The sequence below is a fragment of the Siphateles boraxobius genome, unplaced genomic scaffold (assembly GCF_051911475.1).
Source record: "Siphateles boraxobius isolate OS27281-9 unplaced genomic scaffold, OSU_SipBor_1 5, whole genome shotgun sequence".
NCBI classification, from domain to species: Eukaryota; Metazoa; Chordata; class Actinopteri; order Cypriniformes; family Leuciscidae; genus Siphateles; species Siphateles boraxobius.
The window spans coordinates 16,873,493-17,158,791 of record NW_027509141.1 but is presented as its reverse complement, the minus strand read 5'-3'; the positions used below and the strand labels follow the sequence as shown (position 1 = coordinate 17,158,791).

Genomic DNA, 285,299 nt, shown 5'->3' with positions numbered 1-285,299 from the left:
AGAAAATTGCTCTTTTAGATAGTGAGTCGCAGTGGCAAACACACTAAGTTTTGCTTAAAGGGATAGTTCACCCAAAAATGAAAATTCTGTCAGTATTTACTTACCCTCATGTTGTTCTAACCCCGTAAGACCTTCGTTAATCTTTGGAACACGAATTAAGATATTTTTGATGAAATCTGAGAGCTGGATCACTCCTCCATACTCCTCCATAGGCTTCAAAAGGATTGAAACTTGCCGGCCTCGAAAAGTTATGAAAGACATCGTTAAAATAGTCCAAGTGACTACAGAGGCTCAATCTTAAGTTTACCAAGCGACGAGAATACTTTTTGTGCGTAAAACAAACAAAAATAACGACTTTATTTCTACTATACATATCCTTCTCTATCGGCCTCTAGTCAGTTAACTTAGTGTAATAGCGTAGAGCTACGTCACACGTACTGTAGGCTCACTATTGGCCGACGCTGGTCATGTGGGTGATGCGTGTGACGTACAACAACAGAAGCGTATGCTTTTACACTAGTGAACTTACTCCAGGCCCACAGAGAAGGACATGAATAGTTGAAACAAAGTCGTTAGTTTTGTTTTTTGCGCACAAAAAGTATATCTTAATTCGTGTTCCGAAGATGAACGAAGGTCTTATGGGGTTGGAACAACATGAGGGGGAGTAAATACTGACAGAATTTACATTTTTGGGTGGACTATACCTTTAAAAAGATATATGCGCGCCGGATGGCACAGCAATACAACGGGTTGAAGGCAGCGTCCAGTGAAAACCAGGAAGCTGGCGTCTGCAGAACTGCTTAGCAGGTGGCTTGTTCTGCTGAAGGCTTTTCGAAGGCGGCGGCGGTGAAGGCTTCTCAAACGGAGGTCAGCGAAGTGGTAACTTGCTGAAGGAGATTAAATCTGAATTCTATGGCGAAAAGGGGGGCTTATATAGCTATAAGCCACGCCCATACTGACGGGCTCTGATGCACTCTGGCACGTCATCTTAGCCGACTCGCCATAGGTTCGTGCAGTTGCGGGAGCACAGCCAAGCACAGCCAAACCCCAAAACACATAAGACACATAATATGGCCTCTTTAATAAGATCTTACCAGAAAAAGTTGTGAAATTTTATTTTTACATTTAAAATGCCGTGTGTAGTTTTAAATATATATATATTTCTTTCTGAAGTCATAGTTTTGTATGATTAAATCAGGTTGCCAGTGCCAACATTTCTCCTTTTTTTCCACAGAAGAAAAACAATCATACAAGTTTGGCATGAGATGAGGATGACATTTTTTTCTTTTTAATAACCAACATTGTCATTACAAAATCATTGACGGTATTTCTTAGCATAACTAAAGTGTTGATTGAAAAATAAGATCTTACCAGAAAAAGTTGTGAAATTTTATTTTTACATTTAAAATGCCGTGTGTAGTTTTAAATATATATATATTTCTTTCTGAAGTCATAGTTTTGTATGATGAAATCAGGTTGCCAGTGCCAACATTTCTCCTTTTTTTCCACAGAAGAAAAACAATCATACAAGTTTGGCATGAGATGAGGATGACATTTTTTTCTTTTTAATAACCAACATTGTCATTACAAAATCATTGACGGTATTTCTTAGCATAACTAAAGTGTTGATTGAAAAATTTAAATGTTCTTCAAAACATGTCAAAATCACAGTGTCTAGGTTACGCAGGGTTATGTCATAAGATACTCCAACTCTTTTAAGTGTAGATATCTTTACAGTCATCTAAATCTTATCTCTTCATGCTGTCGTAGGAATGTACCTGGGCCCTAATAACATAAGATATGTCAAGATGAGAAGATATATATCTGGTAAAGCAGCATTCTGAAGTATAACCCTTATTTTTGTTTTTCGTTTTAGATTAAAAGGGAATGGTTATCATTTAAAAAAAACTTTTTAAACTTTTATATATTTATGATGTATCATATTGCATGTGCTTTTGTAAGCTGGATGGTAACAAAAAAAACAGTACATTTAGACTACATAAATAATAATATTCACATTTGTCTTATAGAGAAAGAAAAGAAGATAAAAAGATGGACATTTAGTATATATATATTTTATTTTTTAATTTACAATGGTACAGAGTAAACCAACCGTTTCAGTTATATGAGGAGAAGTTGTTATCAGTTTGAACATAATGAACTTCTGGTGTGAAACCACACATTCCACACACCCTCCCCACAAAAATAAACACACGTGCTTATTTACCTTGAGCATACTAGTGTTGGCACACACAATCAAATGTTCAGATGTTTGTGTCGTTTTAGAGACTGGTGTTGGCCCAGTATTAAAGGTTGTATCAGTGATTTCTGGCCCAAAAATAAATGTCTAATCTTTCCTAACGATCCGCTAGCTGCCCGCCCCATAAGCATGCCGTCCAAAAACCGCGTCTCTGTAGGCAGCGTAGGCTCTGAGATCTGCACACAAAAACAAATGGGTACAACCACCACTCAAAACCAAAATAAACAGTGTTCCAACCAATCACTGACAGGGGCGGGTGTTGTGAGGTTTTCACGTCCAGCCGTGCACGAGCGCAAAACCTCACAACACCCGCCCCTGTCAGTGATTGGTTGGAACACTTTATTTTGGTTTTGAGTGGTGGTTGTACACATTTGTTTTTGTGTGCAGATCTCAGAGCCTACGCTGCCTACAGAGACGCGGTTTTTGGACGGCATGCTTATGGGGCGAGCAGCTAGCGGATCGTTAGGAAAGATTAGACATTTATTTTTGGGCCTGAAATCACTGACACAACCTTTAAGGCTGAGCGGATTATTGGTCCCCCCTGTCCAACCACCAAGATCTTTACACCTCCAATTTGATAAAAAGGACTAAGAAAATCCCTTTGGTCCCCACATTTTTCTCTTTGAACTGTTGTCCTCTGGCCAGCGCTGCAAAGCACTTGTACATAACAGTCTGTACAATCTTAAATCTATTATATATATATATCTTTATTTCTATTTCTGTATTGTATTATATTTAAATTAAAATAATAATATTAATGTGTTGTATGTCATGCTCTATGTCTGTAATTTGCTGCTACATTTACATTTACATTACATTACATTTACATTTATACATCTGCTAAATGGAAGCAAAATTTCTTCTGCACTGGAAGCTCCAAGATAAAATCCTTGTGGCTGTAAACATACTTTCTGATTTTACATAAAGTTTGTCATTTTATGAAGATAATAAAATCTTGATTCTATGAAATCTGGCATAAGTAACCAAAAACATGGTTTTACTTGATACATACACACCACTAGGTGCCAGTAAGTTCAAGATGAATGCCATATCTGCCAGTGTAAAAAAAAAAAAAAAAAACTTGTAGTCATAACATGATCTGAGGATGGTTCAAGAACTTGTGCCTAAATATGGCCTGCCTAAATATGTGTAAAAATTAAGCTTGTTAAAAGAAAATATGTTTTTTAGTGTTAAGAGGAAAGGTGTTTAGTCAGCTCGACAATGAGCACAATTATAAATAAATATTACACATTATTCTTATTATTCTTGTCAAAATGCTCATTAAGATTTAGATACAAGGTGTATAAAATTTGCCTCACATATTTTGTATTGCCCCTCCAGTTCTATCATTTTATTCCCTGCAACTGGGTGTGTTTATATTAGATACGCATTTAGTTTTCAGTTCATTGGAAATGTTATGATAAGAATCCTTGATCATTTGGTCCAGGACAGGAAATGTCACATTTTGACTTTAAACAGCACAAAAAAAATGCTGATGATCAGGTACTAGAGGGCAATCAGGTACTAACAGTACTCCACCTGTTAATTGGAAATGAATTTCCTATCCCCTCCCCCGTCCTGGGCAAGTATTTAAAGATTTCTTTGAATCTGATAAAGTCACGGCCAGGCATTCCCTTTTGTCCTCCACTTCTACTTTTGAGACCTTGTCTAGGACAGAACCATGTCTTTCCCCTCCAATAGTTCCAGAACCATTAGTGTTTATGGAGGTGCCGGTGCTCGAGGAACCCGGATATCCTCATCCCCCCCTGGGTTTCTTAACTCTTCTCCAAGGAGCATGCAGGATTTGAATAGCCGCCTGGCCTCTTACCTAGAGAAGGTGCACTCACTGGAGAATGCCAACGCTGATCTGGAACGTAACATCGGGGAATGGTATGACAGTCACACTGTTGTGACATTCGACCACTCTGTTTTCGAGGACACCATCAAGGACCTGAAAAACGAGGTGAGTTCAGAGGGGAGTGGGGATCTCAAGGTCTTCAGACAGAGTGGATCACCTGATATGCTATTTGAGACATGATAATGTATGCAGACATGGCATTAGTGATATAATATACAATAATAAATATTAAAAACTCAAACTTGAAATGTAAGTCTAAAATCTGAATTTTAAGTTGAAGTAGGCCTATATTCAAATTACTAAACCAAGTTACTTTAAAAAATTAAAAACAAAAATACATGTACTGCGTTAGATTAAACTGGGAGGGTCATATCACTTGCATGTTGTCCTAATGTTAGTTTAACTGCTTCTATTGTTTTCATTTGTAAGTTGCTTTGGATTAAAGCATCTGCTAAATGAATAAATGTATATGTAAACCTAAAACTGAAATTAAAAATAAATTAAAGTTAAATAGGAACCAAAAAAAAAAACGTATAACAAAATATAGATAACATTGTTACAATTACTAAAACGTTTATTATTAACACTAATTGACAATGTTTAATTCTATGTTTACTGATGCAAAACTTTTATTTTTAAAAGACGTACGTAAATGCACAATCATGGAATGCAACGTAGTTATGTTGTCAATTAGTCAATCACGAAATTACCAAAAATTAGGGTAACATGGGGTAAGATCCACAATACAATGACAACTCCACTTTAATGTTTTCTCCTGGCCATAATGGATCGCACAAAATCTCATCTCAGCACTTTTGATGAATGGATACACTATTTATAATTTATAGGGGATTTGTGGAGTATAAGTTATACTTTTTTATTTTTTGAGTCTAAAAATAAAATTAGACCCTTGGGGTAAAATGATCTAGGCCTACTGTATATGAATAATATATGAAGAATATATAAACGTTTTTATTTAAGGAATTTTAAAGAATTAAAATGTGGGTCACATGGCCAAACCAGTTAAGAACTAGTGATCTAGAGAAATGTGCTTAGATATCAAGCTTCACATTAGTTTAGGCAGGCCACGTCAGCCAGCTGATAGCCAGCTGTTCCTGACGTGTACCAATCCAATGTCGGCATCTATTACAGTGGCAAATTCCCGTTACTTTAGCACTCCCTCCTTCAACTCCAGCTCCACTCAACCGAACTGTAGCAATGTTCAGGGAAGAAGGAGGCGGGAACCGGCGAACATTTAACAAACTTTATTTAAAATAAAATAAACAAACTAAAATACCGCCAGCAGCCCCTCGCGGACGACTGCTGGCTTACTCAAAATAAACATAACGGCCAGCAGCCCCTCGCGGACGACTGCTGGCTAAAATAAAACACAAATACAAAAACCAGAACAACTAAAATCAGGCCTGTTCCTCTCTCCATCATTAATGTCGTCGCTCCCCCTTTATGCTTCCGCTCCTCCGTGAGAGATGCGAGACCGGTGTGCTATACAGGTGTTGCTCATTAGCAATCGCACCACCGGCCTCGCGCCGTTCTCTCACGTCCCTCGGCCGTCCTGTTCGCCACATACCCCCATCGCCCCTCACAGGCCGGGGGGTACCCACGAGCCTGTGCCCACTCCCCCCCGGCGGCGGCGATCCCTGGGGGGTATGGACCGACAAGCGGAGGGAAACGGAGACGGAAGCATGAGGAGCGACAGATCGAGAGAGGGGAGAGAGGAAAAAAAAAAAGAAAAAAAAAAAACATGGTCCGGTTCCCACAACGCGCTGCCATCATGGTCCTCCACCAGCTGGGCGATCTCCTCCGCGGTGCCTGGCGGTGACGCTGGGTAGCCCTCGGTGGACGGCTCGACACTCCTCCGCCGCCCGGTGGACGGCGACGGCTCCTTGGGATCTAGGGCAGACGGCAGGAGTCCCCCGCTCCCTGCTCCTCCCCTTTGCTGGTGGACGGCAGCAGGCTCCGGCCCACGGCGAGCGGCGGCGACTCCCCCGCTCCCTCCCGGACGGCAGCCGCCCCTCCAACTCCCAGGCGGCCGGCAGCGAGCTCGGCCGTCCCCCCGGCAACTCACTCCAGCGCACCGCCTCGAGCGTCCATGGCCGCGAGTCCCCCGCTCCCTGCTCCTCCCCTGCCCGGCGGATGGCAGCAGGCTCCGGCCCACGGCGAGCGGCGGCGACTCGCGCACCCGCTCGATGGCACCGCGGATTCCCCACAGCGGCGAGGACTCTCTGACAGCGCGTTCCTCCCTCTTCCCGGGTTTCGGCACCAGTGTAGCAATGTTCAGGGAAGAAGGAGGCGGGAACCGGCGAACATTTAACAAACTTTATTTAAAATAAAATAAACAAACTAAAATACCGCCAGCAGCCCCTCGCGGACGACTGCTGGCTTACTCAAAATAAACATAACGGCCAGCAGCCCCTCGCGGACGACTGCTGGCTAAAATAAAACACAAATACAAAAACCAGAACAACTAAAATCAGGCCTGTTCCTCTCTCCATCATTAATGTCGTCGCTCCCCCTTTATGCTTCCGCTCCTCCGTGAGAGATGCGAGACCGGTGTGCTATACAGGTGTTGCTCATTAGCAATCGCACCACCGGCCTCGCGCCGTTCTCTCACGTCCCTCGGCCGTCCTGTTCGCCACACGAACCTTTAATCAATCTGACTTGTTATTTTGTTTTTCCGTACAGGTGACTACAATTCAAACATTTTCTATCATGTATTTGTATTTCCACAACTCATGTAATTGTAGTTAGAGTTGTAATTATGCATAAACTGGTTCTGTTCTGTACCCCAGAGGGGTTTGACTTGCTGCTCTCCCTGCTCTATCCAGGCGTGGGAGTTTTGCCTAGAGCAGAACCATTCCGCCAACAACTGTTTGCTATAATTGTAATACATTTGTATACTTGGCGAAGTAGTCCTGACTGAAACAGGTTTAACACGTTTTGTTGTCAGATTTGCCTTTTGTTCCACATACTGTGGTTGTAGTGACTTCCACAGATACCAAAATCTAGTTTTAAAAATAAAATGACTCCAGGTGCCAGACTGTTTATTGTGCAATTAGACTAGTCTGTTTTTTTTTCTTCTCATTAGAAATTCAGTGTTCTGGGGGCATATTTTCTGCAACCTTCTTAAAAGACTGATATCTTTGACACCTATTTGTGTAATCATCTGTATAATACCTTTTTTTTATGGCAGATTCAATCAATTTCCCAAGACAATGCCTCAATCATCCTGTCTGTGGACAATGCCAAACTGACTGCCAACGACTTCAAACTAAAGTGAGAAACTAAATTGACATCTTGCGAATGATTGATTTAATTGGTCATTTATTGGCTATTCATTTTGTGAACCATCGCCTCAGGTATGAGAACGAGCTCGCTATGAGAAGGGTCATTGATGCTGACATCGCTAATCTGAGGAAAATTCTGGATAAGTCTAGCTTGAGTCGGTCGGATCTGGAGATGGAGATTGAGGCTCTGAAGGAGGAGCTCATCAAGCTGCAGAGTAACCATGAGGAGGTACAATAAAAGACACATTTCCCATTTTAACCTGTCTCATTGAAGAATCTTCAGTTGGGTTACGTCTGTTCTGCCTCTTATTTTTGTAAAAACTCTTATTTCATTCCATTAAAATGGACAGAACACCGTTCCGTGTTCCGTTCTATAGTGTATTATTATATTCTAAAACCGCAAATTCTAGCTTGTAAACAGCAATGATATATCCATGACAGGATTTCTATTCAGGGCTTTGCCCATGAGACTGGCCTTTCAGATATTCCAGCCACAAATTGATTCCTGTTTTACATAAAGATGTTATATAAGTCCAAGTAAGTTGGAATCATTTCCACTAAACTGTATAAATTAAATATAACCATGATGATGGTAATGTGGTATGGGGGTATGATTAAGACCAAATAAAGCATAGCTTGCAAGCTAACCGGTTAGCCTGCATATGGCTAGCTGATTAGCCTGCTGACTTAGCATATTCAAGTTACACTATACTTCACCACCATGATTTATCCTAATTACTACTATAGCCTAGCTACCACTGCTACAAATTAATGACTAATTTTATATCTAGAAGAAGATATTGGATAAGGGGATAAGTTTTGAACTGCTGGGCGTCCCTAAGACCATTGTGCTGCTCTGTGCCAAGATTTTTAAGTCATTATGGAAACATATAAGGATTCCATATAAGGATTCTGTTTCATACACGGGTTCATTCCTGAAAGGCCCATTTAATTCAAAAGTAAAGACATCTTCTCTCAGTGTGAGATTCCATCACTCCTCACATTCCAACCTTCCCACAAACCGACGGGCACACACCCTGGTACGCACTGAACACAGGACAGCTAAAACCTGTGGAAAATGCAGGCCTGGAACTAATATACAAATATAAGATTACATCATATTGAAAAAAGTAACACACACACTTACCATACAATAGACAGAACATACATATAAAAAGTGATACGTTTGCAGGAAGTTTCTCATGTTCAGCCATGCTGCTTTTTTATTACAAATACAGTAAACTGTGAAATAATTTTTTTATTTCTATTTTATTTTATTCCCTGTATATGGCTAAGATTAACTTTTAGAAGATATGTTTATTTTTGTACTCAAGAAACCTTTATTATTATTATTATTATTATTATCACAGTTGATAATGGTTGTGCTGCTTGTGGAAACCATGATAACCTTATACGCCAGAGAAACGAGGGCGCAGCCATCTTTAGAATATTGTCTTTGAACTTCCGTTTTTAATCCCAAACTTTTTAACGTGTACATGTTTTCTAAACTTAATGTAGATGGAAAGAAAGTCTGTATAAAGGTCTTTATTTTGATATATTTTGCTTAAAAACAATTGAAAGGCACATTCTGAAAATGAGAGTTTAGGTCACAAGCTGCGCATAAGTGTTCATTTTAGAGATGGCAGTTTCCACACCAAAACACACAGGGTCATTAAGAGTGTTCCTTCCTTCCTTCAATTTTTCTTTTTTTTCCTTTAGTTCTTCTGCTGCCAGCTCTGCTGGGGATTTTCTGTCCCATTACATCATTTTAAACTAAACAATAATATCTAGGCCTCTTCTTGGGTCTACGAAAGGTCATGATTCATGTATAAACACAACTAGGCGCACACATAAACCTAAAAAAACTCTTTTAAAACATCCCAACTAGTAAAAATATTTTCTTAATAAACAGAATCAACAAGGGAAAACTACACTCTCTCCTGAAATCGTTCAGACATGTTTGGGATTAAAAGACTATTGGTTTATCCCACCACTCCCACTTCTTTTTTTATTCCCATTAAATCTACAGATAGAAAATGAATACCATGTCTGCATCATAATACAATCCATCTCTGTCTCTGTGCCAAATCACATACTTTTTGATATGTGTTTTCACAGGAGATTTCCCTGGCTGGTGTTGAGGTTAAAGGTCAAGTGAACGTTTGCATGGATGCAGCGCCCTCTATGGACCTGAACCAGGCCATCAGCGAGATCAGACTACACAATGAGACTATGACTGAGAAAAAGGCTCAGGAGCTGAAGTCCTGGAGTGAAAGCAAGGTGAAGTTAAAACCACAAATACATTTGTTCTTGAGTAAATTCATTATTATGATTGATTATCATTTTGGGGGAATTGTTACGTGCTTGACTACTATACAACTGAATACTTGAACTTTTACTTAACTACAGTTCCAAGGAAATCATCTTATTTTTTATGCATTCAAATTGCAATGTAGAGTACATATTTTGCAGGTCATAATGACTTTAAATAACTTCTCATTAGAGAAAAAGGCATCATTTTAATACTTTAAATACTTAAGTACAATTTAATGTGAAAATTTTGACACAATACCCATATCTGAAAATAACTGATTTCAATTTTAATCACATTGCTCATCTGTGATTAAAGGGATAGTTCACCCAAAAATGAAAATTCTGTCATCATTTACTCACCCTCAAGTTGGTCCAAACCTCTCCTGGTAATCTTGGTATACAAACAGTTGATGGGCCCTATTGACATCAATTGTATTTTTTTCTATACTATGGAAATCAATGGGGCCTATCAACTTTTTGGTTACTCATATTCTTCAAAATATCTTATTTTGGGTTCAGCAGAAGAAATAAATTCATACAGGTTTTGGAACTTGATGGTGAGTAAATGATGACAGAATTTTCATTTTTGGGTGAAATAAAAGAATAAAATATTATTTTATAGTGGGATGTTAGGATGCGTGTGATGTCATAGTTGTTGATTTTGTTGGTGTTGGTGTTAACTGCAGATCACCAAACTGCAACAGGAGGTGGTCACCCATAAAGAAGAGCTTCAGAACAGCAGAACAGAGCTGAGGGAGTTGGCAAGATCCTTAAAAATGCGACAGATTGAACTGCAAACCCATCAGAGCATGGTAAATCTACACACCCTTACAAACACATTCATTTTTATAGCAAAAATAGAGTTTTGGTTTAAAGTGAAGAAGCAATGCAGAAAAAGTCTGAGGCAACATGTCTAGGCAGAACATGTGTGCCAGGCTGTTTTTTTTTTTTTTTTCTGTACATGAGCTCCAGCCTCTCCCCCTCTAGTTCACCAACCAGCACTCTGCCAGCTTTAAGACTTTAAGGGCAGTCAGGGGAAATGTCTTGTAATTTCCTATGCTTACACCTTTAGAAGAACAAGAGATAGACTGTTTAAATAGAAGATAGCGTCTCAAAAGTATGGGTTATTGGCACTGTTTATATATTCTGCCCTAATGCCAATAACATCAAACAATAACTGTGTGTGCACAGCAAAATAAATATAATTAAATAATTTATATATATATATATATATATATATATATATATATATTATACATAATAGTATATAAAACAAAAATATATAATATAATATAACAATATAACATAATATATATCAAAATGATGTATTTAATGGTATTACATATTTAATTGTTTATATATGACTATCCACAGAAGTTAGCTCTTGTCGGGGAACTGGAAGACACACAGGACCGTTACGGGGACCAGTTGGCTATACTTCAGGCCACTGTCACAGGCCTGGAGGACCAGCTTAGTCAATTTCATGATAAAATTGGCAGCAACAAACAAGACTACGAATCGCTGCTGGACGTAAAGACCAGACTGGAGCTTGAGATCGCTGAGTACAGGAGAATGCTGGATGGAGATGAAAGGTGCTGCTCATGGAATTCATTTCTTAATTTTTATTTCTTGTGATTTAGTGCATACTGCATAGACTGATTTAGAAGTCAGAAAGCTTTACTGACACCAGCTCTCTCTCTCTCTCTCTCTCTCTCTCTCTCTCTCTCTCTCTCTCTCTCTCTCTCTCTCTCTCTCTCTCTCTCTCTCTCTCTCTCTCTCTCTCTCTCTCGTTTTTACAGAGAGTCCCGCAGTAAGTGACTATTTTACAATCAATAATTTTTTGTATAAATGTATTGCATCCCTATGAAGCTTTGTAGTGCACTGCTAATGGACTATCTCTCATTGTCTATTTTTAGAATTTGTCACCAAAACGATCACAGTGGTGGAAACCACTGTGAATGGGAAGGTTGTGACAAGCACCGAGACCATGGATGTTGATGAGAAAAAATGCTAATCTGCTCAAAAACACATTGACTTCAACTGACGACGTCACATGCCTTATAATGCCTTACTGTAATGCACAATTACACAATAAATGAAGAATTTGGAAGTTTACCTTAGATTGTGAACATGATTATATGAATGTAATTTAGTTTTTCCTGTGCAAACTCTTTCAGCTCTTTGTTTCCCAGTGTTAAATGACAATCAAATATGCCTGATGTACTGCAAGCATCCACAAATCTCAAAATGTATCATCTTTTCAGAAACAAAATAGGGATCAAGAAACAATTTCATATTGACTTAAACAGTAAAAAGATTTAACATGAGACAAATCACAGTCGTGTTTCTGCTCCATCAATGATTTTATTCTTAACAATAGTGCAGCACAAGGCCTCAGGACTGGTGTGACAGGTGTAGATGGGCAGTCTTTGATGGTGTTTGGTGTTTATTGTGTACTAGATGACACCACTTTCCCATCAACAATGTCTTCAACAATGGTCTTCACCATGACGGTTTTGGTAGAGCTGCTGCTGCTGCTGCTGCTTCCTCCTCCTCCTCCTCCTCCTCCTCCTCCACTGAAACTGGTAATGGTGACAAAGAGAGAATATGTTGATACATGTTCCTCAGAAATAATAAAAACCCAATGACAAACACACACACTCATTTTACAGTATCACTATCAATCTTCCACCACCTCCTACCTGCTTGCTTCTCCATCCATGAGTCTCCTATACTCAGCGATTTCCATCTCCAGCCGGGCCTTGATGTCCAACAGCATTTTATAATCGTGAGATTGTCTGTCTGTGTCAGCTCTGAGACGAACAATCTGCTCCTCCAAACTTGTTACGTGAGCCTGCAGTTGAGTCAGCTGCATGGAGTACCGAGATTCTGTGTCCCTAAGAGTTGCCTCAAGAGACCCTTTCTGTAAAATAAGAGTGGAGGTGCTGAGTATTTATTAGTGCAGAGTGGAATATGTATGTTTGGTAAAAAATGGTAGACGTTCAACCAGGCCGCTGAAAAACTGTATTAACCAGCAAAAGCTTAACCAGCCATTATTTTCAGGTCTCCCTGAATAGATTATCTGATTTGGGTTTGGGCACTTGACGACCTGGCTGCCTACTAAACAACGAGAACACTATCTTGGCCAGGCTGGGAGACCAGTTTGCCCAATGTAGCTTAAACCAGCTAAGACCTGCTTAGAATGGTTTAAAATGTTTATTTCAGCAGCCGTTACCATATTGCTAAATGTATCCTAACACACACACACACACACACCACACACACACGCACACACACACACACACACACTTACTTTACTGAGTTCAGATTGTAACTCGATCTCCAGGCCCTGAAGGGTACGTCGAAGTTCTGTGATTTCAGACTTGGACATTTGTAGGGTCTCTGTATTGGCCTCTACCTCCTTAATCACCGTCTCTGACTGCAGATAAATAACATTCAGAGTTTAGTCAAGCATCTCTAAAGAATAAAACTGGGTTGTTCTAGTTATGCCCTCTTCTACCTTGGTTTTGAACCAGGATTCTAGTTCACGTCGGTTTTTGGCAGCGACACCCTCGTACTGCTCACGGATCTCAGCCATCACACGGCTCAGATCTTCCTGAGGAGCCGCATCCACCTCCACGTTCACTGAACCAGTCATTTGAGTGCGCATGGAAGCAAGTTCCTACAAAGAGAAGAAGAATTCAAGATGATTTATGTATGTGGCCCCTGAGGCACATTCCTCAGGTTTACAGTGCTTTTCAGCCCCACATTTGACTGCCTTGTAAGTTCATCTCATGGCAAGGTCAAAGGAACATGACTGTTTTGGCAAGATCAAAAGATTGATTTGGACAGGTTTTTCAGTGGTTTACCTCCTCATGGTTCTTCTTGAGGAAGATAATTTCCTCCTTTAAGCCCTCAATCTGCATCTCCAGGTCAGATCTTGACAATGTCAGCTCATCCAGGAGTCTCTTCAGCCCAGCAATATCTGCTTCCACAGACTGACGCATGCCCAACTCATTCTCATACCTGAATGGGTCAAACCAGAGAAGCTTATTAGAAACTTTTCACCAAAGTAAGAGCAAAAGAAGTTTCATAAACTGTAGGCTTGGATTTACTTGGTCTTGAAGTCGTCAGCGGCTAATTTTGCGTTATCAATGCCCAGGTAGACTCCTCCATTGACACGGGTGGCATCTTGGATCTGAAAGAGACAAGAGAGGATTCAAACAATGAGGTTTTTGCAAATGCACAGCACATTTAGCTTCCAAATAGACACAAAATAAAAATACTGTCTGATATATATGTACATGTAATTGTGCACTTTTATGCTACATTTTGGGAAGCAACCGTGACATACACAGCTGTACAATGCACTTGAATGGCTTTGTTTCATTTTGACATGCAGAAAACTAAATGAGGACATGACAACACCCATCATCCTGCAGCTATGAAATACTGCATTTCTTGAGCACGAGATGTTGTAAAGTTTTACAGTAGCAGTACCTTATCCTGCAGGTCGCTGATTGTGGCGTAGTAGGCAGAGTAATCTCTTGAGGAGGGCGAGGTTTTGTTCTCCAGAAACTGTCTGATCTTCAGTTCGAGATCTGCATTGGCCTTCTCCAAAGAACGCACCTTCTCCAGGTAAGATCCCAGACGGTCATTCAGGTTCTGCATGGTTGCTTTCTCATTGACGGTCACGTTGAGGTCCATATCGCCCCCTCCAGCACCACCACCAAAGCCACCACCAAAGCCAAAACCTGCTCCACCACCAGCGCCACCACCAAAGCCATAACCGGCTCCACCACCGCCGCCACCACCAGCTGAAAAGGTGCTTGACGCAGAGGAGATACGGACACCTTGGCCTCCTGAACCCCCATACATGCTCCCAGCACGCATGCCGCTTAAGCGGCCACCGCCTCCAATGCCCATCGATGAAGACTGAGACATACGTCCTAAAGAAGCACCCCGCATGGAGCTTCCACCGAAGCCCCCTCCAGAAGACACAAAACTACGGCTGCTGAAGGACGTCATTGCTTGGGAGCAGAGGAGAGAGTCTTTTTGCTAGAAGGAGAGGGAATGTGGTTCACAGACGAGGCTGATTGATTTTTATATGTTTGTGGGATGAGGTAAGGGGTGGGTGGAGGAAGAGATGGAGGAGGGGATGAGGGGACAACATGAACTCAAAACTTCACTCTCCGCCCAGCACATGCCCGGAGGCAGAGGATCTGGCAGGTGAATTGACATGCATTGTTGGAATGATCTCTGAGAGCCCAGGGATATGTGCAAAAGAGAAGACATATGCACATCTTATCTCAAAATATGCATGGCTACATAACTTGAGAATGTTTTCACAGGACGTGATTGTTTTGAAGTGAGGGACGAGATTTTCCCATGCATGCCTGCATAGTATCTCATGTTACTGCCATACGGTCTGTGTTACAGGCTTCATAACATGTATGCTGACAGGATGACCTGCCAGCGGGGTTTCCAGGACAACAGAGTGCTGGATGTGATAAACACTTATAAACAGCAAGCTAAAAGCACACAGTGAAATGGTCTCTCGCGCGTGGAATGCTGCCAGCTTCCCCAGAACAGACCTCCCTTTGTCTTTTCAAACATGAACAGAACAAAAAAAAATAAAAATAGCAAGAGAGAGAGAAAAACATTTTCCAAACTGAACTTTTAAATGACTCAAGAGGCATCTGGAGACGTGCTAGCATGGTACCGCTCGTCTTGCGTAACAGTATTCTACTGAGAGCTTTAAAAATGAGTCAGATATACGCCACTCCAGAAGGCTTTACTTTTATCTCAGGAAAATTCTTGTATGCATAAGAAACTTTCAATTGAGGTGCTGAAGCTTTGCTTTGGAAAGCATGACCATGAAATTCAACTAATTCAGTTCTATTTTCAGTTATTGAAGCATCATTAAAAAGGCTGCCGCATGAAGTAGTAGTACATTAGTAGAGTAAATGCTAGTTTGAATGCATTTACAAAGGTTACATTGTACTTGTGTAAAGCTGTCATTGCACAATCAAGTGAAAACAATGTGGCAAGGATAACTGAACATGGATCTAGTGTACGTATCAAGTAATTAATCAATTTTAAGTGAATGTGCCTGTGGTTATAAGGTGATGAATGATGTGAATTTTATTAGATACTGAATGACTAGATAATTCTGATCCATTTGTTGGTTCAAAACAAGCTCTTACCTGCTTTCCTGCAAGCTCTGCCTTATTCAATCACAAATTCAAAAAAATGTGGATCACCTTGTTACTGCAAGGCCGCTAGCTTTTTGATTTACAGTAAAGGACATATTTATGTGCACGCTTTTTCACCTGGGACTTACAATCCCAGGTGAAAAAGACGTAGTATTAATGTTTATATGTTTATAATACATTTGTATTTCCAACATGCCATTTGAAGTGCATTAAAAATATATAGAAATACAATTTAATATATTTCTAAAAAGTATACAACAAATACATTGGTAATAAATATATGCTTAGTTACACTTTTAACAAATATGCTTAAAGCAAGCATACTTTTAATATATTTCTAAAAAGTACTATAAGTACTTTGGTAATAAATATATGCTTAGTTACACTTTTAACAAATATGCTAAACACAAACGTACTTTTAGTAAAGTTTTAGTGTATTTACAGAAAACATACTTGTTACTCTTACTTAAAGTATATTTTATGTGTACTTTGTGTAAGAACTGTAAGACTGGAAAACTAGTTGAGGAATGATCACTCCTCGAGTGGACAAAGGACCCTGCTGAAAATTACCATTTGAACTCACTCTCCTGCACCATTTGAGACGCAAGTCTCACCCCAGAATCATTCTAATCTACATCTCTTTCGCTCCACCCCAACTTTATCACTCTCATGGTGAGATCACCTGAAACTCATCCAAAATATATATGGTTTTAATGTGAACAATTATCATAAAGTTTTATACATGTTTGATATAATTTCAAATGTCTCAGTGCGACTGGTACAAATGTCTCATTCCCAAATAAGTAAAACAAAAGGTAATGAGGTTTTTAAGAGTTTAGAGATAACTGACACACAAAGGAATGTGGTCTCATTGACAAATGGTCTCCTACCACCAAAAGGTGTAACCTCCAAATGCAAATATCCATTGTTTAGCACATGTTCCCATGTGAAAGAAGTTTCTGGTATATGTTGAGACACCTTGTCCGAGACTCTCAGCATTCATGTTTCCTAATGTCGGGTTTGCATCTTTTCTCTTTATTCCAGAGCATTTGATGTTATTGTATTGATTATATTTGAACTGATTATGAAATTGGCATGATGCATTTACCTGACATAATCAATTATTATATTAGATTATTCTAATTGACTTTGACTTGATTTTCATTCAAGAGTTTAAAAAGAATAGTAAAACATTCGCTCACACTTAATGATGCACAGATATCATTAAAACCTTTTCATTTATGGAGTCAGATGAAATAACGAGAAAATACATATGAGAAAATGTATTGCAGTTAATCAAAAATACTTTGCCACGAGAAAAGACAGTAACACGTAAAGACCCGTGCTTATGGATGCCGGACTTTGGGCAGATCGAGCACGAGTTTACAGAACATAGAAAAATTATTAAGCTTTTAGTGGGTTTAAAATATATGTGCTTTATAAACGCTTAGGCCCACGGCAATATATTTTAAATATTTATGTATTGATCAGATTGATCCGTTGATCAGATATGCTGTGTGTTTTTTTCAGGATATAGCAAAACATATTCCCAAAGCAGAGGACGGCCTCAAACAAACAGGTGATAATCAAATAACAGAACATGACGCAGTAATTGGTTGTCTCTCTCTTAACAAAGCTCCCGGATCCGACGGTCTCACAGGTGACTTTCACAGACATTTTTGGGTAGATTTAAGGGACCTGCTGCTAGTTTTTATTTTATTTATTTTATTTTTTATTTTAAGTTTTTATTGAAATATTCGAAACATGTGCTTCCACCAACAATGAAACATGGGGCTATCGTCTCAATTCCAAAACCTGGGAAAGATCCCAGGTTGAGATAACAGAAGACCCATTACACTCAGAAATTCAGACTTCAAACTCCTAACTTATATCTTCACTTCTCATCTTCAAACAGGGATTGCAGATCTTATTGCAGATACACAGTCAGGGTTCTTAAAAGGAAGGTCAATCCATAATAATATAAGATTGGTAATGGACATCACTGAGTATAGATTAGAAGCCAAATAGAGGCTGATGGTTTCCTTCTCTTTCTAGACTTCTATAAAGCATTTGACTCTGTGGAGCAGGGCCGGATTCAGCCAGCCCCACTAGGGGGTGCAGGTAGAATATCAGGGGGGGCAAGCCATTTTACGGAACATTTAAATTTGATAAATATAGTGATTTGATTTATATTGTGATATATATCGATATGGCCAGAAATGAAAAAATATATTGTGAAATGAAAAAATCATATATCGCCCAGCTCTAATCTATCAGCTCAAAGCTATCAGCTATCAGCATTTTATTTGTCTTATAGGTTTTATGTTGGACACAAATAGGACACTGGCTTGTGCCCTGTTGAGGCTGCATTTATCTTGTTTTTAATCTTTATTTTTTTATCTCTCTCTGTCTGTCTTGTCTGTCCTTTCGTTTTTTATTTCAATCTTTTTTATTTCTTTTTTTGTTTTTTTTTGTTTTCATTTCTTTAGCTCTGTACACCGCATGGCTTATATCAGTCATTATAGCATCAGTCGTCTGCTTTTCTGTGCAAAAGTCCTAAAAAATGCGTCCATATCTAGACCTGTTGTTATGGCCTCCTCGTGAGCCAGAATAACTAAATTTCTTTTTCTCTCATGTAGCATAGTGCGGCGGAAGGGGGTAAGAACACGAGACAAAGTGGAGAAAGAGCTCTCGCATGATGCAGATGATATTCCAATCACAAGTGAGGTCACATACATGCGATGGAGCTGAGGAAAGGCATTCTTATACCCGTGTAGATATGTGCAAATGGTGGAGAGGTCTACAAACTCTACGTTCTCATCATCATTAGTCTTTTTGAATTATTTTTCCAACATAATTTTTGCGACAAGAATCTCATTGGAAAGTTTGTCACTGTCACAGTGTGTCTGCGTGCTCCGCTCTGCAGTGACTGACTGAGACGTGAAGCTCAGCAGGTTCACCACAAGCCGGAGAAGCGGCCACGCCCTCCCTATGCATCTACCAATCAGTAGCTACTTTGAATGAGGGATAGAGAGCAGAGAGCGCTCACTCTGACCATTTTTCTTGAAATCTTTTTTAAATTTGGGATCTTTGCATGCCATCACGTTTGGGGGGGCAGTCAACGCATTTGGGGGGGCATTGCCCCTCCTTGACCATGCCTATATCCGACCCCGCTGTGGAGCATCCATTTATTCTTACGGCGATCGAACACTTTGGCTTTGGAGTTAAGTTTAGAGAATTGGTCGAGATATTAGTAGCTGTGTCCTATTACCTAGTGGTACCACCCCAAGCTTCAAGATTAATGTGGATATTCCTCAAGGTTGCTCCATCTCACCATACCTGTTCATCTTAGCCACAGAAATGCTAGCAATCTATATTAAAAACTGTTATGATATTAAAAAACTTAATGTACTTGGCACAGACATAATAATTAGCCAACTAGCAGATGACGCAACAATTTTCTTAAAAGATAGATATCAAATCTCAACAAGTATTGCCAAAATTGAAGAATTCTCCAAAGTCTCAGGCCTAACATTATACTTAAAAAAAAGTGTGAATTGCTGGCTGTACACAACACTTCACTGAAAGACATCTGTAATAACCCTATTAAATCAGAAATTAAATACCAGGGGGTTTACCTTTCCAAGGACCAAAAACAAAGCCAACTTCTGAATGTAGACAATAAAATTAAAGAATGCAAGTCAAGACTAAATAAATGGCTACATAGTGACCTATCCACAACTTTCCCGAACTTTGACCTTTCCATGAATCGCTATGGTAACGTAGAATGCTTAGAACAAGCCGGTATCAAACTTCCTGTTTACATTAGCCTGTAGCTGCTGCTATCAGCTAAACGCTATTAGTATTTAGGAGTAGAAGTGCTATACTCTTACAACAACGCCGCTGGCAAAATGAGCACATCTCACAGATGGTCCCATGGACCTGACTATCTTACGAGAACTGGCGATAGAACAGTTAAAGTGCCCCATCCGTCTACCTTAACGGAATGGGTAGACGATATGAAATTGTGGCCAGACGTTAGCTATGTGGATATCGTTAACTATTTCGTGCTTAGTGAGGGTGTTGATGGTGAGACACTACGAAATTATAAGAGCACAGAGGCTTACAACTATCTACACAGCAACAAAATTGGAAAAATACTGTGTACAAAATACGACGAGTTCATCTTCCTTAAGGCTGAGGTCGAGCCGAGTCAGAGCATCAACAAGCCCAAACAACTTGCTTGGATAATGACGAGGCCGATTGGTATAATCGAAACAGTCGGCTGTTCATGCATTGCAGGGCTAGGAAAATCTTGTAGCCATGCAGCAGCTGTCATTTGGAAGGTAGGTATAGGCTGTTAGAGCGATCTTGCTACACATTAAATCTGTAAATTATTGAAAACAATAAAGAATACCCCTTACAAAAACAGCTTAACTGCAGTTTTTATTCTAAGTAAAGTGCAGGATAATGTCTGTGTTCGAAATATTGAATTTATGCAGTAGCCTACTGTAGTGTGCAATGCCGTTAATGTACAAAAATGTCATCAACATTATGTTATGGCTGATTCAGGTCCAGAATGCAGTGGTTAGTGGAAAGACAGGGCTTGCATGTACTGACACACAGCGGAGATGGAATGAAGGAACATCCAAGAACCTTCAGCCCAAGCGTCTGAGCCAGATTCATTTTAGGCACCACAAGGCAGAGGATGAGTATGAGGAAGAGACTAGGGCAGTTGGCAGTCAGCTCCCAAACACACCACAGTATCAGTCCCACAAAGACTTTAGAGAGAGTGTGGACAAATCTCTAACAAAACCTCTATTTCTTCTCAAGAATACACAAGCGGGTCTGTTTATGTTGGAAACAGATCCCGTTCATAAAGTCCTTCAGTTTTCGCGTGTTGTTTGTGCACCCGACAACGGCACACGTTGAGCCACAAGGAGCCATTGCGTAGTCTGTCACATTTAATATTTATAAGTAATCAGTTTTCCTCCTTTTGTTTGTGCCGCGAGTAGTGTCCCTTGTTTGCTAGCTTCATTGCTGTCGTCTGTCTCCCTGCTAAGGCTAAACCGGAACTTAGATACCGGCAACAGGAAGTATCGTGTGTCATGGCGACGCCCAATAAGACTCGCAGGAAAGTTGTGAATAAATACTAGGTCAAATTTACCTTACTAAGATGGAATGTTTATCGAGATGTATTTACCCAGCCTATTCCAATGCCATTCCAAACAAATTAATTAAATCTATCAACCAAATCAACCTAAATTTAATTTGGAGTAACAGACCGCATTATATAAAGAAAAGCAGTATGGTTAAAGACACAAAGGATGGAGGACTAAAAATTATTGATTTTGACTGCCTTAATGGAACCTTAAAAATAAATTGGTTAAAATCTTGGATCCAACACAGCAACTCCTTTTGGTATTGTATTCCAAAGACCTTATTCAAGAAAATTGGAGGATTAGAATTTCTTCGTAGAGTGGGTTCCCACTTTAATGTTGACAAATTACCTATATCATTGTCAGAGTTTCACAGACAAATACTCTTGTATTGGAAAATGTTATATGTACATAGCTTTTCACCCCACACATCTGTACTCTAGAACAACAGATATGTTTAACACCGCAACAGATCTCTGTTCTTTGAAGATTGGTATGGAAGAAATATATAGTCCATAGCCGACTTAATGGATACCAATGGACATTTCTTAAATTATGAACAATTTTGCATCAAACATAATTTCAAACCCTTAAAATCATACTTTACTAAAGTACATACAACACTACCCCAAGAATTTGTCTTTCTAATATGAAACATTTTGGCATATTATCCAATACAACCACAATGGCCCCACTATCAATTCAACGAATCCTTGTTCTGGGTAGAAAATGCACTAACCACTTTATTAGAAAGTGTTTCACTGAATACCTTTACCCTGAAAGGCAAAATAAAAATAACATTCTACAAAATGTATCTAACACTCGTATCTACAATGTATCTAACACTCCCTATACCCCCCAAAGTGAAAGAAACATACTTCAAAGTAATGAACAACATTTAGCTCTCTGAGACTTAGCTTCGGTATAGATGATAACACATGTACATTCTGTGAAAATGATGTCAAAACTACGGACCATGTGTTTTTCTCATGTATTGTGATACAGTTATTTTGATGTGATATACATAAATGGGTTAAGCAACAGATGTCTTCATTCCCAACCTCTCCAGAGATGACATAACATTTGGATTGAGATTGCAAAGCAAGGGTGATGATGAGCTCTGTACTAATACGTATGTAGCTACATTTTTCGTTCACAAATGTAGAATTGTGATCTCCCAAATTAGTTGTTTTTTTAAATGTGTTTAAACTGTATATAAAATCCTTCAAAACTCTGAAAGGTCATAAAGCACAAAAAAAAAATGAGACCCCAAAAAAACTTCCCAACTGAGGTAAAAGCTGAACAAAGACTGAATTCTCTCCTTATGTTATGTTATAATTTCTTACCGTTTATTTACTTGAATTTATTTATTTGAATGTTTCTTTTCCTTTTACAAATCATCCTTATTTTTGTTACGAAGACTACATTTATATTCCTTTTTGTATTAAGAGCTGCTCCCTCTGGCTATATTTTCTCTGTATCCTATTCTGAAGAAACAGATTTTATGCAGCCATAATTGTCTGTAAATATTGATATTTTCAACACAAAAAAAAGATATGCTGTGCGTGCGTACTTTAATGTGATTAGATTTAGAAGTATAAATTTAAACTGTTAAATTATATATAGCGACCGTGTCTCTTTGTAGGACTTGGAGGAAACCATAAGATTAATATGGATAAGGTGCGATTTTTTGCGATTAACAGACTTTTTGTACAATGTTGGTGAATCGATCATGGGAGGAATGAATCTCCCAGGTTTCATTAAAATATCTAAATTTTTCTTTCGGAGATGAACGAAAGTCTTGGAGAAAGGAGACTCGAAGAGTTGAAGATACTGCCCTCAGAAGTTATTGGTAAGTTTTAGTTGCGGTTTGCATAAATAAATAGCTCACTGTTTAGGGTTTTCCTAGGTGGATAGGTCTGCTATGCATTTGTTAATATGACTAACACGTGGTGGAATACTGATGTTAATGCTGGAACATGATGCTGACACTGATTTCTAGAAACTTCAGAACTGGGTATATAAGTCTTTGATAAACCTGTTTAAAATCTATGTGGAGACATTTTGCTGTCTTAAACAACTATAAAGCATTGTCCAAATGTATCTGCAAAAAACACAATTAGTCATTATTGTCCCGGTGTTGTGCGGGTTGAAGAAGACTGCTGAGTCAAAAGGCTCCAATTCAAACAGTTTACTAATATTTCCCTCACAGGTACAGACAGGTAGGCAGGCAGGAACACACACACTAAACACAACTAACAACCAACAAGGACAGACTGAACTGAAGGGAACTAAATACAGAGACTGATGAGCTGAAGACAGGTGACACAGATGACGATAATTAACTAAACAGGTGAGACAACTGAAGACAAACGAGGAGCGGGAAAACTAAACAAGGAAGACGTGACAGATGAAACCAAAACCTGACAGTGACAGTTTTATTTGCTAAATGAAGCTGTTTATTTATTTCTGATTTACTGAACAATTCATGAAATATTTATATTTGTTGTTTTTTCAGACCAGCTGCTATAGAAGAAAAACTGAAATAGCAAAACAGATTGCCGTTTGGCCTTAGCTCCGCCCCCTCCTGCTTTGAAAAGGTCATGACCTCAGTGCTGGCAGGTATACCAGTTGTGGTTATTTGATGATGTGGTGGTACATGGTGCTACTACTGCTATCCATGACAGTCTCCGGCAAAAAAGGGGGTTCGAAGCCCTCGCCAAGCACAGTCTAACCCTCAATGGCAGAAAATGTGTTTTTGCTGTACGGGCCATTGAATATGTAGGCTTCTGACTTTTCACTGAGGGCATCTCTCCCCTTCAGTCTAATGTGGCTGCCCAGCTCGCTTCATTTCTGGACATGACGGGTTACTACGTGAAGTTCTGTCTGAGTATTCAGCCATAACAGTCCCACTGTGCCAGCTGCTTCGGAAAGACGAGTCGTAGGTCTGGTCTCTAGTCAAGTCAAGTCATCCTCATTTATATAGCGCTTTTAACAATGTAGATTGTTTCAAAGCAGCTTTACAGAGATAAACATGATTTAAGGTAACAGAGATTGGTTTAGTTTTATAGTGGTTCTTGAAAAATGTTTTTTCCAGCTAAAGTTAGTTTTGATTGATTCACTTCCGTCTAAATGATAGTTTGTTAATAAATTAGGGGCCGCTAAGACGACACCGTTCTCTCTCTAGAATGCACCAAGGCAGTGCAAACTCTTAAAGCTCAACTTACCTCACCTCCAGTGTTGGCACACATCTAGTCACACCCTGGTCATCTGTGACACTTCAGCCATGGCAATAGGGGCTGTACTATCACAAGTCCAGAATGGCGTGGAGAGGCATGTTGCATTCGCCTCCCAGGCTATGAACCAAACTCAACAAAGATACTCAGTTGGGGAGCGGGAGGCACTCGCTTACATGTGAGCTTGCGAGAGATGGCACCTCTACCTTTATGGCCGCCAGTTTACGCTGAGAACAGACCACCAGGCATTGACAGTTCTGCTCTCCTCTACTGGCACTAGTCATAAGCCGCTGAGACTGCATCGTTTGTATGACTGCCTCCGCCAATACAACTACACTCTACAGTTTACCCCTGGCCGGGATAATGTCGTTGCAGACCTTATCTCTCAGTCAGTTCCTGCCCAGGCCCCGCCCACCAGCGTCAACCACATCGAAAGTGAGATTATTCAAGTGCTACACACTCCGTTAGAGTCCACGGTCACTCTACAGGAACTGAAGGCAGCCTCAGAACAAGATCCAGTCATCTCCCAGCTCTGCACCTACATTCTTCAGGGATGGCCAAGGAAACTACCAGAGGAGCTGTTAGCCTTTTCTCGGGTCAAGCAGGAGCTCTCTTGTTGGAATGAGACATGTGTGGTATGTGGGCTTTGCACTGTGATTCCAGGGGCCCTTCACACCCGCGTGCTGGCCACGCCACATGAGGCCCACCTGGCCATAGTGGAACTTAAACAGAGATGCCGCGACCTGGTGTGGTGGCCAGGCATAGACAAAGACATTGAGGCCCTTGTTAAAGAATGCCCAGCATGCCTTGTGATTGGAAAAACCGGCCGCCGACCCCCACCACCCCAGCAACCTTTGGGCTGGCCCTCAAAGTCATGGGAGCATCTGCAATTAGACATATGTGGCGAGATCTATGGTGCCCCCCACTATCAGCGGTTCTTGATCCTAGTGTATGATTTACACTCCAAATGGCCTGAGCTGACCACTACTGGCTCCGTCACCTCCCAGGTCATTGTAGACTTTCTGCAGTCCCTCTACTCCCGTTGAGGACTTCCACAGACCATTACCACCGACAATAGTCAGTTTATATCTGTGGAGTTTACTTCATACCTGGAGAGCAGGGGGATTCGACAAATCCGCACAGCCCTGAATCCCTCACGGGCAAACGGCCGGGTGGAACACTTCCATCAATCCCTAAAAAACTGCATCAGAGCACATCAGGCCCAGGGCTGTTCCTTTAAACAAGCCATACGTCTAACACTGCTACACTACTGTGCTACCCAGCATTCAACCACAGAGGTTTCCCCAGCCTCACTCATGCTGGGTAGGGAGTTACACCTACCACTGGACAGGCTCCGCCCCTCCACAATCCAGAACACTCAAAACAGTCAAAGCCTCAGTCACCCGCCGTCAGAAGCGGGTGAAACAGTGGTTTGACAAGAAAAAGATGCTCAGCATACCAGATATAACCATGGCAGACTGGATGAGAGCTCTTGCCGACCGCACAGGGAGAACAAGATGGCATCATTTTCGTCCACTTCACAGCAAGTGTCCCACCAACTGGGACCAGCCACATACCTCCTAGATGATGGTGCCCGCTGACATGCCAGCTGCCTTCAGAAGGTGCTAGCATCTCCTGCAACGTCAACTCAGAACAGCGGGGACATAATGCCATCCAGAGCGTAATGCTTCCTCAATCACTCGCACAGCCTGAAGATACTCCCTCGTTGTGACACCCAGTGCCCCCATCACCATCGCCGCTGCCCCTGTCTCCAGCCACCACACCACTGTTCGCCTCACCTTCAGCTGTGTGTTCTCCACGGCCAGTTCGCACAAGGGCACGGCCTGATTACCTGAAGGACTTTGAGTCTACCTTTCATATTTGAACCCCCCAGAGAGGGGAAAATGTTATGTGCATTCAGGACGAATTAATCTGTGTTGGTTTGGTAAGGCCTTGCTGCATGTTTAGTATGCAGCTGTTTTGGTCTGAAATGGTTAGTTCCGGTTTTCTGAAAGTAAAGTGTGTTACGTGCATAAACCCTTTGTCCAGCGTCCTTTTAATATACAACAAGTACATTATCTCATAATCCTATCATGAAGCATGCATAGAATGAAAATGCAATAAGACCCCATACCAGGCAGTAATAACCAACTCTATCTCACGACCAATTCGTACCAATTTGTATGAGTGATTAAAAGGTGGCTAATTCATACGAATTTGTGCGACCTCACTCGTACGAATTTGTACGAATTGTCTAAACTCACGTGATGGGTAGGTTTATGGGTAGGTCATTCATACGAATTCTTAGGAATTGGGCAACTCGTAAAATATGTACGATTTAGCACAAATGTTACGAGTGAGGTCGTATGAATTCATACGCATTAGCCGCCTCATAAAATGTTTACGAATTGCCGCTAGATCAGGTTGTAATAACACATGTCCTGGGATGCACGTTCATTTATAGAGTTCATTTATAGAGTATATCAGTTCGTCTATAAATGAATGCAGGAAAGTCTGTTTTGGGGCTATGGGTCTTTCCTGATTCAAATAACTTCAAATGAGCTCTGCATTCTTTTAAATCAAAAGACCATGGCAACCAGAGGCCTGGTTTTATTACTCTTGGGGGATGTCACAGACACCTTGTTATGGGGTCGTGAGGGGTTTTAAAGATTATTTTGTGATTTGTTTCAGTCGTTACATCCTTAACAGACAGTTCCAGTCGCAGTTTATAGTACAGCAACAACTCAACATTTAGTCCCTTGTGTGAAGGAGGCCAACCTTAAGAAATCTGTGTACGAAGTTTGGTTAGAGCAGGGCGAAAAGCACATGCAGCATCAACATCAGCAGCAGACAGAGAATTACAGGAAGCAGATAGAAAAGCAACAAACTCCTCATTAACAACATAAACAGGAGCTGAAGCAACAGCATTATCTGCAGGAGAAACAGGTAATGGCAAATGTGACATATTAAGCAGGGCTGAAGACCCTCTGCTGAAACAGTATGACCTAAGAACAGCAGGCTGGTTTGCCGGAAGCATCACTTGTCTTTATTAAACAGCAAGCCAGCAGCTTAGTTGTAAGACAGCTTGAAGTGCTTTGTCATGCATAGACATGTCACGTTTGTAGATGGTAATGTCATCCAGCTAATTTTTAACCCCTGATAAGCCAGTCAGGATGATGGTCATCATCTTCTGAAATGCCATGGCTGCTGAAACCAATCCAAAAGTTGTATTACCAAAAGTAATAAAGGCTGCGCGGTCACGACTGTCCTCATGCAGCAGCATTTGGTAGTAAGCATTAGTCAGGACGATGGTTGAGAAAACAGTAGAACCATTTAGAGCAGAGAGTAGTTCATTCAGAGTTCAGCAGAGTCCACAATCATTGCTTTATTTGGCTCTCTGAGGTCAACGCACATCCTAATTTTACCTAATTTTTTCTGCGTAACAACAATTGGTGACACCCATGCTGGGGCGACGATCACTCCATCTCTGACAGGCAAAGTTTTGGAAAAGATGCTGCTGAATGAGGACATTGTACCTCTGTTAGGCAATGAGTAGAAAATCCGTTGTCTCTCTGTACTAAGGCAGCGAAGGCCAGGCATCCCCTGTAGCATCAAGACAAGAGTTAGCAAACTTCATCCATCTTGTTTACTCATTCAATTCTGTTCTCACATACGTTACATCATTACACAACAGTTCAGACAGCCTTTTCAAAATAGTATCCACAAAATACAATTCACGCATGAACACAACTGTCTGACTTAGGCCCTGTTTACACTTGGTAAGATTCGTTTTGGTCGATCGGATCACAAGTATATGAGGGAGACACCTTCCTGTTTACAGCTGGTGTTTTAATCCGTCTCTTTTGTCCACTTTCAACCTCTTCTGTCCTGATTTCTTCAAGGGGAGGATCTATGTATCTATGTACATGTATGTATTTTTTTTATATGTCTTTTCAATCTAATGGGCAAAATAAGCTTGCATAAATTACATATGAAATGATTCCACCCGGAGATGACGCAAAAACATACTGAGACCAGCTGCAGCTTTCATTTCTGTGTTTACATTTTTCGTCTTCAAACCAAACTTGGGTCTTGCTCCAAATTGGTTTAAATCCCATCTGGCTAGCTCACTTCCCATATTGTTTACACGTTAGGTCAGTAGGCGGAGAGTAGGTGGTCTTTTGTGGTTTTTTCGAACACATTTGACCACATGACCACGCGTCTACACTAGAAAAAAACAATCTGGTCGAATGTGTTTTCAACAACCTCTGGAAGTGGTTGAAAGTGGACAAGCTCAAAACTTTTAGACTCCGTTTACACCTGCATTTAGAAGACTGCTGAGTCAAAAGGCTCCAATTCAAACAGTTTACTAATATTTCCCTCACAGGTACAGACAGGTAGGCAGGCAGGAACACACACACTAAACACAACTAACAACCAACAAGGACAGACTGAACTGAAGGGAACTAAATACAGAGACTGATGAGCTGAAGACAGGTGACACAGATGACGATAATTAACTAAACAGGTGAGACAACTGAAGACAAACGAGGAGCGGGAAAACTAAACAAGGAAGACGTGACAGATGAAACCAAAACCTGACAGTGACAGTTTTATTTGCTAAATGAAGCTGTTTATTTATTTCTGATTTACTGAACAATTCATGAAATATTTATATTTGTTGTTTTTTCAGACCAGCTGCTATAGAAGAAAAACTGAAATAGCAAAACAGATTGCCGTTTGGCCTTAGCTCCGCCCCCTCCTGCTTTGAAAAGGTCATGACCTCAGTGCTGGCAGGTATACCAGTTGTGGTTATTTGATGATGTGGTGGTACATGGTGCTACTACTGCTATCCATGACAGTCTCCGGCAAAAAAGGGGGTTCGAAGCCCTCGCCAAGCACAGTCTAACCCTCAATGGCAGAAAATGTGTTTTTGCTGTACGGGCCATTGAATATGTAGGCTTCTGACTTTTCACTGAGGGCATCTCTCCCCTTCAGTCTAATGTGGCTGCCCAGCTCGCTTCATTTCTGGACATGACGGGTTACTACGTGAAGTTCTGTCTGAGTATTCAGCCATAACAGTCCCACTGTGCCAGCTGCTTCGGAAAGACGAGTCGTAGGTCTGGTCTCTAGTCAAGTCAAGTCATCCTCATTTATATAGCGCTTTTAACAATGTAGATTGTTTCAAAGCAGCTTTACAGAGATAAACATGATTTAAGGTAACAGAGATTGGTTTAGTTTTATAGTGGTTCTTGAAAAATGTTTTTTCCAGCTAAAGTTAGTTTTGATTGATTCACTTCCGTCTAAATGATAGTTTGTTAATAAATTAGGGGCCGCTAAGACGACACCGTTCTCTCTCTAGAATGCACCAAGGCAGTGCAAACTCTTAAAGCTCAACTTACCTCACCTCCAGTGTTGGCACACATCTAGTCACACCCTGGTCATCTGTGACACTTCAGCCATGGCAATAGGGGCTGTACTATCACAAGTCCAGAATGGCGTGGAGAGGCATGTTGCATTCGCCTCCCAGGCTATGAACCAAACTCAACAAAGATACTCAGTTGGGGAGCGGGAGGCACTCGCTTACATGTGAGCTTGCGAGAGATGGCACCTCTACCTTTATGGCCGCCAGTTTACGCTGAGAACAGACCACCAGGCATTGACAGTTCTGCTCTCCTCTACTGGCACTAGTCATAAGCCGCTGAGACTGCATCGTTTGTATGACTGCCTCCGCCAATACAACTACACTCTACAGTTTACCCCTGGCCGGGATAATGTCGTTGCAGACCTTATCTCTCAGTCAGTTCCTGCCCAGGCCCCGCCCACCAGCGTCAACCACATCGAAAGTGAGATTATTCAAGTGCTACACACTCCGTTAGAGTCCACGGTCACTCTACAGGAACTGAAGGCAGCCTCAGAACAAGATCCAGTCATCTCCCAGCTCTGCACCTACATTCTTCAGGGATGGCCAAGGAAACTACCAGAGGAGCTGTTAGCCTTTTCTCGGGTCAAGCAGGAGCTCTCTTGTTGGAATGAGACATGTGTGGTATGTGGGCTTTGCACTGTGATTCCAGGGGCCCTTCACACCCGCGTGCTGGCCACGCCACATGAGGCCCACCTGGCCATAGTGGAACTTAAACAGAGATGCCGCGACCTGGTGTGGTGGCCAGGCATAGACAAAGACATTGAGGCCCTTGTTAAAGAATGCCCAGCATGCCTTGTGATTGGAAAAACCGGCCGCCGACCCCCACCACCCCAGCAACCTTTGGGCTGGCCCTCAAAGTCATGGGAGCATCTGCAATTAGACATATGTGGCGAGATCTATGGTGCCCCCCACTATCAGCGGTTCTTGATCCTAGTGTATGATTTACACTCCAAATGGCCTGAGCTGACCACTACTGGCTCCGTCACCTCCCAGGTCATTGTAGACTTTCTGCAGTCCCTCTACTCCCGTTGAGGACTTCCACAGACCATTACCACCGACAATAGTCAGTTTATATCTGTGGAGTTTACTTCATACCTGGAGAGCAGGGGGATTCGACAAATCCGCACAGCCCTGAATCCCTCACGGGCAAACGGCCGGGTGGAACACTTCCATCAATCCCTAAAAAACTGCATCAGAGCACATCAGGCCCAGGGCTGTTCCTTTAAACAAGCCATACGTCTAACACTGCTACACTACTGTGCTACCCAGCATTCAACCACAGAGGTTTCCCCAGCCTCACTCATGCTGGGTAGGGAGTTACACCTACCACTGGACAGGCTCCGCCCCTCCACAATCCAGAACACTCAAAACAGTCAAAGCCTCAGTCACCCGCCGTCAGAAGCGGGTGAAACAGTGGTTTGACAAGAAAAAGATGCTCAGCATACCAGATATAACCATGGCAGACTGGATGAGAGCTCTTGCCGACCGCACAGGGAGAACAAGATGGCATCATTTTCGTCCACTTCACAGCAAGTGTCCCACCAACTGGGACCAGCCACATACCTCCTAGATGATGGTGCCCGCTGACATGCCAGCTGCCTTCAGAAGGTGCTAGCATCTCCTGCAACGTCAACTCAGAACAGCGGGGACATAATGCCATCCAGAGCGTAATGCTTCCTCAATCACTCGCACAGCCTGAAGATACTCCCTCGTTGTGACACCCAGTGCCCCCATCACCATCGCCGCTGCCCCTGTCTCCAGCCACCACACCACTGTTCGCCTCACCTTCAGCTGTGTGTTCTCCACGGCCAGTTCGCACAAGGGCACGGCCTGATTACCTGAAGGACTTTGAGTCTACCTTTCATATTTGAACCCCCCAGAGAGGGGAAAATGTTATGTGCATTCAGGACGAATTAATCTGTGTTGGTTTGGTAAGGCCTTGCTGCATGTTTAGTATGCAGCTGTTTTGGTCTGAAATGGTTAGTTCCGGTTTTCTGAAAGTAAAGTGTGTTACGTGCATAAACCCTTTGTCCAGCGTCCTTTTAATATACAACAAGTACATTATCTCATAATCCTATCATGAAGCATGCATAGAATGAAAATGCAATAAGACCCCATACCAGGCAGTAATAACCAACTCTATCTCACGACCAATTCGTACCAATTTGTATGAGTGATTAAAAGGTGGCTAATTCATACGAATTTGTGCGACCTCACTCGTACGAATTTGTACGAATTGTCTAAACTCACGTGATGGGTAGGTTTATGGGTAGGTCATTCATACGAATTCTTAGGAATTGGGCAACTCGTAAAATATGTACGATTTAGCACAAATGTTACGAGTGAGGTCGTATGAATTCATACGCATTAGCCGCCTCATAAAATGTTTACGAATTGCCGCTAGATCAGGTTGTAATAACACATGTCCTGGGATGCACGTTCATTTATAGAGTTCATTTATAGAGTATATCAGTTCGTCTATAAATGAATGCAGGAAAGTCTGTTTTGGGGCTATGGGTCTTTCCTGATTCAAATAACTTCAAATGAGCTCTGCATTCTTTTAAATCAAAAGACCATGGCAACCAGAGGCCTGGTTTTATTACTCTTGGGGGATGTCACAGACACCTTGTTATGGGGTCGTGAGGGGTTTTAAAGATTATTTTGTGATTTGTTTCAGTCGTTACATCCTTAACAGACAGTTCCAGTCGCAGTTTATAGTACAGCAACAACTCAACATTTAGTCCCTTGTGTGAAGGAGGCCAACCTTAAGAAATCTGTGTACGAAGTTTGGTTAGAGCAGGGCGAAAAGCACATGCAGCATCAACATCAGCAGCAGACAGAGAATTACAGGAAGCAGATAGAAAAGCAACAAACTCCTCATTAACAACATAAACAGGAGCTGAAGCAACAGCATTATCTGCAGGAGAAACAGGTAATGGCAAATGTGACATATTAAGCAGGGCTGAAGACCCTCTGCTGAAACAGTATGACCTAAGAACAGCAGGCTGGTTTGCCGGAAGCATCACTTGTCTTTATTAAACAGCAAGCCAGCAGCTTAGTTGTAAGACAGCTTGAAGTGCTTTGTCATGCATAGACATGTCACGTTTGTAGATGGTAATGTCATCCAGCTAATTTTTAACCCCTGATAAGCCAGTCAGGATGATGGTCATCATCTTCTGAAATGCCATGGCTGCTGAAACCAATCCAAAAGTTGTATTACCAAAAGTAATAAAGGCTGCGCGGTCACGACTGTCCTCATGCAGCAGCATTTGGTAGTAAGCATTAGTCAGGACGATGGTTGAGAAAACAGTAGAACCATTTAGAGCAGAGAGTAGTTCATTCAGAGTTCAGCAGAGTCCACAATCATTGCTTTATTTGGCTCTCTGAGGTCAACGCACATCCTAATTTTACCTAATTTTTTCTGCGTAACAACAATTGGTGACACCCATGCTGGGGCGACGATCACTCCATCTCTGACAGGCAAAGTTTTGGAAAAGATGCTGCTGAATGAGGACATTGTACCTCTGTTAGGCAATGAGTAGAAAATCCGTTGTCTCTCTGTACTAAGGCAGCGAAGGCCAGGCATCCCCTGTAGCATCAAGACAAGAGTTAGCAAACTTCATCCATCTTGTTTACTCATTCAATTCTGTTCTCACATACGTTACATCATTACACAACAGTTCAGACAGCCTTTTCAAAATAGTATCCACAAAATACAATTCACGCATGAACACAACTGTCTGACTTAGGCCCTGTTTACACTTGGTAAGATTCGTTTTGGTCGATCGGATCACAAGTATATGAGGGAGACACCTTCCTGTTTACAGCTGGTGTTTTAATCCGTCTCTTTTGTCCACTTTCAACCTCTTCTGTCCTGATTTCTTCAAGGGGAGGATCTATGTATCTATGTACATGTATGTATTTTTTTTATATGTCTTTTCAATCTAATGGGCAAAATAAGCTTGCATAAATTACATATGAAATGATTCCACCCGGAGATGACGCAAAAACATACTGAGACCAGCTGCAGCTTTCATTTCTGTGTTTACATTTTTCGTCTTCAAACCAAACTTGGGTCTTGCTCCAAATTGGTTTAAATCCCATCTGGCTAGCTCACTTCCCATATTGTTTACACGTTAGGTCAGTAGGCGGAGAGTAGGTGGTCTTTTGTGGTTTTTTCGAACACATTTGACCACATGACCACGCGTCTACACTAGAAAAAAACAATCTGGTCGAATGTGTTTTCAACAACCTCTGGAAGTGGTTGAAAGTGGACAAGCTCAAAACTTTTAGACTCCGTTTACACCTGCATTTAGCGTCGTCCACATGTGATCCGATCAACCAAATTGCATCTTAATACCAGGTGTAAACAGGAGCTCTAACAGTGTACTTCTATTTTACTCTGCTCTAGAGGTCTGCGCGGGACACAATTTTCAGACCCGCTCCCGCCCGCTCCCGCAGTGTTCAGTCCCGCTCCCGCCCGCTCCCGCAAACATTTGTCATTTTTAGTACCGCTGCCGCCCGCACCTGTGATATAATGTCCCGCTCCCGCCCGCACTTTCTGTCTGACGAAAGGTCTTGGGGAAAAAAATGCGTGCACACAAAATTCCTTACCAATACTTGGTAACATATTTATTGGTCCCATATTACGAACAGCATAATATTCACAACAGTACTTTATCTGAAGCACTAGAGGCGCTCTGTTCCTCGTCCATGCTGTCTATTTTGAACTTGAACTAGCTTTCGAATTCGAACTCGGAGCAGCGGGAAAGGAATTGTCTCTAAACAAGTGTGCGTGAGATTAGGCCCCGCCCTACCCGACAACATTCACAAGTTTAGGCTGCTTAAAACGTTTTTATTGCTGCCAATCAGAATCTCCCTCACAACTACAAATTATGTACGCTACTTTAATCATTTATATATTTTACTTTATACTCATATTTAATTTGCGGGAGTGCAGCGTATCATCCCTCCCGCCCGCACCCGCAAGTGCACCTCATCATTCCGCCCGCTCCCGCAATGACCTTTAAAAATTTGTCCCGCGCCGCACTGTTTTGCGTCGGGACCCGCGGGTCCCACGGGACTCCCGCGGGAGTGCAGACCTCTACTCTGCTCCTTGTAATAAATGTGTTTCAAAAGCTCAGTGTCTTTCTTTTTGCAGGGTGTGGCGCAATCATAAATCTGCTCTATATTTTAGATAGTGGCATCAATATCAGACACTTTTATTCTTTTTCTTATTAATATTAATATTTTTTCTTACACAAAAATCATCTTTTTATTGGACTAATTTAACACCATTTTAAAACAATACTTTATAGTGTAAGTCAAAGCCAATGTTACATCAGGAGTTTTGATATCTAAATGGATCTAAATTTCTTTGGTTCATATACTGTTCAGCATGGGATGCTAAAACTTACATAAACAGTCATAGTTTCAAAGCAGACAATGAAAACACTGTCATTAAAGAGGGATTCTCCGAAACTCAAACTTTAGAGAATCAAACTGGTTTTTCTTGCCTTGTAGTACCAAAAAAAAAAGAAGATGAATGAGTGCAGAGACTCCATAAAAGAACAATGTATGTTTATACTCCTTTTACATGCTCACCCCTCTGACCTCTCTTCTTTGCAGTTTGCACATTTAAATTCCATCCAGCAGTATGCTGGAAAAATTGCAAAACTTACAAAAAAATTGCAAATCTTGTGTGTAAATAATGTGGTTACCATGCTAGATAAATCTAATACTGTAAAAAGAATGTGTTTGGTTTTCCTGTTTCACTTATGTAATTTAAATGTTTATACATTTACTTGTGAACCATAGCATTCAAAATTGTTACCATTACAGTAAAATCAGTTGTATTACTGTAAATGATGGTTAGATGTATTAAAATGAATGAGAACAGAAAAAAAGAATGAGATTTCCTGAACAGCATGTTTAGAAACTATATAAAAAGTAATTAGTAAATTTTAGGTTTGGAAAGAAAGTATGTGATGATTGTAGTTTGTATTAAGCCGTTTATATGCTTAAAAAATGAATTAAAACAAATTTTTTAAATTAAAACAAAACAGAAATTTATTTCTGATTACTTGTTGGTTGATTAATACGAATTTTTCAAAATTTGTAGAATAAGAAGGCATGCTTTGCAATGCTCTGCAGTGAGCATTAATTCTATACTTTAGGTCAGAAAACAGGTTTAAATGTCTTTGAACAGTTCATATCTCTTCTAAGAGTGCAGTAAGGAATATGACTCTATCTGCCCTGCCCTGAATGAAGCACTGGTGCCTAGAATTACACATATTTAGGATTCTGTTGTTTGAATGACAGCTATTCCTTTTGTTGAGGTATCCACCCTATTATCGCCTGCAGGATGCAAATGTTCATGACTCACCGCAGACTAAGCTTCCTGTCTTGTTCACCCAGCAAAGTTCGTGCCAATACTCGTTGTTCTCTGCAGCACTGGCAAAACTCTGTGCAAATTCATTTCAAATCGACATCCAAACTCAAAGACTTTAAGGTCTTGAGGGTTGAATCACACACATGGTGATTATTATCTATGACACTACTTTAATGTCACAGTGCATTTTGGTGCCACATTACTGAGTGCATCACATTATTACAGTTAATCTGTAAATATAGGACATTACTAATGCAGACACAGATGATGATTGAAGAACATGGGTATCGTATCATCATAATGAGGACCTACGGAAAAAAAAAATATGTGATGGGTGGAAATATTATAAGTTTGAGTGCCGAGAAAAACACTATATAAATGCCCACATAACAACATTGTGACTTCCCAGATCCGGCCCACATCTGGCCCACATGAAGCGTGTGACGGCCCTTGGGTGGCTCACTCCTGTTTGCCAGATCTGGGCCACAAGCAGGCCATAGTGTAAGGATGATAAAAATGATGTAATACTGATACATTGAATGGGTTGATACAAGTTAAAAGATACTTAAATACTGATACAAGTTAAAAGATACTTAATATGGTTCATAAAAAGGGGTAAGTTAATAATCTTTATTTTATATCTTAATTTTAAAAAGTTAAAATGCTTCAAAAGTCATTGCATTGCTGCACTGTTTGGTTAAGAAATATTTAATTCATTTCTTTATAAAACAGGAGAAAGAAAATACACTTATGGTCGGTAGATCAGTAATCCATTGCTTTTTGGGTAAAGGAGGCTAAAGAGATTAATAGGATAAAAAGACGATATGTGTTTAAAATGCTGTCTTATTTAACTTCTATAACATTTTGGGGAAATGCACCTTAAATTACAATATGCAGTGTTTGCTTGTTTATATAAGTTTCACTTTCTTTTGCCGTAAGTTTAAATACCGGTTTGTGATCGGAGGATCTACTAACGATTGCTAATGCCTCGTTCAGCCTGTGTACGGAACGTGCGGCTTACGTTCGTCCATTACAACATTGGACTTGACTGAAGCCACATTGTGTCCGTGTTGTACTTTCTATTTCCCTTTTTACAGGGGCGCAACATTTGGAGGCACCGCTGGGATAGTGTGCAGCGTGGTTCAGCGTCTACAAGAGATGTCCCCAGCCGTCACACATCCCTTTTAAATAACCCAGAACATCAGAAGCAGGTGGCGAATCAGCGACAGTGGGATTCCGATCGTCTTGGGCAGCTTGCATGTGATCTGAGGTATTTCTGCATACCAGGGGAGCTGCTACTACTACCCAAAGATTGAAAGGTACCACTTCACTGCTAGCCCACACACTCAGCTGGAAAGATGGAGTCGACAGGGTTAGAGGAGTTACAGCTTGAAATAATAAGGGCATTGTGTCTGTTGCCCCGAGAAAGTTTGGTGGAGTTGTGTGACTATCTAATCATAGCCGGAGCAGAGTTTGAACATGTTATCAACAAGGGCCGAACTGCTCTCATCACACTAATTTCAAATCACATACAGAGAGAGGAGCTAGAAGAGCTTGAGGATAAAGGTATGGCGGACTTACTCCATCTTCAAGACAAAATGTCTGAGCTCCAGATAGCTGGTAAAGCTGGCACATCAATACAAGTAGGCGAACATCAAGACGGGGAGGAAAAAAAAATACTGGAGGGAATTGAGGCCTTGCAGCTTCAGGTAGCAAGCGCACAGAAACAGAATGAGAACAGTAAGCCAGAGAGAAGAGAAACTAAAACCACCAGGCAGTCACCACAGAGTGTAGTTCACAGTCTTGCACCTCACCCATGGCACAAGGACTTTAAGATAGCTGGCCAAATCGGTGAGCTTGGTCAGAAAGACAAGCTGACTTTTTCAAGTTTAGCACGTCAAATTGAACATGGCTTAAGCAAGGGGTTTCCTGAACTTGAGATAGTAGACGCAGTGGTAAGAGCGATATCCCCAGGCATGCAACTTCGCAGCTATTTAGAGGGCAAGACCAACTTGACCTTACCGACACTGAGGCGAATACTCCGATGTCATTATCAAGAGAAAAGTGCTACCGAACTGTATAAGCAGTTGACATCAGAGGTGCAAGGCATCAAAGAAACCCCACAGAACTTCCTTATTCGCACTTTTGACCTGAGACAAAAGATTTTGTTCGCTTCGCAGGAATCGGATTCAGGTCTCCAATATGACCCTGGATTGGTGCAGAGGATGTTTCTACATACTGTGTTGACTGGCCTGCAGAATGACAACATCAGGCGGGATCTTCAGCCTTATCTGGAGCAAGCTGACATCTCTGATGAATTGTTGCTTGAGCGAATGAATACAGCATTTGCTTATGAGACAGAGAGGCAGAACAAGAAAAAATTGTCAGGACAACAAAGACCTGTTACCATCCATTCAGCCCAGTCCAACGATGCTCCTACCGAAAAGAATGAAAACCCACCGACTCAACAAAAGTCTAAAGTTGCCCCAGCTGTTCTTTCCCAGCTTGAGGAAATTAAATCTGAGATGGCTCTGTTGAAAGATCTTAAAGCAGAAGTGTCTCACATTAGGGAGTCCATGCAACAGCCCCAGCACATGCCTAGACAGCCACTGCCAGCAGGGGGGGGCGATGGCGCATCAGCATTGCAATTCTCAGGTCAGCAGGTGCAGGATCCGGCACAGGGATACTGGTTTAATACGGACCCCAGACCCAGAGGGGGAACTGCTCAGTATCAGCAAAGGTTTGTCCCACAGCACAGCTTCCCCCAATCAAATCGTGGCCAAAGAAGAAAATGTTTTGGTTGTCAACAGAGTGGAGCTGAAGATTATTGCACACACTGTTATAGGTGTGGCAGTAGCGAGCACTTTCTGGCGGGTTGTCGAGCAAGAGGACAGAGACAGTTTGGTGGCGAGTCTTTAAACGGGGGAAGGTCACTCGCACGGGACAGGGAGTGACTAGTAACACAGCAATGTCCCAGAAATGTGTGCATTGTGGACAGAATGGTAAAGGACCAATCCTGAAGCAATGTGCATCCTGTAAGAAAGCGTTTTACTGTTCTAGAGCATGTCAAGTTGATAATTGGGCAGCACACAAAAGAGAATGTGAAGCACTCTCGTGTATGACTACAAACACCACTCCAAAAAGGGCTAGAAGGGCGCCATTGGTAGGGGAAAAGCACATCGTTGATTGCTTCATCCAAGGCCAAAGTGTTCGGGCTTTGTGGGACTCAGGCTCCCAAGTGACCATAATTGATGAACTATGGAAAGAAGAAAACCTGCCAGACGCAAAACTAAGAGACATAATAGAACTTCTGGATATAACACAGACTTTTGACATACAGGCAGCAAATGGGGAGAGCATGCCATACACAGGTTGGGTCGAGGTAACTTTTAGATTAGCTTCAGGGGCTGCATCCAACACCGAAGTAATTGTCCCCACACTTGTGATGAAGGGTGGTAAGCTTGTTCAACCTATCATTGGGTCTAATGTGATTGGGATTATTATAGACAATGAACTGAAACAGTCAAACACTACTGACAGGGAAGAGTTAAGTAGAACAGTAAGGGCAGCATTTCCAGGCCAAGCGGCGGCTTTTGTAGAGCAGGTAATGGCTGTGGTAGAGCAAGTTGGCACCACACCAGTGGATGAGTATATAGTCAAGACAAAAAGGGAGAGGGTTAACATACCAAAACGTACATCAGTCAGAGTTGAGTGTTATGTAAATATGGATTCCCCACATGAAGACAACACACTTCTCTTTGAGCCGGATGTGAACCCCCGCTGGACAGAGGGACTTGAACTATGTGACATGCTCGTAAAAGTAAATAAGGGCAGAAAAAAACCCTCCATTACTGTAAGCGTGGATAATATTACAGATCATGACATAGTGTTAGCAAGGAAAACTGTAATGGGAACTGTTCAGCAGATCCAAGCAGTCTACCCAGCCTCCATGCTAGAGGGGTCCCGCCCTCCACCTTCAGCTACAACAAATCACATCAGGGCGGTAAAGGATCAGACTACAGGAAATGTTTGGGATCCACCTGTGGATCTGGGCCACCTCAATGAGCCAGAACGAGAGGTAGTTCATAAGATGTTACGAGAGGAGTGTGCCTCCTTTTCAAGAACAGATGATGATATTGGTTGTATAGAAAAACTTCAACTCAGCATCTCCTTGAAAGACACCGAGCCTGTAGCAAAAGCATCCCTCTCTGTGCCTAAGCCACTTTATCGGGAAATGAAGGACTACTTGAGTGACCTCATTGCTCAGGGTTGGGTGGAGAAGTCTAACTCACCGTACGCATCACCAGTCGTGTGCGTTCGAAAAAAAGATGGGAGTCTCCGACTCTGTATAGATTTTCGTGAAGTGAACAGAAAGACCCTCCCTGACCGCCAGCCTATCCCCAGAGTGCAAGAGATAATGGATGGCCTAGGAGGAAATTCGTGGTTCTCTCTTTTGGATCAAGGGAAAGCGTACCATCAGGGTTTTATGGCAAAGGAGAGCAGACCCATAACCGCTTTCGTCACACCATGGGGCCTCTACGAGTGGATCAGAATCCCCTTTGGCCTGATGAACGCTCCAGCCGCCTTCCAGCGCTGTATGGAAGAATGCTTGGAGGGGCTGAGGGATGAGATCTGTATCCCATATTTAGACGACACCCTGGTCTTTAGTAGAACCTTCGAGGATCACGTTGAGAATGTGAGGACAGTGCTACAGCGGCTACGGCAGTACGGGATAAAGTTGAAACCAAGTAAGTGTGAAGTGTTCAAACGTGAGGTTCGCTACTTGGGGCGCATCGTGTCTGCTGAGGGCAGCAAGATGGATCCAGCTGATACTGCGGCTGTTAGGGCTTTAAAGGAGAAGAGGCCACGGACTGTGGGAGAATTGAGAGCAGTGATGGGGCTACTGAGCTATTACCGACAGTACATTAGGGACTTCTCCCGCATTGCCAACCCTCTTTATGCCCTAATGGAATTAGACCCTGGCCCAGATAAGCAGAAGGACCGGAATGTAAGGACAAAAAGAGTGAAAGGGAAGTATAAAGGGACACCATCAAACAAGCCAATCAAGTGGGCTGAAAAACATCAACATATATTGGAGGGATTGATTGACTGTCTGGTTGAGCCGCCAATACTTGGATTCCCAGATTTCAACAAATCGTTCATCCTACACACAGACGCTTCACAGCAAGGCCTGGGTGCAGTGCTATATCAAGAGCAGGAGGGGAAGCCTCGTGTAATAGCCTATGCATCCCGCACACTGACCAAAGCAGAAAAAAACTACCATCTGCATTCAGGGAAACTTGAATTTCTGGCTTTGAAGTGGGCCGTTACCGAGCGCTTTCGAGACTATCTAATTAGCTCATCCTGTACTGTATATACGGACAATAATCCACTGACCTACGTGTTGTCGACGGCCAAGCTGAACGCAACAGGACATAGGTGGGTTGCTGAATTAGCAGACTTCGACATAACAATAAAATATCGTCCGGGCAGAGAGAACTGTGATGCTGATGGCCTTTCAAGAATACCCTGTGACATAGAGACCATGATTGAAGAATGTTCAGAGGAAATGTCCTCCCCTTCTGTGCAAACTACAGTACAAGGTGTGGAAATTGTTTCACCCACTGTGTGGTCCATTATGGCTACTGGATGTGCGGAAACGGATGAGGACATGCCTACACCCCTTTCAAGAGCAGCTCTCCGTCAAGCTCAAAAAGATGATCAAGATATTGGCCCCATCTTTACCGGTAAACAGTCAAATGAGAGACCTGTAGGACAGCAGTTAAAATCATTCGGTGCACGGAGCAGGTGTCTCCTCCGTGACTGGGAGAAGCTCAGCTTTGATGGAGATGGGATACTTCACAGGAAGACTGCAACCAGGACACAACTTGTTCTCCCTGAAATATACAAGTCAACAGTTATGAGACAGCTCCACAATGACATGGGACACCAAGGTGTGGAACGCACAACATCACTTGTTCGGGATCGCTTCTTCTGGCCACACATGCAGAGAGAGATTGAACACTATGTCACTCAGACCTGTACCTGCCTTAAACAGAAAAAACCCTGTCGAGAAACAAAAGCTCCACTTACATCGATTGTCACCACTCAGCCATTCGAGCTTGTATCCATTGACTTCCTGCATCTAGACAAGTGTAAAGGGGGATATGAATACATATTGGTAATCGTAGATCATTACACACGCTTTGCACAAGCCTACCCCACCACATCGAAATCTGCCAAAACTGTAGCTGATAAGATATTTAATGATTATGCGCTGAAATTTGGGTTCCCCCTGAGGATCCATCATGATCAGGGAGGGGAATTCGAAAACCAGTTGTTTGCACAGCTGAAGAAGAACTGTGGAGTGATGGGTTCCAGAACAACGCCGTACCACCCCCAAGGTAACGGGCAGGTGGAGCGCCTAAACAGAACACTACTGCAAATGCTGAGAACGCTCACAGAGAGGCAGAAGTCAGATTGGAGAGAGTCGTTGCCCAAGCTTATCTACGCATACAACAGCACTCGATGTGAGGTCACAGGTTTCTCCCCCTTCTACCTCCTGTTTGGAAGATCACCGAGATTACCGGTGGATTTATTGTTTGGCTTGACACCAGAGGCTGGGACTGCTGATCATCAGGAGTATATGAGAAGGTGGAAAGAACAGATGCAAGAGGCATATGAGATCACAACGGCAAACGCAAAAAAAAGTGCTGAAAAGAGTAAGAGAAATTATGACAGCAATGTGAGGAGTTCTGTATTGCACGAGGGTGACCGGGTTCTCGTCAGGAATTTGACTCCCAGGGGTGGAACAGGGAAGCTCCGAAACCACTGGGAAGATTGCATTCACAAAGTTATCCGTCGGGTGGGAAAAGACATGCCTATATATGAAGTGATACCAGAACAAGGCAAAGCGAGAGGACGTAGGATACTGCATCGTAACCTGCTGTTGCCGTGTGACCATTTGCCACTGGAAATACAATTGAAATCAGCTAAACCAAAAAGACAAATCACAGCATGGACCCGCAAAGGAAGGGAGCAACAACACCAAGAAGCAGACGTTGAGGATAGTGATGAAGATGACTATGGATACTATCCGCCCAGGGATCAGCCTCTCTCTGTGATACAGCCCGAAGTAGACACAGACAGTCAAAATGCCGACAGGGAAGTTGAACAACTGTCACAGGATTCTGAGCCTCAGCAACAGGACATTTGCCAGCTCGAGCAGGATAGTGGAGACACACTGACAGAGAGGGACACATCAGGACAACAGGAGATTACTGCTCAAGAGGACATTGCTCTGGAGGAGAGAACGTTTGTAGTGCAGTCACCTGTTCAGAGTGGAACCCACGGTGGACATGAACAGCGATACCAGCGACCAGTAAGAGAGAGACGACCTCCAAGAGTCTTCACATATGATCAGTTGGGCAATCCTTGTTGTTACAGCACTGGACTCACAAGTGACACCATGCAGTGGTACCCACCAGCACCTTATAGAGCAATGCAAGCGGCAAGTGCATGGATGGTTCCAGTACAGCGCTTTGACTACCAGCCTGTTGTTGTACCAGGGTACTGAATGTGGAACACACACACACACACATTCACTATACATTCATTTGTGGACTTTTGGACAATCTGACTGTTAACACACTTATGCACATACATCATACACTCACAGATGGACTGTTGAACATACACACATTCATTTTTCACTCACGGATGGACTGTTGAATGAACTGAGTGTTAACAATACACACACACATTCATTCATTACTCAATGATGGACGGATGGACAAGCCGAGTGCTAACATATACACTACACACACTCCTGGACTTTTGAATAAGCTAAGCGCTTGTATACGAACTGTTGCAAAGGTTATCTGGTGACATCATATGTACTGTTTAACTGCATTCATCATTACCCATCTTTTGGTTGGGATGTCGAGGACGACATCTGTGTTGAAGGGGAGTATGTAAGGATGATAAAAATGATGTAATACTGATACATTGAATGGGTTGATACAAGTTAAAAGATACTTAAATACTGATACAAGTTAAAAGATACTTAATATGGTTCATAAAAAGGGGTAAGTTAATAATCTTTATTTTATATCTTAATTTTAAAAAGTTAAAATGCTTCAAAAGTCATTGCATTGCTGCACTGTTTGGTTAAGAAATATTTAATTCATTTCTTTATAAAACAGGAGAAAGAAAATACACTTATGGTCGGTAGATCAGTAATCCATTGCTTTTTGGGTAAAGGAGGCTAAAGAGATTAATAGGATAAAAAGACGATATGTGTTTAAAATGCTGTCTTATTTAACTTCTATAACATTTTGGGGAAATGCACCTTAAATTACAATATGCAGTGTTTGCTTGTTTATATAAGTTTCACTTTCTTTTGCCGTAAGTTTAAATACCGGTTTGTGATCGGAGGATCTACTAACGATTGCTAATGCCTCGTTCAGCCTGTGTACGGAACGTGCGGCTTACGTTCGTCCATTACAACATTGGACTTGACTGAAGCCACATTGTGTCCATGTTGTACTTTCTATTTCCCTTTTTACAGGGGCGCAACAATAGCAATGTCACATGTCAGCCAAGAGCAAAGAAATAAACCAGAACTGGACCTTATCTGAGCCATAAAATCTGTGTATATTAAATTTGGAGTCATCTCAGCCTTAATAAGCGTGTTAACAAGCAAAATCACTGAAGAAAAGAAGAGAACAGAAAAAGAGACGAGCAGAAACACAAGAACTACAACTAACTTGCCAGAGTCTTAGCTGAAATCAACTGAAGATAAAAGAAGACATTAAATCTCTCAACTTCTCAACAGAGGAGGATTAAACAACTCTACAAACAGCATTACCAGTTTCACTTATTACTAACCAGATTAACTTTATTTCTGTCAGACGTCTATAAAAGTTTTTAGTGAGAATTAACAAGGGTTTAACTCTAATGTGTTTCATTAGAAGTTACCATTACAGCGAAAAGTGTTTCCTTTAGTTGGTCTCTTAACTCTTATTGTAGATTTCATTTATTTGTGCTGCTGTGACAGTGTGATTGTTAAACATGTCTGCAGCAGCAAAGAAAGCTAAAGGGAAACGAGGTGACGGTGGTTATCTGTTGATGGCTTTATAATCACCATGAAATAGCCTGATTTACTGATGTTCCTTTAATACATTCATATTACAAACCCTGTGTTACTGCAGCACAAGATCCAGCAGTATTATAATAATTATGCATGGCAACAAAACACATCATCTCGTTACATATGTAACCCTAAAGCCTGTTTTATGCTGCTGCGTCGAATCGACGGCGTACCCCCGCAGACCCCTCTGCATCGCCGCGAACCCCTCTCTGATCCCTCCGCCGTAGCTCGACGTGCACCTCCAAAAAATTGTAACTACTCGTCGAGGCGAAGCAGACCGCAAGGGCTGTGATTGGTCAGATGCACCGCGATGCAACGCAACCTGACGCAGAACCATAAATCGACCACGACGCCGTAGGAGTGACGGCGTTGCTACGCCGTGGAGTTGACGCAGAAGCATAATGAGGCCTTAAGACGTTCCCTTTCGAGGGAATCCTGCGTCACACAGTTGCTGACGCTATAGGTTCACTTTTGGAAGTTATCGCTCTGATTTCACACGTGGCTCAAGTTGTGCCTCAAATGACGCACTATATTATGTACTTATACATCAAGCATTCAACAGTGTAGTGTATGAATTTTAGGTAACGCTTCATTTTACAGTCCTGTTCCCCATGTACATATGTACTTATTATAATAATTACAATAACTGGGTAATAACTAGGTACTAACCCTGAACCTACCCCTAAACCTAACCTTAACCCATGTACTTACCTTATACCCAGTACTTTCTTAGGTAAGTACACTGTAAGTACACGTAAGTTAACGCACTGTAAAATTAAGCGTTATTACCCAGTACTTTCTTAGGTAAGTACACTGTAAGTACACGTAAGTTAACGTACTGTAAAATAAAGGTTATTTTGTCATTCAACATCGGAGTCTGATAGCCCCTCCCCCTCCGCTATACGTAACTAAAGCTGCGACATTTGAGTGCATATGTTCCACACCTTGTTTTTTCGGGTAATGTAGTGCATCATCCGTGTATTTAAAGTGTACCTTTTTTTCTGTAATTTTCAGTGAACACACTACTCACACTATTTATGCTACAAAACTGCACAGAATAGTGCATAAGTAAGTGAAGTGGGACACACCCTCAGACACCGGGTTCTGCGTCCCCATTGCGTTTCCATGAGAAGATTTGCTTTCTCTCTCAAATATTTGTGTTCTCACGCAAAAGGTTTGCAAGTGAATGCAAAAGTTGTGAGTGGACGCAAAAGCGCTGTTTACCATCTCTTTTTTTAACTATCATTTTTAGAGTAAGGACCCAACACAAGAGGCTGTTCTAATACCATAGATTTAGAATCAAAAATCTATTTACAGATATGACCAAAAGTAAGTGGATACCTGATCACCTGATCCCACCCTTATCGGCTTTCTAAACATTTGATTTGAAACCATGGGCATTACAGTGAGTAGCTCCTCCCTAACTGCCTTTTCTCTTCTGGGAAGGCTTTAGATGTTGGAACATGGATGCAGGGATTTGCTCCCATTAAGACACAAAGCATATAGATCAGGCATTGTTTTTTTGTGACAGCTCGCAGTCAGTGTTTCATTTCATTCCAAAGGTGATCAATGGGGTTCAGGTGTGGGATTTATGCAGGCCTGACAAGTTCTTCTTGACTTTAGGGACATTGCTTTGTGAAACAAAACATTGACAGTTGGAAGCCCCATGGATGACATTGTATTTACTAGCATTAAGATTTGTCTATACTGGAATCATGAGCCTAACCAAATCGTTATTTAGAAGGGGGTGTTCACATAATATCATATCAAATTGAATATAAACACATGATATTTTGTATAAAGCACTATATAGGCAAAGAAACAAATAAATACAAAAATAAAAACTATATACCTGTGATAACTGGTCTCAGAATTTTTCATTTCTCATGATCTGAACATGTTTTGTCAAGGATTTGACCTGTCATACACAACAAGCACAATTCATGCAAGAATCATTGGTGGATTTTTCAATCTGTTGTTGAGAGGATTAACTGGTCAGGTGCATGATTAAAGACTAGATCATTTGAAGCAAGTGTATTCAATTTTTTACTTTTCACATGTTCTGGGCAATGAATGAATGAATGAATGAATGAATGAATGAATGAATGAATGAATGAATGAATGAATGATAAAGAAAAGGCTAAGAAAGAAAGGAGAAAATGACAAAGTGGCTCTTAGGGCAACATCATATTCAATACCAATAGTTGCAAAAGAAAAAAAATGTACCTTAAATGAAGCAATAAAAAAATATTTCAGCTGAATTAGATTAACAAACAAGTAGTGGCCAAAAATGATGTCTGGAGGGGGGTATTTGTTTTTAATGTTTTAAAGACTGCACGTTCAATTAAACAATCCAAATACGAGGAATTTTTTTAAATATATTTTTTAAATATTTTAAATAAGATAGAAGAACCAAATACTAAAGGTATTATCTGACTAAATTATTCTAATTTTGAAAATTGTGCTCTTTAACTGACTTCAGGGAACCATGAACACGCAAATGTATTGTTAGATTATTGACTTAACTATGAACTTATTACGTTAAAATCACAGAGGGTATACTTCAATTTAAATATATTATGTCGAAAAGTTTTGGGTGACAAAACAAAGTTTGTGAAACCCTGTTAATGATGTAAATTTTAATCCATTTGAAAGACAAAATACATGCCTAGTTCCATATGGTTAAATGACCCACTGTGTGATAATTCAAATATTGGGTGATAAATGTGTGTTGTTTATGACCTACACAAGCAAAGGATTTGTAATCTGAACCAAAATGACTGATTTCCGTTATAAACTGAGTGATTTTTGAGGACTATGAGAAAATTCCATGTCTTCGTAGATCATTTTGGTTTGCCTGTGAGGCAGAGCAGCTGTGTTGATAGTGACCCTGTCATGGGTGTGGTATTTTACCTCTTACTATGTGAGAGCTTGAATGAGCTTGACAAAACTAGTTTCCACTGGTGACTCATTTATTAATCTGATGCCATCACAGAGGTTTTTAGCCAAGGGCCTGAAGATAAGTCACTTTATGTTCTTGATAATGTTCATTAAGTTATTTAAAGTTGACAACTGTTTAAAAAGATAAGTCCTTTTTAGGATGTCAACCACAAGGCTTTATTCTTTCGACAACCATTCAGCTCATTGTGAAAGAAAAAATCAGAAGAGGCATTGCAACATCTTGCCTCTAATATCTCTACACCCAGATTTTATAACAAAAATAAGAAGGCCAGGGCCAAAACATGCTTAAAATATGCTTTGAGAGAAACTCAATAATGTTTGTAAAGTCATAAATCAGAAATAAGATAAATAATAGTCACAAGAGCTCTTCTATACTGAGGAGCCTCAAAGTCTTCATGAATTATGAAAACTGCAGGTTAGAAGACTTGTTTATCATTGTGCAAAAGGTTTTTATTCCTGCCTCATTTATTAAAAACCATTAACCAGTGCACAGGATATATATAGAATAAAATAAATTCTACTTCATTCCACTTCTTTAATCTTTGCAAGAATGTTACTTTCTTTTTTTACCTTTAATGATTTATTTGAATTCAAGAAGATTGTGAATGAAAAATGAAACCTCCACTGATAAAAAAGTCCTTTGAATTTACTTGATTTTAATGTGTACATCGGTCCCACATGATCAGAATGCGTTCAACTGACACAGTTTTCCTCTTTTTTCTCAATTAATTATTGTGAAACCTAAATGAATTGTGTTGTATATGCATGCTTTATTTGTGTAATTTCAAAGACCTGATATGTCCATTTTTTTCGCTCTAGAATCTAGAAGGAATGTTGGTAACACTTCATTTTACAGTACGTGCATTTTCAATGTACTTACAGTGTTCTTACCACAAAACTAATGAGTAGTGTAAGGTAACTACATGGGTTAAGTTACGGATTGTTTTAAGGTGTAAAATAACCCTTGTTTGTGCTGTTGTTTTCCAACTTACTGGAAGTCACTTACTGGAGGATGATGTTATTAAGGTTTTTGTTTGTTAAATGAATATTACTTACAGGATAAGACTGTAAGAAGATGGAAGGTGAAATTAAGGATCACGCACACACACACACACACACACACACACACACACACACACACACACACACACACACACACACACACACACACACACACACACACACACACACACACAATTAGTAACAAATGTTGTGTTTGAAACATTTTTATTAAAAAGGGTGCATAAACTGAAATATTTATTAGTAAATTGAATATTTTTCCTATCATAGACAAAGCACCCGGGGATGACAAAAATGGCAACATTCGCTCAAATTAAAATAGTGATTTTCTTTAAACTCGTGTACACTTAATTATGATACTGTGTTTTCCATCTTTACAAACTGTGAATTTAGTATTTTATCTAATATACGATAAAGATATGAAAATGTACAGATGGACAGAAATTATATTATCACAGTACATATAATGGATGTATTATGACACCTAGTGCATTTGTAGAGGAGTACACTGTAAAAAATGTTACTGATATTTACTTAAAAGATTTATGGTAACAATGTTACAATGAGTACTGTAGTTAAGGCTCGATTTCTTTAATGGAACCTAAATACATCATGTAAAATCCCCTAAATTATTTAGTCTATGACACAATGAATTTAATATTTTTAGTGAAATTTGCTAATTAGAATGAATGGAAATGACCTGCTTATATTTGACATATATTGTTTTATTAAAATACTATTTACTACCTACACAGCACAGAATCAAACTTGTTACTGCACAGGCATTGCAACAAAGTTTTAGCTCTATGATCAAGGGAACATACTTCAAAATTAAACATACAGTTATTCACAAGCTATCCATAAGCCATACTCTTCTGCACAATGGTAACGATCAAAACTTCAACAAATGCAAAGAATAATTTCCTTAAAACCTTAGTGTGTCCAAGTGTGAGTTTGCAATGAAGCAATAGCACAATATTGTGCTTATATTTATATTATTATATTATAGTCATTGTTTCAAATGAAAAAACAGGTATTATTTGCTAAGAAGTCCATTATTAATCCATTATTTTGCACTGACTCTAACCCTTGTGACATTCAAACAGGGTATGCCTATGTATTTTTTAATAAACATTATTTTCACTGGCACAAATAAAACCATTTCCTGAGTGTCAATGTTCACATTTGATTTTCGTTTAATAAAATCCTTCTTTGCCTCACACTGAGAATGCTGCTTAGATCTCAGTCTCTTACTCATATTTTAGTTTCAACCCTCACATTAAGTTAATTTAGACTATAGCTGATCATTTTATTGATGTACAGCCACACCTAGTGGCTAGTATCCAAAACACAACAAATCAAAAACACCATTTGTCATTAGAGTCTACATAATATGATTATTTTTGTTATTGCATTATCTTCTCAGCTAATTTCATGGATTTTCTCCTCAACAGAAGAAGATATGACTTTGCCATCCACGATCTCCTCCACAATGACCTTCACTCTGCGCTGGAGGTGAGGGTTATACTCTGTAAGGGTTCAAAAGACACATTTACTAGCTCCATTCATTTCTGCTCCATGTTGACTTAATGAAGGGACCAACATAAAACATTTCATTTCACTCACCTTCTTCCTCTTTCTTTATCTCTATCGTTTTGGTCACTGTTTCTGTCTCGGTCATGGAGGTTTTAGTCATGGAGGATTCAGACGTGCTTATGACGGTCCTACAGAACACAACACAACGATAAACCCTGGGTCTCATAGCTGATACAGTACATAAGGTCAACGACTGAACTGACATTCACAACAAGTCGCATACACATAAACAGAGCAAATTTAAATAAATCTGTTCTACGTACGTTTGAGCTTGTCCTTCCAGCAGCCTCCTGTATTCAGCGATCTCCATCTCCAGCCTCATCTTGATGTCCAGCAGCAGATTGTACTCGGAAGCCTGTTGTCGGATGTTGGCATTGAGTCTCTGTAGCTCTTCCTGCAGGTGGTCTATTTGCATTTGCAGCTGACTCAGCTGGACAGTATAGCGTATGCCCACATCAGCCAAACTCTGCTCCAGGTTTTGTTTCTGGAGAAAATGATTGAACATCGCATGGGGAGATTAAATACTCAAGGGGAAATGGCATATTATAAACCATGTTAAGTGGTTGAAATGTTTTTTTAAAGCTACTTTTATTGATTAGGATATTGAGAGGGGGGGGGGGGGGTGGCAGGAAATGATTCAGATTAACAGCACAATTTTGATTGTCATAATGATTTTATATCATTCAAAAAACAAGATATGAACACTGAGCAACTTACATTTTAGACACAATATTGCCACAGCAGAATGAAAAATGATGCATCTCCGGGCAACACACGACAATTAATTTACCTACTGTTTTTTAACAGATCGATTGAATGAATAATTCAATGACTCAGTCATAAAGACAGTAGCTGTGTTTGAAATTGCATATTGTCTAGTAGATACTACTTTTGGTTTGAAACTTACTTCGCAACCATTTAAAGGGTATGTTCTTCTATATAATATGAAAATGGGCATTATGAATAAAACGCTGTCACTGTCACTTGATCTACTGTCCCAGCTGAACTGAACAGGGCTGAACAGGTTTGTTGATAAAAACTTTAAAATTCAACTATTTTTAGGTCTATTCAACACACTGGTGAAGCTCAGGCTGGTATAACCAAATAATTTTGACCAAACATTTCAAATTTCACTTTTACATTCTATATCCACCCTGTTACATGACATTTTTACAATGGTTACAATGGTGCATGTGGATGTTTTTGGGTGGATGTTTATTAAGCCCGTTATTAGCTAGAAAGGAATAACATGCTAGCAGAAGTTTTACACTTAGGTATAGATATATATATAAAATATATTTTAAACAGACAAACAAACATTGTCATCCAGTATAAATTGACCCGTACGGATATGTTGCTTTTTTACGCTATTAGATAAGTCTTCTAAAAAACGAGGAAAATAGAGAAAAGTTTATGACTGATTCTTACTTTGTTCTTGGAGTTGCTTTACCTCCAAGGAAGTGATGTCACTTCTAGCCAGTCATGGGATTTGGGGCATATGCTCAAGATTTTAAAGGGAATAGCACCAATGTAACAGGGTGGACTGGAGTTTGAGGTACATAGACTAATTTTATGGATTTACAGATTTAAGAAATAGATAATCAATTGTGTGTTTATTTTATGTCAAAGAGACTACTAAATTCTAAAAATGGCTAATCTAGAACTATTTATGTAACCTTTATTTCAAAGTGAAGTTGAGAAAACATGATTGGGACAAGTGGGACACGTTATTATTATAATCACTAATCATTATAAATTTGTGTTAATTGGGGTACATGATCATCTATCCATGAAAACCATGTGGTAGGAAAGTTGATTAACATTTTATGTAAAATATACAGTATTGTTTAATGGGGACATAAAATCCAACAAATTATAGGATTGAACCAGGCATGTCCAGACACAGGGATTCACTTGTTTCTTTCTGGAATTAATCAGTGTTTTTGAACTAATCATTTGAATGATTCAATGACTCATTCATAAAATGGTCAATGAAATGTCTGGAATTTCGCTCATAAAATTAGGTGCAGCCACATGAGTAAAATTTGGGCAAAATTTAATGTCTAGAAAAAGTCAGTTGTCTATTGTCAGTAGTGTAGCAATGTATAAAGCACAGCTCACACAGAAGTTACTTTTTACGCTTTCCAGACAGAAATACAGCAAAAATGTGCGGTCACATTTAAAGTGCTGTCACATAGGCCTACAGTTGTTTGGTGACAACATCCTTTCATTTTAATAGAAATCTACGCGATCGGGAATTTTGTGTTTGGGTGAAAGACATTGGTCTTGGTGACCATCAGAAAGCTGTTTGGTTTGACAAGGACAAGTGGAGTGATACAAATAGTGGGAAGTATATATCATGGCTTATGGAACGGTGCTCAGCCAATCACAATCACATTCAAAGACTAGAACTAACTGTTGTATCATGAAAAATAAGCAGAGATTTTCGTTTATCTCCTGCCAGAGAAAGGTACGGCTTCAGAAAGAGCAAGAGCAAGATTATACCATTGTGAGAACCCCCTGTAGTTCTATCTCCAGGCTCTGGAATGTTCTCTTCACAGAAGTGAGCTCAGTCTGAGATGTCTTGATTTCAGTATAGCTGGTGGTCACCTGAGTCTGCAACACCTCCGCCTAAAATATTCAAACGCACAAAGTAATGAGGAATACATACATGATGTGTTGGGATGTATTTCATACTACATTACCCATAAGGCTTTGGGAGTGTATTACGTAAGAGATGCGAGGCAAGCATATGGGTTAGTTGTCAAATGTATACAACTGGTATTGCACGCAGTGTTGAATGAGAACATATACCTGGTGTTAGTGTATATGTGACACATGACCAAAAAAAAAAGGTAGTTCTGGTCAGTTGGAATCTGAATATTGATTTCAGTTCATCACTGTTGTGTTACTGCAGACTGAACTGATGACCCAAGGCAAATTCATGAGAAAATGTAACTAATTTACATTAGAATTGGTGGCGAATTTGTATGAATTTATACAATTCGAGTCATACAAAAATGTATGATTTTTAGAAAATATTAGCATAAGGATCCACCCGTAACCCCACTCCTAACCCTCAGACGAGTGTAAGCAGATTGTACGAAAACATTTTAATGCAAGGGTATGAACTCTAAAAAATTTGGACTAATTTGCCAATAGGTTTGAATTGCTATGAGAGTGTGCTGGATTATCTTAGGACATCTTATAGACTGAATTAAAATAACTTTGCTTTAGCAGTTCCTGCCTCTACAATTGACTAAGCCAGACAAAAACAAAATATGTCAACAGTTTTGACAGCTGAAAGACTTTAACGATTACTTGAATATCGCAATCACATTCCAACTGACAAAACAATCAATTGTTCTAAAGCATACCATCAGACAGCTGCCATCTCAAACATTATTAGGGGATTATTATTTTTTCAAAAGCAACGAGACAATGAATTCCACTCTTTTTATATGTTAAAATCCTTTCAGAAAGTTCACCCGCCTCTGCTAGGTCTAGGATAATGTTTTCTTGCAGAGGAAGACTTGTCTTACTGGCTCACCTTGCTCTGGAACCATCTTTCAGCCTCCTTGCAATTTTTCTCCATAAGCATCTCATACTGAGCTCTCATCTCCTGTAGATCCTTATCAAGATCTGAATGAGCTGCACAGTCCATCTCCACGTTCACAGAGCCGCTTTGCCTCTCTCGCAACAAATGAAGATCCTGTGGAGAAAGAGGAGCAGGGAAAAGAGCAGTTAGTCTTCCAAAAATCACATTTGATCCTTCTTGTGAAATAATTCAAGACCAAACGATTGCAGTGAAATGGTAAGGTGACCTCCTCATGGCTCTTCTTCATGTACAGCAGCTCCTCGTTCAGTCCAGTTAGCTGGTTCTCCAGGTCTCCAATGGACAGCTTCATCTCTCCCAGAACCCCTCGCAGTCGAGCCGTATCTGCTTCCACAACTGAACGCAAGTTCAGTTCAGTCTCATACCTGCCACAGCCAAGGAGGAAAAGGATCATATGCCATTTTAAGATCATATCCCAGACCGCAACATAGTGTCGGCCCAGATCCGGCCCAATATCTGGTACATGTGGATTCGGTTTCACTTTATTTTGTTGGTCCCTTTAACACATTCTGTTGACAATAAGTAACGTTGCACATACATGTCTACTAACTCTAATCAGAGTGTTAGTAGAGTATTAGTAGACTGGTACAATAAGTTGTAGGCTACAATAAGTTGAAATGTACTTGTAAAGTTACTTATAGTCAGTAGAATGTCTGTCGGAGGGTCATCACAATAAAGTGTAAGCAGATATTAATCATACAGTCTACTAATACTCTAATGACAGTTATTTGACATGTAGTTGCAAATACTAATAGTTAACAGAATGTCCAAAAGAGACCATCAAAATAAAGTGTTGCCGTGGATTCCACATGTTCCAGATGTGGGCCGGATCTGGACCGATACCATGTTCTGGGATGCTATTTCAACCAACAGTGAAAATTCAATTCTAAGTAATATTAGTATTGAATAATATTAATAATAATATTAGTAAAGCAATATTGCTTTACACATCACATACTTTAAGTGAAAATCTTCAGTGGCGAGCTTGGTGGTGCCCAGCTTCAGACGGAGCTTCGCGTTCTCCACAAAACGACTTTGAATCTTTCAAGGACAAATGAGAATGGGTGGTTGATCTAGGGATGTTAATCTTTCAATGAGCATAATAACTAACTATATGGATGAATTAAAAAAGAGAAAAAATGACTTTAGCTGAAATGCAACTAGATTTTAGGTTTTGTTAACAGCTAGACCCTGATGTTAAACAGCTCTAAACAGGACTGTCCAGTTGTATTTGTGATATTTTTTAAACACAAAACATGGCATAATGGCATAAGGTGAGGCAGGGTTCATCTCATGCCATTTCGGTTATTTCAGGGGTGTGATCTTTCTGATGAGTGACAGCAGCTCTACCTGTATGCTGAGCTCAGAAATGGTTGTCAAATAAGCACTGATGTTTTTGCTCTGCATCGGGCTCTTGTTGTCATAAAACTCCTTAATTTGCAGCTCGAGTGTCTTGTTGGCCTGCTCTAAAGAGTGCACCTAAAACACAAAACGTGCACAATAATTAGACAAAGTCTAAATCACAAAACATTCTCTCAATGTATAATGTTGCAGTTTGTAATGTTCAATCTTGCATCTTTTGATTTGAGGAATTATGTAGAATTGATTTAGAATTAGAGAAATAAAGTTTTATCTTATTTACATTTTTTATTAAGCCTTAATATGTAGAGTAAAACCATTATAACTAATTATATCCTCCTGGGACCCAGGAATAGACTTTTGTCCACTGTAGTGGACATTATGTTTTAGTGAGTTTCTCTGACATGTCACAGTCTGGATATCCTGTAAAGAGCACATTCAGGGCTTTTCAGAGATACCAAATGTTTGGAGGTTTCACAACATTAATTTAGTAATCAAATTCATGATAATGTTTTGTAATTATCATTTAAATTTGACACATTTTCAAATTGTTTGTCATATATCAACATCTCAGGGTTTCTAATTAAAATATGTCTTTCTGTTAGAAAACAAGGCATTGATTTCATACATCTCCACCTTAGAGGACACCTGGACACCATATTTATCAGGCATTTTGGGAGACACAGACAGACACATTGTATTGAATGGGACTACTTTTTACCAGAGCCTATTTAGCCTATACATGAATATCAAGATCCAAGATGGCGCCGCGGATGGCTGCCTCGGTGTGGAGCTCTCCAGCTATTGTGTTGTTTTTGTTTGTTTGTTCTGCGTTTAGTCATTCTTTTCCTATCAGTTTCACCAAAGACGAACTACTGGACATTAGGAAACACACACCAGAAACCTTTTCTACAGTTTTTGATTATTCGGACGTTTTGCTGGACATTCTCGTCGGAGGGGCAGCGTTGTTGTTCAAACGCGCGTTCAGACGCAAACGCGGGAAGCGAGCCGGCGCGCTGGTTAAACTCCGCGAGCGCGGCCTGCGCACTGCACTCCCCAGCATTCATCTCGCGAATCTCCGATCCCTTCCTAACAAAACGGATGAACTTCTTCTCCTCACCCACACTAACAAGGATTTTTTAAACTCTGCTGCTTTGTGCTTCACTGAAACCTGGCTGAGTGAAGCCATACCGGACAACGCAATACATCTGCCGGGCTTCCAGCTGTTCCGAGCGGATCGCATCGCGGAGCTAACGGGGAAAACGAGAGGTGGTGGATTGTGTTTCTACATTAACGAAAGTTGGTGTTCAGATGTAACAACACTGAAGAAGATGTGCTCTCCTAATTTAGAGGCACATTTCATAAACTGTAAACCCTTCTACTCGCCTCGGGAATTTTCCTCTTTCATTCTCGTGAATGTTTACATCCCTCCAGACGCGTGCGTGAGCGCGGCGCTACAACAGCTGGCTGAACAAATATCTGAAACGGAACAAAGGTACCCAGACTCTCTTTTAATCATTCTTGGGGATTTTAACAAAGCAAATCTTTCCCGTGAACTACCAAAATACAGACAGCACGTTACATGTCCCACCAGAGACAGTAATATACTGGACCACTGTTACACCACAATAAGAAATGCATATCACTCCGTCCCACGGGCAGCTTTGGGGCTCTCTGATCACTGTTTAGTTCATCTCATACCGACCTACAGGCAGAAACTGAAATCAGCTAAACCTGGAATAAGGACTGTAAAAAGATGGACTAATGAAGCAGAGCAGAATCTACAGGCCTGCTTTGATTGCACTGATTGGACTGTTTTTGAAGCTGCTACCAATGATCTGGATGAGCTCACAGATACTGTAACATCATATATAAGTTTCTGTGAGGATTCATGCATTCCTACCAGGACATTCTTATCATTCACTAATGATAAACCATGGTTTACTGGGAAACTCAAACACCTTCGTCATGCCAAAGAGGATGCTTACAGAAGTGGGGATAAAATCTTGTATAACCAGGCCAGAAACAGATTGACAAAGGAGATCAGAGTTGCTAAAAGGAACTACTCTGATAAACTGAAAAACCAGTTTTCATCCAACGACCCATCATCAGTCTGGAATGGCCTGAGGAACATTACCAACTACAAGTCACCATCCCCTCGATCTGTGGACAATCAACACCTGGCTGACGATTTAAATTCATTTTACTGCCGGTTTGAAAAGCCCTCATTCACACCACACACCCGGTCTGATCTGCACTTCACACATTCAGCATCACCTCCTGTTCTCCAATTATCACTCCCCCCTCCTGCCATCCAACCTGAGCTTAAGGTCTGTGTGGAGGACGCGAGCCGAGTCTTCAAAAAACAGAAGATTAGGAAAGCATCAGGCCCAGACGGCATCTCATCTGCTTGTTTAAAAGCCTGCGCTGACCAACTGGCCCCGGTCTTCACGCAGATCTTCAACAGATCGTTGGAGCAGTGTGAAGTTCCCTGCTGCTTCAAACGCTCCACTATCATTCCTGTCCCCAAAAAACCCAAAATCACTGGACTTAATGACTACAGACCTGTCGCTCTCACGTCTGTGGTCATGAAGTCGTTTGAAAGACTGGTGCTGGCCCACCTGAAGGACATCACTGGACCCCTGCTGGATCCCTTTCAGTTTGCTTACAGAGCAAACAGGTCTGTGGATGATGCAGTCAACATGGGACTGCATTATATCCTGCAACATCTCGACAGACCAGGGACTTATGCAAGGATCCTCTTTGTGGACTTCAGTTCGGCCTTCAATACCATCATGCCTGGTCTTCTCACAGCCAAACTGACCCAGCTCTCCATACCATCCTCGATCTGTCAGTGGATCACCAGCTTCCTGACGGACCGGCAGCAGCGAGTGAGACTGGGGAAACACACATCCAAGACACTCACAATCAGCACTGGTGCTCCCCAAGGGTGTGTTCTCTCCCCACTGCTCTTCTCCCTGTACACTAATGACTGCACTTCTAAAGACCCCACTGTCAAGCTCCTGAAATTTGCAGACGACACCACTGTCATCGGTCTCATCCGAAACGGTGACGAGTCTGCTTACAGACTGGAGGTTGAACAGCTGGCTGCCTGGTGCAGTTATAACAACCTTGAGCTGAACACGCTCAAAACAGTGGAGATGATCGTGGACTTCAGGAGGAACAGCTCAGCACTCCCCCCACTCACCATCATGAACAGCACTGTGGAAGCAGTGGAGTCATTCAGGTTCCTGGGCACTATCATCTCTCAGGACCTGAAGTGGGACAATCACATTGACTCCACTGTGAAAAAGGCCCAGCAGAGACTGTACTTCCTTCGCCAGCTGAGGAAGTTCAACCTGCCACAGGATCTGCTGATTCAGTTCTACTCAGCCGTCATTGAGTCTGTCTTGTGCGCTTCCATCACTGTCTGGTTTGGTTCAGCTACCAAATCAGACATCAGGAGACTACAACGGACAGTCCGGACTGCGGAGAGGATCATTGGTGCCCCCCTGCCATCCCTCCAGGACCTGTACTCTTCCAGAGTGAGGAAGAGAGCAGGTAAAATCATCACAGACTCCACTCACCCTGGACACCACCTCTTTGAACTGTTACCGTCAAGACGGAGACTCAGATCACTGGCCACAAGAACATCTCGGCACAGGAACAGTTTCTTCCCACAGGCCATTTCCCTCCTGAACAGTTAACACTCCTCCCAAGGCATATGCCTGTAAGTGCAATACTCCCACTGTTTAGTGCAATATCCCACAACTCAGGTGATACTTATATGTAGATTTATTTATTTATAATATTCAAAACACTGTAAATAGGTTCATAATCTGTAAATCTGAAAATGTCTATTCTGACTAAACCCAACTGTGATAGTTTTATTCTCATATATTTATATTTTTATTTTTTATTCTTATAATTTGTAGTATTATGTTTCATGTTGTATTTGTATATGTCCACTGGAAGCCTCAGTACCAAAACAAATTCCTTGTGTGTGCAAGCACACTTGGCAATAAAGCTCTTTCTGATTCTGATTCTGATTCTGATCAGATGATGTCACCAACGTCTCCTCACTGACGTCACTCAATTCTAAAACTTGTCTTCCGCCATCTTGAGTACCAGATTCGGCAAGATCGATACATCAGTCGCAAAGGAACTAGAGCTTATTCTCTGGCCGAGCCCGAACTTGCGGGCCGATATTTCCCGTCACTATCCTCGGGCCGGGCCCTTGGTCTAGAGAAGTGCACTCCCAATGCAAAAGAGTGCGGCGCGGGACTAGATTTGATGGCCGAGTGCGAGCGGCAATGCACTCTCTGTGTGTGTGCGCGTTGCAGTGAGAATAAAACGATTCGCGGGACTCCCGCATTACCCGCAAACTGGAAATATCTATGAATAAAACATATAAAAACTAATACATTTTTGCAGAAAAGCAACAAGAACTAATACAAAATAGAAAAGATTTACAGGCCAGTTTCCTTTTAAAACACGTTTGCAGCGTTGAGCGATGTAGCCAATCACAGACATACGTGTTGATTTCTTCAACGCAAAGGCCAATCAGAAGCTCTGATAGACTCCCCTCACTGCTCAAAACCAGATGCTCAAAACGGACTTTTTGTTCAGAGCTCTGTATGCTGACAAATCCCCTAATTGTAACAAACAAAGTGTATATATTATGAAAGATTCATTGTGCAGTCAGCTTAATTGATATTAACAGAGATGTGAGATCGCGATTAACTGATGTCATCGTTTTAGGAATTATTAAGGGAGCGCACTTTGCGCGGAGTCAAAATCCTTCAATCATGCCCAACCATGCACGCAGCTGCTTTATGTTATAACAGTGGTTTGTGTGTGCAAACTCTCTGTGCAGTGTTCATGTTGTCTGTGGTGAGTGGATGTAAATGATAATGAGCTTACGCTAGTTTAGGGGTGTGCGATATCACGATTTATGATCGTGGATTAAAATATATCCACCATCTGCTTTTGAAGAAATGTCGTAAGTTATCGTGCATTCTATCAGTTGCAGTTCTGGCGCCTCCGTCTCAGCATAGGCTACAACGCGACGTATATTCACATCAAATGTTAACGCAGAGGAACAGGACAATGCAGTTCACATAAGTTCATTATTTGCATGTGCTAACAAGTCATTCATGTGTTGATGCGCGGTTCTAACGAGCGCTTTTCTGAGCGCGTACACCGCGTACAGTTCGATTCGATTACGATTCAGAGGCCTGCGATTCGATTCAAAAGCGATTATCGATTATCTGAATCTTTTGTGTGTGTGTGTGTGTGTGTGTGTGTGTGTGTGTGTGTGAATATAAATACTTTGCTTTAAAAGTACAAAGTAATGACCCATAAAGAATTAACGTACAATATATTTTATTAACATTGCAAAAGAACCAACAGGAAAATAAAGTGTGCCTGAACTAGCAGCATACTTGTAGTAAATTAATAATATAACAACAACAGGTGTTCTGACGATTCATGCTACCCATCGAGATGTGCTATTTACTGGTGCATGTGGAGACTCATTTTTCTTCTGCTTACCACGCCCATAAATCTATGCATCCTTGCTGTGGAGACTTGTAGGAAACTTTGACAGGTCAAAGATGAATATTTGATGATAATTTTTACTTTTCACAGCGTTTTAAAAATAAAAACAGTACATTATACTGTACTCTTAACTTCGAATTTTATTATAATTTTATTTCATATAATATTGTCATTTTTACTTGTTATATCAAATGTGATAATTGCTAGTTCATTTAAAATATCCAAATATGCTCCCCATACACTTACCCTGATTAAAATGAAATAACGATGTTATAATATTGTGAGATTTACACCATTATGGAAACAATAGAGAATGAATCAACATTATCTATGATCGATTCGCGTTTGGGTAGCATTTTTCGACAAGGCAGCAGAAATCGTCTGAACACCGGTACAGCCCAGAGCCATAGAGAGAAACGGCTCTGGTACAGCCGAGTGTTTTTCCTCCTCTGGGTGGAAACGTGTCATATGGCTTCTCATATTTGTCGTGTTGCCGAAATATTTTAGTTTTATTCTACAAAGCTTACAACTAGTGTGGCTCTTGTCCAGCTCCTTTCCCCCTTCAACTTCATAGAAGCCAAAATATTTCCACACGTCAGCTTTTAACGAGGAGGGTGTTTGGATTTCGCGCTCAGCCATCGCGTCTCTGTTATGTGCGCACGCCACAGACAGACGGTCCGGGCACTGCACTTCCGCGCTTCAGAGTTCCGTCTTTTGCGTTCCGTCAATATTACGTCATTATAAATAGGCTACATATCTAAAAAAAAAATTTTTTTTTGTTGAAAATCGATTTTTGACATTTGTGAATCGATTCAGAATCGTCCACGTCCGCATCGCGATGCATCTAAGAATCGATTTTTTCCCCCACCCCTAGTTCTTGTGGACTTGTGAAACGTCATCATTCGCTGCCCAAGTACTGTCTCAATACACAAGTTTGCATTTTGGCAAGAACGGTTAAAAATCCCGGAAGTGTTCTTGACACGCCCATTTTACCGAGGATGCATCGGTTGGTAACTTGTGTGAACTTGACGGCAGATATATCCCAGCATTCATTTCGGCATTCAAGGAAGGAGCGTGGAGCAGAAAGGCAGAACAACAGTAAGTCGTTTTTCTACAATTTCGTATGCTATTTCATCACTAAATTCACTTCTGATAGCATTTGATGCGAGAAATATACTGTGTAGATTTCAAATATTGCCATTTTTACGAAAATTTATGGCGAATCGAAAATATGCTCAAACATTTTCGGTAGTGAAGAATCTCCATAAGCGCACGCGGGTGTAGCTAGCGAGCCAACCGGCCAGTCATGCTAAAAACCGGGCTGTTATCATCAATAATTCTTGTTATGTTTGGGTAGGCTACTGAAGACGGCGCTGTGTGGGGGTATTGCGCAATACCAGCAAGAACACATCGCCTCAAACTGTCAGCAGCGTTCTGTGTGCTCGTCACCTTGTAAGTTCATTCTTCCAAGAACAACTAGCAAGAGCGTTCTCCCCAAGAACACAAGTCCGTTCTTTGCATTCTTGGTTTTGAGAAACGGCCTCTATTCATTCAACACTCGCCTGCGAGCGCCCCCGCATGGACAGAGACGTGTTATTGCTGCCAGTCCAGAAACCTGAAGTAACCAGAATGTGCCAATTCTCTTCTATTAGAAATTCTCTGCTATACATGTCATTTTGTTTTTTTTAAACCACGATGCACTGAGTCCTGGTGTTTTCTACAGTGGCCATACCATAACATATGAATAACATATCACATATCATTTTTCAAAAAAGTTTTTTTTCATTTGTTTCTAATGCTAGTCTAAACAATGTACTTTTTTGGATCTCATGTGGATGTGAAAATAAAACAATAATTCCACATACAGTAACCCAAATGCATTCCCGTGACACTAAATTTACTGTTAAATGTTTTCTAAAAAATTGTTTGATAAAAACACAGAGAAGAATGCAATGAAATGACATAAAAAGAATAATATGTTTAGTAATTGTTACTTTTAATTAATGCATATTCAGATAATGTGCATACTATAGTAATGTGAATATACAATGTTATACAATTTAAAAAAATGTATTTAAGATTTTGGGGGTTCTGGCCAGAATTTAACAAGATAACATTTAATAAGTGAAACAGTTATGAATTAAACAACCTTAGACAATGACAAGTATTATATATATATATATATATATATATATATATATATATATATATATAGGCCTATATATATTTATATTTATTTATTTTTTATTTATTTTATTTTTTTACAAATATGTGTTTTATAAAGCATTCATCAGGATTCATTATAAAAATATAAGATTCAATTGTCTTCATCTAATTTCTTTTACATTTTCAAGTTAACCAATAAAAGGTATGTTACCTGCTTCAGGTAAGATTCCAGTCGGTCATTGAGGTTCTGCATTGTCTGCTTCTCGTTGGGATACAGCTTGACCTCGTCAACAGCCGTCGTCAAGGATGAAGTGGACAAAGTTCTGGAGAGGCGGGCACCGTAGCCCACAGCACTGCCATAGTTTTGTGCACCAAACGACAAAGACACCCCTGAACTCCCCAATCCTTTCATGACCTGTCTACCAGAGGAACCATGGCCGGCTGACCCGAACACGCTCTGAGTGCTGAACGTCTTACTACTGCGGTGGACCGACATGGCTAAGTCAGAAGATCTGTGGAAGGATGTCTTTCAATGTCGAAATTAAACATCTAAACTAATTTCCACTAAAGACTGACTTATATATATATATGCTGCATCCCACATGGTGTCAGGTTTCCAGTTCCAGTGAATAGATGGAATGTGAGCGGAGACCCGCCTGTGCACGGGCGCTTATTAAAACCATTAACTTCACAAACCCGCTGTCGCACCCTTGATCTTCGAAACTATGTAAAATGATTTGTATCTTCAATAGATTACATCTTTCTTTAACTGTTGTATTGTATAAACTGATATTTTGTATTGGCCATGTGCCAGTTATAACTATTAACAGTGTTTTTTATAAAAAAAAACTTTTTCTTCTTTTAAATGCAACCATTAATTATACGTGAAAGTATTAAAGAATAACTCAGGTTTGCTTTTCCATTTAGTTCTTATGACAAACATTGTTCTTGCACTCAAATGTCATGTACGTGAACTATATCCATCAATCATGATTAATGGATCTATGTGTCAGAATGTTGTAAAAACACATCAGTAGCCTAATACCAGATCACCGTATCTTAAAATGTAGTCGTAACTTGTAATGAAACAAGTTGTAATGAAAGTTTTGCTGGTGTGTTTGTAAAGGCAATTTACATGTTGACATTTTAAAGAGGGTGAATAGAAACATTCTTAGGAAATCAATCATGATGTCAGGCTATTCTGACTTCAACTGTCAGAACATGCAAATTCATGGCCCGACCCATTCTGATGAAAATATTTCACTCAGTGTATTCACTTGTAATTGCATGACATGTAGTCCCTTTTGGCAGATTTCCTAAATCTGTAAAATGCATATTTCTTTTGAAAAAGAAATTCCTTTTGTCTAATGTAACTTTAACGATTTCCAAGGTAAAATGTATTGTTAATATGAATTAATTAATTATTACTCCATTTACTATATTACCATTACTCATATAATCGCTCTTTGATGTTGTTTTTTTCCTTCTCATGTTGCTTGGACCACATGACTTTGCAGTTTTGCAGATAAAAGATTTTAATATAAATATAAATATATATATATATATATATATATATATATATATATATATATATATATATATATATATATATATATATATACATTTTATGTCCATACAATAAAAGTATCTGTAATCCAAAACGTTTTGGTTACCAACGTTCTTCAAAATATTTTCTTTTGTGTTCCACAGTAGAAATTCAAACATGCTTGGAATGACATGAAGCTGAGTAAATGATGACAGATTTGTCATTTTTAATATTCCTTTCATAGTTATTCTTTTTTCAAAGAGTTTTATCCTTGTGATGAGGCTGTTTTCTTTATTATGATATGGGGATACTTGTATCATCAGCCTGACATTCTTACTTTATGTCCCCCAAAAAATATTAAAATAACATATCAAAATTCAATTTAAATCAGAAATGTAAAAATGTTTATCATAGAATGGGTGCATTTAAGTCATTATATGTATTCACTGAACATAAGTTTATAGATCACATCATTGTCCCATTATGTCATCACTAGCTAATTCTGAAGATATGGAAAAGTGGAATACTAGTAATAAAGAAGGATACAACACATCATCTGATGTCATATACCTCAATATAGGCTATGCTTTAAAAGGTGGATTGGCAATTATTTGTTCACTTCAGACACATGATAGCAGAGGATTGTGATCTTGGGGAAAATCTTTAGGTACATACATCTAATGGTCCTGAGAGGAAGCAACAGACTCCTCTCCAGCAATAAAACCAAAAGCACGGCATCACAGGCTTTCACCATCAGTTAATTTTAATCAATACGATAGTTTAAAAAAAATATCACTTATTGATGGCACATCATATAATATTACATTAGAACAAATGATTAGATGAGAACTTGGGTGCTGACATGAATAAAAAAAAAACAGTGCTAATTTTTTTTCACAGGCCACGTACTTAATGTTGTTTCCCATTAGTTAAGTGCCGTGACTTTCCTGATCATATGGTTTTGTAATGTTTGCTCTGTTAAATTCTCATAAAAAACTATTGAATTTCCCATGTCATGTTCGGTTTACTGTCATGTCTGACGTATTCGGCTTAAGCATGTTCCTCCTCCTGAACAATAATTATCCAAATCTATTGATTAACACTTTTGTTTTTTACCTGAAAATTAAATAAAAGGGGCCTGACCAGGTATTTTGTATTACAAGGTTTTATTCTTGCACTCTGATAAAACGTTTCTGGCTCAGCACTATTCAGGTATTGTAAATCTGCTTTTACTTTTAATGTCTTTTATATTTCCTTACTAAAGAAACCATCTTAAGATAGTAGCCTATCTGTGTTTGGAATATGATGTCTGGTTTAGCTGGTCGTTAGTTTGAATAAATGTGTATGTTGCTGATCTAAATTGGTCATTTGCTGGCACAACATCTTGGATTAGCAACAAACAAGCAACCAGCTAATAACTAGTCTGCAGCTAAACCATCAAACATGTTCTAAATTTGTTTTATGCTAACATGGATTTCCAGCAGGAATGGGTCGTTTTTATTTTATTTTATTTTATTTGCTTTTAAATACTTTCAATAATTCTTTACAGAAATGATGGCCAAGTACATTGTATTGATCGCTATAGCGATACTGGCAGTGGCGTGCGTGGCTTCTCCTCTGTCTAAAGACAAACCTGCGAACACAAGGGCAATGGCAGGCCTTCCAGAGAGACCACCTGAGACACCTAAGAGACTGCAGGCCCTTGTGAGGCGTTCATTGCAGCTATCGGAGGATCAGCGCGAACTCATGTCCCGGCAGCTCTTACAGGCACTATCAGGTGCGTGTCTCTGAAGATAAAAACATGAGAAGAAACAAAGCCTCGCTCTTACTTGCTGTTCTTCGTGTTTTGGGCAGAAATCATCCAACGAGAGGACTGTGTTACAGATTACCAAGGCTGGGTAGATTTTGGGCGCCGGAGTGCAAACTGAGACTGCATGCAAAGTAGTAAAAACTCTGTACTATGATCTGTCAATAAATATATTTGCAACTATATGTGTTTGTGTCACCAAATTGCGAATTCATTTGAAAAATGATGTACACTCACGTGAGATAAAGATGAAGACACTGTCTTCAAGACAGTCATAATAGTAGCTGTATAAAAGCTGTATTATTCATGGAGTAATCTTTTTTTGACAAAAAAATTTTTTTTGTGCTAAATTAATTATAAATGGCTGGCTGCAAATAAAATACAGTATAATGATGATTGGAATGACGTGATGATAGGGTAGATCATTTGAATGTGTTCCTCCCGAACTTTGTTAATAAAACATCATAAAATTACTAGACTTGGGGCCTGTACCATGATGGTAAGTGAACAAACTCAGGGTTACAGAATTAGTTTAGAGTTGACAAAACCGAACCAATCCAACCAGCCTTTGTTGGTACCATGATGCTGATCATCAACTTTCTCTGTCAACTCAGGCTTTGATCCTGAGTTTAGTCATTTAAGTGTGACATCAGTAGCGAACAGCCAATCACATGTTGAGAAAGAGTGAAACTGAGATTGATTTCTCGCGAGAGAAGCAGCACAATTCACTTATTAAATAAAAGTATTAAAATAGTAAGAATTAAAACAAATTTACACAGCAAGAAGAAAACAATAGGTTACTATCGTAACCCCGGTTCTCTGAAACATCGAGTGGAGAGATCCACCTATGGGAAGGGCATCCGTACCTGACCTCTGCAGAAGCATCCAATTGCACCAAGTCTGGCTAGACAGACAGAAGCGCGCAGCCAATGCCAGGTGAGGCCACACCCCCTCACTTACGGGCATATAACATCTGGGCGCGCTGCTATTCCTCAGTAAGTATATTCGCTTCTCGTGCGGCAAGCGGGGCAAAGCTGGTGGATCTCTCCACTCTATGTTTCAGAGAACCGGGGTTACAATAGTAACCTATTGTTCTCTTTCATCATCTCGTGTTCGAGATCCACCTCTGGGAGAGACATGGACAGCTCCCCGATTGCCCAATACACTCACAGTGAGGTTCTGAAAACCAGAGAAAGACGGTCACCTCGGGGAGGCGGTGCCTGACACGTCCATTAATCATGAACCTGCAAAGGTGACGCCACACCAACTGCTGTGGACAAGCAGGACATGAAGCATGCATGAGACACATACATGATAGTACCCCCAACCCACCAAGGCACATAAACTATACCCATAACGGGAAGTAAATGTTTGGTGGCAAGAATGAACATGACCAGCCGGCCCATTCACTCTTATTGGTTTCAACAGGGTACAGGGAAGAGCTAAGAAGACCCCACCCCTAAAACCGAATGTGCTACCGAGGTTCTGGTGACATCCAGCCGGTAGTAACGCACAAAGGTATGAGGAGAAGCCCAACTGGCAGCGGAGCAGATGTCCTGCAGTGACACTCCCCTAAACAAAGCCCAAGAGGCGGCTAAGCCCCTTGTGGAATGAGCTCTGATGCCCCTTGGGGGCTGCACTCCTTTTGCTTCATAAGCCATAGCGTAAAAGTTCTCGCTCTCCCAGTGGCGCAAGGTCGCCGAGCAGGCACGTGTCACTGTTACCGAGCGGCAAAGGTCGCGAATCGGGCTGAAATGTAGTGACAAGACCCATTTCATGAACGCCCTCATCCTCAGAAGTCCCAATGGCACAACTTGGGTGGATGAAGCCATGAGACCCTGCAGCCTGAGACATGTGCGATATTGCACTTTCGCCCCTTCTCTGAACTGCGTCAGACAGTTCATCAGAGAACGAACGCTATCTTGAGAGAGGGGCGCTCGCATGGAGACCGAATTCAACTCCAAGCCCAGGAAAATGACATTCTGACTGGGCGTGAAATTGCTCTTGCTCACATTCACTTGGAACCCGAGCGATGTGATGTGCGCGAGGACACGGCCGGTGTCCTGCAACATCTTCTCCTTTGATTCGGCTATGATGAGCCAATCGTCTATATAAATCAGGATTCTCAGACCTGATATTCTCAGAGGTGCTAAGCCCGCCTCCGCGCACAGACAGAAAGACCGGGGACTCAAACTGAGTCCAAACGGAAGAACTGTGAATTCGTAACATATGCCCTGGTAGGCGAAACGAAGAAACTTCCTGTGCGGAGGATAGATGCTTATGTGAAAGAAAGCATCTTTCAGATCGACTGATGTGAACCAGTCGTTCTGTTTTATGGCACGGGCGAGTGCGCCTTGTGACAGGATTCTGAAATTGTATTTCCTCAAATGTTTGTTCAACACTCGAAGGTCCAAGATAGGGCGGAGAGAGCCGTCTTTTTTCGGGACCAGAAAATAACGGGAATAAAAACCCTGGTTCATCAGATTGGGGGATACCACCTGAATCGCTCCCTTGTTTAAGAGAGATGAAATTTCCTCTTTCAGAATGTGAGAGGCGTTCACTTCCGTGTGAGAAAAGAGAATGCCGTTGAAATGCGGGGGTTTTACTGCGAATTGCAATCTGTAACCCTGCATTACTGTACGCATCACCCACTCGGGAGCTGAAACGGTTCGCCAAGCCGCTTCGTGACTCGCGAGAGCTCCCGCTCGGGCCAGAGCGGAGCTGTGTGAGACCGACAGGTTTATTTGTGATGCAATGGCGCCATCTAGTGGGCACACTAGAGGCGACATGCAGGGGTTCGGAGGGATTTCCTCTCTCTGCAGTGAGATGAATTCTCTCTGCGGAGAGAGGTTTTCTCTCCGAAACGAATTCATTTGATTCATATTTTTTTGTGTTTTGTGTGTTTTTTGTTGGGCAAACACTGGGGCCGAAGCCTTTATTGAGAGAGTGATGGGAACAGAGTGTGGGCAGTGTGGTGTCACTGAGCTTAAACTTTCCCTCACAAAGGGCCCCCTGAACGTGGGGGGAAAACACACATTTCTCGAACACACGAGCTGGGCAGTCTCGTTTACAGGCGGAGAGCTGACCCATCCGCGGGACCCCCTGGGTCTTTTGGACGGGGGTCCTAGAAGAGGAGGGGAGTCCGAAGGGCTTGCGGCCCGTGAACATGGACTCGAAGCCCCCATCGGCTGAACATCAGGCAGGCCGCTTGCGTTTCGAGTCGGTGGGGTTGGAATTCGCAGGTCTCCCGGCCGCGGCTGCGGCGGGAGCGGGCTTACCCCAGTGCTTGTGTGTAGGTGCTGGGTTATGTTGCCGAGGGGGTGGTTTGTTGCGGGGCTTTTCTTTGCCCTGATGAAACTGTCGTCCCGTGGCCGGTGGGTTAGGCAAACGCACAGGGGGCGCCTGGCGTGGGACTGACTTTCTGGGAAGGCAAAGCTTGAAAGCCTCATCCTCCTTCTTCTTATCGTCACACCGTTGTTGCATCAGTGCGACGGCGGGGCCGAAGAGAGCCCGGCCGGGCTCCACCGGCGCGCCCGCGATGCGCCGTTTCTCACTGTCAGGGAGTCCCGACAGGTTCAGCCAGAGCGCGCGCTCTCCGACCACGGAAAGCGCCATGGAGCGCCCGCAAGCTTGGACGGCCTGCCGAGCGTCGAGGACGAGGTCGTTCACCGTGAGGATCTCCTTCCACAGGGTTTCAGAAGGATTTCCCTTTTCCAATTGTTGCCCTAACTCTTCGAGGATCTCCGCCTGGTAGGCGGAGAGGAGCGAAGAAACGTTAAGGGCCCTGACAGCCACGGCAGAGGACTTATAAACTGCCTGGTGAACGGAGGCAGCAAAACGGTCCATCTTGTTGGGCAAGACCGGCTTAGGGGGAGCGAGCAGCCCGCCCTGAGCGGGGTTAAGGTGCCTGGCGATGGAAGGCTCAACGGCGGGAGGTTCGCCCATACCGTGCGCCGCCATGTCCTTAACCTCGAGTCCCGTGAGACCGTGTTTGAAGTCGAGCGGGTCGCTCCAATAATTTCTCATGTGCTTCGCGCACGCCGGGAGGATGGGGAAGAGTTGTTTCCTCGGGCCGGGAGGAGGTCCCAGCACTTTCCCATCATAAATATCCCTCTCCTGGTCGGTGGCGCTCTGCGGTGCCGGCCATTCGATGTTGAGACGAGCGGCCGCTCGCTCACACACTTCCAGAAGGATGGCTTGAGGCAGAACCGCGTGGGCGGTAGCCTGGGGAACACCAGAGGGCGGGATGGCCTCCTCGTCCTCTGAAACCCCAAGAATGGCCGCATCCTGCTCTTCGCCAGAACCGGGCAGTTCGTGGACGAGAGCGAGGTTGTCCCCAAAGATGTCCTCCTCGGGGAAGGCGGGATTGGGCTGGTCAGCCCAGACGAGAGACGTTGCGCCCCGGGAGGCCCCCGGTACCGCGTCGTCATCACCGTGTCCCCCGTCCGAGTCAGAAGGGCTGAGCCCGGTGCACTGTGTCACTGCCACCTTAAGCAACGTTTAAGCAGCTTCCTAGGCAGCATGAGGCAGAAACTGCAATTCTCCGGGTTCTCCAGGGCTTCCCGAGCGTGCTTGAGACCCAAACATACCACGCAAAGCTGATGAAGATCCTTAGCTGCGATAAGGGCACCACACGCGGCCGGGCAGGCCCGTGATATGCTATCCCTTGGAGAGGCTGCAGGCTTAGACACTGACATACCAGCGAAGAAAATGGAGAAATCCGTGGCGGGCAGCCGTGAGGAGAAACGGTGAAAATAGCGAGAGCGTGGGCGGCTCCGAATGCAAAGCAGCAGTAGATGAAAAATAAACAACTGTCACGTCCGGCGGAGGCTGATCTGGTCGATATGTCCTCCTGAAGACACGAGGTGAGCAGTGTAAAAAATCAACCGAGCTGTGAGATGCAGAGATCGCGAGAAGCGAATGTCAACTGAGGAATAGCAGCGCGCCCAGATGTTATATGCCCGTAGGTGAGGGGGTGTGGCCTCACCTGGCATTGGCTGCGCGCTTCTGTCTGTCTAGCCAGACTTGGTGCAATTGGATGCTTCTGCAGAGGTCAGGTACGGATGCCCTTCCCATAGGTGGATCTCGCACACGAGATGATGAAAGAGAACAGGTGTATATGAAAGAGGACAACTAAAAGAAAAAGTCTCGCTACTGTATATCAGTGCACGTAAAAGTTGTGAAGTTATTTTATACAGCTGATAAAGGTATAGAGAGAATTGAACATTTAAGCTCACATGTAGTCATTTTATAGCTTCATCTATTAATGCTAAAGCGTATTTATATTACCTTTATATATTTATTTATTTAAACTGCGTAATAATAATCGATTAACTAAAATTGTACATGTGTGGTTGATAAAGGGTATAATAATTACATAAATAATATCTAAATCATACAAATTTTTTATTCTAAATAAGCATCACTAAAACCAGACGATTTTGTCTTTAAAAATAATTTGCTATGTAGTGACCTTTAATTTGGAGTAGAAACAGGTGGAGTGACTTTATCGCATCAGACATGTGTCACTTTCCTCACAGCTGATTGGTCCAAGTTCAGTTTGCAACCTCTTACCTAAAACATAACCTGCCCCGGACCAGGTTAGCCGTGGAGCGTAAGTTACTATGGCGATGAACACTTCTAAAAGCCAACCCACTTTCATGGTCCCTAAAACCCAGGGTTGACGCAAACTAAACTGAAACATAGCTGGCAAGCCACCTAAACCGGCTTCATGGTATAGGCCCCTGTTCAGATATGCATGCAAAGCATGAACAGGGCATAAAGGATGTGGTGGAGATGTAGTCTCCTGAGAAGCAAGCACTTGCAGCATTATAACCTGTGCTCTAAACGGTGTAAACAATACTTTGGACAGATATCCACATCTGGGACATGACCATACAGTCATCTAAAAATCCCATACAAGTACCATGGGACGAAAGGTATGCAGCCGTCCCGCTCCTCTCGGAATCCCTGCTACAAAACTGTGCTCACCTACTGAGCGACTATCAGTGGGCGATGAAAAAATGAAAATGGCAGCAATATACAGCTGTAGAGTGGATGGTGTGCACCGTTATCCAAACAGTCCTGTAGAAACACAAAATGACAGACACAGCACAGGTCGGTGGGTACTCATTTTTTGAGTGCCCCTCCCACTGACCTGTCAGACATGCAGGTCCCATAGCACCGGCCTGGACTGCCAAATAGTGCCCAACCCTCAGTAACCGAATCTCCCAATGGGGAGCCACCCGAAGATCCACCAGTTTTAGAAACCACAGCTGGGTGGGCCAGTTCAGAGCAAGCAGCAGCGCGGTCTGCTATTCCTTCCTGATCTTGTGCAGCACAAGTAGCATGGTTTTGAAAGGCATATTTGTGCTTCTTTCACCAGTGGCTTGACTTGCCCTTTTAGGGGAGCACTCATCAGTGAAAAGAACAGCGGGCAATGCGCGTTCTCCTCCGAGGCGAACAAATCGACCTCCACTTCTCCAAACAGGGTCCAAATCATCTGGGCTGTCTGAGGGTGTAGCCTCCATTCTCCGTGAACTGTGGACAGTATGTCCACGCTGCAGTTCAGACGGCTGGGAACATGGACTTCCCTTATCGATGTGGGGTTCCAGTCCGCCCTCAAAAGGAAACCTTCCACCAGCCTTTGCAGGAAATAAGGAAAATCCCCTTGATGATTGATGTACAATCCGTTGTCCGTCCGAACCAGGACATGACATGCTGCAAAGCTAAAGATTTCTCAGCTCTAGGTAGTTTATGTACGACTTTGACTGACTGCACACTTGTCTAAGGGCCTGCCATCGAATAGGCCTCTCCAGGCCATCAACGATACATCAGTCATTACGAATTTACTCCCGACCTCTCTGCCTATCGTGACCCCCCCAGAGTCATAATGTCGCCCAGATCCAGCCCACATCTGGTACATGTGGAATCCACGAGTCCCAGATGTGGTCCGGATCTGGGCTGACACTATGTTGCTGTCTGGGCCTGCTGGTCCATGGTCCTTACAAGCCAAGGGATCATCGTGCCCATACAGCCGTGAGTCACTAAGATGCGCACACAGTGCACTGCTCACAGGCTCTCAGCCTAAGCTAACGTGGTCTCATATGAAGGAGTCCAAGCCGGCACACTACTGTTGCAGCCATCATCAGTCCCAGTAACCTCTGAAAACACTTCAGAGAAACCGATTTCCCAGCTTGAATATGGCGTGAGCACTGAGTTGCAATTGTACATGGTCCTGAGACAGGCACGCTTGCATCAAATCGCTTCAAGGATCATACCCAAGAACGCAATGAATCTGTGAGGGATGGAGCATTATCTTCCGAATGTTGATAGACAGCCCTAGGCACAACAAGTGATCCAGAAGCTATTTCTTGTGGATTTCTAGCACATACTAAGACTGGGCCAATCGGATTTAATGAGACTGGGCCAAGCGGTGTCGAATGCAAATCTCAGAAAGTGTCTGTGACAAGGGTCTATATTGATATGAAAATCCAGGTCTTTTAAATCCACCGACACAAACTTGTCCCCAGGTTGATTACGCACGAGGATTATGCTTCACAGTAATCATTTTAAATGGGCGCTTTGCCAGTACGCAATTCAGCTGTTTCAGATCCAAAATGGGGCGAAGACCCCCGTCCTTCTCGGGGACTTGAAAATAGCGACTGTACAGACCGCTTTCCCAGTGCTTTAGCGTGCCACTTCAATCGCCTGTTTTTCTAGGAGAGAATGAATATATGCTCACAATATGGGCACATCCCTATCTGACACTTCCAACACCAGTACGCTACTAAAACTGGGTTGTCTGCGTGTACAAATTTTATAACTGTGATGACCCATTCTGATACTGCTGGAAACGACCGTCACCCACTTACGCAGCAGGCAAGAGGCTGCAGCGCCTCTTTATGTGTCTGGAAACAGGGCACCACTAAGGGGGTGAGATACTCCTCATGTCCTTGTACCGACAGCGATGCGTCAGGATGCTTTACAAGATAAGAAGGCATAAAGGCACATCTGAATCCAATGTTAGCTTCACTTCTTGTAAACTGTGATACATTCATCTGATCGATATTTGAAGGCAGCATGTATCCTTCACTCTGATATCACTATCCAGTGCTTTCCTTCTGTGACAGTTAATATAAATAATAAAGTTGGCATCTGAAAGTTGCAGTTGGTGGTTAGTTTGTGTGTAAATGTACATTTTCTACCAAGGTTTTGCACTTTTGATGTAATTTCTTGTGCAACTTTCAGACGCCATCTTTCTTTTTCTAGCTCAACTGTCACCGAATGGAATTCATAGGATTATGGGATATAAAAGGAGCGAAGGATACATCTATGCTGCCTTCAAAAATCTATAAGGTGAAGGTATCCCAGCTCAGGAGACAGGAAGTGAAGATAACATTGAATTCGGACGTGCCTTAATGCCTTCCTATCTTGGAATGCGTCCTCCGAAGGCAGCATTTTTTATAGTTTTCGGAAGCAGTCAGTGTGTCGGATAGGAGAGACCTACAAAATGTGCAGAGCAGTGGGTCGAACATATCTTGAGCTTGTGTTAACCATTTAACAACAACAAAAACAACAACATTGACTTTGGGACTATGGAACCAGAAAGGCTAATGTGAAGTTTCTTTTGTTTAATATTCATTGTATTCTATTTTCACATCTTTTTGTTAAGGACTTTTATTTTGGTGTTGAGTCCTCAGAGAGAGGATGATGTAATGAGAAGCGGGAGTGCGGGAAAGAAAGAGGGATAGAGAGGGTGCGAGCGAGGAGTGTGGTGTTGCTCTGCTCTCTAATTCTAACACTCTGCTCAATAAAAGTTGTTAGCCGTCAATATTCCAAGTCCATCGTCATTCTTGAGATTAATCCACGGACAGTTAAACCCCACGCCTTACATATTTGGTGGAAGCGGTGATGGTCTCCGGCCTCTTTGGAGAAGTTTATGCTGGACGGGTAACTTATGGTGACGAAAACGAAAAATATATGATATTTGCTGCCCTTTCATCATAGAGACTGGATCAGTTGTACTGGTGGGTTAACTCAGACTGGAACGCGTTTTGCTTAACGTGTAACGTTTTCATTTACATGGACTGTATTCATACGGACTATATTTATAACTTTAGAGCAGCTTTATTGTTTTCACCATCGTGTGAGTTTTCTTTTCATGTAGGCTACAGTTATATATTTCGTTTATTTTGGTGAAAAAAAAAAAAAAAAAGAGTAAAGAAGACGCCTGCATCTCGACGGTTCGAAGTTGGCTCATTGCCAGGATTTGACGACGCTCACTTTTTCTGAAACGTGTGCGCGTGTCTCCCTCTTGTGGCGGCCTTCGGTAACTGCACATAGCCGAGAGTAAAAGGAGAAAGCACTGCAAATGTGACTTATAAAATAGACTTGTTATAAGTGTTCATCTACTTTTTTTTTTCAACATTTTTATATATACATCCTCACTACAAAAGTCACAGTATAAGTCCAACTTGCAGACAATCATTATCAATAAAAGACTTTGCTGGATTGAACTGGTTGGTACAACTGCATTGGCATTACTCTTTTCAAACATGGCAGAAGACAATGTAACAACCCCACAAGTGCACTTCAGAGCTGTTTTACCTCCAGACTTCACTGGGGATGGCAACGAAAGCTTTTCTCAATGGGCTCGTCGTTTTCAAGTATGCTGCGAGACCTCAGGTATGGACAAACCTCAGCTTGCCAAAGTACTTCCTTCAAGATTGGCAGGTGCTGCATTCAGTTACTGGGATAGTTTGTCAGATGACATCAAAGCTGATTATGACAGTACATGTAACAAGATTGCTACATTTTTTGATCACAAACAGCTACTGAGAACTTTTCAAACATACTTAAATGCCAGACCGCGTCGGAGCAACGAGCCATTTGAAGTGTTTGCTGCTGATTTGACCCGCCTTGTTAACCAGGCTTTTCCGGATTATGGAGAATCTGCCATCAAAGGTGAAATTTTGCGACGCTTTATAGCTGGACTTGAACTTTCATTGCAAACTAAACTGTATGAGTTTGGTGTAACTACACTTGAGGATGCAATTAAAGTAGCTGGTCGGTGTGAGAGGGCACGTTCCACAGTCACTGAGCCTTTTCTACTGCCGACATCCTCTGCACCTGAACCTGCCAAGGTACACAGCCTCACAACTGAGTCTGCCAATATGCTCGCAGCGCAGCTCAATGACCTCCATCTGAAAGTAGACAAACTTCAGTCTGTCGTGACTATGTTGACACAGCCTAAGCCTCATCACACCAGTGCTGTCTCACCTCCTGATCGTCACTTCACCTATCGTCAGAGATCACCTTCACTTGACAGGGTGAAAGACAATCACTATATGCCATCTTCTCGTTATCAACATTTCACTGCATCTGATGTGCCCTACTCCAGAGGAAGATCTCCTGTACGTTCCAGTAACAGTCATAGCAGACTACACGGGAGCCCCGGGCCAAGTTATCATCAGCAGCAGCAAGGGTATGATAGACCCTTACGATACGACAGCAGAGAGACTCGTTTTAGCCCTCAGCAGAGATATACTGCATACGATGACTCAGTGCCTTCTCAACCCAGCTACAGGCATCAACTGAAAGATGACAGCAGCCCAGGTGAGAACCGAGATCGATGGAGGGATGAGCAGTATCACAGACGTCGCTCTCCAAGTCCACAACGACCCCATTCCCGTCATGTACACTTCGTCGAACATCAGCATTCGGGAAACGAGGGGTAACTGGAGATGAGGGCCAATCTTCAGTTCAACTGTCAGCGGCCCATAAAAACAATACAGTCACATCTGTGGACACCACACGCTGGACACCTTACATAAAAGGCCTCGTCGAGGATCAAGAAGTCAGTATTTTCCTTGACACGGGCGCTGGTTTGTCACTCATCAGTGAGGCCTTACGTCAACGCATCCCTGCACTTAAACATCGCCCCTTACTGAAAAGTTTCCAGGTGGCACACACACTGACAGGACAACAGTTAGACATTTTAGGTTCATTATCTGTTACATTACGTCTGGGGTCACACATATTCAGTATGAACATGTATGTCGTGAGAGACTCTAGACAGGATGCTCTTCTTGGGTGGGACTTTTTCAAAATGCATGGTGCCTCAATTGACACAGCCTCTGGTGCTTTTATGTTCAAAAATGACAAAATTTCTCTTCTCAGTTCCTCCCAAGCACTGCCTTTTTGCTGTAATGTGTTCCTGCTCTCACAGGTCTCAGTCCCCCCTTTGACAGAGGTTGTTGTTCCTGCCTCTGTAGCATGTACCTCAGAAACAGGAAGTCAGCTCCATGGTTTTCAAGGTATTCTGGAACCACATGTGACCTTTGACAAAGATTTAGCTGTTGCTCGGAGCTTCTCTAATGTCGAAAATGGGCTCACAGTAGTTCATCTGCTTAATCCTACACATCAAGACATTGAGTTGCCCAAACAGACCCATTTAGGTCAGTTCTACTCTGTGCGTGACATGCCTTCTGATTTCTATAAGCCTGTGGACGGTCTTGTAGCTCAGGTTAGCCTGCCAAGCCCTTCATGCCAATTACCTGATATTCACATGGGTACAGACACTCTTACTCCCAATGAGTTAGAGGTAGTTAACTCCCTCCTACAAGAGAACTGCGATGTCTTCAGTACTTCTTCTACTGATCTAGGTAGAACTGATTTGATTAAGCATAGCATACACACATCCTCCACATCCCCTGTGCGTCAGAGAGCATACCGTACATCTCCTATCCTACGAGAGGAAATCCACAAACAAGTAGAGAAACTCCTTGATGCTGACTTAATTGAGCCTAGCCATAGCCCATGGGCCTCCCCAGTGATACTTGTTCATAAGAAGGATGGGTCTTACAGATTTTGTATTGATTATAGACGGTTGAACTCCATAACCATTAAAGATGCACATCCCCTGCCACGTGTGGATGACAGTTTAGATGCCCTTTCTGGGGCCACCTTGTTTAGCACTCTAGATTTGTCAAGTGGCTATTGGCAGACTCAAATGGATGATGCTAGTAAAGAAAAAACTGCCTTTACTACGGGAGATTCCCTCTATCAATTTAAGGTCATGCCAATGGGCCTTACCAATGCCCCCCCAACATTTCAGAGGTTGATGGAGCTTGTTCTCCGTGGCCTCCATTGGTCTAAGACTCTGATTTATCTTGATGACATCATAGTCTTCAGTAAGACCTTTAAAGATCACATTCATGATCTCTCTGAACTGTTTGGAAGATTGCGGCAGGCTGGTCTCAAACTCCATCCTCGAAAGTGTCAGTTTTTCAAACAATCTGTACTCTTTCTAGGACATGTGGTTTCAAAGGATGGCATTCAACCTGACCCCAAAGTGACTGAGAAAGTGCTGAATTGGCCTCGTCCAACTACACCTACAGAGGTTAGAGCTTTCATAGGCCTCTGTTCATACTATCGCCGGTTTGTCAGAGACTTTGCGGAAAAAGCAGCCCCTCTACACAATCTGACGAGGAAACATACCAAATTCACATGGAATGAACAATGTGAGGACACATTTCAGTATTTTCGCCATGCTCTGTCTTCCCCTCCCATTCTCACCTACCCTGATTTCAGCAAGTCTTTTATTCTCTATACGGACGCATCTCACCATGCGATTGGTTCCGTACTTGCACAACAGCAACAGGGTGTTGAAAAGGTAGTAGCCTAAGCCAGTCATGTGCTAAGCACAACAGAGCGTAACTGGTCCACCTTTGACAAAGAATGGTGGGCTATTGTTTGGTCCGTTAGACATTTCTCACACTACTTACAAGGATGCCCCTTTGTGATTGTTACAGACCATCGTCCCTTGTTAGGGTTAAAGAAAATGCCTATTGATCGAGATCCAACAGGGCGTAGAGCACGTTGGGTATTGGAGCTTGACGTCTACAATTGGGTCATAAAACACAGGAATGGCGTAAAGCACACAAATGCAGATTCACTATCTAGATGCCCGAGTCAAAGTGATACTATTCCTTCTGTTCCCTCAATGTCAGACAAACCAGAACCTTCTGTAGTCACCGCCCCTCTTACCGCTCATGCTGTCATAGACCTTTCTCAGACTTTGTCAGTCGATCTTGAACAGGGTCAAAAAGATGATGTCACACTGAGGACAGTAAGTGAATGGTTGAAGGAAGAAAAGAGACCCCCAGCTTGGGTTCTAAAGAAGGGGTCGACAGAGCTCAAAGTATACTGGCGACAGTTTGATAGACTGCATTTGCAGGATGGAAAAATCTACCGTTTTGCCTGTAACAAACCTAAAGAGTCACCCACTCTTCTTGTAGTCATTCCCAGTACAGCTGTCCCCCAGGTGTTACAGTTTTTACATGGTCATTCCACTGTAGGTCACCTTGGTCATAAAAAGACACTTGCAAGGGCCAGGGAGCATTTCTATTGGCCATACATGGCTAGAGACATAGAGAACTACTGCCAACAGTGTGTTTCATGCCAGTCTAGATCTATGCCAGTCCCACATCAAGTAGCTCCCCTACAGACTATTCATGCCAATCATCCTTTTGAAAAGGTAGCAGCTGACATTACTGAGCTTCCTATGACACCATCAGGCCATAGATATGTCCTTGTTCTTCAAGACTATTTCACCAAGTATGTGAATTTGTACCCTATGAAGGACCAAAGAGCTGTAACGGTGGCACGCTGTATTTTTGAACAGTATGTCACAGACCATGGTGTTCCTGAATACCTTCATACAGATCAAGGTCGTCAGTTTGAGGCAGATTTAATCAAGGAGTTGTGTTCCAAGTTGGGTGTCACCAAAACTAGGACATCTCCTTATCATCCTGAGGGAGATGGTTTAATTGAAAGATTCAATCGCACCCTGAAAGACCAATTGAGTAAATGTCTGTATCAGCAATCAGAGTCATGGGATACCATGTTGAGGTCAATCCAGTTCTCTTACAATACCAGTGTGCACAGCAGTACTGGATACACCCCCTTTTTCCTTGTTCATGGACGTGAAGCCAGGCTGCCTGTGCATTTACTCTTTCCTTGTCCTACTGAAGCTTCTAGTGCCTCTGCTGGCACCCCAGCAGAGTATGCTACGTCTGTCTACAGGAAGCTGGAGTTTGCATTCAAGTTGCGTCAGGAGAATCAGGAACATGCTCACGCACAGCAAAAAGCTCAATATGACAAAAAGGCCAAATTCACCACGTACAGTGTGGGAGACTTGGTTTGGCTGAATGATCCTGCTCATTCCCGATGTAAACTGGCCCCACGCTGGAAAGGACCCTACATTGTAACACGAACTGTTCAGCCTGCCGATGGTAATTCTGTGCTGTATGCTATTCAGCCAAAAGGTTTTCCTGAAAAGACACCGCAAGTGGTACATCATAATCGTCTTAAAACCTACCTGCCTTCCACATATCAGCTGGGGCGAACAGTATCCGATGCATCGTCTCCCATTGCACAGACTGTGGAAAAGGAAGTATCCCCTAATATTTCTAATTCTTCTACACTTGCTGTCCGAGAGAACTTGCCTTCTGTTGTCTTTACTGGAGAAGTCCCCAATCAGAGTCCAGCTAGGACATTGCTTTTGGGACAGTTACCGCTGAGCTTAACTCAAAACACTGGACAGTTGAATGTTCCTCAGCCTGATAATATGGACTATGTAACCTCAGAAGTAGGCTGTTCTACTGCTGTGGCTCCACGTGCTGTTCTAGACTCTAGACCGTTAGGTCGCAGGCCTGTCAAATTGCCTGCAAAGTTCAAAGACTATGTTGTGAAGTAAAAGAAAAAAAAAAGTTATCCATCCTTTGCTTTATAACTTTTGCTGAAACCCTTGCATGTCTTGGACTACAGACCATTTTGTGTTTATTGAAACTTTTGGTTTTTGGTGCACCAATAATCTGCACATTGCTTTGCCTGGTTTATTAAGGGCATTGTTATTTTCTGTGTTGAAAACGTGGACGTTTCTTTTCCCACGGGGTAACTAATGTGAAGTTTCTTTTGTTTAATATTCATTGTATTCTATTTTCACATCTTTTTGTTAAGGACTTTTATTTTGGTGTTGAGTCCTCAGAGAGAGGATGATGTAATGAGAAGCGGGAGTGCGGGAAAGAAAGAGGGATAGAGAGGGTGCGAGCGAGGAGTGTGGTGTTGCTCTGCTCTCTAATTCTAACACTCTGCTCAATAAAAGTTGTTAGCCGTCAATATTCCAAGTCCATCGTCATTCTTGAGATTAATCCACGGACAGTTAAACCCCACGCCTTACACTAACTTGCTTCCAAGCTTTTGGCCTAAAAAATACGTCATCCCTGCAGCTCTCTATTTTTCACACTGTTTGTTATGCTGTTTTATCAAACCATTTTAGGAAACCTTTTATACTCCCTTTACTATATTAAAATGTAGGTTATTTCAATTTATGAATTTGAAATTAGCATAAAAGAAAAACAGGTCACAGGTTCACACACATACGTATAAACATACAAACATGCAGACATGTTTCAAAATACACTGAAATCTTTATTGCCATGTAACACAATATCATATCAGTGCCCCAAAAGTTACTTTAGATACAGTGAACTCAGTGGCTTCAATTCATTGTGAGACTAAACAGTGTTCTAATGTAAAAATACAACCATTACTCAACCTTTTGTCCTGGTTTAAATTAATAATTCTTTACATTTTTTTTAACATGATCCTTTTTTTAAAAGCAACTATATACATATTCTACAAAATTATGACCAGGCATTGTGTTTTGTATAGAGTGGTATTTCAGGTGTATATATATATATATATATATATATATATATATATTACTTTTTAAATAACCATTTTGTCGGAGACACTAGATCAGAAAATACTACACTGCATTATGTCCCTCTGAAAATCTCAAATGCATAAAAAGGCTTTCCACATACAGATCCATGTTTCTTTTCATTTGGTTGACAGACTCTAGTGGACACAATGATTGTTGAGGGGAAAATAAAAGCTGTGTTAAATGGACAATGCACCCAAGTGATCTTGTATCCAGTGATATAAATTCAGATGACTCTATATTATAATTACCCGATTGTGTATTTGCTATTTATGGCTCTAGAGCACTTAATTCAAGCAAAACTGCACCATGGACTTTATTACTGCATCCCTGATTCTGACAAAACAATCATATGCATTACAAACTTTACAATTGGGTGAAAACGTGTCTGTGACATTAAAGTTACATTACATACAGTACATACATGTGTGTGTATGGTGTACCATCACAAGAGGTGTTCTTCTTGCATTAAAGCACAGTGAAAATAAAGCACAAGATCACTTCTATCCGCTCAGCAAGTCTGTATAATGTTCCCTAAATTGACCACCAACAGAAATACAGCTTCTCATTTTTACAGTGTTTAGACTGCAGGTACAGTATATAACCTCACATAATGTACCCTACATTCCCTAGAAAAGGGAGTTTCAATGCCCTGAAAAGTGCTATTAAGAACAAATGTATTTCTCAGGAAACAGAACGCACTACTGACATTGATGCTTGGTTGGCAGCAAGCAAAAAATGAGGCCACAATGCGGCTACAATCTCATAACAATAAAACTGTGATTTCAAGACTGATGATGACAAGGTCTCAACCAAAGACGACATGTTAAAAAGTCATCAAATGTGCAGCTATTTTCTTCTGAAGAGTGTTCAAAACACCCTATGACAATGATACAAAAATGTGTTTGACTTCATAATGAAATATATTGAGGTGCAGTTCATAATTAAAATACCTAGTGACGCATACATTAAAAAGGAAGTCACCACAGAAATGCAAATTTGATAAGTCTTGTATGGCTTCCGGAATGTCCCATAACAAATGTGGGAAGTTAAGCTGCATGCCAAAATGAGCGTGATGCACGACATGGCACCTTTAATGATGAACAGCGTGAACAGCTCTGTGCGTTTCATGGGGGACTATTATACGGGTCTGGTTTTTCTGTTCGACAATAATCCACCAATCCCCTGGCGACCACTTTGTACAGGCCCAGGCTTCTGAGCTTTTCCACAAGGTTGACACTGAAAATGTTTCCCTGCCGTTCCCTTTCTCTTTTTACTTCACTTGTATCAAATGCTCGTTGTTTTTCCTCTGAGGATGCGGTGAGGGAGTGAACAAGAGGGGAGCGAGGATAGGCTGAGATGCCATGCTCGGACACAAGCTGCAGCAGGCCGAGGGAGGAGGTCGGGTGGAGGTGTGATGTGGACCCAGAGACGCACTGAAGGCCTGATGTCATCCTCACATGCTCACAGCTCCCACAAGCGGACATACTGCGGGGCCGAAGGCTGGGGATAGAACAAGGAAGAACAATGTCAGATGCTCCATGGGAAACTTCAATCAGCTACACTAAACCACACCAGAAATGAACAGGGCAGAACACAAGTGTTAGTGTCTTCCCTGATAGAAACACAGAAGATTTATGATCATGCTTATGAATAAATGGATGTGAAGATGAGACTTGAACAAGTTGGTTAACAGGTTCAACAGCATTTAGAAGAAGACTTGACATGCACAGTCTAGTATTAGTAAGTCATTCTCAAAAACATATTTCAGTCATAATAAGGATTTTAAATATTCAAGAAACACCCTATAAAAAAAGAGGGCTTTCTATCTATAACCTATGACATTTTAATGATAAGGTAAAATGGTTATTTGCCAGGTGACTGAAAAAAAAATCCCTTGTCCTCTTCATCTGGAATATCAGTTAAATGAAATGTACAGCTGGCTACCAATTTATTTAAATGAATAAATATTTTTTCTCAGGTGAAGCATTAGTGAAATTACAGAAAAGCAAAACAAAGCGCAAAGAGTTAAAATAATTCGAACATGAGCAAACAATTATAATAATGCAAACAATTAAGAAAAGAATGTCCATTTTTTATGTCAATGTTAAAAGCTGTTTTTTTTAAGGTACAAACATGCTTAAAAAATTACTTTCAAAGTCAGAAAGTTTGGAGAAAGAACATATTGTTCTACGGATCCCTAAAGGGACATGGTGAAGGAAAAAAAATATGAGATGTGAGGAAAAATACTTGTCAATGGTTTTGGGTTCCCCCAAGAAACTTTGCATTCACTCACAAAAAAACTTTTGCGAGCGAACGCAAACACATTGAAATATACATTTTTCTCCCATCTCCTATTTTTTCCATTACCATGTCCCAGTTTAGGGGCTCCATACTGTTGCTCCAAATGTGCTGATTTCCCCATGATGTTGCAAATTATTAATACCTTTAAATGTAATTTTTCCCCACTTGGTCCTTTTGAATGTTATTGATGTAAAGTATTTTATTAGAAAATGATTTAAGGAATGATTTAATGAATTCAAATTTGTATAATTGTCTTTTTATGGGAATTTTTCACTGGCGTTACAATCCTTGTTTAAAAAAATAATAAAAAAATAATGCATTAACTAATATGAACTAACAGTGAGCAATATATTTCTACAGCATTTATTAACCTTTGTTATTGTTAGTTAATAAAAATGTTCACCATGAAATGACTAATGTTAACAGATACAACATTCGATCTTAAAAATAGATGTAAACCGGTAAATGTTGAGATTAATATTAACTAAGAATAATAAATGCTGTAGAAGTATTCTTTCGTTTTTTGAGAATGATATTAGTACATTAATTTTCCTTGATAAAACATGTTCTTAGCAGAAAAGCATTATGTTAAAACAGATGTGCGATACATGAGACATAACAGCACTCATACCTAAACCTATATCTGAACAGGAGAGAAGACGGAATCAATAACAAAACGTCATGATTCTGTTATGCTACGATGTTTTGTTTTTAGCACATGAATGAAACCTAAGGTTAGAGAGAAAGAAAGTTAGTGAATGGATTTCACAATTGCACGGATGATCCTAGTAAAGGGATCGAAAAGATCATGCCTGATACGTCTTACTTTACGGAGGATGGTATTATAACTGTACAAAGAGCCGGTTCCAACGTTTCCTGTTACAGAGGGAAGGGTGGAAAATAAGCAGAAATACTAAGAAAAAAGTAGTAATTGCAAAAATAATTTTTGATTGTGAAATTTGACAGACATTTCTATTAATTTCTAAGAATTTAACCAATTGTTTAGTTTTACGCGAATGTCCGTTGAAAGCAAGAGCAGGAGAATTTTGATGGATGAGTGACAGTCCTATAATAAGCACTGTGTGAATCATGTCTTACCTGGTGGAGAAGGAGGAGAGGAAGACAGAGGGATGGAGGATCTGACAGCTAGTGGTCAGGTGCGTGGGGAAGGTCTGAGGGATGCTAGGTCTGGATGAACTGACTAAAAGTTTATGTGAGAGAAAACAAACACACGCTAAATCTTAGCTATGCAAGACAGTCCTATAGTAAAAACAGGGTGGAATTGCTATGAACTGAAGCATGGGGAGAATTATAAATTTGGTCATTTAAAAATACATATATACTGAAATCTAAACCCTTTTTAAAATGTGTTGCTGTAGGTGACATGGTTCTTACCCACAGTGCCGTGCAGGAGGTTGGGGAATTCGGAGAGATCAGGCTCATCCTCCTCGGGGTCGTTGAGGCTGTAGACATGCTGAAAATCCCCGTCCAGCTCTCTGAAGTCTTTGGTGAGGACACCGGGCCGTGGGTGCAGGATACCCCCCAGATTGGGCTTGGCCAGCTGCTGCCACTGGTGCAGAGTCACTGAGCCTGTGGACATTGGAAAGATTAAGTAAATGGGTCAATTAATTAGTATGTCCCAAAAAAGAAAAGTTCCCACACATTTCAAAATTCGTTACTTTTCCAGACAAATTTACAAACCTCTCTGTAGACTTTGCAGAACATATTTGACATAAATGGTTATAATGGCACTAAACGATCACTAAACTTTTGCCTTTAATTCACTCTGCTAGTATTATACATTTATTAGTAGAAATTCTTAATTTTATATTTTAGAAAACTGAAAAGGGGAAATAGTCGCCTGATATTTTATAGGCAGAGACTAATATTTTCCCATACTCGCTTTTCTTTTTTCCATACTTATCCAGATCTGGAAATTGCTCAAATCAAATTCCATACTTTTCAAAAACTGGGAAAGGATTCTATATTTAACAAAAAAATGCTTATAAGTTTCACTGCTTATTGATATTTGAAAATCTACCTAATCGTAATCATGTGGGGCAACTAACATGCAGAAACATGATGGGAAAAAAACATCAAACTGGAAATGATATCATACAGAGGATCCCTGCATCACTGAGTGTTAGAGTCAATAAATCTTTTTTTAAGAATCCCATAATTTGACCATGGAAAGATTAATTTTGGTTGTGTAATTGTGCAACTCCCCTAAAATATAAAGATGTAAGTATATATATATATATATATATATAAAATTCTTTTATTTTTATTTAATTATTTACTCATTATTTGTTTTTTATCTATTTTTATATTTTTTAATATTTAAAAATACAATGAACGGAAGAAATTCAGCTGAACAACACCCGAAATACATAATTTTTCCTGTTTGTCACTGTAAAGCTGCTTTGAAACAATCTGTATTGTATAAAATTACCTTTATGTAAATAAAGGTGACTTGACTTTAATATATTTTGTGGTTTGGAAAGCCACAAAATTAGGGTTGATCTAAATTTTTATCTTTCATGACTATTTGTGTGCGTATGTACTGACCCTCCAGCGGCTTGACTATCTGCAGCCGTTCGGGCAGGTACGAGCGGGATGAGCCTGTGCCTGACGAATGTGTGGAGGTGCCAGAGTAGTTAGTTCCTGTGGATGCAACACTGCCATTGGGCGTCAGGAAGCCGCTGGAGCCGCCGCCACTGCCGCTGATTCCACTCTGCAGGGCGCGCAGTTTCCTTTCTCGCTCCACCTCGAAGAACGGACGCTCTGATGTGTGGCTCTCCTGACGCTCTGAGAGAGACCGGAGCGCTTCCTCTAAATCCTGCCCACCGGGCGTACCTGGCTGGCCCATACGCTTCAACTCCTGCAACCTATGCAGGAAATAAGTTAGAATTCATTATTAATTGACTCATTCTTCATTTTCATTGCACATTCTTCATTTTTGTGAAATATTTAAGAGACACTGACCCATGATCCTGTGTGTGTGTTGGAGGCGAGTGCTTATCCTCCAGGTTGACGCTAACATTGTCTGATTCATAATAACTGGTCCGCGGTGTACTGATTCGACTAGAGCGCAATGATGCAGGGCTCGAACCCGAAACATGGGGAGAGAGATTTTGGGACCGTAGCCGAGCCGCATGATTGGCCACTTTCACCGTCTCGAACACTCGCAATGGATGATTCCTGCACAGCAAATTCAAGAGAATGACATCATATTGTTGCATTCCATGGTTAATTTACAACATTTATATACATTATGTACACAACACATGTTAGGCGCTGAATAAACTGAATTTTTCTTTTGTTTCCAAAAAATATATCTACACGTTGCATATATATATATATATATATATATATATATATATATATATATATATATATATATATCTACATGCAAAATGATCTAAGATAATCCTTTTTTAAGATTTATGCTAAAATTAGAAAATAATTTGCCAGTGGAATAAGAAAAATAAAAGTAATAAAATAATTCAAAATGCACTTATTTGACAAAAGATACAGTAAAACAATAATATTGTGAAATATTATTACTATCATGTTTCTATGTGTTGAGTTCTGTTTTGTGATCTTGGTTTCCCCTGTCTTTGTGATTTTGGTTTAGTCCTGTTATTAGTTCAGTTTTAAGATCTTGTTTCCCCCCGTCTTTTTGATTTTGGTTCAGTCCTGTTAGTTTTCCCGCTCCTTGTTTGTGTTCAGTTTCTTCACCTGTGTTCTGTTAATTATCCCATTAGTCCCAGTTCTTTTAAGCCTTGTGTTTTCCCTCAGTCTTTGTTGGTCGTCGTCAATGTATGGTTGTGTTTACCCTGAAGTCCTGGAGTTTATTTTGTTCTTGTATGTTCCTGAAGTTAATTTTGTAAATAAATCAACTACTTTGAAGTTCCTGCATCCTCGTCTTCAGCTACCTGCACACAACCTGACAATTACGCTTTAAAAGGACTGTTTTCTATTTTAATTTGATGTATTTTATATATATATATACACACACATACTGTATATAATATAAACAGTTGTGTTGCTAAATATTTCTGTTATACATTATTATTATTTTTAAACCATAATATATTATTTTCTATTTGGATAGCGAGTTGAAAAGAACAATCTTTTGCAACATAATAAATGTCTTTACTGTTGTAGAATAAATGTCCTTGCAGAATAAAAACCTTACTGAAAATTTCAATAAAAAAACGACACTGCATATTCTTCTGAAAATCTTACACACTTAATATTTTATTATTATTTATAAAATTATGTCTTGTTCAACAGATATTTAGATTTTTTTTATTGTAAAACGAATCAAAACTGCAGATTTGCAATATATGAACAGCTGTTATATGTACTCAGGTGACTAACTTGTATTCAGTGGGCGCTGGGCTGTCTAGGCCCTTCCGGAAGGTTCCTTCAATCTCAGCAGCAAGTGAATCCATTGGGAAGACTGCTGCCAGGGTGCTATAACGCTGCACAGTGCTGTTAGGAAGACTCTTATTGCGCAGGTTTTTAATGTCCTCTCTGGCTTCATGAAGCATGTCCTCACTTTCCGAATACCTCTCCTGCAGTTCCTTCAGCTGCCACCAGAGGGAGACAGAACATGACAAATCGACACAAAAGCCACTTCTTGAAAACAATAAATGACAGCAGCAGAATGCTGTGTGAGCATTGTGATATTGATATCGTAAGGATTGTACCTCTGTTTTAACCTGCGCCTGGGATTCCCGGGAGGCATTCAGATGTTGTGTTAACTCCTCGTTCTCAGCAGTGAGCTGAATTTGGAAGCAAATATGATGTATTAATTTACATAAATGTATTCTCTAAATGGTGTGAAAGATTAAATAGAGTGTGTGTGAGTGTGTGTGCGTGTGGGTGTGTGTGCCTAACCCCTTTGCAGCGCTGCTCCAGGTCGACAATCTGTCCCAGGAGGGCACTAATCTCCTCTTGTTGTCTTAGCGAATCTTCCACCTTCCGGGCCAACTCATCTGACAGAGATACAGCCCGCTTATTCGCTGTCGCTGGTGAGAGAGAAGAGGAAACTTTAGTCTGTTAACTTATTTAAGATACCGAATGATGAAATGGTCATTGTAGGTAATTTACTCACTGAGTTCGTCCACACACACCATCATAAGCCGTTGCTCTTGTTCCTCGTAACTGTTGGTCTCAAATGTTAACTCATTAGCCTAAAAAAAGAGTGATGGGTGTGAAAACATGTATTTATTTATAGCACAACTTTGATATTTTTTGTGAATGTATGTAATACGCGTTAGAACACACCTCTGTGCGCAATTTGAAGTTCTCCTCTTCCAAACCTTTGAGTTTCTGTTGCAGAAAGTCGTAATTGACGTAGCTGCTGAGAGATGTGGACGAATCATTCCGTATAAGCCTGAAGGAGGAGGACACACTTATCAGAATGAAGTAATTGATTATTCTCTCTCTGTGTGTGTGTGTGTGTGTGTGTGTGTGTGTGTGTGTGTGTGTGTGTGTGTGTGTGTGTGTGTGTGTGTGTGTGTGTGTGTGTGTGTGTGTGTGTGTGTGTGTGAGACTCACAGTGTTTCTGAGGCATGCTCTATATCTTCAGTGCTGGCATAAAAGTGCAGGAGATCGTCTCTCATGGAGAGCTCATGACGCAGCTGAGAAATCTGTAAGAACAGACCCAGAATCTGCGTTAAATTCCATATACCACAAAACACTAAGTGCATATATATAAATATAATTTTTTTTAATAATATACATATAAATTAAAATGCTGCTTTAGACAAAATAATACTAATACAACTGTTTAAAGGAACATTTTGTATTTTCATTCAAAAATTAACATATTATCAGTATTTGTGCACTCTCACTTCATTTAAAACCTGATTGTATTTATTCTTTCAATCTGATCATAAACTATTTTTTTGAAGAATTTTTAACACAGCTCTTGCCAGACCTGTAAATATCTAAAAAAGACAACAACAAAAAACACCATAAATGTGTAATAAAAAGATGATGATCAGCAAATCATATGTATAGTCACACTTGATTATGCTTGACATACATGTACGGGAAGAGGTGCATTAAAATTCTTCAAAAACTTACACTTTTGTTCCACAAATACCACAAGCTTACATATTTGGGGGCAATGGGTAAGTAATGAAAGATTTAAATTTTTGTGTGCAATTTTTTTAGCAATTATAACCTCTTCCTGGGCAATTTCCAGCTGTTCGTCCAGTAGTTTGTTGCGTTCAGTCAGGGCTTTATTCTGCTTGAGCAGCGATTGGCCAATCCTGGCTGCCAATTCCAGATCCCGCTCTTTCTGCGGAGGAAGACAAGCATGTGCGGGACTTTTATTATGTCATCACGGAAGTACTAGAGGGGTAGACACCATGTCTGTGACTGTGAAGCAAACCATGTTGTGTCTCTCACCTCCTCAAGCAGATGCGTAACTGCCTCAATGTCATGATACGTCTTTGTGATTTGACCAACTCTCTCTGAACACAGCACTGCAGAGGAAAAAAGATATGAGTATGACCGTGAAAAAGAGACATAATGGGTAATGGGTTAATGGGCTAATGGGTTCATTATAATTGACCAGAAACAATGTAATAAAGATGACAGATTTCAGAATAATGTCACTATAGTATGTGTGTCAGAAAACACCTTTGATGTTCAAATGGATCAAACACTGCTTATAAATGTGTGATCTATGCAGAACTGCATTATACAGCACTGTAGAGTCAATGTGACCCAACCTCGACGGGGCAGGTAACAGAGACGTCTAGGCCGTCAAGAACAAGAGCCTCTTAGCCTGATCCTCATTAAGGATTCATTCTCGTTTTCATCTCTACTTATAAATATACTGATCGGGCCTGCGTTTACAAAGATCTTTCCAGACGAGTGGTTCCCCACTAGGCATACTTTTTCAAGGGATGTACATTTTTCTTTTATGAAAATTTTTAATATAATATAATTAATAAGATATAAATGAAAAATAAATATTAAAATATCTTACAGACTTAGAATATTACAGAATATTTTTATTGTAAAACAATGAAGTTTTCAAATATATTAAAAATACATATGTAAATATAACAAATATTATAATATTATTGATGTATATAAATCTTAGATATTTAATTAATATTACAATTATCTTCTTTTTTTTAAGGGAAGTAAACCAGCTAGATTTTTATATATTCAGTATAAAATGAGATAAAAGGACAACAACAGCTGTTTCCAAACAAAATTGCGCATTTAACTTATGCTCAAAATTGGAATATCGCATAAAACATTTGCAAATGGTTCCCTTTCGAAAGGGAACTGGCACTGCGTCGATGGGGAACGCCCTTCACGTGAACTGGTGTCTGAAAAGCTATCCAATCACGGCAATCGATATTAACTGGTGACAGCCTATGACGTCACTACTAGTGCGACCCGGGAAGTATAAAAGGGGCGCCTAGAGAACATGTCATCCTCTTTTCGTCATCAGGGAGTGTTTTGTTTGTAAGCTTCAACCTGAAAACTTAAAAAGGTAATCATGTGAAAGTAAAGTCTTTCCAGCCATAACGTTCAACTCCCCTCCCCTTCCATCCCTGATCAATCTATACAATGAGATCGAAAAGGCATGGAAGAACCTTTGTTCAGGTATGCACAAACACGGGTATGTGCCGATGCCTCAATTGACGAGAGGTTCGCAAACTATAACGCGGTTGGAGAGGCATCAACACTAAGTGCTCTGGCCCTGCCTTTTAAACAAACATTGCGCTTAATTGCAGTTTTTCCCTATTGGATTTTGTGAAAGACTTTGTTTAAGAAACAGACATGTTGTTGGCAAGACTAGGTCAGTAAATTTGACCAGGTCAGCCTCCCTGGTGTCATGTGGGGTTGACTTTATGTTCCCCTCAGAAAGTGACTGGACAGGACTCCTTTCGGACCCCCTGGCCATATTTCCAAAAAAGAACCCCTGCCATGGAAGTTGTTGGTTCCAAGCCTTTTAGCGGCCTTGGTAGGCCTTCTGTTGTTAGGAATACCGTAGGGAATAATGTCACTGACAGCCTGTATGTGACCCGATGGGGGAGTGTGTTCTTGGCATTTCAGGTTGAAACTGCCAGTTCTGATGTTTTTGTCACGAGCCATAATTGGCATGCACTCCTCTCAGCATGGTGGGATTGTACATTGTTCCCCAATAGCGTCATCTACGCAGTGCGAGTTTCCTTTTGAAAGGGAACGTCTAGGTTACGACTGTAACCTCTGTTCCCTTAGAACAGGGAACGAGACACTGCGTCGTTAGCCATGCCTCAGGGATGCCTGCTGAACAGTCCCTTCAGACGGAAGTGGATGACATGTTCTCTAGACGCCCCTTTTATACTTCCGGGTCGCACTAGTAGTGACGTCATAGGTTGCCTTCGGTCAATATCGATTGTCGTGATTGGATAGCTTTTCAGACACCGGTTTACGTGGAGGGCGTTCCCCAATAGCGTCATCGACGCAGTGTCTCGTTTCCTGTTCTCAGGGAACAGAGGTTAAAGTCGTAACCTAGACGTTTTCATCCCATGTGTTCAAGACAAACAAATTGTCACTTCCTGGGACATTGGCGCAAAATATCTGAAATAAAAATGGAAGTGGCTGCAATCAGGAAGCCACTGTAGCTCTTTTTTTCTACATCATAAATGACTTGCGTCTCAGAGCGCAGAGATAAAACGCCATAAACTCTGTCATGTTATCTTAAATTCAGATGGTGTTTGGGAACACAATCATATGAGACGCTTCTGGGAGGTCATTATACCGAATCACTCTGATGACAGACTTTGGCTCAGACATTTCAGAATGATCAAACCAACATTTGAGATGCTGTCCACTGGTTAGTCCAGTTACCCAATAACATCACACAGTTTTTTGTTATGCATCAAGAGATTTGTTCGGTAAATGCGTTTCCATCATAGTTTAGGCGCATGTCTTCTTATTGGATGAAAATGATATCCGGTTCAATTGAGCACACAAGTTTTAATATGCATTTTTTGAAATTTTGCATCTCTGTGTATCCATCCATCGTTTTTTTGTGATGTCTCAAAATGCACATAAAAATAGGTGGATGGAAACATAGCTGATGGTACTTGATGTAACTGTCAGGATACATGTCAAAAAAGCTTGAGAAACACTTCCCCACATGAGTCACATTCCCTGGACACAGATCCAAGCCAGGATTTCAAGAAAGGTATTGTTTTTCCTTGAGGCATAATCGAATTTCAATTTGAATGAGACGGGTTTGACTTTGCTAAAATAGGAGCTTGGCAGCGGTTCCCAGCTCTGCAAACGACGACTTGGCTCAGACGAGTCCATATTAATAAAGCTTTAACCTTCTACACCAGGGACAGAGAAAAGCACTGCAGAAATAGCAAGTCAAATAACAAAGATCTGCTCTGGCTTGCAGCTGATAGTGGTGCAGACAACAGGGAAAACAAAGCTAAATACAAATTAAATGCAATTAATCATATCAGTGTACAGAGTTTGGAAAGTCAAATAGACCTAATAATAACCTTATAAAAATCTTTTGTTTTTGACTATGCATCCAATGAATGTCTATAGTGTTTTGAAAATGTAGCAAAAGGAAAATGTGAAATAAATGAAAATACAACTTTGACTTAATTAAATATGTGCTTTCTTGGAATGACAATAATTACGATTGTGCAAATCACAATGTGTTGGCAATATGAGTGAAACCACTGGAAGTCAAGATATTTAGAAACTTAAACTAATAATTTTTGTTTATGCGATGAACAATTTTCATACTGTTTGGTCATCACTTGATGTGCAGCAAAAACAGTTCAGTGTATTGATTAGTGTCAGCATGTGTCCTTTCATTCAGTCCTCCACAAGCTCTGGCCAGTGACGATGCCACTGCTAAATCTGCTCGCCTGGCCTGAGAATGGGTTCAGGTCTGCTGTGATTTACGTCACTGACAGAATTAAGAACATTAAGGACAGTAAGACAGTAGTCTGTACTACGTGACACTGGACTGAGCTTCTGTGGGCAGGATAAAGTGATTTAGCCCTTGTGAAATGACAGCAATGGACCCTAAATCCTTCAAAGTATAAAGCAGGAGATTGTGATTAAATGTTTTGCTATGATTAAAACACATTCTGTAAATGGTATGTCATTTTTTTAAAGGAATAAATGACCTTGACCATAAAAATTAAAATATATATATTTTCAGAGACCAATTTATCCATCTACTCTCGCTATCAGACGCTGATATGCAATATAACTAGGTTAAAACTCCATTCCTAAGGACTCCACTGTAACCACATATTTGAGGTGAAACAACACTGACATTTTCAGAGAAGAGCAAAATAATTCTTCTGCACATGATAATGAGGATTTTTTTGACATGCGGTGCATGTTGTTCAATACCATCTTCAGCAAATAAAGACCTTCACGATTCACAGGGTGAGTCTCTTTCCCTCCTCCTGCCTCACAGCATAAAAATTCTTTCTTTTTGCTTTCCAGTACGAATAACTCTCGCGCACTATTTGTCTCCTTATCTTTCTCTGTTACCTTGTACCAGCTCCCTGCACAGTCCCTCAGTGTCAGGTTCCTCTTCGTCCTCTGGTTCTTCATCGTCTTCGTCATGGCTTGTGCTGCTGTCTCTCTCGCTCTCATCCATTCCCGAACTGCTCCACACCTCAATTTCTGCACTCATGCTTTGATATGATCTCTGTCTACTCTGCAATGCGGTCTGTCTCGAGTCTCTCACTCTCTCTCTCTCTTTCCACAGTATATGCCAGGCTGATTTATGACACGTTAAGCAATCCGTCTGTATTTCTTGTGAGTCACCACGGCTGTCCCCTAGGCTTTCTGCTCACTAATGCACCTGTACGCATGCTGATGTTGTTATTGAATCTGCTGAGAGTGTGTGTCACTGCAGCTCATGCCTGATGGCAGTTCAGACTCACCTGGCTGCTCTGAGCCACAGGAGGACATCAACTCTGAGAGGAGGGGAGGACGGCTGAAGGAAACTTAGAGGAGCACATGAAAGACCAGTGGATTTGCGCATGTTTTTGCAGGCATTTGGAGTCTTTGAGTATTGGATCATGTTTATTTGTGAGTGATTTTTGCAGATTTGATTTGAAACGGCTTGTGTTATTGTACAGATGGAACACCCCCCCAGTTCAAAAACAATATGGTACCTTCCAGATTAATGCCATAATACTGCAGCACAACAGGACACATCAGAGCTGTTATTGTTAACTAAAACAAAAACTATTCAAAATATCAAGTTTTTGGTATTTGAAATAAAGCAAAATAAAATAAAATATAAATATTAGATGAAAAACCTTAGACAAAAAATCCAAATCTGTATGAGTTTCTTTCTTCTGTTGAACACAAAAGAAGATATTTTGAAGAATGTTGGTAACCAGACAGTTCGTGAGCTTAGAATTATACGGTTCTATCTCCACTTTTGGTCGAAACTGAGTTTTTGACATAATCTTATCCATTAGGTGTTTATTAATGCCTGTGTGGTGTTATTTTTGTAAAAAAAAAAAATTGTTAGTAGTTATTAATAAAATAAAAAGGTTCCATCTCACAAAACAGCAGGGATGTAAAAACTTTGATGCTCAATATCTCAGAACTACCCTAAATGGAGATAGAACTGTATAATTCTAAGCTCACGAGTTGACGATAGCCATTGACTTCCATAGTAGGAAAAAAAAATACTATGGAAGTCAATGGGGTCCATCAACTGTCTGGTTACCAACATTCTTCAAAATATATTATTTTGTATTCAGCAGAAGAAATAAACTAAATTTGGAACAACAATGTTAATGATGAGTAAATGATGACAGAATTTTCCTTTTTGTGTGAACAATCCCTTTAAGCTCTGTAGAAATATTTTAAAATAATAATAATAAATGACAAAATGAAAAAAAAATGAAAAAATATAAAAATTAAATATTTAAATATAAAAATGTTAAATATTAATAAATAATATAATAGTATATAAATAATATTAAAATAACACAGCATTTCCAGGAGGAGTGTGTATGCAGCTAAAACTACAGCCATCTGAATCTTAGAGTCAAATGTTTTTAGTCTATGTTTGAGTCCAGAACAATCCATTTAGCATTCATGCTGTCAATCTCTCCACCTCCAAAGTCATACCTGGGTACCACTGTATGAATGCCAAATGACAGTGGCGATATGAAAACATGGTGTCGAATTCAACACTGTATATCATTCGCGTTTACTCTTTCTCCTTCAGACATTAAAAAAGAATCTGGGCTAAAATTGCTTTCTAGCCAAATTCTGAAGGGCTCTATCAATTTCAATTGTCAATTTTTCATTGTGGTCAGTGGATTGCAGGTCACAACACCACATGGGACTACATCTGACTTACAAAACACTGTGCCTTCTACCAGTGAGAGCTCAAAAAGACAACACTTTGGGAGGAAACTTCACTAAGATCACCACTATAGGAAGAAATAATCATTTCCTATTTGTGCTATATCTACCACATGTTCATTTATAATTAATCAACCTGGTGCAACTAAACACGCAACAGTTTCCAGACTGGACAAAAGCAAACAGATTCTAATTTAAGTAATCTGTAAGACTGGAAAAACTGGAAGGACTTTAAGAGAGGGCCACTCTCTGAGAAAACAAAGGAAATTAACATTTGAACTTCCCCTCATGCACTATTGAGACGAAGGTCTCACCTCCCTCATCCTAATCTACATTTCTCTCCCCCATTCCTCATCCTGGCAGAGATCTCCCAAACTCACACAAGAATCTAAATGGTTTAATGTGAATGATTATCATCGAGGTTTATACATGTTTGGTATTATTTGAAATGTCTCAGTGCGACTGGTACAAATGTCTCATTCCCAAAGAAGTAAACCAAAAGGTAATAAAGTTCTTAGGAAGTTTAGAAATATCTTCCACACTGGAGGGTGTGTCTTTGAGTTAACACCTTCTGACCATTTGACTGAATGCTAATTTTCCACTGCTAGCCAATGGTTGACTTACAGGTAAATTTCCACTGTGGATGATGTTTAGATTTGAAATGAGGTATGGGTATATAATGAAACGCAACAAGAGCTCGGGGCTCTTTTCTGTATCCAGATCAGCCCGTAAGGTCAAGAGCCGAGTCTCTCTGCCTCACGTATTTCTTGTCGGGTATTTTCCTCTTTGTTCTAGAGCATTTGATGTTTTGCATTGATTACCTTTTAATTGATTATGGAATTGTAATGATACATTTACCTGACATATTAAATTGTGATATTTGATTATTCTAATTGACTTTGACATTATTTTCATTCAAGAGTTTAAAAGAATAGTAAAACATTCGCTCACATTTAATGATGCACAGATATCATTAAAGCCTTTTTTCATTTATGGAGTCAGATGAAATAACGAGTTAATATATGTACCGTATTTAATCGAAAATCCCGTTGCCATGAGAAAAGACGGAACACGCGCGAGACCTTCACCGCTAATTCGAATACCGCCATTGGATCGAGTTAGACGGCCTTACATAGGCCTATAACCTAATCAATTTTGCTTAGGGTGATGATGGCAGAAATAAGAAATATGAAAAATAAATAACTACTTCCTCCTAAGTCAAATCTACTGTCATCTTATCAGATGTTAGTGAAACACACTTGATAACACAAATATACATTTTCTAATTTTACAGGACATTTGTATGAGGCTAGATGGCTTTCTAGCTCAGAATGAAACACAGGTGTTTAGGTCACTAATTTTTGGCAAGCCAATCATATACAGTACCATAAATATCCCTAATATGCCTTCAGTGAAATGATAACCATAGCAAAATGGCAAATACAGTGAAAAAAGAAAGACTATAAATAACAAAATTTAAATCTCTAATAGAATACAGGCTTGAAGTGAACGTGTTTCGATAATTAGGCTAGAAATAACAGCTGTGTTTGGGCTACAGCCCACGTAAAGAGATCAGTGCACTGCAGGCAGGTATGAGAACACGTTCCCATGCCAAACGGATTAGAGCTAAATAAGCAGCAAGTCCATCAGAGCAATCTGTTTCCTTTTCCATCATTTTAAATCGGTAAAAAAAAAACACTACACTGTAAAGAAAAATTGCTGCCTTAAAGCTCCAGTAGGTAGCTCCTGTAAACAAATATCTGTTAAAACTGTCATTATGTCCTGAAAGTAGAATATGAGACAGATAATCTGTGAAAAAAATCAAGCTCCTCTGGCTCCTCCCTGTGGTCCTACTGCCATTTGCAGAAATACACCGCTCCCGGTCAGAAACAACCAATCAGAGCCAGGAGGAATGTCTTAGCAGTGTCAATCACGCTCATTTACGCGCTGATCACCCCTCTCTTGCACAGCGCGAGCGCGTTCCGTCGTTTGTGACTCTCCTGTTCAAACTCGTTCATTCAAATGAACGAATCTTTTTTCGAGTCATTTCTTTCATTCAACGAACGAAATGACTCGAAAAAAGATTTGTTCATTTTGAACGAGTCTTTTTCGGAGTCATTTCGTTCATTCAACGAACGAAATGTCTCGGAAAAAAGATTTGTTCATTTGGATGAACGAGTTCGAACAGGATCAGGAACGTGCATCACAGAACAGAGCGAGGCGAGCATTTGTGCTTATAAAACTTAAAGTTTTTTATTTATTTTTGAAATATCCGATCGTTTCACTAGATAAGACCCTTATTCATCGTCTGGTATCGTTTAAAGCCCTTTGAAGCTGCACTGAAACTGTCATTTGGTCATCAAAACGTTTGTGTCCTATTGAAGTCCATTATATGGAGAAAAAGCCTGGAATGTTTTCATCAAAAAACTTAATTTCTCTTCGACTGAAGAAAGAAAGACATCTTGGATGACATGGGGGTGAGTAAATTATCAGCAATTTTTTTTTAAAGTGAACTAATCCTTTAACGTTATCTTAGTAGCTATAACTTATAGAAAGAGTGCAACCTTATAAAGTTACATGTATTGCAAAATACATAATGATTTGAGGACCAAGTTTGTAGTCAAAGTATGGGCAGGCCACAGTCAATGTAAAGCATATTGTTGATGTTTCGTCCCTATTAGTGAATGTTCCATAACTGTTTATAATCCGCTGTCATCGGTGGTCCTGCTTACTGCGCGTTCACGGCAGGCTCCGCTGTGGGGGAGGAGCTGTGGAGGGAGGGCTGTAGCGCAGCAGAGAGCAAGGGGGTTGGACCTGTAAGTTGTGCTTGTTCATATTTTCAGGCTAAGTCAACATTTTCTAAAAACTCCCTACTGGAGCTTTAAACTTCAATCAACTTAGATGTTTAAGTCATTTCAACTTAAATTACATTAAACTGACTTTATAAAATCAGTTGAATCTTATATAATTTATTTTTAAAAAGTAAAAAAAAAATTGCTTAACTTATTTTGAGGAGTTAAAGCAATGTAAAAACAAGTGAAAACTTGTTAATCATATCATTTTTTGCAGTGTACTGTTCAAAACTTTGGGGTCAATAAGATTTAGTCTCTTCTGCTCGTCGAGGCTGTATTTATTTGATCAAAAATACAGTAAAAAACATCAATATTGTTCAATATTATTACTATTTAAAATAACTTTTTTCTATTTTCATATATTTTAAAGTGTAATTTATTCCTGTGATGCAAAGCTGAATTTCACAAATCCTTCACAAAATCCTTCACAAAATTAATCTCTAATATGACGATTTGGTGCTCAACAAACATTTCTCACTATTATCAGTGTTGGAAGCTATGACACATTTTTTCAGGATTCTTGGATGAATAGAAAGTTCAAAAGAACCAATTATTTGAAATAGCAATCGATTCAATCAAGTTTTACTTGTCTAGCTCTTTTCACATGTATAATGTTTCTTTTGTAACACTATAATGTCTTTACTGTCACAATTGAATGTGTCCTTGCTAAATAAAAGTATTCATTTCTTTATAAAGCATTCATTTCATAAACTAAAAAAACTGATCCCAAACTTTAGAACGGTAGTGTATATGAGTCCAGCAGGTATTTGTGGTCAATCATAGATGTTTTATGATGGCAGAAAATGAATTTAATGAATGCACTGTATATCAAAACCATGAAACAAACTAATGATTTTTTTTCAATCCTGTTAAATACTTAAGTTTAAAAACTTTAGTTTAGCCAATCTGGGCAGCAGACAGATACTGCAGTGCTGGTGTAACAGTTTGACAGTTTGCAAGGCCGTAGAGAGAGAACCCACTGAGAACAGCAGAATGTCTCATTATCCTTAAGCAGTAAGGAGCTAATCCACTTGATGGCATTTGCATCTGTGCTCCAAGAGGAAGGGATGTGGCTGGGATTACGGTATTGCTTTGGCAGGGTCAACAGTGGCACTAGAGCCTGTAATTGGTACAGTTAGCTGACGTACTGGTTTACATTTTAATATAAAATTTTAAAAATTCAAAACACTTTAAAAATGGTTGGATTTAACAGAAATATAAAAGAAGTAGGCAGTGCCAAAGTACGCAAGTTGCGAAGGGCCCCCGAACCACCAGAATTATGATAATTCTAATGATTATGAAAACATGATGCAGCATTCCATTCCTTTCCTCATTTTGGGGTTTTTATGAATGCATTGACAGGTCCAGAAGTCTAGAACCAGCACTGGCAGTTGGCTATATTATGGGAGAAAGGTGTGGACTTACAGAAGTACTTGAGTGTCTCGTCGATCTGCTCCTGTGTAAGTCCAAGAGCGGCCTCTGGTGGCAGCAGAGGTGTGTGCAGCCAGTCGTCATGCTCGTACCCAAACATGTGGTCTGCCCGCAGAGTGTATTTGGGCAATTCTTCTGTAAGCAAGCTGAAGATCTCCACCTCTGGCAGATCCACACTGGAGCACAGATCTGTGTGTGGAACAGAATGACAACCATTTACTTTCAACTCTAAATCTTCATTTAATAAGTTGATCTGAAAATATCAAATTAGTTATGTAAAGGACAATTCCGGCCAAAAAGGTAAATGTACGTTACATAATTTTGAAGATTGTATTCATTGATGGATTGAAACAATAGGCTACAGTTTGAGAAATTAAATTAAAATTACAGTGTGGACATGAAAACATCTGAGCTGCAACAGAGGCCAAAACAACTCCAGCATGATATGCTGTCTTTCCAAGTCAAAAAAAGCAGGAGTTATATGGGTGGTTCTGCAACTACGGGCACTTTTAAGTCCCAGCAGTGAAATTTTTGATTTATGTTAAAATTTGTCATTTGATGTTTCATAAATATATTCACAGTGCTATTACACACCTTGAATATAATTCCTGATTAATGTGATTAAATATAATATTATGAAGCATTTATAGCTCAAAACACCATTTTTGTTAATGTCCCACACCTGTGGTCTCAATGTTGAGATACATAAAATAAGCTAATTTAATCAAATTTGACATTATTTCAAATGGAATTGTTTAATATACAGATTCATTTACAGCATCTTAAAGCTCTTTATATTATTTACTGATCATTTTTATGATTTTTTTTAACTAAATGTGCCTGTCCCTCACTTTTGAGTCCTTACCGCAACAATGAAAAAAAGCTTTTATTATGAAGTTTTATCGAACACAAACAAGTTTAGTTTCTATGGAAACAGAAATTATCACTTGCGCACATTGCTGACAGACAGGCCACCACACTACCTCACTCACAAGATACCAAAAAAATAAGGTAAACATCATCTTTTCTGCTTTAGTATTTATTGTGCGTCCTTACCATTCAGCTTAATGATTGTGTATTTTGAACTACATTTTAAAAATAAATGTATATTACTGTTGAATTCATGTATATTAAGATGCTAAGAGTCTAAACTAATTTGGTAGGCCTTGCTAGCTGCCAATTAGCTAAAATATTAGATAAAATTTCATTTCCGCAACATGTCTTTACCGCAGCATATTTAGGTGCTGCGGTAAAGACCTTGTGTTGCGGTAGAGACAAATTCAAGGTTTACTGTATATTAAATTACAAATATTCAGTATACTATTAGTACTGAAGTATATGTTAGTATATATATTAGTGTATATATAAACATGCCATTTTTTAACCCTAGATTTTAACATTGTGTCCTTACCGACACATGATGTCATTACCGCTGCACTGCTCTATTTTCATTTTTATTTCACATTTTCATTTGCAAAAAATGTTTTTACACTTAAGCTGAGATGATTAACTCATTGAAATTGCAAAATCTGTAATAAAAAGTTAAATATGTTATCTTTTGTGTGTATGGAAACAATTGACATCTAAGGTTACTGTAAATTTTTTACATGGCATAGAAAAAAAACATGAAATTCCCTATTTTGTATATAATTTTTTTATATCAGTATTTACAAAACTGCATCAAATTTGAAAAAGCTATTTAAATATATATATTTTTTAATAGAAATTACTAAAGACAAATTTATAAAATGAACATTATTGTAATGTTGCAGTAAGAACACTTTTTAAGAAGATGACCCGAAAAACATAAAAAATAAACATGTTCCAGATTAAAATCTTAACGACTACATTCTATTTTGTGTAAAGTTTTATATGTAGTACAGACTGTGATGGTTAAAATTGAAATTCATAAAGGTTGATTTTTTTTTTAAATTGGGATAGTCAAAGTTTAGTTGCAGAAACACCCATATATTATTAGTCAATCAAAAATATTAGGTCTACATTACTGATAGCGGGTTAAATATGACATATGAAACATATGGCTGGAGATGTTTTAATCAGGAAGATGATTTAAAAATCATATTTGAGTGTTAATAGCTATTATAAAGCAACAGCAAACACTCTTGAGCTTTTAGAGTAGTCCATAATTAGAAAGCAGCACACATAGGTACTTCCTTAGTCACCATGGTTTTTTACCACCTTTCCTGCCTTTGTCAGCATTTTTCCTGCCTTTGTCTGATTTGATGCTCAAAATTTCTTATCATTATCAACGTTGAAAAACGTTGTGCTGCTTAATTTTCTTTTTTCCCATGATTCTTTATTATAAAGACAGTTCAAAAGAACAGCATTTGTTTGAAATAGAAAAGTTTTGAAACATTATAAATAGTTTTACTCTAACTTTTGATCAATTTCATGGGTCCTTGCTGAATAAAAGTATTGTTCCCCAAACATTTAAACGGTAGTGTATCTGCTAAACATACATTAGCATATAGTTGGCACTACAGCAAACAGATGCAACCTGGGAACAATCGCACACCAACAAAACCCCTTCCTGTACCTGTGAGAGTTGAGACATCATGGAAGCCTTGTGCTGGCAGTGGATCCTCCCTCAAGTTCCCGATCTCCTGGCTGAGGGTCACGCATCCCTCTCCCTGCTCTCCATGGAGGGCGAGGGGCCCTGTGGGCTCCAGGGAGGGCTGAGGGGGGCGCGCAGGAGGAGAACACTGAGACAGTGTGACAGGCTGGCTGGGGTTCAGGGTGATGGGAGCTTGAGGCCTTCAACAGACTGTTGTGCTGCGCCTCCTGGATCAGAGAATGGGCGTGGAAGCACACGTCCTCATGTGACCTGGTGGAGACAGACATGTACAATGATATTAACAAACTGATTATAAGAAAAGAGTTTTTTTTGTGTATTAAAGATTCCCATATCAGTATCTAGATAAAAGAAAAAGGCGTATGAAAACAATGATGCTCAGGGCAGAGATCATGTTAATTGAAAGCAGACCATTGATTGTATTGTGCTACTGATGTGAAACTTGATAGGCCCTCACGTAACGACAGCAGTGTTACTTTCAGCTTGATATCTTCCAGTGAAAATGTCTATCAGATCCAATATCAAATGACATGACACACTTATAAATAATTCAGCTGGTCCATTCTTGACTTTTTTGAGTCATGACCTGAAACAAATACCCTGTGGTGAGAATGTATCACATGTTTAATCAGGAATTTTAGTAAAGGATGTGTTATGTCTGCTAAAATATGATTGAACCAATAATACTCCTCAAACAGAGTTAAGCTCTGCCTTCTTTGTTACTGTTGTTTTATCAGACAAGCTTTACATAACATCCAATAGGAATGTAGGAATGAATTGGAGATATTTGTGAACAGATTTTTAGCAAAATGTACTCATAAATGGTTAAATTGGATCCTAACATACAATAATTTTTAATGTAATTGTGCAATAAGCAAGCATTTTTATCTACCACTTTTCTGCAAGGAAATTAAGTAACACAAAAACATGATAAAAAAATTATGAATCAGATCTGAACTTAATGGAAACAGAGAAGCCTCATTTAAAAGTGCTTACAACTGAATCAGAACAGCATTCTAACAAACTACTGTATGCAAATGTTCTATATGACCCACCCACAGTAAAAAATGCAAAATTGTGCACATTGCACACTCTAAACAATCCCACAAAGCAACCAGTGCAACAAATGTTGACTCCAGAAATTTAAGATATTTAACTCTGAAGTCTTCAGAGTTGCATGCTCCTTCAGAAATAATTCAAATATGCTAAATTGATCCTCAAGAAACATTTCTTATTATTCTCAATGTTGAAACCAGTTGTGCTGCTTATTTTTCCCCATGATACTTTAATAGAAAGTTCAAAATGTATCTGAAATAGAAATGTTTTGCAACATTATATAACCCCAAATCAGAAAAAGTTGGGACATTTTGTAAATGCAATAAAATCAAGAATCTGTTATTTGTTCATTCTTTTCAACGTTTTTTTAACTGACAAAAGTACAAAGAAAAGTTTCCCAATGTTTTCACTGACCAACATAATTGTATTTTGTAAATATGAACAAATTTTGATTTTGATGGCTGCAACACACCCCAGAAAAGTTGGGACCGAGACATGTTTACCACTGTGTCACATCAACTTTCCTTTTAATTACACTTTTTGATCATTTGGGAGTTGAGGATACTAATTGTTGGAGTTTTGCTAGTAGAAAATTTGCCCAATCTTGTCTGATACAAGACAGCCCCTCAACAGTCTGTGGTTATCATTGCCTGATTCTCCTTTTCATGATGGGTCATACATTTTCCATAAGAGACATGTCTGGACTGCAGTAAACAGGCAGGCACATCCCGACTATGGTGCAGAGTGTCTAGAAACCACTCAGTTTTAGTACGTGCAGAATGAGGCCTGGCATTGTCTTGCTTCCCAGGAAAGATGTCGTCTTGATCGCAGTTTATGTCTCTGTACAATCCAAATATATGCCTCCATGTCAATGGTACCTTCACAATAATGCAAGTTACCCATACCGTTTGCAATGATGCCCCTTAATACCAGCACAGATGTTTGCTTTTGCACCTGTCGCTGGTGAAAGTCTGGTTGGTCCTTTTCGTCTTTGGGACTGAGAACTCGATGTCCATTTTCTCCCAAAAACAAGCTGAAACATGGACTCATCTGACCACAGCACACATTTCCACTGTCTTCTAGACAATCTGAGATGAGCTCAGGCCCAGAGAACTCACCGGCATCTCCAAATAGAACTGATGTAAAGCTTTCTCCTTGCGTAACAGAGATTCAAGTGGCATTTCTTAATGCAGAGTCAGACTGTGTTCAGTGAAAACGGTTTTCCAAATTACTCCTGAGCACATGTGGCTGTATTTAACGGATTAGCATTATGGTATCTTGTGCAATGCCATCTGAGGGCTCAAAGGTCACGCACATTCAACAGAGGTCTACTGCCTTACCCTACAAAGACTGAGATTTCTCTGGATTCCATGAATCTTGTGACAATATTATGTATGGAAGATGATGAAAGGCATAAAAGCTTTGCAATCTTGCATTGAGAAATGTGATTTTTTAATTGTTTGACAATTCTCTTAAGATATTTGGCACAAAGTGATGAGCCAGGAGCCATCTTTGCTTAAAAAGACTGAGAAGCTCTTTTACACCCAAACATGATACCCTCAACTATTACCAATTCACCTGCTCATTGTGGACTGTTTCAAAAGAGTTGGATAATCTAATTTGGATAATCTTTTCACTTTTATTTGGTCTCTGTCCCAACATTTTTGGGGTGTGTTGCAGCCATCAAAATCAAAATGTGTTCATATTTACAAAATACAATTATGTTGGTCAGTGAAAACATTGGAAAACGTTTCTTTGTACTTTTGTCAGCTAATAAATGGTTAAATAGAATGAACAAATCACAGATTCTTGATTTGGGGTTGTAAAATGGCTTTACTGTCTCTTGATCAATTTAATGGCTCCTTGCTGAATAAAAGTTTTCAATAAAATGCATAAGAGATACAAGAACAACAATTATAATATCGCTTATAAGCTCTTTAGGTCTCTTGTGTTAATATTATAAATGCCCCATTTTTCAGTGTTTTTGTATAATTTATGTAAATTCTCTATAAAACTGTCCAAACACATGACTTGCAAAAAAAAGCAAAACTTGTCTAAAAATATGGCTAGAGTTGCTATGGTAGGATTGGTCAGTACATTTTTAAAATAGGGCTTTGTGTAAATTCAATAGAGAGTGCTGCATGAATGACGCATTTTTGTAGGCCAAAACCATTTAACATTTTAGTACTTCCAGTTCTATCATCCTGAAGTCAATGGGTTTTTTGAATGCGTTTTAGGTTAAATGCTTGTAATAAGGTCTGTGGTTAACACAAGCTCAAGATATTTTCACATTTTATTCTACGACACAAAATACATCCTCCCCTGTAACCTGTTGCTAACAAGTGGCTAAATGGGGCTACAGATTGTTTGGGACAATAAACGTCATCATGCCGAAAAGGTAAACTCAACTACTCCCTAGTTCACTTTCACAGCCTCGTTGTTATAATTGCACTCCTGCAAACTATTCAAACTCAAACTTTCAGAGAAATTATTTTTAAAATAAAGACTGAAAGAGTCGTCAGAAGATTCATGTTGGTGACGTAGAAGTAACCATGATATTTAGAATAAATTATGATATTTTGTAAAGAGAAAACAGTAGCCGTTCCAAGGCTAGATGTGTAAAAGGGGAAGGTAAATATAAGTTAGCTTCTTCCTTCTCCTTTTTTTTCAGTATTTTTTCTTTTCTTTTGAACATGCTGAGATTTTGTTTTTATTATCTTCTTGTTAAAATATGTTCTGTTACTAATGATCATGTTCTGAAGAGGAAAAAAAAGAAAAGATATAAATTATTCATTCATGATGTAGTTTGTTTATAGTCTACATTTAGCTTTTTACTATTGTATTTAGACCTCAATATTCATAAAAGTTGTGTTCATTTGTGAAGCTCATCGTCATGAACAAAACATCTAAGAATGATAAACAGACTAACTGAGCTTATTTTCTTCAATACCCCAAAATCCAATGGAAAATCCTATAGGATTTTTATCAAGGGAATCAGGGTAGGGCTCAATACAAACTTTGCATTGCAAAACAAATTTGAACACTATATTTGTTGTTGATTTTTAAATATTGACCAAGGTTTTAAGTCACTCTCACTTTTAGCCAGAGATTACGGACAACCTCAAGGTGAATGTCTCACAAAACCAGACTCACTGCCAACCAAACTACTGCTGGAGGTGCCTACGTGTGTCCTTTCACATAGTCTCTAGGGCTCTCCTCTTCTCAGAGAAAAAGGTAGGCCAAACAAGAGAGAGCATGGTAAAACCAGAGAAAGTGGGAGAGGCATCGAGAGAGGAGGAACAAAGAAAGTCTTTTTTCAGGCTATCAGAACGGACACACTTGAATTACGGCTTAAGTTGGGGGGAGGGGCAAGTTCAATGTTCAGAAAGCATGTGTTTGGCTGAAAGCAGAGTGCACTCTGAACCGACCGTTTCCTAGGAGACCTGAGGACTGTGAACGTGCCGGCTTGGTCACATGATGCATCTGTCAGTGGGCTCATGCAAACACGTATATAAGTATACAGTATACAGCAAGTATAGAGTTCCTTTTCCACTGAACACCAATGATTAAGTTTACAACATTGCCAAAGTTTGTTTACATGTGTCCCTACAGTCTCACTCTTAATAATCTAGTATAAATCACATTGTAAACAACACAAAGAACACATTATAATAATTACCTAAGTCACAAAGAATTAGTCCTGAGATAAACAATTATCACAAGGATAATCACTATTTAAAAATTGAGCTCAATCCACTTTTCTTTGCTACAGGACACACTTTAACAGTAACTTCCCATACAAAATTTCTCTCCATCAAAATAAGTGCTATGCAAAAATCAAACAACTTCCTACAAACAGCTCGATGAGAATCAGTCATTTGAGGAATATACATGCAGTTCAAAGGGAAAATCATCATTTGAACAGTTTTCCCTGGTAAACCCAGTCAAGGTTATTGCTATTCTCCTATTCTCTCTCACCTTGATCAAATATATTAGTTGACCAATATAGTTTTCAAATGACCAATGCCAAAATATCTTGAGGTGGCAGAAACTTAATATAATGCCAGTATTAAAATAATGTAACTTGATGATAGAAAATGAGGCATAGACATTTAAAAAGATGTAAAAATAACAATACTGTTTAACAACATATACTGTATAATAATATATAAAAATATATATAATAACATCTTCTCTTGTGCCAGTATTATTAGTGCCTTGACAATAACGATTTACTGTATTTTGGAATAATTTGTCAAAAATTATTTTTAAAATTATTCAGCTGTATAACACTAAACACTTACATGAGAAAAGAGCAAAACTCATCTGGCAATATGGCAGATAGCAATAGTATTTGAAATATTTGAATACTTGAAAACTGCATGTGTTTTATGAATTGAAAAGCCCATTGATAGATTTTGGATCTATCAATGATTGATTGATAAAATTGGATTTTGGAACCATGCGAATCGTCTAATGCCAAACATCTCAAAATGGTCAAATACCCACAAATTAACCAGCCTGGCTGATATAGTATCAGTCTATCAGTGAACAGAAAGATTCCCATCTCTAGAACAAACAATCATTGGAAAGAAAACTCATCAAGAAAACAAGGAAGCATATGATCATTTTCTGTAAATTACTGTCAGTTACCAGAATCCTTTCCTCTAATTTGCCTCATTCAGATCAGGTAGCTTGATAGCCGGCTATAAACCATGACAGTTCAGACCAACAAAGGTGTGGTTGGATACAGATATAAATGAGTGCAATAAGGCAGTCTGCTCTGCACAATCAAAATCATATTAAATAACAATTTTGGAGGATTTGTCCTTCAAAAACTACACTTTCATCAAGCAGTGATGCAGAAAATTTAATATGCATGAGGCATAATATATTACCTTCTGCTTGATGATCCATAATCTTTATATTAGAACTGCTAAATTCATTTTTTAAACACGTCTGTACAGTCTGAAGTCATGTAGTCATGATGTTGGCTCTCAACAGCAACATCAAGTGTTTCTAAAAGAGATCTAAGGGAAGAACTCTGTCTCTGCTCAACAGGTGATAGATAAAATTTCTCCTATCACTGCTATATCTGATCATGTGTACCAACTATACAAACAATAACCATTGCCTACGAGCAGTCCTGCACACACTCTCTCAGACTTAAAAGGACAAATAAATCATAAAAGTGCAAAGTCAAGTCAAGTCACCTTCATTTATAGCGCTTTTAACAATATCGACTGTTTCAAAGCAGCTTTACAGTGATAATAGGAAATTAAAGTAACAGAGATAGTTTTGGCTTTACAACAGCTCTAGAATAAAGTTATTGTCTAGTTTTGATGGATTCACTTCCGTTGCAAAGATCATTAGTTATTAACTTAGGAGTCAGTTACAGAACACCATTCTAACAGAAAAGGGCTCCGGCCCGCTCATTCGCACAACAACAGTGCCTGGTGGCCCAAGAACGCAAATTATTATTCGCTTCCTAATTATTTATCGCTTCCGAGTAGACATATGAACCGGAACTATTTTGACAACGTTTTAGCTGTACAGAGGTAAAGGGAAGGAGAAGGGGGCCTTCACAGGGGAGAGACTAGTTGACACTTCAGGACTACATTGTCATTGTGTCCGGGCGCAGGTCCTTCATCAATCTGGATACAGCCTGGATACGGCGGACTGCGGTAAACCTCGGGATAAACAGAGAGACTAATATTAGCGTAGACGCCCTTCTTATGATGTGACGAGTACATCAAGATTTATGGGGAGTGTTCCCGGTTCCGGCTGACCTAATCTATGCAGCCTAACATTGAATTATAGACGTTTGACCTATGCTAGGTCAAAGAGATGTGTTTTGTGATTTGAGCTGACAGAGTGCGTCTGCCTCCCGAACAATGTTAGGAAGACTGTTCCAGAGTTTTGGTGCTAAATAGGAAAAGGTTTAGATTATCGACTGGCCGGAATTTTGAGATTGCAATAGACGTGAAGAACTATAATGCATTAAGAGCTCGCTCAAGTACTGGGGAGCTAAACCGTTTAATGCTTTGTAAGTAATCAATAATATTTTAAAATTTATACAATGTTTAATAGGGAACAAATGCAGTGTTGACAGAACCTGGCTAATATGGTTATACTTCCTGGTTCTGGTAAGAACTCAAGCTGCTGCGTTTTGGGCCAGCTGTAGTTTGTTTATTAAGCGTGCAGGGCAACCACCCATAAGAGCATTACAATAATCTAGCCTTGATGTCATGAACACATGAACTAATTGTTCCGCATTTGTCATTGAGAGCATATGACATAATTTTGATATATTTTTAAGATGGAAGAATGCGGTATTACAGATACTAGAAACATGACTTTCAAATGAAAGATTGGTATCAATGTACTGTACAGACAATGTACAGCAAATAAAACTTTGATGATTCAATATGCAGTCGAAATAAGTACTGTTGTGGAAACCTGTTTTGCAATATTATTATATTTTGGTAGTGTCACAATTACACGATTTAGCTTAAAAATATGAAAATACTGATATCTTCTATTGTTTCAAACCTAATGCAAATTCAAGCCTGTACAGTAGAAGGAGAAACTCAAAGAAATCTTTCTGTGTTGCAGAAGAATAGGACGCAGGAGTTTAAGACTCTTACTTATGCAATAAAACAAAACATGTATTATTTATCTAAAGTCATTTTTGCTTATGGCTGAATTTAACATATTTAATTATTGCAGGTTTGCATAATATTCTAAGTTAGCAATAGCATATCACTGTTTTTAATCATTTTAAGGGATACTGAATCTGTTTTTGAGCAAGTGAGATGAGTAAATCCATGCTCACCTTAAGTCTAGAACTACAATAGCCATCATGTTTACATGCACTTACTCCCTATTTCTCTCAACATGGGGACTGGAGAGGTGCCAGTCAATAAATGGGAAAACAAAGTAACTTGCATTATTTATTTGAAGTAAAGTAACTTAGATATTTTGTTGTAAATTTAAAACTAATGCATTACTTTACTAGCTACTTGCAAAAAGTAATCAGATTGCATAACTTGCATTACTTGTAATGTGTTACCCCCAAAACTGCAGAATATAGGTTTGGAAAGATACAAATACGAGTAAATAATGACATAATTCTTCCTTTAAACTGTTCCTTTAAGGCTCTGCAGATAAAATGGGTTCAATTAAAACTGTTGTAATATATATTAAATTGCCATATGAGACTTTAGGACAACAATAAAGTTAATTAAATATGTATGGGACAATGTGAATCCAAAAATGAGAGGCGACAATCCCGGTAAAGTTTATTTGCTTGAAACCGAACACTGACTCTCCACACAGCTCTGAACTCCAGCTAAAGACTAAATGCCTCAGAGTCATAAATATGACATCACCTCTATCTGTCCAGCCCCTCCATTTCTCTCTGACAGGTGGTTTGTTCAGGTTTTCACCTCAATGTAAATCATACCTAACAAAGAGTGGACTCGGTGCGTGTTACAGGTTAACCTGAGGACATGAGTAATAAAAAACTTCCTAACTGTTGGACCTATGCACTTTTCTGAACTCTGCAAATGAAAAGTTACAAATTATGGGTCATTAAAGTTCTTCATCGAAACATTTTTCCTCAAAGATGATGTAGTTATATGAGAAGATGAATATGAGAGATAAGAAAATGTGATGTGTGCTGGTAAGCTGGGCAGGGATCGATTAAGAGGTCAAGTCAAGTTATGCCCATGTATCAAATGACATCAGTGCATATAAAGGTGATCATCTGATCTGCTACAATGTCCCTTACTGTTGCCTACAAGCAAAAACAAAAGAGAAACAAATATAATATCCCAGATAACTTCGGTTTTCGGTCCATTTGGCCAAAAGAAGCTATACTGGATAAAGTAACTTCTACTGCAATGTCTCACTTCTTTATCAAATAATAAATCTTCTTTAACCGGACCAGAATAAAACATATACTACTGTTTAAATGATTAGGGCCGGTAAGATTTTTATGCTCACAAAGGCTGCATATATGTGATCAAATATATAGTAAAAACAGTGATATTGCGAAATATTATTACAATTTAAAATAACTATTTTCTATTTTAATATATTTTAAAATGTAATTTATTCTTGTGACGGCAAAGCTGAATTTTCAGCATCGTTACTTCAGTCTTCAGTCACATGATCATTCAGAAATCTACTATGCTGATTTGGAGCTCATAAATCACTTCTTATTGTTATCAATGTTGAAAACATTTGTGCTGCTTAATATTTAGTTTAAACTCATTTTTTACGGATTACTTGATGAAAAGACAGTTCAAAAGAACAGCATTTGTTTGAAATATTTTGTAACAATGCAAAAGTCTTTACAACCATTTTTTGATCAATAGCCTTCAAAATATCTTCTTTTGTGTTTTGCAGAAGAAAGAGACTTACACAGTTAGAAACAACATGAGGTTATGACAGATTTAACTATCTCTTTAAGAAAAAAGACAAATTTTCTAAAATGCTACTTGAAGTATCTTTAGATCACAGTCCTCTGAATATTTGTTTAAAACATTTGTAATGCTAACCTCCTTCATTACACAATGAGCAATGTTGTGGCATAACAACATGCAAATTCTTTAAGAGCTAGGCCTATATATTATATATTATGTGTTATATGGCATTTAGAAGTCCTTAAATAGGCAATTACATATTTGTAATGATATGTGTATTGTATGAATTGTAATGTCTTTTTTTGCAGTGTTATTAATAACAGTCGTGATCTTGTATAGTTGAAACAAACACTCAACATTGTCTAAAAGGCCTGTAAACAAACTGTAGATATATCACATTTCACAGCAGGACTGACATCAGTTAAACACCAGAGTACAACTCACATCTTGTCTCTTTTCAATTTAGGGTTTCTATAGTCTCTTTAACAATGTAGGAAACCAAAACAGACAGCACCAAAGATGTCATGTCCATCTGTGTCATATCCCCTAAACATCTACAGTAACAGCAGCAGGTTGAAGCACAACTGATGGTCCCCTAATAGGGTGAACGGACAGCTGTAGCTAAAACTGCGAGTCAGACACATAAGAGAAGTCTAGAGCTACTTACAGCACCTGATAGGTGATCTCTGCATTGGGTGAAAGTAGAGCCGGGGAGACAGACGATAGGTCACACACAGGACATGTGTGTTTCCTGAAATTGTCCTTTACACCTGCTCAAGGTTGCTCTGTCTTGTTCTGCTCACTCTATCGACTGGCCTGTGCACTGAGAAGAGTAGAATGGAGCGATAGGGAGGGTGGAGTAAGAGGAATGGGTGGGAGCAAAAGAGAGAGAGAATAAAGAGAGGCAATCTGTGAGCCGGCGCTCTGCTGCTCATGCAGCTAAAAGCAGTTTCACCACTGCCAGGTCAATCTAATCAATTCATGGAACCAACAGATTTACTGATTCATTCATTCATTTTACACTCATGAATGATCTGGGACAACTTTGATTATTAAATTGCAATGCTTTATTAATTTGATAATATTACTCACTGATGACTGATTCACTCATTTATATATGTGTCAGTGATTTCCAGTCATGACTGATAAGTGTCATGATACGGCTGTATGCGGCAGAGTGTGACACTTGTACAACGTAGAATCTTCAGCTTCTGCCAGTTTTATGTTCCAGGGGTTGTTTTTTTATTTAACTTAACAGGGTCATGACATATAAGCGGTCTTTGTACCATTAAAACTTCCTGCAAGTTGCATAGCTTAAAACATTACAAACAAAGCATTTATTTAATCAAGCTCCAAAACCAACTCATTTGGATATTGTGGGATTTGTGACATCACACAGGCAAATACATTTGCATATGACTGCCTCCAGAGTAAGACATAGAGTTTTTACATCATCACACCATAGGCCCTGCCACTCATTATAATCATTGACACTGCGCTTACATGCACATTGCACCATCATGTGATTATAATAGGATTTTGGCAATATTGCGATTAAACTTTACCTCATGTAAATGCAATACTTTGATCAAACTAATGTGATTAACCTCATAATCATAGTAACCATATCGCATTGAACTATGCCAATTCCATTTTAAATTATGAATAATCCATAAAAAACATTTTGGAATTGCCAAAAGAAGTTTTTTGATAGTTTGTTTCTTTTATAAATATAGTGTATTGTTCTGTGTATTGTTGTGTTAGGGAGACACTGATAATGACTGATAATTAAAATTAAGGTGGTAACACTTTACAATAAGTTTAAAGAACTCCACTCCACTTATACAGTATGTCTTAATCTTTGTTAATGTTAATTTTTACTACAGTTTTTTACAGAAGCTAGGACACATTTCTCAATACTCAGGTCACTTTTTCAAAAATCTTCACATAGTCCTCCAAACCAACTTTCAGCTCGGCACAGCAGTTCATTTCAATTTCAAAATGCACTAAAACTACCATATCACTTCATACATGTCTCAAATCAACATATTTTTCCATCACACTAGCAAAGGTTGACAGACAACAAACACACTTTGTCACCCACAAAACAATGACCTAAAAAACACTAACAACAGGTAGCATTATACAATGTTTTCTTCTGTAAAACAAGCACACCTCTCTACTGTTTAGAATTCACTGCAATATATGTTACTGGAATGAATCAGACATGATGCAGTATGCTTCAATATATTTTATGTCTTTTTTTTTCTTTTTCTTTTTTTTTGCACAGACTAATTACAAAATACAAGAATTTGTATACACACCATTCACCGATACAGATACAATAGGAATCAGCTGTGAATTGTCCCATTGTCCAATTGTTTTTATAGCATTTCATTTTTAGATTCGAAATATATTTCATTACAATATTACTGTAGAAATGTAGCAAATTGCTGTCATATTCAATTTTGTATTATGTCATTGTTTTTAACATAAGTTTAACAGTTTTGAAAACAGTATGTAAGCATGTGGAAATTGGCCTGTAAGAACACAGAGTTTTGGTGGTTGTTGTGTCAAAGTGAGAAAATAAATTAATGTAATTAGAAAGATGTAGTCATTGAATGCATTTTGTGCCAAAGCAATGATAAATGATCCACAGTTTAGCCCACATATACTTCTGTTGTGCTCACTGTGTGAAGAGTTTTGTAAAAGTGACCTAAGTATTGAGAAATGTGTCCTAGCGACTGTAAAAAACTGTAATGCCATTAAGGTAAATGTGAAAATATTTTTATCATTAAACAGTAGTTAAATAATAATATTAAATAATAGTTTTAATAGATGAAATACTACCTATGAAAAAGTCAGAATATAATTAAATGTTTTTTGATTTAAGTAAAAAAAAAATATATATATATATATATATATATATATATATACATATATATATGTGTGTGTGTGTGTGTGTGTGTGTGTGTGTATATACTGTATATGTGTGTGTGTGTGTGTGTGTGTATATACTGTATATGTGTGTGTGCGATTGATTTTTTATTTTTATTTCTAAGAACCAGAAATAGTTAAATCTACCACACTACCATCATGTTCATGAAATCTATTACAAGTTGCATTCATAAATTGTTTAATTCAGAACCAAAATATTGGATTCAAAACTAAAGTGTTCGCAACAACAGCTGACTGGAAAACAGACAGAAGCAAGAAAAAATGTTCGAGGCCATTGTTCACCTCTGATAAAATAAGTTAATAACAAATATTTTGAGTCATTTTGTATTGTTCATATGATATAATGACAATACAGGATATTGTGTTTCAAAATAACAGCTTTCAAAATTGAAGGCCGTCTGGGCCTTCAAATGAATTGATGGCACCTAGGGAGTGAACCTAGGACGCTGGGATTCACTGCTGAACCCTCTGGAGGTGTCGTGGCCCTATCAGCGAAACACCAAAGAAGGAGGGCGCCCACTTGATAACCCAAAGGGTGACATTACTCATTTGACCATCCCACGGAGTCCAATCGGTGCCTCAAGTATGCATATATTGAGAGATATCAACATCTAGTCCTATACAACAGCCCTATTCAAACCAGGAACACGGTTCATATTTCTCCTCAATATAATATTTTCCATGAGTCCAGAATCAGACTCTACCCTCTGAGTCACCACTTATTTTAACATCATCCTGGAAACACTCTCTATGTCCCTGTTCCTTCTCTTCCACAACAATAGGAGCATGAGCACAAACAACAGAGTTCTCTGTTTTGCATATGATAGCAAAGGCTTTATTTAGCTGAGCAGGACTGACCACATTCAGCAAATCAGAGAACAGGTGCGCACTGCGGACACACTTGGAGAGCTGATGATAAATCTCATGCTGTATTTAAATGAATCCATTCAGGGGCCATTCAGAGAACAATGGCCATGTTTACAAGCACATTTTCCAATTAAAGTCCATATTCTGGTTAAAACTATACGTATTCCAGTTAAAGCTGCAGTCTGTAACTTTTTTGGGTTAAAAATCCAAAATAAATTTTGAGCATGTACATAACCAGCCAGTGTTTAAAACTATCTGCTTGCCTTAGCTCGATTAAAAATGGTAAGCTTGTAATAATATTTTTAATTCCAGAGGTACTGGTGGATTTCCGCGGGAAATTCGAGCAAGTCTTCGCGTCGTTACGTCACATCTGTACACATAAAGAAGGTGTCTCGGTTAGTAGGCTATATTGCGTGTGAGGATATTGGAGGTGGAGATTTATAGCCTTTTCTCACAGCACTTGATATAATTAAACTTATCAGTTTGATGGTGGATCCAGAAAGGTTCAAACGACAATCACCAGCGAATACTGGAGATTCACCCGTTGTAAAATGCAAAAGACTTCGGACTTCGGAGTGGCTACAGAAAAAAGAAACTGCAACCGGGCCCATGCAAAAACAAGGATAAATATCGGAAGGGCATTAAATGTAGTCACACAATGCTGATGTTGTTAACATTAACAATTTGAGAACAAAGTATAATTTGCACGGTTTGACATGATATGATAAGCGATCGTTAGATTTAATCAACGCGATTTACTGCAATGCTTTTTTTCCTTTAGTTGGTCAGAACAAAAGTGGATGTTACTTCGGCTACTTGTTCAGATTACATTGTCCGGTGAAAATTCTTATGTTGGTCATACTTCCAAAATGTAGAATCTGTGATTCCGAATGACAGTATCCACACCGGCACGGTGACTGACAGCCGCAACATTGAATCCATTGGATTCAAAAACATTGGATTCATCCGCGCTGTGCCGTGCTGAGGCACAACCCACGTAAACTTGATAATTCCGTGAATAACTGCAATTGCAGATTTCTAACAGAGATGGCGACAACGAGGAAAACCTATGGACTGCAGCTTTAAGTTGTAATAATAACAAATTAAATTATGCACAGGGATTTAATCAACTTAATTCTCATTCAAAATGTATGTTGTGAGACTTTTTTATATTTATAATACTTTCATTTGTACGTGTGCACATTTTCATAGATAAACGAGTTGCTATTCTGAATAGTGTTTAAATGGGGGGGGAAATTTTGATTATGACAGGCATATGCCAGGTGTTAAGACTTCCCGAAACTGGAATTTTGGCTTTTGGCCATAAGGCGTTTAACAGTATGCAAACATAATAAGAATATGACCCAAATTCTCATGAATATTCTTGTGCATATAAACCCAGTCAATTAATCTGTTCGGGTGTGTCTACATCTATCGGTTGCTGTGTGTCATTTTCAGAGGGAAAATCCACAAAAGTCGGTCCTAAATTCAGGGTAAAGTCCATTTTAAACAAAGCATGCTGTATAAAGGGATAATAAAACATCAGCCTAGAAATATATGTCAGGTGAAACTATTCCACCCACATTCATATTCATAATTTCCACTTATTATTTTATTCCAGTTGATGAGTAAGGAGCTTCACAGAGCAAATACACTATCATTTAATGTCTTCCCAGCTAACAGTAAACGTTCTGGCAACAAACATTATTGTCCATAACTTAAAACCTTTGGTAATGAGGAAGTGCAGAAGACGGTTAAAAGAGTTGAATAAAAAAAGATTGGGGGAAATCACATAACTTAGACTGCATTAAACAGCAAAGGCGCGTTGAATCCTCCTAACCGTTACCACAACATCACATTCAAGTGAACTGTAGTGCTAGATGTTTGTAATCAAATGCATGAGTAGAGATGAAAAGTCCCACCCTGCCAAACAACGAGAACAGTCTCTTCTGTCCAACTTATTCGTTTCACGAATCAGCTGCCAAGTAGTTAATTATGTTGAACAGTTTATTTATAAATATCTGAAACTTACTTTATCTTGTTTGTTGTCCTCCTTTGTCCATGTATCGCTCATGTCTTTGGCCCGGAGTGAAGTTTGTCGGAAGCGCCTCGGGGTGTCAGGAGCCTGAAGGCAGATCTGTGAACGCGCGCTGTGCTCGTGCTCCGTCAGAGGTCGCTCCATTACTGAGGAATGCTCAGCTGTTCGTCTAAAAACAGTGTCGTATGTGCTTTCAGGAGATCCATTTAAGTGTATTGAATTTTTTTATGGGTTGCTGTGTTAACGGGTAAAAAAAAATCCGGTCAGAAGACATGCGCATAAAGATGAAAACAGAATTACCGTATAAATCCCTCAATGCATAACAACAAAAACTCATGTGACTTCAGAGGAGGATGCGATTAATGGACTCATCGGAATCATCATAAGGGATTGGTTGTAATATTTTTAATGAACTGTTACACAACTATCCCCACCCCAAACACCCATAACATCTAACTGTTTTAGCATGTGGGTTTGGAGTTAGCATGAATAAAATTTACATGTACAACATGTAAGTCAAATAATTGTATCTACAATAAAAAGATTGCTAGTTTAAAAAAAATAATCTTCATAAAAAATGTACTTTCTTTCCTTAAAATCAGCTTTTTGTTTTTTTCATAAACAAAATGTTGCTCACGGTCACATCACATGCCACTTCTTCTGTGACCTAAAAAAGGAGATGTGAGTGTATGATATTGATGACATCACCACAGCTCTTTTCTGACTTGTCAAACCAACTGTTACAACTGACCCTGTGTTACAACACTCCCCAGTCTTCCCACCTGAATTCACCCTATACTATGGAGTAAATCTATGCATTTGATTTGTCAGACTGTTTTATCCAAAGCTACTTACTGTACTACATTTAAAGTAGTATTTTATCAGTTCGTGTATTCGTTGCTACTGTTTGGGCTTCAAAGAAATTATTCATTATTGAATTAAAATTGCATTTCAGGTCATTGCAGTACTGCAATAAGGATAAATGATAATTCTAAAACCTTGTTTTGATTGATGTTTCAGTTCTATTTAGTATGGTTTTTATGCTTTTTTTTATATACACTACCATTCAAACGTTGTTTAGGATCAGTATAATCTAATAATAGAATTTTTACACCTTATTTTTTACACCTTACATTTTTTTATTTAGGATACAATAAATTGATCAACAGTAAAAGTAAAGTCTTTTGCACTGTTACAAAATAAAATTCTATTCAAAATTCTTTAAATAAATACTGTTCAAATTTTCTATTTATTGTAGAATCCTGAAAACATGTATTTTTGGAATACATTGTTTAAAACAGTTTTGATACTGAAAACAGTTTTTAAATTACTTCTGAAGGATCATGCATGTCACACTAAAAATACAGTTAAAATATATTAATAATAAAAATATTTGATTATATTTAACAATATTTTATTTTTAATCAACTTTTTTTTGCATTTTTACCCTTGGTGAGCATCTTTCTTTTAAAAGCATTAAAACATCTTACTGATTTACTGAGTTGTTGTCTCTCAGCACCACTCAAAGATCACCACTCAATGAGTTTCTGATCACCGGCTATCACTGCACACACCTCACTATCTCATAAGCACACACCTCAGTTCAGTCTATAGCCTAGAACATGAAAATAGACCCATTACTGCCATCTCCTGATCATCCGTATACCTGAGAACTGCAGCAAACTTACCTGTGATTCTCCCTCGTGTTTCGCTGTTCGCTCTCCAACCAGCATCTGTACGAGAAGGACTTTCATTATTATCATGCATCATGAGCAGTATATATAGCATATCTGTTTGTTTCTGCATCCGCTGTTTCACCAATAAAGTGTTTTTGGATTACCCTCGAGCTCAGTGTGTATAAATCGTGTTTCTTTTATTCCTTCTATAGTCACAATTGAATGGTAATTTGAAATTTAATAATAAAAACATTCATAACAAAAATATTAAGTCATAAAACATTGGGAAATTGTGGTAGCATCTACATTAACTGATCTATTAAAGTCACAAAGATTTGGTAGCGTTTCCTTACATAACGTTTGTCAATCCGCCACCACTTTTCCCAGTTAAGAGGCTCAACTATTCCCTCTCAAGTCAGCAGAGGTGAGAGACATAAAGTTGCATTTTTATGCTGGTTGAAGACAAAACGATAATCTTTCTAACATCATAATTCACATTTGAATGTAAGTGACGAGGGAATTTATGATATTGTTAGCATTCTTTTTGACACCATTTTAAATCCTCTGCATCTTTCTCCACAACTTTAGAGGTCCCCTGCAAAACAAACCTTCACCGCTTAATCATTTAACAAAGATGGCCTTTACAAATATTGCTTGCTTTCATTCTTGTTAAATACACTGGTTTGGATGAACATGTTCCTCCAAGCCTCATGTCCATATGTCTTCATTCTCTGTAAAACAAAGAGGCTGTTTATCATACAATGCCTTTCTCAGTGATCCTCTCTAAAGAGTATCGAGCTGAATTCAGTGGAGCAGTGGATCCGGAAACATGTGTGTGTCTGCTGCACATGTTGAGCTATTTTGGCTTCCTGAGCTAAGCATGAAAGGCAGCTTGGGAATGCTGACCTCTGACCTCCATTCAGACTATAAGGCTTTTCTGAAATATTGACCACAATCCAGGGATGTTATAATTAAATAAAACTAAAACTGTAAACTGTTAAAAAAATGTAAACTTGATTTACTAAAATAACAAAACTTAAATAAAAATTAATAAAACTATATACTATAAAAAAAACTATATAAAAAAACACTAAATAAAAATGACTAAAATTTTAACTGAAATGAAAATGGAAAACAAAAATAAAAACTTTCAGTGGTAATGAAAGCAGCCCTTTGAGCTCTTTGTTTGCATGTCTTTGTCCCTGGTTATGTGTCAAAAAGCAGAAGTAGTTTTCAGATCCAAAGCAGTTTACATTAACCCAACATGTACTTTTATTCTTTGCTAAGCTTCCTAATTTTTTGAGCAATTGATTTTGACTTCTTCTATTATTGTTACAGCTGTCATGATTTTAGCACAAAGGAGTGTCCCAGACACATCCCTCCTCCACCCCTTTCTTGAATTTCACTCCCCCTCCTTTTCCTCTAAACAATTTTTTGTACATTGGTAAACAGTCATTTGAATCACTCACTCCACAGCAATTAAATCATTGCCAAATGCATCAGTCTTCAAAGCCAACACCAGAATTTGTTTTTGAAGCGTGACAGATTGGTTGAGTTAGTTGTTTAGAACTGCACGAGCGCTCATTGTCTCTATATATTCCAAAAATACAAATATTATGGTATGTGAAATCTGTTCATTTAAGACTGTTTGGTCTTTCAGGAGATTTTTAATGGGGGCGTAAAATATTGTTGATTCCTAACTCTAACAAGTAGATAATAAACAAACAAAATGGAGATATTTTTTTTTAAATAATTATAATATTAATAAAAAGTGTAGATTTAACTTTTGGGGACTGTGAAACCTTTGAAATTGGTTTAAGCCTGAGAAGTAGAACAAAAGCTATTTAAATTAATTGGACGAGTGTATAGTTTAAGAGGTGATTAGACTGACAAGTCATCATATTGCATTGTCTGAGAATAACATGAGTCATGACGCAGCACCCTGTATGTCGTAATGTCAAGTCGCTTATGTGAGGGGAATATGCCCTACAGGTAGAAGATCTCTCTGCATTTGAGAAGAACAGAAGTTTATGACAGATTATGAAAGCAGAGACAAATACTTATCAATGATCACAGACCAGAAACGACAGAGACAAATACGCCTTCCAGCCATTGCTATATATATATATATATATATATATATATATATATATATATATATATATATATATATATATATATATCAAACACAGTAAAAGTGTATTTTACTTTTATTGTTACCTATTGCAATTAATAATTTTTATTACTGATGCTTTGAAAATATTTTATGTAAAAAAAATTGTACCGAAACCAATCAAATACTTTGAAGGTGATATATTATGCATGTTTTAAACCTTAATTATATTCCAATCATGAGCGAATAAAACAATCAGATTTCAAGTGAAAGTGTTGAAAAGTGTCCCATGAGTGTTGGTAAGAGTGCGGAGGTGTGGGTTTGGGTGTGGTGCGGGATTCGTATAGTATCGGGGGCGGAGCTCTGGAGGAGACTTTGCCCTCTCTCCCCAACGCACATTGTTCAGCCTCATCTGAATGCAAGAGAAAGTGTCGCACTCCCTGGAACTCTGTGCGGTCAGTGGGGAAAACTAAAAGACTCTTGGATCGTTGTCAGCAGCAGTGTTCGGAGACGAGCGTTTAAAGGTAAACTAAAATCGGATTTTATAATCGTATATTTAGTAAGAAGAAGCTTGTTTTTTTTGTGCCTTTGTTGTTATAGTTCAACTTTATATGTTTTTAATCCAGTCTATACGATTGATCATATAAAGTAGCCATTAATTCGTGGATAGCTCTTTTGGGAAAGTGGCTTATTGTGTCGATCTGGGTTGTCGGTGTTGGTTTACCTACCTGTGCGATATTCGCTCCTACTTCCGTGTGTCTGGTTACAGCTGATCCAAACATCCAATGCATGTCGCTAAACACTCGATATTTAATCGTACACACCATAGTTTATTAACATTCAGTTGTATAGCATATAACTTAGGCGGGTGTGTTTGTCCCCAACAAAGAAACACAAGCAACCCCCCATACTTTCGCAATGTCAACTGTTAACATTAAACATACGTAATAGCCTAATGATAGGCCTACTCAGTCTTACAAATGAACAATAAATCAAAAATGTAAGTGCTATACGATAGATTTTAAAGAATAGTCTAGTTCATCTAATGGTGAAAATTCTGTCAACCCCCACCCGTTCCAAACCTGTAGGAGTTTCGTTCTTCTGAGGATAAAAAGTGCAATAACAAAAAGTAGTTGGCGACAGGCTGTCAACAGTAAAAGGTCAACTTTCTAAACTAATTTCCCCCAAGTAATTTCTGTCCTCGCGTCTTGCGCAACACAACTTTGTCTTTTGTCACCACTAGCGCAAGTTAGCTAAGCGTCAACTATTCCAAAGACATTTAAAAACATACAATAATAATACGAAAATACCGATTTTTGATGTGTAAATGTATGTTAAATTGATAAATAATGAGAATACTTACGTTTATTGATGTTGTGCGATACAAACAGGAATAGAGCAGCTGTTGCTATGGTTTCCCTCTCATGCAAAACTATTTCTTTTCGCGAGCTTTTAGAGTTTTAATTTGTAGTAGGCCTATAACTTTTTTGTTTACTGAAACATTGTAGAAAATTTTGTGTACAAAATAATTGTTTTCTTCGACTTTTTAACAGATATGAAAGATGTTTTTGGGAGAACTATCCCTTTAACACACTCAGCACTAGACTATCTCTCTCTGGTTGGATTTTGTATTTGATTATCTTGTGAGATTATACAATGTATAGCTTTTTTTTGGAACCAGCTGATGTTGATTCGTACTGTTGACGTATAACCACTGGTTTTGACAAAACCAGCATGGTTTGAATGCTGGTCTGTTGCCAAACCTGTAACACCTTGCAGATCATAAATTTAAACCAAACTGTGTTATAGACCCTGGTATGGTGAAATTTAAAGAAATAAAAGAAAAAAAGTTAATATAACATGTCTATTTCATAAATCATTTATGCCTCTTTCTTTTACATTGTTACTCTGGGTCTTATGTTAGGTCATGTGTCTGGGTGGGGCTGTACCATGTTTTATTTACTTCCCAAATGTGACTGGGCACAGCTGAAAAGCTGACTTATCTTTAGTTTGTTCAATCGGAAGAAATGCGATGCAATCAAAGTTTTCTCATAATTAAGTTTCCTTTTAGGTTGTTATGAGTGTGCAAAATAAATAATTTGTGTATAATCTGCCTCGGAGGAAATAACGTTCCTTATGATACACCCTTTCCTGTTTGTCTGGTTAGCAAGGAAGCAAGAAGCCATGTCCTCTGTAAGTGGTAATCTCTTAAAGAAGCAACTAAATTCTGCAAAACTTAATGACATGGATTTAGCGAGCATTACAGAGTCCAGTTCTGGGCCAAATTGAAATCCAGTTGGATTTTGAATGGCATCAACATGCCCTGCTGGCAAACAGAAGGAGGATGATTGGGAGACAAGGATATGATTTTTTTCTTCTTCTCACAAAATGTGAAATAAATATGGACAGATGAAAGGCCATATGACAGTCTTTTTATATATTTATATGGGTCAGTTGTAGAACATATTAACACAGACAGGATGTGGCATTTGCTCTTTGTGGGAGTTCCTGAGTTGTGCACATTAATAGTGCAGTCAGGGGCCAGCTGGTTGCTTCACCGACTGACTGGCATTGGTTTTAGGATGAGATTTACAGCATTTGGGCTCACACATAGCCGTTAATCCCCCTACAGGCACAAATCCCTGATATTGTCCTACATTAGGACAGCAAGGGGAAGTGTGATCCCCTCTTCATAAATACACTTTCAGAGGGGGCAAAGGAGATTACCCATTAGCAACATTCGCTTAGGATATCAGTTTGCTTGTATTTTACTGTTTTGTTAGATCAATTAGCATCTTTATCTTTACTTCTCTCTTTCTACCTCTCTACCGTTCTGTATAATTCATGTCTGCTGCATTTTATGGCTTTAGTCCCAGCATATGCGTCACTGAGTGTTCCTTTACACACTCTCCCCATATCTATAATCCCTAATGTGCCATGTATCTTTAATGAACGTGGAGTGAGATCCTAGCTATATGAAATCTTTGGTGAATGGCCAGCTGGCTGAGATGGATAAGATTGTCTGATAGCTTCATAATCTGTACATGGCCAAGCCAATTGCTCTTTAGGACCTTTCTAGGTTAATTGTTTTTTAAACCTTAAACTCTTTGTAAAGGCCCGTTTACACCAAAGATGTTAACGATAACTATATGGTTCTGATTCTATGAGAATAGGGAAGTCCACACCACAACTATGATAACAACATGAAGGAACATCATTGGAATCACATTTAAAATTATTTATTTCCAGCTGATAAATGAACAAAAATTTCACAGCCAATCAGAATCCACCTGAGTTTGAAGAGCTTGGGAATTTAAAACAGCAGGCAACATAATTGCAGCCCACGCTTATAATAAACGTTATTGCCCACTGGTGTGGATGTTAATGTAGTTCAATCATTAACAACAGAATTTTAGCATGTTAATGGATGTGACAATGTTAATGTATTTGGTCCTGGCCAACTAGATCTGTTATGTACACTGCGGCTGCTGCAAAGTAAGTATAGGTTTGCTACTGGCAATAGATTGCTGTGAGTGTGTAAGATATAAGCAGATCTAGACAGGTGGAGCTGGGGGAAGTAGAGGGTTCAGATGAACACTGATAGCCAGATTGCAGTGAACACTGAATTGTACAATTTAAATGTTGAGCAAGCATTTAAATAGTGGAATTTGCCTGCAGAATCAGCAGAGGCCAATCAGCTTGTGCCATAAAAGTAAATTATGTGATTGAAGACTGAATGTAAAGGACCTATCAGACATCTACAGTATTTAATTTTATAGTACTAATTCTTGTTGTGAACGGGCTTTAATACTCAGACTGAAACCATGTGTAGTAGCATCGGTATAACTTAAGCGTGATTCAAATTTAATTACCTGTCTAAGATCTTTTTGCACACTGATATCTTTTCCGTACTTGGTGCGGTCAGCTCAGCTCTCATGAAATATTAACAAAGCTGTCCTCAGATGTCAGTAAACACTCTCAACACCAGCACAGACCTATTGAATTAACACTGAGCAGTCACAAAAGGAACATAGTAGGCTCTCTGCCCCCTCCCCCTTGTTTTTTTCATTGAGTGGAATTTAGGGAGTCCAATTCCACTCAATATAAAACTAACCTCAGACCGTCATATCCTGACAGACAGAGTGAGAAAAGTGAGTTTAACACTGCATAACATGAATAATTGTTTCTGTGATAGGCCTAGTAGCGAGAGGAAGTTGCAAACCCCAAATTAAGTTCTCAATCTCAACTTGAAAATTGAGTGTGATTTGAAGAGTTTAACAAGCATTTGTGTGATATTCTGGGCGTGAAGTAAAAAAATAATGATGTGTTGTACGTTTCTGTATCAAAACCACTTTTCCTGTTAAGAAGCAGCTTCGCTTAACATGAGTCAAAAGTTATAGGAGGTTCCGGGCATGTATCATCAAGACGGAACATCTCCACTCCTTAATTCAGGGCTAGGGAGGTGTAGAGTAACCAGGGAGAGGTGGAAAAAGGGGCTGTTCAGGGAATTTTCGCACACTAGAGACTCAATCTCAGGGTAATAAATAATCATTCTAAAGAGGCCTCCATTTAATTCTACTCAGTAGTGAAGAACAATCCCATTGTCCTATGTAATAGTGTATTTGTTCTCAGTTGACCCCTATGAGTTGAAACAGCCTTTATGAAAGCTGCTACCACGTTTTCAAGGCCAAAACCACATGTTTGTTCTCTCTACAATTTAGTAGATAACATCACTGTACTGTACGTTTTAGTTTAGTTTATGCCAGTAAATAAATGGCTAACATGAAAAAAAAATGTAGTCTTATGTCTAAATAAATTGCAGATAAAATTATTCAAACTATAATCAATCAAATGCCACAGGTTATTTTGCATCTTATAATGTGTACAGTATGAAAAATAGATACTCATTTTGAACATTTCCAGTGTTATTTAATCATACTATTAAAGTATAATTTATAGAATAAATTAACTATTTATTTTAAGGTGATGTAGTTACACATTACTTCATGTACTGACTATACTAATAAAAGTAAACTGGATAATTACAAGTAACTAAACCAAACCCTAACCATTACTCTTTAGTAAGTAGTACACGTAGTTTATTAATATTACTCAGTACTTCTTTGAGTAAGTGCAATGTAACTACGTCACCTTAAAATAAAGTATAACCTTAAATTGTTAGTGTTTTAGTAAAAAAAAAAAAAGTTGCAATATAAAGAAGCCAACATTTGATATTTAATTGTGAAATATTTGCATTTGGATAATTTAGAGATAAATAAAATTTAAAAAAAATTATTTCAGCATATAACCAAAGTGGTACCGATCTATACAGCTCTATACATCTAGTTTCTGTTTCTTGTCTAGTGTAAGTCTATACTCCGACTCTAGGTAAAGCAGTATCCTAATTCAGTCTCTACTCCTGTCAAACATTAACCAGATTGTCTTCCTAGAGTTAAACGTGCTCTAGAATAGTGTAGTATTCTTTCAAATCTTTTCAGATCTATCCAGTACCAGCAAGGTTTTCCTCAGGACATCTCAGACCAATGAAATATTAAACAACTGTCACATTGGCTCAGTTGTGCTCTGCAAACTCAAGCATACCTATGATGAAGCAGCTTGCCTCCTTTCAGTGGAAGAAATTGCTCAATGTGCTTTATGAGAACCACAGACAACATGATGAATGTGTTTTCTTCTATTTGAAATGATACGTTTCAAAAACGAGGAGGGACAAATGTTGAAACTTAGTCCTCAGAATGCTGGTAAAATGTCAGAAACTCTGACTCTGTCTCAGATAACGCCCCACTTACCATTTAAGTGCCTTAGCTAATGACTCAGACGAGAAACTTCTGACAATAACATGAATTGTTAGTGCTAGTCCATCAAGCCACAGGCAGTCGCTGCCCACATTCAGTCAAGTCCTCCATTCAGATGGAATGACCTCTTTCATCTCAACTGGCCTAAAACAGAAGAGGGATTATGGGATAGTTGACGACGTCTGAATATTTACATGCATGATACTGGAAACTGGACTTGCCCACTGTTCAGAGTCTCTCCTATCGCATATCTCTCAATCTATCGCATCGAACTGAATGGAGACACAAGGATGTAGCGAGCAGACAGACAGGGTTTGCTAATGCCCTGTCTCATCCTGTCTGTGTTAATCTAAGCACTTACTGCAAGTAACACCCGTGACCAAATGCCCATCATTTAGCTTTTAAAGCATGTAAGTGGAATAGTATGGATCATGTGCAGCATTGTGTCAGTAACACTGATTCACAGATTATCTTAGCTAAAACTGGACTGTTTAAATGATCGAAACATTTATGCATTACCGATGGACTACATCCAACAAACGTTTATCTAGTAGTTCTTTAATACATTTTTAAAGAATTAAAATTAAAATTAGTCATCTTAAAATATTGTCTTTTACAAACAACTTTTAATGCACATTCACACCACAGACAATAACTATAATGATATAACTATAAATCATCCTAATTCTATGAAAATAGGGAAGTCCACAGCTATTATAACAACAACAACATAGAGGAACAATTTTAGTTGGAATCACTTTCAGAGTTATTTTTTTTTCTAGCAGGCGAACAATAAAATCATTGACAGCCAATCAGAATCCACCCGACTTGAAAGAGCTTAAGCATTTACAGGGGCAGCTGACAAAAAGCTGCAGCACACACCTATAATAAACAGAACATTATTCTGCATTGGTGTGGATGCTGAAATGGTTGTTCTTATAGTTATCGTACTTTGTGTGAACACCTTCTAAAAACCATGTCTCAAGATCATTTTATTTAGTTTTTATTCCTTTACACTCTGTGTACATTTTCATTGCAAGAACATTTATGTGACACCCCCTAAAATGCGTTTGGTCCTTAAGACAAATTGATTGAAAAGTTGCTTTTAAAATGTGCTGTTTTGCTCATATCTGTATGTTGTTATCAATCGTAAAATCGTGATCTTTTTTCTCTAGACATGAATGTGATTTAATAGTGGTAATGGTTTTGCTTGAGGCTGAAAGAATGCAGCATGTTTGTACACGCCTGGATACCTCACTGTGGCGTTACACACTGCTTCCAGAGGAGTATACCTACTGCTGCGTATTAATCGTAATACATTTATCTCATAATTACTTTCCAAAATGGGCATTCTACTTTGCAGTAACAATGCTGTGCAAAATGAGCAGAATATGCATCGTTTTTTTTTTGTTTGGCCACAAGAACAAGTTCATTAAAGCAAGTGATTGTACCATTCTAGTGAACTTTTTGCATATTGAATATTTAACCCTTTTCCTGTGTTTTCTTAAAAAGTTGCCAGCCAGCTCCAGCATTTTTTTTAAAACTTTACACAAAACGTTCTAATCCCCAGAATATTTAGTTTTATGAATTCTAAAAATTCAATATATCAAAAGAAAAATTCAAGCTTCATTCTTTTCTTATCAACACTTTTAAAAACAATTTTGAACAAAAAGCTCAGAAAATAGTGTCTTTGTCAAAGACCTCATCCGGATTGGATTCAGAATGATGATCAAAACCTAGACGAAGTCCATCAACACCCCCAAAGCTTGCACATACCAATTTGTGGGTTCGACATTTCATTTCATTTTGTAACATTAGGCAGTTTTGATTTATATTCTGTTTAATGTTTGAAGATCACATAGCTTAATTGTTCATAAGCAATATTTTGTCCTCTCCTGGACTACGCAGATATTTTTCTTCGCTTGGTTTTAGATCCAAAGATGCTGTACTCTTTCAAAAGATGAGTAGCAGTGCCCTCTACCATATAAAAGTGAAGTGAATTGCAGGGAGGCGCTGTCACAAATTATTGAAAATCTTGTCAATGGCGGAAAAAAGGTATAAAGTTGGGCGGAGAGGAAATTTTAATTAAGTTTTGAGGAAGAAGATTTTTCTGGTCTGTTTTATCACTGTACACATCCAAAGGTCTAGAGCGAAACAAAAAGTGAGATGAATCGCCAAATGTAATATTATTCACACTGAGAGCAAAATTAATATTTGTTAGGTTGAATGAAAATAATTTACTGTGGTACTATAGATAGCACAACACACATTTCTGTTTAAAAGGATAGTTCACCTTTTCATTTTACTCACGCTCATGTTACAATTCTGTAAGAGTTTCTTTCTTCTGTTGAACACAAAAGATCTATTTTGAAGAATGTTGGTAACCAGACAGTTGACGTAGCCATTGCCTTCCATAGTTTTTTTTTTCTTTTTCAACAAGTCAATTGCTTATCAACATTCTTTCAAATATGTTCCTTTGTGTTCAACAGAAGAAAGAAACTCATAGAGGTGTGGAATAACTTGAGGGTTAGTAAGTGATGACAAAATTGTCATTTTTGGGTGAACAATCCCTTTAAGAAATGCACAAGTTAGCTCTATGCTAAGCCAGTAAGCGAAGATGTTAGCTTGATAGCGATTATCTTGCTGTAGGATGAAAGAAATCTTCTGACATTGGACAAAAACACTTTGATTTCAAAGTCTTTTTCATAGTAGGCCTTATGATTGCCTTCTCAAATAGCTATTTAGTATTTTGGCGATAGGGAGCGGTAGTCAGAAATGTAGCTACATTATAATTTGCTGTGTTCATTTGACCTATGATAACTGTATAATTGGATGTGCTGGTTGATGGATCTACATGTAGAGGCCTGTGCGTGCATTTCTTCTGGGGTTAAAGGAACCCGCGGGCCCGAGGCAGTGCAGACCACCTGCTCGCCCACTTGCTATCTCCAGCGGAAGCAAGCTGAGCGTCTAGGGAGATCTCAGACACAGCAGGCTCTCAGCAGTATGGGCTCAGCTGATGACTACCAGGTCACAATGTCATTAATAGTGTGTGTGTGGGTGTGTGGGTGGCTTTGGATTTCATACTACTGAATTAAAGCTATGAGGCATAGCAGCAGTATAATCTCTGGAGACTGACTCTGAATCCAAAATGGCTCCTTTTTGGCAGTAATTCAGATTTAAATATGGTAATGGCTCATTATGGTCACTGTAAAAATATAGACTGGCCGCAGCCTGAGTATATTGTGATATTATGATGATGAACGTTATATTCGTAGATGTAGTAAAAAATAAGGAAAACTTTTTCATTTTCCAAAAGGTAAACTGAAATAAAACCTGATTGTTCTCAATCAGGAACATAACTGTTAGACAGTTTTTGTATACATGTTGGTTTCATATGATTTTGGAAAACTTTTACACCATTTTTAAATGTCAAACTACAAACTACTACTAAGATTTTATTTTCAAGAATTTCATTATTTTGTAACAAGATGTTTTTCTTCATGTTTATATTAGGAAAGTCATATCACCCTGACATTTTTGACTTGCTAAAAAATATCAAAATTAATAATAATAATAAACCTACTATGAGGAAGTATTTCACATAAAAAAAGTTTAAAAAATACCATAAATAGTATAACATAAGAAACATGAAATACTTCAAATTCAATTCAAAATTCAAAAAAGCTTTATTGTCTATCCGCACAGGGGTAGAAAATTGTCTTTAGACAAGGGCTCAACAAACAATACAAGAGACAACGGAACAATTCCGGAGGCTTTCCTTTTTACTGCCACAGTGTAAAGATCAGACAAGAGTTACTTGTTTCTCACTAATACTTTTACCAGCCATGTTTATTGCATTTAAAAATAAGAGAGTTGTACCAGGATACAATGTTGAAAGTGAGCACAGATTCAATGAGTGATTGAAACACAACTATCAGAATGTCCTTTTCAATATAAAAACTCCTCGATCTCCTCAGTAAGCCTAGACGTTGATGAGCCTTATTAAAAACACTTTCTGAATGCTTATCAAATCTAAACTGGGAGTCAGTCTCTGTACCCAGGTATTTAAAATATCCCACCTGCTCAAGTAACAATGGCTTAAAAGTATACGTGCATTATTAGCCCTCAACACATTTCTTTGGTTTTGTTAATATAAAGCTGCAAAGAACTCTCCTCCAGGCTGTGAGATACTTAACAAAATTTTACTTGTGAATCAATTAATAGATAGGACAAATAAATCTTCAAATATCATGAGAGGTGTTTAAGAGGTTGACTCAGAGAAGAAGAACACACAAACCTGAGTCTTATCAGTGGCACTCCCTGTCTGTCCTGAGGGGAGGGCAGTGAGAAAGAGATTATGGTGACTGCACTGTCAGTACTCAGTATTGTTGTGGGAATGATCAACATCAGCACATCTGATTCTGACATTCTTTAGCCGTCAGGTCATGTGAGAGTGAGGCACGGGTCAATGGGAGTGATTGAGACAGACAAAAAGCAATTTGTGTACATTACCTAAAAAGGATACAGTAATTTCAAGTAACTAGTTTCAAAAATTAAAATTTAGCCATTTACTGTGATAGAGACCCGAATGGTCAGAAGGAGAATCGCACCAAGATGTAAACAACGGGAGCGATGCTGGCATCCAAAAAGATGTTTATTACAAGCAGATGTGCAAATAAATATGGTTAAGAGCAGAAATAAAACAGATTATCTTATCAATTAAACAGTCTAAAAACAGAACTGGTACTAAAACACCAACTCTCTTCTTCAACCATTGAGGCCAGTTTTAGTGCACTTAACCATAATCAGTCATCCAATCCTCCTGTCCTCTATAGCCGGGCTATTCAATTGGCGGCCCGCGGGCCAGGTCCGGCCCGCCAATCATCTCCATATGGCCCGAGGCCACCCCAACCTCCCTCCTCTTCTTTTCCTGGCGGTGCGGCTAAATTTGGTTAGATATGCGCGAGACCGCAGTGGTGCCTGCAGCTGTAGCTATACGCACTGTGTGTGTACCATGAGCGTTCCGATTGACCTGAGAAACACTTTTTTCAGTCTGAATATTTCGGCAGTTATTATGTGTGTGTCCCGTATTTCTGTCGACTGAACCAGCGATATCAATCCTTCCTGGTTTAATCATTTGGTTCGATTATTTCCTTTCCATGAATTGGCCAAACGCGCTTGCATAACGGTCTGAAACGATTCGGATTTGTTCGGACCGTTCTGTCACTGAATCACCTGAAGCTGTTTCTCGGTCAGTAAGAACAAATAGCGCTGTTTTCAGTTGTTTCACTAGTTTACTTTGAACTACGCAGCGCGGCCCAGTGGATAACGGAACGCAAGCTCAAAGGAGTTGCGTTTACTCCCGGTCCCGGACACTATTATTAAACATTGCTACGACATCCAGTGAGAAGCGTTTCAATCTGACACATCTCTCTGTTACAAACCACAAATCACTCAATGATTTTAACTAGTTTTAAATCGGATGAAACAGCCTCAACATTCCCAACACGACTGATGAGGTAAATAGCAGAAACATTGTGCCATGAACGAAGTTAGAAGACTAAATCCCTAATCACCACCCTTACAAACATTTACCATGAATGTACTGTAGTAATTTACCATGGTTTGGGGAGAAATGTGGAATATTTATATTGAATACTAAGTTATAGTCATTTATATTGCATTAGATTTATTAGGGGGCTAGAGAAATATATAATTAATTGTGTGTATAGTTTTTACCTGTTTAGGCATTTTTTATACAGTGGAAGTGAGTGAGTAGCCATGCATGGTTTTACCTATGGTTACGAAGTCTCACTTTCAGAATATTTTAATTTAAGCCTATAATAATTATTAATAAAATAATTCTAACCAATAGAATATATGATCTTGTATAATTCATATATTTGTACATAGCTGTAAATAAGTTATTTATTATGGTCTGATAAATCTGCATACTGTTGGCTACCACATTTCCAAGTAAATAGCCTACAATACTTTTATGTTTACTTTAGCTTACTTATTGATACTGTTATGTTTCAATAAATAAGCTAAACCCATCGGCCCACCTCAACTTTTCGATTTAATAATCCGGCCCTCGAATGAAGCTAATTGAATAGCCCTGCTCTATAGTGACAGCTTCCTTAAATGCACACATTTTCCCTTTACTAATTGGAGCATACCATTTTTTTTAAATTAATTCTTGCCTCACCATGATGAATTAATTAAATAAATTCACAAGATGGTTTAGAACAATTAAACAAATCAAAAAATAAAATAAAACTAGCACATTAATTTGTACAAACATTTCTGGGAATAGCTATAATGAGCACTTCCCTGCAGTTTGTGCTTTCTTTAAGGTCATGCCAAATTAGCTAAAAAAAATAGTAAACCTACATGAATATTATAAAATACATAGGAACAGTAAGAACACAGTAAAAACCGTGATGGAAGACAACTTCCCAAGGTCTTTCCATCACATTTACTATTTATATTTGTTTTATTTCAAAAGAAGCCACCAAGCAACAGACAGACAGTTTATTGGCCAATTAAAATGACAGAGTGGAATTAACTGTTGTATAACCTGATTATCAGTTACCAGTATGGGTCGATATTTGATATTTAATTTGTGCATACTCTTTTTCCACATGTTTACATTAAGGTACATTTGTCATCATCTAAAGATAACTTAAAGGTGCAGTAAGCGATTTCTGAGAAACACTGTTGAAAGTGGATCAGACCAAGCCATTTGCTGAGAGTGCTGTTCATTCTCTCCTCCCACCTACATTTTTCTGGACGGTATTGAGAATCGAACCCACAACCTTAAGGTTACCAATCTGACCACGACTGCCCACACAAATTGTGTTTCTATCAAACAATTGTGAGGGGGGAAAAAATCAGAATTGTGATTTTAAAAAATTTAGAATTGCGTGATATTAACTTGTAAATGCAAGATAAAATTATTATGGCAATTATCTTTTTTATTCCATGGTGTAAACAATCTTCCATACCATTTTGTTATCACACGTCATATCTCACAGAATTTTAATATCACTGAATTACTAGCTTCTGATATGTTTGTCATTTTCAATTTTTCAAGGAGTGAGTTCAGTCCCACATAAAACTAAAATTAAGACCACAGTTTGTTTCTTTTTTTATTTATTTGTTTTAAATCTAATTTTGTAATTCATTTTAGACCTGATTGGTTTGGTTTGGTTCACTGAATTTTATTGTCTAAAAAAATGCTTATAGAGTGTTCATATGGTCCATGTTGTGCACTACTATTGTGTGTAGGCACGATTTTGTAAGCCAGTACATGACAGAAAGTCATTGACAGTGTGTGAATAAGAGAAAGTGGGTGGGAGAGGTTGCACACCATGGACTGGTGTGGAATGTCACACCAGGATTAGAGTTTTGGGAATCAGCTCTGGGATGTGTCATATCCACAGCTCATTCTGACTCAAACACATTTCAGAAACCGCTAAGTCGACCGAGGCCCTGGTAGGTAGGTGGAGCAGGTCAGGTGGGGGTGGGTGATTATTCTGAAGGGCGTGTGATTTGTAGCTCGGTTTTTTCAGTGCGAAATTGAATGTACAGTAATAAACCTTTACTCATTAACTAATCATCATCCCAACTGTGTGTGAAGTCCAAAGTAGAGACAACAGTACATGCCTCATATGAGCTCAGAAACAGCAGTGAATCAATGGTTCATAAATCATCCCCCCCGTCCCCCCTCCCCCTCAGCAGATAGCACACTAGATGTAGATAATATTGTGGGTGGCTGCTTACTACCTCAAGTCAAAAGAGCCCAAGTTTTCTAGATATGCCTGCCTCTGGTTGTTCCTTTAGTATATATCTGTAGGATTTTTTAATTTATGTTTGGGTGTGTCACTAGTTGTGTGATTGACCTCACCCTTTAAAACAGACCTTGATTCTGCATGCAAGTATGTACCAGTAAGACTTACTAACTGTAATTGTTTGGTCCATGACCAAAATCAAGAAGGTGTAGAGTTTTTTTTTTTAAACTAATCTGTCATAATCTGCTGTTTTATAGCTTCTTTTTTTAATTTTTATTACAGTACAGTGCATGGACATACCAAAATGGGTGTGTAAATATGATTCTTGAGAAAGCACCCACACCCAGTTTTCACACAGGCAATTGCTATCGTTCACCTGCAGGCCTGGCAGAAGTAGCTGCTTGTTGTGATCTACATGTTTTGACAAGTTTTCACTTGGCTACACCCAGCTAGGTGTGTACTTATGCCATTGCAATAGTGAAGGGAGTTACCACTCACTGGACCTTTATATGTAAAAACCTCTTTACAGTTATAACCCTGAATAAATAAATTCTAAACTCTAAAAAAAAATTCAGTGTAGCGTTGTAACCCACGGAAAACTATTTGTGTCAGCGTGAGGCATATTTTGGCCCGAGTAAATGCTCACAGCATTTGCAAACCAACAAACATCTGCTTAGCAATGTTGTTTGTGTGGTTTAGAGAAAAAGTTTGCCAAAAACACTTTAGGGGCACCACTGTATTCGAGTGTGGACATGCAAGGCATCCAAAATATGTGTTCAATCTGTTCTCATGATGTTATGTAGAGAATGGCACATGTACATGAAAATAGGCTTGTTGAGCATTTGATTTTTTTACAGAGTGAGTCTAAAATGTTACTAGCTTTCATTTCATTGCTTTTTGGTTGAAGGGCTGTGGCCAGGCGTTCCTGCTGGTTGGGGAATGTCAACCCTCTGATTAGTGCATTTTGAAAAGTTTATTGGATTAAATCCATCAAACCATTTCACTGTGCATTTAGATGATTGATTATTACATAGTAGTTTTATACAGAATTCTGTTGTGCTATCATTATTGTGATTTTTAAGAATTGCGATTCTAAGTATTGTGATTCGATATTGCTATGTATTGCGATTTTTGTTTGTATCATTTTGTATCAACTTTTCCCCATGGTCTAGAGTTAAAAAAGCACATACATGATGGTATATGTCGTTAATCTGTAGATGTCTCTGTCTGCCATTTTTCACTTTAGTGTGTCCATTTGTAAGAGATATGATGTCATGTAACACATATCACCCTCTCAGGGCTCAATACTAAGGATTTTTTCTTCTGCTTTCTACAGTGGTTCTAATTTTTACTTGCCCTGCCAAAAATTTCACTTAGCCTACCACAAAAAAGTAATAAATAAATAAAATCGTCCTAGTTATTGTCTTCATTGTTTTTGATGCATAACCTTAATAAAAAAAAGGTTGTGACACCAAAAACTACTAACCTAACTCATGTAAATTTCAAATATTTTTAAAGGCATGTAAATTATCAATAATAAAATAAGAACAAATAATGAAATTATGAGCAAAAGGACAAATAGAAAAGAGCAAACATGCAAATAAAACAAGCACTGCTTTTCACGTTAAGGCAAGTCTAACAGTAATTTTCAGGTAGAGAAAATGAATAATCAAATATTAAATAGCACTTCATAGTCTTCACTGTATAAATGAAATACAGATTAATCCTTATTAAATCCTTATTCGCCCTTCAGATGTATGCGCACACACAACTTCTCACACTATTGAATTGAGCTCTATTCTGCTTCTTGCGCTTGAATTTTTAAATTGGCAAGGCTTAAAAACATGTGCAAATCAGGCAGTCCTTATTGTCTAGCTCTGCTGAAATAAAATATTTAACTTTCCTTATCTGTCTGTTTTATTGCTAATAATTTATGTGGGATTAACAGATTTGTAAAATAATTGGTAGTTATGATCTGTCAGTGTTTTTTCATCTGTCTTCTCTGGGTATACACGTCATTTTATGCGTTCATAGCTATCCATTCCAGTCATGAAAAAAGTTAAGTGTAAATGTCTTTGAAGACATTGTTGGTTTGAGGTGCATACAAGATGTGACTTGAAGTGGAAAGTCAAGTGGTTTTTTTATTTTTATTTTTTTTCTTCTAAACAGATATTTCTGTTTTATGGAGACACATTTATGTGACCAAGTGTAAATGGAATGTTTTTACCCAATTGGATAGCTGATAATTAAAAAATCATTATGTCTAAATAGGCTGTCTGACAAATGCTCTTCTTCTCCTCTGGAGTTCAAAGGTTTTGGTTAGACACAGTCAGAATGTGCTATAAAAGAGAGCAAGAGTAAATGAGGATGTGCTGTAGAGTACCTGAAGGAGGGTAGGAGAGAAATAATTGATAATGTATGAGGAGGAGTTTAAATAAAGCCAGGAGGGAGACAGTAAAATGGCTGTACAAGGTGTAGATAAAACTAAAAGGAAAAAAGTTATGGCAGGAAAATCCATTTTGTCTGTTCCTGGCTATTTTGAGAACAAGGCTTTATTGTTGCCTTGTTTTAAGGTATTGGATTTTAAGAAACCATACTGTTTCCATATTGTGCTTTTACCTGAAATGGATACTGTAGTTGTGTGAGAGTTGCAGAAAGGGGAGGGCTTTGGTGTGTAAATGTCGAAACACGCAGAGCCGGTTTTGTGAAGTTGTTGTGCTTGCAGTCAAGCATTAGCTCACACGCCTTGTTTGAGAAGCCAAGGGTCAAAATCTACGGCTGGCTTCCCACATCACTACCGCCCCTCTCCCTGCTTCTCTACTTCTCCCATGATCCTCTGCACCAGTTTCGATTGCTTGTGTTTGTTTGAACTTCTGTTTCTAATGGTGTTTCGTCCTGCTACTCAAGAACAGATTGCAGGATGACTTAATTACATTTTTAATGAGCTTCAGCTTTTTAAAAAAAAAATATTTGTTTAATTCATAACTGTTTTTTGTTTTACAGGTTTTACTTTTGGGCTGTTTGGTTTGAGTCCGGGAGGCCAAAATGGAAATGCACTGTAAGTACACGTAATTATTACAATATTAAAACCCCACGAAAACAATTAATATTTTAAAATTAATACTGATAACATGACTGGGGTTTAAAGACACTTAATATTCACTTATTCAGTAATATTATCGATTTATCTGCAGGCTTTGCACTCACACTATTGGATGAAAATTAAACTTTTGCAACAATGAAAATATTGAACTGACTTCAGCTGGAAAATGACACTATTGTCTTCTGTAGAGCTGCTTTAGCAGAATTTTAATTTGTCTCGTATTTGATGTAGTTTGTATCATTAATTATCATTTTCCCGTTTATTACTGTGAAGCTGCTTTGAAACAGTATATAAATTGTATAAAGCGCTATAGAAAGAAAGGTGACTTTATTTGACTTGATAACCACTAAATAGCCAGTATTAAAATTTACTTTTATTTACTATTTTATGTTAATCAAAGATAAATAAATAAATAAAAGCTTAAAGGTAGGGGAGGCAATTTTTGTAGCAGCTAGAAATAACAAGATAGCTTTGAAAGCATGAGATCCCTTCCTCCCTTTAGAGGTGTCTCTAAAGCCAATGCACGCACACAGCAGAGTTGGCAAAGCACCACGAGACGAGAGACGGCGTTAAACTACGTCATGTCTCAAAGCACATAGCATTACAATAATAATGAACATAAACAACTTAAAGAGCACTGACCGGTACCACCTGACTGCTGCAGATTCATTTCGCCGTTGATCGTGTTGCCGTTGAAATGCATAAATTCGAGTCACGAACAGCTTTGAGTATAACGTCACGGGTTTCCATCTCTTCAAAATTACAGTAGACATGGTGTGAACGCTGCATAAGCTCATTGTTTAACTCTGCATAGCATAAAACGTGCTGATGATGTGTGATGTCTGCGCGAGCGGATGTATGAAAATGCATAGTTGATAGACAGGGAGGACATTGTATGCATCGGACCGAATGCAATTATTGGATGAGCATTTTATGCTCCTACACCTTCCACAGACGAATATATATATAAATACATTTAGACCACTTAACTTAGTGATTGCTATCAGTATGTGAAGAGACTTTCAACCAAAAAAACATTTTTCTTGAACAAATCTCCTCCCCTGCCTTCAAATAAATTGTTTTAAATGCTACAAGTGAATTTAGGCATCACAACATTATAATGTACAGTATAAAAATATACATTCATTTTGAGATTTGAAGCATACATTTATCAGTGAATTAATTTTAACAGTTAAATTTAAAAATCTTTAAAATATGAAGATAAGTGATTTTAGAAAAAAAAATTTAATATGAAACCGCCCACTAGGGGGAGGAGCCCGCCAAAAGGAACTTTAATACAATTTCAATGGTAACGCAATGTCTGTCAATGGTTTTCACAGGGATGAATACGGAGGGTTTATGTTTTTGACTGATACCCAATTTATGATGATTAATAAAATATGTGATAGGAAAAAAAGCTAATTATAAAAAAAGCGCCAAGGGTCCCACTTTGGAGCTTTGTGCCTTGTAATCCACGTTTATTAGCTTTGAGGTCATCTATCCCCCTTTTTCCTGTTCTATGATGCTTTGCATGATTATTGGAGTAACTTCAGGGGGTGTTTTTTTTATGGTTTTGACAAGGTAATAGATCAACTCAAATCATGTTGTGTGTGTTTGTATCAGTGGCAGAGGCCCCAGGCACGGTGAAGGTCACAGAGTGGCAGCAGTCGTATTACGGGACAGATTCAGGCATCCAATCAGGAGCCACTACGGTTCGCTCAGACGAAGATGGAACAGAGTACAGCAACAAGAAATTCACCTACACTACCACATTCACAGAGAACCCTGCAGGTGAAAAACATATCATATACTGTATATCAAAATTATTTTATTATGTAGTAACTTTCCTATATCCGTTTACCAATTGCCTTTGCCAGGATCCATACAATGCAGCTTTATTTCAGATTATTTCCCTCCAAAATAAGCATAGAAAATGCAAAAATAAGCTGTTTAGTTCAGTTTATAATTCTTTCATTTTAACGCTCTCCTATAGAGGTGGAGTCTCAATTAAATATGACCCGTGCTCAGCGTGTGAGGGCGGCCATGTTTCCTGAGACGTTGTTGGAGGGATCGGCCATCCTTTCCACACAGATCGATTCGTCCCAGCAGACCAATGTTCAGAAGCTAGCCGAACCATCTCAGCAACTCAAAGCCGCCATCGTTCACCTCATCAACTACCAGGATGATGCTGAACTCGCTACACGCGCCATTCCAGAGCTCACCAAACTCCTCAACGATGACGATCAGGTACCTCGCTGCTTGTATTAAACATCTGATGATGTCATACTCTCTGCTCTTTATCTTTTTCTATGTCACAAAAACGTATACAAAAAGAAGTACATTATTTAAGCACCGTAGCTTCATGTCCTGACTGTTGGCCCTCTCTCTTGCCTTCAGGTCGTGGTGAATAAGGCAGCTATGATCGTGAACCAGCTGACCCGCAAGGAGGCGTCCCGCCGGGCTCTGATGCAGTCCCCGCAGATGGTGGCCGCAGTAGTGAGAGCCATGCAGAACACGTCCGACATGGAGACGACTCGTGCCACGGCTAGCATCCTGCACAACCTCTCACACCACCGCGAGGGGCTGCTCGCCATCTTCAAATCAGGGGGCATTCCAGCTCTGGTGCGCATGCTGAGGTGAGAGAGACTGGAATACTGAAGTAAGGGACTTGTTTGCCTAAAAACAAACCCATGTGACTATTCATTTTGTAAAACACAAAATGAGACTTTAGGTAGAATGTCCAAGCCTCGGTTTTCAGTACAATGAAAGTGCACGATGATTCATACCTCAAAGAGTTAAAAAGTCTTTAAAAAAATGTGTGTTCTAAATTCTGTAATACCAAGCTCAAATATTTTGACCTTATTGTTGTAGTTTATTCATGCGTTTATTGTATTTCATTGGTGAATATTATAAACATAATGGTAAGTAAATGATAACAAAATGTTTGGAATTTTTGGAATAAATTATTTAAAATTAGATTTTTAAAGCTTTCATGTGTTATAGTTGTTTCACCCGTTTGTTTATATGTTTTATTTATATTATTTGGAACGTAGATATTTCTAATTATGAGGAAATTACACCAGTATTTGATTTGAACTACATAAAGCTGCAGAAAGGCAGTTAAAAGTCCTAAAACAAATAGTGTTTGTTAAATTCTTTAATAAAACCAAGCATGAATATTTGCATAATATCTCCTTTTGTTTTTTCATTGGTGAAATAAAAAAGGAGAGCTTAGTTGGGAAGACATTAATGATGATATGTTCATTTTTGGGGTAAACTGATCATTTAAAAATAAAAAAATAAAAAATGTGATGATTAATAATGCTTCTATAAGCTATAAATGTGACACCCTAAACTAAAGCTATGTTTTTTTTTGTTTTTTTACATTAGTCGAAACATGGATATCCCCAACTGTTAGAAAATTAATCCAGCACTTGATTTGAACCATTCAACCCATTTCTTTTTCAGTTCTCCGATGGATTCTGTTCTTTTCTATGCCATCACCACCCTGCATAACCTGCTTCTGCACCAAGAGGGAGCCAAGATGGCGGTGCGTCTGGCTGACGGTCTGCAGAGGATGGTTCCCCTGCTGAGGAAAAGCAACCCCAAGTTCCTGGCCATCACCACAGACTGCCTTCAGCTGCTGTCCTATGGCAACCAGGAGAGCAAGGTGTTTGTTATGCATGTTGATCAAAAAAAATATATATATATATATATATTATAAATAGCCTATTGTATATAAATTAGATAATTTCTTTGTAAATATAGTTGTGTATATATAGGTTTGAAAAAATATATACATAATAACTATTCTAATTATTTTAATTTATTAATAACATTACTATCTTACAAAATAATACAAATAAATGTATTGGTCATTTCTTGAGTGCTTGTTCTTTAAGTTGAGTTTCTTTCAAATGTGATTGTTTGTCATGTTAACGTCTGATTGTCTCATAGCTGATTATTCTTGCAAACGGTGGCCCTGAGGGTCTAGTGAGCATCATGAGAACCTACAACTATGAGAAGCTGCTCTGGACCACTAGCCGTGTGCTCAAAGTGCTCTCTGTCTGCCCGAGTAACAAGCCTGCTATTGTAGATGCTGGTAAGTCAAACTGGAAAACTGAACCACTCTTCCAAATATAGTAATTAGTGTTTTTAATCAGTTTAACCGTCACACTTACTGTTAATTGTACCAATCCACTATGGACATGAATGATAGTTGGAAAAGTGGCTTTTTATCAAAATTGTTGTTGCCTGGCGGACAATTAAAAGCACTACAATTTAGTATCATTGAGATACTATCATACATAGTTTTTATATATATTTATTTATTTATTTTGAATTAGCGTTTATATTTTTCAATTCAACTAGCTGAAATAAAATTATATTTTTTGTTCAAGATTTTATTTCAGTTAATTTTTTTATTTCAAATAACAAAGATGTTTTTTTTTACAAATGAATCTAACATTTTCTGTCAGGTGGAATGCAAGCTCTCGGTAAGCATCTGAACGGCTCTAGTCAACGTCTGATGCAAAACTGCCTGTGGACATTGAGAAATTTGTCAGACGCTGCAACCAAACAGGTCAATTTACGCATCCAACACCATCTTAACTATCTTACACACACAAACTCTGGTTTCCATAGTTTATGAGGACTTTCCATAGACAGAATGATTTTTATACTGTACAAACTATATTCTATTCCCTTACACTAACCCTATTCCTAAACCTTTTACATCTTAGCAAAAACATCACTTAGTATGATTTATAAGCTGTTTTTCCTCATGGGGACCAAAAAATTGTCCCCACAAAGACAAGGAATCTGGATATTGCTTTGTGAGGACATTTTGTGCCATGTTGTGTTTTCATGTTTTATGGGGACATACCTATAGACATAATGATTATTGTTCTGTACAAATATACAATTCTCGAAACATCTAGAATCATACAGTTATCGAATTGTGGTTAATTAATTAAATATAATGTATCGGACTCTCCTAGTTTCTTTTAATTAAAAAAAAAACTTTGAAAACTATCATTTTCATAATTACAGCAGAAATAATGGAAATATGCATATATAGTCTATATGGTGGGGGACAAATATACCGCTGCTCTATATAAATTGTACTCCAAATAAATTGGCAAAGCCTTGCTGCTTTAACTGAACTTGAAAATTTTCATTGGTACAAACGCATGCTCTCTGTCGACCCCTGCAGGACGGAATGGAAAATCTGCTCCAAGTGCTAGTTGGTCTGCTGTCATCTGATGACATCAACATGTTGACCTGCGCAACAGGCATCCTGTCCAACCTCACCTGCAACAACACACGCAACAAAACACAGGTGACCCAGAATAACGGCGTGGAGGCACTGATTCACACCATCGTGAGGGCCGGTTCAAAACAGGACGTGATCGAGCCAGCTGTCTGTGCCCTTCGCCACCTGACCAGCCGGCACGCAGAAGCTGAAACTGCACAGAACGCCGTACGAACCGATTACGGCATCCCCGCTATTGTTAAACTGCTCAATCAGCCCTACTACTGGCCAGTCGTTAAGGTAAGTAAGAGAAAAAAAGAGAGAACTAGCACCTCAGTAAGCAATCGATGACTTTGCAAACTATCAAAGAAAAAAAAAAAAAACATTTTTAAGAACTTTTTTTTTTCCCTAAAAGTTTTCAGGAAAACACATTGATCAAATCAATTAGATGTGCACTATTCTTTTTTTTTTATTCATTTTTTTCATTTTATTATATAGTTGTTTTGGGCTATACACCTACACCTATTGGTGTGGATGAAGCATTAAACCAGTGCCACAGTAGAAATACCCCATTCATTGGAGCTTTTGTCGCCCTTGATTCATTCGTTCCACAATTGAAAGTGTCCAAAACAGTAAGGTTAGTTAAATGAAGTAAAATTTACTCAATGTGAGGGGGCCGTATGTAGAGTAAAACAGCTTTTAATAAGCCACATTTCATTTCCTAGGTTTATTAATTGTGTGACAGGGCTGTTGCTTAAATTCACAGGCCCTGGGACAATATTTTATGGGTGTCTCCCTCTCAATGAGTAGTTTATACCATAGAGGGCCTTATTGGGTCTCCTGTTGTGCAGTATATAACCATATCTTTCTGACCTAACGTTTGTCTTCATCACAGGCTGTGGTTGGTCTGATCCGTAACCTGGCACTTTGTCCAGCCAATCAGGGTCCTTTGAGAGACGCTGAAGCCATTCCCAAACTGGTCACTTTGCTTTCAAAAGCTCATCTGGATTCACAGAAACATAGTTCATCTGCTCAACAACAATACCAGGTATGCATTCCTCACCTGTCGCTGTAACATCATTTCTTTTCTTTTTTTTATTCAAAAACATGTAGCACAATCAGAGTCCCAATTTCCAAAGGAATTACTCAGTCAGTGATTTTAAGTGTATCAAAAACATGTAACCCAACTAGTATATATCAATTTCCAAATTATTGAACCTAATGAGCCAGTTCTTTTTTTGGTGAATAAAAAAACATGTAGTGCAACTATTGTATTCCAATGATTCTAATTATTTTTAACTATCCGACACATCCAGCATTCAACTAACTCTTGAGGCATGAATCAATGTGTACATACTGACTGATTTTCCATATGACAATGTGTAGTTTAAAAAAATCACATTCAAATATTTTCTAATTATAAAAATCTTTTCTTAAAAATACTAAACAAATCGAAATAATTGAGAACTATTTAAATAATTTAAATTCTTTACAATTCCCATCATTACACACATGTACAGTGTACAGACTAGAAATGTTTCACATTTACATTTAATCATTTAGCAGACACTTTTATCCAAAGCAATGTACAAATGAGGAGAGCAATAGAAGCAATAAAACTAATAAGACGACAATAATATGCAATTGCTGTGCCCAGTCCCCAGTAAGTGCAGCACAGTGCACGTAGCAAGTTTTTTTAAAAAAAATTTTATAGATATAGAATAGTAAGTGTTAGTAGGTTAATGGGTCAAGGATTGCCGAAAAAGATGCGTCTTCAGGTTTGTGGTCTGTGGAATGTGTCTGTGAAAGTGTTTTTGTGCCTTTTTGCGATGGCACCACATGACACCGTTCACACGCAGAACTCTTCAGGGCACATAGCTCTGAAGTTGTGAGTTTGGGTATAGGGGTGCAGAGCCAGGGGTTGTTCTGTAGGCAAACATCATTTTCTTGAATTTGATGATGAGAGCAGAGATTGGCAACCAGTGCAAATTTATGAGGAGAGGTGTGATGTTTGCTCTCTTCGGCTTGTTAAAGACCACTCTAGCTGCAGCATTTTGGATCAGTTGCAGAGGTTTGACAGCACATGCTGGAAGGCCTGCCAAAAGAGCATTACAATAGTCCAGTCTGGATAGAACAAGAGCTTGGACAAGGAACTGTGTAGCATGTACCGATCGGAAGGGCTTAAACCTCCTAACGTTGTATAAGGCAAATCTGCAGGACAGGGCAGTTTTAGAAATTTGGTCTGTGAAGTTCAACTGATCATCAATAACAACACCAAGATTTCTGGCTGTCCTAGGTGAAGTTATGGATGATGAACCTAGCTGAATGAAGAAGTTGTGATGGAGTGTTGGGTTGGCTGGGACCACAAGCAGCTCTGACTTTGCAATGTTTATTTGAAGGTGGTGGTCCTTCATCCACCCAGAAATGTAAGTCAGCCAGGCTGAGATACGAGCTACTGTCGGATCTTCTGCTTGGAAGACATGTAGAGTTGTGTGTCATCAGCATAGCAGTGATAGGAAAAACATGTCTCTGAATGACAGATCCTAGCAATGACATGTAGATGCTGAAGAGAAGTGGTCCAAGCACTGAGCCCTGAGGCACCCCCGTAGCTAGATGTTGCGACTTGGTCACCACATTTGTCACTTAATTAATTAAATTACCCTTTTTTCTGTCTCTCAGGATGGTGTGAGAATGGAAGAGATCGTGGAGGGCAGCACTGGTGCTCTGCATATCCTGGCCAGAGATCCTATGAATAAAGCCACCATTGCCAGAATGGACACCATTCCTCTGTTTGTTCAGGTAACTCTTACACCTTTCCACTAATATACTATGTAGTGGCCGTTTTTATGCGTGTGAATGAGAGCATGTTTGTATGTAGCCTTTGCCCTCAGACTAACATGCTCAGTGTATATAATAGACATCTGTTTTCTGTCCCTGCAGCTGTTGTATTCTCCAGTGGATAACGTCAAGCGCGTGGCTGCTGGTGTTCTGTGTGAACTGGCTCTTGATAAACAGTCGGCTGAGATCATTGATTCAGAAGGAGCCTCTGCGCCTCTCATGGAGCTCCTCCATTCCAACAACGAAGGAATTGGTGAGTGAGAGAGAAACATCAGAGAAACAAGCAAAACCAGATTGATTATGAGGTTAGCATAACCAAAGCATAGTAGATTTCAGCATAGTACTCGAGTACTGTACGCTCAGAGCCAAATTTTTGTCTCGTACATGCTCCTAGAATTTTTTGGATCTAATTAGTTTGTCCACAAGCTGGCAGCTCTGGCCTGGGCCGTTGTTTCACAGTTGAAAAAGAAACTAAGGACTAAGGAGACAGGACAACAACAAACAGTCATGAGTATGACTTTAGATAGATTCCCTCGTTGACAAGCTCTTGTGTGAATGGGTAAAGATAATCAAGCATCTCTAATTTAAACGAGTCCAAAGACATTTTTATCACTCATAACTTCTGGAGAGAAGTTATGAAACTTTGAATGAAAGTATGAAACTTTCCAGTGTGCACAGTTCAAGGGTCCTGTGTTTGTGCATGCTATCGAATAAAGTTATAATTCAAAAGTCTATGCATTTGGCTGTCTATGCATTTGGAGTTTGCATCAAATCTGAAGTATACTTTGGGGTTAAGCCTGTAACAAAGCATGTTTTTCTTTCAGCCACCTATGCCGCTGCTGTTCTCTTCCGAATTTCTGAGGACAAAAACCCTGACTATAAGAAACGAGTATCAGTGGAGCTCACACATTCGCTCTTCAAACATGACCCTGCTGCTTGGGATATGGTGAGTTTGCCCCCTGGTGGTGTAGAGATTTTTTAAATTTTAACAATTTTCTTCCGTAATATGACAAATTTCGGAGTGAAACACGATATTCAAAAATAAAAACAAATATAGACCTTATTTGATCATATTTGCTCTTGAAAAGTAGTCTTTATAGTAGTGACCACATTTGTGAAATTGGAACAAGGGACATTTCTTTCTTCATTGGACAAAATATCATTGAGATCTTACTTGTTTTTATCTATGAATTAAAACAACGGGGGCAATTCATTTTTGTGTGCTTTTGTTTTCAATTTGTTGTGGGTAATTATGATATTTGTGGGTATATATATATATATATATATATAAATACATATATTATATTGTTTTAATACAATTCGCCAAAAATTTAAATTATGGAAAATAGTAGATAGTGACAATTGCAAATCGCAAACTGATCAAAACATTATTATAGTATAACAAAATTATAAATTTACATATACACATTAAAAATGTTATATATATGTATATACTGTGTATATATATGTCTGTAACCATTGTATTTAACAATTGCTTTTAATGCTTACGTTTCACAAACTGTGAATATCCCCTATACAGTAATTACAACTTTTAAAAAAAACTTTTGTAAGTAGATAGTTACTATCCCTAATTAGGCTTATTATTTTGCATTTTTTATTTTATTACAGTATTTAGCATTTTAGTACAAAGTATGTGCTTTCTACAAATGTATGTCAGATGTCTATAATACATTGGCCATAAAATAAAAGTAATTTTTTAAAATTTCATGTTGACTTTAAAACTGACATCAAAGACAAATGGTCCTTGTATGGAAATATGGTGATGCAAATCACAACAAGAGATAATTTATCAGAAATATGTACATAATGCGCAGGGGTTTTTTTAACCATGTCCTTGTTACATCTTAGGCACAAAACGACATGATGGATCCTGGCCTTCCAGAGGACGGTTAGTATATCATCTCACCATGATTTACCAGCTACTTATCTCTAGGACTGTCAGCTATATCTATAAAGATTTGAAACACCTTGTTGGTTTTGCAGAGACTATAACATTTTGCAGATGGCTAACATTTTGCAGTCTTGTGCCTTGTTTCGTACAGATCTCGAACACTACGGCCCCCCCGTAGGATATCATCAAGGATTCAATGATGGCATGCATATGGATGGCATGCCTCTAGATCAGGAAATATTAGATGAATATGGAAATAGCATGGGTTACACCATGACCAGACCCTTCCCTGATTACTAACCGGTCAGTACTAGTCAAATACACTAGTTGTCATTCAAATACTCAAATAAGATTGGACTTACCTGCTGAAGTCTGTAACTGTATTAATTTGAGTGTTGTCTTTTTATTTCACAGCCTGATGATGAATTGAGCTCCACTGAAAGAGGATTATAAAAAATACACTAGACAGAAACTCCCAGCAGTCTTTTTTTTATTTTATCGCTGGGTGCCTGTGGTCCATTTCTCAGTAACACACACTGACACTGCTGTAATACATGCAATTCTCGCTGTGCTGGGAGAGGCAGAATCGAGCAACTTTACCCTGCCTTTATACAAGGATGACAGCATGTTGCATTTTACATGTCTTTTTGTAGAAAATTTTATATTTTAGTGTTTCTTATGGGTGCATTAATACTTTGTTGGTAAGAGGAATGGTTAAGTATGCCAAAGAGATTTTATTCAAATATTTTATAATGATAATCACATTGCTTTTTATAGGTTTAAGATTTTGGAAATGCGATCAATGATTTAGTTTTTACCTGAGGTCAGCTTTATGGCTTCGTTCACAGTGGTTTTAGTCAGGCGAGTTATCGGAGCTGATCAGAAATCAGCGTTAGTGGGTTGAAATTCCTGGAATGTTGATTTTCTACAGCGCTTGGATCTCAGTGCAGTGCATTATATTTCCTCCCTTAACTGAGACTGTCAAATACTGGAGTTCTTGTGAACTTTTCCCACATGTTTTTTTTTCACTCCATATATTTGTTCTGCTGAAACTGTCTTAATGTATCGACAAGGAAATATTGATTTTGTTTGTCTTGCAAAGCAACGTGTATGGAGATTTTTCTTATTATTATATGCGTGATTAATAAATGCTGTGCTGATTAAAAGGGACTAATGTTTAACTAAACGATTAAACCGTGTTCTAAAAAACTAGCTCCACATTTGTTCACATATTAACTGACAAAGGGATTCTTTGTAGCATTTTTACTTCCTACTTTGTCCAAAAAAAGAAATAAAACCATGTTATCTAATGCTTTGTGACTGGGATGTTGAAATTATTTAAGTGTGAACACTAGTGAGATCATTTCATAACACTACAACAAAACTTTTTATGATGATTTTCCAGCTCAATGTCCATTACAGTACACGATATAAATGAAAGAGTGCAGATACCAGATATAGAAAAAATAATTACAGAATTTCATAGATGAAAAGCACTAAAGAAAATTTCAAATACTAAAAAATTTAACATGAACTTTGTATTCAACACAATACAGTATACTGTTTTATACTGTAATTACAGTACAGTAAAAAATAAATTACGCATCTACACCTTTAGCCAAATTTCATTACAATATACTGATATATTCTGACAAAAGACTTTCTCCTAGTAGTCATTTCTCACTTCTGCAAAAATACAGTACTACAAAAATAATGGCTCTAAATTTGAGTTTACTGTGTACATAGTGTAGTGAAGATACACCTGTGCTCCTTTTTATATTATCCTGAGTTTCTAATTGGTGTATCATCAGTTTTTCTACTTAATGTTTGTGTTTTTAATTGACCTGAACAGTCAACTAATCCTTGTGGTGGCAAGAAAACGATCCTCATGAACTGGAAATTAAGAAACACCGTGCATATTGCATCTTGGAAGAACTTACTAATAGATTGTGTCTCCATGGAAAACCTGTCCACTTCATCCAAAACAATAAACTATACTTACACACCTCTTGGTCATTTATAATCACCTTCCTATATTCATGAATCCGCTGTACTTCTTTAACTGGAAACTAACCATAACTACATAATTATCTCCTTCCATGGATGGGAAGAGGAAACAACACTGATCAATATTGAACCTAGTTAAATACATGCATAGATTCGGGAACCCTTCGGCATTCCTTCACCCCGGATTTCTTGCCTTGGGCTGCTTCTGCATTGCATGCCTTGTTTTTTAATGCATCACGTATTAGTCGAGACACATAAACATTAAAAGGTATTAAAAAAACAGGGTAAGTGTGGCATGTGTGTGGTGGCCTGGGATAGATCTTGGTCCCCGTGCTCCGCTTAATCTCTCCACAATGTCCCGTTGTGGCATGACGTGCAGGGGACCAACTTATGCCATGACCACGGAGGGATCAGAGGCAGCCTTAGATTATTGAAATTTCCTTGTTTGCATAAATGGATAAATGTGTGCTAATAGGGTTTATATTGCGATGCTTGAGTTAATTATATTGTGTTTTCTGAATGAGAACATGGTTAAACCTGTGTAAAATTAAGGTATTTTTGCAGCAACATTAAAAAAGCTGAAATGGATGAAAACAGGTTTTAGACCTTTCACTAAAAGTTTGTTTTGAGAACTGAATGAATGGGTTGGGAGTTTGTGTCAGCAGAATCAGTAATAGTGTTTGCAATTGAGAAAAAAAACCCTGTCCATTTTCTTTGATTTAATAAAAATAATTAATCTTGATTTCCTGCCCAATCTTTTGGCTTCTCTTTAGTGAAGGCTGGACACTAAAGATGGACACTGGAAATTGGAATGATAAAAAAAGGAATTGTTTAATATATACAAACTACACAAGCATGCAACACAGCTCCAAGTTTAACTTTACAGGGAGGAACAGTCAAGATAAAACATTTGTTTTAAAGTATGCCATACTTCAAATGGTTTAGATAAGTAAATAAATGACTCAGGATCAAACTCATGTACATTCTGCTTTATTAAAAGTGTATCCCCCAAAAAACATTACAAAGCCGATGTACAAAATAAAATAGAAGGCAATATCTTCTATTTGGAAGCATCAAAGAAGAATGACACTTCAAAAGGCAGGTAAAACGTTTGACACAAACATAATAAAATGACATTAACCCTTTTGGATCAAATCATCCCTCTTTAAAACTGCAGATGTAATTTTAATGAAGAATTTCACAGCTCATCAATATAAAATATTTAAAGGAATGAGAAAAAAAAAAAAAAATTATAAAAAAGTTAAAACTCTTGTGTAGATTATGGCAGACCAGCCGCTAATATGCTACCAAGGAGAGTTCGATCCTTCAACGCGTTTTCCACATCTCGCTCTTCAATCTTCAGGGAGATCTAGGAAAGAAAAAAATTGAAATTGTAACGAATTGAAGTATTGATTACTTTATGATTCGAAAACCATACTATTCATAAATACTTACTTTAATCAACCGAGCTTCTTTGGCTTTTTTGAGAATGAGGATTCCTCTGCTTTCCAGCAGACCGCAGAGAGACAGACACTCCGTCTGTCCGACTCCTCCAACCTGCCTCTGCTTGCACAGCTTACTGTACACTTCACACAGCTGGAGAAACAAAGCAGTCCCAGAATAAACCAACACTTCTTCAATGTAGTCTGAACATTTACACTTAAAGGGTTAGTTCACCCAAAAAATATCATGGCACTTAAAAAAAAAAAAAAACTCACTCCCATTATAAAGCTCCAAAGAGTGCATCCATCCATCATAAAAGCAATCCATACGGCTCCAGGGGGTTAATTCCACTCTCTCCACTCTAAACTCCACTCTCTCGTTAGCACACAGACAGACGTTACCGGAAGCTAGTGATTACAGTTCATAAAGCAATGCGTTTTTGAATGAAAAATATCCATAATTATAACTTTGTTTCAGAAGGCCTTTATTAACCCCCCGGAGCAGTATGGATTACTTTTACGATGGATGTACTTTTTTGGGGATAAAAAAAAAAAAAAAAAGGTACCATTCACTCCCATGATATTTGTAATATAACTCCGATTGTGTTTGGCTGAAAGATAAAAATCATACACCTAGGATGGTTTGGGGGTGAGAATATTATGGGATTATTTAAATTTTTGGGTGAACTTTCAGTTATGGTGTTTGGAAACAATTGATCAAACTTTGACTCACCTTGCCCAACTGGACCTCTTTGCACTTGCCGTTACGGATGATCAGAAGCAAACAGCAGACCAGAAGTTTCTGCTGCAAAGGGAAACTCTCACCGTCCCTACTGCTGGCAGCCATGCGGTCACCATACACCTCAGACAAAACACGTGCCACTTGAGGAACGCTTACCCGCGACACTGCAACAAGAGTCCAGACAAATCCCTTGTTATTTCATTTTCTTTCTAAATAATGCTGGAATGATTATCACTAGTGCTGTGAGAAACTAAGCTTGAGCCAATCAACTGAACCATATGCTTCACAAAATGATTCAGTTTCGAAGGGCTCGAAACGAGATAGGTTGGTGACGTCTGGTGGTCAGAACGGTGTAAATGCAGCAAAACCTATTGCAAATGTTTTATTGAAAGTGTAAATCTATTAAATGCTTAAAACAAAAACCTGAAGTGTCTTTGCGTGTTATTAAATTGTGGGGTTCGCTTTGTTTTATGGAGAACTTGGTTAATCAGGCCGATGAGAGACTTAACTACAATGGTATATATATATATATATATATATATATATATATATATATATATATATATCATTAAAATTTCAACAAATGTATAGAAAAAAATTCAAAATCAGGCAAAACCCATATAGACACTGGTGTGAAGCATGGGAATTTTAAAACATTTGACGTAAAGAAGCCTCGTTGACTGAACTCATGTAATTTTGACAGTTTGATACACACTCCGGACAGTGGTTCAAAACAAATAATTCGCAAAGGTTTCGAAGCTTCATGAAGCAGTGTTTTGAAAACGCCCATCACTAATTATTACATTGTAACAATGTATCTGAGCTATACGGCAATAAGACATTTAGCCTAATTTGGTAATATTTGTATAATAAGATACAATCTACTGTATTTCGCAGAATATAAATTGCTTCTATTATCTAAAAAGTCTCACGACTTATGTTTTGTGGGCTTGACGTTGATTGCATACAAGTTGCTTTGGAATATATTAGGGCTGTGAATCTTTGGGTAGGCAGCGAATCGATTCACGATTCATAGGTTTTCAATTTGATTCAAGAACGATTTTTGCAAATTCAGAAAGATTCGATGCGATTCACATTAAAGTTCGATGCGATTCGATTAATTCGATTCTACATTTTTTCTACGCATTCATAGGATTATTTAAATGCTTCCCCCAATGGGTCTAAGTCAGGGTGTGAATTACACAGTGGTCTTCGGGGGTCAGAGAGTGGGGACAAAAAAACAACAACAACATTTTGTCTATTGTTAATGTTAGTTCATGCTAGTTTTTAATTAATGTATTATTATAAAAAATATTTCCAAAGCCTATAAATTAGCATTTGTAGAAATGTAAGCCAAGATTTAAAAAGCATGATGAACTAACAATACTTTTAAAGCCTAACTATTTTGTAGGATATGTTAATAGATACACAACCTTAAAGTGTTCCTGGTACATCCTTCCATTGTGAGACTAAAAATACCATGAACTTTCCCACTAAACCTTAACTAACTTTCCTCATGGAATAGTAAGTATTCCTCATGGAATACTCTTTGTTCTCTTTATAGGCTACTGAACATTTTCCTGATTCTGAGAGAAAACGCGCCGGGTGTCTACTTTTGCTATAGGCTAGTAACGATTACGAATGCAACTTTAATCCGCATCTGATTGATGGATAAACCACGCGCTCTAATTTCAGTGTAATTAATATTGTAGTTATTTCAGCAGTTTCCTTCGTACATTCAGTTTAATGACATAAAGTTAAATTTCATTCATGATTCATAGGAAGCGTGTGTATTTTAGGTCTATTTGCATCTGCTCTTTCCATGTAATAAATGCGCACCTTGAATAAGTGGGGTTTTACTTCAGCGGCTCAGGACGGGTATGACCCATTTCCGTAAAACTTCAGTATCTTATCTTAAAGAAAATAACGGCGACGTTTCCACGCAACGAACGCGTTGTTTCATAGCAGTGCCCGCGCAATGACATGGCAGCTTTATCAATGGCTTGAGCGGTTTGATTCAAGACTTGCTTTCTCGATAGAAAGCCGTCACCTGCTCATGTGAACATCAGTGGCTGTCCTGAGGAGAGCTCAAAAATGGACTGCTCAAAAATCTGTAGATGAGAGCTATATGGGGCCGAGCGCGAGCGAAATCCAGTGAAAGATGGTAAAGAGTGCAGCGAGTATCTGTGAAGGTGGGAGGACGCCAAATGACGTCGCAAAAGTAACGCCTCCATTAATTCACGCATGTAGTCATTTAATGTTTACATATTGTAAAGCACTGAATCGCAAATTATTCGATTCTTAGCATTTTAAATCGATTATTGACCGAAATAAACGATTCACGATTCAAAATACATGTTTCAAGATCGATGCATATGCATCGTCAGGATTTGTAATCGATGCATCGAGAAAACGAGTGAATCGTTACACCCCTAGAATATATGCAAAGTGTGCATAATTGGCTTTTTTTTAAAAGCACATTTCCTACAAAATATCCTTAGTTTTCCCATTCTGTTCTGAATACAGTTCTGCTGTGTATTTAAGGATTTGTTTTGGAGAGAGGGGATCAAAAACTGTTTGATGTCTGTAAACATTTATTTACCAGTGTTTTATATCATTTCTGAATATAACTACTTGTGACTAGATCTAGTTAATATGACTAGATGCGACTTGTGTTTTTCTTCCTTTCAACAATGCTTATAGTCTGGTGCGACTTATTTTCCACTACATCTTGTACAGTAATTCCTACCTTTAGGGCTGATTGCCGATTCGGATGTTGTTTTAGACCTGTCATCCGCTTCCACAATCTCCACGGCCCTCCTGAAGGATAGATACAGATATGTGAGAACCTCACAAAACTAACCATCGCACTTGTGCTGGAGATTTAGCAGGAGAGCTTGTTCTCTTACCTGCAGATGTCAAGTGCTTTGCGAGCATCTCCTGACACCGCTGAGACTTTCCTGGCACAGAACTGAACAGCCGCGGCATCCAGAACACCTTCACCTGATACCTAAACGCACAAACACGCCAATGTATTATTACTTCCGAATGTGAGACTGGATAAGAGCAAGTAACAAAATATGCAAGTAGGCATACTTGTGTGAGCCGGTCTTGGACGATTGCAGTGAGCTCCTCACGACTGTAGGGAGGAAAGTTGAGCAGTTTGGGTCTGCAATGTGGTTTTGCCTGGAGTCTAGGCAGGATACGGTCCGTCAGGTCCAATGCATTAGCAATACCTAAGGGGTCAAAGTTCAAATGTCAGCAGACATTCAGTACGATCCACTTTGTAAAAAAGAACATTAGCAGAAATCAAGTCAGTCATTAAAGATGCAGTAAGTGATTTGAGAAACGCTGTTGAAAATGGATCGGACCAACGGCTGCAAGTATGACAACATGCAACCAATCAGCAGAAGGGGCGTTTACACATGATGTGGGGGAAGATAGAGTGAGCTAGATGGAGGTTTGAAGAAGACTATAGAAAGAGAGATGGTTGAAAGACATTCCAAAAGAGAAAAAGAAGAATTATGATCAGGTAAGAGCTTTAAGCTGCGTTCACATTACAAGCGACTTTGCCGCTGCATGTTGGCAGTCGCTGACAGTGAAGTCGCCAGTGGGCGTTCCCACTTCTGGTTGCCTAGTAATGTTTGTGAGTGACGTTCACAGATGTTACTCCATGCTGTAGAACAAATCCGTTTTCTTGCCGCTACAAACAAACATTTTGGAAGGAAAAAAGTCTCCCGAAAGTCGCTCTTCATTTGCATGAAGTTCAACAGATCTCAACTTTATCGAGTTGCTGGACACGCCCCATCCAGTCACCAACAGTCGCTGTCGCCGGAAATCGTCCTCTCTCCATTGAAATTAATGGTATCGTGTCGCTTGTAGTGTGAACGCAGCTTTAGGAGCCACAGTAACTTTTGCTTGTATGTACTCTTGTGTACTGCATTTACATTTTTTGTTCTTCCTTGTCATTCGTTCATCACCTTCTCTTTTTTTTGGTGAACTATTATTTTGCTTTGCTTCAGCTATGATAAAAAGACATTTCGGGGGCGGAACAATGAAGGGAGGGTGTGTTTGTTTGGGTTGATTTCAAATATCAACACGGTTTCTCAGAAATCACTTACTGCACCTTTAATGTCCACAAATTTGTTATAACAATCTTACCAATGAGACAAACACGAGATTTGGGAAGGTAAGGCCACTCAAAGATCGTGTAGAGAACCTCCTGAGACTTGCTGTCCAACTGGTCCATCTCATCGAGAACCAAAAGCCTGTTGCACATACAAAAAAAACCCCACCACAATAAGATTTAAATCAGACGAATAAGACCGACAAACTGGGCTAAAAACCTGAAGCAATTCATGCAAATTAGGATGAGCGATGCACTTTCTGAATGCGAGCTGACTTACACAGTGGACCCAGAGCTGGTCAGGTGTTTCTCCAGCCGAGCCTCGCTGTTTCCCTTGGGAACCCCCAGTCTCTCTCCCAGCAATGGAAAGATGGCATGAGAGCTGCGCAAATTCATACAGTTGATAAGCACAGTCTGAACTCCTTTCAACAGAGCCTGGAAACAGAAGAGATGTCAGATGACTTCAAAAACAAATTCTTAAATAAACAAGCACAGTTGTTTCTTGCTTTAATTTCATGTTTCCACAATTTCACCTATCAGACAGACATTGCTCTGCTTTGTAAAATTAAACCAGATAAACACTACCATTCAAACTTATTTTTTTGTTCTTAAAATTTAGAATTACTTCTTATTCCTTATGTAACTTATTCCTGTGTTGGCAAACCTAAATTTTCAGCATCGTTACTCCAGTCTTCAGTGTCACATGACCCAGAAATCAATCTAATTTGCTGATTTGCTGTTCAAGAAAAATGTCTTATTATTCAATCAATAAACGCGTGTTTCCCCCCAATGCTCTTTAATGAGTAGAAAGTTCAAAAGAACAGCATTTAATAGAAATGTAGGTCTTTTGATCAATTTAATGCATCCTTGCTGAATATAAGTTAATTTCTTCCAAAGCATTCTTACTGACTCCAAACTTTTGCAAGGTAGAGTATATTCAAATATATGCTTTTTGATTTGCATACGCCCATATTTTCTCTTGAGCTCACCTTTTGTTCCTGGAGGACACAGTTTAGACAAGCAGTCTTGCCTGTGCCAGGAGCTCCAGAGATATAGAGGCTGGAGGGTTTTTCTGCCACTACATGGTTCTCCAGGAAGGAGACAATGGCAGCTCTCTCTGCCTCACGAGAGAGAAGACGTTCCGGCACTGCAGTGTGAAGAGCCTGCTTTATGCTCTGATAACCTGATTCTACAGGGATAACGATATAGATCAATTATCAAGTGTCAAAAATATGTGACTTCAATTTTAATATAAATATCAAAACTTACTTTTGACAGGAAACAGTCGAGTAACGGGGACCTTTCCCTCTGTACGGGAGATCGGGTTGGTACAGGGGGTCTCATGCAGCCGTTTTGGCGATGGACGAGAAATAGGAGACAGGGGAATTTTCGGTGAGGACGGGGTGGGACGTGGAGGTGAGGGGAAGACTGGTGTGTTCTCATTGAAGGATAGTTTACGAGGGGAGCACAGAGGAGCGCAGCGCTGCTTAGGCGGAGAGCCAAGCATAGAAGGTAAGAGGTTACATCCGTTTTCATCACCTGAAACACAAACAAGAGCTTCATAAATAAAAGATAAAGCACACCACATTACTACAAGTACAGCAACCAAGATGGTCATTTAAAGGTGATGATTTAGACACCTGTGCGTTTCCGGGGGCTCAGGGGCAGCCGCTTAGACGGAGAGGTGTTTTTCAACACACAGTTTCCTGGAGACTGGCAGACGCCAAGTGAATCCCCCACAATTGTCTTTCTAGGGGACAGAGGGGTGGCCTGGACATCCACCGCATTCTCTGAGGAGCTTTTAGGTCGGGAACCCAACCTGGAAGACTTCCTTCTAGGGAACTGAAGGGTGGGCTGATTCTGTGAGCGAGTGCTGGGCATTTTTAGTTTAAAACCAAGAAGCAGATCTGTAAAGAAAAGCACAGTGATAACTTAGAAATCAATTATCTGCAATGCACAAAGCTTTAATAGTTTTCCATTTATTCAGTGTCAGCTTTCCCCTTTTGATTTTAGAACATCTGTTGCATCAAAACTGTACTTTGAGGAGAAAACGGTGAGGAATTTAGCAAGTAAGTGTTGTTTTTCCTGTAGACTCTGTGGTGTGGGTCATTAACAAAGACATCCGAACATAAAACCTGTTGGGGGTGTCTAGTATAATAGCATCAAGTCTTACAAAGATTTAATAATTATTTGTTCCGAATCACACTGATCAAAGATCACAAATGTTGCTTCCATTTGGCGGTTTTGACCCAACAGGCGCTTTGTGGTTCTTTATTTTGCTTACGCACACAATGCTTCCTATCAGATCTAATTCACTACTATGCAAAAATAAGTACAATTTACAAATTAAAAAGGTTTGTTTGTTGCATATCAAAACACGTGCAGATATCCTACAAATACTGTAAACTGAATGCAAATGGTTTCGGTCGTGGGTCATTTGGCGCCAAGCTGTTTGTTCAAGCGCTGAACATCACTGAATAAAAATAGTTTATTTAAATAGACTACAACAAATTCTTAAGGACTAAAGAATCAACATATTGAATGTCTTACCTGATTAAAAGTGTATTAACAATCGCTGTAATAATTTTCACTTGTAAGCCTCAATGCTCGTCACCACACTAGCCCGCCGTCAAACTAGCGCCAAATGTGTTGTTGTGAACTCCTCCTCTAAACAGCTGAGGCGCCGGTGTGTGACGTTGTTCCATGACAACCCATTTCATTGGCTGTCCAAGTCCCTCTTGTTTTAAGAAACCAATAGAATTCTTCTTAGTCCCTTCCCCCACTGACTTGACTGTAAAGGCGCGTATTGTATCTTTGTTGGTATTTTGGCGGAAAGAATTTCCCGGGAAATATTAAGAAGGGTTTAAACTGCAGTTTTGAAATGTTGCATAAAGAGAAGGCAAGTATTTCACCATCATATTTTTACACTCTTATAAATTTGTTTTTAACTCATGCTGGTATTTTACCATTTTGTATCTTTTTATCGAATTTACTCATCTCAAAAAACCTTAAAAGGTTGGACGTCTGAGTGTCATTAACATTTTGTAAACAACTGTTCTCTCTTTAGCATATTTTAGTTTCCAACCAGATAAATGACCTTAAAATTATTCCTGGAGAACTGCGGAAGACGCATGAGTTGCATCAAGGCATTATGGGATTGACTGCCACAGGGCAGGCTTGCATTCTTCAGTGACGGAGCATCTGAAACAACCACAATTTTCTATTTGAATTTTTTGTTGCTTAAGCTAACCTCCACTTGCTAACCAACTGGGCCGAGGATGGTCAGATTTATATACAATATATATATTTCAGTAAAAATAGAAAAGATTTGTATATTAGAAATGTGACCGTTTCAAATATGTATTTTATGGGTATTATAAGGTTTAATTTTTTTTTTCTTGACCATAGAACGGTTAACTATTTATTAAGATTGACATTTTATCTGAAGTTATAGGCTACATTTCTTCATTATCATAGCATGGTGAAACAACCCCTTTCATTGAGAATATGGGCCGCCTATATAGTGTAATTCAGCTGTATTTCTTTGACTGGGATTCTGTTTGATTTGACATTCATGAATAAATGATTCAACTGAACTGTCAAGATATCTCATATAGTGTTTTAGCCTACATGAAGGGCAGTTTTTCTGGATGGCCTCTTTTCAAGATTTATAAATGTGTGCAATAAAAACTAATGTCTTTATTTATTTCCCTGAATAATAGTCAAGTCACTTATAACGCTTTGGACAAAACATTGTATCAATGCAACTTTACAGTGATAACAGGGAAATCTGTTCAGTGCTGATTCAGAACTGAAAGTCAGTTCAGTGTTGATTGTAAAGATCAATGATTCAACTTTTAATAAACAATGATGTCATCGTCCAGCTCAGTTCAGTTCTCATACAACAGCGTCAGTACAGTAGCCTACAATACATAATCATCCTGCACATGCTAAAAATATCTCTCTCTATATATATACATAATACATTTTTAAATTATAACTAGCGTAGCCAGAAAAGAGACTCTGAGTGTGCATCAGAAAAATTTGTGATCACATTAATCTGACAATAAATGTGGCACGCAAAAAACCCTGTAGGCCCTATCACTAACATTACAGAAAAGACTGGTCTGATATGGTTTTATGGTCATGAGGCCACATAACCATAAAACTATATCAAATATCTCAGGGCTCAACATTAAGCCTTTTCATGTGCTTGTCCTTTGGAGAAGCTAATCGGTCATTCACTTGTCTGTGTTAAAAAATGTGCTTGTCCCTATATGATTTCTTTTTATGGTGTTGTAAATATAATTTATTCTGAAGCAAAAATATCATCATTGTTCAGGCAGCTTTTTTGACATATTCAAATCTGCATGTTTATGACATTTTAAACTTTATAAAATGTTTTTTTTTCCTAATCATTTTAGATAGGCTATATGCTTCATCTTTCACTTTAAATTCAAAAATTTGATCAATAAATTAAATTAGAATAATAAGACAATATAGGGCTGTTACCAGTCAAATTAAATAGTTTACACTGAAAAATTACAACTGCATTAAATAATGTTATGAGATTGTTTTAAATATTTTATTTTAATATACAAAAAAAGAAATGTTGGAAAGAATGATACTTTTAAACACGAAACTAAACCACCAGTAGAGGGAGGCAGGCGATCGTTAAGTGTTGCTGTGAGATGCGCTATGGTCCTGCTGTGATCTTTGTTTGGAACTATTTCGACTGCTGAAATAGTACAAAAACAGTCAATCTAAGTGACTTACTATGAATTACTTGTTTATTGAACATATGAAATATTGATCATGAAAGGTGTCACATTTTAAATCGTGATTGTATTCTGTACTTCTGGTTTTTGATTTTGACAGTTGCTTAACTGTATCATATGTTATAAATATAAAAACTCCACATTTTTACCGCATGTTAACTGAGTTTCTTTGTGTGTGCTGCGCTCATTTGTTTCAATTTCTCCTCATGAGGCTGCGCGAGCCACAACAGCACAACCTTACTGTCAGCACATTATATCAATATTCACTATCAATCGTCACTTACACTAAATGAATGCAGAATCATTCTCTTGTTTGGTGATTTTTTGTTATTGGCGTTTTAATCAGGCTAATTGAGTTCTCGTTCAAACAGCAGCAACGAGAGACTTGTATGTCCATCAAGCCGACGTTGAAAAAGGTTTAGTCAACGATTCTCTATTGTTTAGATTAAAATGCACGGCAAAAGTCTCCCAAGATGCTGGGGTCACACTCACAGTCAGTGGCTGTCCGAACGTCGGCAGATTCTTTTGAAAATAATTTTTTAACGAAAATAATTTAAAATTTAAATTACATTTTAAATGAACCAATATTGTACGTGAACAACAATGGCCCAAGTTTCGATTTTTTTTTTTAATTAAGACTAAAAAATAATTCTGCATCTATTTTTAGGTGGCTAACTTATAGCCTACGCCTTACATAAATGTAAAAAAAAATTTAATGTTAAAAAAATAAACATTAAACAGTAACATGCACAGTAAATGCAGCTGCAGTCACAACCTTAGGCCAGTGCCAATCTCTCTACGGCACTGCCTTAGGCTAAACCTTGCAGAATCTGCACAATGTTAGTAATTTTAACAAGATCATAAAAATGTGCGTGTGTGTGAAAAAATGACAATAACTCCGATTAACAGTACACATTTCCATACATCAAAATATAAATGCTGATATGTTTGTACCAATTATTATATATAATGAATAATCAAAATATATAAATATTCTTCTATATATATATATATATATATTTAAAAGAATTCCCCCGTGTGGATTTAATGAATGAATGTGCAGTAACCCACTTGTTCGTGTAATGTAAAAGGGATGCAATGTCTATCAGCGAAAAAGTTCAGAACAAGCCTTGCCTCGGTTGCGAATTAACATCGATGACGTCATAATGAAGCCTCGTCATGCGCGTGGAACTTTACAACAGTTAGAAAAGGCGCTTCACTATGCTGTTTTCTCACTGTTAATTCTGCAGTTTTCTAAGTGCAATTATTATGCTCTTAAAAGAAAAATGAGTTCTGGCAGCGCTCAGGTGTACGAGTCCCATCAAATTACACCCCCAACGCCCAGCACTAATGCAACGGAGTACTATCAGTCTGTTACTGTTGGTGGGGGGAATGAGATGGCGAAGAGAAAAAGAAGGAAGGAGACTTTTGACGAGGGGCCGGAGAGAAAGAGGAGGAGGAAGGAGAGTTTTGATGAGGGGTCGGAGAGAAAGAGGAGGAGGAAGGAGAGTTTTGACGAGGGGCCGGAGAGAAAGAGGAGGAGGAAGGAGAGTTTTGACGAGGGGCCAGAGAGAAAGAGGAGGAGGAAGGAGAGTTTTGACGAGGGGCCGGAGAGAAAGAGGATAAGGAAGGAGAGTTTGGATGAGGGGTCAGAGAGAAAGAGGAGGAGGAAGGAGAGTTTTGACGAGGGGCCAGAGAGAAAGAGGATAAGGAAGGAGAGTTTTGACGAGGGGCCAGAGAGAAAGAGGAGGAGGAAGGAGAGTTTTGACGAGGGGCCGGAGAGAAAGAGGATAAGGAAGGAGAGTTTTGACGAGGGGCCGGAGAGAAAGAGGAGGAGGAAGGAGAGTTTTAACGAGGGGCCGGAGAGAAAGAGGACAAGGAAGGAGAGTTTTGACGAGGGGCCGGAGAGAAAGAGGATAAGGAAGGAGACTTTTGACGAGGGGCCGGAGAGAAAGAGGAGGAGGAAGGAGAGTTTTGACGAGGGGCCGGAGAGAAAGAGGAGAAGGAAGGAGAGTTTTGACGAGGGGCCGGAGAGAAAGAGGAGGAGGAAGGAGAGTTTTGACGAGGGGCCGGAGAGAAAGAGGAGTAGGAAAGAGAGTTTTGACGAGGGGCCGGAGAGAAAGAGGAGGAGGAAGGAGAGTTTTGACGAGGGGCCGGAGAGAAAGAGAAGAAGGAAGGAGAGTTTTGACGAGGGGCCGGAGAGAAAGAGGAGGAGGAAGGAGAGTTTTAATGAGGAGCAGGAGAGTAAGAAGATGAGGGAAGAGAATTTTGATGAGAGGTCGGAGAGAATGATAAGGAGGAAGAAGAGTTTTGATGAGAAACAGGAGAGAAAGAAGAGGAGGAATAAGAGTTTTGATGAGGAGCAGGAGAGAAAGAAGAGGAGGAATAAGAGTTTTGATGAGGAGCAGGAGAGAAAGAAGAGGAGGAATAAGAGTTTTGATGAGGAGCAGGAGAGAAACAAGAGGAGGAAAGAGAGATTTGATGAGGGGCAGGAGAGAAAGAGGAGGAGGAAGGAGAGTTTTAACGAGAGGTCAGATGGAAAGAGGAGGAGGAATAAGAGTGTTGATGAGGAGCAGGTGAGAATGAACAGGAGGGAAACGAGATTTGATGAGGGGCAGGAGAGGAAGAGGAGGAGGAATGAGCACTTTGATGAGGAGCAAAAGAAAAAGAGGAGGAGTGAGAGCTTTGCTTATGAGCAGGAGAGAAAGAGGAAGAAGGAGGATAGTTTTAAGAAGCTGCCATCTCTTAACTTCTTCAGGCCAGGTCAGGGTCAGCAAGTGGAGGACCAGTCTGAAGTCCTTACCTCTAAACATCTGCAAGTTCAAACCCCTATAGCTCAAGTCCACCACAGACCAGTCAATCCAGCATCAGTTGGTAACAAAGTGGATTTGACAGTTGAGGGTGAGTTTACTGCTATAATCTCAAAGATTACACACTTTTCAGTGATAAAGTTTCATGTTAATTTACAGGGGTAAATTGTAGCATTGCCATTGTAGCAAAAAATAAAGCATGACCCTAGAGTCATCACAGTTTAACACACACACACACACACACACACACACACACACACACACACACACACACACACACACACACACACACACACACACACACACACACACACACACACACACACACACACACACACACACATAAGCAGTGTTTCCTGTGCTGTTTTTAAGCATTGACACTTCAGTGTGAAAAAAAATGTCATTTAAACTTGTGATTTATATATCATCCAGATAGCCTGTAAAATAATAAATGAACCTGTCTTCTCTGTGTATGTAGTAAAGATAGACATAATTTTACTGGCTCAGAGTCACTTTTTCAACTTTTTGATGTGTTTAATATACAGTATAATGATTTGGTGCCCTGGATATAGACATTTTGTTTTTCATTTTTTCTTATTTTTTAAACAGTATAGATGATTTTTTGTGTTAATCCTGCTGATTTCCATATTCATTAATCTAAATGTGTATGACAGCCAGCCCATAGATATATAAGAATTATGCATGGATGCTTGCTTTGGTTTTGCCACCGCTCATAGTCCTCATGCCACGCTATAAATCATTTTTTAACTATTAATTATGTATCTTTTCATAGAGGACATTTTGAGCCAATATGAAATCAGCAGAATGCTTGGCCAGGGAAGATTGGCCACTGTCTACGAAGGGAGGCGCCTGGAGGACGGGCTTGAGGTGGCGGTGAAAATTTCCAGAAAGCCGAGGAACATGGAATACATCACCATTGTAAGTAGGCTACACTTGCTATGTTTTTTCACATTGACATAAACTTAAAACATGCAAACAATATGGATATGGACTAAAAGCACCTTCATCTAACAATCATAAAAATGATCTTTCTTCTAGCCTGGTCATCCCTCACCCATTCCAATAGAGGTAGGTCTATTAATTCTTGTTAATAAGGGCCCCAACACTCCAGAGATCATTCAGCTGCTGGACTGGCAAGACCAGCTTGACCGCTACATCATGGTCTTGGAACGCCCCTCACCTTACGAAGATCTGATCGATTTTTTGAATCGTCACGAAGACACCTTTAGTGAGGACATAGCAAAGTTTATAATGCTGCAGGCACTGTGCGCCGCTTACACATGCTGTGTTCGTGGAGTGCTTCACTGCAACATTAAGATGGAGAATCTGCTGATCAATCCAGAAACATTCAAGGTCAAACTGATTGACATTGGATGTTGGGATCTCCTGAAGGAATCTGCTTATGATCGATTCTGTGGTATGTATTAAGACTCAAACCTGTAGTTTAGGACTTCAAATCTAAAGTATATCCTAACCAGACAAGACACGCTAAAGGGACTTGTAGTTTTCTCTTTAAAGAGATTGTTCACCTAAAATTGAAAATTCTGTCATAATTTACTCACCCTTATGTTGTTCCAAACCTGTACAAAAGAAGATATTTTGAAGAATGTTGGTAACCAGACACCTGACGGTAGCCATTGATTGACATGACATCCATAGTATTTTTTTCACTATGGAAGTCAAAAGCTACCGTCAGCTGTCTGGTTACCAACACTCTTCAAAATATCATCTTTTGTGTTCAACAGAAGAAAAAAACTCTTACAGGATTAACATAAGGGTGAGTAAATGATGACAGAATTTTCATTTTTGGGTGAACTAACCTATTGTCAGTGGAAACTTCTTGTCTTGCACCTGGTTTGGAAATGTCAACAGTCCTAAATTGATGCACCATTGTTTTTGAATCAAATACTGTAAAAAAAAAATTTATTTTTTGCATGCTAATGGACACATCGAAAACATGCAGTAGTATTTCAAGCTTACTCATCAGACAAAATGTCTTTCTTTCCGGCACAGATGATTATTGCCCACCTGAGTTCAAAACTGAGGGCAGGTACCATGGGAAACCTGCAACTGTGTGGTCACTGGGAATTTTTCTATTCGCATTGGTGTGTAGACGATTCCCAGAAAGTAATGATCTGGAGATGATTGATGATGACATCTGGTTAGAGCCTGGCGTGTCAGAAGGTAAGATGGCAAGAAGGCCAATTGTTATTCTGAATTATACTAAACAGAACAAAGAAATGGCTTTAAAGATGATTTTGTTGATAATGCAGGAATTTTTCCGGAATTTCTGACCTTACAGATTAGCACGGTCAAATCTTACAGTGTATTATTACAAAGACTGCAGTTGTAAAGTTTAGGGTTATAATCTGACTCTCTCGTCCGTCCCCCCCCCCCCCCCCCCCCTCCTCATTGTTCCTAACAGAATGCTACCATCTGATTCGATCCCTCGTTCTGCAGGACCCAAACCGGCGGATTAGTTTGGGGGAAATAATTTTCCACAGATGGTTTAAGGTACTGAGCCTAATATCAGCTACAAATGACATTGAATGTTGAGTCTTTTTTTCTTTTTCTTTTTGCATGTTGTTTATCTGTTGTGGCATAAGAAAAAATGTGAGGTCAAATCTCTTTTTGAGTTTATGTTGACAATAACCTTGTATTTCTTTTCTTCTTTTTTTGTACCATCAGTACGACAGTGTTAGTGAGGGAAATTATAGTCGGGAGAGAAAGACTAGTTTTAAGAGGCTGGCATCTTTTCATTCCTCTGACACATTAGCCATTCAGCAAGTGCAGGACCAGACTACTGAGAGAAGCACTGATGGTAAATCAAATGTTATGAGACATGTAACTGGTTGTGTGTACTTAGCTCTGTGTTTCAAAAAAACATTTTTTGTTCCTAGAATCATGTGTCATTAATTATCATAAGAAAAAATCCACACCTTCACACGTTATTTCAAAACACAATTAATTGAAGTATAATTAAGGGCAGGATCAGATTTGCATTCCATTACTTCTGTTCAATCTTTAAACACAGATGAAAACACATGGACAACTGTTACCACCAGCAAGAAGAGAAAACGGAGTTCTCACAGCTTTGAAATGTACGACTGGCATCAAAGTACACCAACCACGTATGAGTGGCCTGAGAGAAAGAGAAGGAGGACGAATAGTGTTGAGATGGTGTCCGCGCTCTCTTTCTGTGACCCGAAAGGCAGCTCAGTTCAGGGTCAGGCTCAGCATATAGAGAATGAGGCTGCTGTGCCTATATACGAGAGACATGCTGAAGGTAAATCAGATAACCTCGCCATTACAATCTGTAACTGTTTTTTTGCTCTGTACATCAAAAATTTGACATAATCTTTCAGGTACAAATGAGTATCCATTAATGTAAGCTTAATTAACCCTAAGCATAATCATGAATGCCCCTAACTGAAGAATCATCATAATGTGTGAGTATGAAGGATTCCATTATTATTTAATTGAATCATGATTTTGGATATTATTTCCTGCATTATATCAAAATATAGAGGAAGATAGTTTTCAGGAGCCTCATTTCTTTGGCCTTGAAGTCCAGCCGCCTGCAAATCCGCAAAACATTTTGAGCCGGTATCAATTTGGCAGAATACTTGGTCAGGGAGGATTCGGCACTGTCTATGAAGGGAGACGCCTGGAGGATGGCCTTGAGGTATCATTATTTTACATACAATATTAGTGTATATTATGTCCACTTTTGGTGCACTTGTTTTGACAAATGTTTTGTTTTGTTGGTCAGGTGGCAGTAAAAATTGCCAGAAAGCCGAGGAATATGGTGTACATTGCCATTGTAAGTAGACTACTCTTTCTATGTTTTTTCACATTTTTAAATTTAAAACATGCAAACAATTTGTTCAAGACTGGGCTAAATCTTTATTTGGGAAAGCACCCCCATCCAACAATCATAAAAATGATCTTTCTTCTAGCCTGGTCATCCCGCACCCCTTCCATTAGAGGTCGGCCTGTTATTCCTGGTTAATTGGGACCCTAAAGTTCCACAGATCGTTCAGCTGCTGGACTGGCAGGACCAGCCTGACTACTACATTATGGTTTTAGAGCGTCCCTCACCCTGCGCAGATCTGTGTCACTACATTAGCCTCTTTAGAGGAACTCTCAATGAATTTGTAGCACGACTTGTCATGTGGCAGGTAACGTACGCTGCTATTGTGTGCAGTGCCCGTGGAGTTCTCCACCGTGACATTAAGATGGAGAACCTGCTGATCAATCCAGAAACATTCGAGGTCAAACTGATTGACTTCGGATGCGGGGATCTCCTGAAGGAATCTGCATATAATCAATTCCATGGTATGTATTAAGACTTAAAGCTGTAGTTTAGGACTTAAACTGTAGCATATATCCTATAAATACATTTCAAGCTTACTCATCAGACACAATGTCTTTCCTTCAGGCACAGAAGATTATTGCCCCCCTGAGTTCAGAACAGAGGGCAGGTACCATGGGAATCCTGCAACTGTGTGGTCACTGGGAGTCCTCTTATTCAGAATGGTGTGTGGACACTTTCCAGAACCCATCGAACTGCTGGCAATTTATATGGGCATTTGGAATCAGCCTGGCTTGTCACACGGTAAGATGGCATTCATCTCAAAAAGATCAAACCTGAGCCAGGAATTCTGGAAGTTCTAACCTTACAGTTTAGAATCTTAAATCTTACATTATAAAGATAGCAGATGTAATGTTCAAGGTTGTAATCTGACTCTCCCATCTCTCTTTCCCTCTTATCGTTCTGCACAGAATGCTGCCATCTGATTCAGTGTCTCCTGCAGCAGGACCCAAGCCGGCGGATTGGTTTGGAGGAAATCTTGCCCCATTCATGGTTTCATCAGTTAAATGATTATTAGGCTGCATAGATTAGGTCATTAACCCCCAATGTACTTGTTACATCATAAGAAGAATGGCATCTACGCTAATGTTATTTTTTCTGTTATTCCCGAGGTTTACTGAAGTCAGCCGGATCCGGGCCGTATCCAGATCAGATGGTGGACCTGCGCCTGGACACAACCACAACGTATCCCTGAAGTGCCAGCCTCATCAGCCCTGTGAAGGCCTCATGGACACCTCAAAAAACTCGTCTCCATACCGGCGTGATGACTTCAACCCCCAACCAGATAGATATGGATAAATATTCTGAATGTTCTGATCCAATCTGACTTCTGACCTGTAATGCTGCCTGAAACATAATTATACACTGTTGGTTCGTTGGCCAGAGGAGAACTGGCCCCCGACTGAGCCTGGTTTCTCCCAAGGTTTTTTTCTCCATTCTGTCTCCTGATGGAGTTTGGTTCCCTGCCACTGTTGCCTTGGCTTTTCGCTTGCTTAGTTGGGGACATTTAATATTCCACAATATTATTGATCTGCCTTACTTCAGGTGGACGATGACACAATTTTCTATTTTCATGTTATCACTGTGAAGCTGCTTTGATACAATCCGTAGTGTAAAAAGCGCTATATAAATAATGGTGACTTGACTTCAGGTACTGAGCCTAAGATTAGCTACTAATGTTTTTGAAGAAATATTCACATTTTGACTACCTATTTTTTGTGCATTTGTTTTTATTTTGTTTATTTATTGTGACACAATTCTGAAGTCAAATCTCTTATAAGTGTAGTATAGACAATAACCCTCATTTCTGTATTTTGTTTCAGGTCACCCTATAAGAATCAAGAAAATGTAATTAGTGCAAATGTAATAAGGAAAAGGACATTGTATTTGCACTATTTACCACCACAGTTCCAGAGTTCCCTCCAGGTCGTAGCATCATGGCTGAGCTCCATCTCATGGTCATCATGATCCCAGATGTTCCTGTCATAAGCCTAGAGGTTCCTGTGAAAGCCGTTCCTGTCACAGAGGGCCGCTTTTCAGACCGCATTGTGTTTTCTTTTGTGTCTTATTATGCTTAAATGTATAAAAACACAAAATTATGTCAAAATGCCTATACTTTGGCGAGTATCTTCGTAAAGCACAGTCTTAAATTAGTTCAAATGGTTAAAATTTTGGCAATGCCAGTAAGAATCTAAAACAAAAATCATGTGGTGAGCCCTGGTATATATAGTGAAGCCACAGTAAAATGTAAAATTCATTATAATGGGATTATGTGAAGATTATTTTAAATTCCACAAGTTAAAAGTTGTGTATTTTTAAAGTCTATTAAAATTATGGCTTTTATTTATACTGCAATGTTGAATGGCTATGATTAATGGCAAAAAATCCATTAGATCCAATAGAGACATCAAATACCAGTATCAGTACTGGTATCAGTGATACTGGCCTTCATTCATAGTGCATAGTAAATAGATGCCATTAAACATTTAAAATAAATTGTCTTTACATTGTTTCTTTATTAGTTTGTAGATTCAAAATGCAATTATTATAATACTGTATAAGAACACACTAAAAAACATTAAAGGGATAGATCACCCAAAAATGAAATTTCTGTCAGTATTTACTCACCCTCATGTTGTTCCAACCCCGTAAGACCTTCGTTCATCTTCGGAACACAAATTAAGATATTTTTGATGAAATCTGAGTGCTGGATCACTCCTCCATAGGCTTCTAAGGGATTGAAACTTGCCAGCTCCGAAAAGTTATTAAAAACATTGTTAAAATAATCCAAGTGACTACAGTGGCTCAATCTTAAGTTTATCAAGCGACGAGAATACTTTTTGTACGCAAAAACAAACAAAAATTAAAAAAAAAGATGCAAGCAGCGATGAAGAGGGTGCAAGCACCCGTGCCGCCGCCACCCGGCGGTTTTAGGAAGACAGAGCACGGTGGGCAGTAATGATAAATATAAGAGGACTATGTCAAAGTATTTGTATTTGCCACACTTTCTGCTACCAGCAGGTGGCGCTATTGCTATAACTAAATATGAGCATGGTCATGTGTTCAGGACAGGACTCTTATCAAGCATGTGAAGTTTGGGGCAGATCGCACATTGTATGCCTGAGTTACTGCAGGCTGTCTGTGGTTTTAACACAAAAAATACAAACACAAAAGTATTTGTATTTGCCACACTTCCTACTTTCAGCAGGTGGCGCTATTACAATAATCTAATATGAGCATGGTCATGTGTTCAGGACAGGACTCTTATCAAACATGTGAAGTTTGGGGCAGATTGGACATTTTATGCCTGAGTTACTGCAGACTGTCTGTGGTTGCCTAGCAACATCGGAACTGCAAGCAATATTGAACTATATGACATATTCATGCACAAATCACCAAAAGGCTGAAATTGGGTGTACATTTGTCAGGCCGCCAAGTGCACACCCTTCTACGAAAACTCAAGATCTTCGCAATTTAACGTCGCAAAGGCCTTAAGATTACACTCACCAAATTTGAAGAGGATCCGATCAAAACTGTAGGAGGAGTTTGTTAAAGTACAACGTCTGGAAATGGCAAAAACCTAACAAAATCTGAGAGGAAATGCACAAAATCTAGGAGGAAGTTCAAAATAGCTGACTTCCTGTTGTGTTTAGGGCTATGCTCCAAGATACTTTTTTGTAGGTATTGGGTCATTACATGTATGTACCAAATTTCATACCTGTACGTGAAACGTAGAGCCAGGGCAAAATGTGGGGGCAATAATTTACAGAATTTGCCCCACCCAATTTTGAAAACCATATCCCACGTAAATTTTCACCACTTCTGAAGCGTGTGCAAAGTTTCATGAGTTTTCGAGCATGTTTAGGCCCTCTAAAAAGCGATTCATTTAGGAGAAGAAGAAGAAGAAGCGGAATAATAATAAACAGAGCAAAAACAATAGGGTCCTCTCACCATCGGTGCTCGGGCCCTAATAATAATAAAGAGAGCAAAAACAATAGGGTCCTCTCTCCATCGGTGCTCGGGCCCTAATAACGACTTTATTTCAACTATTCATTTCCTTCTCTATGGGCCTCTAGTCAGTTAACTTAGTGTGATTCCGTAGAGCTACGTCACACGAAGGCTCACTATTGGCTGATGCTGGTCATGTGGGTGATGCGTGTGACGTACAACAACAGAAGCGTACGCTATTACACTACGTGAACTGACTCCAGGCCCACAGAGAAGGAAATGAATAGTTGAAATAAAGTCGTTATTTTTGGGGGGTTTTGTGCACAAAAAGTATTCTCGTCGCTTGATAAACTTAAGATTGAGCCACTGTAGTCACTTGGACTATTTTAACAATGTCTTTAATAACTTTTCGAGGCCAGCAAATTCAATCCCTGAAGAAGCCTATGATCCAGTGATCATCTTAATTCGTGTTCCGAAGATGAACGAAGGTCTTACGGGGTTGGAACATGAGGGTGAGTAAATACTGACAGAATTTTCATTTTTGGGTGAACTATCCCTTTAAAGTTAAACATGATTACAGAAAACTTAGTTTAACTCTTTTTATTGATGATTTTCAATCAGAGATATTAAAAGAATGACAATACAGTATTTGTTTTGACATATTTGACCAAGAAATCCAGAAGATATTAAACAAAAGCATGTCTTACTCTCTCATTTAGCACTAAAGTAGGCTATATATATTTTTGTATTAATAAATACATAAACAACTATTGTGACATATTTTGAGTCATTTCCTCCTTATAAAAAAAGAAAAAAAGTGTAGGGCAGGACTTGATTTAATCCATAGGTTATTGATTTTATTCAGAAAAGTTAAACATTCAACATTGTGTTGTGAAATGAAAGCAGATCTGAATCTATGGGCTTGAAATGAAAATATTTTCAGAATAAAACCAGTAGCATGCAGTTTTATTTAAAATAATGTGCATTACATAGTCAGATTACTGATTTACGGATTACTTTATAAATGTATTCATTAATATTAGTTACTTTAAAAATAAATGAAATAGTATGAGCATGTTTGTGACCGTGAGATCGGCGTTAACGGTGACATTGACATTGAAATTTGAATGAACGAGCGCAATTAAAAGTATAGAATTAAATTGAAAATTAAGCTTCAGGTTAAATTATTAGACGTTGACCAATAATCCCTTAGCATTTCACCCTAAATTCGAGGTCATAATAAAATGGAGTTAGGTAAGAGTTGAATTAAAATTGTATTACTTTGCGCATCGGAAAGAGAACCTTTAAAAGAAACTTTCATCCACACCAATGGGTAAATACTGAATAAAATTGTTCTCTCTTCTCCATAATGTAGTTACTCATGTACTTTCATATTTCTTAATGTTTATATTAAGACCCATTTAGGCCTACACCAAGAATGATATAGAACACCAAACACTTACCGCCATTTTTACTTTTAATGCTTGCTTCACTTAGGAAGGATTTTGATTGGCTATCAGAGTTTTATCATTCATCTACTAGGAAAAAAAACATACAAATGTGATTCCAACGGTATCTTTTCTCTAGTAAACCACAGAATAGGCCTACGTGTAACACAATACATGTAGAAACAACATATGCATTAAGAAATAGCTTATAAAATATGAAATGCTGTGAATATATACAAAAAAAACAATTATAAAGTAGTGAATTAAATCGATCATTTTAAGATAGACATTTCTATCATGTCCTTATCGTAAAGAAGTACAATCAAATTATCAGTGGCGTCATGCCCATTCAAAGTGAGGGGGGCACGTGCCCCCTCAGATTTTTCCTCCCTGATATTTTTTTTGTCACAACTTTATTCCTATTATGCTCCATAATTACCAGAGTTTATAACGACTCAAATGTATTCTGGATGTGTAATAAATCGGTCAGCATCAGCCCGCCCCTTTTTCCTAATATGGTGACTGTATATCAAATCTAGAGCGCTGAATCTTTGCTGTGTATGTTCAAGCAATCACTCGTCTCGCTGGCAATGTTTTACAGATGGTCTTGAAGTGGTAAGTGGGCAAAGCAACAAATCGGCATTGAATTAGTTATCGGATGATATTAAAAGGTAGTGGGATTATTTATGGTTGACCTGGAAATTTTAACTTGATCAAAAAGTTATGGATTTGATATTAGCTGCGAATTCAGAGCATTAGCTTAAGTTGTGTCAGTGTAACTTTATCGATAGCTAGCCTAACGTTAGTCTAACCGTAAACTAGTTGTCAAACTTCTTTCAAAGTCCTTCATCACATATTAATATTAAAATAACTTAATTTCAGAGCACCACAAAGTCAGACCTCAGCACCTTTAATGTAAGATCGTTCTTAGGTCACATACCAATTTAAAATCATAACAAAAACTGCAATGGTACTGTTTTTAAAATCACGTGTAGTGGGCCTACGTGTACAGTAAGTGTGTGTGTAAACATGCTTTAATGAAGTAGACTTCTTTGAGTTTCGAGTTTGAGTTAAAGAGATTTTAGCTTACAGTTCTTTCATCAACCTGTCTTTTACATAAACTTACAAAATAGATACTTTAACTTAGATAGAGGAGGGTTGCTGCTAGCTTGGTTAAGGTATTTCTGTCCCTCCCAAACTGCATTGAAATGGTATGTTTAGCAGCCAGAATTTAAACATTTTCAGGGGGAGAAACCCCCAGACCCCTCCTAACATGATCCATATCACCCGTCAGAAAACTCAGATTGTGCCCCCCCAGAATTTTGGCTTGCATGACGCCCCTGCAAATTATAATTCCCTTTCCCACCTTTTATTCCACAATTATGTTGACATGAATTTTAACACATACAGAAACAGATACAATGGCATTTACAAGTCAGAATGATTGGTCACCAAATCCCAATAATAGCTTCTATACTTAACGGCCAGAAGTGCCAAATTATTAACACACTTGGTCACTTTATAACATATTATACAATGCAACGCAATTAAAAAATGCCAATTAGAAAAACCTGTAGTGTTTTATACAAAATCTAATGAAAGTTATTTCCTGAAATTCAGCTTAGGTTTAAAACAAAAAGGACAAAACAATCTATAAATGACCCAGAAACATTGGTACCCAGCCGAGAAAAGGGTGCAGATGACCCAGAAGATGGCACTGTTTCAAAAACACAGTCTTCCGCGGATCCGCTGGCACTTAGTGTGTATTTGGTCAGTTTTAAAGTAGTTAAGATTCAACAGAGCCAATAAAAATAAAATAATATATCTTTTAAAAATCTCCTCTTAAAACTTATATGACAATTTCAGCTCTGATTCTGTAGCGTGACCACGGAAACACAACTGCAGACTGAACAAGAAACGAGGTTGTTTCATAGCCTTTGTAGTGTAAGAAAACGCGTTTAAAATTTAAACAACCTCATTCCTGATAGATTTGGCCAGCAAAAAAATATAATTAAAGTAAGGATAAAAAATGACAGTTAAATGATTGTCGAGAGAAATACAGACTTGGCGTCTGATATGCATAGACATCAATAATCTACAAGTGCAACACATTTTCTCATAAAAAACTTTGGTTGCTGTAAGAAACAAGCGGAATGTACACATCTATTTTCACGGTAACTGGAGTTGTCAACTCTGCCTTTGTTACTTTGCTGTGTCGCTGTCATCAGACACAATAACAGAAGGTGCATTGTCTAGGCAGCACAGGAATATTGCACAGTGTTTTCAGTTCTAGAGGTACAGCGTTCTGGAGTGGTTTGGATCAGAGATCATGTAGCTATTATTAGTGTTTCCCTAAGAAAGATGTCACATTATTAGTGTATTTTTATGTGTAATTAACGTGACAAACACACTTAAGTATATACTGTATACAGCATGTACGTATTTGTGCGTGTTTGTGTCATCTTTTAGGTCCTTCTCTTCCCTGAATGGCGTTCATCTTCCTCCAACAGGAGGCAGTGGAGGAGCACCTCTCCCTAAAGCGGGATAAAGATAAAGAGGACATGAGGAAATGTGTAGAACAAAATCTGTAAAAGTTTGTCTTTATGGAAAAACTGCGGTTCAAAGACAGTATCATCGGGGTCTTTACCCTGGTTGATTTTGCTGGGATAGGTCTTCTGGAAGTGTCTATATTCTTCAGGTGGAGGCAGGTCCTCTATAGGGTGGAAGTCGTACTTGGACTCAAAATCATCTGAGAAGAGACATCAAACATTTTAAACATATAAAAAACCCTTAGCAATCAATGACTAAGTTATTTTGTGCTCCACCTGGGGATCATTCAACCCTACTCCTCCCCTCCCCATGGTGCAACACTACCTCCCCCCTTATGGGGTCCCGAAGCCTAAATATGAACACTACTTAAAGTAGTGGCATTAAAAAAAGCCACTAATTTTTTTTTGGTCAAGAAATCTTATATCGGTCTTTTATGATAAAATATTATCTTTAAATGTATGCTGTTTGCATGGGGTCTGTTTACCTAATTTACCTCTAAATTCTTACATTTTATTATTTTAATTGAAAATAAGCATATTTTTATGGAAGCTTGTTTCCATCACAGAATAAAAAAGGTAATTGCGACTATGTTTCGCAGTTCTGACTTTATATCTTGCAATTGCGAGTTTATATCTCACAATTGACTTTATATCTCACAATTGCGACTTTATATCTCACAATTCTGACTTTATCTCACAATTCTGACTTTATATCACGCAATGCTGACTTTATAACACGCAATTCCGACTGTATAACACGCAATTCCGACTTTATAACACGCAATTCCGACTTTATAACACGCAATTCCGACTTTTTAACATGCAATTCCGACTTTATAACACGCAATTCCGACTTTATAACATGCAATTGCGCAAGAAAAAGTCGCATTTATCTTTTGAAATGTTTTATTCTGTGGCGGAAACAAGCGTCCATTTTCAAGCACATTTTTGAACATTATTCCACAAAAAGCAAAAAAGACCAGTGCAATTCTAGTGAACACGTTGATAATAATTCATGGCATTCAGTCATTAAGCATCTCTGCTGAACTCGAGTGGGAAAAAAATGACTTTAATCTGCATTTAATGATTTTTGCCACTAGAAGGCCCTATAGTTTCTCTATGGTAGTTCTACATAGAGCAAAAAACTGAAATGTGGAAACAAAACTCCAATTTGAAACTTAAATTAGATTTTTATGCAGAATTTCAGATATATATTTAGACATAAAAGAAAATATTTCTTTTGTAAAAGAAAATGTACAAATTAAATTGATTTTATTATATAATTTTATTATGTGTGTGTGCGTGTGTCTATGTATGTGAATGGGTTCTGCATTGGGGATATTTTATAGTCTCATCCCTTCATTTGTACATATGCGTTTTGGGGATTGTGCCAGATTTGTTTGTTTTTTGACAAAAAAAAACAAAAAAATCCCTTTTCCCCCCCATCTCCCATTGACCCGTGAGGAAAGGTTTCATTACCATCTTTATTACAACCACAAGAATGATAATCATACTAAGCCATATAGTGATTTCAATTCACGAATCCCCAGCAAAAACACCTGTTCGGGAAACCCTGCATTTGCACTATAGCTGTCTACTGAAAGCCTGTATGAAAACAATAAAGTGTTTTTTTTTGTTTGTAAATTACTGATAAGTATCTGACTGTAAGGTAAAATGACGACCTTATTGTTCAGGACGACTTATCTGACATTACATCTCTGTGTTCTGAGAAGGCTATGTTGATGGGTGTAATGAGGAAATGAGAGGGCTGCATTTGAATTACTGAGAGGACATTTGACTGCAGGCTTTTTTTCCCATGTGCTGATGAGACTAGCTGGTAATCAAAGTTCTAATCTACAGATATTTCCTTACAAATAAACAAATTAGCAACTAAGACAATGATATGAACTGATGTTCCAGAAAAAGATAACATCATCTGTTTGATGGAACTTACCAAAAAAGAGCTTGGGGGCAGATGACGTATGTCCATTCCGGACAGGTGGAGGAGGAGGAGGAGGAAAAGATGTGTGTCCTGAAGACTGACGTCCTATAGAGGAGACAGGAGGGGGCTTTCCTCTACTTGGGGGTTCAGAAGACGTTTGTGGCCCGCCACGGTAAGGGGGTGGAGGGGGTGGCGTTTCCCGAGCCCCATTACGAGATACAGGAGGAGGAACCTGAGGAGCTGTGTGAACAAGTCATTTTAAATTATGACTTTATTGTAGTAAATCCTTGATTTAAAGGTATAAGTTGTGTCATTTGCAATCATTACCTTGTATGATTTTTGGTGAAATACAAAAGGAGATATTTGGCAGAATATTTACACTGCTCTTTACCACACAATAAAAAGTAAAACTGGATGAAAACAGACGGTAGTGATGCAGCGAAATAGATCTTTTACCAAAATCGAAGTTTTCAGTTTCAGTAATTAAATTTGGGTAACTGAACTCAGTACACTGTTCAGTGTGTCGTTTTCTCAGGTTATGAATTAAACCAGTTGTAGTAAAGTTCAAGAGGCAACAAGCCACCTCTCGATATTTCAGCACAACAAATTTTAAATATTGCTTCTTCTGCACCATTTATGGTCACAGTGAAGTGTGTCCACACGTCTTGTAGCTTATCCACGTTGTGTACAGAACGTAGATGCTAAATCAGTAAAAAATTTGCTAATTAAACATCAGTGTTTCTGGCAGTGATCTAGCCACTCAGAAACCTTTAGACAAAACCGAAAAAAGAAATTCAGTTGCTGAATTTTTGGTGCGTCACAACTGTCAAGCTCTAAAAGCAGCAAAATATACTTTACATAGGATTTGTATGCTATAGTCCAAGTCTTCAGGAGCCATTAGTGAAATTTCATTCCTCACAAAGCTAAGTTACAGCTTCAGAAGCACAGCGTACAAGACCAATGATGGTGCATTTTTAAAAATCGTTTTTTAGAGTGTGACAATGTCCGTCGGTCCAAAAACCATTATGAACATTGCACCCAAATTCCACATTTGTGTTTACAGGATTATGGAACTATATAGATTCTGAAAGTAAAAATCCCATTCATTTTCTCCATAGAGGAATAGGCTTTTAACAGTAACTTATAAACCTTATAAACAGACCTATTATAAGCTACAAGGTTGTTAATTGATGGTATATGTTTTCACAGCTGAATTATTTGTGTTTATATTGTGTATCATGTTTAACAGACAAATTCCTGGTGAAAAACCACATTACCCATTAGCAGAGAAACAAACAAATCGCACCCAATGAAACAATTTAATGTCCGTCCACTCCCATGAAGCACTGCTAATGACTTTATCGAGTTAATCTCCATACGTTCTTAACATAATCAACATCTTTAAATCAATAGTTTTATATTTTATCTATATGTTTTTTTCAATTGTGTAATTGAAAATGCTTCATGGGATTGTAGTTCTTTTCCTCATTTAAGTTTTTAAGCACGTAGTCTTATCTTTCTGTCTGTGATTCATCTCGTTGCAAGTTGGTTTGAATCATGGCTTATAACGGTTTAGCGATTTATTTCTTTTTTAATCCCAAAGAAGAAAAAAGATAAATGGGAAAAATCCTTCATGAACCGACTGGGAAGGCGAGACTAAATGTTGAGGTGACCAAAAACGCTTCAAACTTTTTTTTACCTGTGCTGCGGCCCACTGGATCACGTACTGGTGGTAGGGGTCGTCTGTTCTGCTGGGCAGACGGTGGGGGTGGAGGAGCCTGGCTACGGACGTTAGCATTGGCATGGCCTCTCTTGTTCAGCGAGTTTCGCCTCTGCGGCAACTCCGGGGCGGGGTCTCCATTTGCAGACGGAGGCTGACGATAAGGAGGTGGGGGCGCGTTTGAAGAAGAGGAGGATGACGAAGAGGAGCGAGATGAAACAGGGTGCTGTTTAGGGGGCCCATCACGAGCAGAAGATGGAGGTGGTGGAGGCCCCTTGCTTGCAAGTGGTGGCGGTGGAAGGGGTTTCTCGCGACTATGCGCCCCAGAACTCTGTTGGGCTGAGGGTCCGCGGTTGCCACCGCGATTGAATGGCGGGGGTGGAGGTGGAGCTGAGTTGGCGGGTTTTGCGGAGCTGCTGGCAGCAGATTGTTTGGAGACTTCTGGCAGGGTGGGACGTGTGTTTCGTGGTTGTTCAGGAGGTGAGGAGCGACCTCCATCACCACGACTGGAGCTGTCCGTCTCAGAATGACTCGGAACACGAGGTACTGCAGGGCGAGAGCCAGGCGGCCGCAGCGCTGACCGTCCTACAGAGCTGTCTGTGCAGACTGCAGACACATTAAAAAATTGTTGGAGATAATAATAATAACCTATCATTGAAGTACTTGGTGTAAAAGGGGAACTTACCTCCGACTGGTCGTAGTTTAGGCACTCCTCCACTGAATAACCCTCCCATAGCCTTCGGCCCAGAACCACCTCCAAATCCTCCACTACCTCCACCACCACTGCCACCTCCACCACCACTGCCACCTCGACCTCCAGGCTCTGCCAAAAAAAAAAAATTTGTTAGGCAGGTCATGTCAAACATGTAAAATTCAGCATAAAATCACAAAGCTGATTTACTTTCAATGACTGGTGCACTTCTGTCATTGACCGCACCGGTCTTCTTCAGTTTGGCGCCTTTGCAGATGTCTGACAGCAGAGCTCCTCTTCCTTTCCCTTCATTTTGATTGAGTTTCGGAGCTGCGGTGTTCGCCTGAACGTAAACACATTTTTTATGTTGCAAAATAGATCTATTAATTTATTAAATGTTATATATTAAGTGTTTATTAATATATGTTATATATTAGGTTAGAAGACTGTTTTTATTTTCTTCTCTGCTTGTTTTAACAAGTCTAAAAATAAATAATAATGAGTAAAATAATAAATGTATTAACACACAAACCACTGTTAATTTAACATAAAAGCAAGCAGTTACTGCGTGCATGGTCTGACATGACTGAATGCGCCCAAAGTGCGCTCCCTTAATAGTCTAATTCCTAAAAAGCTGACAGTTCATAGCGATCTCACACATCTCTGTTATTATCAATGAAGCTGACTGCACAATGAATCTTTCATAATATCCACACTTTGTTTGTTATAATCAGAGGATTTGCCAGCATACAGAATTCAGCACTGAACAAAAAAGTTTTGAACAGTGAGGGGAGTCTATCTTAAATGCTTCTGATTGGCCATTGCGTTCAAGAAATCAACAATATGACTGTGATTGGCTACATCGCTCAACGCTGCAAACATGTTATGAATAGAAACTCTGGCATGTAAATCGTTTCTATTTTGTTTTAGTTGTTCTTCTTGCTTTTCTGCAACAGATGAATGAAAATCTATTAGTTTTAATATGTTGTATTCATAGATATTTCTAGTTTGCGGGAGTCCCGCGAATCGTTTTATTCTCCCGGAACCCGCACACACAGAGTGAGTGCATTACCGCCCGCGCCCGCGCTCGCGCTCGGCCATCAGATCTAGTGCCGCGCCGCACTCTTTTGCGTTGGGAGTGCACGTCCCTATGCCTCAGTTCACCTCGACAAAGCACTCGCGGCGGCCAGTTTCGTTTCGCAAAATGTACGTGGTATCGGGGCGTGGTATCGGCGAATTTTTATGAGTACGAGTACGAGTATATGAGGACAGTATCGACCCGATCCCCAATGCCAGTATCGGTATCGGGCCATCCCTAGCACAAGCATACATACAAATCATAAAACTGGAAATAATTTAATAGAGAGGACCTCTGCAGACCCTAATGACCGTGAATCAAAGAAAGTCTCTAAAAATAACAGATTTTTATGACAAGGTTAGTTCAGCCTTGTGTGGATCCAAACTCCAAAAACATATTAATAATATTTTTTTTGTTGTAAAATAATGGCCGTGAAAAATATAAAACATAATGTCATTTCTGAATTAAACCTAATGATATTTATGAATTAATAATGTACATTTTTACTCTCACAGGTAGGGCTTGACATTAACTTTTTTGCTTGCCAGCCACTGTGGCTAGTGGTTTTCCAAAGTTACTAGCCACAATTTTGACATCAATACCAGGGCTAAAAACTGCCATATAGATATTTTTTATATTATCTCATTACTTGGATCCGGTATATTAGGCTGCTGTCACTTTAAGACCTGACACCTGGATCTATTATACTGTAACACATGCGTTTAATTCCTCAACTGTTTACGTTCACTTCAAATATAACTGACTGCGTTTACCTAAATACTCAGCAGTTATTTTATGTGTATTTGACTGTTTAAGTGCAATAAGCAGCAAAAAAATAACTCAATTAAGTAAGGAGAGGCGGCTTTAAAATCTGAGGGGAAAATAAATAAATAAAAAAGTGCGGCGAGAACTGACACATGTCCTATACGCTCTTTGCTTTACACTGACCTGGCTAAAGGTGGGGGGTGGTGGAGGTCCAGGCGGAGGGGGAGGAGGAGGAATTGGCATTCTGGTGAATTTTGGGAGACGTCAAGTCACCTCAATCTTCTGCACTTGGTATCCTCACAAAAACTCTGCAAGGTGAAAGAATTACAGCCATCAGACTTTAGACTCAGAAAAGTTAAAATAATCCTTTAAAAGTTAAAAACATGACTCATCATAGTGACATTCATTGTTAACGTCATCAACGTAGCGTCACAGTACCTCTCACTCAAACCACCTGAAACTTCCAGGATCTACTCAGCAGTGGGCAGCAAACTATAGAAAGTTAATAATATAGAATAATTCCCCCACTAATCTTCCTTCCAGTATGGAACTCCAGAAACTTTCCCAGTTCAGTCTGAAGTCCACAGATGAAGTGGAGTGATACAAAACTGCAGCAGGACTAACCGGAATGTCGCTAAACAGGATCTGCAGTCACACAACGACTAATGGCAGTGAGAGTGTGTGAACATGAATGAATAAAACTACAAAGGTAGCACACAAACCTAATAAACAAATATTGCATATTCCTGAAATCTTCATGTGATCGACAACACATGGATACTACAATAAAGAAATAATCCAGCCTCTCTACTAAGCAAACCTGGTGACCTGTAGAGGCAAACAAATACACAGTATCTACAAAGAGAAGAAGGCAAACCACCCAAAATGTGGTAAATACAACCAGAGAGTTTCATCTTACAAGAAACAACCAATTAAACTTTTAAAAGCATTAAACACACCACAAAACCTATTCAATCTAGAAAAATAAGCTTAGCATTCTTCACATAACAGGCCAAAAGAGGCAGGCGAGTTTCTTTAATCACCCATACCAAATCTGTCAGAGGCCTTGTTTATTACACCAAGCTGTTGCAAGAAAATGTTTGTGATTAATGATACGCATTGTATTATATGTTTTGCCCACCAATAATTAAAAACTACAGAGCTTTGATCATAAATAATTTAAATACAATCTTACAAACCATATTTATTGGGAGATATAGAGTGACAATTGATATTTATATGCATTTTATGCAAGTAGTCTGTTATACTGTTATAAAGATTTCCATTGTATAACAAAATTATCAAAATACCAAAAGCATATTCAATTGTGTTTTTTTAGAATTTGATTTAGATTTTGTCTAAAGGTTCGTTTAAAAGACTATTATTAGATACACTTCATATGTTAGGCTTTACATGGTTAATATAGAGTGGCACTCTAAAAGACGATGTCTCTAAAAGCATGTAAGCTAATGCAGATAAAGACACAATATTTGAAGCATATAGCTTACTTACGTATCATAAACTTACGTGTCATGTCAGACCAGTGTGTTCATAGATTTAAAATAATTTCAGAGCAAAAAGAAGGAAAAGAATAATGGAGGTCAAATCAGATTGTGAAAAAGACGTGTTGTGTATAATGTTGCTTTAACAGGAATGATCATCTGAGTCAACAAATATTTAAACTGTGCGTGTGCACACAGACCTTAGTGACTATACCTGTCATCCCATAACTTACAGGAACCTTAACAGTCATGATACAGGTTTAACCACTTATATGTATGTATTGGGCAAAACCAAAACATTTGAGAGAATAACGATGTTGTGAACAACAGAAATTATGGAGAATTGTAAACAAAAGTTTATTTTAAAACGACTCGTTTTAATGATTCGTTTGAACCTGTTCACAAAACCTGTCTGAACGACTCGTTGATTAATAAAAACAACACCAGTAAAACCGTATATGCAAAAAAAACTTAGCGCTAAATAACTTGTGTATCTATTAAAACATGTCATAACAATAACAAATAGGTTAGCTTGATAACGTTACGTTCACAGCTCTTCCGGCTATAAAGACGTTGGAAAAGCTTACCTGTCGTTTGCGGTGTGATATTTTGTCCAAAACAACATTAATGTTAAACAGTAACTGGATGCTCTTTCGCCGATGATCCGCTGTCTGATCGACCACCGAATAAAAACTGGTAACTTAAGTAGCTGCTAACGTTAACGTTAAGTTAACTAACTTAGCTGCTAACGTTAGTCGAGCGAGAGTTTACTGTGGTCCGCTGTCATTCTGAAGGCTGGTTAATGCCAACTCTGCAAACTTATTCCAAACAGTTCACAATGTGACATGAAAGCCCGAAAGTCAAAGCTTCAAGAAACCGGGTCGCGTGTTGCTATTAACATTGCTGCTCACTGATCGAGGGCGATATTGTTCAACGGCGGACCGCTGGACTTCAGCGAACCCAGTTCTACGAAATCCCGGAAATCCCGGAGTCAGTCGGTACAAAATGGAGGCAAGAGGCCGAAAAAATCCGATTGCACCCGGAAAGCAAGACCTGTATGCATAACCTCTTTCCCTTGCGTAACCCTAAAAATGGTAAGCATCTGCCAAAACGCAAAGGTAGTTTATTATTACTGATTTAAAACCATAATAAACGTCGTTAAATCACTTTGTCATTTTGTTTTATTTATTTATGATTACTAATACTAGTAACTAGATATTGTATGGTATTTCTAATAACTTTAATGCAATGTCAAAATGCCTAGAGATTTTAATTTTGAAAGTCGCTTTTTCATATGGACGCATTGTTTCATCTGCTAATAAGAAATTGTATAATATTATATCCTTTGCTGCCAGAAAAAAAATGGGATCAGTGGTCATCTCTTAAAGGTTGGCATAAGGTTATTTTTAAGTTGATTCCCTTGGAGCGTCGTACCTATGTATTTCATCAAAAAAACATGCCAGTTTTATTTTTTGGACCCCTATCTGGACTATTTGGAAACTCATCTTCGCCATATTATAAATATTACAAGGAATTTTAACTCTCTGGACATTAAACCTTTGTCCCTTGCCTACTGCATTTTTTTGAAATATGTTATTGTTTTGTTTTTACTCTCTAATCTGTTTTATTATGGTGTAGTCCTGTTTTATATACAAATCTGAGCTATGGTGTTCCTTTATTTTATTTTATTGTATTGTATTTTTTGTGATGTCTTGTTATATTTGTATTAGGCTATAATGAAAAATCAACAAACACAATTATACATTTAAAAAGTCGCTTTTTCTTTCAATTTCATTCATTTAGACCCAATAACATACATAATATTAGCCTATATGATAGATTTTCATATTTGTTTGACTCTGCAGGTCACCAACATATTGCATAATATAAGGTTATGTGAGTTTTCACCATTTTAATCAATGAATTTCCATCATTACCAAATATTTTTAGATCACTTTCTAGTAGTTGCTAGGTAAAAAATATCCATCTCTCGTAAGAGGTGTACAGTGAAAAAAGAGAGAAGAGGACTGGGATATGAACCAGGCTGGATTCTAACCCGTATGCACACAAGCGCAACAGCACCTCTCATTCCAGGAGAAAAGCACACCATTACTCGGACTAAAGTCATCATTAAGACAAAACAGTCAGCTGCAGCAACAGTTTGACAGTACAGTGTATATTAAAATGTGTTCAACAAAATTCCAATCACAATTTAGTATGCAAATAAATAACAGATAGAAGACCAATCACAATTTAGTGTAAGCTAAAATGTGAATCTTCTGTGATTTGTTTGAGTCAGTTCTTTAATAAATGGGCTAAGAATGTTAATAACAGCTTTCACAGTTTGATATTTTTAATGTAACATTTAAGTAAGCTTTATCAAAATAACCACTTCCGCAAAGGGTATATATTTTATGTTTATTTCAATCACATAACATCTTAAGTATTCTATAATAACAGCAACTTTTTTATATCAACAAAAGAGGTAGCAACAATGTTAGAAGGAATATTTTACAAATTATTTATGTACATCCATCAAAAAAAACCCCAGTCCTTACTGTTCACTGAGCATAAAAATGCTACAAAAAATTAGATAATAGATGAGTATCTGAAAAAAGATGGCAAGAAACAAGACATTCACCAGACAGACAAACTATTTTCCAGACAAAACCTTTTGACATATACAGTATAACTCAATCACATTGTATTTATACATCACTGTATCATTTTATATACTTTACAAAATATAGCCTATGATTTACAATATTTAATCACGAAAGCTCCACATAAAATTGTCATTATAAAAAATAAATTTAAAAAAAGATTTAGAAACTGTATTTGGAATGTTTTTATAAAGAGGCTATTGATCTATAAGTGCAAGTTTATGTTTTCCAATATAACATCTCCAAGTTTGCTCAACCCAACTTCCGGTATCTACTTGAAGTTTTTTATACAAACAGACTACTTTAATCAGCCCACAAACAGATCTGTAAACATGATCAAGACAAGCTCCTTCTTATCTCTCACATACTTTCCTTTTAATTTTCCTACTATATTAGTTTAAGAACCCTAAATTTTGAACCTTTCAAAGTGCTTTCTGGAACCTCCAGATCCATTGCATGCATTTGCAGACGTCTCATTGTCTGACTGTGACTATGTTCAGTTTGCCCATTTCCCCATCCATCTCTTCTAGGCATCCCTTTATAAGTGTAGCATATGTCATCAGTAGTGTAATTACGTCCAGGAACCATATGAGTTTTCCTAAAACCTGCATTATCTCCCATATGGGGTAATCTTTGCATGGTACTTATTCCCATATTTGTATTTCTCACAGCCAAATTCTCTCTACTTCTTGTAACTTGAAGTTTAGGCACTGATATATTCTTCCAGTTGTCATCAATACCAAAGTTGTTTTGTTTTGTTTTATGATCTCTGTACCGGAGTGCCCCAGACATATCACTGTAGTAAATATCTGACGAGGTTGGACGTACACCAGAGATTCTGGTCTTGGAGGTGGGTAAAGCCATTTTAAAATCAGGTGATCCGGAGAGATGTTTTTGCATTGCAGGCCACTGGGCTTTATCTGAAAATGTCATGTCTCTGTTCAAGTCGAAATAGGGGTCCCCCATGTTAAATTCTGAGGCATGATATTTCTGATGGGACGGTATTCTGATATCAAGATCATTTGTTCTGGCTGACTCTATTTTACCTCTTGGGACGGCAAAGTTGTAAGTGTGTACTTGCGTATAGGCACCAAAATCAACATCAGGCCCCAGGCCTTGAAAGTCAGGGCTATCAGTTCCTCCTTTAATTCCGGGGGTTTTGGGATTCATCTTTGAAGTGCTGAATTGAAGATTCCCTGAAGGAGTGTCCATGTCAAAGTCCGGTGCATTTACATCAATATGGGGTTTCTTGACATTTGGTCCTTTAATTTTATCTTTATGGAAGTCAACACTCATATCTGGGGCTGTGATATCTGGCTTATGACCTCTGATATTGAAGTCTGGGGAATCAAAATCAGTTTTAATCTTTGGCGCTGAGAGATCCATTTTTGGGGTCTTTAGGTCATAGTCAGGTGTCTTTATTTTGGGTCCTGAGAAACCTATATCAGGCATCTTTAAAGTTGGCATCTTCATTTTACCAGATGGCATGTGCATGTTTGGAAGTGTAAGATCTGTTATTGGACCTTTAAGATCAGCATTAGGTCCATAAATGTCAATATCAGGACGATTAATCCCACCCTTTAGTGTGGGAGCTGATGTGCTCAGATTAAGGTCTGGCTGATCAATGTCAGCATCCATATTCATATGTGGCCCTTTCAACCCTGGCAGGCCAAAACTGGGCATCTTTAACTTTGGCATGTTGAATTTACCTGAAGGGCCATTAACATCAAGATCAGGCGATCTGATATCAATGTTTGGGCCATTCAAATCCGACTGAGGCATGTCTGGGGTATCAATTCTTCCCTTCATTTTGGGGCTTTTGAGATTCAACTTTGGAGGTTTGATTTTAAGATCAGGTCCTTCTGGCTTGCTGCCTGAAAGGCCCACCTTCGGCAGCTTCAGTTTGCCTGAAGGTGCATCAATGTCAAAGTCTGGAGTGTTTAAATCAAGATTGGGTTTCTTGAAATTTGGTCCATTCATTTTACCTTTAGGAAAATCAACATTCATGTCTGGGGCTGTAATATCTGGCTTATGACCTCTGACGTTCATATCTGGCGAGTCAAAGTCTGCCTTAAACTTTGGAGCTGACAGATCCATTTTAGAGGTCTTCAGATCATAGTCCGGTGTCTTGATTTTGGGTCCGGAGAAACCAACATCAGGCATCTTGAAAGTGGGCATTTTCAGTTTTCCAGATGGCATGTCCATGTCTGGAAATGCAAGGTTGGTGTTTGGACCCTTGAAATCAAGTTTAGGTTTATGTGCATCAATATCAGGACCATTTAACCCTGCATTTAATTTGGGAGTTGATGAACTCAGATTAAGGTCGACTGGATCAATGTCAGCATCCATTTCCATATGTGGCCCTTTCGAACCTGACAGGCCAAAACTGGGCATCTTTAACTTTGGCATATTCAATTTACCCGAAGGACCATTAAAATCAATATCAGGGGATTTGAGATCTAGGTTTGGGCCTTTTAAATTAGCTTGAGGCAGAGTCAGATCCATGTCTGGGGTATCGATTCCTCCCTTAATATCGGGGCTTTTAATATTCAGGTCTGGAGATTTGATTTTAAGATCTGGGCCTTTTGGTTTGCCACTTGAGAAGCCAAATTTGGGAAACTTCAGTTTACCTGAAGGGGAATTTATGTTGAGATCAGGTGCATTGATGTCAAGAATGGGTTTCTTGAAATTTGGTCCTTTAATTTTACCTTTTGGGAAATCAACATTCAGATCAGGTGTTGCGATTTCTGGCTTATGACCACCAATGTTGATGTCTGGGGAATCAAAGTCTGCCTTAAACGTTGGAGCTGACAAATCCATTTCAGGGGTCTTCAAATCATAGTCAGGTGTCTTTATTTTTGGTCCTGAGGCACCAAACTTTGGCATCTTTAAAGTGGGCATTTTAATTTTTCCAGAAGGCTTGTTAATGTCTGGAAGTGTAAGATCTGTATTTGGACCTCTGAGATCTACATTAGGTCCATGTACATCAATATCAGGACCATTTATTCCTGCTTTTAGTTTGGGAGTTGATGCACTCAGATTAAAGTCAGGCTGATCAATGTCGGCATCCACATTCATGTGTGGCCCTTTCAAACTTGACAGGCCAAAACTGGGCATTTTTAGGTTTGGCATTTTAAATTGACCTGATGGGCTATTTACATCAAAATCAGGTGATTTGACATCTAAGTTCGGGCCTTTAAAATCAGTTTGAGGCAGAGTCAGATCCATGTCTGGTGTATCTATTCCTCCCTTAATTTTGGGGCTTTTGAGATTCAGGTCTGGAGATTTGATTTTAAGATCTGGGCCTTTTGGTTTGCCACTTGAGAAGCCAAATTTGGGAAACTTCAGTTTACCTGAAGGTGAGTTTATGTTGAGATCAGGTGCATTGACGTCAAGATTAGGTTTCTTGAAATTTGGTCCTTTCATTTTTCCTTTTGGGAAATCAATATTCAGATCGGGTGTTGTGATTTCTGGCTTATGACCACCAATGTTGATGTCCGGGGAATCAAAGTCTGCCTTAAACGTTGGAGTTGACAAATCCATTTCAGGGGTCTTCAAATCATAGTCAGGTGTCTTTATTTTTGGTCCTGAGGCACCAAACTTAGGCATCTTTAAAGTGGGCATTTTCATTTTTCCAGAAGGCTTGTCAATGTCTGGAGGTGTAAGATCTGTATTTGGACCTCTGAGATCTATATTAGGTCCATGTACATCAATATCAGGACCATTTATTCCTGCGTTTAGTTTGGGAGTTGATGCACTCAGATTAAGGTCAGGCTGATCAATGTCACCATCCACATTCATGTGTGGACCTTTGAAACCTGACAGGCCAAAACTGGGCATTTTTAGGTTTGGCATTTTAAATTGACCTGATGGGCTATTTACATCAAAATCAGGTGATTTGACATCTAAGTTCGGGCCTCTAAAATCAGTTTGAGGCAGAGTCAGATCCATGTCTGGTGTATCTATTCCTCCCTTAATTTTGGGGCTTTTGAGATTCAGGTCTGGAGATTTGATTTTAAGATCTGGGCCTTTTGGTTTGCCACTTGAGAAGCCAAATTTGGGAAACTTCAGTTTACCTGAAGGGGAATTTATGTTGAGATCAGGTGCATTCATGTCAAGATTAGGTTTCTTGAAATTTGGTCCTTTAATTTTACCTTTTGGGAAATCAACATTCAGATCGGGTGTTGTGATTTCTGTCTTATGCCCACCAATGTTGATGTCTGGGGAATCAAAGTCTGCCTTAAACTTTGGAGTTGACAAATCCATTTTAGGGGTCTTCAAATCATATTCAGGTGTCTTTATTTTTGGTCCTGAGGCACCAAACTTAGGCATCTTTAAAGTTGGCATTTTCATTTTTCCAGAAGGCTTGTCAATGCGAGGTGCATTCATGTCAAGATTGGGTTTCTTGAAATGTGGTCCTTTCATTTTATCTTTAGGGAAATCAACATTCAGATCAGGCGCTGTGATATCTGCCTTATGACCATCAATGTTGATGTCTGGGGAATCAAAGTCTGCCTTAAATGTTGGAGTTGACAAATCCATTTCAGGAGTCTTCAAATCATAGTCAGGTGTCTTTATTTTTGGTCCTGAGACACCAAACTTTGGCATCTTTAAAGTGGGCATTTTCATTTTTCCAGAGGGCTTGTCAATGTCTGGAAGTGTAAGATCTGTATTTGGACCTCTGAGATCTACATTAGGTCCATGTACATCAAGATCAGGACCATTTATTCCTGCTTTTAGTTTGGGAGTTGATGCACTCAGATTAAAGTCAGGTTGATCAATGTCAGCATCCACATTCATGTGTGGCCCTTTCAATCCTGACAGGCCAAAACTGGGCATTTTAAATTGACCTGATGGACTATTTACATCAAAATCAGGTGATTTGACATCTAAGTTTGGGCCTTTGAAATCAGTTTGACACAGAGTCAGATCCATGTCTGGTATTTCTCTTTCTCCCTTAATTTTGGGGCTTTTGAGATTCAGGTCTGGAGATTTGATTTTAAGATCTGGGCCTTTTGGTTTGCCACTTGAGAAGCCAAATTTAGGAAACTTGAGTTTACCTGAAGGGGAATTTATGTTGAGATCAGGCGCATTCATGTCAAGATTAGGTTTCTTGAAATTTGGTCCTTTCATTTTACCTTTTGGGAAATCAACATTCAGATCGGTTGTTGTGATTTCTGGCTTATGACCACCAATGTTGATGTCTGGGGAATCAAAGTCTGTCTTAAACTTTGGAGTTGACAAATCCATTTCAGGGGTCTTCAAATCATAGTCAGGTGTCTTTATTTTTGGTCCTGAGGCACCAAACTTGGGCATCTTTAAAGTGGGCATTTTCATTTTTCCAGAAGGCTTGTCAATGCGAGGTGCATTCATGTCAAGATTGGGTTTCTTGAAATTTGGTCCTTTCATTTTACCTTTAGGGAAATCAACATTCAGATCAGGCAATGTGATATCTGGCTTATGACCATCAATGTTGATGTCTGGGGAATCAAAGTCTTCTTTAAACTTTGGAGTTGGCAAATCCATTTCAGGGGTCTTCAAATCATAGTCAGGTGTCTTTATTTTTGGTCCTGAGGCACCAAACTTAGGCATCTTTAAAGTGGGCATTTTCATTTTTCCAGAAGGCTTGTCAATGCGAGGTGCATTCATGTCAAGATTGTGTTTCTTGAAATTTGGTCCTTTAATTTTACCTTTTGGGAAATCAACATTCAGATCAGGTGCTGTGATATCTGGCTTATGACCATCAATGTTGATGTCTGGGGAATCAAAGTCTGCTTTAAACTTTGGAGCTGACAAATCTATTTCAGGGGTCTTTATATCATAGTCAGGCGTTTTCATATTGGGTCCTGAGAGACCAAAATCAGGCATCTTAAAAGTGGGCACTTTAATTTTTCCAGATGGAATTTCAGGATTTTTAAGGTCTGTTGTTGGACTTTTGAGATCAGCATTAGGTCCATGGATGTCAATGTCAGGACTATTTATCCCTGCATTTAGTTTGGGAGTTGATGCCTTCAGATTAACGTCAGGCTGATCAATGTCAGCATCCACATTCATATGTGGCCCTTTCAAACCTGACAGGTTAAAACGGGGCAACTTAAACTTTGGCATATTCAATTTTCCTGAAGGGCCATTAACATCAATTTCAGCTGATTTGATATCTAGGTTTGGGCCTTTAGAATCAGATTGAGGCAGATTCAGATCCATGTCTGGGGTATTGATTCCTCCCTTTATTTGGGGGCTTTTGAGATTCAGGTCTGGAGATTTGATTTTAAGATCAGGTCCTACTGTATTGCTTCCAGAGATGCCAAATTTTGGCAACTTTAGTTTAGCTGAAGGGACATCTATGTCAAGGTCATGTGCATTCATGTCAAGACTGGGTGTCTTTAAATTAGGTCCTTTAATTTTACCTTTAGGGAAATCACCATTGGTGTCAGGTACTGTGATATCTGTCTTATAGCCTTTAATGTTGAAGTCAGGGGAATCAAAGTCTGCCTTAAACTTGGGGGCTGACAAATCTATTTCAGGGGTCTCCAGATCATAGTCAGGCGCCTTCATTTTGGGTCCTGAGAGTCCAAAATCTGGCATCTTGAAAGTAGGCATTTTCATTTTTCCAGATGGCATGTCCATGTCAGGTAGTGTAAGGTCCGTTTTCAGACCTTTGAAATCAGAATTAGGTCCATAAATGTCACTGTCAGGACCATTTATTCCTGCATTTAGTGTAGGAGTTGATGCACTCAGATTAAGGTCAGGCTGATCAATGTTGGCATCCACATTCATACGTGGCCCTTTCAAACCTGAAATGCCAAAACTGGGCATCTTTAACTTTGGCATATTAAATTTTCCTGAAGGGCCATTAACATCAATATCGGGTGATTTGATATCTAGGTTTGGGCCTTTCAAATCAGATTGAGGCAGATTCAGGTCCATGTCTGGGACATTAATTCCTCCCTTAATTTGGGGGCTTTTGAGATTCGGGTCTGAAGATTTGATTTTAAGATCAGGTCCTACTGTCTTGCTTCCAGAGATGCCAAATTTTGGCAGCTTTACTTTACCTGAAGGGACATTTATGTTGAGGTCAGGTGCATTCTTTTCATCCAAAGAAAGATTGGATTTCTTGAAATTTGGTCCTTCAAATATGCCTTTAGGAATATCAAAATCCATGTCCGAGGCTGTGATTTCTGGCTTATGACCTCTGATATTGATGTCTTGTGAATCAAAGTCTGCCTTAAAATTTGGAGCTGACAGATCCATTTCAGGGGTCTTCAGATCATAATCAGGTGTCTTAATTTTGTGTCGTGACAGATCAAAATCTGGGGATGGGGATGATAATGCTAATTCTGACCCCTTCATACGTGCATCATAATTGATGTCTGTTTTCTTGTTTCCAGAGAAGCTAAACTTTCCCATTTTAAATTTTGACTTCTTAACATTAATTGATGGTACATCCATATCCATATCAGAAGTATTAAGCAATGCATTTGGGCTTTTGAAATGACCTTTTGTGAGGTGCATTACTGGAGATCCTTGGGTATTTGGCAGTGTAAAATTTGAATCTGGTGTACTAATACCAACATTTATGTTTGAATCTGTATATGTTCGACCCCGTAGGTTGATTTCACTTCCAACATTGGGTAAGTTCATTTTGGACTGATGTGATGAAACATCACTTGCAATGTTGCCTTTGATTTTTGCACTTCTCGTTTGGTCAAATCCTTGTAGTAACATGTCTGAGTTGTATTCACCTGTAGAATCATTGATATATGGAGGCAGAGACTTCCGATCTGCATTCTCAAGTAATGCTGCAACATTTATCCTGCCTTTGCAGTCTGTTTGGGCTGTTGCTGGACCATTGTGTGTGCCATGTCTGTATTCCTTAGCAGCTTTGTTTCCTTTCATATATTTCCTGACTTTAGTATCGAAGAGCTTGTCATATGAATCTTTCCACACCTGTTGAAACATTGTGATCAGAACAAATTATGAGGATTTATGATTTAGGGTTGCAATACATTATGAATGCAATGTCCACAGACCTCATTTGGAGCTTTGACATCCAGACTTTCCAAGCTCTTGCTGGATTTCAAACCATGCTTCATCACCTCCTTGTCATTATCAATCAACTTCAAAATGTTCACAACTTCATTTTTCTTTTGATTATTCCTCTTTAGATCAAACTGACCACTGGCACCCACAATTTCATTATCTGAAATGGAAATGTAATCTATTTTATCCTTAGTTTCACCATATTAAGGTTCATGGCAAAAGCAGATTTATTCACAGTACGAGCGTTTTGTAAAAGAATGATGCTTAAAATATATGCATTGATGTACAAAATTCATAATCGAGCCGTGCTGTACCTTCTAGAAAGTCCAGCTCTGAGTATTCCAATCTATCTCTAGAGACATTATCATCTTCAGGCAGCAGGCTGTCAGAAAGGCTTCTTCGATGAAGAGCCTGCAAATTACAATATACTATTATGGTGTATTTTCCCCCTCAAAATTTCAGGAAATTAAATGCATGTAAAATAAAATAAAAATAACAAATTACACAAGGATTAAAAAATATATTTGATAGATCACACAAAATGCATAAAATATAGTTTAGAGGATGGGATAAAAAATGGGATAACATACCATTTCACTTGTAAACATTTACAGTGAAGAAAAGCCTCCAAAACTCAAACCTGTAAATGCAAAAGAAATGAATCAGCAGCAACAAGACACCCAAGTTCCAGTGCTAATTATTATTGGCACACATAAGTGTTAATGGCTGGTCATAATGCAATGACAGAATAGAACATATGAATTATGAACATATGGTAATCAGTAATTGAAAAGCAGCACACCTTCTCAGAATGAAACAAGACTAAGCAAACATAATTTAAATTTACATTAGAGTTTGCCAATTGCCACAAGGACATTTATCTTGGTGCACAATTAATCTTGAAACATGTTAATTTTTAATACAATTGTATATGTTTTTCCCACTGACAGATAAACAAATAGACGAAACTGTGGGGTATTCATCAAATTGTTCAGGGATAGTGTAACAAGAGGGCGTTAAGAACAGGTAAAGCCAGATAAAAGGAAAATATGAACAGACCTCACCTTTTTTAACCACACCCTTGGTTTTAAACATGTGTAATCGAAGAGGTAGCAGGTGCTTCAATTGATCATCTGTAAGAATACATATTTTGATAACCGGTTCAACTGTAATGAAACTGGCTCCAAAAACAATCCAATTACTAACTACTATCTACAGTATATGATCTAATTAATATTCACATTTATAGTAATCACAAATTAAATATCCAGGATCGGAAAATGTGCTTCAGAAGCATTATTTTCAATATAAGGTACTAGTCCGTAGCAATTTGTTGATAAAGTGGTCCCCAAAGAAATAATGGTAAAGTACTCTTTCAATCAGTCACAACATAATATAACTGCCTTGTAACCATCCCTGTGCAATGTTTCTCATTTTATGCAATTTGCTATATAAATACATCAACCCATTTGTAAATTAAAGTAAAAACAAGATTAAATCAGCATAACTTCAGCAAGTGCTGCATAGTCATTCATAACAGAAACGGCTGCACTTACTATACATTCAAACTTTATTTTCAGTAGTATACAGACTGTTTTACGCACAAACAGTCAAAAGTCAAAAGTACTGCTGTAAACTTTAACAGCAAAGAAAAGCCTTACCTTGTATCCCATGAGCTTTTAAATCCTTGTTCAATATCAGCAGTGATAATGTGCCACGCTGAAGAGTTTCCACAGGACAGGACCGTGTTTACCTCTGTTCTCTTCATACTGTTTATGGAATTCTCATTGCAGCAAGTAATACACTTCAAGAGTGGACAAACTGGTTTAACCTCAATCTGGCCTAACACATACCTCATAAAGCTTCAGCATCACTGCCTGTTCTGCATTGGAGGCAGGGTGACATAACAATAACAAACCTCTCCCTAATTTTAGATTGCTGGGAGGAACTCAAAAGAAATGGTTGAAAAAGACTAAACTATGCACACATGTACTCCCATATGACTCATATGTGTTGGGAAACACACACCTGTACAAGGTGTATTCACTTTCACCCAGGTTATCTGGGTGGAGATGTGGTCATACGTTCACACCTCTAATGAAACCAACTATGCATTGTCAATTCTCCATAGAGGTAATGCTTTGAGAAATAAATATTAAAATACAGTGATACTCTCACAAGTGTTTTACCTGTTCGAAAAGGGAGAAATTACTTTGAGTAGATCCTCTAATAAAAAAATACACATCTGAAACATACAAATAACTTAAAAAAACATTTACTTCTAAAACAGACTTACATTTTAATCCTTAAAAATGTGACCATTTATGTAACAAACATTTTTCCCTGAGTTTTACATTGTTCTACATGGTACAACATGATATAAACTGCAGGTATTCGCACATATGCTATGTCCATTCATCGGACTCCAACAACATTCTGTTCTGAAATACAGTATTTTAAACTTGCTCTTCCCCTCCACGTAAGAGTTTCTGGAAAAAAGAGTCCTCTCTTTGGCACAGAGCAGCAGGGCTGTCAAACTCCACCACCTTCCCAGCATGCATCACCAGTACTCTGTCAGAGTCCATGATTGTATTCAGTCTGTGGGATAAGAAAGACCAGGTTGGGTTGTATGGCAAGAGAAATGTTCTTGACAGATGTTTTGCATAAACATGATAATTAAAAAAGTAGATAGAAAAGGTAAAAGAAAAATGGGTCTCTACGAGGTTTTGATTCTTTGAGTGCCATCAATCAGACAACAAGACACCCTAAAAACTAAATTAACTTCAATCTGACTTTAACAACTTCTTAAAGCAGTGATGAACTAGTCATTTTCTGTAGCAGATTTAATCATGCGCTAACTAGCATGTTAACATTACCTAAAAATACCTGCTAGTATTTTATAAATGTGGCTGTTTGTTACAAAGGTTAACAGAGATAATTCTGGTAACTTCAGGGTATTAACGATCATAAAAGAGTTACAAATATACTTTTACAATGTGAACATGACATATTTGTTGTCAGTTTTGATTTAATAAATGGCTCACAAAACTGCGCTTGGGTGTGACAGCGTTCAGACATTTTCAACCGAAAATTAGTTCCGCATTACTAAAGAAAAGTTTGATAAAGGGATCTTTTCCCCTTCTTTTTTATTAAATAAAACAACAGTATCAAGTTTACACTCAAGTATAAAGCATATGCAAGTATAAAAGCAGTTTGCGACCTGTGGGCGATGGTAAGAACGGTTTTATCCTTGAATTTTTCTCTGATGGTTTTTTGTAGAAGCATGTCAGTCTTTTGGTCGACACTTGCTGTGGCCTCATCAATGCATAAAATCTATTGGACCATAAATGAACAATACAAGTACATAATTAATATAAAAGGGAAAAAAAGATATTTGTTTGAAGTTCTTTATACATTAGTTTTATACATTAGCTTCTGTGAGTAGAGCACGAGCAAGACACAGCAGCTGCCTTTGGCCCACAGACAGAGACTTTCCCCTCTCTCCAACCTCAGAATCCAGGCCACCTGTAATGGGATAGACAGACATTGCAAAAATAATTATAATAAGTTAATTCATTTATCATGTCCTGGATAAATCCTTTCAGAGAAGATGTATTTGAATTGAACGAGCTGAACACAACAATCAAAGATGATCAACTCTCACCAATCCTCTGTACTACATCGCCCAGGTGGCATTGCTCAAGAGCGTCTAGCAACCGGAAGTCTGGATGAAGGCCATGGGGATCAAGGTTCTCTCGCACTGAGCAGGAGAAGAGGAAGGGATCTTGAGGGATGATAGCCAGCTTTGATCTATAGAGGGCGAAACAAACAAAACAATTACTTACTTGAACACAGACTTAAAGGGTTAGTTCGCCCATTTAAGACATGAAGTTGTATGCAATCCTTACCAGCACTATAGTGTATACACACTGACCAACTCTGTTGTCAAGCCCCTGGTCCGAGTTCTGACCGCTGGAAGTTTTTGAATGAAGTAATCCCGGCTACTTTCCGGGGCCACAAAACGTACTCGGTTACTAACGTAACCTCGGTTCTCTCTAGAGAGGGAACGAGTACTGCGTAATATCTTACGCTATGGGGAAAACCTCTTTTCCACGAGATATTGAAGCCAAAAATTATCCTTTAATTTTGATTAATGTAAAACGCTGTGCGGCAGCGTGCAGACATAGGCAAGACGGCTTGCGCGCCTATTGGCTGCCCTGCGGCAACAGCAGCAAGCCTATCGAGAGAGGCCCTGCGTGACGTGACATCCAATGGGGGTGCTTCGCGCCCATTTCGTCGCGTCCCGCCAGAATAGGCGTGGCCTTGGCCTATAAATACGCTCGACAGGCTGATACAAACTGGTTTTCAACGCTGGAGCGAACCAGCGCTGTTGTATGCACGGCAAGATACGCAGTACTCGTTCCCTCTCTAGAGAGAACCGAGGTTACGTTAGTAACAGAGTACGTTCTCTTACGAGAGTATCTCTCGTACTGCGTAATATCTTACGCTATGGGGAACACAATGTAAGACGCCGTGCGTACTGGGATCCGACACCAAAGTCCCAAGGGCAGTAGCCCGGGGCTCATATAGTGCATAATCACCGTAGACTCACAGAGAGTCGGAGAAGAGAGGCTACCAGCATCATTCCCCACGAAATAGCATCCCATAGGAGCTAGTTATGTCAACAGTATATCCCGCAGACAGGGTGAACGCGTTCAGCCTGAACTGGGCAAAAATACGGGCTTTTCAACACCCATGGAGCTGTTCCATCGATCAGTGAGCGATACTCAATCAAAACTCAGCATTCTGCGCCGGCGCAGCGGGACAGATAGTACTGAATTCTAGACCGACAGCAGCTTGGCCTGTAAGGCGGGAACTTCTAGGTTATAGAACCTTATAAATGTAGACGGCGAGGCCCAGCCCGCCGCCATACAGATATCATGCAAGGAAATCCCACTAGACCACGCCCACGAAGAGGCCACGCCTCTCGTGGAGTGCGCTCTGACACCCAAAGGACACTGCAGGCCCTTAGAAGTGTAAGCCAGCACTATGGCATCGACTATCCATCTGGATAGGCTCTGTTTTGATGCGGCCAGTCCCTTGGAGCGTCCGCCAAACAAAACAAAGAGCTGCTCGGTCTGCCTGAAGACAGACGAGCGGGACACATAAGCCCTCAGCGGCCTGACGGGGCAAAGGAGATTAGCATCCGCTTCCTCATTGTTCACCGGGAGGGCGCACAGGGAAATAACGGGCCCTGAACGGTGTGTTGAGGGATTTTGGCACGTACCCGTGCCTTGGTTTGAGTATGACTTTTGAGTCATTAGGCCCAAACTCAATACAGGACGCGCTTACTGAAAGCGCTTGCAAGTCCCTCACACGCTTCATTGAAGCAAGAGCCACAAGAAATACCGTTTTGAAAGACAGGTGCTTCATGTCTGACAAATGGATTGGCTCGAATGGGGCACCTTTCAGGGCTTCCAGAACCGTAGAAAGGTCCCACATAGGGACTGAGGGAGGTCTGGAAGGATTCAGCCTCCGAGCTCCCCTGAGGAATCGCACGACGAGGTCGTTCTTCCCCAGTGACTGGCCAGACGTCGGTTTTGCAAGCGCCGCTATGGCCGCCACGTATACTTTGAGCGTGGACGGGGTTCTACCCTTATCCAGCAGCTCCTGAAGGAAGGAGAGCACTTCCGTAACCCCGCAGTCTACGGGTGAAAAGCCCTGAGCTTGACACCAGGTAGAGAACACTGACCATTTCGAGGAGTAGAGCCGTCTAGTAGACGGGGCCCTAGCCTACGTGATCGTGTTTAACACTCCCTCCGGGAGGTTAGCGGGTACCCGTTGATGGCCCACACATGTAGGGACCATAACTCCGGGCGAGGATGCCAAATCGAGCCCTTTGCCTGAGAGAGGAGGTCTCTCCTCACCGGTATCGGCCACGGGGCAGTGCTGGCCAGCTGCATCAGGACTGGGAACCAGGTTTGGTTCGTCCATAGCGGAGCCACGAGCAGCACTGGGCATCCATTTTCCCTGATTCGTTCCAGCACTTGAGGCAGGAGCGAGACGGGGGGTAAAGCATAGAGGGGGCGTCGGGGCCATACGTGGGCCAGCGCGTCCCTGCTCTTGGAGAAAAAGTTCGGACAGTGAGCGTTTTCCTGGGACGCGAACAGGTCCACCTGCGCTCTGCCGAATGTCTCCCACAGCAGTTGGATCGTCTGCGGGTGCAGCGACCATTCCCCTGCTTGGACATTGTTTCTGGACAGTCTGTCTGGTCCAAGATTCAGGTGACCAGGCACATGCGCTGCTTTCAGTGAAAGCAGGTTGTGCTGAGCCCAGCCCAGGGAAGCGTTTCGTCAGCCTGTAAAGGCTTCGGGACCTGACGCCGCCCTGGTGATTTATGTACGCCACCACTGACATGTTGTCCGACCGGACTAAGACGTGGCGGCCTTTTATCTGGGGACAAAAACGCCTTAGCGCGTTGTCTACTGCCAGCATTTCTAGACAGTTTATGTGTAGGAGCTTCTCCCGTTCTGACCACTGGCCAAAGAACGGTCTGCCCTCGAGCAGCGCTCCCCACCCCGAGGTGGAGGCGTCCGTGGACACCACCATCACACTCGAGGGAGTCCCCAGACTCACGCCTGACTGGTACCAGTCGGCTTTTTTCAAGGTTTCAGAGCCGAGACGCATTTCCTGTCGACCCTGAGGCGAAACAGACCAGCGGCCCAAGCCCCGGGCGGAACTCGTGCTTTCAGCCATAACTGCAGTGGGCGCATGCGAAGCAGGCCCAGCTGAAGTACTGAAGATGCTGAGGCCATGAGGCCCAGCATTTTCTGAAACCGTTTGAGCTGGACTATAGGGCCGCGGCGGAAGGATTTCACGGCGCGCTGAATGTTCAGTCCTCGCTCCGGCGACAGACGTGCTGTCATAGACAGCGAGTCCATCACTGTTCCCAGAAAGGAGATTTTCTGGCTGGGAGACAGCGAACTCTTCGCCCAATTGACTGTGAGACCCAAATTCTCGAGATGCTCGAGTAATGCGGTCTTGTGTTCTATGAGCTCTGATCGTGATCGAGCTAGAATCAACCAGTCGTCCAAGTAGTTCAAAATTCGCATGCCCTGAAGTCTCAGGGGTGCGAGAGCCGCGTCCATGCACTTCGTGAATATACGGGGTGCTGGAGACAGGCCGAACGGTAGGACTGTGTATTGATATGCCTGGCCCTCGAAGGCGAATCTCAAGAATCGCCTGTGACGTGACGCAATCTGTATTTGGAAATAGGCGTCTTTCAGATCTATTGACATGAACCAGTCTCCCTGGCGCACGTGCGCGAGGATTTTGCTGGTTGTCAGCATTTTGAACTTGCGTTTCAGAAGCGCTTTGTTCAATTGTCGCAGATCTAGAATGGGTCTGAGACCCCCGTCTTTTTTCGGTACCAGAAAATATCTGCTGTATACACCCCCTTCGCTCTGAGCCTGAGATAAAGGTTCTATGGCCCCTTTGCTCAGTAGTTTCGCTATTTCGGTTCGAAGTAGATGAGATACTTCATTGTCCACCGTGGTTTCGACACGCGCCGTGCAACGGCGGGGACGTCGAGCGAACTGTAGCGAATAGCCTCTCTTTATAGTGTTCAACACCGATTCTGATACCCCGGGAAGCATTGCCCATGCATTCGCGTGGATAGCTAGAGGCAGAATGATATCCGGGCTCTGGCCGCGGCACAGCGGCGGCTGCAGAGCTTCGGTGTGCTGAGACATGAACACTGTGTTTGAAGTGCGCGAGGCGGGGGGCGCGCCGATCACGGCGGGCAGCCTGTTCGCACTCGCTTTCTCTATGACAAATTGTGGAGAGAGAACGAGCGGGACAAACCCCGTAGGGTTCAGCGTGTCTGTGAGTGAATGTGGGCGCGGGACAGCGGGCACATTTACTGCACTGAAAACACCGTCGGCTTGCGCTGACTGAATATGTGTTGGTTTCGTTTTTACAGAAACCGTGGGACACGAACTGTGTAGTGTTTGTGGGCACTGTGTCGTGGGCACATTCACTACGTTTGCACAATCGACATGAGTCGATTTTATTTGTGCTAGCCCTGAACTGTGGCGGGCTGTGTCTGTGTGTGGGAATGGGCACTGTGACGTGGGCATTCTTACAACACTCATAACACCATCGGCTATGGCCGGGACACCAGAAAATACACTCTTTATTGGATTTATCTGGGTCGCCGTAAAAATGGCTGTGGGCATTTTCCTTACACTCAAAACACCATCGGCTGTGGCCGGAATACCAGACAATACATTGCTTATATGATTTTTCTGGGTCGCCGTGGAAACAGCATTTGTGTGCAGGCAAGCGGGCCATGGTACCGGCTTGTTTACTGCAAAATACACTGGAACAGTCACATTTTCTTGGAACTGAACGAGCGAAAAGTATCAGTGCAAGTCTGGCCGGGCGAGACTAAATTTTATCTGCTGCGAGAGCTGGGATCGAACACGGGTCTCCCGTGCGATGGCTGTAGGTTTCGCCACTGAACCACAGGGGGAAACGACAAAAGCCTAAAATAGCTCGACCACATAATAGAGCGTCATCACAGTTTTGTGTGTGTTGGCGTTTGTTTGCATGCGTGCGTGTTATACAACAGGCTCATTGCTGCAATATTGACATTTTCAGCCGCTCAAACTAAGAGGAACTGAGAAATGTTTGAGGAATGGAGATTGGTCCGGCCTCGGCGGGACTAAAAATACACTCTATCCTCATTTCGCCGATGACGCATGCCCACGGGGGGCGGGGTAGCTTTCTTATAACGTAAAGAAAAGCTAGCCGCGGTTTAATGCTGGCCCGTTTCCCTGACGACTCGCGGGCAGAAGGGGGAGATCCACAGAGCTCGCCCAATCCTCACTGTCCGACGCGGGGATATAGCAGCTGGCCTCCTCTACAGATGCAGCTATCTCGTCGTCATTAATGGCGGAAGCGGCGGCGCGCGGCGGCCGTTGTCCGTCAGTGAGCGACTCGATTGAAGCTGGTGAAGCTGGCGGGCGAACCGGCGAGCTTTCACGGCTGGAGAAGGATCAGGGACCCGCTGAGTACGGCGCTTTGCGGCGCGGCACTACAGCGGGCGGGAGTCTCACTCACCATGGCAATAGCTGGCCTCCTCTACCGATGCAGCTATCTTGTCGTCACTAATGGCGGAAGCGGTGGCGCGCGGCGGCCGTTGTCCGTTAGTGAGCGACTCGATTGAAGCTGGTGAAGCTGGCGGGCGAACCGGCGAGCTTTCACGGGCTGGAGAAGGTTCGAGGACCCGCTGAATACGGCGCTTTGCGGCGCGGCACTACAGCGGGCGGGAGTGCAGACTCGGAGAGAAAATGCCAGGCAAGTCCTCAGAGTCACCATGGCAATAGTTCCACAGGAACGAAGCGTCTTCAAAAAGACGCTTGCTCTTTTAGAACAGATACAAAACAGAGATAGAGTGTGAGTCGCAGCGGCGAACACACACTCAGCAGTGAAAAGGATATGAACGCCGGAAAGCGTAGCAGGTACGGCGGCTGAAGGCGGCGAGGTGTAGGCCAGCGACTTCAGGCTCGAAGGCTCGTCCCGCAGAAGGCTTACAATCAGACGGCGCGGCTTCTCACTCCGGATCCAGCGATGCAGTAGTGCTTCGCTGAAGAGTTGAAAATCAGTTTGTATCAGCCTGTCGAGCGTATTTATAGGCCAAGGCCACGCCTATTCTGGCGGGACGCGACGAAATGGGCGCGAAGCACCCCCATTGGATGTCACGTCACGCAGGGCCTCTCTCGATAGGCTTGCTGCTGTTGCCGCAGGGCAGCCAATAGGCGCGCGAGCCGTCTTGCCTATGTCTGCACGCTGCCGCACAGCGTTTTACATTAATCAAAATTAAAGGATAATTTTTGGCTTCAATATCTCGTGGAAAAGAGGTTTTCCCCATAGCGTAAGATATTACGCAGTACGAGAGATACTCTCGTAAGAGAACTGTGCGTTTTTACGTGAAAAAAAGATTTGCGTTTCAAAGCTTGATTAATTTAACACAAAAAAAACACGCCGGGCAAAATTCATACCTCAGTTTTAATGCGGCACTATTTTCCTTCCGTTTCTATCAATCCGCGCTGCTGTCAATGTCAACAGTGCGCACGTGACGATTAGCTGTTGATAGCGCGACTCGCCGACAACATGTCCGACTACGAAACTTCAGATGATGAAACTAATTTTAGCACAGTGTCAGACGGATCAGATGAAGACAGTAATTTTAACTCAACGACAAAGGGATATCTTTATGAACCGGAGTATACCGATGCCGAACATGAGCAGATGGACAAAGAACGGGAAGAGAGAGAGCGAGAGGACAGAGAAGTTGTCCAATCTGATGCTGGGCCCACCACAGCTGTAGCAAGAGGCAGGATGAATGACAAATGGTGTGTTCAATCAAATATTTTTCACAGCAAATTGTAACAATATATATATATATATATTTTTTTTTTACACATCTTTTCACGTGTTTTATAATGGAGTCTAAACATCATCTTGTTTACCGTACAGTTTAGACATGGGATCATAAAGTTAGTAAATAGAGCTTACCCGTGGTACTGGTACAGCAAAACTCTTTAAAATCATGTTTTTTCCTTTTCCTCCTTGGTTGGAGATGTAATCGTCTTCGCTGAAGTGAGCACTACACTAGAGGTCTGCGCGGGACACAATTTTCAGACCCGCTCCCGCCCGCTCCCGCAGTGTTCAGTCCCGCTCCCGCCCGCTCCCGCAAAGATTTGTCATTTTTAGTACCGCTCCCGCCCGCATCTGTCATATAATGTCCCGCTCCCGCCCGCACTTTCTGTCTGACGAAAGATCTTGGGGAAAAAAATGCGTGCACACAAAATTCCTTACCAATACTTGGTAACATATTTATTGGTCCCATATTACGAACAGCATAATATTCACAACTGTACTTTATCTGAAGCACTAGAGGCGCTCTGTTCCTCGTCCATGCTGTCTATTTTGAACTTGAACTAGCTTTCGAATTCGAACTCGGAGCAGCGGGAAAGGAATTGTCTCTAAACAAGTGTGCGTGAGATTAGGCCCCGCCCTACCCGACAACATTCACAAGTTTAGGCTGCTTAAAACGTTTTTATTGCTGCCAATCAGAATCTCCCTCACAACTACAAATTATGTACGCTACTTAAATCATTTACATATTTTACTTTACACTCATATTTAATTTGCGGGAGTGCAGCGTATCATCCCTCCCGCCCGCACCCGCAAGTGCACCTCATCATCCCGCCCGCTCCCGCAATGACCTTTAAAAATTTGTCCCGCGCCACACTGTTTTGCGTCGGGACCCGCGGGTCCCGCGGGACTCCCGCGGGAGTGCAGACCTCTACACTACACACACGAAAATCCTTTATTCGAGATAATTTAGCTCCCGCTGAGTAGCCGATGGCAACCAGCCAAAGCTGTCTCATATTCATATTTGATACAGGTAAACGATGAAATTTGAACTTTGATCCCGGCACATCCTTTTTGTCACAGCCTGGGAATTTACAAGTTCGCACCATTGTTAATTTAATATTTTTTACCTTGTTGTCGATCGATTGTGTAAACACTATGGAAGAGCTGATCGTCACGTGCGCACTGTTGACATTGACAGCAGCGCGGATTGATAGAAACGGAAGGAAAATAGTGCCGCATTAAAACTGAGGTATGAATTTTGCCCGGCGTGTTTTTTTTGTGTTAAATTAATCAAGCTTTGAAACGCAAATCTTTTTTTCACGTAAAAACGCACAGTTTTGTGGCCCCGGAAAGTAGCCGGGATTACTTCATTCAAAAACTTCCAGCGGTCAGAACTCGGACCAGGGGGGTGACAACAGAGTGGGTCAGTGTGTATACACTATAGTGCTGGTAAGGATTGCATACAACTTCATGTCTTAAATGGGCGAACTAACCCTTTAAATTCTGAGACCACACTGAGACCTCTTTGAAACAACACTGAAAATCTGAGGTTCAAAATCTACTTTTAAACTGGAACTTTTTTATGGAAGATGTTTTAGGATTTTGATAGAACAGTAATATTGTGAAAAAATATTTCAATTTAAAAATAACAGTTTTCTATTTTAATTCACTTTAAAATACAATTTATTCCTGTGATGGCAAAACTGAATTTTTAGCAGCTATTACCATTTCGGTCAAAACCATGAGTTCTTTGATGAATAGAAAGTTCAAAAGAACAGAATTATTTTAAATAAAATCTTTTGTAACATTATAAATGTCTTCACTGTCACTTTTAATCAATTAAATACGATGCTGAATCTAATATATATATATATATATATATATATATATATATATAAAAATTAATCTAACCCCAAATTATTGAATGTTAGTTTTGCTGGCTAACAAAATAAAAAGGTGTCAAACAAACAGTGATTGCCACACTTACCGCAAGTTACCAAGCCTGACCGAGCTGATGTCAACTCCATCCAGCAGTATTTGACCCTGGTTCAGCTCCACCATACGGAATAGGGCAAGGAACAACGAGGATTTCCCCGAACCTGTGCGCCCCACTATGCCGACCCTCTCCCCAGGTAAAACCTCCAAGCTGACCCCATCAAGAGCGTTGGGCAAACCTGGCCTGTACGCCAACACAGCACCCACAAACTCAACACTGCCCTTTTCAGGCCACGAGTCTAGAACCTGCAGATGGTAGAGTTTTAGGCTAAGGTTGTGCTATACACTTTAAGGACATTTTTAATGTCTTATACATGCTCTACAGGGCATGACATTAACTTTCTTGCCACCAGTCACTGTGGCTAGTGGTTTTCCAAAGTTACAAGCCACTCAGCATTTTCACTGGCCACAATTTTGACATCGATACCATGAGTAAAAACTGCCATTTTATATATTTTTTTAATATTATCTTATTATTTGGCAGCAGGTATATTAGGCTGCTGTCAATTTAAGACCTGACATCTGGATCTATTATACTGTAACAGATGCATTTTCTTTCTCAACTGTTTACATTCACTTAAAACATAATGTGACTGTTTATGTGTTCTGAATACTCGCCAAGACCGACATTTTGTCATTATTTTGTGTGTATTTGACTGTTTAAGAACAAGAATCAGCGAAAAATAACTCAATTTAGTGCTGAGAGGCGGCTTTATGTGCTTGCACTTTGGGTGTGAGCACAAAATCTACAAGAATTAGTAAAATTATGCGTAGTATGCGCAATTTCACAGGTCAGGCCTCTGGTTTTCGGATCTAATTGGACCCGTGAAGACCTCTAGGATATTAAATATAGAATTCAACCCGCCAAAGTGGCTAGTTTATATATATACACACACACACACACAAGTGTATGCATATGTATGTATGTATGTATGTATATATATATATATACACAGTTGTAAATTAAATTATTCAAACCCCATTGCAAATCAGGTTTATTGGCAATATTTACAGACTTTCAGCTGTTTGCAATGAACAAATCAAACAAAAGTAATTGAAATAGTTTAACACAACAAATGTTTCAAGTGGTTTCCCCAAATACAAATTGCAACTTTTATTGACTTTCGTAGTCTCAAAATTATTCAACCCCCTGAATAAAATCCTGTCACCACAAATCTGCAAAACAGGTGTTGTCTCAAGCACACCTGATGCAACTAATCAAAGTCAAAAGAATAGTCCAAAAAAATGTAAAAGAATTTATCATCACCCTTCACAAACAAGGAACAGGATACAAAAATATAGTGAAGACACTAAATGTTCCCAGAGACACTATTGGAAGCATAGTTGACAAGTTCAAAGTTAAAGGAACAGTGGTTGCACTACCTAGATGGGGCAAAAAAAATGAAGCTATCAGCAGCTGCAACCAGATTTCTGAGAAGGCAGGTTCAGAAAAACCATTGAGTGACTGCAAAAGACTTGGTGGCCACAGGCACTGAGGTTTCAGCTTGCACAGTAAGGCACGTACTAAACGCATGCCAGAACTCCAAGACGTACACTTCTACTGACCCAAAAGCACTAGAAAAGTCAGCTCCAATTTGCTCAAAATCATATAAATAAGCCCCAGAATTTTGGGGATTATGTTCTGTGGAGCGACATAACAAAACTAGAAACTTTTCGTCCCTATGGATCAGCGGTATGTCTGGAGGAAGAAGAATGAATCACACAAGTGAGTGACTGACTGACAGCTTATACAGCTTGTTCCGTTGTACATCCGATACATTTCTGATATATTCCGTTTAGAGTCCGTATTAAACTTTCCACACACATCGAAATTAATGTCATGCATCCTGGTAACACCGTTCATGTGTACCTGGTCACTTCATGTGTTTTTTCTGATTGGATAGCATCCAATCATGAAAAGATGGAAAGATATTTGTTCCGGATGAAACTGGAAAATATGCATCTAGTTGTTGAAGCCACATATGTAAATTTTACTCCTCCTAAAATGGTAAAAACTAAACATGCGAGAGCGTTTTATAACGGCTCCTGGTACCCAGATATGACAGCGCTACTACAGCACGCATCGCTGCAGAGAAGTAGCTCAGAATCTCTTCAGCAAGCTGACATGCAAACTACTGTAAATGAAAAAGTTTGTCGTCTGATCCTGAAGCACACAGTCATCTTCATCAAAAGTAATAAATTATCTTACCAATGCTGGTGCCTCTCTCTCTCTCTCTCTCTCCGATTGCGGTCTTTGATCTTGATCTTACTTTCTTTTACGTGAACGCCATTAAATTGCATAAAGCGCAGGAATTGGAGATTAGATATTCGTTTTGCAGAGACAGTTACGTTGCCCATTGTAAATGGAACAGTTTTAACAAAACATATAGCTATTTAATAATTTAAAACGCATGAAGGACCAGGTGTAAACAGGCTAGTTTAAAACTGAAAACAAACAAACTAAAGGATTTTGACAAAAGTAACAAATAATTTTGTGAAAAAAAGACATATTTAAGGTTTTGCACTATTTCTATGTTAGCCATTATGGATATTTAAAATATGTGTATGTGCATTTATACATATTATTAGGCTGGGGTTATGGCACAGTGATAAACTCAGAAACTTAAAAATGGTACTTCATGACAAAAAGTTTGCCGACCCCTGTCACAGAAAATCTCTAGTCTGGTGGGATTTTAAGAAGGCGGTTGCAGCACGCAAATCAAAGAATATTACTCAACTGGAGGCCATTGCTCATGAGAAATGGGCTAAGATTCCTTAGAAATGCTGCCAGAAGCTGCTGTCTGGCTAGACATCTCGTTCGCAGTAGGTCATAACAGCTAAAGATGCTTGCCATGAAGGGGCTGAATAATTCTGAGACGGCAGAAGCCATTAAAAACCGCATTTTTAGTTGACTTCGGGGAACCACTATTAGGCTAACGATCACTCCTCTTACCTCAATGCTGGCTTGTTGAGGCTCCTGCGGAATGTTAGTGGAATACTCCTCGGTACGCTCAATGCTCACCAACTGCATTTCTGTTTGCGCAAAGCTGAAAATCAGCCCTGACAGCAGGTTGGTGATGGATAGTGCATAGGACAGCGACAGACCTACCAGACCTGACAGAACAGAGTACAGCAGAAGAGAAGATTTAAGTACTTCAAATTTCAATATCTTAAAACCATTTTAAATGTGTTATGGTTGAACTGGACAATGATCTTATGAAATTGGATAATAGTAGACTGGCTAACGTCAGAGCTAGTCTCATTGAGACGTGGGTCTGGGAACCACATGTTCATTTTCTCGTATTTGAGGCGTGGTTTACGAATGCCCAGACCCGTTTATTGGGTGCTACGAATGTCTATCAAATGCGCCTGTATGTAGCTAATAGCCAATCCTTTTAATTATACCAGATGACGTATGTAGAGCAACAGATATTAGACGAGGAAGAAGACGATGGGTCAGAGATTTATCTGTACACGATGGTGTTCAGCGACTATTGCCGTTTGTGCAAGGCAAACATGAGGGTAGAAGGTATATATGGACACTTTACGGACATGTTTTTACCGAAAAAAACACAGAGTCATCATCATCTTACTGCTCCCTCCCCGTTCTGTGATTGGTCCCCTCGCTGAGGTAAAAATCTGGTCCATGGATTCCAGGTCGCCTAGCAGCGTGAATAAAATCGCACTGCGCGCAAGGCAGCATGGGGAAACCCAGGCTAGGATAATAGTGCAGTTGAGCGAAATTTGCTAAATGTCCCATAAGAGACCAATGAAGTACATGTGAATCTGTCTGTGTCTGCACAAGACACAGACTGTGTCTGCACAAGACACAGACTGTGTCTGATTTCAGATTTGATGTTTTGAAAAATAATTAAAACACAGAAATAAAAATATCTTTTGTTTGTTTGTAAAGGTAGCACTTGTTTCCCAGTAGAGAATACTTTGTTGACATGAAGCTAAAGCCATTTTAATTCACTCTGTGCATCTGTTAAATGCCAAAAATGTCAATGTATACTCTTATCTCATAAAGAGGTTAACCTGGATCGATGGATTTGAGCTGATGCTGGATCACAGCGATCACGCTGATGCCGGTTACTACGGTAACACCAATCATCTGCAGCCGAATGTCCAGCCACTGCATGGCAGCATTACTATTGAAGAGACATCGCTGATTCTGTTCTACGCGCCTCTCATTCTCCTCCTCAAATCTGCTCTCAAACACATAAAAATAAAGTTTTATTTAGGATTACAGTCACTATTAGTCAATTGTATTCAACGTACATCTCAGTTTAAAATTATCAAGTAAATAATTTAATTAGTTAGTAACTAGTATTGAGAGAACACATAACACAGAACCAGTTCTCTTTCATCATCTCGTGTTCGAGATCCACCTATGGGAAGGGCATCCGTACCTGACCTCTGGAGAAGGATCCAATTGCACCAAGTCTGGCTAGACAGACAGAAGCGTGCAGCCAATGCCAGGTGAGGCCACACCCCCTTACCTACGGGCATATAACAGCTGGGCGCGCTGCTATTCCTCAGTTGACATTCGCTTCTCGCGATCTCTGCATCTCACAGCTCGGTTGATTTTTACACTGCTCACCTCGTGTTTTCAGGAGGACATATCGGCCAGATTAGCCTCCGCCGGACGTGACAGTTGTTTATTTTTCAACTACTGCTGCTTTGCATTCGGAGCCGCCCACGCTCTACCTATTTTCTCCGTTTCACCTCACGGCTGCCCGCCACGGATCTCTCCGATTTCTTCGCTGGTATGTCACTGTCTAAGCCTGCAGCCTCTCCAGGGGATAGCCTATCACGGGCCTGCCTGGCCGCATGTGGTGCCCTTATCGCGGCTAAGGATCTTCATCAGCTTTGCGTGGTCTGTTTGGGTCCTAAGCACGCTCGGGAAGCCCTGGAGAATCCGGAGAATTGCAGTTTCTGCCTCATGCTACCTAGGAAGCTGCTTAAACGCCGTTTTAAGGTGGCAGTGACACAATGCACCGGGCTCAGCCCTTCTGACTCGGACGGGGGACACGGTGATGACAACGCGCTACCGGGGGCCTCCCGGGGCGCAACGTCTCTCATCTGGGCTGACCAGCCCAATCCCGCCTTCCCCGAGGAGGACATCTTCGAGGACAACCTCGCTCTCGTCCACGAACCGCCCGGTTCTGCCGAAGAGGAGGATGCGGCTATTCTTGGGGTTTCAGAGGACGAGGAGGCCATCCCGCCCTCTGGTGTTCCCCAGGCTGCCACCCACGTGGCTCTGCCTCAAGCCATCCTCCTGGAAGTGTGTGAGCGAGCGGCCGCTCGTCTCAACATTGAATGGCCGGCACCTCAGAGCGCCACCGACCAGGAGAGGGATATTTATGATGGGAAAGTGCTGGGACCCCCTCCCGGCCCGATGAAACGACTCTTCCCCATCCTCCCGGCGTGTGCGAAGCACATGAGGAATTATTGGAGCGACCCGCTCGACTTCAAACACGGTCTCACGTGACTCGAGGTTAAGGACATGGCAGCCATGGTGGGAGAGCGCGAGCTCTGGCTGAACCTCTCAGGACTCCCTGACAGTGAGAAACGGCGCATCGCGGGCGCGCTCTCTTCGGCCCCGCCGTCGCACTGATGCAACAACGGTGTGACGATAAGAGGAAGGAGGATGAGGCCTTCAAGCTTTGCCTTCCCAGGAAGGCAGTCCCACGCCAGGCGCCCCCTGTGCGTTTGCCTAACCCACCGGCCACGGGACGACAGTTTCATCAGGGCAAGGAAAAGCCCCGCAACAAACCACCCCCACGGCAACATAACCCAGCACCTACAAACAGGCACTGGGGTAAGCCCGCTCCCGCCCCGGCCGCGGCCGGGAGACCTGCGAATTCCAACCCCACCGACTCGAAACGCAAGCGGCCTGCCTGATGTTCAGCCGATGGGGGCGTCGAGTCCATGTTCACGGGCCGCGAGCCCTTCGGACTCCCCTCCTCTTCTAGGACCCCCGTCCAAGAGACCCAGGGGGTCCCGGGGATGGATCAGCTCACCGCCTGTCAAGACTGCCCAGCTCGTGTGTTCGAGAAATGTGTGTTTTCCCTCCACGTTCAGGGGGCCCTCTGTGAGGGAAAGTTTAAGCTCAGTGACACCACACTGCCCACACTCTGTTCCCCTCACTCTCTCAATAAAGGCTTCGGCCCAAGTGTTTGCCCAACACAAAACACAAAAAAATACGAATCGAATGAATTCGTTTTCGGAGAGAAAACCTCTCTCCGCAGAGAGAACTCATCTCACTGCAGAGAGAGAAAATCCCTCCGAACCCCTGCATGTCGCCTCTAGTGTGTCCACTAGATGGCGCCATTGCATCACAAATAAACCAGTTGGTCTCACACAGCTCCGCTCTGGCCCGAGCGGGAGCACTCGCGAGTCACGAAGCGGCTTGGCGAACCGTTTCAACTCCCGAGTGGGTTATGCATACAGTAATGCAGGGTTACAGATTGCAATTCGCAGTAAAACCCCCGCATTTCAACTGCATTCTCTTTTCTCACACGGAAGAGAACGCCTCTCACATTCTGAAAGAGGAAATTTCATCTCTCCTAAACAAGGGAGCTATTCAGGTGGTGCCCCCCAATCTGATGAACCAGGGCTTTTATTCCCGTTATTTTCTGGTCCCGAAAAAAGGCGGCTCTCTCCGCCCTATCTTGGACCTTCGAGTGTTGAACAAACATTTGAGGAATTACAATTTCAGAATGCTGACACAGGGCGCGCTCGCCCGTGCCATAAAACAGAACGACTGGTTCACATCAGTCAATCTGAAAGATGCTTTCTTTCACATAAGCATCTATCCTCCACACAGGAAGTTTCTTTGTTTCGCCTACCAGGGCATATGTTACGAATTACACAGTTCTTCCGTTTGGACTCAGTTTGAGTCCACGGTCTTTCTGTCTGTGCGCGGAGGCGGGCTTAGCACCTCTGAGAATATCAGGCCTGAGAATCCTGACTAACATAGACGATTGGCTCATCATAGCCGAATCAAAGGAGAAGGTGTTGCAGGACACCGGCCGTGTGCTCGCGCACATCACATCGCTCGGGTTCCAAGTGAATGTGAGCAAGAGCAATTTCACGCCCAGTCAGAATGTCATTTTCCTGGGCTTGGAGTTGAACTCGGTCTCCATGCGAGCGCGTCTCTCTCAAGAGCGCGTTCTCTCTCTGATGAACTGTCTGTCGCAGTTCAGAGAAGGGGCGAAAGTGCAATATCGCACATGTCTCAGGCTGCAGGGTCTCATGGCTTCATCCACCCAAGTTGTGCCATTGGGACTCCTGAGGATGAGGGCGTTCATGAAATGGGTTTTGTCACTACATTTCAGCCCGATTCGCGACCTTTGCCGCTCGGTAACAGTGACACGCGCCTGCTCCGCAGCCTTGCGCCACTGGGAGAGCGAAGACTTTTACGCACGGGGAACCCCTCTGGGGGCGGTTACGATGCGGAAAGTTGTGACGACACATGCGTCCTTAACAGGCTGGGGTGCCACCCAGAAGGGGAGAATGGTGAACGGTCTGTGGCCAAACAGACTACGTTCAGCGCACAAACTATTTTGAGCTTTTAACCATTTGGAAAGCTCTGAATCATTTTCTGCCTCGCCTGCAGGGACATCACGTTCTAGTACGTTGCGACAATACCACGGCTGTGGCTTATATCAACCGTCACGGCGGCATGCGCTCGTCGAAACTCCACACTCTAGCTTACAAGCTTTTGGTGTGGAGCAGACGGGTTTTCTTATCGTTATGCGCAACTCACGTTTCGGGCATTGTGAACAGAGGCGCGGATCTGCTATCAAGGGGAAACCCAATCTATGGAGATTGGCGTCTTCACCCGCAGATAGTGGAAATGCTATGGATGAGATTCGGACGGGCGAACGTAGAGTTATTCGCCTCGCGCGAAAACTACCATTGTCCTATGTTCTTCTCTCTAAGGGACATGGACGCGCCCCTCGGGGTAGACACACTGGCCCACCCATGGCCCAGAGTGCTCCTGTATGCTTTTCCTCCCCTGTGCCTGATAATTCCCACATTGACCAGGGTGAGAGAGCAGGGCCTGTTTCTCATTCTGATAGCACCCAGGTGGCCCAAGGCACCATGGCTGGCGGAGATAATTCCTCTGTTATACGCCGAGCCGTGGCGCCTTCCCGTTCGCACGGATCTATTGTCCCAAGCCAACGGGTAATTTACCACCCCCACACAGACAGGGTGGCTCTCTGGGCCTGGCCCGTGAGAGGACGAACCTGAACGCACTTGGGCTTTCGCCGCATGTCGTCTCCACTATTCAGAATGCCAGGGCCATCTCCACACGGTCCTTATATGGCTGTAAGTGGCAAGGGTGGTGCTATGGGCGTGGTCTCACATCTTATCGGTGCTCAGTTCCTGATATTTTGTGTTTCCTTCAAGACCTCATGGAAAAAGGGAGATCCTTTTCCACCATTACGGTCTACTTGGCTGCAATTTCAGCCTGTCATGTGGGTTTTGAGGGATCTACTGTCGGGCAGCACCCTCTAATCCGCAGATTTATGAAGGGTGCACGCTGCTACTTGCCAGTCATTAGGAGAACTGTTCCGGAGTGGGACCTCTCCATGGTGCTGGAAGCGCTGTCTCGACATCCTTTTGAGCCTCTGGGGAGTATTTCCCTTAAGCTGCTGTCCTTCAAGACAGCTTTGCTCTTGGCCTTGGCATCTGCTAAACATGTCGGTGAGCTAAATGCACTCTCGGTTCACCCCTCGTACACTAAGTTCTCCCTCAGTGGAGATAAGGTTTCCCTTAAGCCTAACCCGGCCTTCATGCCGAAGTGCTTCCCTGCGTTCACTTCGGAGGTGTTGGAGCTGTTCGCTTTTCACCCTCCACCTTTTACCTCTCTAGAGGATTAGAGGCTGAATGCTCTTTGTCCAGTCCGTGCTTTACAGGCATATATGACCAGGACCAACGCTTTCCGGAAGAGCTACCAGCTCTTTGTTTCATGGGCCCCACCGCAAAGAGGGAGTCCCATATCGAAGCAACGCCTCTCACATTGGGTTGTGGACGCTATAACTATGGCTTATGAAGCAAAGGGAGTGCAGTCCTCATTCCACAAGGGGCTTAGCCGCCTCTTGGGCTTTGTTTAGGGGAGTGTCACTGCAGAACATCTGCTCCGCTGCCAGTTGGGCTTCTCCTCATACCTTTGTGCGTTACTACCGGCTGGATGTCACCAGAACCTCGGTAGCACATTCGGTTTTAGGGGTGGGGTCTTCTTAGCTCTTCCCTGTAACCCTGTTGGGAAAAAACCAATAAGAGTGAATGGGCCGGCTGGCCATGTTCATTCCTGTCACCATCATTTCCTTTCCTTTATGGGTATAGTTTATGTGCCTTGGTGGGTTGGGGTTACTATCATGTATGTGCATAATGCATGTTTCATGTCCTGCTTGTCCACAGCAGTTAGGTGTGGCGTCACCTTTGCAGGTTCATGATTAATGGACGTGTCAGGCACCGCCTCTCCGAGGTGACCGTCTTTCTCTGGCTTTCAGAACCTCACTGTGAGTGTATTGGGCAATCGGGGAGCTGTCCATGTCTCTCCCATAGGTGGATCTCGAACACGAGATGATGAAAGAGAACAATAGGTTACTATCGTAACCCCGGTTCTCTGAAACATCGAGTGGAGAGATCCACCAGCTTTGCCCCGCTTGCTGCACGAGAAGCGAATATACTTACTGAGGAATAGCAGCGCGCCCAGCTGGTATATGCCCGTAGGTAAGGGGGTGTGGCCTCACCTGGCATTGGCTGCACGCTTCTGTCTGTCTAGCCAGACTTGGTGCAATTGGATGCTTCTGCAGAGGTCAGGTACGGATGCCCTTCCCATAGGTGGATCTCTCCACTCGATGTTTCAGAGAACCGGGGTTACGATAGTAATCTATTGGTTTATTTCATTATTAGTAAAAAACAATAACTGAAAAATATTTTTATTCATTATAAGGGGAGAATCTCCCTGTCAGTAAAAGTCCAGGTCATATTTCACCTCAAAGCCAAATGAAAAAAAATTACAGATTACAGAAGAAATTACTGTAATTCACGAGTGAAAATGACTTTAACACAACATAAAATATTAACAAAATTACACATTATTTAAATGTAAAATGGTAGCATTTGCTGTACTGATTTTAATTTATGCTGAAGAAAAAATAAATGATTTCATTATTGTATTATGAGAAAGAGATTTCTTGCATCAATTAATAATGTCACAATGCAAAAAAATAAAAAAATAATAATAATTAATGGTCCAAAAAAAATCTATTTTCTTTATGAAATATATACAATATATATATAATATATATAATATATTACATTTTATATTAAGTTACCCAAACATTTCTTTAAAACCAAACCCTGATTCAAGGTAATTTAAATGATGTGAGGAAAAAGTACAGCTAGTTTTCATACCTGGCAGTGTGTCCACTGGCCCGCACTGTGGACAGGCCGCTGAGGGTTTCAGAGAAGTGTGAATAAACTGGAGAGAGAGTGAGGCTACACAGGCGTTTCAGCTCACGGGACGAGTGACGATAAAAACATTGAGTTTGATAGTAAAGAACCCCTAGAGGAACCAAAGGAAGTACCACCCAGGGCAGCCCGTAGGTCATGACGACAAGCATCCCAAGCAGCCCAAACACATTGGCCAGGAGGATGTTTAAGACAAAGGGGAGAGAGTCATCCACACAATAAATATCTGAGGAAAATCGATTCAGGATACGGCCCAAGGGTGTAGTGTCAAAAAACGTCATAGTGGCCTAGAATGGGAGAAACATATGCATAATGTAAATACACACATTTACAAAACATTATATGTTATAATAAACTCAATTACTTAGATATAATAATATTACTTTTAGATTATATATTAAAATTGTATTTAGATACAAAATATTAAACCAAGTAGTGACACCTCCAAACAAATGAGATTTTTTAAAATATTTTTTACACATTTTAGCAATTGCTTCTATTCAACTGGGCTTAGTAATAGCTCCCAATCAGAGATGCAGAGACAACGATCATTACCTTCAGTACACTAGACAGAAGTCTCTTATGAATGACAGTAGCAGCACGGATTGCTCCATACGCGAAGAGAAACGCACGGGCAGCTGTAAATACAGTGTTCGCTGCCGCCAGAGATCCATACACAGTCATGTAAAACTTCAGCTCAGAGCTCATACTTCCTGAAGTCTCTGAGCCTCTGTCAGGTGCATGAAATCTGATCAGTTATGGAGTAGACAGAGATAAACCAATCAAAGTCAAGTTAAATGAGTTCCAACGGTGGCACAAGACAGAATCTTGATAATTATAAGAAATGATTTTTGAGCACCAAATCAGCATATTAGAATGATTAATGATGCTGAAAATTGTATAATATTAATGTACGTGAAATATTTCAGATTTTAATTTTTTCAATTTTATTGATGTCTTATATTCTTTTATGTTTTGATATGAATCTTATTAATCGTTTCTTTACTAATTCTAGAATCCTTGTTTTGCCTTATGTTACATGATTTTTTCCTGTACGTGTTATTGATTTCTTTGAGTGTATTTTCCTTCAGACTTGACTGCATGATGTGCGTCTGCTTTCATTTCTGCAGACATGAGATAATGGAAGATCTGCTATATTCACTTAAAGGTATTAAAACCACAATTGCGTACAAGGACATGGTGACCTAATTAGACCTGATAGGATACATTTTGTCTTTAGTGCAGCCTTAAATGGTAATAAGAGAAGAACACATTTTTTTTAACCATTTAAGCCCTAAAGGCATATTTTGATTTATTTTTTCTGAGTGACAAAAGTAAAGACACACAACTCCAAAACTATAGCAAGGAGAGTACAAAGGCAGGTATCGTTCGATAAAAATGTTTTACATTTTTAGAGAAAAAAAAAGACATTTGGACATTCTCATGCTGAGAAACTGCTGAGAAACGACAAAAAAAGGTGTCAAATTTTTCTTATTTGACATGTAAAAACTCAACAAAAACCAGTTTGGGCTCTTTTTTAATCAGGAGAATCTGCTGTAAATAATGCTTTGCCACGATCTGAGCATGTTTTATGAAGTTACAAGCAAAAACGTGACAAATGCAACATCTGTAAATGATTTCCATATGGGTCTGGGGGGTGGGGCCTTCACCTGGAAAAACTTGCTCAAGTTTAGGTAAAGGCCAAAACAATTATGCTTGTTGTATTCTCCTTCGTGAGACCTTTCAAATGACATACGACACATGACTATCTGAGCTGTTTTTGATATTTTACAGTACATAGTACAAAAACAATTTCAGAAATTATGAAAAGATTTTTTTTATTAATCAGTTAATCAGACTCTAAACTTTCATATGATACCCATTTGTGTTGATCAAGGCAGTAGATTTAAAAAAATATGATTATTAATTTATTTCGTAGCTAGTTATAGATAGTTTATTTCCGCCAGCGGTACAGAATGGTTTAGAGGGACGACTCAACACTAGTTAACAGTTTATCAAAATGGTTAAATTCACTTTAGGTTTAAAGGGTTAAAAAGTACTTTCCATAGTCTCTTTTTGTTACATAAGCACAGCATATACATTTTTTAATAACATTGTACTATATATTACTATTACATAATAGTCATGTAATATTTACTCAATTCATTTGTTGCCTTTATATTTAATAAAATGTGTTATTCCTTATTCAAAATTTGATCTCTGACATAATCATTGCTCGTCTGCCTGCATCACACTGCATCAATAATATTTCACAATATTACCATTTTACTGTATTTTTAATTAAATAAATGCAGCCTTGGTGAGCATCAGAAAAAGCTTTTTTCAAAACATGACAAAATATTACTGACGCCAAACTTTTGAATGGTAGTGTAAATAATAGAAAAACATATTTAACGAAATGTGTAACTCACATAAGTCTCCCAGGAGACAGGAAAGTCAGAGTCAAGAGTGGATCAGCTGACAGTGACACCAGCTCAGTGGTGGTATTATCCTTCATATGTGAAATCCAGTGAGAGAGCCACCAGTCAGACACATTTTTGGTGGCTGTATAAAGAAATTCAAAGCATTGATTGTACAGTAGTGCAGTGACTATCTTGCAGCAATGCTTTTATAATATATAAAGCTCATATACAGTTGTTAGTACCTTGCATTAGGAAAAGGGAGAGCAGAACAGCTACAGCCAAGCATCCACCCACTGCTCTCCAAAAGGAGCAGTACACAGCCCAGGACAGCTTTCCCATTTGCTTCTGCTCCTCCCCAAACATCTTTAGCTCTGATTCTAGCTCCGTCTCATTGGCCTCCACTTCCTCTCTGACTATAGCATCTGAGAAAGACGGTTTATTTGCATAATCACAGTTGAAGAGTACCCAAAAAATCATTTGATCAGCATCAGTACCTTTCTCCTTAGCATTGCTGTTGTTCTTGCTGTCTTTAGGGGGTTTTATCAAAGAAAGGACTTCATTTGGTGTCCCTTAATGACAAAAACAAACAAAGCAGAAAGTTTTATTAGTAAATTCAAGTCAATTCATTAATAAACTCACAAAGTTCCTGTTTTTCGACAGTAAATAATAGCACAGGGCATGCCTGTGACGATTGGTACCTGTTTTTACAATCATCCCATTGTCCATCAGCACCACCACATCTGCCTTATCCACAAACTCTGTCCGATGAGTACAAAGAATTCTGGTCTTGTTTTTGAGAATTCCCAAGATGCATTTGTCCATGAGATGGTGGGCAACATCAGCATCCACAGCTGCTAAAGGATCATCCAGCAAATAGATTTCTTTATCCTGAAATATGAAATGCACTATAAATACACACATAATATTTCTGCCCAAATCTGTTAGAACTTTCTGTTTGGGCCTTTTAGAGCATCAATCTAACATCTTATATGACGTTTAAAAAACAAAAAACCTTGCACCATATAAACAGCCCGGGCAAAAGCGAGGCGGCTTTTCTGTCCTCCGCTCAGAGTCACACCATTCTCTCCCACTTCTGTCTGATCACCACCGGGCAAGATCTGAACAAAATAGCACAAGCACAGCTCAGTGTCAGTTAGAACTTCCCATAGATTTCAAACAAGCAATTCATAAGAAATGCATGCAAAATAAAGATAGCTAGATATACACCCACATTTAGGTCATCAGCAAGGGCACAGGCCTCAATCACAGCTTGGTAGAACATGCTGTCAAAGTCCCTGCCAAAAAGAATGTTGTCCTTCACTGTTGCATGCTGGATCCATGACTCCTGGGCGACCAATCCAAATCCCTGTTCTCTTCCCTGAACAGATACTTCCCCTCCACACCTACAGGAGACAAAACCACACAATAGTGAAGGATGTTAAGTATGTAATATCTGTACCACTTAAAGCAACAAATGAAAATGCAAAAATAATGAGGGCTTTAAATATCAATATTTATAGATATTTAAATATTGGAAACAAATACAAGGATGTAATAAAAATGACAGTAAAGACATTACGTTACAAAAGATTACCATTTGAAAAAAAATGATGTTCTTTTGAACTTTATATCCATTAACTAATCCTGAAAAAAGTATCACGATTTCCACAAAAATAAAACTGTTTTCAACATTGTTAATAATAAGAAGTGTTTATTGAGCAACACATCGGTATATTAGAATGATTTCTTATATACTTTACATTTAAATTGCCTGAAGAATTACTTCATAAATGTATTGTTCTGGTATTTTATTTTGCACATTGCTAGACTGCCCTACAAAGGCAAAATACCTTTACTTGCTAGAGTGTAGAACTGAAAACAATTACTTTAAAGATTTTTAGTTGTTCAGCCAAATTAATTATAGGTATGACACTGGAAATCTGGCAATTAGATGTTTTAGTAATGAAAATATGAAATGAAAAAAATATTGAGCTCAAACTGGACCACTATTTTGAAGTTACTGTACTCTGCCTTTATTGTCTGCAAAAAGCGAGAAATCACACAAAGGCAAATGGCAATAACTTCCACCTTATAAATATTTGGCTACTGATCACCATTTACAAAATCATAATAGTAACACCTGTATAAAATCTAGTGATCATGGCTTTTATTTTGGATGATTTACAATTGCTTTGTTATATGGAGCAGTTTGGTAGCCTATTTATTGGATTGCTGACTAGTCTATTTTTGCTATAGGCTGCTAGCTAGCTAAATGAAGTAGATTGCGGTCTATATCTAATTTGTTTCTCTAATGCATCTTTTGTGTTACTTGACCTTGATGTCTACGTTTTAAAGCCATCTCAACAGGCCTATTTTGCAAATTTTAATGGACAATAAAACAAAGGCAGAATACCGTAACTCCAGGCCGTCACAGTAACTGCTAAACAACAGCAGAGTACACCTTCCTCAATTTGAGCGTTCCAAAACAAAGGCAAAGAAAGCTAACTGGTGTTATGGTGTTCTGCCTTGGTTTCTCCTGTGCTTTTGGAAGTTACTGTTAAAACAACCCATTATTTTCTCGAAAATACAACGGAATTGACTCAAGATACTTATCCACACGATAAAGGAGTACTTGAATGTTCCAAAAATATCAATAACTCATTTTTGACCAAAAATTAAGTTAGTGCCTGTTGCCTTTGTAGGGCTGTAGAGATGTTATGAATTAGTACCTGGTAAGCTCTCCTGTTATGGCAGCCAACAAAGAACTTTTCCCACAACCAACTTTTCCCACCACAGCCACCAGAGAGCCCTGGACCAGAAAGCAAAGACATTTACAAACTAACATACTTTAGCATTATTCAAACCTGCGACAAAACATTTAAAGAAACAACCAAAAACGATTTTTTTTAAAGGGAGATTCCTCTCTCTCTCTCTCTCTCTCTCTCTCTCTTTTGATCAAGGTGAAACATTTGAGCTACTGATAGTCCCACTAAAGCACAATGCCTAGCTACTCCTCCTTCAGCACACACCCTTTTAACGCTGAGATTGAGTGCATGCAGATAAAAGCTGTGTGGTGGTGGTGACCCATTCTCTGTTTTGTCATCAGGCACACTGACAGAATCTGAATCCACTGGCTGCTTCCAGGAGAAACTCGCCTGGTCCATCTGAACAACAGACAGAGGGTCCTCAGGACACACTGCAGAAAAATAAATGACAGATATGAAATACACTAATTAAATCTATTCATCACTGTTGTTATTAATTATATGAATTTGCCTACATAAAGAGTTTAATTTAGGTGACCGTGTTTAAATAACAAATAATAAAAACAAACCCCGATGAATCAGAATAGTGATTCTCAAACTTTTTTGCCATTCAAACCCCTTTACCTGTATTTACATTTCAGTTATTTCATTTCAGTTATTTTCTTTATTTCAGTCATTTAAAAACAAATTTGCATGTTGATGGTTCTCCAACATCAGATAATGTTCACATGACAAGGAGACAAATATTTTTTGTGCATTTTTTATTTATTTTATTATTATTTATTTGAAATTTTAATTAATCATTTCAAATAATCATCAGCTTTTTATCAACGCAAACCCTGCATCAGAATAAAGTATTCCAGAGAGCCATGTTATAACAGTACAATCAATGAGAAAAACATAAAATAACACAAGACTTTGGGTTGTGCTACGGACTATTTTAACCTTTAAGAAACAGGTCAGGTACCTTGAGTGTAATAGACGGTGAGGTCCTGATCCTGTAACGTGAGGAAGCACTGAATACGGTCTAATGACACTTTAGCTTCCAGGGTTCCATTCAGCACCCAGGGAAAGGCATTGAGAGGAAGAATGAGCATCCCCACAAGAGCCAAAGTACTAAACACCTGCCAACAAAATATAAAATGCAGCAATTCAAAAATATTTAAACGCAGAGCAGACTCTGTTCCCCTTTAATGAAACATTCTAAGTTGTGGTATATTACACTTAAAAAAGAAGACTATGTGACGGCTGTTGTATCTAAGCCAGTGTAATCATTTAAAGTGTGACCTACACACCTTTGCAGCAGTGAGATTGTTTCCCAGCAGGACATATGTGATGAATGTGAGGATAGAGATGACCACTGGCAGAGCGGCCCAGGTGTACACACATACAGCATCCAAGTACTTCAGAACTTTCAGGTGATGGAGCTCTTTTTTACGGGCCTCCGCAATCTTTTGAGTGAAGTGCTCCTCCCAATTATAGTACTTCAGGACCCGAATTCCAAAGAGTATCTCTGTCATTAGCTTTAGACAAAAGATATCAGATATTTGATTATCCACTGGAAACTACTAGACCAGCGGTAGAAAACCTTTTTGAATTTAAGGCTCCTGTTGTCAACAACAATATTTAAAAGTCCCCATGACTTCTCCAGACGATTTACTGGATAAGGATTAAGGACAATGTTTTTTTTTTTTAAATAATTTATATTTAATTTCTACCCTATTAAATTTTTAAAGCTTTACTTTTTTATCATATTAAAATACCCAATGGAATTTTAAAATTTTATTCATTTACATTTTACCGGGTCTAGACAGCTCTAGGTTTGATTTTTAGTCGTTTTAGCTCACTTTAATGTTTCTTTTGTCTTGCATTTGTGTAAATCATCAAAGTCATATTGAGGCCCCTTGGAAGTTTGCTGAGCAGGCCCCCTGGTTGAGAACCACTGTATTACACTACTGTTAAAAGTTTGGTGTTGGCAAGATTTTTAAATGTTTTTGAAAGAAATATCTTATGCTCACCAAGGCTGCCGAGGCTTATTTAATTAAAAGTACAATTTAAATACAATTTAAAACAACTGCTTTCTATTTTCATATTTTTTAAATCTACTGTATTCCTGTGATGGCAAAGCTGAATAGTCTTTAATGACACATTATCCTTCAGTTCATTCTTATATGCTGATTTGATGCTCAAAAAACATTTCTTATATCATCATCATCAATGTTGCTTAATTGTGTAAATCCGAATACTTTTTTTTCAGGATTTTTCGAGGAATAGAAAGTTCACAAGAACAGCATTTATTTGAAATAGAAATAGTTTGTAACATTATAAAAGTCTTTACTGTCACTTTTGATTAATTTAATGCATTCTTGCTGAATAAAAGTATTAATATCTCTTTCAGAAGAAGAAAAAAAAAATCTTACCGAGTCCAAACTTCTGAATGGTAGTGCATTTACTTAAAGCCAAATTCAAAGACAAGTTGGCCCGGTTTCACAGACAGAGCTTAGATTAAGCCAGGCATTTATGGCATTTATGTGGCTTTTGTAAACGCGCCATATATACAACATTACGGTGTTCATCTTGAGACAAAACCATGTAACAGGCATATTTTAAGATATATCAGTGCAAGTTGCTTTCAGCTAAAACAGCTGAAACATGCATTTTAGTCTGGGACTAGGCTTAAAGGGATAGTTCACCCAAAAATGAAAATTAGCCCATGATTTACTCACCCTGAAGCCATCCTAGGTGTATATAACAGTCTTCTTTCAGGCGAATACAATCGGAGTTATATTAAAACATGTCCTGGCTCTTCTAAGCTTGATAATGGCAGTCAATGGCTGTATGTCTTTGGAAGTCCATCAAAGCGCATCTATCCATCAAGTCCTCTACGTGTCTTCGGGGGTTAGTAAAGGCCTTCTAAAGTTAAGCGATGCGTTCGTGTAAGAAAAATATCCACAGCGTAATGACGGCAATTGACACCTCTCGCGGTTCAAATAAACAGGGCTGGGCAACTGCGTTCGTCATTACATTGTGTGTCAAGTTCAATTGTTACTCTTTTGGAGTAAAACGTCCGCTGGAAGCTATTTATTTTTGTCAAAGTTTTAAAGGATATTTTTCTTACACAAACGCATCACTTCACTTCAGAAGGCCTTTATTAAACCCTGAAGACGTGTGAAGCACTTTAATCATGAATAGATGCGCTTTAATGGACTTCCAAAGACATACAGCCATCCACTGCCTTTTTTTTATAGCTTGGAAGAGCCAGGACATTTTTTAATATAACTCTGATTGTATTCTTCTGAAAGAAGAATGTCATATACACCTAGGATGGCTTCAGGGAGAGTGAATCATGGGCTAATTTTCATTTTTAGGTGAACTATCCCTTTAAGCCATGTCTGTGAAACCGGGGGATTAAATCAAAAATATTCCAGATCATTAGATTTACATATACAAAACAGTCCCACCTTTACTCTCCCATCCTTGTGTAGCAGCATATGTTTATTGTTTTCCAGAATTCGGGAAGCCAAGACTTTATTGAAAGGCACGAGCAGCACGGCCACGCCCACTCCTCCCAAGAAGGCCACGCCCACCTGTAGGTAAAGCAGGTAAAGTGCCAGGACAAACTGGAAGGGAAGACTCCAAACTTCATGGAAGCTGTTGAAGAAATTCACCACACGGTCTGTGTCTGTGCTCATGAAGTTGACCACCTCGCCCATGTTGAACCGAGCCAGAGCAGGCGCACTAACTTTTAGAGCTTTGCTGTATATGGTGGAAATCACAGCAGCCCGAGCCTCTAAAGCAACCTTTGATACTTCATAAACAAAAACGTTCCTCAGCAGGGCAGCAAGAAAGGTACTAGCAAACAGTCCCACGGTACACCACACACCCTTGCTCAGTGGTGCCCCCTCTGTCTCCATGAAACCCACCAATTGACCGAGAAGCAGGGGTCCTGCAAATGCTAGCATACTAGCTACTAACTTCAACACACCCAGCAGGTAGTAGCGTAGACCAAAGGCCTTGTGCAACACTTGCAGAAGTTTGACATCATGTTGCGTTCCTTCACATATCCTCTCTGGCTCTGCCTCACTCCAAGAGTTGTCCTGCAGGTTTTCTCTTGAAAGTCTATCCAGTCTCGCAGGCTTTTCCTGACCTCTTGGATGGAGACATTTCTGCCAACACTGGTAGAACCGGAGATTGACTGCTTTGGTGCGTAGGCGATGTGGCAGCTGGAAGACATCACATGGCCTCTCCAGCTCTCCACGTTTACCTCGCTTCAGCAAAGGGTTCAGCCACAGGTAGAGCAGCCTGGACAGAAAGTTGCAGCCATCCTCGGCTACGGTCACCCCTTCATTGGGTTCAAAGGAGACAATCAATGGAACTTCATCTTCTGCATTACAAGACACAAGGTCCCTTTGAGTTCTGTAACAGGGAAATATATAACCAAAGAGGTAGACCAGCACCAATGCAGCCCTGGTTACTGTTAGAGCAAGACGGACAACCAGCAGAGGCTCTGAGACTCCAAGGCGATTGATTTCTTGGGTGTAGGCAGTGAGGATAAAAGCTAGATTAGGGATGGAGAGAATAAGCAGAAAAGGAAGCACAGCAGGACCTCGAGTCCTTCTGTACATTGTCCTTTGTAAGGCCAAAACGGCCCCAAAATGAACCATCCAGGCCAGTATGCCACATCCATCGGCTAAGACATCCAGATAAATGTCTGGGGCCTGGAGTTCAAAAACCAGGACCAGGTCTCCAAAAAACAAGATGCCCATCAGCACAGTCGATGCGGTCCTGAAGCCCCAGCCAATGGGAAGGGAGGATACAATATGGGTAAGTCTGTAGGTAATAAAACAATAATTATATACAGTATATATAAAAAGTATTGTGACATCAACATAATTAACATAATGAAAGTCAATATCAAATGTAAAACCACTTTAAATCCATAATCTGATGTATTTCTGAGAGGGATATTAAACAAAATTTGGTCGGGACTTGATATAACAATCAGAATTGATTGGATCAGGACTAAAGTTGAGGTTACATTTATGACATTTTGGCAAATTTTAGGCTAAAAAGGCCTATTGTCTGTTGCCAATAGGCAGCTTACTTTCAAAACAATAATTTTTCTGATGGTCAGCACAGCGATTCTGAATGACCATCTTGAACCTGTAGCGAAACCTGTTGACCCTTTAGAATAAGATTGTGTTTTATGCAAGTAAACGGTCCATTCGGATTTCATGACATTTTGACTTTCACTTTGAGATGTTAACATATACACTATCATTCAAAAGTTTGGGGTTGGTAAGGTTTTTTAATGTTTTGAAGTGAAAAAATCTCTTAGGCCCACAAAGGCTGCATTTATTTGATCAAAAATACAGAAAACAGTAATATTGTGAAGTTACTACAATTTTAAATAACTGTTTTCTATTTGAATATATTTAAAAATGTAATGTATTCCTGTGATGGCAACAAATTTTCAGCATCATTACTCATTGTCACATGATCTTTCAGAAATCATTCTAATATGCTGATCTGATGCTCAAGAAACATTTCATATTATTATCAATGTTGAAACTGGAAACTTTTTGAATGGTTGTGTACTTCAGCATAAGCCTTATATAATAGCTTTAACTCACCTGGGCACACTAATGTAACAGGCACTGATGATGGCAATAATAGCATGTGCCAGTGATCCCAACAAAAGCTGGTTAACACAGGGACTGATGGTGCCATTCTGCCACACAGGAAATGGTCTGTCTACGTTAGTGTGACAGAGCTCTGATATGAACTCAGCTGCTCCAAACACACTTGTACTCCCCCCCATGGCCTCTGAAGACCACTGAGGGCTGAAATAAGGTCCTAGGGAGAAAAAGGGTTTGTATGTGAAGGACAGGCAAAATGCATTCACAGTGCTTCACCTAACAAACAAACAATGTTTACCTAGTGAGCAGCCTACATAGACAGCACGTTTGGGCAACATAGGTGCTGCCTAGGTAGGCAGCTCCCTAGGTTTTAAGACACAGCCAATGTCACGTCTAAATAATTTCATAATTGACGCTACTCTGTCAGACATATCAGGAGAAAAATATGTTTCAGAAACGGCTAACGTTAGTGCTTAAATTTAAGTTTCTTTGTTGATAACCAATTATGTGACCTTATACATAGACGCGCTTTAGTTTCTGCTCTTTCTGAAGTAAAGTATTATGAATTATGCTTCCTAACGTTACCTGTGAGCAACTGGCAATGTTTTTATCCTCCAGGCATCTCGCACGTCAGCTAGAAGCGTGAAGCGAAACACTGCAACGGCGTTTCGTAATGCTGCGAGTGTGTGATTCGCCTTCAAAATAAAGGTCCCGAAGAAACAAAAATAAAAATGTATTTACTTACGGTATTCATGTAATTCCAAACCCTTTCTTTAGTAATTGTAATGCTAGGCAGAAATCTGCACTTTTCAATACAGTAAAAGTAAATGAAAACTGGGGCTGCAAGATGTCAAAATAGTATGTAAAAGACTTGAGTACAAAAAAAGAATTAGAAAATTAAAAGTTGTGTTGTGTAAAGGTTGAGTTGCACAGATCAAATGAATACGAAATTAATTGATCTTATTCACGGCTGATTATTTAAATATCTTTCTTCTATTTATTAGTGCTATCGCATGCCTGTTTATTTGTTCTTATTTAATTACCGACTGTTTAGTTGTCTATAAAAATGTCTGAGATTTTTTTATTTTATTTTTTTAGTTAGGCTATTAAATCTGCGGTGGTCAGTTGGTACAGCGGCCACATGGGACGCAGAAAGTTTACACGATGTAATTACAAGTTCTACAAACACATGAAGGATTTTTAAAGTTCAGAATCATTACAGTACTCGGGCTGGGTAAAAATGAATGATAGATTTCTCGATTTTAATCAATTCTCAGTTTTATGAACTGATATCGATTCTTAAATCCCAAGAAATGATCTTTTAAGGCCAGTTCACACCAAGGACGATAACTACAAAGGTAACGATAAAGATATAGTTCTAAAGATCATTCTCAAAGAATAGCAGAATTCACACCACAGCTTTAATGCTAACGGCCCAGAGAAACCATATTGTTGGAATAAATTTCAGAACGATTTTATCCAGCTGATGACCGATAAAAATGAGCCAATCAGAATCCATCCTGCTGTAATAAGCTTGAGCATTTCTAAGCTGTGAACAACACGCTTAGAATAAACAGAACGATATCGTCAGCTGGTGTTGACAATAATATAGATCTTATCTTATTGATGCCCATATTCAATGTCCCACTTGCCTTATCAATGTTCCCTACTCATGATTGGAATGTGATTGAGGGGGCAAGCGCATGTGTTGGCCTCTCCTTTGCCCAGGTGTGAGCTAGCTTCCAGTTTTTCCAAAGAGGAACCCTTGTCTCTTGCAGCTTCTGACTAATTAGATAAGGATTAGATAAGGACAATTATACACCTTTGTAGAGGTCTGCCAGGACTGTTTTTTCTTTGTCAAAGGATGTCGGGAGCGGCCGGGCTATTGTCAGACCGCCCGCTCCAGTCAAACTACACCAGAGTTACCGACCGCTACCATCTTTGAAATTCAAAAGATGTTGTAAAAAAAAAAATCTAGTCAGTAAGTCAGAGCCGCGGAAATGCAGACCTGCATCCCTGGATGAAACACCTTCACATTCCCAGTCTCAACGTTTCAATAGTGATGACGGTTCAAGTCTTCAGGATACTGCTTCTTCAGTGGTATTCTCATTGCAGGATACCCTCAAGATGGCACTCGCTAAACTGAATTTGGACCCACCTCTTCCTGTGTTTGGCCATTCAAACCTCTTGCATCCCCCAGTCTCTCAGCAAGAGGATTTCTTAACGCAAAGCTGTCCTGACTTTACAGAGGTTGTTTTTTCTGTTTCTGTCAGCTCCCTCATCCAGACATCCCTCATCCTGTGGCCTGGCAACGGCTGAGGCCTAGGAAAAGGGCCTTGGTAACACGCCCCCACCAGAGCCATGCAGACACACTGTTGATCTATTGGTCAGAATTTATAACACTCAGGCTTGAGCTGTGTAGGAAATTCCATGGCTCATCTATTGTTAGCACTTCATTCTACTATGAACGTTACTCAACCGGACAATACTGCATCAGAGTTGCTTTCCCGTGCTCACCCCTAATGAATGAATCCACTCGCCCTGTTGTCTCTAATGATCCAGGGTCAGTGACGGGTCACTTTTCAACCTCTCAACTACAGCTTTGGAGAGGGATTTCGAACAACACCCCCTATGCACACATACTTGACCCACAGTGGTTCAGGACCTTCGTCAAGCTTTCGTTCTATCTTCGGAAGTCTTGAAGCTACTGGAGAGGATGCAATAGATATAGTAAATCCCCGAAATCATCCTGGGGGATTTTATTCAAAATTCTTCCTTGTTTGCAAGAAGGATGGAAGTTTCAGGCCCATCCTGGACCTCAGATGCCTAAACAGGAGTCTCAAACACCTTCCTTTCTGCATACTGCATGTCATACATGTCCTGCAAGCCATCGTACCCTGCATGTGGTTTACTTCTGTGTATCTGAAGGATGCATACTTCCACATCCCCATTGCACCTCATCACAGAAAGTTTCTTCGGTAACGTTCCAGGGCAGGACATACCAATATCAAGTCCTGCAATATTATGGCCTCTCCCTCTCTCCCTGTGTTTTCACACGATGTATCCAAGTGGCACTTGGACCTCTTCAGCGGGAGGCCATGATAATTCTCATGTACCTGGAAGACTGGTTGACCTGTGCCAGGACACCTCAACAGCCTGCCAGCAACAGAGCGCTTACTAAAGCATGTCACTGCGTTAGGACTGAAGGTAAACCTACAGGAGAGCTGCCTCACTATGTGCTAGTCAATACGCTTCCTGGGATTGCATGTTGCTGAGGGCCGATGAGGGCCACCCTCACAGCGTGCAGGAGGCAGGTTATACAGGGAGCCATAGCGAAGTTCCAGGTTTGATGCAAGCTACCTTATCTCAGCGTCTCACAGCTAGCTGGCCTTCTCACGGCAGCCTCATCAGCCATTAAATTAGGCCTTTTACACCTTTGCTCATTTCAACGCTGGCTGATAGCCAGACAGTTGTTGGCAGTCCACAATTGGAATACCCTTTCAGATCACAACCAAGTGTTCTGTTCATCTGAGGTCTTGGAGACAGGAACTATTTCTGTGAAGTGGTGTAGCAATGGACCACCTCTGGCACGCAGGTAATTAATGACAACGGATACTTCCCTTACAGGATGGGGAGGACTGTAGCAACATCAGGTTTTCGCAAATGAATAGGGAGTATAGATTGGTATGAATAGATCAATGGTGGCTTTTCCTAAGGGAGCATTAAGTCTTAATCCACCAGCACGTGTAGTGCATATTCAGTGGGATCTGCAGGTGGTGCTTAATGGTCTACTCTCAGCACCTTATAAGCAACTTGAACAAGTGGATATTAAAAGTCTTTGTATGAGGACTGCTTTTCTATTAGCTATAACATCAACCAAAAGGTTAGCGGAGCTATATGTCCTCTCGTGAGCCCACAATGTCCCAGGGGACCTCAGAATAATCAGGTTATACTTTGGCCAAATCCAGCTTCCCAACCTGAGGTATTGTCTGATCGGTTTGTGTACCAACCTATTCAGCCTGCGGCGCTCAATCATGAAGAGGCATTTATATACAAGCCCATAACATTAGATGATTTTTTCCTTATAAATATTTTAATATTCCCTATTTATCAATTTTGTTTGTACACATGGCTCAAAGCCCTCTAGTGAATGAAATCAGTACATTCCATGCTTTCTTTTGTTTACTCCCAATAGGTTATTGCAACAGCAGCAAAAAACAAAACATTTTGTACTTGTGTTGTTCAAAATGGTGACTAATTAGAGACCCATTATATGAATTAAAGAGTTATTTTGCACTTATATAATGTACCAGCCATTTGTTGACATATTTAACTGGGTTTAAAACATGCTACACCCATAGTTGGGGTAACTTGATCAGGTCACATTTATTTCTCAAGTCTAAAATGTACCACAAGCTTTGCCCCTGATGTTTGCACAGTCATGACAAAAAGGCCTATGTGGGTTATACATAAGAATGATGTCGATGAAGAAGAATGTTATTTTTGGCTGAACTATTGCATTCAAAAACAGAGAAACACTGGATGTTTTGTGTTATGCTTTATTAGGTGAGTGGGAGAGGTTGTCTGACTGTAGAAAAAGATAGCAAGTTCTCTGGTCTAAGCTCCTCAATACAAGTTATACAAACACAAGTTAACCTACCGATATTCAAAGCCAGGGCTCTTAAATGTGGGGTTTATCAAGGATAGATAAAGAACTTTTTATTCTTTCAAATCAAACATAGGTACATAAACCAAATAATTAAATTATCCTCTCAGTGAAAACCCTGAATTTGGTCAGTGCACATAAATTGGCATTTCGTAACAATTCATAAGTTAGACAAAAAAAATAAAGCAGGTCTACAAATGCAGTTCCCTGGAAAAAGACAAATCTCTTTAAATATGGGGTGCTGCAGACTAAGGCAACTTTTAGTCAATAAAAAGGGAAATCTATTAGTCTTACATATTATAGGAATGAAACTATACAATGTTGTTTTTTTCCTTCTCATTTACACTGTACACAGTCCACATGTTTCATGTTTGGCAACAACAGCCAAGACACATTTATGTAACAATTATCCTACATTTTACACCCAAATAGAGCAGTATGAACTCAGACACTATACAAACATACATGAGCACAGATTTTGTTTCCCCTCTTAAGGCCTCCTTTAGAGAGCTTGGACAAAAACTTAGATTAACTTAAATAGAATGACTGAATTTAACGAACCATTAAATCCAGTAGCCGCTTTACTCGTACCTTGAATGAAATAAAAACATTTAAATTGGTATAACCACAATCACATTTTCATCACATTTGTGAGAAATTTCTTCTTGCTTTACAACAGAACATAAACATGACTTCTTATCTACATTTTTTTGAATGGACACATAAGCAATCTTTTAACAGACACAATCTGCATACATTCAATTCCATTTACGTTTTCTTTTAAATAAATTATTCCTTATTTCATATGATGATCAACCTTTAAACGTGTAGCAAATCCCAAGAAATTTACTTTCCTATGTATCTCCTTTATACATGACATGATTGTCTAACATTGGACAAGTATGTAAAATCCAAAATATTTTTTTCCCAAACCTTCACTGATGTTAAAAACCAATCAACTGAAGTTACACAAAGTTTCAAGCTTCCATTTAAAATTCTAAAGCAGACATTAAAAGTAAAACATTTAATAACTGAAAATAATTTAACTGGGTCAAAGAGTTTGTCCAAACCGCTTTTGTATTCAAATTTGCCATAGTATGTACAAATGTATGTTTGTATGTATGAAAACAAACATTTACACAATAAAAGCCAGAAAACACTGTCCATTAGCTGCTACACTTCATTGTAAGGGGCTTGATATAGCTAAAACAACCAAAACATACATGTGAAAAATTGTAAATTGGCAAGGGGGGGGGGGGGAATTAAAGTAACTTATTTTCTTCTTTTCTTTGGTGGAGTGTCTGTTGGTGTGGAGACAGGCGTCCTTTCCACACCAAGACAAAATTGGCACCCAATTGTTCTTCGCGAATCTCAGGTGAGGGCCGCACTTTACGGCCTGCCAGGCTTCCTCTGACAATAAGAGCGAGTAAAAAGGTGGACAGCGGGAGTGTAGTCTACCCTGAAACAGCTGGTATACACAGGTAACTTTCCAGGGTCATGTCGTACACGTGAAGGGGGATTGACCTCTCTGTTTCCTCCAATCCTTCAAGCCCCGGGAAGAGCGTTTTTCTTATTTACCCCCCCCAAAGTTCCTGAAACCCTGTGAAAGGTGATGTTCACAGGCTCTTTGTGTTGATGTGTGTTTTGTAATGCTTTGTGAGGTGGTCGCTCCGCATGAAACGTTTCTGACACTTATTGCACTCAAAACGTTTATCTCCTGAAAACAGACCAAAAAATAACAATAAAGAGAATTTGCACAACGAAACATTTGTATTTTGTGCATGTGTATATTTGGAGGTTGCATACCCGTGTGTGTCCTGGCGTGTCGCTGAAGCTCGTCACTGCGTGTGAATCGTTTTCCACAGAAGACCCAGCTGCACACAAAGGGTCTCTCTCCCGTGTGCAGTCGGACATGCGCCCGCAGCAGGGACGTCTTTCGAAAGGTCTTTTCACAGCCTGCTATGTGGCAGATGTGTTTTCTTTTCCCCACCTCTCCTGGCCTGTTGCAAATAAAACCAAATATAAGCTGCCACAAAGAGTATTTCCTTTCATAAAAGCCATTCATTATAAAATGGTAATCAGAAGTGTGCCATTGAGAAATTCGATCACTGTAAAATCTGATCTGAAATCTGCATCACAGTTATATCCAAAGGGTAATAAATCTACATGGAACAGAACCAAAAAAACAGTTTCCAGCTGAACCAGCTTCATTGTATGAATTTAAGCAGATTTACTATCTGGGTTCAGATTTCATTAGGAAAGCAACCTAGGTTTGGGCGATAAATCAATATGGATATTTATCTCAAAAAATAAATCCAATAAATCCAATAATAAACATTAATATTCGATATTTAGCTTACATCTAGATTATCAGGTGTGCGTCCCTATAAAGTCTGCATGCAAGCCTGAATATTCTGCTTGTCTTTGTGTGAATGAATGGCACAGTTCTGTCTAATACAAACACTTACACAACTATAATTATTTTTTACTATTTTAAGCAAGAGTTCTGTTGTGTAGTGCGTTATTTGACAAAAAATGGTTGTAAATTAATTGTTATATTTCGATTTGATTACATTTTAAGATAGATTATGAATTCATTCCATGTTTGATGATAAATATTAAAGTCATAAAAATAATGAATACAGAAAACAAAACAGAAAACAACAGAATTTAGAAAAAAAAAATGATTTCAAATAAATTAAAAGGAAGGAACTCTGTGGAGTTTATTAAGTTATGTTTACTAGGGCTGGATATTGATACAAATTTCACCAATCGATTTTGATTAACAAGATTCAATTTGATATCGATTCATTTTGGATAAATATCAGGTGCAGTACATGGCAAATTTTCTTATGGAAAGAAATTCTAAAAACTCATGCTGTAAACTATACAGGAGTCAGTTGGTACTACATTACTATAATATTGATTTGTATACAAACAATTCGTATACACACAAAGAAGTTTTTATAATAATAGAGGTATAATAATTACATAAATATGTTTCCACTCCAATTCGTTCTTGAATTATAAAGATTTAAATGGTGGCTGTCATAAAAACTTGAATTTATTCAACGAAAAAAATTAAATAATGAATATGTAATATAGTGCATATATTTAGCAAAAGAAAAGTTAATTTTGAGTTCATGGTCACTGAATGGCTTTTCTGAGGTAAATGTAACGTTACATGACATATTGTTCTCAAGCTGTTTTATTGACGTCTTTCCGTGGTTCAAACACTGATTGAGAGATTACATGAGGCGTGATATGGGTTTTAATAAGTTGTAATGAATCTTTTAGCATTCCTTCCAATGTTCATTCATGTTTATTTTGTGCTGTAACTAGTAGTAAAGTGGAAGTGGATGATTCGTTTGCGTGCATGATGCTTGTTCTGAGGCGGCAACAGCAATCTGTCTAGAGCGCCAAAATTTGTATTTATTATTTGAATTTGTAATAAAATGGACAGAATTTGAAATCCGAGACTTTGTTTCAAATCAAAAGTAACAAAGCTCATTGCGATTGATTGAATTTCACACAGATTTTTAAATGCCTTACTAAATAAAAGTTTTGCTACCTCTTTTCTGCGTCTTTGCAGTTTGGACAGGTGCAGGCCATACGCCGTTTTTTCTCTCCAGGCTGACTCTGCAGTTCCAGTGCGAGTGTCTGCGTCTGCTCAATCTGCATGGTCTGTGTTTGTGTCTGCACACTGCCCAACTGCAGACCTGCGCCTGGAACCGTCTGCACTGTGAGATGCTGCTGGCCTGAGAGACAAAAACGCATCAATCAAAATGCAGCTCATATTAACATCATTCACAATGTCTTTGCGAGAGTTAAGTAACACAAATCAATAATAATTAAACACAGGCTTTTGCATCCGTTTGTCAAAACGCAGCACTCACTCACCCCCAGCGTTGGTGATCGTTACAGGAACACCCTGCACCTGGACACCATTAATATTGATGGTCTGAACAGCCTGAGCAGCAGAAGCTAACTGGGCTGCATTCAGGGTTATCAGACCCCCTCCAGCCGGGGCAATTTTAGGCAGAGTCCTTTCTTTCCTTGTCCCTGTTTGAGCCTTTTTAGTGACCATCGCAGATGTGAGGGTGCTGGTGGGTGTTGTTGGCGTGGAAACAGTGGTCTCCTGTAGCTGTACAGCCTGCCATTCACCTGAGGCTGTTTTAATCAGCACCTGGCACAGCAGAGCACATGCATTAGATCATTAATTATTTATTTAGATTTTTTGCAAATGGACATGTAATGAACATATTAGATTCACTGCCCTTGTTTCAATTTGATTATTAACTCTAAAGAGATTTGAGGTCGACCGATTGATCGGTTTTGCCGATTAATCGACACCGATAACCGATTGATGGAACAATCGGTTATTGGAATATATGCTACAAATAGATTTTCCGGGTTGCGTCCATTACTGAAGCGGCGGAGAAGGATGCGTTTTCATTAAACAGTACGAGAGCGCCCTCTAGAGAAGCGCTGCAATGAGCGGTACACTTCAGATGCAGATTAAAAAAAGGACAATAATCCCGTATGTATAAAGTACACTACATGTTTTCATATCATTATAAAGTAATTCATTTGTTGACTAGATGCTGCATCAGTGGAGAACAGCAGTATGTCGAGGCTGAGAGGACCCCAACATTACTAGTACCTAAAGCAGTTAAAACAACGCAAAAAAACAAACAAACACACAAGCCTGACCAAAATGTTCAAAGTCATGATTGTTACCATCTATTTGCATTAGTTTATATTCAGCTGGTTGCATTTATGCCTTCGTTGTGCAGCGAAGTTGCATATTTTAAGCTAGTGTCAAGAAAAAGCAAAATGTATGTTCATGCAGCCGACACAAACATATAAACAAAATTACGCTTATAACTTTTCATATACTGTCTACTTTCTATGTATAACAGTTCTATCTAATAAAGTTTTAGACAGGACTGTTAGACAGATCGTAAACTAATGAACACAGAGAATGTGAGCACTGTTTGTTTGCTCAGGCAAACTAAAGGACAAAATAAAGGTCCACAGCTCCGTCAAAATAAAAGTCACAACAATGAGCGCAGCTTACGTCACTTCAGAGTTCCTACTGGCGGTGCGAAAGCAACAGGAAAACGTTAGGGGAACCATTAGTTCTCGGGGAACCACTCTGGTGGCTAGTTCCTATAACTATCTGGTGCGAAAGCCCCTAAAGTGTGCGAGTAAATATATTTGTCTAATTTCAATGCTATGGTGTTTGTGTAGATAAAGATGGCCATCTTTAAGCATGACTGCTTGGATTTATATAAAATGTTAAAACTTTACAATAAGAGTCCATTTGTAACATTAAAGCAGCACTATGTAGTTTTGCAACCTTCATAATATATTTCCAAGACCCTTGAGATAGTACATCGACTTACAATAGGTTGAATGACACGTCTGCCATAGCCTGACAGTGTCTGTATCGCTTTTACTGGCACTATGTAACTTCGGGTTTCGGGTAGGAACCCGAGCAAAAAAAAAACTACAAAATTCGACTGCTTTACGGCATACGTCACTTCCCCCATCACCCCAACTTCCTCAAATTCTGACGTGAGAGCCCAACTAGCGTTTGATACCCCTCTATATGTTGTTGTCATGACCAAAGCAACAACTAAAAGGAAGAAGGCAAAGGTTTTGTCAGAGGAGACTAAAAAAAGAAAAAGGGAGAGTGACAAATTAAAAGGCCGGACGAGGATCAATATTGGAGGGAGAGCAAGACAGTTTGAAGACGGTGAGACCGGCTCTCTCTCTCTATGCTCGTTCTTTCAGTAACATGTACCCTGTCACAAGCACAGCAGTCAGTCATCTATAAAGTGTTTATACATTTATAAATAAATCAGGGAGTCAGGGAGCTGACAACCACGCGGAATGTAAAAGGCTGAATAACATGGCCTGGCCATGTTACGGAATCTGGTCCTCCATTTATCTTCATGAATCAAGTAATGCTAGTAGAGTAGCGAATTATCAATCTGGTAGCTACACTAACATGCTAGTTTACGATGGTTATAATAAATAATCCATCAGGATAACTATCCTAATGTCTGCAGGCTGATAGTCATGTTTGTTTATTTATTTTTCTGGTGATAGAGTCTTGCCTCAGGCTATAATACAAATCGATTTTCAAATTTGCAGATTCATCTATGGTAGCTTGATATTACAATATTAGATGATATATGGCTATTACCTACCACACAAACATTGAATTGAATTAGCATATCCGTTATGTAAAACAGTAGACAATAGGCTACTATAATGACGCTGTCTTGTAAACGTGAGCTACGCAATCTTTTTAAGTTTGAAAAAAAATAAAACCCATGAAATTATATTCATATGACATGCTGAAATATATGCCAATGTACCTGGGATGAAGACATTTCACAGGCAACGCTGGCAGTCTGTCCAAGACGTGAGAACTAAAGACGGTATCTGCTTGTCAACAAATGCACTTGTATCCCCTGGTGTAACCATGACAGATTTTACGACAGTAGTAGAAGACAATATTGTTTCCCAACTGTAGGGGGACCCCGAGAGCAAAAACCGCAAAAACGACATAGTGCTGCTTTAACTAAGGTTAGTAAAAGTATTGTTCATTGTTAATTTCCACATTACTAAAACATTTACAATGTTTTACTGACTCAAACATTATTTATATTTAAAAAGTACAGTACATTTTTATGGTTCGGTACGGTTTTGAAATGTTTGTAATAAGGTTCAGCACTATTTTGTGTTATGTTTGTTTTCAATCAGTATCCAATTAAAAAACAATCAGTTGATCAATCGGTTATCGGCCAGCGTGAGCACACCTAGATCAGGGCTCGACATTAAGGCTTGTCCGCTTGTCCGGGACAAGTGGATTTTTTGTAGGACAAGTAGAAGAGAAAATTAGTTGTCCGACCGGACAAGTTAAATTTCAAACAAAATAAAATGCCATGTTACTTCACGTTATGTGCCACTCGTTACGTCTATTTTACAGATTTAATTTTACAGATTTGAAACGAAGACATGTCCTGAATGTGAATGGCCTGTGAATGTCCTGAATGTGACTCGCAGAAAGACGCGCACCAGTATGATGCGCATGCACAGACCGCGCGCCAGAATACAGTTCTCTTTCGCGCTTGAACGAACATCAACACACACAATTAAGCCAAAATGTCATTTGTCGAGTATCTTCATAACACAAGAGCAGTCTTATGATGGACATAAAGAGTTGTGACTCGTGAGAGAATGAGGCGCGTGTGAGATCCGCGTCTCTGTCCACAGCGGCTGCTCTTAAAGGGCCAGCTACCAATAAAGTGTTCTGTCAGTAAAGTTAATGAAAGAACAAAGGGAACAGAGAAAATTACTCACTGCTCTTGACTAAAGAACTTGTGTAGCTTTAATAAGGAGTAGTCTATATATAATTTATAATTTATGCTGCGCAGACTGTTTGATAACTTTATTCAATTTCTGTATATGTCCTACCTGTTAGACAGTTCATTTTTATCCAAACATCAATGGCTTATTGATCATTATAGGTGTTATCAATCATTTAGTTGTTATTGCTAATTTCAGAATTATCACTAATCTGTGTGTGCATTTGGTTTAGAACCAAACAAGTTGACTCATGAAACCATTTGTTTATTATATCGCAATCGCATATCACAACCGCAATATTGATCTCAATAATAGGAATATGACATTTTCCCCAAATCGTGCAGCCCTAGATAAAATTATAAATCTTTACCCGGACAAGTGACTTTTGTGCATGGACAAGTGAAACATAAATATACTTGTCCGAAGGACAAGTGCCTCAAAAAGTTAATGTCAAGCCCTGCCTAGATATCGATATCTGTAAAATCCGCTATCAGTCGACCTCTAAAAGTGATAATAAAATAAGGTGTTTTGACGTACCTGTGTGGATTCTGAGGGGGACACCTGCACACTGGGCGTGACAGTCTGTCTCTGTGGTACAGGAGGAAGTGTGGCAGAGGCGGCCTGTACCACTTTTAGAGCCTGCGGGGGGATCTGGACGACCTGCTGATCGGATTTCTGCTGAACCAACTGCACCATGGCAGGCTGACTCCCCCCTGGACTCTGCACGATCAGGAGATTATTTCCTGCCTGTTACAGGAAGACATTATTAGAAAAAAACAGATGCAAAAACAGACAACAAAAACAGTTGCCTACCTAAGGGAGAATTTTAACAAACTTGTCCAGGTCATATTTCACTCAACGTATCTTGCATTGTGACATTAATGACGAATATTTTCTGCCAAATTCTGGACTTTTTTTATTACCATTTTAATACCATTATTCTCATTACATTTTCATGATTGTAATAAGGGTTATTAAACTATTAATAATATTTTTCACAAAGCTGAAATAAAGTAAAATAAAATGTAAAGTAAAAATGAGAAATGTTGAAACAACATACCTGAAACAATTTTTAAGTTGAAGCACTTTTTAATTTTAAGTTGAAAATATCAGCTTTTTAAATTTAACTATTGTTACATATTAATGATTAAGAATTATTCGAGATTAATACAAACTATTTTATTTAAATTCAGTATAAAACATTAAAACAAATATGGAGTAAATATACTTTATAACTTCAAATATTCTCTTTTGCATTTACTGTAATGTAGAGAATGAATTTTTTGCATTATGATAGAGATAATTACATGGGTCCTTCTTAACAGTCAAGTACAATGTCAAAATCTTAAAAATAGCATATTAATTTTAGCATAACTTCTCAATAGGTTTTAATTGTTGAATAGGACAGATTGTGTAACAACAACAAAACACCTGGTTTTTGATAAAAATGACCGAAACGGACAGATAAGTTCATAATTTCCCCTTAACACACATGCCAACAGAGAACAGCGTAAACAAACAAGGTCATGTTAACGTATGAATCTGTCAGACGACATTCAGGAAACCAGCAATTCACAAAATTACACAATTATAAGCTAAAAGTACTCAAGGATTTTAAAAAGCCAAAACAGAATGATAGAAGCGCGCATACTTGTATAATGTTGTCGGCTGTGGTCTCTATTAGCAGCGCTTCAACCTGCTCGGCTACAGGTGGAGGTGAGGCCGGTTGAGGGGCAGGGGGGGGCGGGGCTATAGCCACCTGTCTCTTCCTTCCCCTCTTACCCTTGACTGGAGCAGCGGCAGTCTCTGTTACAATATGCGCTCCTCCCACATCACTAGTAGTGACGTTAAGAGGGAGCGTAAGTCCACTAGGGAGTCGTACAACGTTAGAATTTACATTGGCATTATTCTGCCGCCGCTTTTGGGAGGACGGCTTGATCGCCACCGTCTTATGCTGGGATACCGATGCTGGGGCCAGAGGCGGCGCCTGTGTGGCAGCCTGAACTGTGACAGGTGAGGTGAAAATGGCCTGGTTGGTTCCAGGGATGATCTGGATCTGTCCTCCCTGAGGCATCATTTGAATGGTCTGAGACCCCTGGAACTGAGGGATCACTTGGTACTGGATGTTGGCATTGGATGTGCCTGCTGGACGTGAAGGGCTCTGAATAGTGAAGACAATGGGACTGGCCCCTGACGAACCAAGTCCCGCAGGCAGTTGGATGACATTCCCTTTCGCTGAGAGGAAGCCAAGGTTTTTGGGTGGAGCCGGAGCAATAGGGGCGGGCTTGATGGGGTGTAGACGGCGTGTGGTTGGCTGAGATTGTGGTGTGCTGACTGGGGCCTGGGCGGCAGGAGGCCCGATCTTACTGCAGGTAGCCGCCAGAAGTGCCAGTGGGGAAGGCTGTGAATCCTACACGTGAGCGTGTCAATACACAATTACCAGAAGCAAATTATTAGTATACAAGCATGAAAAAAAAAACAATATTTCATTGTGTGTGGAGATAGAGACAAAAAGACATTAAACTGGCACAGCTATGTAAGAAAACTGTTGTTTTGGACAGCTGTTAACACAAATACAAAATGAATACAGTTTAGCAGTAATTATACTAAAAAACTTGACTGTGGAATGCAGCACTTATAACTTTCCTAAAGCAGTTAAAAAATTGCAGACACCATTTGCACCTTTCTTAGGTCCAGGGAGAGCAAGAATATTAAACAATCATAACTTTTTATATAATGAATAACCTTATTCATGAGTGAATACACAAACATTTAAAAGTTTTGACTTTCATACTGAAGATGGCTTGAGAGCCGAAGCATTTGTCTACCCATGAGATCAATATTTTTTTTAATTATTTTGTTTTTTGGAGTGTGAATCAATATGCAGGTTTTGATGAAAGTGTTGACTATTACCAAGTTATTGCTATATTTACCCCCTTTTTATTCATTAAAAAATAGAACGGTTTCAAATTAAACGTTAACTGCAGCAAAAAACAATATGATGCCAGAAAAAAAAATCTCAATATTTATGAGACATTTTATTTTAATATGTCATAATGTGAAATGACATATAATCTGAGAATGACCAGTATTGGTAATTTAATTTAAGCATTTTAAATGACTGATTTAGACTTCATTGAAAACATGAAGATAATTATTGTCTTCTCTGTTTAAAAAAATAAATTAATTAAAATCAGTGCATCTCTAAAAAAAAAAAAAATTGTTAAAAATATCGCCTCAAGGGACCTTACTTGAGAAGTGGTGGTGGAGGGCTGAAGATATTCACTGGGGCTGACTGCGACAGTGGTGGCCATACTGTCCTTTTGATCTGAAAGAAGGAGGTGACTATTTATGAAAGGGAAAATAACAACTCTCTAAAAGTGACTTCCATTTGAGAATGAAATAAGGTAGCAGCACTTATTTGAACTCATTTAATATAATTTTGTGCTTAGACTTTGCATGTCCTTATTATAAGCACCACCGGTCATCACAAGCACACAACAAACGGATTGTTCAAAATAAACAAAAAATGAATTGCATGCACTTTCAGGTATGAATTATGATTGTACCAAAGGAGGGCGTTACCTGCTGTAATCTAAACCCTGGAGAGGAGCAATTCAGCGGGTTAGGGTTTAAAACCAACTCCACTAATAGCACTCAGTGGCACTTTACACCATATGATGTTCTCAATCCTGGTCCTGAAGTGCTGGGCTCCTCCAGAACCAGAACTGAGATCCACTTCTGTGCTATATATACATCTTTGGTAAACAACCAGCACTGTCTCGTCATTGACGCATGTACAAAGAACTCAGATCGCAACCCAAATAAACATTTGATGTTATGATGCTTGCTAACGTTAACTGGCTGTCAGAGCAAGCAAAATGAACTAGTTACACACTTTATTTGAAATCGTTACATTTCATAATAAGTCGAAAGGAATTACACCACAGTGATCTTTCTGCCATCAATTTCAACGGTTTTGCAACTTTACTACATGAAAAACTTGCTCTCACAACAAGCTAATCAGGCTGAAAGTCATGACACACACGCTGATAGCCAAAGCGAGTGTATTAACAGTAAAATTCGTGGTTGGAGGTAAGAAAATTAAGTTTTTACGCCTATATAAATGCAAAATACAATTTGATTAAAGCTTCAGGCTGAAGCCAGCGGCTAACGCTAAGAGGCTAAATACCTGATGTCTGCAAGGGCTTGAGCTATTATGATTGAGTGCTTTAAAGTATTTATTTATATCATGTTTTAATCAGCCGTCCACACGTTTACGTCTTTTCTACGACCATGCAGCGCGCTGTGAAATATTTATTATGTCCACGGGCAGACAGACTCAAGAGTGCGCTGATGGAGGAGGAAACTGCTTGCTTAGCATGCTAATCTGCTAACTAGCCAGATAAACTCTTCGCTGCGGAAAAGAACCGTGTTTCCGGAAGTGTGCAATTGGCAGAATCGCCGTGCTACGTGTGATTTTTAAAACTCGTGTGTGCAAGCTACGACATAAAATATATATCGGTTCATTCGCTCAATAATGTTTATGAAAGTAACATAGTAATATAAACACCAACGTTATAATTCCTACCCACCGCTCATGACGACATTCACTCTCCGTGAAGCCTTGAAGAGCCCACACGAGATACCGCCCCACCAGCGCCCTCTGGCCAATCTGGTTACTTGTCAATCAGCGAGAGCTAGTGGTTCTGACCACTCAGAGTACAGCAATTGTCTGATTGACGTTTGTTCCTGCCAATGGGATATGGTAGTATTTCTATGACAGTTGAAGTATATGTATCTGGCCAATAGGTTGTCGAGTTTTCAGGAGAAAGGCGGGAGTTGTGAAGACGTCAAGATAATAAGCCGAACCAATAATACTCCGGGTTGAATTTCACTGACGTTTAGCTCGCCCAGTTAGAAATGGAAACAGCAGATCAATCAAAAGTAATTGACAATTTCGATCGATCAACCTGCGTGGACTGTGGGTGCTCCATCAGAATATATGGTTGTTGTCTTCTGAAACGAGTTACGCAACCTACAGGTGATGGACGGTGCATCTCAATAATGCAACAACCAGCTGCTTTGTCGACAACAAAGTGCTTTCATTCTCCAACATGACAGTTTGCTTTTTGTAAAAGCTATTTGTTTTGTTACCCCAATATTAGTTTTTGTATTTTATTTCATGGATTCCTAGCTGAGTATAAAAACTGAAGTATGGGAAATATTTGGGTGTGTACCTTTTACATTTGTTGGGGACAAATTTGTGCCCAAAATTTAGCTAAATCTGACAAAGCTCATTTTGGTGGAAGTCCTCATTTATAAAAACGGTATGTTATAGTATTTATAACCAGCTGCATATAAAAACAATAGAAATCTATGCAACGTCCTCATTTAGATAGCTAAGAAAACATAGGATATGTGTGTGTGTGGGCTGCTAAACCCTACATTATGGGGACAAAATGTCCCCACAAAGTTGGCAAAATCCGTTTTGTTTTCTGTGATGGGTAGGGTTAATGTGGGGAAATAATATGCAGTTTGTACAGTATGAACATCATTATGTCTATGGAAAGTCCTCATAAAACATGAAAGTACATGTGTATAATGTGTATATCCCCAGCTAAAAGTTTAGGATAGCATCCCTCAGAAAAAAAGAACTGTGGTGTTACCATTATATAATGATGGTAGCAAATTGGTAATACCATGGTACTGAAAGATTATCATAGTCATATACAATGCTATTAATACAGAACACCATGCTAATTCACCATTGAATTAATTAAAATTGAAATCACCATGATAGTATGTGCCCAAATCAAACAAACAAACAACCACAAGGTAACTCAGAGATCTGCAAGGAAAAACAGATGCATCCAATGGAAAGACCAACTAAAATTCAAGCAATTATAATCCTTAATCATGAATAATGTGGAAAAGTCAACCACCTTATTTTCAAGTTTACTTTGTCTTTACTCAAAATACAGTTCATGTGGCCTGATCAGACTGAAGGAGTTACAATCAGGGAAAGGACAAATAAAGGGGTCACACACTCCACCCAGGGGCAGGGGCCTGATGAGGAAAGCAAGAAGAACCAAACAGAGACGGATTCACAAACAGGCCAGTTTAAAAACTCCAGTGTAATATAACCTACAGATGAAGGCTTTTGCTAGTACCCCAAGTCAAATGTCCTTGTTCGGTTTTTTGTTTAACTTATTTTTTTAAGTCCACTGTTTGCTGTCCAGTGTCCTTTCAAGTCCTTTGTCTATCATGTAGGTCTCTGGATTTATTTGCCTGCTCAACATAGACAGTATTCCAGCACTCCTCTGTACTCCCTCTGTCCGCGTATTGGTCAAGAGGAGGGGCCAGTCGGCTGATGTTCATTGGCTTCTGCTGGAAGACTGGCAGGGAGTTGGAGCAGAGCTGTGCACCAGGAAGTGTCCATGTGCTGTTCCATCTATTACCCACACACAGAAATCCTAAAAAAAGAACGCATTTATGTTTCGTTGATTTAATACGTTGGCTACAGGGCATTGAGTGCAACATACTATATGTAGAACAATCCTTGCTGCAAGTACTTACAGTGAAAAGGAGCGTTCTGGCTATGTTTCAGACTCGGCTTCCTGTTCCACACCTGCTGCCTGGCGCATGCCTTTGATTGACAGGTACATTTCTTCCTCTGGATCATAGTAATAGAACTTCCTCAAGTAGACAATGAGCGGTCTAAGATAGGAAAAATAGGAAAGTTAGTATTTATAGACACTTTGTATGCACATTTTTTTGCCTTTAAATTGCTAAGCAATTTAATTTCAATAATACATAATAACAGTGGGTAGATCTATGTGATACACCCATAACCTTTTAACATAACCATTCTAGCTCAAATAAATGCTGTTCTTTTAAACTTTCTATTCATCAAAGACTCCTGAAAAAAATGTGTTATGGTTTCCACGAAATATTAAACAGTTTTTAACATCAGTGCTTTGGAATGATTTTTGAAGGATCATGTGACACTGGAGTAATGATGCTGAAAATTCAGCTTTGACATCACTGATGTAAATAAAAAAAATGAAATAAATTAAAATTGAAAACAGTTATTTTAAACCGTAATCATATTTCACAATATTACAGTCTTTACTGTATTTTAATTAAAAAAAATGTGCAGCCTTGGTGAGCACACAAGGCTTCTTTTCAAAAAATATGTTACAGACCTAAAATTTTAGAATTATGGTGTATCAGAAATCTAAATGGGCAAAATAATGTAAAGTGTGAGTGAGTCATACTTGGGGAGGGGCAGCTCCTGGATGTGGTCAATGCGGACGAGTTGTCGGATACAGAAACGGCACAGATGCTGGAGTGATTTCACATTGCTGAAGCGTGAGACTGGGTAGAGCAGCTGCACGGGGGTCGGGGGCAACCCTGAGACAGACACCAGATGTTTCATTACACTGACCTTTCATCTCTCACATCCTCAAACCTGTTTTTGGTCTTTATGAACGAAATAAACCCTGCCTCTTACTTCTGTACACATTGTCACCACAAACACTTCAGACAAAAACCATGGTTGTTAACTAAAACTACTCAAAATATTTTTTTGCCCCTATTATGCTATTTTAAACTATTTTTTGGTGCTGTTCACATGCATCCAAGGTAAAAAAAACTCTTTAATTTTCTCATAATGTACATTGCATAATCACCTCTTTCTTCACAGTGTCTTAAACCGTTCAATAAAGGATCCATTCTCTTTTTTCCGAGAGCCTACTCTGCTCTGATTGGTCAGATGGCCCAGTCTGTAGTGATTGTGTCGAAAACAAAACACCCAATTTCAGCTACGGAGGCTTCCTTAGCACTTGTATACACAGTGATGCGAACAGTAACAATGGTATTGGTTTTACCTTTTTAATTCACCCTTCGCCGGAAGTTTGATTGACAGGCGATCTGACCAATCATAATGCCAAATCTGCCATTTTGTCCGCCAAACAAACCAGACAGGAGAGTTAAGGCCATATTTACTAAACAGGGCAAATTAGTATGAGAGCCCAATTCCACAAAAGCTGTGATGGGAGTGGACAATTTTGCACGTGATCTACTGATGACATTCTGGATAATTTCCATAATGACCAACACAATCTACCAAGAGCAGAGCAAATTAGCGTCTGGTTTAAGACATGCTTTTTTGGGGGAGTAAATAATGGCGCAAAAACCAGTACATCGACGAGTGCAAACCTTAGTAAATCACCTTGCATGACTCATTTAAATACTCTCCTCCCATAAATTTTGTGTCTGAAAGGAAAACTCCTACAAATGCATATGCAATAAGGTGAGCCGCAAAAATAACCCTGTCCATGCCTTTTCAGCGCAAATTTTTCACTGCGTGTCTCTAGTAAATCCTGACAATAGTTTTTTAACGCCAAAAGAGGGTTTGCACTGTTGCTAGCTGATAGTAATCTGGCCCTTTGTCATTTAACATTGGTGGTGTGTAAAAAATGGTGTGTATTGACTTCTTTCCACCGTTGAAACAACATACCTTCTGATGTTCATTCATGTTTATTTTGTGCTATAACTAGTAGGAAGAGATGATTGGTTCATGTGCTGCTTGAACTGAGGTGCTACAACGATCTTTCAAGACACATTAAAGAGCCACAAAACAGTATTTGTTTGAATTTCTAACATTTAAAAGCTCAGACTTTGTTTCATACCAAAAGTAACCTGTTCTGTTTTCTGTTGGTGAGATGTCAGTGTTCTCTTTCCTCCGCAATGTACTTTTTTTTTCATTGCCTGAGCACATGATGTGTGGCATGAGTGCGCCATGGCTTGTTGGACGTAGCAAAAGTAACTAAGGGGGGCAGGTCTTTGCAAAGGGTCGATTCCATCGCGAGTCCTCATGCTTTGGAAGTGGATGCAAAGTGGATTCGCAGCGCAGCGCAACTGCATCGTCTTGACAACACGACATAATGCTACAACATGTTGTTTCTCAGCTACAACTACAGTGTTTGAGGGTGGCTAAAAGTACTATGTAGACATTGTTTGCAGGCAGCCAATAAAGACAAACCTATATAGATATGTTACAGAAGTGAGACTGGGATTGCTGATGACTCGTTTTAGTAATTCAGAATCGATTCTTTCTTTTAGGAGACAACTTTTATTTGTTGTGCACTTTGATCTTTAAAACTTTGCAGAACTCTTATATTCACAGACTGCTATTTTACACACTACGTTAAAGATAACAGTATAATGGGGCACTTTAATTTAAACAAAGCTGTAAATATAGGATAAAAATGAAAATAAACACTTTATGTTGAAGTACTAATATTACTAAAACTGAAATATGTTTAATTTAAAGTTAAATAGCTTCAGGCACTTTTTTGTCCCTAATTGTCCCTATTTTATTAATGTCTTCTCATATAAGCAGGATATTTGTAGCCTTACCAGGTACACGTGAACGTAGGAAGTAGAGGAATTTTCCATTTTTAGAGTGCATGATGGCTCGCTCAATGAATTCAACCACAGAATGGCAGCGGTCCTCAAATTTAGGGTGGCACCATAAACTGAAGGTTCCTGAAGAGTTAAAGGCAAATTTTAAGGAAAAGAAATACACTGAAAAAAAAAGATACTTTGTCACAGCAAAATGTATTAGTATTTCTAAAATTATATTTATAACTCTTTGATTTACAATTAATTAAAAATATATTTTTTTCAAAGACAAGAACATTCATTACAAAGTAAAACAATTATTTATTACAAAGACCATATCAAATCATTTTTATTAGAAATAAGCCACACATATATATATATATATATATATATATATATATATATATATATATAGTATATATTGCTTTTTACAACGTTGATTATAAACTTAAAAATTAAAATAGCTGTAAAATGAAAGTAGAATTTCACCTAGGATAATACTAAAACATTTTCTTAGTCAATGTTTAATTTAGTTTACTTACAATAAACAAATACAACTTCGAAAGACCCTAATGTTTACTGTGATGTCTGAAATATGCATCATATTTCTGTGTAGTAACAACACGGAAAAAAAAAACATACCAGAAAACCATACCAAATCCAGAAGGTAGCCAACATTCTGGTGTAGAGTGAAAAAACTATTTAAACAAATTATTTCTATAAATTTTTTTCTATGGGGAGTGTTATTTGCTTTTAGACAAACTAAGCAAAACAGGTTTAAATTGGAAACCATAATTTTCTATTAGACCAATATAAAAAAGCTAGTGCTATCAAACCGATGAATCGATTCTCTAATAAAAGTTAGTGTTTCTATAATATACATATGTGTTTATATATATTATTAATTTATATATATTATATGGTATATATATATATATGTGTGTGTGTGTGTGTACACAAACATATGTACACACACACACACACACACACACACACACACACACACACACACACACACACACACACACACACACACACACACACACACACACACACACATATATATATGAAAAAAAAATATATATATACACACACACACAGATATACTGTATTATATAAACACTTTTATTTTAGAATCGGTTAATCACATTTAATTGATTTGACAGCACTAAAAATGCACTTTAATAAATGACACTCATTTAAAAAAAATTGCAGGAAATAAAATGGGGGTGTGAAAATATTTAATGACCATCGATTTGATTTTTACTGTTCGCACTGTCATTCTGCAAGTGATGAAATGTAATCTTTTTGTAAGTCTCTTTTTGTAAGTCTCATTTCTTCAGATGGTGTAGTCAACAATGACCTTTTAATCGTACTCTGAGGATGTGGTTTAGATTGGAAAAAAAGGAAGGAAAAGTTGGCTACGACAGCTCCAAAAGAAAAATATCACCACAGGTGACGTTACAAGCCCAGCAGCTCTTCATCAGATTGGGTATGTAAACATAGTATTTCTTGTGTCTTTTGGCTACACATACGAGAATGATATACCAAAAAGGAGTATGTGTGTGTTTATGGATATGTGTTATATAAGGGGTGTAACGGTACATGTATTCGTCCCGAACCGTCACGGTTCGGTGCATACAGTCATACAACGAATGCAGTCTGTCACAGACCATCCACACTCCAATCCAGAAGGGGGCGCGCGCAGTAATGCAACGCTGTTTCGTAACCGCCACAACAGGAAAAAGAGCTGAGAAGAAGAGACGGTCTGCACCAACCCAAAACAAGGGGTGCTTCTCAATATCCCTCCTCTTCTCCTCTCTCCTCCGTCCTCCATCCTATGACCTGGAAACCGATCTAACTCAGCCATCTTGAAGGACATCTCTATTCTCTAATTGCATCGCGAAGAGTCGAGGAAAGAGGAGTGAGGAGGCTTCCAGAGGAGTCATGAGGGAGGATACACAGGTGTATCCTATGCGGAAGTGTTTTATCGACTAAACGTGACGCACGTATCAATTCTCCTCCCCCTTCACATCCATCACAATCGTTTTAATTTATACTTTACCTTTGCAGTTTATATAATCCACACATCTCACATATTTCAACAGGGTATCTTGCTTTATTATTATTTATCATGAATTTCTTAAATAACCAAACTTCAACAACATAAAGGGCAGATACTTTGAGCGCTGCTGATGACGCTGTTAAGTGACGCTCGAGTGATCAAGTATTCCAATGTATAAAAAAGCTGTCATTCGATTCCTCCGTCCTCATTTTCTTTCCTCGCAGCCTTCCCTCGCATCCTACAGGGGGTGGAACTGAGACGCGAGGAAAGGAAGCGAGGAAAGGAAACGAGGATGCACAAATAAGAAATGAGAAGCACCCAATAGTTCAGATGGCACTCAAGAGCTTGCTAAGAGCTTATACGCTGAGTTTCGATACATTTTTGGACGTGCTCCACAAACTTCACGATAAGAAAGGGGGATGGCAGAAAGCGAAAGTTCGTTTTATTTATTTTGCAAAAGCACAATGTTTTGTTTTTATTGTGAGTGTACACAAAAAAAATAGACAGTTTCGAATGATGTACTACTCTTATCTGCATGACCATAAATGACTGAGTATTTTAAGTTGTTTCCGCTGTTATAATGAGACAAGATCATTTGGCATTGTGCCGATTTGTGCCGTTGAAGTCTCACTTACTGTCCAGTGATGAAATATGAATGTCCTGGAAATGAAAAGCCTCAGGTGGCGCCAGAGGTGGGTAGTAACGAAGTACATTTACTTTGTTACATTTACTTGACTATTTTTTAGGAATAATTCAACTTTTAAGAGTAGATTTAAATGGGGGTACTTTTACTTTAACTCGAGTACATTTCTATTGAAAAAAATTTACTTTTACTTCGTTAGGGCGACGTTGCAGCCATTACTTTATTTTAATGCAATACATGTTAAATGCGTAGTTTATTCCAAGTGCTCTGTATCTTCTTTTGGGTCATGAGCGATGCTCAATTCACAAATGAATCATTCTTTTGAGTATGTCTAAATATCTAAATAATATCATGTTATATATATATATATATATATATATATATATATATATAGAGAGAGAGAGAGAGAGAGAGAGATAGAGAGAGATAGTTATACATACATAGATCTATATATGATCAGAAGTAACTAGTAACTAGCTACTTGAGAAGTTTTTTCATTGGATACTTTTTACTCTTACTCAAGTAGCTATTAAGATTATTACTTTTACTATTACTTTGCGTAAATATTTCTAGTACTTGTATTTTTACTTGAGTACACTTTTCGGATACTCTACCCACCTCGCTTAACTCGCTGTCTCCTTGTGAAAGGTGAATAGGCTCTTTTCTTCCTTTGTGATTTCTTGAAAAAAGCTTAATATTGAACTTTTTGCATCTGCCACTGTCACAGCATGTTAATGAACTCTCGCACACAAAGAAATCTAATCTTTTAGTTGCTAAGCTAAAAAAAGTAGTTATTTTTCATTATTCTATTTATTTTGTACTTTTATAACACAAGAAATGCTTTGCAGTTTTGTAGCTAAACCAATACCTTTTGTTTTTTTATCAGCCCTACAAAAAAATATGACCTATGTAAGAGTGCATTCTGTTTACTTCTTAGTGCTTAATAATACATTAAAAGAGGCTGTACTGTACCAACTAGGGGACTAAATGCCGCGAGGTGGAACAAACTGAAATTTGCACTGTCTGTTCAAAATAAATGAAAAGAAATCTAACATTGGGGATTTGTTGCTTTTTCCTGTTGTACCGAACTTGTATCGAACCGTGACCCAAAAAAAAACGAGGAAAAAAACTGACTTCTTTGTACCGTTACACCCCTAGTATATATGTGTGTGTGTTTACCTCTGTAGTGCTCCATACGCGTGTGGTGTGTGACTCCCTGTGAGCGAAAACTGAGGCTGAGGATGTATCGTGGGTCTGAACTGTCCCGCACCAAAAACGAACCATCTGGCTTCCCTCTTAGCTTCATTTCAGCATCCTCCCAGTTCATCGGCCCCCAATACCAGCCACACTGCAGACACACAAACACACACTGACCATCCAACAGTGCTAAACAAAAGCTGCTTATAAAGAAAACATGCAAAACCTACTAAATGATATGGACAACCACAGGAAGCCACAGATATGTTTCACAGTTAAAAAGGTCTGCCGATAAACATGCCCAATGATATTACAATCATGTGACTGGAAATTTCCAGTTGTTTCTTGACTTCACATCAACCGCTTTTGTCTCTCACCCGTTCCAGCTCTCTCAGGCTGGCAGTGAAGCTGCTGGAATCGGCTCCTCTCAATGGACACATGATCGGAGCCGGGGCCACTCTGGCAGGGGCCGCAGTGTCCATCGGTGATGCGGCCGAATGAGGAAGTGCTCGGAAGAAAGCATCTGAGACACAAATGGAGCATTTTTTGAATACACCAGCAAATTTTAAGTTCTGATCATCCTAGTTCTGAACTAGACTAGTATCCCATTCAACTAAATGACTACTTATACTTTTTCTTTGGTGTAGAACGTCTCTTGACAAATAACAAATATACACAACTAAAGACAAAAGTTTGTGTCACATGATCTAATATTCTGATCTGCTGCTCGAGAAACATTTTGTATTATTTTCAATGTTGAAAAACAGCTTAATATTCTTGTGTTGATACTTTTTTTCAAAATTCTTTGATGAATAGAAAGTTCAAAAGAACAGCATTTTTTAAACTGAAATATTTTGTAACATTATGAATGTCTTTACTGTAACTTTTGATCAACTTCATGGATTTCATGAATAAAAGTGTTTTTAACTGATTGTTTCAATCATTTTAGTTTAAAATGTAGTCTAAAATTTTGTCCATTTGGTCAAGTTTTTAACCTGCAGTATGACAGGCTTATCAGTGTTATAATTGTAAATTGTTAAAAGTACAAACATCCCAAGTTAATAATATGAGGTTATTAAAATTGTTGTATATAACAATCAGACAAGAATTAAACAAAATATGTTATTTGTTAATTGGTAATTTAAAATATGTCTAAATGAATTCCGATGAGACAAGGGCTAGTTGTCACATTTTTTTTTACGCCAGCGACTGTTTATTAGTGCAGGTTTATTTCTGTATCAACACAAACTTTAAAAGTATTTGATAACAAAAATTAAATATTTTCACCATTATTGTCAATGAAAAAGATACAATTCACTGAACACACATTGTCCTTTTGTGACAGCATTCCCAAGTAGTGCTCTCCCGACAGCTAGAGCAAAACAAAGTTGTTTTGAAAAATAATTTAGAAAAATTATTCTAATTTCCCTAGTGAAAAAAACCTATACCAAAATGTATTTAAAATACATTTATTTCATACTAAGTATACTACAAATCCACGAACCATATTTACTATGATATCGCTTGAGACTTTTCGGAGTACTTCTTAATTGCTGTTATGCCCTTGCTTTGTTAATGTTTTTTTCTTTCCCCGAGTATTTCTCTTTTACTTTCACTTTCTTAGTTATGTTCTATTGGCCCACGCCGCTCACCTGGTCGCAATGTTCCCTGTGACGTCACTGGACGCTTTGAAACTATGTTCCGTGACAGCCCTATATTCTGTGAATTTGTGTATCCCATGCCGTGTGTTTATTAATTGTATGCAACCGGCTTGTGTTCTGTTTCATCTCCATTTGTTCTACCTCTGTTATTGCAGGTAAAGGAGGACAGGTAAGGAGGTCGCGCGACATATATTGTGCACACTTAGGTATTTCACTTTGTATTAGATACACTAGTTTAGGGGCGAGTTCCACCTGTTGTATTTTGCGTTTGGGTAGTTAGTGTAGGTAAGGTAGTGTGTCGGAGGACGCAAAGACTTTTCATTTAATTACTTTCTTTCTTTCTTAGGTTAGAGATTGGGCTGCAAGTTAGCTTGGTTTTGTTTTTGTTTATTTCTTTGATTTGGAAGCCGCCCGCGTTCCTTCTTTAATCCTCCCTTGTTTAAAGCTACCTCCTATTGTGAATATTTCTACTCATGATATATATATATATATATATATTTATTTTACCTTTTTGTAAATAAAACAATCGCTTGCAGTAGTGGTGTTTATTTGCCTTTACTCCTCACCTAGTTATGTTGTGTATCTGCAAATGTGTGTTTCTCCCAAATTAATGTTACTCCCCTATACCCCTTGATTGACCATCTCAGGGATGTTTTAATATCACTATTAGTAAGGATAGTATGATCTCTGTATAACATCAGTCTTTAAATGCAAGATATTTAAAGTGTATCTAAAGTGTACTTGCAATAGTTCCACTTTGGCACAATCAAATATAATGAAGTATATCTTTAGTTTGACCTCAGCATTATTTCTGGATGACTAAAGTGCAAAATAAGTTGTTCCAATTTAGCAGACTTAAAGTATACCAATTTAGGATATCAAAAGTACAATTGCAGGGTATTTAAATTGAGTACATAAATACGTAAACGTATTTGTAGTATACTTCGCATAAAATAAATGTATTTCAAATACATTTATTTTTCACTAGGGTTAATAGGGTGCTGAACTGGATGTTTAAAACCAAACACACAACTTCCCTCAGTGTCATTGTGACAGCATCTCCCCTATCGCATATCACACTGCAGGACACATCTTTCACTAGCTATGTTTCCATCCACATATTTTTATGAGCATTTTGGGATAAAATGCATAAAAAATAAAACAAAAACACTTGATGGAAACGCCGATATGTGCATACATTCTAAAAATGCACATAAACAAACGTATGTGGTCAATTTAGGCAGATAGCTACATTTTTTATCCGATAAGAAGACATGAGCATAAACTACGATGGAAACATATTTACCGAATGAATCCCTCAATGCGCAACAAAAAACTCTTGTGACATCTTCTCAACAGTGGATAGGATTGATAACTGGACTAACCAGTGGACCAATTTCAGTGCACAGCATCTCAAATTTTGGTTTGATCATTGGTTTGATCATTCTGAAATGCCTGAGTCAAAGTCTGTCATCAGAATGATTTAGTATAATGACCTCCCAGACCTCCCAGCGTCTCACATGATTGTGTTCCCAAACACCAGACATGTGAACGCAAGATAACATGACAGCATTTATGGGTAAGGTTTTGTCTCATTTATGATGTAGAAAAAGATCAAGTGGCTTCCTCAATTGCAGCAACTTCCATTTTTACTATAGAAATGTTGCGCTAATTTCCCAGGAAGTGATCATTTTGTTCATTTTGTTGGAAGCGTCTCACATGATTGTGTTCCCAAACACCAGACATGTGAACGCAAGATAACATGACAGCATTTATGGGTAAGGTTTTGTCTCATTTATGATGTAGAAAAAGATCAAGTGGCTTCCTCAATTGCAGCAACTTCCATTTTTACTATAGAAATGTTGCGCTAATTTCCCAGGAAGTGATCATGGGACACATGGGAGGGAAAGTGCGATATTCCAATTTTGCACATAAGTTAAATTCACAACTTTGGATGGAAACATAGCTAGTGATGAAATGTCATATCCACTACATATAAATATGTGTAAATGCGGTTATAGATAATAAAGTTACCAAATCTTTAATATTACCATCAACCTTCCTATTTGATACAAACGTTATATATGAGTTCCTCAGCAAATTAACAACAAAGCTTAAGTTTGAACTCTACAGTACCATCACCTTCACACTTCCTCTCTTTATAAACGCACATTTGTCACACTACCTTCTTCCTCCAAACTGCGAAAGGAACCGAGAAACGAAACCACGCGGTCAACCAGAGCCTTTGTTTGACAAAACGATAAATGCGGCAGATGGCATTCATTGTCTTTGCCATTGCTTTTCACAAGAAACATCACAGTTACATTCACACTTTCCCTTTATGTTTGATGGAATAAAGTTGCTTCTGAGGGCGGAGAAGGAGCCGGTTCGCAGAAAGGGAAGGGGATGTTGGAGTCTGCTCTCAGAACCAGAAAGGTGCCCTGAAACACCCTTAAACACACACCACCCCCTCCACTGCACCCAAGTCTTACCATTGAGGCTGAGACTATGCTGTATGGTGGCGTGGAGAGGGGGAGGAGGAGGAAGAGGCAGAGGGAGAGACTGCAGGGACGCCCCCATTACACTCACTAGGAAAGGCCCAGGCTGCGGCCCACCTATATCGTCTGGAAGAGAGCAGGAGGGAGGGTTCAGAGCCAGGAGAATAAGGAGATGTCAGAAAAAGCAATGGAAACGTAGAGAAGGTTAAAGTCTATTAGAATGAGACAGGAGCCTGGGGCGATGAAGAGGTATCAGAACATGACTAAAATCAGCCCTAACAGCATTCAGCTTTAGAGCAAAGGGACAGCAACAATATTCTTGCATATATTACCAAAAATAGATCAAAATGCAGCCAGATTTCAGAAGATTTTGATTAGACTATCATGGATATTACATTCAATGACCTGTGATTTATGTATGAATAATGTGGTTTTGCCTGTATGAACCATAAAGGAGCAAGACAAATCCTCCATTTATGTTACAATATCTGATCCTCTTATAGCACTTGAAGAATAAGACATCGTGACAGGAAGCATAATGACATGGGGAACTGCAGCATGGGAAAAGAACATGGGTAAATCCACACGCTGGTATGTGTATTCAATCACATACTCACGACACTGGAAAATTGTGTTGGTTTTTTTTACTTTAAAGGAACATTGCGGGTTTAATAAAGTGTTTCATTGAGATACTATTCTAGTTTTTAGTAATATTTTGAATTAGATTTTCTTTTTATATTTTCGGTTTTCATTTTACTAACTTTGTTAAACTAAATGAAAATGCGTAATGTTGTAAATAAAATAAGTGTAAGTCTTTTATTTTATTTATTTTTTATTTCAACAAAAGTGATATTTTTCATGGCTTTAGTTTTAGTTAACTCTATGATAACACTGGTTCAATACAATCTTATTAACAGCATTTGTGACAATGTCGATTATCACAAAAAATTATTTTTAATTTATTCCCTTACTTTTTAAAAAAAATGATGGGTTACAGTGAGGCTTTTACTAAGGAATTGAATGTGGCCAATCCGTAAAAGTTAAAAATACTCATTGTTTCAATAGTAAATAATAATTATATTTGAAAACAATAAGTGTTAACATGATTGTAGTGGGAAAATCACTCACCTACCTACAGTGTAAAGTTATATCCAATTTTTAGTAACTCTAAAACATCTGTAAAAATTCTTTTAACAGCATCACAGTTTACAAATACATAGATTTTAACAAAATAATTATTGTAAGTAATTGTTATAAAATTATAAGCTTCAAATTCCGATTTTTAAATACTCCAAAAAAAGTGTCTCATTGTAACCTCCATGTTTCATGTTTCTTCTGCTGAACACAAAAGAATATATTTTGAAGAATGTTGGTAACCAAACAGTTGATGAACCCCATTGACGTCCATAATATTTTTTTTCCTACTATGGAAGTCAATGGGGTTCATCAACTGTCTAGTTACCGACATTCTTCAAAATATCTACTTTGGTGTTCAGCAGAAGAAAGAAATTCATACAGCTTTGAAACAACTTAAGGGTGAGTAAAGGAGGATACAAATTTCATTTTTTAGTGAACTATTCCTTTAAGTTCAATGTATAGCATTTGTGGCATGATGTTGATTAGCATAAAAATCTAACTTGACTTGTTTATTGAAAAAAGAAAAAAATACCTCTACTCTCAACCTAAACTTGCTTGAAAAAAAAATCAACTTCAAACAACGACTGAATAATCCCACATACCTATTCATCTTTGTTCCGTCGTGACAAAGACCGCTTCAGATCTAAAATCTATCTGTCTAGTATTGAGATTATTTCAAACTTCAATCTCAAAGACCACACTGAGCTGATGAACAGGAAGAAACTGTGCAGCGGTCTGACTTTATTAGAAAAAGAACTGCTCATCTGTGTGCCAAATACTGGTAAAGTTTAACCACATGTAGACTTGCACAATAACTCATCTTAAGTGGCGCTTCTGTGAATTTTATGCTTTCAGAATGCAATCAGAGACTCCGGTAACCATGAAATGAAAAGAAAGAAGGTCGAATAAAAAAGGGGAAATGAAAGGACAAAGTGAAAGAATACGCAAGTACGTTGACGTCCTACACGGCATCTTTAACATCCGCCTTGGGTTCGCTCACAGTGAGGTGAAACAGATCATCTTTTAAAAATTTTTAAAATTTTAAGGGGAGGAACTTTGATCTTTTACTTTAAAAGTCCAAAAAGTAATGACAAGTAAGTAGACAATCCTTTAATGCTGTCTGAGACCAACAATGAAGCTGTGAGTATAGGTCGCACCGGGTAGTTCTAGGAACTGGTGGTTCCCCGAGAACTAATGATTCCCGTAGGAACATTTTCCCGGTTGCATCCGCACCGCCAGTAGGAACTCTGAAGTGACCGAAGCCACGCTGGTTCTTGTGACTTTTAGTTTGACAGCGAGGAAAACCTTTATTTTGACGGCGCTGAGAATGCCAGCCCGAGCACTCTCCCTGTTCATTCGTTTACAATCTGTCTAACAGTCCTGTTTAATACATTATTAGATAGAACTGTTATACATAGAAAGACAGTATGTAAAAAGTTATTAGCCTACGCCGTGTGGTTGATTTCCAGTGTTGCTAGCTGAGTAGAAATACATAATCATGTTTAGCTTGGTCCCCTCAAAGTTGCGTTGGATTTTCTCTTCAGCGTAAAGGTTAAGAGGCCCATCTATCACTGTTTTCAATGTTTGTAGAGTTAGTTTCTGGAGTAAATATAGAGGCTATAATCTGTATTTTCATATCTTTTTTAAAAATAGCGGGTGCAGGTGTTTCGCGTGCGTTCGGCCAATCAGCGTACACTTACGTCACTGGTAGTTCCTCTAGCGCTGGTTTAGACCCTACTCAGGAGTAGGAGCTAAATTAGTTCCTTCAAAATGAGTTTCTAGAACTAAAATCGTTCTTAGTTCCTGCGGTGCCAACACGCCAAATTCCGGGTACTTCCACCAAAAGTTCTAGGAACTATGAAAAGGTTCCTCCAGTGCGAAAGCCCCTTATAATTACTTCAAAAACAGCGACTTTACCCCCTCGTTGCTGAGGAATATAATGTAGCGGTTCAGTAGCGAAGCTATTTTATTAATAAACTGAACTTTCTGTGTGTGCAGTGCAATCTAAGATCTCTGTGTGCGAATGTGTGTGTGCTTCAATGAAAGCAGCGCATTAATACAAAACAGTGATTTATATGACCGTTTTTTACTGTGTTTTTGATCAAATAAATGCTTGGTGAGCATAAGAGACTTCTTTCAAAAATTTCAAACAATCTTACTGACACCAAACTTTTGAATGTAAACGTAGATAGAGGTGACAGTAAAAAGGATGAAGGGAAGATACCCGGGTGGGGGGGTTACTGGATAAATATTTAAAAAATATGAAACAGATGGAGATGTGAAAGGAAGGAAAGCAGAAACGAAGGAGTTAAAGGGGGTGTGTGAACATCTGTAGTGGGGCTCACCTAGCAGACTGAGGCTCCGCCGAGGGGGAGGTGGAGGAGTGGGAGGGTGAGGGGAGTTCCTTCCTCTCTGAGAGATGTCCACATCCACCAACGACACCGTCTCTCCTGCAACCAGAGCCATAGCACTTAATGACAAGAGCCATAAGAACGACAATAACAACATTTGTTACAATAATGTAGCATAATTCCAAAGATTGGCCTAAAATGACACTAATCTCATCCAAATCGTGTGCCTGTGTCTTTATATTTCCCATGCACTGTGTAAGCTCATTAGTGGCTTGCAAATGTGCCTTCATTTAATGTATTCCAAGGATTCCTTTTGCTTCTAACCCAATATGTTCCCCTAAATCTTCGTTTACCTGTGAAAACGGGAGTAAAAGAGGCCGCAGAGAAGGCACTTTGTGCCCTTGTTAGTCCAGGTTGGCTGCAGAAAGACAATCATCATTTTAATTATTAAAATAAAAAAAGACGACACATTCATTTACATTCTTTCTTTATCTCAAAGTTTATCATATCATTTATTTATCTACAGTTTCTAATGAATTAGAAGTATACATATAATTACACTTGACTCACCTGAGGTCAATTATGACTTTGCGACTATCATATAAAAACAAATCAAAAGTACAACAGGTTTAATGAAAAGTGTTTTATGATAAACATTTTATGAGAGATTAAAAAAAAAAACATTTATGGAGAATGTGTGCAAAAACTGTCAAATGTCCTGGTTAATTTCGATCACTATTGTGTTTGAAGTGAGGATAAATCATTGATTGAAATGTTAAATATTCTTGGGATAAAGACCATAGTTGGTTCCATAATGCTGTCTATTTGCAGGTAAACCCAGAATACTTCAATAAACCATAGGTTCTCTATGCAATTTCCAATTGGTTTTTAGAAAGAGGTTTATAATTTAATAGTACATCAATGTCTGTTTTTCTACACTGCTAAGAAAATGTGTAAAAAGTTTACCTTTAGGGATACTACAGCTTGTTACAATGGCAGTGCCCTTAAAGGGACAACTCTACCTTATTTACTCCTTCCCTTTAAAGGGATAGTTCGCCCAAAAATGAAAATTGTCCATCAATTGAGTCCATCAACTGTTTGGTTACCCACATTCTTCAAATTATCTTATGAAATGAAATTCATACAGGTTTGTAACACCTTGAGGGTGAGTAAATGATGACAGCATTTTTGGGTGACCCCCCAGTGACAAGCTGTTGTACCCCTAAAGATAAAAATCTTGTAAATTTTTTTCTGACAGTGTAGTCTACTCTATAAAACTACACACAAAATTTGAAGGAACCATACGTAGATTACTAACCAGGACTACGATTGCACAAAAACTCATGTTCTTGTGAAAGTTGTAGTCATTAGGCTACGTGGCAAGTTATCAACTTATTAGAGCAATATTGGTAACACTTTATAATAAGGTTTATTAGTTAACATAAGATAATGTATTAATTAACTATCATGAACTAACAATGAGCAATACATTTGTTACAGTATTTAGTGTCAGTATCACTAACTTTGTTAGTGTTAGTTAATAAAAATACAGCTGTTCAATGTTTGTTCATGTTAGTTCACAGGGCTTTAACTAATGTTAACAAATACAACCTTTGATTTTATTAACATATTAGTAAAAGTTGAAATTAATATTAACTAATGCTGAAGTATTGTTCATTCTTAGTTCATGTTAGGTAGTTAACTAAGGTTAACTAATTAACTTTATTGTAAAGTGTTATTTAATATTATATTACCAAATATGTATTTATTATATTTAAAAAAAGCAATATTTTAAAAACACAACTGCTTAAAAATCCACTTTTGAGGTATGACTGTGTAGTTTATATTGTATGAAAACATCCACGAAATTGTCTTCAAGTTATGTTAACCTCAGAGCTTTTCAATTAAAATCAATTAAATAATCATAAGATGCCATTTGAAAGAAAGAAAGAAAGAAAGAAAGAAAGAAAGAAAGAAAGAAAGAAAGAAAGAAAGAAAGAAAGAAAGAAAGAAAATAAATTCCTGAGGGAGCTCGAAAATCATAAACTTTGTCGAATTGAATGGAACAAATTAATAATAAAAGAATAGCAATTAATAATAAAAGAATAACTACCCAAAGATACAATCATAAAATCTTTTATATTTGATTCCAAGGATGTTTGGGCAGAAGAACTAACCTGGCTGTGTCTTGTTCTCCACCGCTCGCTCCAGACATGTCCACTAAACTGCCCGCTGAGGATATGGAGAACGTGACTGACGGTCTCTTGTCCAAAAGGTTGTTAGAGCCACTACAGCTTTTAGTTCTAAAAAGTTTACTCAGGCGTATTTTAAGCGAGCCCTTCCTGGATTTCCCTGGTACTTTCAAAGTCTTCTCTCCTCCGCTGGCCGCGGAAAGATGCGCCCGGGTCGTGCTCCTGTCCGACCGGGCCTTCGGTGTGGACGCCTGGCTGGAGCACGGGGTGTTCTGGCTGGAAGCGGCTTGGGATAGAACCTCGGGAGTCAGTTTATCTGTGGTGGGAGCCTGAGGCCTGGTGTTTACAGAGTCTCGCAACAAACAACACGCCGGTGAGCAAAGTCCCCCGGACACCGCCATAGCTTGTCCGGACAGCACGGACGGGAAACATTTGAGCGTAAACGCACCCGGCTCATTGTTTTGTGAGTCGGTTTTCTGACAGGCATTGATGCCCAGGCCGTTCACCTCTTCTGACCCGAGGCCCTCCAGAACCAGCAGAGCATCACTGGTCTCGGTCGGGTCATCTCCCTGCCTGATTCCAGCCGAGCCGAGCATGCTTTGACATGAGCAGTGTTGCAGCTCGCCGTCCTTCAGTAGAAATTCGGGTACCGGAGCGACTCCCAGCTCGCCGAATTTCCTCGCCAGCTCCAGGACAGGACCCTCAGGCAGAGCCGTCGTGCAGCTCCAGCCCGGTTCTGTCGTCGAGCCCGTTTTGTGATCCACCACCGGCGGCCAGTCTTGTTTGTCTGTGATCAAGCGATGCCGGTGACACAGTTCGGCTCCCTCCGTATCCGTAGCAACCGCTGGCAGTTTGAGCTGTGAATGCAGGGTCCATGTAGGCGGATGCTGAGCGTCCACAGCGCCAGACTCCGAAGCGTGTACCGCTTGCTCCTCAAAAGCCCTGCGCTGATCCTCCGATTTGTTCTCGGCAAATCCTTCAGAGTCTCTCGATATGTTTCTGAATACCAACAGCTGAGGCCCCATTCCACCTCGGTGGGCGAGATCGTACCCGTGGGCCTCGGCTGAATGAAGAGGAGGCGGCGGCACAGACAGCGCAGGTCTAGTCGCCATCACTCCCGCGTCAGGTGCCTCCGTTCCGCTGGCCTGCGGAGCTTTGTTCACCGCCGAGATGTGGCCGTGATTCTGCGTGCATTCAAAGTTCCCCTTGATAGCCACCGTTAGTCCAGGTCCCGATGACAGATTCCCATTCTCCTCGTCCAAGCGGTCATCCTCGGCCGCGGAGACCAGGCGCATCAAGACAAAATCGGGAGACATATCTTGCGCGTTGTTCATTATTATTCCTCAATATACTGAAGGAATGAGCGATATCAGCGTTTCACATTGCTCCAGTCATGAGATCTCGTTTGTGTGATGATGGTAATCCTCCTGGTGTTAGTTATCCCTCTCACTCAGCGCCAGACAATTAGTGCATTTAAACTCTATTTCAGTCGCTCCTTCAACATTGCGCACGTCCTCGTCTCATTTCGCGTCCGGCCTTAAAAATCTCCACGGGTCTTTGTAGGGTCATACATAACGCTTCGTTTCACGCAATCCTAACGGCGTCTGTGGTCACATTACTGTCGAGGCCCCACCCGCCCGCTCACTTCCGCAAATTCGATGCGTTTCGTGTTTGGTCTTATCGGTGCCATCGCTGTCCACTTGGCTGCAGGCTATGTGCTGTCCCCCTTAGTGACGTGCACCGTGCTGTAATGTTGCTTTCATGTCATTTACCGCGCTGTTGTCTGGAAGACGGCCTTACCAACTGATGTTTATGATGCATCAATTGTAGTGGCATCGCCTTACCGCACGAATTCAACACAAATTAAACTCTCCTTGCATATCGGTTGCATTATGAGTCAACGATAACTGACTTGTACGATTTAATCATTTGAATAATGACTCTCATCCTGATATACAAAAAATAAAAATAAAGCATTGTGTCAAATAGAAATAGAACCAAAAGAATACCATGATTCTGGACATGCCAGTTATTCATTATATTATGTATAAATGATAACTTATTTAAACTAGTAATTTTTCATAACATAGGCTGTTTTCATCAACAGGGTTTTTATGAATGTATATGGAAATGTTTTTTTCACAAATGGTGCAACAAATATTTTTTTAAAGCACAAACATTTCAATGCATTTGAATTAATATAATAAAAGCGGCAGCAATAATAATTTGAAAAGAAGTAGCATAAATCTGGAATATAGCATGTGATTTTCCAAAAGTATTATAGTATCATCTATGTCTGTAAATATTGCAAAATCACTGCGCATGATGTTTATGCCAATTAAAGGCCTATTGAGACAAAATACAGTTATTGTTTACATCCACCCATTGTTCTTTGGTCAAGACTTTATATTCGAGCTGTATTTGTGAAATGCAATTTCTTTGACCGACCGAATGATGTCGCTATACACAAACATATAGAGCCATAGAGCCCTTTAAAAAAAAACCCTGCTGTTCACAAGGAGTTTATGGGTTTTAATACAGTTATGGGCTTACACAAATATCCAGAAGAAATGTGTTTTCACAGTACATCATCTGAGAAACATTGCATGCATTGACAACATCCTCTCAAATTAAATGCACACAGTACTGTGACACATAGCTTAACACACACAAACACACATCTATCCATTAAAAAAAACAAAAACATTTACACAGTTCAGGTTTTGAGAAGGGTGTGCATGTATGTGTTTAGGGGTACACACACAGTCACAGCCTCTGCAGTCCTGAGTGGGGGTGGGGCCCCACAGGAATGAGTGTTGAATCTCAGAACCCTGTTGCCATGGCACCAAAACAAGGATTTGCCTGCATTACCTATGACTGGATTTGTCTGAACCATCTCTCTCTATCTCACTCACATACACATCTTTGACAGACGTTCATTCATGTATACACATGTGCAACATGCTTTCTTTCTTTTTTTTAATTTCCCTGATTGATGCACAAAACATTTGCAGTTCAAAACGCAATTTGCTTATCAGAGATTAGCATTTCAGTGCATTTCATCTGCCAAACAGATGCAGACTTGTAAACCGCTGCATGCACATATTTACAATGTCACACAGTCCATAAAAGACCACTCATGACTGACCCAGCCGGGGAGTTTTGGGTTAATCCACAAAGCGGTGAGATTCTGATGCATACCCAACCGAGAGGATTACCCTCCCATCCTCTCATCCATCAGCCCATCCTCATGCACATACACTCATCATAAAAATCCAACATTAACAGATGTGCCTCTCTCAGCACTCACCACAACTGGGAGATTGGGAGAGGGAGCGAGAGAGATGGGAGAGTGGGCGAGATTTACAGGAGGACTGCAAAGTAAGTGAAGAGGTAAGCAGAGAGAGAGAGAAACAGGGGTATTCCACACGTTCTCGGTTTCTTGTTGATCTTTGTTACTCACTCCTGTTTCTTGCAGGCCTGTTAACTCCAGCATCACATCCAGAAAGGACCTGACCAACTTATTGTAGGACGCATGGAATATAAATGTTGTTGAGCTTCATCTTCATCTTCGAAAAGGAGTAGTGATTATTTGACACAGTTGGCTGCAAAGCGCGGTTGCACTCAACACTATCACCACTGACACCTGTGGTTCAATCGGTTAACAAGAAAAAGAGAGAAGAAGCAAAGCCAGGGAAAGAGAAGAAATGGAAGCCTGCACTTTGAAAGCATCTTTCAGGATGTGAGAAAACACAAAAGCTGAACTTTTCCTTCACAAAAAGCATTGGAGGAGCAGTTTCTACAAGGATGGGCCTGTGTCTTCTGCTTCTACTGCCTTGCCTGCTTTCTGCTCAGCTCAGCACTGTGTCTGAAGTTGAGGACACGTCCAGCTTGGAGTTCACCCCAACACCTTGTCTCACTGACCCAAATACCCTAGCAGAGAACACCTTGTCACCCAGCCCCCTACCCAGCAGTCCGGCTCCTGTAAAAGTGAACACGGAGGAGGACCGGTCTTCCGTGGAGAAGTACCTCTACTTTGGCGATTCGTCCTCCTTGTCCTCCTCCACCTGCACACAGACATTCCAGCTGCTTGTTGAGCGGGGATCTCCGCCTAGAGAGCTTCTCCCTCTCTTGCACCAAGCCATAGCGTCTCTGACCAATGCGGCCAACTTTCTCAACCTGATATTTCAAGCTAGTGAGCTGAGAGAAACAAGTGTACGAGAGGATATCGAGTGGTACCACGCACTGGTCCGGGCCATGCTCGAAGGGGACAGTCCAGGCCTGGTCAGACGAGCTTTTCTAACATTCGACGCAGACCCCACAATCCAACAGCCCCAATTGGTGCTCCATGCCTCTAAAGGCACAACCCAGGACATTCTCCTGCAGGACCTGACGTCTGTCTGGAGCAGCTTCCGTCCTCCTACCCCTGACCAAAGCTGGTTTGATTCATTCAAGTCTAGCTCTCCACCCCTCCATATCTTGTCTAAACGGGTTCTTCTAAATGACCTAAGCACCCTAGATACTCCCAAGTGGGCACGTGGGGATAGTTATGTGATCAATAGCAGCGGGGTTCAGTGGGGCGAAGTCCCTTTCCTTGAGTGTGTTGACGGCCGCTTTTTGCCAGGGTGGTTACTCAGCCTCTCAATGCCATTTTACGGATTGAAGCCAGACCTCAGCCCAGAGTTTAGGTCAGTGCACTTTCTTCAACCTCTTGTTTAAATAGTTTCTCGTTTTTTGTATGCTCAAAGTTTTATGTCTTTCAATCATCTGGCCATTCACTTGAAGGAATAGTCCCCTTAAAAATGTATATTCTGTCATATTTTACTCATTATTTATCTTGATTACTGACTTTCTTCTGTGGGATACAAAATAAAATATTTTGAAGAATGTTACTGTTTCTTTTTGTCCATACAATGAAACTCAATAGGGCCTGAAACAGGACCCCATCGGACCCCATTGACTTCAATTGTGTGGACAATATTTCTGTGTTACTATTTTTTTCCACATTTCTTTTATTTCACAGAAAAAAGAGATGACATGAGGGTGAGCAAATGATGACAGAATGTCCATTTTTGGGTTAACTATCCCATTAATTTCATTTCAAGTCTTCTGTCATTACTGTTACTTTGTTGTCACTACCGTATCTTTGTCGTCTCTCTATGCGTTCTGGTGGCAGGGGTGTGATCCGTATTGATGTCAATGTCCAGGGATTCAATGTGGATCAGTGTGCCACTGGAGACTTCTGGTTTGCAAACACACATCAATGTAATCGTACCAGCATGGAGGTGAGAGTACAACGTCATTGACCAACACTTTCCATATGGGACCTACTGCAGACACCTCACTGGTCTCGATGCCAGTGTGCATGTCATAAAGTTTCATCAGAATTTTGGCAACACTTTGGTTTTTGGTTTGGCAAAGGTTTGATTCATTAGTTAAAGGGATGGTTCACCCCAAATAAAAAAATTGTTTTTTGCTTAACCTTATGTTATTCCAAACCTGTACGACTTCTGCGGTCCCATTGTTTTGTAGTATTAGAAATGTATAAGTATATTTAGTAATTAACATAGATTAAAACAGATTGTTAGCTCAGATAATGCATAAAGTTAATGAATAGAACCTTATTGTAAAGTATCACCACATTTTTTTAAATAAAAACTTTAAGCAGGTTTTTAACACCATTTGGGTATTTAAAATGACTTTCAAGGTAAATCTCTTTTCATTGTCATACAAGAAGCTGCTAAATTGTAGGTTCAGAGCTCTTCTTCAGATGGTCAGAATGATATATTATAGGCTGCATGGGTGGATTTCACTAACCAGGGACAAGCAGGGCCAGAACACATTCAGAGATCCACTCAAAACACTCTGTCACTAAATGTCAAGAGGACATTTGTGGTGAAGTGATTTATTTTTGTAAGTGTCTTTGTGAGCATGTTTCATTCTCCACTGTAATTGAGCTATTATGACAGCATTAGAATTTTGTTATCAGCTATCCTCTCCATTAATATTTGTTCCTGTAAATTATATCATAATTTTAATTCTCTCAAAACGTACTCTTTATGTCGTTGCAAATCTGTATGACTTTCTTTCCTTTGTGGGACATGAATGCTTCAGGTTTTTCAAAATAGTTTTGTCTGTATTTCTCTTAAGAATGTCAAACAGGTTTGGGTTTACATTCCCCATTTCCTGCTCCCACTGTTTTCCATCATCATACTCCCACTTTCATCCAGACCTTCTATCCTTCTATTTAAAGATGTGAGCAATGGGTGCAGGATGATCTGAAGGATTAGGCTGATAATCCAGTGATGCTCACACACCACAACCCCCCGCCACACACACACACACGCACGCACGCACGCACGCACGCACGCACGCACGCACACACACACACACACACACACACACACACACACACACACACACACTCTCTCTCTCTCTCTCCTACCAGAGCACAGGCTCACAGGTGTTGCCAGGTTAAGCAACTGCAGGATTTGGCACATTGAACGAATTTAATGAGAATTGAGTTGATCCACCTAAGGAGCAACGTATTAATAGAACAGTTTTGTGTCATAACAATGCATTAATTGCATGAAACATTAGATTGACATGATCTATGATATAGTCATGTATATTTTAAAGGTTACATACTGCTCAGTAAAATGCTGTTTTTACTGAAGAATTACTTGACACAGTAAAGATCTGTAAAAATAAAACATTACTTCACTTTAAGAATCAACAAAATCATTTTTATGAATTGATACTGAATGATACACAGCGTCTAAGTAATTATTACTATTTTATTTATTCTCAATTGCTCCTCTTCAAGAGGACAATATAAAATGATGAAAAAATATAGAATGTATGTGAACGGATTTCCTTGAATAAAAAGATAAAGCTCTCCCAATAGAGGTATTACCCCTCCATTTAGGATTTAGCTTAGATTAACTCAGAGTCTGATGTGTGGGTCAGCCGACTCTCACAGATAAACTGCTGATGAGAGACCACACATGCAATTCATGGCAGAAAGCAGAGAGAACACAATCATACTGGCAGAAACATCTGTGTTGATTTCCCCTTTCTAGGAGCAAGTCATTTGCTTACAGACTTTTGACTTCACCTCTCGTTCTTTCTCTTCCCCATAGTGTGAGCCCATCCCACAACAAGGCTTCCGGATGGGTCAGTACTGCTGTCGATGTAAAAAGGGCTACTACAGTCCAGTTCCAGACATACAAAACAAAAGTAAGAGGCTTTATATAATCAATAATCGTTTGCAAAGTGGGTCTATACAGTGGGTTTAGACTTATTTGATTTGATAATATATAGCTAACATGATGCCATATAAAAGTATCTCAATTAATTGTACATCATTTTTTCTGTTTTCTTTGGAACGATTGAGCTTTGCCTCTCTTTATGTATATATGGCAGAAACAATAGGGCCTAAAACTAACTTTTTACTGGCCATAAATAAAAAAATTTGATCAGCCATGAAACACAGATGAATCCTTATTAAAGTAACAAAAGTTATTCAGTATAGAGTAGTGAGGGATTTTCTTTGCCTTTTGTTGTTTAAATAGTATTAAAAACCATAGGCGCAATTTGTCCCCACCACTTTTTGCCAGAGTCGATATTGTCCCCAACACTTTTTGAAACATCTTGCACCTAAATGTAGATAAATGTACCTAATGAAACATAAATGTATCTAATGAAACATCTCCAGTTGACTAGCAGAATATTCATTTTGTTCGTTTGTTAAATAAGAGGCGATCTAGCACTCGAATGACACTGTTAAAAACACAGCCAGCAGCAGGAATATTATTCTACTGTCACTTTGAGAGCTAATGCACGGCTCCAATATACTGATATAAACATCAGTACTTAAGTTCATTTAAGACATAACTGACTATGTTTACCAAGATACAATACTGGCATTTTGACATAATTTGGTTTGAATATGTCCGTTCAAGCGCAAGACGACGAGAAGCGCTCAATTCTGTAATCGTGACCTGTCTGAGATGCAGATTTCTGGGCGCGCGTTTTTGATGTTTGTGCACAGAAAATTTCCCACACAGTAATAAACTGAGTTCCCTTTCGTGTCCTCTTGCGCTTGAATATTTAAATGGGCCAGGCTTAAACTTTCGTGACAATGCTGCACTGGCTCAAATTTGTTCACATTCATGCTCTCATGTCTTGCATTGTTAGAATTCATAAAAATGTTACCGGCCAACTGGCGACTGACACTGTTTCATATACTCGCCAACACCAGTTTTTACTTGCATTTGGCTCTTGACAAGTGTTAATATTAGGTCCTGAACACACCCATTCAAACATGATTTTACACCAAAATGCATAATTAATGGAACTCACGTTATTTGTATTTTTGATAATTAAGCTGTATGATTATATAGGTGAAAGTATTAATGAAATACACTTAAAATGGGTTTATTTAAAAAAGAAAAATGATGATATATGGTGTTACAGGGAACAACCGTGTGAATAGTACCCAAGCTTGTTACCCAGAAGTCCCTGTGTGTCTGCCCTGCTGGCCCGGCTGTGCTGAGTGTGAGGACGGAGGCCCGTGTTGGGTGCAGGAAGACTGGCTCCTGAGAACGGGCATCCTTACTGTGCAGGGTCTCTTCATGGTCCTTGTGCTTATTAGCATGCTGGTAGCATATCAGTGCAGAAGAACCAAGGTAAGATTTCAGCACGCGATTAATATGATATGTGGTCTATCTTAACATGATATATCTTAAAATGCCAAGCGTTATGATGCATCATTTCAAACACAAGCAAAGAGGTCCCACATGTGCACAAACTTGATGCACGCTTGACAGCTGTAATTTCACCTCTGCTTCCCCTCTCCACTTCTCACCATCTTTCTGTCTCTCAGCGGATCCGATCGTCAGGGCTTTTGCTGCTGGAGATGATCCTGTGTGGCTCTCTGTTGCTTTACTTTCCAGTGAGTGTGGGATTCAAAGCTTCTTTTCAGATTACTGCACTGCAGTTGAAATCATAATAGCTGGGTGGCACTTAGGAGGCAGAAAATGATCAAGAAATCACACACTTTAAGGTTACTGAACAATGAGCACATTAAAATGATTTCTGAAGGATCATGTCACACTGAAAACGTTCAGCTGCTGAAAAATCAGCTTTGCCATTACAGGAATAAATTAAATATTAAAACAAAATCGAATAGAAAACAGTTATTTTAGATTGTAATAATATTTCACAATATTACGGTTTTACTTTTGATAAAATAAATGCTGCCTTAGTGAACATAAGAGACATCTTAACGAATTTTGTCATATGGGATTAGAAACAACATGAGTTTGAAAATATAATTACTGAATACATTTTTTTTTCATCATTATGCATTGTAAAATAAGCAGTTTTGCACCTTCCACCAATAATTTCAGTTCCTTTTATTCTTGGTTTTATTCTTTATTTCAGGTCTTCATTCTATACTTCAAACCCAGCACTTTCCGGTGCATTCTACTCCGCTGGGTCCGTCTGCTTGGCTTTGCCATTGTTTATGGAACTGTGACACTCAAGATGTACCGGTCTGTGGCACTTCAGTCCAGTCCTTTATCAAACTCAACCCTCCATTCTAACTGTCTCACCTGCACATCTGTCAGATGAAATGTTGTGTAATAAGATGCACTCAGTAATTTTTCATGTGTTTTTGTGGTACTGGTTTATTGTAGAATTGATATGGTATATATTGATTGATATGAATTAATTGAATTTGTCCATTGTAGAATTTAGAATCAATTTAGTCCCTTAACAAACATGTCCAATAACAAAGTCGCTTCGACATGTTAGCCTCCATGAGTTGAACTGCTGCTGGTAAATTTAAACAGCTTTTATTAGACTACAAATGAGTGCACATAATTTATATATTTTCTCTACATTTTTTCAAAAGTTTTATTGTTTTGTATATAATTAGGGAAACATAACTGAGTGCACCTTTAAGACTACACTAGAAGTCTGTGATCTGTAAAAAAAACACAAAAAAAACAACAACAACAACCTGATAATGGAACCCATTAAACTCCCAAAAATGATCAGCCAATGTGATGTGCCATATTTCCAGGGTTCTGCGGGTTTTCCTGTCGCATACAGCCCAGAGAGTGCCATACATCACCACCACGGGTGTGCTGAGGATGCTGGGAGTTATAGTGCTTACTGTCAGCTGGTTCCTGTGTGCATGGACAGTTGGTGTCCTGCAGAATCGAGACCGAAATGTTCCATTGCTGATCATTTCCTCCACCTCAGAAGGACAAGGCTTTAATGTGTGCGACCTGGACCGGTGGGACTACATGATGGCTGTGGGTAAGTGATGTCATTTCTGACTGGTGGGAGTAGTCCATGGGTTTTCTTGGGTGTCTGGCAGAGAGATTAATTGAAATTGGGGCACATTAGTAGATCAGACAAATGAAAGGATGAATGCTCCTGGATAATTTAATGTTCTTTGAAGCATTTAGTTGATGATTTGAACACAGTACCATTGTCATTGGATATGATTCAGCATTAACCACTAGCTGCCATACTAATAAAATACCACAAAAATAATGATGTTACTGCTATAATTTCGTAAATTAGATCTAAGTAAATGAAGGACTGAACTGAAATGACACCAGGAGATAAAATAGATTTATACAACCATTCTGGCATATTCAGACAGCTTACACAAACTAAACCTTGCATTTTTTAAATACTGCTGCACTAGCCTATAATACTTAATTTAACACTGTATATTTTCTTTTAATATCCCTTCTTCTGTTGATATTTTAAATAGGTGTCTTCCATTTTGTGTTGATGCTCACTTTTTAGTCTGTACTTGTTAAGTTATTCAAACATTTAAAACATTAAAATGCAATTCATACAACTTTTCCATTAAATCTTCCATGATTAACGTTTTAAGTTAAAGTCATTTTGATATTTCAATAGGGTTGAAAATTATAGTTGGTGGAACTGTCTGAAGATTGTAATTTATAGGTTAACATTTTTAGGGAAAAACATGCGTTGCTTGGCATGTAGGCTACTTTATCAAAACTAATGTAACATGTCAAGAAAACCATTAAACAAGAAATTATATCACAGAGAGAACATATGTAAATATTTACAATTTTGCCAACGTCATTTAAAAAAAAAAAACTAATCTTTTGACCTTGAAAAGTTAACATTAGCTCATACCAGATGGAGTAACCCTAAGAATAAATAATAAAAATAAATACAAATGAAAAATTAATATTCGCCTTACTCCCTTTTTCCTCATAACAAGAACATTCAAAGTTGTCTTTTCTGCTGTGTACATTTGTGTATGTGAAAAACAATACCTCTGAAATAAAAAATGTATTTGTTTTTCTCTCTCAGCGGAACTGTTGTTTCTGTGCTGGGGCAGTTTCCTGTGCAGTGCAGTGAAGACGGTACCTTCAGCATTTCACGAACCACGTCACATGAGCATCGCTATCCACAATGAGATACTCCTCTCCTCAGTGTTTCATCTTCTCAGGTGGGGGAATAAAGTTGTTTTGCTTTAACACATAAGAGTTTGTTCTGTTGACGTCTTTGTTCTTGTCACTTTCAGATTTGCCAGGCCATCGATTCATCCTGACTGGATGCTCTTGCTGTTCTTCACTCACACGCATGTCACAATTACCGTGACACTCGGCCTGCTTTTTGTACCTAAGGTACTGTCTAAAGTATAATTTTTTTACTTATGCAATTTTTTAAACCTATTCATTAATTATTTTTAAAATGTCATCCAATTGCAGTTGGTAAATCACAACTGGCATAAAGTTAGCTATCTAGATAACACAAAACACTTCTTGCATCCTAATTCACATACTGTAATGTCCTAAATATTATGCCTGATTAGAATATAATTTTACTATATTAAAAAAAGTAAGCCAATGGAGCTTGCATAATGAATTCTCTGCTGAACTTTTGAAGTGTGGATCTATGCATGCTTGCTGGCAAATACACCTAAAATGGTTTGCGTAGCAGAAGAGGAGTTTGTGGCAACACTAAGTAGAACCTTTTATGATGAAGTAGTATGTCCTACAAAAATACACTTTTTATAACACACTCAAAAGTATGTACATTTCCAGAAAAATACATATTAATACATAGCATAACCATGCAAACTAGATTCTATTTATTAAATTCTGTCACATTTCTCACATTTGTTGTGTAGCTTATCCCATGTACAAATCAGCGGTGATGTTTGTTGCAGTTTCTTCACATGTCACAGTCAGGCCGAGAGGAAATAGCTGCAGAGGTATACGAGGATGAAGTGGAATTGCGACGCTCATGTTCTTACCTCAACAGTAGTTTCACCTCTAACTGTTGGAGTGACCACAGCCTGGACCCTGATGACATTCGGGTAAAACACTTTGCCCTGCCGCAGCCCTAATAACACACACATGCTCACACCTCCATTTTAAGAAAAGTACACATACTAACACTTTATGACAATGTCTACTAGGAATTACATTAAAAGCGTACATTTGACCTTTTCAGTATAATAAATTAGTAAACAAACTAATATTAACAAAGTCTAAACTCTTATATAATAAATTTTCATAAACGTTACAACAAAACTGAGTGTATACTTCGTCCATCTGCATTGTGCGACGGTCTGTGCACTGTCTGTGCGGCATAATTTTCGTCATCAGGTCCGCTGCACTGTCCGCATGCAACCCAGTTTTTTGTGTTGTGTACAACAGAGCATGTGCAAGGTGAATGTTGAGACAGAAGAGTCCACTAGGTAGCAATATGCACAGTTGTGATGTCCTGTGCAGTAGTAAAAAAAAAAAAAAAAACCTTTCACACAGAGATTCCGGAAAATATACTGATAATGCGTCATTTGATTTTGGTTCATAATTTCACACTGTCAGTGATTTTCTAGAATCTGTGGGTGCATTCACACACATCCCATAAAAACACGTGACATCAGGATGTGACGTGGAATGTCTCCGCAGTGTCTAAGTTTTCTTATGATCTGCGATTTCTCTTTTGAGAAACCACGTTTGTGCTGGCAAACCATCTCAGCTTCAGCATCATCACTACGACACACCCCTTAAGGCATTGGTCCTACCTTTTGTTCACACAGGGCACGTTCCGGGACTGATTCCGGCAATGTTATTAGGTCCCCATCCCGGGATCAATCCCAGAATGTGTTTGCGGTCATGCAGAAGGCACTCTAGCAATTATATGGCAATTTTCTGGAATTAATGCTCAGTGTGAAAGGTGTAAAAGAAATGCACAGAAAGAATAAATACACAACAATATTCTTCTCCATAGTTTTTGTTTTGTTTCTTGTTCTAAACTTTGCATACAACGGCGGAACCACTACTTTCCTTCTATCCTTCCGAGCGAATGTCCTGTAAATGACAAGACTCAGTGCTGCCCTATGATGTCTGGTAGAGTATAAAAAAGCAATTGTACTGCGCATGTGTCGAACTCGTCCATCCAAGGTTGAGTATACTTTGAAAGCCGTGCTAACACAACAGTGCATGAGACGGAGCAGAATGTGGAAAATGAAGTATACCCGTAACTTAAACGGATAGTTCACCCAAAAATTAAAATTCTGTCAGTATTTACTCACCCTCATGTTGTTCCAACCCCGTAAGACCTTCATTCATCTTCGGAACACAAATTAAGATATTTTTTGATTAAATCTGAGAGCTGGATCACTCCTCCATAGGCTTCTAAGGGATTGACACTTGTTCCCCGAAAATGTATTAAAGACATCGTTAAAATAGTCCAAGTGACTACAGTGGCTCAATCTTAAATTTATCAAGCGACGAGAATACGTTTTGTGCGCAAAAAAAACTAAAATAACGACTTTTATTTCAACTATTCATTTTCTTCTCTGTGGGCCTCGAGTCATTTCACGTAGTTTAACAGCGTACGCTCACTGATCTATATAATGACTGGATAGCTCATGACGTTCTAAACTGCCATCAGGCAGTGAAGCCACCGGAAGTGTTCGAGCGGCCATCTTACGATTCCCTACCAGCAGAGGGATCCAACGCCCGTTATACAGAGATTGGTAGGCCCGACGGCACTTTTAAGATGAACTGCTGAGCAGCATGAGTGTAAAACGACGTTTACAAAAGGACGTCGAAAAACTGCCACAGGTTGTAATTCAAGCCCTATAAGTAGTTATTTATATGCATCATTGTCGCTATGCTCATGTTGTTTTCTCCGAGGCAAGAGTAAGTTGACGGTAATGCTGCTGCTTCTTTAACAAGCAACGATAAAACAGTCAACAGTAGCCTATAAGAAACATCAGAGCAGCAATAATCACAATTAGTGTCCAATAGCGACACCATTTAATAGCTTAAAAAGAGCTTTGTGCAGAGTCCGTTTATCATTACATTAACCCATACAATTTGTATTATGCATTTCCTGAACATGTACTTGCTAAGCAAACACTTTATGTGAACAAACTACTAATCTATAAAACACAATCGGTCTTCCGAACTCATTGAAGCCTTTGGGAGTGCGCGCGCTGCTCGTTCTTATGCGCCCTGTCCACTGATCTAAATAATTCGTTGTTACGACGACTTTGTTCCCTCGTTTTAATAAATCGTGGACACGTTGAACTAATTCCCTCCCTCGTTTTGATTTAACGAATGACAACGTGGCCACAATATAGTAAAACAAGGGAACAAATTAGTATAACGTGCTGAGGTATTATTAATTTGTGGCCACTAAACAATATTCACAAAAATATAGTCTAGCATTCACTATATAATTAATAGTATCAAACTGTTTTTCTTACCTGTGAAGATAGCTCTTCAGTGAAGGCCGACTAGTGTGTTCTCATACAGCTTTTTATTACTTTTGCAAAGAAATTGCCGTTTTTTAATAAGCTGGAAAAAATTCGACTTTAAACAAATACCCATTTAAATGCTTAGGATGTTTGCGTTGTGAGAATGTACAGGGATACTTTAAATTTAAAAACTGTCTCTCGTTAGGCAATGTTTTTTCAGTCAAATCATAAAATTTCCTATTGATTCAATAGAACGCGTGAGCTCACTAGGGAATACCAATATGGCGGCGCGGTGGCTTCACTGTTTATGACGTCATGAGCTATCCAGTCTTTCTATATAGATCAGTGCGTACGCTTCTGTTGTAGGCTCACTATTGGCTGATGCTGGTCATGTGTGTGATGCGTGTGACGTACAAGAACAGAAGCTTATGCTATTACACTACATGAACTGACTCGAGGCACAAATTGAAGGAAAAGAATAGTTGAAATAAAGTCGTTATTTTTTTTTTTCTTCGCACAAAACATATTCTCGTCGCTTGATAAACTTAAGATTGAGCCACTGTAGTCACTTGGACTATTTTAATGATGTCTTTGATAACTTTTAGGGGCTGGCAAGTGTCAATCCCTTAGAAGCCTATGGAGGAGTGATCCAGGTCTCAGATTTAATCAAAAATATCTTAATTTGTGTTCCGAAGATGAACGAAAGTCTTACGGGGTTGGAACAACATGAGGGTGAGTAAATACTGACAGAATTTTCATTTTTGGGTGAACTATCCCTTTAAATAAACATAACAAAAAACTCATAAATAAGATAAAGCTATTTTTCTGTGTTATATGTATTTCTGATATTTTTAAATAAGAAGAGAGTAGCAAGGGGTGAGAGAGGGGGGAATGGGACTTAAACCTGGGTCCCCATAAGCCAACATCCCCTGAGCATCGTTATTATTAAACATCAACTTACAAATAAATACAGTATTATTACTTATGCTAGCAACCTTCTTCTCCTCCTCCTTTGCCTTTAACTTGCCCTTTTTTGAAATATTATCCTGTAATTTGGTGCCTTTTGAACATCATGTTTTGTACAGTACATCCCATCCCAAAAACCATCCTACTGTATTGCTCCCAATGACTTTCCTCAATGACTTTCCTTTTTCTCCTCTGCATCAGGATGAGCTGAAGAAACTGTATTCTCAGTTGGAAGTCCACAAGACCAAGAGGATGGCAAACAGCAATCCTCACCTTCCAAAGAAGCGCAGCTCTCGCCTCAGTATTGGACGATCCCTTATAAAACGTATCACTGAGATTCCAGAAAGTTTAAGCAGGCAATGCAGCCGTGAAGACAAGGATGTCAGTGCTGCAATAGGAACTATAACCCGATCCGGATCTTATTACAAATGTCATCAAACCACAAGCATTAACATGATGAATGAAACTTTAATGCAGCCCTCCCCAAAACTGCGAAAGTCCCATAGTGCCTATGACTGTACCCCAGAAAGAGAGGTCTCCCTTTTAAACTGCTCCATAAAGAGCATAACAGACAGAAGGGCTTCACAGCATTCTGACGCAGGATCCATCAATGCAACATTGCTGATCTGTAAGTCTGCAAGTGCCCACAATCTATCGTTAGACACTAACTTTCTACTTCCCGAGCCTACCAGGTTTCAAAAGTCACTCAGCGTTATAGAACGAAATGACCATCGCTCTGTGACTCCTTGTAGAAGCATTGAAAATGTGTCGTTTCCTGGCAAAGCTACACCAGCAGAAAAACCCCAGCTAACTGTGGATGTCGACATAAAGAAGCAGACTTCAAGTGCCTTGCTCTCAGAGTCATTTGACAAGGCAGAGGTCTGCCCATGGGAGGTTCCAGAGGAGCAGCCTGCAAACAAGAATCAGAAACATGTCACATATTCTCTATCAAATCAAGAAGAACCCAAATCACCTGGTGCTACCTCGTCACCAACGCTAATATATGTTTGTCCTTGGGAATACTTACCACCTCCTACTCCCCCTGCAACAGAAACTGGCAATGGTATACAGTCAGATGTTGATTACACAAAACCCAAGCCTCCGGTCTCCTGTAGCGCTCCAGGGTCGCCACTTACAGTCTCCGACAAGTCGAAGGATTTTCGGGCTTTCTCTTTCCGCTCTGCTACCCAAAATCTCCTTACAGCAAAAAGCATTGGGGAAGTTGGAAGAAGTATGAGCAAAGAGAAAAGCCTACAAGAAAGTCATGTTAAGGAGGGAACACTACAAAAATCCCTGTCCACATCCATGAGATTATCCCCAGGCAGTGCAGCTTCAGACAAACGTACCCCGCAGACACACAGACGGGCTATGACTACCGTAGGCACAAAACCTTGCCTTGTAAAGCAAATAGCAATACGGCTGCCATCTACAGATTCTCCTGAAAAGAGCCCCAAACATACTGCTCCAGTTCACATCTGTCCATGGGAGTCAGAGGAGGTTATCTTGGAAGTCAAGAAGCAAAATGTGAACGACAGTGTATTACAAAGACAATACAGTGACAGGCAAGTACTCTCTATGGCAGTAAGTGATGTTGGCTTCAAATCCCCTGACTCCCAACTAAATTCTTTATTGTCTGTTCCTAATACTGAAGTGTGTCCATGGGATGTCCCAAAACCTTTTCATCAAACCAGCATTTCTGATGTCTGTCCTTGGGAGGTTGTGGAAGTAGAGCAATTGCAAACCAAGAGCATATGTGCTGATGTCTGTCCTTGGGAAACCGACAGTGACCCATCAAGGATCACCGAAGACAATATATGTAATGCCACTGTTGACGTCCCCATGTCTAGGGACACCCAGAAGCAGGTAAATGTAAAGCCTGAAGCATGCCCTTCTTATGTAATTGACACAAATAGCTCTCAGATTAGACAGGTATCCATCAAAACTCCTAGTGACACAATAAAACCTGGTGAAAGGGTTATTTACACAGTACACCAAGAACCAGCTCAGAGAGCTGCATGTTCCATTGAAACAAGCGAAACACTGAAACAAGAAGAAAGTGATTTTCCTGAACCACCACCACCTGTAACTGACATAAGTCATTGGGAGACAGAGCCAAAAACAAAACACACTACAAGATCCTCTTTAAAAGAGACAATGACTAAGAAAGCAACTGTCTGTCCATGGGAAGGAGAGGATTCTGAGAAGTTAGAAGAGAGGGTAGGTGCTACGAACAAGGAGTCAATGCAAGTAGACCAAGAGCAAGACACTGTTGGTGCAATTGTGTGCCCATGGGAAACAAACGAGTCTGTGAAGTCCATACAGAAAGAAGAAAGTGTTTGTGGAGATGTCTGTCCATGGGAGACAAGTGAAACTGTCAAGACCTTGCAGAAGCAGAAAAGTGTTCATGCAGATGTTTGTCGATGGCAGGCAGAAGAGCCAACAAAGATCTTGCAGAAACAAGACAGTGTTCGTACAGATGTCTGTCCATGGGAATCAGGAGAGTCAACAAAGATCTTGCAGAAACAAGATAGTGTGCGTACAGATGTCTGTCCATGGGAGGTAGAAGAACCAACAAAGATTTTACAGAAACAAGATAGTGTTCGCACAGATGTCTGTCCATGGGAGGTAGAAAAGCCAACAAAGATCTTGCAGAAACAAGACAGTGTTCGTATAGATGTCTGTCCATGGGAATCAGGAGAGCCAACAAAGATCTTGCAGAAACAAGATAGTGTGCGTACAGATGTCTGTCCATGGGAGACAGGAGAACCAGTCAATACTTTGCAGAAACAAGAAAGTGTCCATGCAGATGTTTGTCCTTGGGAGACAGAAGAGCCCACAAAGGCCTTACAGAAACAAGAAAGTGTCCATGCAGATGTTTGTCCTTGGGAGACAGAAGAGCCCACAAAGGCATTACAGAAACAAAAAAGTGTCCATGCAGATGTTTGTCCATGGGAGACAGGAGAGCCTGTGAAAGCCTTGCAGAAACAAGATAGTGTTCTTGCAGATGTCTGTCCATGGGAGACAGGAGAGCCTGTGAAAGCCTTGCAGAAACAAGATAGTGTTCTTTCAGATGTTTGTCCATGGGAGACAGGAGAGCCTGTGAAAGCCTTGCAGAAACAAGATAGTGTTGTTGCAGATGTTTGTCCATGGGAGACAGGTGAGCCAGTGAAAACCTTGCAAAAGCAAGACAGTGTCTATTCAAGTGTCTGTCCATGGGAGGCAAAAGCATCCCCCAAACAATCTGTGCCACAAGACTGCACACATGCTGCCCTATCAAAACAGCAAGACAGTGCTCAAGAATCTATCAGTCCCTTGGAAAATGACGTAAGAACAGCAGCAACAACAGAGGGCAGCAAAAGTCACACTGCCCACGACATACACCCTTCAGACACAGGCACACAGGCCGTAGAGGAGATGAGAGTTAACCCCCCTCTGGCTCGGCGTGACGCAATGTGCCCTTGGGAAATGGAAGGGGGCAGACAAGAATCTATACAAATGCATGATAATTCAGATGTCTTCACTTGGGAGGAGACGATACCAGAGGAAGATGACGATGATGCAGAAACTGCTGCAGAGGCCTTCATCTTTCCTTCAGACTTGTGACCCGCAAGGGCAGTATCATTGTGCTTTATATATCTTGAAAGACTTATTACAAAATGGACCCTTGTTCACATATTTCAGCTTTATGCAGAATGTCCCTCCACTGCCAACAGCACATTTCACTGACCGTCATTTAAGAACGGCAACCTTCTCCCTCCTCAGCTTAATAAATTGAAGACTGACTGATATCAAGACAGACTGCTCTCCTGTGCACATTTCCCTTTAGCCTTACATTAAAGCAAACCCCGTTTGATTTGGTATTGTTTTGTGTGTATTTGTGTTCGTATGGCTATGTAGATTATACTGTCAGTAAAACCTGTATCACCAACATACCGTAGGTGGAACATCTAGAAAGTTTAATTTTACACATTTTCAGTCAACAAACATTGCACTAATATTATCAAGGAAGTAAATTAAGAGACAAGCTGTTCTGGATTATATATACATCCATGTTGCTACTGTTCTTTACTGCATATTTTAAACAGATCTTTAGTCTCTGCACTACTCAAATGGTTTAGACAAACATGCTAGAAGTTTTACTTCAAATTCTCAAATAAGGCATTTCAACAAGACTGGTTAACAATTTACATAATCTTACCATGGTATTTTCTGATAAGAAGTCCCATTCAAAAATTATTAATTAAAAAAGGTTACACTTTACTGTATCGGCTATT

At 39.5% G+C, this 285,299-nt stretch overlaps 13 protein-coding genes across 29 annotated transcripts; 4 read left to right on the top strand and 9 right to left on the bottom strand.

Moving 5' to 3' along the window:
- The first annotated feature begins 3,881 nt into the window (after nt 1-3,881).
- krt98 (keratin 98) lies at nt 3,882-11,851 on the top strand. The gene is made up of 7 exons (XM_077202979.1): nt 3,882-4,223; nt 7,330-7,412; nt 7,496-7,652; nt 9,542-9,703; nt 10,423-10,548; nt 11,111-11,333; nt 11,653-11,851. Coding segments are annotated over exons 1-7 (1,035 nt in total). The 5' UTR covers nt 3,882-3,941; the 3' UTR covers nt 11,655-11,851.
- Nucleotides 11,852-12,080: 229 nt separating this feature from the next.
- Nucleotides 12,081-14,923, bottom strand: krt15 (keratin 15). 2 transcript variants are annotated; one of them, XM_077202977.1, is made up of 8 exons: nt 14,500-14,821; nt 14,237-14,451; nt 13,852-13,934; nt 13,606-13,762; nt 13,257-13,418; nt 13,050-13,175; nt 12,439-12,659; nt 12,081-12,318 (listed from the first exon to the last, which is right to left on the bottom strand). In XM_077202977.1, exons 1-8 carry the CDS (start codon nt 14,762-14,764, stop codon nt 12,183-12,185), a joined length of 1,365 nt encoding a protein of 454 aa, XP_077059092.1. In that variant the 5' UTR covers nt 14,765-14,821; the 3' UTR covers nt 12,081-12,182. The 2 variants fall into 2 exon arrangements, with proteins under 2 accessions (XP_077059092.1, XP_077059091.1); XM_077202976.1 differs by having other exon boundaries at nt 14,237-14,923.
- Nucleotides 14,924-50,003: 35,080 nt separating this feature from the next.
- Nucleotides 50,004-64,236, bottom strand: krt99 (keratin 99). Its single transcript, XM_077202978.1, has 9 exons — nt 63,802-64,236; nt 55,857-55,985; nt 55,465-55,547; nt 54,715-54,871; nt 54,441-54,602; nt 53,396-53,521; nt 51,154-51,374; nt 50,921-51,018; nt 50,004-50,823 (listed from the first exon to the last, which is right to left on the bottom strand). Exons 1-9 carry the CDS (start codon nt 64,084-64,086, stop codon nt 50,717-50,719), a joined length of 1,368 nt encoding a protein of 455 aa, XP_077059093.1. The 5' UTR covers nt 64,087-64,236; the 3' UTR covers nt 50,004-50,716.
- Nucleotides 64,237-82,417: 18,181 nt separating this feature from the next.
- hap1 (huntingtin associated protein 1) lies at nt 82,418-119,828 on the bottom strand. Of its 9 annotated transcripts, none has more exons than XM_077202963.1 (17): nt 119,654-119,828; nt 114,468-114,616; nt 104,280-104,567; nt 101,717-101,911; nt 91,467-91,543; nt 91,240-91,356; nt 90,609-90,700; nt 90,336-90,444; nt 90,163-90,241; nt 89,946-90,076; nt 89,756-89,830; nt 89,424-89,635; nt 88,023-88,238; nt 87,606-87,925; nt 86,433-86,627; nt 86,136-86,238; nt 82,418-84,236 (listed from the first exon to the last, which is right to left on the bottom strand). In XM_077202963.1, the coding sequence occupies exons 4-17, from the start codon at nt 101,820-101,822 to the stop codon at nt 83,861-83,863; spliced, it is 2,208 nt and encodes a 735-aa protein (XP_077059078.1). In that variant the 5' UTR covers nt 101,823-101,911; nt 104,280-104,567; nt 114,468-114,616; nt 119,654-119,828; the 3' UTR covers nt 82,418-83,860. The 9 variants fall into 9 exon arrangements, with proteins under 9 accessions (XP_077059078.1, XP_077059080.1, XP_077059081.1 ...); XM_077202965.1 differs by having other exon boundaries at nt 114,473-114,616; XM_077202966.1 differs by lacking the exon at nt 114,468-114,616 and having other exon boundaries at nt 119,658-119,828.
- Nucleotides 119,829-123,759: 3,931 nt separating this feature from the next.
- On the top strand, nt 123,760-151,475 carry jupa (junction plakoglobin a). Its single transcript, XM_077202958.1, has 16 exons — nt 123,760-123,976; nt 140,062-140,116; nt 141,785-141,952; nt 142,155-142,408; nt 142,559-142,797; nt 143,630-143,831; nt 144,119-144,263; nt 144,640-144,743; nt 145,377-145,715; nt 146,311-146,463; nt 148,095-148,214; nt 148,356-148,506; nt 149,078-149,199; nt 150,123-150,162; nt 150,317-150,468; nt 150,580-151,475. The coding sequence occupies exons 2-15, from the start codon at nt 140,104-140,106 to the stop codon at nt 150,463-150,465; spliced, it is 2,199 nt and encodes a 732-aa protein (XP_077059073.1). The 5' UTR covers nt 123,760-123,976; nt 140,062-140,103; the 3' UTR covers nt 150,466-150,468; nt 150,580-151,475.
- Nucleotides 151,476-153,146: 1,671 nt separating this feature from the next.
- Nucleotides 153,147-161,151, bottom strand: cdc6 (cell division cycle 6 homolog (S. cerevisiae)). 2 transcript variants are annotated; one of them, XM_077202960.1, is made up of 12 exons: nt 161,033-161,151; nt 160,123-160,389; nt 159,752-160,021; nt 159,472-159,671; nt 158,763-158,917; nt 158,518-158,624; nt 157,453-157,592; nt 157,266-157,366; nt 157,106-157,176; nt 154,348-154,520; nt 153,628-153,768; nt 153,147-153,541 (listed from the first exon to the last, which is right to left on the bottom strand). In XM_077202960.1, exons 2-12 carry the CDS (start codon nt 160,361-160,363, stop codon nt 153,452-153,454), a joined length of 1,689 nt encoding a protein of 562 aa, XP_077059075.1. In that variant the 5' UTR covers nt 160,364-160,389; nt 161,033-161,151; the 3' UTR covers nt 153,147-153,451. The 2 variants fall into 2 exon arrangements, with proteins under 2 accessions (XP_077059075.1, XP_077059074.1); XM_077202959.1 differs by having other exon boundaries at nt 160,123-160,406; nt 161,044-161,146.
- A 7,377-nt stretch (nt 161,152-168,528) lies between these two features.
- LOC143712072 (serine/threonine-protein kinase pim-1-like) lies at nt 168,529-171,526 on the top strand. 2 transcript variants are annotated; one of them, XM_077204290.1, is made up of 7 exons: nt 168,529-168,605; nt 169,126-169,377; nt 169,619-169,776; nt 169,864-169,914; nt 170,051-170,429; nt 170,533-170,709; nt 170,877-171,526. In XM_077204290.1, the coding sequence occupies exons 2-7, from the start codon at nt 169,191-169,193 to the stop codon at nt 170,981-170,983; spliced, it is 1,059 nt and encodes a 352-aa protein (XP_077060405.1). In that variant the 5' UTR covers nt 168,529-168,605; nt 169,126-169,190; the 3' UTR covers nt 170,984-171,526. The 2 variants fall into 2 exon arrangements, with proteins under 2 accessions (XP_077060405.1, XP_077060406.1); XM_077204291.1 differs by lacking the exon at nt 168,529-168,605 and adding an exon at nt 168,873-168,912.
- A 5,188-nt stretch (nt 171,527-176,714) lies between these two features.
- wipf2a (WAS/WASL interacting protein family, member 2a) lies at nt 176,715-186,715 on the bottom strand. Of its 2 annotated transcripts, none has more exons than XM_077202973.1 (8): nt 186,196-186,715; nt 184,290-184,414; nt 182,474-182,606; nt 182,258-182,395; nt 181,552-182,178; nt 179,865-180,092; nt 178,009-178,110; nt 176,715-177,895 (listed from the first exon to the last, which is right to left on the bottom strand). In XM_077202973.1, the coding sequence occupies exons 2-8, from the start codon at nt 184,347-184,349 to the stop codon at nt 177,855-177,857; spliced, it is 1,329 nt and encodes a 442-aa protein (XP_077059088.1). In that variant the 5' UTR covers nt 184,350-184,414; nt 186,196-186,715; the 3' UTR covers nt 176,715-177,854. The 2 variants fall into 2 exon arrangements, with proteins under 2 accessions (XP_077059088.1, XP_077059089.1); XM_077202974.1 differs by having other exon boundaries at nt 181,552-182,169; nt 186,196-186,595.
- Nucleotides 186,716-188,007: 1,292 nt separating this feature from the next.
- LOC143711472 (uncharacterized) lies at nt 188,008-198,195 on the bottom strand. Of its 2 annotated transcripts, XM_077202955.1 has the most exons (6): nt 197,973-198,195; nt 197,376-197,444; nt 196,902-196,951; nt 196,626-196,722; nt 196,302-196,471; nt 188,008-196,218 (listed from the first exon to the last, which is right to left on the bottom strand). In XM_077202955.1, the coding sequence occupies exons 3-6, from the start codon at nt 196,917-196,919 to the stop codon at nt 188,659-188,661; spliced, it is 7,845 nt and encodes a 2,614-aa protein (XP_077059070.1). In that variant the 5' UTR covers nt 196,920-196,951; nt 197,376-197,444; nt 197,973-198,195; the 3' UTR covers nt 188,008-188,658. The 2 variants fall into 2 exon arrangements, with proteins under 2 accessions (XP_077059070.1, XP_077059071.1); XM_077202956.1 differs by lacking the exon at nt 197,973-198,195 and having other exon boundaries at nt 196,902-196,953; nt 197,379-197,437.
- Nucleotides 198,196-198,570: 375 nt separating this feature from the next.
- abcc10 (ATP-binding cassette, sub-family C (CFTR/MRP), member 10) lies at nt 198,571-230,771 on the bottom strand. Its single transcript, XM_077202957.1, has 22 exons — nt 230,659-230,771; nt 230,068-230,290; nt 227,896-229,264; nt 225,730-225,957; nt 225,402-225,558; nt 224,699-224,865; nt 224,399-224,478; nt 222,901-223,072; nt 222,689-222,787; nt 222,368-222,557; nt 222,164-222,238; nt 221,912-222,091; nt 221,679-221,811; nt 219,802-219,994; nt 219,190-219,533; nt 212,791-212,960; nt 211,706-211,866; nt 208,745-208,998; nt 199,976-200,121; nt 199,739-199,836; nt 199,532-199,644; nt 198,571-198,909 (listed from the first exon to the last, which is right to left on the bottom strand). Exons 2-22 carry the CDS (start codon nt 230,253-230,255, stop codon nt 198,768-198,770), a joined length of 4,659 nt encoding a protein of 1,552 aa, XP_077059072.1. The 5' UTR covers nt 230,256-230,290; nt 230,659-230,771; the 3' UTR covers nt 198,571-198,767.
- A 3,845-nt stretch (nt 230,772-234,616) lies between these two features.
- Nucleotides 234,617-246,833, bottom strand: sp2 (sp2 transcription factor). Of its 3 annotated transcripts, none has more exons than XM_077202952.1 (8): nt 246,718-246,833; nt 245,374-245,450; nt 243,774-244,532; nt 242,660-242,869; nt 238,640-238,925; nt 238,311-238,497; nt 236,546-236,739; nt 234,617-236,456 (listed from the first exon to the last, which is right to left on the bottom strand). In XM_077202952.1, exons 1-8 carry the CDS (start codon nt 246,722-246,724, stop codon nt 236,356-236,358), a joined length of 1,821 nt encoding a protein of 606 aa, XP_077059067.1. In that variant the 5' UTR covers nt 246,725-246,833; the 3' UTR covers nt 234,617-236,355. The 3 variants fall into 3 exon arrangements, with proteins under 3 accessions (XP_077059067.1, XP_077059068.1, XP_077059069.1); XM_077202953.1 differs by having other exon boundaries at nt 245,708-246,740; XM_077202954.1 differs by having other exon boundaries at nt 246,700-246,730.
- A 1,238-nt stretch (nt 246,834-248,071) lies between these two features.
- On the bottom strand, nt 248,072-267,063 carry socs7 (suppressor of cytokine signaling 7). Of its 2 annotated transcripts, XM_077202950.1 has the most exons (10): nt 265,263-267,006; nt 263,439-263,503; nt 263,080-263,184; nt 259,592-259,723; nt 255,816-255,961; nt 255,421-255,589; nt 251,549-251,677; nt 249,403-249,538; nt 248,702-248,842; nt 248,072-248,598 (listed from the first exon to the last, which is right to left on the bottom strand). In XM_077202950.1, the coding sequence occupies exons 1-9, from the start codon at nt 266,609-266,611 to the stop codon at nt 248,722-248,724; spliced, it is 2,352 nt and encodes a 783-aa protein (XP_077059065.1). In that variant the 5' UTR covers nt 266,612-267,006; the 3' UTR covers nt 248,072-248,598; nt 248,702-248,721. The 2 variants fall into 2 exon arrangements, with proteins under 2 accessions (XP_077059065.1, XP_077059066.1); XM_077202951.1 differs by lacking the exon at nt 259,592-259,723 and having other exon boundaries at nt 265,263-267,063.
- A 1,482-nt stretch (nt 267,064-268,545) lies between these two features.
- gpr179 (G protein-coupled receptor 179) lies at nt 268,546-284,876 on the top strand. The gene is made up of 12 exons (XM_077202948.1): nt 268,546-268,670; nt 268,756-269,965; nt 270,454-270,562; nt 272,420-272,516; nt 273,756-273,967; nt 274,165-274,233; nt 274,725-274,834; nt 275,368-275,606; nt 276,651-276,789; nt 276,865-276,967; nt 277,513-277,662; nt 281,227-284,876. Exons 2-12 carry the CDS (start codon nt 269,085-269,087, stop codon nt 284,626-284,628), a joined length of 5,511 nt encoding a protein of 1,836 aa, XP_077059063.1. The 5' UTR covers nt 268,546-268,670; nt 268,756-269,084; the 3' UTR covers nt 284,629-284,876.
- Nucleotides 284,877-285,299: the final 423 nt, after the last annotated feature.

Bases quoted from the DNA above. Each gene is read 5' to 3' on its own strand.
- wipf2a (XM_077202973.1), bottom strand. From the start codon at position 184,349: ATGCCAATTCCTCCTCCTCCCCCTCCGCCTGGACCTCCACCACCCCCC. The intron at 182,607-184,289 runs GTCAGTGTAAAG...GTTTACGTTCAG, and splicing joins CACCCCCCACCTTTAGCCAG to GCGAACACCGCAGCTCCGAA. The intron at 177,896-178,008 runs GTAAAGACCCCG...ATCCCGCTTTAG, and splicing joins TCCCAGCAAAATCAACCAGG to GGAGAGGTGCTCCTCCACTG.
- krt15 (XM_077202976.1), bottom strand. From the start codon at position 14,764: ATGACGTCCTTCAGCAGCCGTAGTTTTGTGTCTTCTGGAGGGGGCTTC. The intron at 13,763-13,851 runs GTAAATCCAAGC...TGACCCATTCAG, and splicing joins GCTGACGACTTCAAGACCAA to GTATGAGAATGAGTTGGGCA. The intron at 12,660-13,049 runs GTAAGTGTGTGT...CTTATTTTACAG, and splicing joins TACAATCTGAACTCAGTAAA to AAAGGGTCTCTTGAGGCAAC.
- gpr179 (XM_077202948.1), top strand. From the start codon at position 269,085: ATGGGCCTGTGTCTTCTGCTTCTACTGCCTTGCCTGCTTTCTGCTCAG. The intron at 274,234-274,724 runs GTGAGTGTGGGA...TCTTTATTTCAG, and splicing joins CTCTGTTGCTTTACTTTCCA to GTCTTCATTCTATACTTCAA. The intron at 277,663-281,226 runs GTAAAACACTTT...CCTCTGCATCAG, and splicing joins TGGACCCTGATGACATTCGG to GATGAGCTGAAGAAACTGTA.
- abcc10 (XM_077202957.1), bottom strand. From the start codon at position 230,255: ATGGGGGGGAGTACAAGTGTGTTTGGAGCAGCTGAGTTCATATCAGAG. The intron at 222,788-222,900 runs GTGGGTGTATAT...TATTTTGTTCAG, and splicing joins CCCTTGCTGATGACCTAAAT to ATCTTGCCCGGTGGTGATCA. The intron at 222,092-222,163 runs GTACTGATGCTG...CGTCTTTCTCAG, and splicing joins CAGCAATGCTAAGGAGAAAG to ATGCTATAGTCAGAGAGGAA.
- krt99 (XM_077202978.1), bottom strand. From the start codon at position 64,086: ATGTCGGTCCACCGCAGTAGTAAGACGTTCAGCACTCAGAGCGTGTTC. The intron at 54,872-55,464 runs GTATGTGATGTG...TGGCTGTGGCAG, and splicing joins ACTGAAGATTTTCACTTAAA to GTATGAGACTGAACTGAACT. The intron at 53,522-54,440 runs GTGAGCCAGTAA...TGAATATTTTAG, and splicing joins AAAGATGGTTCCAGAGCAAG to GCGGAGGTGTTGCAGACTCA.
- LOC143712072 (XM_077204290.1), top strand. From the start codon at position 169,191: ATGTACGACTGGCATCAAAGTACACCAACCACGTATGAGTGGCCTGAG. The intron at 169,777-169,863 runs GTATCATTATTT...TTTGTTGGTCAG, and splicing joins GCCTGGAGGATGGCCTTGAG to GTGGCAGTAAAAATTGCCAG. The intron at 170,710-170,876 runs GTAAGATGGCAT...CGTTCTGCACAG, and splicing joins TCAGCCTGGCTTGTCACACG to AATGCTGCCATCTGATTCAG.
- socs7 (XM_077202950.1), bottom strand. From the start codon at position 266,611: ATGAACAACGCGCAAGATATGTCTCCCGATTTTGTCTTGATGCGCCTG. The intron at 263,185-263,438 runs GTAAACGAAGAT...CTCTGGTTGCAG, and splicing joins TTTTACTCCCGTTTTCACAG to GAGAGACGGTGTCGTTGGTG. The intron at 249,539-251,548 runs GTAAGGCTACAA...TGTCTGTCTCAG, and splicing joins CCTACGTTCACGTGTACCTG to GGTTGCCCCCGACCCCCGTG.
- LOC143711472 (XM_077202955.1), bottom strand. The intron at 196,472-196,625 runs GTACAGCACGGC...TTTCCATTTCAG, and splicing joins AGAGCTGGACTTTCTAGAAG to ATAATGAAATTGTGGGTGCC. The intron at 196,219-196,301 runs GTCTGTGGACAT...ATGTTTCAACAG, and splicing joins ATGTCAAAGCTCCAAATGAG to GTGTGGAAAGATTCATATGA.
- cdc6 (XM_077202960.1), bottom strand. From the start codon at position 160,363: ATGCCCAGCACTCGCTCACAGAATCAGCCCACCCTTCAGTTCCCTAGA. The intron at 157,593-158,517 runs GTAAGATTGTTA...TTGACCCCTTAG, and splicing joins ATCTCGTGTTTGTCTCATTG to GTATTGCTAATGCATTGGAC. The intron at 157,177-157,265 runs GTAAGAGAACAA...TCTATCCTTCAG, and splicing joins AAAGCACTTGACATCTGCAG to GAGGGCCGTGGAGATTGTGG.
- jupa (XM_077202958.1), top strand. The intron at 142,409-142,558 runs GTACCTCGCTGC...TCTTGCCTTCAG, and splicing joins TCCTCAACGATGACGATCAG to GTCGTGGTGAATAAGGCAGC. The intron at 144,264-144,639 runs GTAAGTCAAACT...ATTTTCTGTCAG, and splicing joins GCCTGCTATTGTAGATGCTG to GTGGAATGCAAGCTCTCGGT.
- sp2 (XM_077202952.1), bottom strand. The intron at 244,533-245,373 runs GTAAGGTCCCTT...GCTCACGTGTAG, and splicing joins CCTCCACCACCACTTCTCAA to GATTCACAGCCTTCCCCACT. The intron at 238,926-242,659 runs GTACGTCAAAAC...CTGCTGTGCCAG, and splicing joins CCCCCTCAGAATCCACACAG to GTGCTGATTAAAACAGCCTC.
- hap1 (XM_077202962.1), bottom strand. From the start codon at position 95,739: ATGAGTGCAGAAATTGAGGTGTGGAGCAGTTCGGGAATGGATGAGAGC. The intron at 91,544-95,594 runs GTAACAGAGAAA...TTTCCTCTGCAG, and splicing joins GTGCAGGGAGCTGGTACAAG to TGCTGTGTTCAGAGAGAGTT. The intron at 87,926-88,022 runs GTCAGTGTCTCT...TTTCCTGCATAG, and splicing joins ACACACACACAGGATCATGG to GTTGCAGGAGTTGAAGCGTA.
- krt98 (XM_077202979.1), top strand. From the start codon at position 3,942: ATGTCTTTCCCCTCCAATAGTTCCAGAACCATTAGTGTTTATGGAGGT. The intron at 7,653-9,541 runs GTACAATAAAAG...GTGTTTTCACAG, and splicing joins TGCAGAGTAACCATGAGGAG to GAGATTTCCCTGGCTGGTGT. The intron at 10,549-11,110 runs GTAAATCTACAC...GACTATCCACAG, and splicing joins TGCAAACCCATCAGAGCATG to AAGTTAGCTCTTGTCGGGGA.